This window comes from Chionomys nivalis, chromosome 1, assembly GCF_950005125.1.
Source record: "Chionomys nivalis chromosome 1, mChiNiv1.1, whole genome shotgun sequence".
NCBI lineage: Eukaryota > Metazoa > Chordata > Mammalia > Rodentia > Cricetidae > Chionomys > Chionomys nivalis.
In genome coordinates this window covers 168,880,264-169,147,798 of record NC_080086.1, presented here as the reverse complement: position 1 = coordinate 169,147,798, position 267,535 = coordinate 168,880,264, and the positions used below count along the sequence as shown (strand labels likewise).

The 267,535-nt window shown below is 44.3% G+C and overlaps 2 protein-coding genes and 1 pseudogene across 5 annotated transcripts; 2 read left to right on the top strand and 1 right to left on the bottom strand.

Annotated features, from left to right (window-relative positions):
• The first annotated feature begins 47,577 nt into the window (after window positions 1–47,577).
• Lrguk (leucine rich repeats and guanylate kinase domain containing) lies at window positions 47,578–159,456 on the top strand. 3 transcript variants are annotated; one of them, XM_057770273.1, is made up of 20 exons: window positions 47,578–47,865; window positions 56,714–56,821; window positions 59,427–59,508; window positions 64,029–64,129; window positions 67,265–67,346; window positions 76,117–76,241; window positions 81,633–81,776; window positions 92,162–92,242; window positions 94,021–94,107; window positions 95,377–95,483; window positions 100,107–100,226; window positions 108,085–108,181; window positions 112,003–112,116; window positions 114,525–114,726; window positions 116,935–117,030; window positions 136,910–137,049; window positions 152,957–153,045; window positions 154,837–154,962; window positions 157,430–157,578; window positions 158,977–159,456. In XM_057770273.1, the coding sequence occupies exons 1-20, from the start codon at window positions 47,578–47,580 to the stop codon at window positions 159,105–159,107; spliced, it is 2,469 nt and encodes an 822-aa protein (XP_057626256.1). In that variant the 3' UTR covers window positions 159,108–159,456. The 3 variants fall into 3 exon arrangements, with proteins under 3 accessions (XP_057626256.1, XP_057626265.1, XP_057626246.1); XM_057770282.1 differs by lacking the exons at window positions 136,910–137,049; window positions 152,957–153,045; window positions 154,837–154,962; window positions 157,430–157,578; window positions 158,977–159,456 and adding an exon at window positions 131,325–136,728; XM_057770263.1 differs by lacking the exons at window positions 136,910–137,049; window positions 152,957–153,045; window positions 154,837–154,962; window positions 157,430–157,578; window positions 158,977–159,456 and adding an exon at window positions 123,786–136,728.
• A 23,083-nt stretch (window positions 159,457–182,539) lies between these two features.
• Window positions 182,540–209,696, bottom strand: Slc35b4 (solute carrier family 35 member B4). Of its 2 annotated transcripts, XM_057770083.1 has the most exons (10): window positions 209,439–209,696; window positions 202,913–203,026; window positions 199,064–199,166; window positions 197,903–197,952; window positions 195,125–195,206; window positions 194,848–194,908; window positions 192,856–192,965; window positions 191,462–191,537; window positions 190,450–190,525; window positions 182,540–189,491 (listed from the first exon to the last, which is right to left on the bottom strand). In XM_057770083.1, exons 1-10 carry the CDS (start codon window positions 209,513–209,515, stop codon window positions 189,245–189,247), a joined length of 996 nt encoding a protein of 331 aa, XP_057626066.1. In that variant the 5' UTR covers window positions 209,516–209,696; the 3' UTR covers window positions 182,540–189,244. The 2 variants fall into 2 exon arrangements, with proteins under 2 accessions (XP_057626066.1, XP_057626075.1); XM_057770092.1 differs by lacking the exons at window positions 195,125–195,206; window positions 197,903–197,952.
• A 12,127-nt stretch (window positions 209,697–221,823) lies between these two features.
• LOC130885845 (PRA1 family protein 3-like) lies at window positions 221,824–222,384 on the top strand (annotated as a pseudogene).
• The last annotated feature ends 45,151 nt before the right edge of the window (window positions 222,385–267,535 follow it).

The following is a 267,535-nucleotide window of genomic DNA, read 5'->3' as shown; positions in this document are numbered from 1 at the left end:
GGCTCTGGCAAATGAACCCAGGCCATTCCAGTCAGGATTCTTGATCTGAGATGTGGTGGTGTCTGCCTCCCCGGGACCAGGGCACAGAAATAGGCGGACAAGGAAGAAGCAGGCCAGAGTCCAGCCCTGGGGTTCAGCAAATCTGAGCTGGATTCATTCCATTCAGAGAAAATGTGAGCAGAGACCACAAAATGGCTAGCCTTCCATAGGCTGTGGGAACGAGGTGTGTTCTGGTCAAGAAAGTCTGGGTTGAAAAGCAGAGCGTGCGTTGTAGTGCACACCTGAGAGCAATTGTCTTAATGTGGCATGGATGTAAAACAAATTGGGCGTAATTTGGAGGGAAGGTAATGAGGTACCAAGAATGAGAAAACATAAAGAATCGCTGGGCTCCGCAGAGGTCTCCGCTCTGTCCTAATTAGACACAGTTGTTATAAGAAGTGCATAATTAATAAGCATGTGACCAGATGTGGAATACAGCGATGTTCTCTTCCTGGCATGGACGTGGTAATGAACTGTACGCGGCTGGAAGTGATTGTCTTGCCTCGGCTGCGAAGGCAGGCCTGCCTGGAATTTTGAAGAGGTGTACGCGCTGCGCAGGTTCACACCTGGAAACAAGTCCTTGTGTTCCAGCCAGGCTGGGGTAATGAGATGGAGCTAATTACCAAGAGTGTAATGAGATGCGAAAGTCACCAGAGCCGAGCTGGAAATCTCTCCGAAATTGAACCAAGACGCAAACAGCAGAAAGGACTTCGGTGAACAGAACGAGGTGTGAGGGGGAGGAAAGGCGTGTGACCCGAGGGGTAACTGGGACGTTCCTAGCCAAAGACGTGTCTGCGGTGGAAAATAATGCCAGGGCATTCACACACCTGGAGCAGAGGTCCCTGGGATCCCAAGGATTCACTGACCTGTAAAAACCATGTAGGAATGTGGAAATGTGTATACAATTTGTGTGCATAAACAGCTGAAAAAAGATGAGCCTGGGTACTTGCAGGTAAGCAGAGTTCTCATTATCCGTGATCCCTTGCAGAAGGTGGCCTCAGACGCTTGCTGACTCTGCGCAGATGTCCCAGGAGGAACCAGACTCAGAAAAACCATGCTCCCTCCCCCACCATACACACACCCTGTAAGGATTTACTTACTGTGAGAGATCAGGAAAGCATTATGGGCTGGCTTCTGTTGTTTTTAGTTTGTGATTGATTGCTAGTGCATTATGGGAAACACCATTTCTTGAACAGGTAATATGTCCACTATGTGTTAAATGTTTGACCACACTGTTTCACCAAATCTCCATAACAGTCCTGTGAGAGACACCATCATCCCCACTTGACTGGGGACACATGGAGACTTAGATCAGGACTATACCGGAGACCCAGAAAGTATGTGGACTTGCTCTGCTTGGCACCAAGGTTCAAGTTAGGAGCCCCTCTCACCTTCTCTACTCTGAGCCAATACCTCTGTCCAGTGTGGTAAAGAAAGAGAGCGTCACCAACTCTGAGCTCCAGTGACATTCTCTGGCAGTCTGGCCCTTCTAGTCCCTCTGTCCTCTCTATGGCTCCCTGAGGGACGCACACTGGGCTTAATTTGAGAAGCCATTTCCCCATCTCTGCCTTTCTCTGGGCCTAGCTATCTAGGAATAATGTGGGGTGAGAAAATTATCTGAGAAACACAAACCTCCAAAGTACTGGAGGCTGAAATGACGGCTGAAAATGACCCACACTCCATCGAAAGGCAGTAGAGGCTGTGGTTCTAGAACCATGGCTCACAATGTCACTTTAGCCTGTACAGAGGAGAAAAGGCTCCTTGGCTGTAGCATCTGTGTCAAAAGGCACAGGCAAACATGCAGGCGTGCTCAAGTTTTATAAGGCATGAGGATCTTTGCAGAAAAGAGTGAGCAGATGGTTGGGGTTTGCTCTGTCCTGCCTGTGGAGAGCTGCTGTGTGGAGAGCTCTCCCGCAGAGTTAACAGGCCTATCTCCGTCAGAGCGGCGATGACCACTGCCAGAGTCCCTTGTGGTGGACTCTGTTGAATGCCAAGTTTCCCTCAGAAAGAAGGTGCTGGACTGTCATTGGACCACCCCAGGAGAGTCCAGCCACGCCCCCCACACCTCCGTGCACTATGTGTAATTCTGCCCCAGCTGCTCGTGGCCCCATGGACTTTGGAGGTGTCCGAATACATAGTACTAACTGAAGGGGGAGGTGTCGATCTATACAGCTGCGGGGAAGTCATCATACAGCCTGGGTGAGACTTCCCAGGGGTGCAGCTGCTTTGGGGCCACCCACACTCCTGTTAGGAACCCCTCATCCATGCTCTGTACTTAAACCCAATAAACTCATTATTTCCACAACTTGGACTTTGGTAGATGATGCTTTGGATTGTAACTGGTTCCCTGTTAAGAAGGGAAGATATACTTGTTCACATCGCCCCAAGGAGTACTGGACAAGGGACATGGATCAACTGAGGGAAACAGCAAGGCCCATTTGTTCCACTTCCTTGCTGTACTCCTGCATCTTCAAAAATATGGAAGCCCTAAACCTCTAGATACAGGGAAGGTATCTCTCAGAGAAGGTCAGAGATGCCCGCCCTGGGGAACAAGATGAGGAAGGTCAGAAAGACCTTCCTTTATAGGGCTCCTCAGATTCTACAACCTTTGAACACTTGCTCTTCCTAGAAAAGAGTTGGGCTAGTATGTCCCAGGTCATCTTCTACAAGGGGTTTGTCTCTAAGTTTGACATCTTTATCTGTAACATGGGAGGGCATGACAATAGCTCCCGGTCAACAGCAGTGCTGTATAAAGCATTTGTATCCACTGCCAAACATGAAACAAATGTTATGTATTTATAGTGTGTGTGTGTGTGTAACTGACAGTATTGCTACTACCATGTTTATTTATTTGAGTTCTTTGAGGAGCCTTGGACACAACTGAGAAGACTTGCTCGTTTCTGGTGGCTAAAGAATAAAGAGTAAAACCACTTCCGGTTAGAAAGGCCAAGTGTCCTCAAACACCTGTTGTGTCTCCATGCCTGAAACAACCAGAGAATTGGAAGAGTTAGGCCAGGCCAAACCCACAGAATATCCTAATTTTTGCTATGTGATTTTCTCAGCCCCACCCTTCCTCCAGACAGGACAACTTAGGTGACTGATTCCTTGCGCCTTTTTCCTTTAATTTGTTAGTGAGATTTTGCATCTCATGGCCAGTCATTGTATTTCCGTACATCTCATTAACTCTCAGGGCTTCACTTCCCTGGAGGGGCCAGGCATTGGCAGGCTGAATGGCCTTCTGCTTGGGCATGAAGTTTGGTTTGCTTGTTCCATCTTTGCTGAGAAAAGTTTGATTGTAATTGCTAATCATAAGCATTGCAGCTTGGAAAGGGATGGAAAAGGATGGACAGGAATCTGGCATTCAGGAGCCAAGGAATACTAAGTGCTACAGCTCAGATGGAAGAGTATTCTGGCAATCAGGGGCCAGGGAATCGCACAGGTCACAGTAAGCAAGCGTAGTAGCTTACAGCCCTGCCCTAGGGAAGGGTTTCTACAATAATACCTCTGCACTGGCAGGAGAGGCTTCCCCAGCGAAGCTGTTACATTCAACTCTGGTGTCCCAGAGTGTAAGAAGTCTACTCTGCTAGGGGAAGTTTTCCCCAGAGAAAGTATTACAGCCCTGTTCTGCTCTGCTCCTCCACCTCTGGCTTCCCCAGTGAAGTAGCAACTGGTGCTGCTATGGAAAGGCTTCCCCAGTGAAAGTGTTGCAACCCTGCTCTGCTCCGGAGGAAGAAGGTCATTATCCAAACTTCATTCAACACAGAAGAGTGGCTGCCCTTGCAGGGTACAGAGCAGTTGCAAACTGGACAGATACAGGGCTTATATCGGGCTTCTTAGGGGCAGAGTTTTCCTAGGGAAAATTTTCAGGTTGTATTATTATTAACTTGGTGGGTTGCAAGGACTGCAAAGTTCAGTCTCTAAGGCAAGAGGTATTTCCAGAAAAAGATGTTCCCTAGGAAGGTAAACTTCCCCAGGAAAGAGCACACCAATGGCTTCCCAGTGCTAAGTGGTCAACCCTGAAAGCATACATAAAGGTAACATTATACAGGCTGAACAGGTTATATATAGCTGTGTGTGTGTGTGTGTGTGTGTGTGTGTGTGTGTGTGTGTGTGTGATTGCAATAACAATTAGTGGGAAAAAAGGCCATAAATTTCAAGGAGAATATGAAAGGGTTTGGAGGGAGGGAAAGGAAGGGGAATGTGATTAAATTATAATCTCAAAAATAAAATAAATACGGGGAGAAGGGGAATGAATGCTCCTTCAGAGATCGGCTTTCATTTCTTAGCAGTCTGTCATTTTTTCGTTGTTATGGAATCCTATTCACTTCATCACAGATAGAAAGCACAGACAGACAGACCGAGATAGACTGAGACAGAGAGCACAAGACACCAGCATATCCTTCAGGAGCAAAGTCCCAGTATCCTAGCTCCTTGCATAAAGGCCTCCTCGGGGTTCAGCTGCCTCCAACAGTGCCAAGCTGAAGACCAAGGCTCTAACGGAAGGGACTGTGTGGGACATCTCTGAGCAAGCTATCCTGGTGTGTTACCCGCTGTGGGCAGAAAGCACTGGATGGACTTACAGAGCTTTGGTCCCAACCATCAGACTTCTCAGAGCAGCAAAATGCCAAAGTCCAAGGGAAGAGAGTGGAGATGTCTACTCAGTGATTGAACCAGGACTAGCATCCCAGGCTCTTGGCCTTGACACCCCAGGGATGCTGCATTTGGGGACCCTGCATGTGTCAGGTGAAAAGAAGAAAACTAGAAAGCAAGGCCCCATCCATCTCAGAGAGAACTAGACCGTGGGTCAGGTAAGGAGTACTGTAGCCAGCACCCCAAAGTAAGGGCGCTGTGGACCAGGCTGAACCTTGTGGAATCCAGCAAGAGAAACAATGGCTGTAGTTAACTGTTAGCTGAATACAGCTTAATGGAGGTGCCCGTGGTTAGACATTTCAATACATTAGGTATTGAAAAGGATGTGGGGTTGGGATGTCAGCTGAGGTCCTTGAGATGAAGGATGCACTTTGACAGCCCCACGGTTACCATAGGGAGGTGTGAAGGTGAACCTGAAGAGCCGCTCGGTACAAGGGGCACAGCAGAGCGAACTTGTGAGAACTCAAGAGAAAGCCCCTGGCTTTCTGCACTGTGATGACAGAATTCCGCGAGCCAGGTAATTTATAAGGAGCAAGAACGTGTTTCTCACAGTGTTGGCAACTGAGAAGTTCAAAACCAAGGGGCTGGCATCTGGCAAAGGTCATCTTGCCCTGTTGCCACACGGTGGGAAGCAGAAAGGCAAGAGCTGAAAAGAGACAAGAATGGAAACTAGGCATTGTGCCTCACACTTGTGATCCCAGCACTCAGGAGGCTGAGATAGAAGGAGCATCGGGCTACAGAGCAAGTTCCAGGTCAGCCTACACTAAAAGAAAAGCCCGCATTAAAAAGAGACTTATTATTCTCCAAAGCCCTCAACAGACTGGGCAGTGCCCTCCCAAAATGATAAGGGCAGATCTCCTCTGGCAGTAATAGGGTGGTGCTAATCTTCAGGTGGACCAGAAGCAACGTTTATGGGCTACTCAGGCCTCTCCGCCCAGTCAGCATCACAAGCACTGACCCTGGATCTCCTCAGCTCACAGGCCTTCTCATCCTCTGCCTCCTTGTTGCATGTTTAGCTCAGTTAGTGTCTGCAAGCCCGCATACATAGGTCTGGGGTCAGTATTTTGAATTATTCATAGGAAACCTTCTATAAAAAATCCAACATATAATTTTAAAAACCTGCTATCTAGAATAAGTAATTGCCACCAAGGCCTGAAGGCCCCAACAAAAGGCCATATGTCTCTACTCCCACGTTCTAATCCGGCAGAACCGTCCCCTTTTCCGTATGGCGTGTCTCCGTTATTCACCATGCGATGCCGTCCCTCACAATTGAAAATTTTATCCTCTAGAAACCCGGAGCTCATTCACCACCCATGAAAGTACTGGCAGAAAGCTCCATTTTCTGCTTTTCTACCCTCCTCCCCAACAGCTGCGACTTCCTTATTTCTCTGATGTCCCAAAGGAAGTAAATGTCACTGCGATTTAAATAAGATCGAAACCCACCACTTTTTTTTTTTTAAAGCCAAAGAGCTGCTGACGTGGCCAGCTCTAAGAAGAAAGCTTCAAGTAGTAGTTTTTGGTCCTGAGAGGGCTGTAGCTTGCTAATTTGTTACACAGCTGACCAGCGTCTGCGCATGCGTAATAGACAGCCTTACGATTGCGCTTGTGTTAGCCGTCAGTCCGTTCTTGTATGTTTTTCCACTTCTGTGGTTTCTGGATGCAAACAGACCCTGTCTAGTAGACACCCATGGTGGTCACTCACTCTCCTGGCCCCCACTCAGAGTTCAGAAGGGAAGTGAGCTTCTGCTTTGCTCCATGACCCGAGCCTCCAGGAAGGACCGTTTTACAGCATTGCAGCATCCTCGGATGGGCTGGCTAAACATCGTTAGCTTCTGCCCTGAGGAGAGATGGGAAAGATGTCTCCTTCCCACAACTTTGGCAGCAGGTAGCAAGCTACAAAGTGAGCAATCTTCAGACAACATGTCAGCAAGCAAGCACACAGGTCACCTTTCAACACGCTGTAAGCCTGTCCTACTCTCTGGCCATCGGGTCGTTGGAACATTTCTTCCAAAGCAAACCGGAAGATAGTCTGTCAGCAGGATGAGACCCACCTCCTAGTCAGAGCAGGCACCAGACTGCTCCATCAATTCTGGGAGGTCAGGGTCCTAGGGTACAGCTGCATCACATTCCGCGAATTAATTTATTTTTAACTTCTTCCAAAAAAAAAAAAAAAAAACCAGCAAAGCCCATAAAATCTAACCTGACAACTGCATGTATTAAACACTCTTCACACTCACTTATAATGCAACTATTTTGCCAGCCCTTTGGTACTGTTCCAGTTTAGATGTTGATTCTGGAGAAACTGGTCCATGCCCACTCCGGTAGAGAGAGTTCGGGAAGACACTCTGGAGTTCAACCTTCCTCCCGGGAACTGCCAGCCTGGGCTGATCAGCCCCTCATTAGTATCCCACCCTATAGTTCCTCTAGCCCCCAAATGGGCGTCTACTAATGGACACTCGCTTGCCTGTGCCCTTGGAAACCACGACTCAGATTTACAAAGTAGGATCTAGGACGCAGTCCCAGCCTGTGTCACTGCACAAAGATAAGGACAAGTTCCTCAGAAAACAAGGCTCTGCCTTGTCTCTGTGGCCTGATGCTCTCCCAACTCAGTGAACTCTACACACACACACACACACACACACACACACACCATCAAATCTGGAAGTCTGATCAAAAGATCTTGAGAACTGGTTCAGATAACTTGGGTGCAAATTCCTCTCCTGCCCCCTAAAAAAAAAGAAAAAACAACAAGAAAGAAAGAAAGAGGAAGAGAGACAGAGACAGAGACAAAGAGAGGGAAGGAGGGAGGGAGGGAAAGAGAGACAGAGAGACAGAGAGAAGGAGGGAGGGACAGAGGGAAGGAGGGAGGGAGGGAAGGAAGGAAGGAAGGAAAAGAGAAGCCGCTCCCGCAGGGTTCCTTTGCAGGTGCCGAGCTTGCACACACCACGACAAGCCTTGGTGTCCATCTAGCTGGAGCTATTAATAGCCAGGCCATGACACCAGTCCTTGGCTTATTAATAATGCATGTCGATTCCTGACTGCATTAAGATACAAACATCGCTCATCTGCATGATTAGCTCTTAGCTTTCTGATTAGAAAGCTTCATCCTGTCACAAACCTGACCTTTCTGAATGAACGTCTCTTTGAAAGGGAGCCAGGTTCTCTAAGGTGCGCCTCAAACCCAAATGAAAAAGACAATCAACAGATAAACAACAAAGGCCCCTTATTTTTTTGTGTAATGAGAAAAAAGAAACACAAAAACAGACTCAAGAGTGTTTGGGGGTTTTTGTTTGTTTGTTTTTTAAGTTCTATGCAGGGACGCTGGGATAATTGGGAGATATAAAGCTGGAGACAGACGCAAGGGCTCATAGGTGACAATATTTAGTGAATTTGAATTGTGTACTCTGGGGAACCACGAAATGATTGTAAGCAAGGGCAGGGCATGAGATTTTGATTTAGGAATATGACGCTGGGAAGGAGGACACATAACGAAAGTGGGTATCCGGAAGACGAGAGATAGTGGGCTAAGACTGAGGTCGTGGTACGGGAGAGGAGAGAAGTGGACACATTTAGGAAATACCTAAACATGACCACTCGTCCATCATCTTCGGTCTCTACTGAGATTTTGCCCTCTAAGTGAGTCCTTACTGGGTAACTATTTAAAGCAGCAGGTCCTTCCCGTATCTCAGCCTTCTTACTTGTTCCTCACGGCTTCATTGCCGTCTGACATGCTCTGTAACTGAACTGTGGGGTGGGGTCTTCTCTCTTCTCCACTGTGTCCTCAGATCTTAGCTCAATCACTGGCACACAGAGGATGTCTAATAACTATGTCGAGACTGACCTACGGTGGAGGGGAATCGATCAGACAGGTTGATGTCACTGGTTGGACAGGAACAGGTGAGTGGGAGGGTGTGGCGAGGGGGCAAAGGAGGCTGTCCAGCTGTATTGGTGTTAAAACACCATGACCCAAAGACACTTACAGGGGGAGAGTGTATAGTTCCGGAGTCAGAGTTTACAATGGCAGGGAGAGCATGGCGGGAGGTTGCCGAGACTTGAGAGAGCGCATCTCCCACCACACACAGAAAGCAGAGAGAGCCAGGTGTAAGCTGGGTGAGTCTGTAAACTCTCAATGCCCACCCCCAGCAATGCATTTCCTCATAACAAGGCACCATGTTCTAAAAGTTTCATATCCTCTCCCAAACAGCACTGTCAGCTGGAATCCAAGTGTTTAACTACATGAGCCTGCAGGTGGCATTCACATTCAAACTACCACATTTCTAGGAAGAGTAACTGGGTGAAGGGTCATTCATGAGACAGGAAGCCACACAGAAGAGAGAGAAGCAGTGTGGAAGGTGAGAGGGTGGGGTGAGGAGAACCAGTTTGAGGGACCTGCTGAACAGCTAGCAAAAGATGCAGGTAGACTGGAGGAGGTTTTGGGATGGAGAAAGAGATTTAGCCAGGCTCTATGGGCTTTATTCTTTCTTTTTTGTTTGTTTGTTTTTGCTTTTTTTTTTTAATTTCTTACTAATTTTTATTCATTCATGTCTATCTTGTTTTTATTTTTTAATTAATTAATTTATTTATTAAAGATTTCTGCCTCCTCCCCACCACCGCCTCCCACTTCCCTCCCCCTCCCCCAATCAAGTCCCCCTCCCTTGTCAGCCCTAAGAACAATCAGGGTTCCCTGCCCTGTGGGAAGTCCAAGGACCACCCACCTCCATCCAGGTCTAGTAAGGTGAGCGTCCAAACTACCTGGGCTCCCATGAAGCCAGTATGTGCAATAGGATCAAAAACCCATTGCCATTGTTCTTGAGTTCTCAGTAGTCCTCATTGTCCGCTAAGTTCGGCAAGTCCGGTTTTATCCCATGCTTTTTCAGACCCAGGCCAGCTGGCCTTGGTGAGTTCCCGATAGAACATCCCCATTGTCTCAGTGTGTGGGTGCACCCCTCGAGGTCCTGAGTTTCTTGCTTGTGCTCTCTCTCCTTCTGCTCCTGATTTGGTCCTTGAGATTTCAGTCCGCTTCTCCAATGTGGGTCTCTGTCTCTGTCTCCTTTCATTGTCTGATGAAGGTTAATATTCAGGAGGATGCCTATATGTTTTTCTTTGGGTTCACCTTCTTATTTAGCTTCTCTAGGATCACGAATTATAGGCTCAATGTCCTTTATTTATGACTAGAAACCAAATATGAGTGAGTACATCCCGTGTTCCTCTTTTTGGGTCTGGCTTATCCCACTTAGGAGAGTGTTTTCTATTTCCGTCCATTTGCATGCAAAATTCAAGAAGTCATTGTTTTTTACGCTGAGTAGTACTATAATATGTATATATTCTATACTTTCTTCATCCATTCTTCCATTGAAGGGCATTTAGGTTGTTTCCAGGTTCTGGCTATTACAAACAATGCTGATATGAACATAGTTGAGCATATACTTTTGTTGTATGATAGGGCATCTCTTGGGTATATTCCCAAGAGTGGTATTGCTGGGTCCAGGGGTAGGTTGATCCTGAATTTCCTGAGAAACCGCCACACTGCTTTCCAAAGTGGTTGCACAAGTTTGCATTCCCACCAGCAATGGATGAGTGTACCCCTTTCTCCACAACCTCTCCAGCAAAGGCTATCATTGGTGTTTTTATTTTAGCCATTCTGACAGGTGTAAGATGGTATCTTAAAGTTGTCTTGATTTGCATTTCCCTGATCGCTAAGGAAGTTGAGCATGACCTTAAGTGTCTTTTGGCCATTTGAATTTCTTGTGTTGAGAATTCTCTGTTCAGCTCAGTGCCCCATTGGGTTGATTAGTCTTTTACGGTCTAGTTTCTTGAGTTCTTTATATATTTTGGAGATCAGACCTTTGTCAGTTGCGGGGTTGGTGAAGATCTCCCAGTCAGTGGGTTGCCTTTTTGTCTTAGTGACAGTGTCCTTTGCTTTACAGAAGCTTCTCAGTCTCAGGAGGTCCCATTTATTCAATGATGCCCTTAATGTCTGTGCTGCTGGGGTTATACGTAGGAAGTGTTCTCCTGTGCCCATGTGTTGTAGAGTACTTCCCACTTTCTCTTCTATCAGGTTCAGTGTATTCGGACTGATATTGAGGTCTTTAATCCATTTGGACTTGAGTTTTGTGCATGGTGATAGATATGAATCTATTTTCATTCTTCTACATATCGACATCCAGTTTTGCCAGCACAATTTGTTGAAGATGCTCTCTTTTTTCCATTGTATACTTTTAGCTCCTTTATCGAAAATCAGGTGTTCATGGGTTTGTGGGTTAAAGTCCGGGTCTTCTATTCGATTCCATTGGTCAACTTCTCTGTTTTTATGCCAATACCAAGCTGTTTTCAATACTGTAGCTCTGTAATAGAGTTTGAAGACAGGGATGGTAGTGCCTCCAGGCGATCCTTTATCGTATAAGATTGTTTTGGCTATCCTGGGTTTTTTGTTTTTCCATATAAAGTTGATTATTGTCTTCTCCAGATCTGTGAAGAATTTTGATGGGATTTTGATGGGGATTGCGTTGAATCTATAGATTGCTTTTGGTAGAATTGCCATTTTTACTATGTTGATCCTCCCAATCCAAGAGCAAGGGAGATCCTTCCATTTTCTGGTGTCCTCTTCAATTTCTTTCTTCAAAGACTTAAAGTTCTTGTCAAATAGATCTTTCACTTCCTTGGTCAGAGTTACCCCAAGATATTTTATGCTATTTGTGGTTATCGTGAAAGGTGATGCTTCTCTGATTTCCCTCTCTGCTTCCTTATCCTTAGTGTATAGGAAGGCAACTGATTTTTTGGAGTTGATCTTGTATCTTGCCACATTATTAAAGGTGTTTATCAGCTGTAGGAGTTCTTTGCTGGAATTTTTGGGGTCGCTTATATACATTATCATATCATCTGCAAACAACGAAAGCTTAACTTCTTCCTTTCCAATATGAATCTTCTTGATCCCCTTATGTTGTCTTATTGGTATTGCTAGAACTTCAAGCACTATATTGAAGAGGTATGGAGAGAGTGGACATCCTTGTCGTATTCCTAATTTTAGTGCGATGGCTTTGAGTTTTTCTTCATTTAATTTAATGTTAGTTGTCGGCTTGCTGTAAATAGCATTTATTATATTTAGGTATGACCCTTGTATCCCTAATCTCTCCAAGACCTTTATCATAAAGGGGTGTTGAATTTTATCGAATGCTTTTTCAGCATCTAATGACATAATCATATGGTTTTTTCCTTTCAGTTTATTTATATGGTGGATTACATTGATAGATTTGCGTATGTTGAACCAGCCCTGCATCTCTGGGATGAAGCCTACTTGATCATAATGGATAATTTTTCTAATGTGTTCTTGGATTCGGTTTGCCAGTATTTTATTGAGAATTTTTGCGTCAATGTTCATGAGTGAGATAGGCCTGTAATTCTCTTTCTTGGTTGGGTCTTTGTGTGGTTTTGGTATCAGGGTAACTGTAGCTTCATAAAGGAATTTGGCAATGACTCTTCTGTTTCTATATTGTGAAATACATTAAGGAGTATAGGTATTAGCTCTTCTTGGAAGTTCTGGTAGAATTCTGCATTGAAACCATCTGGTCCTGGGCTTTTTTTGGAAGGGAGATTTTTGATAACAGTTTCTAATTCTTTGCGACTAACAGGTCAATTTAGATCGTTCACCTGGTCTTGGTTTAGTTTTGGTATATAGTACTTATCTAAAAATATGTCCATTTCTTTTGCATTTTCCAGTTTTGTGGCATACAGGCTTTTGGAGTAAGATCTAATGATTCTCTGAATTTCCTCTGTGTCTGTGGTTATGTCCCCCTTTTCATTTCTGATCTTATTTATTTGCGTGTTCTCTCTGTCATTTAATTAGTTTGGATAGGGGTTTGTCGATCTTGTTGATTTTTTCCAAGAACCAACTTTTTGTTTCATTGATTCTTTGGACTGTTTTCTGTGTTTCTATTTTGTTGATTTCTGCCCTCAGTTTGATTATTTCTAGTCTTCTACTCCTCCTGGGTGCGTCTGCTTCTTTTTTTCTGGAGCTTTCAGGTGTGCTGTTAAGTCCCCAATGTATGCTTTCTCCATTTTCTTTAAGTGGGCACTTAGTGCTATGAACTTTTCTCTTAGCACTGCTTTCATCGTGTCCCATAGGTTTGAGTATGTTGTCTCTTTATTTTCATTAAATTCAAGGAAGACTTCAATTTCTTTCTTAATTTCTTCCTTGACCCAAGTGTGGTTCAGTAGTTGATTGTTCAGTTTCCATGACTTTGTTGGCTTTCTGGGGGTAGCATTGTTGTTGTCTTCTAACTTTAATCCGTGGTGATCTGATAAGACACAGGTGGACACTGAAATTTTTTTGTATCTGTGGAGGTTTCCTTTGTTTCCAAGTATGTGGTCAATTTTCGAGAAGGTTCCATGAGCTGCAGAGAAGAAGGTATATTCTTTCGTATTTGGGTGGAGTGTTCTATAGATGTCTGTTAAGTCCATTTGCTTCATTACCTCCAACAATTCTCTTAATTCTCTATTAGGTTTCTGTCTGATTGACCTGTCCATTGGTGAGAGAGGTGTGTTGAAGTCTCCTACTACTAGTGTGTGTGGTTTGATGTCTGCCTTGAGTTCTAGTAATATTTCTTTTACATAAGTGGGTGCTTTTTATATTAGGAGCGTAGATATTCAGGATTGAGACTTCATCCTGATGAATTGTTCCTGTTATGAGTATAAAGTGTCCATCTCGATCTCTTCTGATTGATTTTAGTTTGAAGTCCATTTTGTTAGAAATTAGTATGGCCCCACCTGCTTTTTTTCTTAGGACCGTTTGCTTGAAAAACCTTTTCCCAACCCTTTACTCTGAGTAGATGCCTGTCTTTGTGGTTGAGATGTGTTTCTTGCAAACAGCAGAATGTTGGATCCTGTTTTCGTATCCAATCTCTTAGCCTGTGCCTTTTTATAGGTGAATTGAGACCATTAATATTAAGTGATATTAATGACCAGTGGTTGTTTACTCCGGTTATTCTTATTGTTTTTGGTAGTAGAGTTTGTGTGTCTCCCTTCTTTGAGTTTTGCTAGTGAAGGGTCACTAGATGCCTGAGTTATTGTAGGCAGTGTTGGCTACGTTGGATTCCTTGTGTTGTGATTTTCCTTCTATTACTTTCTGTAGGGCTGGATTTGTGGCTACGTATTGTTTAAATTTGTTCTTATCCTGGAATGTCTTGTTTTCTCCATTGATAGTGAACGATAGCTTGGCTGGGTATAGTAGTTTGGGTTTGCATCCATGGTCATGGTCTCTTAGTTTCTGCAGTACCTCTGTCCAGGACCTTCTGGCTTTCATGGTTTCCATAGAGAAGTCAGGTGTAAGTCTGATCGGTTTACCTTTATAAGTTACTTGCCCTTTTTCCTTTGCAGCTCTTAATATTCTTTCTTTAATCTGTATATATTGTGTTTTGATTATTATATGGCGAGGGGATTTTTTTTTTGATCCAGTCTGTTTGGTGTTCTGTATGCTTCTTGAATATTCAAAGGAATATCTTTCTTTATGTTGGGAGAGTTTTCTTCCATTATTTTGTTAAAAATATTTTCTGGGCCTTTGAGCTGTGATTCTTCTCCTTCTTGTATCCCTATTATTCTTAGGTTTGGTCTTTTTATTGTGTCCCATATTTCCTGAATGTTTTGTGATGAGAATTTGTTGGCTTTGCTGTTTTCTTTGATCAGTGCATTTATTTTCTTTATGGTGTCCTCAGAATCTGAGATTCTTTCTTCTGTCTCTTGTATTCTATTGATTATGCTTGTTTCTGTAGTCTCTGCTCGTTGACCTAGATTTTCCATATCCAGCTGGTCCTCAGTTTGTGTTTTCTTCCTTGCTTCCATTTCAGTTTTCAATTCTTGAACTGTTTCCATTACCTGTTTGATCGTTTTTGCTTGGTTTCCCAGTGTATCATTTACGTATTTACTCATTTCTTCAAACTTCTTGTTATACTTCTCATCCATTTCTATAAGGGCATTTTTTACATGTTGTTTAAGGGACTCTATTGCTTTCATAAAGTCAATTTTTTCCATTTCTTCTGTGTTAGGGTGTTCAAGTCCTTCTGTTGCAAGATCATTGGGTTCTGGTGTTTTCTTGTTGTTTTTCTGATTGTTGGGTAAATTCCTGCCTTGGCGTCTGCCCATCTCCTCCTATCGATGCTATCTAATGGGTCTTTTAAAGCAGGATCAGGTTTCCCTCTGGCCAGGGGCCCCGCTTACAAATGTCCTTGCTCCGTTACCTGGCTCCCACCACGGGCCAAGATCCCTCTCACCACTCAGAAGGGTCTTCAGGAACAGGACTAGACTCCCCATTCGCCTGGGACCTCGCTAACAAAAGGCCTACCACTCTGCAGGCCATCCACCAAAACAGAGAAACTCCCGCTGCCCTCTGCCCCGAGCTCCCGACCCAGCACCCAAACAGGCTAAACTGGGTGATCTCACGGCCCCACGGAAGGGAGGGAGAGTGAAGGGGGCCCCTGGGCGCAAGCTGGGATGGGCCAGGGAGAGAGAGGTCTCAGCAGAGGAGAAGCAGCCCCAGCAGAGAGGACCAGCCCTCGCAGACTCACCCAGGGTTCAAGGGGGTCAGGGAATGCCCCCGCTCCATTTCCTGTGTCCCACCGTGGGCCAAGAACACTCTCCCCACCCAGGAGGGTCTTCAGGGACAGGACCAGGCTCCCCGTTCGCCAGTGGACCTCGCCAATAAAAGGCCTACCACTCTGCAGGCCAGGCCCCAAAAAACCTACTTGATTTAATTGTAGTGGGGCGATCTGCTCTCAGTGTGGGCTTCACTATTTCATGCTTGGACTATCCCGCATCCTCTGTGTCTGCGCGCCGGTCTCCACCGCGTGCATCTGCGCGCCGGTCTCCACCACGTGCATCTCCACCGCGTGCATCTGCGTGCCGGTCTCCGCCACGTGCCGGCTTTATTCTTTCAATAATACTTATTGTGTTGTTAATTTTGTCCAGGCACCATGCCAGGCACAACAGACATAAAGATGAACTGTCTGAGGGAGGTCATGCAGAGCTGTTATGTAATTTATAACATCACAATTATTGCCGCACTTGGCAAATGTCTGTATCACTGAGTGAGCAGGAAACAGGCATCCTTGTAGACTGTGGGGGGAGCTTGGAATTGCTGGCACCTTTCCATAATCGGGTAGTGTGTAGGTATGAAGCTTAGACTATTACTCATCATGACCCAGCAATTCCCCTTCTACATACTGACTTGATGGTCACACATACAAGATTTGCTGTCCACAAAGAGGACTTGGGTGTGATCAGCTTGCACACCCAACTAGGTTCTAGGAGGATCATTTTGTGATGCAGAGAAAGTGTCTGCCTCCGAGCCCTTGCCCATGAATTGGGCATATCCTCTCACAGAAGGGCACTGGCTCGCTGTTCCAGTCGGTGTCTGGATAACTCAAGACAATGTATCTTAAAACAGTTATTATATCCCATGATTCTGATGGTCAGAAATTTAACAAGATGATCCTTCTACCCCGTGTGACACCCACTAGAGTCCTTTAATGTTACTGGGCCAATCCAGAGTACCCTGTATGGTTGTTCTCATAAATCTGACACCTTGATGGATACCCATCTCAAGGTAACTCTAGGTGAGGCTCTTCTCCTCACCTCCTTCTCTCTCTCTCTCTCTCTCTCTCTCTCTCTCTCTCTCCTTCTCTATCTCTCTGTTCCTCTCTGCCCCGCCATGTGTGTGTGTGTGTGTCTGTGATCCCATGACATCTCCAAATGATCTCTCCAGCATATTCCAGGGAAGAATTGAGCTTCCTACATACTCGTTACTCTTAAAGCAAAACCAAAATGGAAGTCCTTATAAAACCTTATAAAGACTAGCCCTAAAATTAGCATAGCATCACTTTGGATATACTCTAAAGGTCAAAAGATAATAGGGTAGTGAAACATCTCACCTCTCTGTAGGAGGGTGTCAGTGAATCTGTCTATGCTCGTGCATACGTATGCATAGAAAAAAGTATTTTTTAAAGAGATGGGGAGTGATAGAAGAAGACACTTGGCATTGACCTTCAACCTTCACATGTACACCCATAAATGAGCTACCCCTGACACACACACAGACAGACACACATACACACACACACACACACAGAGAGAGAATAAAATTTGTGTATTTTGACTTGTTTTGCTCAGAAAATAGTAAGCTTGCTTAAGTTTACTTTATACTCCCACGAGAGGCAATGTGTGTTGAAAGCTCCTCAAAATGCACATTGTCCCCATGGTCATCTATCTCAGCTCCCTGGAAAAGTCCCTCTCGTGAGATATTTGAGCTCATTCAACTTTTGGGGACAAAAACAGCAACAGAAATGTTTTGACATTGTAGCTGTCTGAGACTGCAGTAGCTATTTGGACAAACATGAGCTCAACCAAACATTAAAAAGAAGCTCTTGGGAAGGAGATGTTCACAGAGACTTTTGAAAAGCTCCGATATATGGCTGATGGTCTAGAGTTCACATACAAATACAGAATTGGGTGTGCTGTGGAGAGATCCGACTGTAGTACCCCACCTCTGCCTCCCCTGGAACTCACACAGAAAGTTACAAAGGTCTGGGGCATCCAAAGCATAGCCCAAAATACAAACGAGCCTTTAGAAAAGACACAAGACTTGTGGGTTCAGTAATCTGAGGAAGTCACCCTTCCCTTGGTCAACTGAGCAGATACTTAGAGAAGTGATCTGGAAAGGTACGACAAACAGCAATAGCGTCAGAAGACAGCAGAATTCTGGGTGCATCGTTTTCATAGCCGATTTTGCAATGGCTGGGCATGAATTTCTTTTTAGGACAGTAAACCACTCTGGAGGTAGATGGTGGTAATATTATACAATCTGTGTAAACTAAAATCCATCACGTTACATGCACTCTCTAAAGTGTGGAGAGGGGGCTGGGGCTGGCTGTAGTGGTATATTATTTGTATTTTGATAAATAAATCTTGCCTGAAGACCAGAGGCAAAGCTAAAGCCACTAGAGGTTAGGCAATGGTGACACACACCTTTAATCCCAGGATTTGGGAGACAGAGGCAGTTGGAACTCTGTGAGTTCGAGGCCACCCTGGGCTACACAAAATCAATACAGAAACAAATCCAGGTGGTGGTGGCTCACACCTTACTGGTACTAGAGAGTCACACGCCCTTAATCCCAGCATTAGAGGGAATATAAAATGGGAGGAGAGAGAGGCTTAGTCTGCTTAGTCTGCAGTCACCCAGTCTTGGTAGAGATAAGACTTCTCTCGTGGCTTGACTGCTTTGCTTTTCTGGTTTTGGGGTTGAATCCCAATTTTTGTCTCTGAGTTTTTATTATTTATGGTTAAGAATAATAAAGAAGAATAAGCTCAGTGGGTAAGAGGCTTGCTGTACAAGCCTGATGACCCGAGTTCGATCCTAGGAATCCACAGTGGAAGGAGCAGATGGACTCCCAAAGGTTACAGCTGCAATCCCTCCCTTACACACGCATCTTACATGTACGCGCACACACAATAATAGTAATAAGATGAAAAATTTTAAATGTAATCAACTAATGTAAATATGTTTGAGGAATAAAGGAAATTGTATCTATAGAATTAAGGAAAAAAACTGACATCTCGTCAAATAGAGAATATCAGTAGCAAGATAGAACACATTTAAAAGATAAAACTTTAAAACGGAGTTTGAATGTCCTTCCCCTTTCATTGCTTGTAGCTCACAGCTCAGTTCTCCTGGAATATGACAGCGATGACAGAATACGACAAGAGTTGACCATTGCAGTCCTTGTGCTTACTGCTTTCTCACCCTCCTTGGTAAAGCTGGCACCATGCACCCGACACTCCAGTCAACCTCATGGAGAAGGCCGTGTGAAAATGGACTGGCCTCCTACCAGGAACCAGCAAATAACTGAATGAAACCTCCTCCCCTCGACCAGTTAAGTGGGTCACCTTGTGAGCAGGCCCTCCAGCTCCCGCCAAGCCCCAGAGAGTTCAGGAGAACGGCTCAACTCGAACTACACCCGTTCCGTCTGCACTTGGGTCCTGACCCTCAGAAGCGGTGTATGTATCCCAGAAGTCATGTTTGTTGGTCCTGAAGTAGCTAGAGCTTGGAATGATTTGTTATACAGAAATCATAACTAATACAAGCTAAGAGGAAGAATTCTCTAGACAATCAAAGGACAGAATTAAATAAGAAAACATTACCACGCTGCTAATTGCGTTTTAATGCAAGGAAGAATTTCACACCCTCTGAGCGGCTCACAATGCAATCCTTACCCTTTTAAAGCACTGTGATACTTGTCGCCAAAGACGGATGGAGACATTGAATGTGGTTTTCTTCTCTGGTCCCTAGAGGAACTTTTCTAGAGGAGCCCTCTGAGTTCACAGCTACTCACAGTTTGATCCCGCCTCCACCATCTGCTTTCCAGAAAGACTGTAAAGCAGTCTGGACTGGGAAAGAGATACATAAAGATTTAAAAACTAAGAGTAAGCCAGGTGCAGTGTGGCATGTGCCTATAATCCCATCACTCAAGAGGCAAGGGGATCGATTGAGTGCGTGGACGTTGAAGACCAACCTGAGTGACGCAGTAAGGCCAGCCTCAAGGTTTATAAATTAGAAGAAACGTGAGCAGCGATCAAAGAAGACAGAAAAGTAGGAGAGTTGCAGCAAACAGAAACTTGATATCACAAAACCGCAAGGGAGAAAGACACTGCAGTCCCCAGAAGCGAGAGTCTGTGGGTCACAACAGAACCTGGGGGTGCAAAGCTAACTTTGATTTGACTTAGACCATAAAACCCCCCACCCCCAACTACATCATCTCAATGCTTTTGTTAGAAGCTAAACATGGTGTAAAGTCAGCTGCAGCTCCCTTAACATGGATAGAAGAAATGGCCGCAGGGAGGTGATCCGGATGTGTGGAGGCCAGGGCCCACCTTCTTGGACAGTGGCAAGGCTTACTGTTGTTGATGCGGGCTGCCATGCAGTGCCTTAAAGCTAAACTGTAAGTCAAGCGGTCTTCTGGGCTCACCCCACTGGAAGATGGGGAAGTTGCTTTTGACTCATAGACGCTTCCAAGTGAGACTAACTAACATCTGTGTGGCCCAAAACAAGAGTCAACTAAATCCCAAGGCTTCTTACCTATCACCTGGGGATCCTCCTTCACTCCTATATGGGACAGAAACACCCTACCTGCCAGACCAGCTTCACGAAGATGTCATGGGCATTTGAAGAGTTATTTGAAATCTAGATCTGTGGTGGTAACAGCTGACCATCTCAGTCATAAACGTTTCTAAGAAATAAACTTTGAGTTGGCATTGGATGACCTAGAAAACTCAACTGATCCGTTTCCTCCAACATCTCAGTAACTACTGGATGTCAGATTCCAATACCTTGAGAACCGGAATCAAATGTGTGGGACCAGCCACTAAGGAGAAAGGGGGGCTCACACCCATTCAGCAGCACACGACTGAGGCAAATATGGAAAGACAGCACCTGGTGTTCTTTCCAGCTCAGGTCCCTGCTTAATTCTGAACAGATTCTGCAGGCTGGGTGTCAGGCACAAGAAGGATGCTCAATCTGCACTAGAATCAGACCCTGCTGTGATGTTAATGAAGATCCGCCCGTAGGCTCGCTGGAAGGCAATTTAGATCTACATAATTATGACTTAATCCCTCACCCCATGACATCAAAAAGGTCTTTACCAAGTGCACACTGCCTGGTTGTGTGCCGCAAAGAGTACAGCTGTGCACTCCTGTTCCCTTTTGTGTGTCACACTCGCGTTGGCCATGATAGCTCTATTAAATGATGTGACCCGACCTAGTTCTCGCATACGGGGCACTATCTCCTGATCGGAACTGCAAGGGAGCTGAGGGGGCCGTGAAAAGGAATCAGAAGCTGCATCAAAAACATCAGATTAACTGCTGTAGATGAGGATGGCTCCCTTTGGGGGGAGCATTGGGAGGGGCTGCCTTCAGCAATCAGGGATCAAGGAGTCTGCAAGGCTGTCTTTAGAATGTAATGCTATGTCTTAGGACAAGTGGCATGGCAGAGAATGGCCGTGAACTCGCAGGTTCTAGGGCCAAGGAGAATGCATGTTGAAGAAGCAATGCTTCTTGTCCTATGCCCTCCAGGAGACTAGTCACTGGCTGTGAATATTAGGGACCTCCTGGTGAAGGTCATCAGCATTCCCTTTAGAAAACAGCTTAAACTTCACAGATGTCTGAACCAGGTGCCATGTCAAGGTTGTTCCTAAAGATTTTAGGATTCAAGTCCAGGTTCCAGCACCACTAAAACAAGGCAGACTTAGCCACTCATCTCCAAATGCCTGTTGAAGAGATGAAGGAAGGCAAAAAGTCTTCAATTCAATATGGACGCATAGGGAAGCAATCCAGTGACCCCCACATCTTCTGGGGTCTGAGATGAGGTTTAGGCTGAAACAAGGGACGAGGTATGCATAATGCATAGCCAAGTAGTCCTGGTCAAGGCGTAGTCCTGCCCATCACTGACCCAACATTATCTCAACTCCACTCTATCCGGCAAGGTGGGCCGATACATTGCTACCCCAACTGTAGCCCAATAAATCTTCGTACAGCTAATTGCTGAGGGCACAGTCTTCCTTTCTTGGGTAATTGTCCTCATCTGGAGGCGGAGGCAGTCTGTTCTTTCTGGGCGGTTTTCCTGGAATTCAAGGTGACTTAAGAGGAAAGATTAAGGACTACAATTTATCTGGGTACCCTCAGCCAAAGCACAGGCATAAAATACAAGCGGAGATGTCACGCTGGACTTTGATTCGGTCACAATTACCTTGTGTGTCCAAGACAATGATGTTCAGCAAAAGCGACTGCTTTAAGTGCTATTTCAGTGTTTTCTGTTATGAAACTTGGAGGCATTATGACGTCACAGGTGTGCAGGGAGCGATAGAGATTATGTTCAAGTTTAGGGTGGAAACTATGAAAAGGGCCAGCGATGTTCTCAGAAGTGCAAGGCATTTGGACTTGGCCAAAAGCATGGTGCTGTGGGTTCAACTGCATCTCTTAACATTTGTATACTGAAAAGATAACCCTTTGATACACAGAACATAATTTAGGTAGGTCAGCTTGGTGGGACTGACCATCAGCATGGAAACAAACCTAAGGGCAGCCCCAGAAGGAGTATCTGGATCGGGTTAATTGAGATGAGAAGACCCACCCTAATTGTGAGCGGCAGTCTTCCAGGGGCTGGAGTCTGAGACAGAATGAAAAGAGGAAAGGGCTGATGGGCAGGAGCATCCGTTACCTTCTGCTTCCAGACTGCTTCCCGCTCCTGCTGCCCCGCCTCCCCAGCCATAGGTGGCTCAGAACCTCACACTGAGCCAAGCAAACCCTTTCTTCTTTCCGTTACTTTTGACCAGTGTTTTGACACAGCTATGAGAAAGTAACTAAGACCTCAGAACACGCTCTCATCTGGAGATCGGGCAATGTGGCAGTGTGGGTGAGATCCTGCTTCCCCCAACCATGGCATCTTGACATCTGAGGAAAAGCAGAAGCGGGAAAGCCACTCTTCCTTGCCCCTCACCCTCGGCTCTGAAGCAGGCCGTAGAACACAAGGAGGCCGCGCTCCACCTCCTCTCACTACCTGCATCCGTTTGAAGACCTTAATGGGACAGGTGTCCTGCCTCAGGCTGGAGGGAAGGAACCTCATACACATTTGGACTGCTGCGTTCCCACACTCACCCCAGTTTATTACCTTCGGAGCTTATTCTTATTCCATAAAGGTTTATGTACATCCATTTCCCCCTGCATTTATGGAGGCGCTCCTGTCACATAAATATGTGACGTAAGCTTAATATATTCGTTAAATTTTTAAGCGTATGTTTTGTAATTATTTGAGAATTTCACCCATGCCTACTCTGTATTTTGACAATATACACTCCTCATTCCTCCCAAGGTCATCTCTGCTGCTCATTTTCCCCTCCCAACTTGAAGACAGTATGGAGAAAGTTGAAATGTCACAGGTCCAAAGGCTAACAGCCTTGTCTTGGGCTAGCCTTAGCTAGGAATAGCCATTCTTTGCCCACCTCTGTGTTGGAACTAACATCCTGTGACTAACACATAAAAACCTTTCGGGATCTATTAACTAAGCAGAACACTGGCTTCCCTCACCACAAAACTAAAAACACACCATCAGACAGAATCTCAGGCCTGTGGAAAAGCCTCTTGCTCCCCTCTTGCTGTAACAACCACCCTGATGTCCCCACCACTGTAGAAACTTCCTTGACTCAGGACTTTCTAAATCCAGGAAAACTAAGAAACTGCTTCTACCTTGGAACATGGGTTTGGATAACCCAAGCCTGTTCCTGGGCCGTGCTCACCCAAATGGCCCCTCTTACTCTCTTTCCAATGAGAACCATACTGTTTGCTGTGTTGACAGAGTCAGCAGAAGTTTTCAAGCAAGGTCAAGGGAGAGGGTTGGCTCAGTCTAATCAGTGCTCTGAGCTGGGAGACCAGGACAGCATGGGCGTGGTCAGCTCTAAGGAGGAAGTGGGCACCGTGGGGTGGGGGGGGAATTTTAAAGAGGCCTTTTGTGTATACTGACTTGGAGGTGTCTGTAGGCCTAAAGCAGAGGAATCCAATGAGCAATTGAACTTGAGCAAACGTACTGGGTTTTTTGTTTTGGTTTGGTTTTGGTTTTTTGTTTTTTTGTCTTAGAGAGAAGCAAATGTTGAAGTCAGATGGAAAACAGCAGTCTACTCTACAGGAAATGAAATGGAAGGGGTAATGAGCATGGAAACAGATTTCTCTGAATGAATTTTAAAAAAAGGGAATCTGTAGTGTAGATAGAGCAGGAAATTTATAGAATAAGAATGAATGCAGCTTGGTGTAATGTAAAAGCATTTCTTCTTGTGTGTGGTGTGGAAAATTACTAAGGTGAAATATTAAGAGAACATTTGTCCGCTTGAAGACTGCCACACCCTCCATCTGGTAACGAAGTAATCTTGCCACACAAGAGGGGGCCCCACCCTTCTGTGGCCAGTCGATACTGATAACCCAGGACACCTGGTTATCAGAAGGATCAAACGAGGGGCAGTGTCGAACTGGAATAAAAGAGAGGGCTGAAGCAGGACAGTTAATCTCACTTTTCACAATGGCTCTAGCATCAGGCCTCCGTGGAAAGAGAGATCCTCCAAGCCTGCCTTCCAAAAAAGCAGCAATATTAAACACCTTGCTTAAACATTTAATACTCTGTCTCCCGAGTACAGAGCTTCATCTCCCGGAAACAGACATTTAACACCTTGCATCCCGAATGCAAAGCTGCATTCCCTAAGAGTGGACATTGAAGGTCTGTCTCCTGAGAACAGACAAGATACTCTGCCTTTCAGAATGCTTTGCCATCCCGAGAGCAAAGCTTTGTCTTCGAGAGCAGAGAGCTAAAAGCCTTGTCTCCCGAGACTCTGTCACCTGAAAAGCAGAGTCCAAGGCCCTACATTCTGACATCGGAAACTTATCTCCCGAGCGCAGACTACAGGGTCAAGAGTAGAGCCTCACTATCCAGCCCCCAGTGTGGTCAGGTGTCCAGCCTGAAGAAATTCAAAAAGCCCCTTTTAAGCTGAGGTTATATGACGCTATTTCATGCATGTATGAGAGGTTAAGAGAAGAGCATAGACGTGCTAATACATATGTTTAGTGTGTGAAAAGTTAAGAGATATCTTATGGATAATTGATAAGATTAGGAAATGTTAATGGATAAGTTAAAGTTAAGAAGTGTTTTATAGATAAGTAATGGATAAATTGTATTAAGGTTAAGAAGTGTTTTATAGACAAGTAATGGATAAGTTGTATTAAGGTTAAGAAGTATCTTATGGATAAGTGATAAGTTAGATTAAGATTATGAATTGGTTTTATGTATTAGGTTTAGTAGGATTAATAATTGTGATATTGAAGTGCCTGTATGTTGCCCATTATCAATCCCCCATGCCTATTAAGATTGTAAACCCCATGGATGCATTGGATATTGAAGTTGCTAGTAAAGAATCATCATAAAACAATTCTCTTGCTTGGTCTGGTCACTCATCGCTCTCTGGGGAGAAAGGCACAGAGTCCTTATAGATATTACTCAAAAAGAACCTGGAGCTCAAGTCCCCCAGCTCGTAACAGAAGGAGAGGAGGTGTTGGCCTGTGTTGCTCAAGCTATCCAAATGTGTTGTTTCTCTGTTATTCCAAATACTGCTGACAAGAACAAGAGACAGAAACTACCCAGGGACCCTAAAAGGAAACAGTTTTCCCCTGGATAAAAGCTAGACGTGCCCCTGATGCTGTCGTGGTTCTGTCCTTAGAGAATGTCAGAGGTGCCGGAAAGGTTTAAACCCAAGTATTTCTAGCTCTGCCTTGGCAGGAGGCCAGGGATACCAGAGGGCCTGGAAGTTGTTTGCCAGAATGTGACCAAAAGTAAGAGGAGGCACCCACACCTCCTGGTCGGGCTAACTGGATTGCACAGCTCTTGCCTATGCCCATATGTCACTGTGGCTTGTGCTAGGAGCCGCGTAGCAGATCAAGGGCATCCCGTCTCCAGGGCTCACTGGGACTGCGCAGGCGCTCTCTGCGTTCTCACTCTTAATTGTTGTGTCCAAGTCCCCGAAGTCCCCGCCAAAGCCAACAAAGAGACCGAGTCCCGTATGTAAAAGCAAAGTCCCGTATTTTAATTGAGTTTGCAAACTCGGTCTCTCCGCATGTCCAACATATTGGAATAAACGGAGAGCCCCGAGCTCAGTTAGAATTGGGTTTTTATAGTAGTGAAGGTAGAGGTGAGGGATTTTTGAGATTCAGGACCCCTGATTGGCTGACATTTGTCTAGGGGTGTCCTGGTGAGTGTGTACTGGCAGGTGATCCTATCTACAGCAGTTGGAATGTTCGGCATTTCCTTTGGATGGCCTGTTTTTGAATGGTACTAGGTAATCTCAGTTTGTGGTTCCTCCTGCAACCAGGTATTGCCTCAGGGTAAACTATTGAGACTCAGGCCTCTTATTAAACTTATTGAGGGCCGAGTTCTACTCTGGCAGGTGGTAATGGTTGGAAGTAAAGAACTTCCTTTGGGTGACCTGCCCAGACTTAGCTTGTCGTCACAGATCCATAACAAGACTCCTCTCTGAACCCGTCTTCTCATTCTCTGTAAATTCCATTCTATTCATGAGACAAGAACCCAGAAACCACTGACCCAGTGCAAGTTCTGTGCAACCATGAGCATCCAGGGTCTTAGCCCCCCTGAGGCACAGCTCACTTGAAGCGAGAGGAAAATCCCATTGAACTCAAGCACTGTTTCCTCTCCTCACTGTCCGCAAAGGCCCCGACACTTGCAAACACTGAAATGTGCATTTAACGAGTTGTCCGTCTGTCTCTCTTTTTGGAAGGACAAAAGTATACAGGATGTGTTGTTTGTCCTGACAGGTCTGGACCCAAACTAAAAACAGAGTCTCCAGCAGGACCCTCTGAGTCACTCTCCCCTGTGGTAGCGGACACAGAAAGCTCCAAGGTGAGGCGGCTCCTGGCTTTCTTCGGAGAGTTAATTAGCCGGTGAGTCTGAGCTCTGGGCCAGAGAGGAAGCTGGATCATCAAAGCATTTTTAATTGCTGCATCTGGAGAAAGGACAAAAGAGGCAGCCTCCTGTAGACCTTGGACGCTTTTAGCTCCACAAGTCCCTTCTTGACGGCAGTGTAGGAGAAGAAGCCATGGGTAAGGGAAGCAGCGAAGGGTCCTAGAATATCACTCACTTGGACCCCATCACAACCACCTCAGTGCTTACGTGTTTCTGTAGCCAGGTTTGGGTGAATCATGTGTGACCCCTTGTCACTAAAGTTTGTCAAGCCAAACAGCTGCGACCGATGCCACGCGAATGGTCTGTCACCGAAACTGCTCAATGGTGCAGAACAATCCAACGAGAGGAAATAGTAACCATGTGTAACTTCAAATGGTCTAATAACCCCATTCAAAAGGGAAAGAGAAACTGAAACTACGTTTAATCTTATCTGGCTTTATAAATACAAAATCTTATTGTTTCATAATAATTGTTAAATTATTGAAGCTTTTTTTTTTTGGTGTTGTTTTCATAAACCAGGGTGCGTTTTACCCCAAAAGTACATGTTAATCCTATCGACCACATTTTGGGTAGTTAGTGGTTGTGAGTGGCCAGTAGCCATCTACTGCACAACCTGGCGCTTGAGCCCTGTGTTAAACTAGCGCTGAAGGCCTGTTAAGGGAACGCTGTTGCCTCCTGGCTCAAAGAATGAAATCCGCCTGTAGGCGGACGTTTGCCATTGTCTTCCATGAGACTCATCCAGTTGGGCCTGTCAGTTGCCTGGTCAAGGGACCGCCCCTCAGAAGACAGGCACACCTTGAACTGTATTAAAGCGGCGGTGTGTGTGTGTGTGTGTGTGTGTGTGTGTGTGTGTGTGTGTGTGTGGATTGGGGGGTAGTACGGGGTGGGGGAAGAGAATTAGGCTTTTAATGAGATCATATCCTTTCCTTCACAGAATTCCCACCTCCTAGTCTGTTGGGCTTACTTAACTTTTTCTTTCTTTCTTTCTTTCTTTCTTTCTTTCTTTCTTTCTTTCTTCCTTCTTTCTTTCTTTCTTTCTTTCTCTTTCTTTCTTTCTTTTTCTTTCTTTCTTTCTTTCTCTCTCTCTCTCTCTCTTTCTTTTCCTTCCTTCCTTCCTTCCTTCCTTCCTTCCTTCCTTCCTTTCTTTCTTTCTTAATTTTTTTTGTCTCTTTCTTTCAGACGCTAGCCAGAGCCAAAGTATGATTTTTCTGGTACTTTGGGCCTCCTTCCTCTTTCTCAAGCTCCCGACCCCCATGTACCTGCTAGCCCATTACATGAATGACTGCCATGCTGGTTTAACTCAAATAACAGGACTGCTCTTTCCTCTTCCTCTACTCCATTCTCCTCCTGGAAGCTGCCGAGATTACAGCTTGCCTGCCCTGTTTTGTTTAGTTTTGGTTTGGTTTTGGTTTGGATGCCATAGAAAGAGTGTTTCCTGGACCTTCCTTGTGAACCCATTCTTAAATTTTTTTATTAAGTGTCTTAGGATTTCTATTGTCATGAAGAGACACCATGACCACAGCAACTTTTATAAGGTAAACATTTAATCGAGAGGGCTTGCTTACAGTTATAAAGGTTCAGTCTATTATCATCATGACAGGGAGCATGGCCGCATGCAGGCAGACGTGGTGTTGGAGAAGTAGCTAAGAGTCCCACATCTTGCAGGCAACAGGGAGACAACTGACACACCAGGCGGTATCCTGAGCATAAGAAACCTCAAATCCTGCCCCCACAGTGACACGCTTCCTCCAACAAGGCCACACCTGATAGCGTCGCTCCCTGTGAGCTTATGGGGGCCAATTTCATTCAAACTGTCACATTAAGAAAACTAAGAACTAAGAACCCCAAGAGGGGACCCTGATTCCTTCATAAAAATAACACAGGAACTCAGGCAGCATGTCCCAAACTTCAGTAACCAAATGATTTGTATTTATCAGCTCTCTAGTTAAGGGATTCAGCCTTGCCTTCAAAATGGGTGATGGTTTGCTTCTAAGATAAGTTTTCAACAAAATGAACTTAGCAGAGTTTGAGCAAAGAATGAGTCACGAATCAGAGAAGGAAGAATGCCAGAGTATGACCAGGTCTGGAAGGGCAGATAAATGGTTCAGGACGATGATGGGAACTTTGAGGTGTTCTAGGAAAGGAAAACAAAGGAGGAGGCTGGCTTCTGCCTAGCCAAGACAGAGCAGGCAGTGAGAGTCAGGCTGATGGAGGGGCGCTGCCTCAATTCTGCTTCTGCAAGGGATTCCTGTGAACACCATGCTGGGAATGACAGCCCGGGGCACAGAATAGAAGTATTTATCAGACTAGAATTGATATAAAATGTTTAATAAAGACTAGACAATGGACAGAAGCACAGTAAGCAAATTCACAGCGAGAATTGCACCCCTGAGAGGGAATTTATGACAGTTATTTCACTCCTAGGCCAATTGTGGGGAGTCATATTTGAATAGATAAGAGGTGAGTAATTCCTGGTTGGGTAGTAAATGTTATAATATCATTTGTCTTTTCTGAAACTGATCATTTAGGATGAGGCACCAGGGGTTGGGATGAGGCACCTGAGGTCATTAGGAATTGGACTCTATTTATGTAGGGTATCACAAGTCACTGGGTCAGGCTCTAAGCAGTCAGCAGTCGGGGTTCCATTACTAGAAAGTGGGACAGTTTGCCTTTGTTTGTTTGTTTGTTTTACCTGTTTATTTATTTTGGCTTTTTGTCTTCAAAGGAGTTGTTATCATTGCCATCACTCTCAGGGAGCAATCTGGTACCCATGAGATGAGTCCTTTTCTAGAGTGCATTCTCCCCATCGGGAGTGATTTTGGGGGGAGAGGGATCCCATCATGATCTGTCCTGTGTGGTTCACTGTTGCTTGAGTTCTTGATGGCTCTCATCAGAGAGATGTTTATTGATCGGGCTCGTCATTTGTGGAATCCAAGGTCACTGCAGAAAAGAATGATTCAGCCGTTCAATAAAGAAAGGCAAAGATGGAGTCCAAGAGAGACAAAAAAGAGTCAGCTAGTGTGGCAGTGTGAATGGGAATGGCCCCCATACACTCATCTATTTGGTGCCTGGTGCACAGTTGGTGGAAATGTTTGGGAAGGATTAGCAGGTGTGGCCTTGTTGGAGGAGGTGTGTCACTGGGGGGTGGGCTTTGAGGTTTCAAAAGATCCATGCTTTTGGAGGATGCTCTTTCTGCTTCCTGCTTATGGATCAAGATGTGAGCTCTCGGCTACCGCTCCAGTGCCATGCCTGTCTCCTTGCTGCCGTGCTCCCCACCATGATGGACTCCTCCCTCTGAACCTGTACCCTCCTTTCTGCTGCCGTTCTGTGGAGCATGAAGCTGTCCTATGTAAGGTCCGCAGCTCCATCTGCAGCATAGTAAAGCATTAAAATGAAGGAAAATACAGGAGGGCAAAGACAGGGGAGATATGAGATCTGGTCATGCTCTACTGGCTGGGTAAGGGGTGACATTTGCTTTCTCTCCAGCCTCTTTTACCTCCGCTGACAGAAGATTCAGCCCTGGTTTACACTTTGCCCACCTTTTCTCTAACTTAGCCACCATATTAGAGTGCGTGTGTAGACCCATGCATGACTGATGCTCACGTTTCTATCGTGTGCTGTCCTTCTACCGTTGCTGGAATGGATCAATCTGAGTCAAGGCACCACTGTAATGGATTAAGTAAAATGCTGCAGATCCTCGAGTGACTGCAGTGGCAGAAACACTGTAGGTCCCCAAGCAGTGGCAGTGGGCAGCAGGTCTTGAGAGCAGCCAGTCCCAGGCAGAGATGGCCCAGTTTCCCGAGTGGCTGCAGCCATGATTCCCAGGTAGGGAGCCATGTGGTGGGTGAGACACCTCGATGGGGCAGCCAGTCTCACAAAGAGACAGACAGATGGGCACGCCATGAGACCATGCCCCAGGTCTCTGAAGGTGGCTGATGGTCCTGGGCAGGAAGCCATGTGGTGGGTGAGAGACAGAGTCATCGATAGGCACGCCATGCAGAGTGAGGTTGGATATTTATTTAGTGGGTTACGGAAGAGAAGGGAAGGGGGATAAGGGGAGAAGGGGGAAGAACAGAGAGAAACGGGGGGGAGTGGGGAGAATGGAGTGAGGAATGCCTCTTAGGGGAGAGACTCTGGCTGCGAGCAGGAAGAAAGATCTGCCTGCCTGGGGGGGTGGATGGGGGAGGGAGTGGGCGGGGCTTGACTCTTAAAGGGACAGGACAGATCATTACATGATCATTACAGTTGCCATCACACATCTCTGAGTATAGTAGGCACTGGACAGCTTCTAGTTAGTTGAATGACAAAAATCTTAGGTATCTTGTAAAAGGACTAAAAGCCGCAAAGAACACAGACCATGGAAAAATGTTTTGCTACTTGAAAGAGGCAAGTCAGGTACTGAAAAGACCAAACTGGGAGGAAGTGTAGACAGGGTGCAGGTGACAGACCCACGAAGAGACCCTGGAATGTCTGAAACTAATATTATCGTATTTTCACACTGGAGAGCCTGAGCACAGGATGACTGCCCTTTGTTGACAGACACCTATTTGATCTCACAAAGAAGAAAGCAGAAGGAGAGAAGTTCCCTGTGGCTCCCTTCGAAATCATGCTGCATTTCACAGAGAAGGCTCTCTAGATTACAAATGAGAGATGAATAGGAAGTGATTAACTGTGCCAGAGTAGGAAAAAGGAAGGCAAAATAGCTTAAGTCACCGTTTAAGCCCTGGAAATATCCAAAGGCAGTTACCACCAAGGGACATGATGAAAGATCCAAGCCAGCCTTTGGCCTAAACAAAGGCAGCCATTTTCAGAATCCCAGGTGACCTCCTGTGGACCCAAAGCCTGTCCTGTGACTAAGAAAGCAGCTAGTGAGTTCGAGGAGCTTAGAAGCTATGTTGCTAAACCAGTAGGAGGAAATAATGCCTCTGAGGAGGAACACGCTCTTCCTTCAGGGAAACCTCCCCATCTTGAAGTTGTAGTATCATTTCTCCTGAGGCTCCTTGACAAAACTCAAAACTTTGCTGACCCATGAAGCACTATGGCTGATGAACAAGCATCTTCTGCCCCCCACACCTCCACCCCACCTCCCACCCCGTGCTTCAGAGAAAACAAAATGAGTCACAGCATATGAACGGGGAGAGTTTAGTCTCCATGAACTTCAAGAACAAAGGAGGGCTAGAGAGAGATTGTTCGGCGGCTGACTGTCCTTGTGTAAGCACAAGGATCTGAGTTCAAATCCCAACACTTATGTGAAAAAATCAGGGGTGTGATGGCAGGAGCACCTGAACCCCAGTGCTGTGGGGCTGGAGAGAAGAGAAGCAAGTGAATCTTCTGATCACCCAGGCTCTAGGAGGGATCCTGCCTCAGAGGAAGGAGGTAGAGAGCAAGATACAGATGGCCTCCTCTGTCTTCCACATGAGGATACAGACGTTTGCTTCTGCCTCCCAAGTTCTGGATTCCTCATGAAATCTTAATCCTTTGGGACCTATTGTTTTAGGGACTGTTTTACAGTAGGCCAGTAGGGTGCCTTCTCTGACTTATTTTCAGGGGAAACACATTAAACAACTTACAGTTCCATAAAGGGGTAAACTTTTTACAATGGTAACAACAAATACCTGACATAACATGAAAGAGGAAGGGGTTGTTGTTTGGGCTCACATTTCCAGAGAATTCAGTCCATGGTCCCTCAACCCACGGTGACAATGTCTGTGGTGGATGGGGGGGGATTTAGATTGATTATTTAGATAAGATAGATTTTATATAGATATGATATATAGATAAAATTTTTTTGAGATACATTCTCACTATGCTTTTGGAAAATCCTTGACTTACCTGGAAATCACTCTATAGACCAGGCTAGCCCCAAACTCATAGAGACCCACCTGCTTCTGTCTCTTGAGTGCTTGGATTAAAGGCAAGTGCCACCACACCAATTGACATTTACTTATTTATGTTACTCATGTACATATTTATATGTGAGGCTGTTTTGCTTACATGTGTGTATATGCCTGCTGCCTGAGGAAGTCCTGAGACTGGAATTACATATGACTGTAAGCCACTATATAGGTGCTAAAAATTGAAGCCAGGTCTTTTGGAAGAGCAGCCAGAGCTCTTAACCACTGAGCCATCTTTCCAGCCCCTAGATACTTTGATAGATAAATAGAGAGATAGACAGACAGACAGTCAGACAAACAGAGTCCAGGGCACTCTGCTGGTACTCGCAGAGGTCTGTTGTTGGTGCTTTTGGTTTGGTTTTATTGCTTTGAGGCAGGGTCTTGGTAAGTAGCCCAGGCTGGCCTTTATTTTGCCATTTTCTTGCTCTACCCACCTCCCCTGTGGCTGGCATTCTTGGCAAGCACCACCTCCCCTTGGTCCTTCTGGGTGCCTCTCATCTGCCATCTTACCCCTGGAGACAGCATTGCTGAGTTAGCTCACACTGCCCAGACGACAGTTCTCGTATTTTTCCGTCTTCTCTTTCTGCGTGTCTTTTCCTGTCTAGGCAGTTCAGATGACAACCGCATCACTATAATGGCAGCCTTTTGGGTGGGGACGGTTGTAAAACAATATAGGTCTCTTTCCCTCTTTACTCAGGAAAACTAATGTCTTCTGTGCCCGAAAGAAAATTAGTAGCAGCCGAAAGTGGAATTTTAATGACACTAAAGTCTAATTGTTATGCAGCTTTAACTTAAAACCCTACCTCCTCTCCACAAGCTCCCATTAATTCATCAGCTAAATAATGTGACTGCTCCCGACATCCATGACATCCAGTTCTCTGCCGGTGCAGCTTTATTGCCACAGTGAAAAATACTTTGTCTTTTTATTTTCATTTTAAAAAACAAGCATAATGAAAATGTAAAATATTGTTTAGGATTTATCTAAGGCGATGTGGCAACTCCTTTGAGAAATGGTCAGATGGGTAGATATGAATCAAACTCAGAAGTCTTCTCTTACTTTAAATCATTATTTGAGTAAAGAGGAGCTTATTGGTCAGGGATATGATTTTTAAACTGTGATTCATAGCTATTAAATTTTTTTTAAAAGGAGTGAATAATTTTGGAGCGATCAAAGGATTAAGATTTACTCATGTAACTTTTGGAAGAGGTTAGTTAGGCTTACAAAATATCCCACACAAGGTAGGTTATTTCCACTAATGATGGGTAATTCTGGTTGTCAGCTTGATTGGAGTCAAAATGCCTAGTGCCTTAAGGAGCTACATCATGGGGCTAGAGACATGGTTCCATGGTTAGGAGCACAGGCTGCTCTTCCAAAGGACCTGGGTTCAGTTCCCAGCTCCCACATGGCTGCTCACAACTGTCTGAACTCCAGTCCCAGGAAATCTGATCCCTCTTCTGGGCTCAGGAACTGTATGCACAGACATTATATGTAGGCAAAACACCAGTACACATAATATATGTGTATGTGTGTATAGTGTAATTATATATATATGGAGAGAGAGAAAGAGAGAGAGAGAGATTGTTTTTTGTTGAAAAAGGAGCTACAGCATTGGGTGTATCTGCGAAGGTGTTTCCAGAGATGATTTACTGAAGGGGTAAGACCAGCCCTGCATGTCCCTGCACCCTGGAACCTTCTACTGCCATCCTTTTCTGCCACGGTGGCCAAGATAAATCCCTCCTCTCTTCAGCTGCTTTTGTCAAGCATTTGATAACCGCAGCAAGTAAAGTAACTAATATACCATCTGAGGTCTGACTCAGCCGTATGATTTTTGACAGCTGTTACTGGGGATGGTGAGGTTGTCTATGAAGGTGGGAGTCACATGCGTCATAGGACTGAAATTAGCAATGAGCATGGCTGCTAGGCAAGGCGGATGCTGCAATTCTGTCTACAGGTGTGCCCAGGAGTCAGCCTCGTGTTAGAAGGTTCTGGATGTGACTTATGCGATGATTTAGTTCTAATTTCATTTTAGACTAACTTAGTCACACTGATCACTAACCGAGGCAGGCCTGATTGTGAATGGCCTGACTGATGCCCAGTTAGTCAATTCACATGCATAGGAGAGACATGAACCAGGAGACGCCACAGTCCCTGTGAGAAGGTTGACAAAATGAGCAAGACTGAATGAACCAGGCCATCCCAGATTTATGCCGTCCTTGCCTGTGATGTCTGACTGGGGAGGCAGAGCATTTCCTGTGCTCACAGATAAGCACTAGGGGAGCCAGGTGTGTTAAACACACAGGGTTGTCACCGCGAATGGCGTGTGGATAATCTTTTATTCCTGCAGAAGGCTGGGAGATGACTTGGTTGATAGTCTGGGAACCTATTCTCTATCTGTATGGTCAAGACCACACTGGATATCCCTCCTGCCCCTCCGATCTTTATCATGAGCTTGTCAATCTACAGAACCCATCGTCATGGACGACATCATATGAACTTTACAGAGAATTCTGATGTGGTCACATCGTAAGTTTTATTGTGCTCACGGGAGTGAGTCAATGATCACCAGGAAAATTTCCTCCAAGGTGTGCCATGAATATGTCCAGAATAAACTACTTAAGGCCGGACTCCCAAAGTTTGAACCAGCTGCTTAGCCACGTTGAACTGAGCTACCTTCTTGCGTCTCTCTGATCATTACTCTGCTGGCCGTGATGGTTGCAGAGACCCCCTCATCCTGATATCACATATAATGTAATGTAACCCAGCCATGGGTTGGCCTTTCATGCTTAATTTGTGAACATATTTCCATGCCTGAGTGGTATATAAACAATGATTAAAAACCTCACTCTCTGGGCAGTGGTGGCACACACCTTTAATCCTAGCACTCAGGAGGCAAAGGCAGGTGGGTCTCTGTTTGAGGCCAGCCTGGTCTACAAGAACTAGTTCCAGGACAGGCTCCAAAGCTACAGAGAAACCTTGTCTTGAAAAAAAAAAAAACTAAAAACCTCACTCTCCCCAACCCCACTTGGTGCTAGGGTTTGAGCCAGGGCTTAGGCATGCTGGGTAAGTGTTGGACTCGGGAGCTAGACTCAAGCCTGATGCTTAATCCAAGAAGCCTGTGTGTTATTTTTAGTTGCATTAGATCTCGGATAGTATAAAATCTTATTATTAGCCAGCTTTTAATAAGTACTTTAATCAGTGCTCACCAGGGGCGCTCACTCTTTCATATTATGTTTTCCCTTTGAAATCTTAACCTTCACAAGGAAAAATATTAGATACTTACACGGAAGCGACCTTATGTAACTCAGTACAATAAAAAAAGGAAAACATTAGTATCTTCCATTCCTTACTTCTCCATTGGTGCTTTCCCCCATACAAAGAAATGAAAAGAAGAGACGAGAGAGAGAGAGAGAGAGAGAGAGAGAGAGAGAGAGAGAGGAGAAAAAGAAGAGAAAGGATTAAGAAAGAAAATAAGTAGGATGGCTGAGCAGGTGAAAACACCTACCACACCCCAGGACCCGAGTTTGAGCCCCAGGATCCACATGTGGAAAAAGAGAACAGAGTCACACAAATTGTCCTCTCACTGCTGCATATGTGCTACAGGAGGGACATGCACACACACACACACACACACACACACACACACACACACAAAGTAAATAGTCGCTAAATGTAGAAGAGGAAAAGGAGGAGGAATAGTGTAGGAGGTCCTTCTGTCTATGTGTTGCTTGTATTGGTTAATGAATAAAGAAACTGCCTTGGCTTAGTTGATAGGGCAGAACTTAGGTAGGCAGGGAAGACAGAACTGAATGCTGGGAGGAAGAAAGGTGGAGTCACAGAGAGACACCATGGAGCCGCCAGAGACAGACGTGCTGAATCTTTCCTGGTAGGCCCCTGTCACATGGTGATATACAGATTAATAGAAATGGGTTAAATGAAGATGTAAGAATTAGCCAAAAAGAAGTTAGAGCTAATGGGCCAAGCAGTGATTTAATAAATACAGTTTCTGTGTGGTTATTTTGGGTGTAAGCTAGCGAAGTGGCTGGGATGAACAAGCGGGCCCTCTCCTTGCAACAGAGGAAGAGGAGGAAGGAAAGAATAAAAAGGTGACTTCTGGCCTCTGTCACTAAACCCACAGCTTCAAAACAGGATGTCAAGTGCCAGGGCGAATATCTCTTTGGACTAATTACTTCCCCTGACTCCTTTCAAATACCATGTTTATGTTCACTTAGCATTCCTATCAGGCAGGGCCTGGCAGGACGCATTAGACTCGCTCAGAATTTTGTAGAGAATTTGATTATTAAGGAAGGAAGGTCAGGGCTAAGGTTGCTGGCAAGTATTGTTTAATAGTAAAACTAACATATGATCCAGAATGAACAAAGTAAACTATGACATATATACACATACATGCATACGAACATACGTACATACATACATACACACATACATAATACCCACAATCAATACCATGGGTGAATCTGGAGTAAATAGGTTAGACATTGAAAGACAAATAATGCACAATCGCATACGGTGACTTTCAAGAAATAAAATCAAACTAACAGAGTAAATGGCCATTTTCATGGGCTTTAGGGAGAGGGCAAGAAGAGGGATGCAGGTCACAGGGTACAGTTTCAGGCAAGATGAATAAGTTCTAGTATTCTAACATATAGTATGGCAATCGTAGTTAATAAAACTGTATCACATTTTTAAATTTGCAGTTTAAAAGAGTAGATGGTAGTTGTTATGTACATACACACAGAAATGGGAAGCGGGGAGAAGAAGGAAAAAAGAAAAGCAAAATAACTATTGGAAGCGGTGGATGTGCTAATAAGCTTGACCGTGGTGATCATTTCACAGTGTATACTTTCAATGTCTGACAAAATGTATAGCCAAGCTATACAGAATTGTTGTCAACTATGTAAGTTGAAACTGAAATTTTTAAATAGAAAGAGACAAATCTTTATGTTATTGGATTTGGCAGTTCTTTTCTGAATATGACATTAAAAACACAGATGACAAAGTAAAAGTAGATAAAGTAGACTATGGGGAAATATTGCCATCCCACAAACCACTATTCTACCTCAAAAGATGTAATCTATGGGTAAAAACAAAACCCATTGACTAGAAGGAAGTGCTCGCAAACCATAGATCTGCCAAGAGTTAGTATAAAACTATATAAAGAAATCCTAGAACTTAAAAAGAAAATCCAAATTTAAAAATGGAAAGGATTTGAAAAGACGCTTTGCCAAAGAAGATCTATACATGGCCAATAAACACAAAAAATTATTGTGTACCAGCACTCATTAAGGAAATTAGATCAAAGTCACAATTCATACTCATTAGGATTGCTGCAAGGGAAATAGAAAATAATAAGCATTGTTGAAAATGTTTAAAAAAAATTATAAACTTGAGGCTGGAGAGATGGCTCGGTGGTTGAGAGCACTTGATGCCCTTCCAGAGAGCCCAAGTCTAAGTCCTGGCACCCACATGATGACTCACAACTATCATGTCTCAAGCTCCAGGAGATCCAGTGCCCTCTTCTGAACTCTAAGCACACATGTGATTCAAGACATACATGGAAACAAAACACTCTTGCACATAAAATAAGTAAATTAAAAAATTGGAAGTCTTGTGCAGTTTGGTTAGGAATGTGCTCGTGTAATTATGTGTGGTCTGGAAACTGCACTTTTTGTTCATGCTACACAGCCCAGGAAGCAGGATCTTGAAGAGATCTTGGCAACCCCATCTTCATCACAGTCTTTAAGTAGAAGCAATTTGCGGTAGTTTGAATGAAAAAATGTGCCCCCCACCCCCCGGCCTGTGCATTGAACACTCAGTCCCCATTTGGTGATGCTCTTTGGGAGACTTGAGTACTCTACCCTCGCTGGAGGAGGTTATGTCACTAGGGGTGGGCTTTGAGATTAAAAGCTGCACGCCACTTACAGTTAGCTCTCCCTGCTCTGTGCACATAGTTGAGGATGTCAGCTCTCTGTCCCCTGCTTTGGCAGATGTACCCTCTGCCATGTTCAAGGCAGCTGGTCACATTGCATCCACACATAGTCAGGAAGCAGAGAGAGATTAGTGTTTGTGCTTAGCTCTCTTTCCCTCCTTTTATTCAGTCCAGACCCCTAACCTATAGAATCGTACCTCTCACAATTAGGGTGGGTCCTTCCACCTCAGTTATCTGACTCTAGATAATCACCTAGAGACATACCCAGAGGGCTGTCTGATGGAGGAAGGTCATTGGTTAATTAATAAAGAAACTGCTTGGCCTGATAGGTTAGAACATAGGTGGGTGGAGTAAACAGAACAGAATGCTGGGAGGAAGAGGAAGTGAGGTAAAATGCCTCAGACAGACGCCATCCTGCTCTTTTCCAGGGCAGACACGATGAAGCTCCGACCCAGGATGGACGTAGGCTAGAATCTTCCTGGTAAGTGCACCTCGTGGTGCTACACACATTAATAGAAATGAGCCAAGCAGTGTTTATATGAGTACAGTTTGTGTGTTGTTATTTTGGGGCATAAGCTAGCCAGGCAGCCAGGAGCCAGGGCTGCAGGAACGCAGCCCGCAGCTCCTTCAACAGCTGTCTTTTCAGTGAGTCTGGATCCTGTTGAGTTGACCACATTAACCATCACAGCACTAAATTCCCAGAGACAGAAAGTAGAATGAAGAAAATGGAATCGTTGCCTAATTGGTGTAGAGCTTCAGCTTGGGAAGATGAAAGAGCTTGGGAGATGGATGGTGCTGATGGTGCTACAGCAGCGCAAATGCATGGATGCCAGTGAAGTGCACACTTAAAGATGCTCACATGATAAACCCCACATTTCTTTAAAGCATACTATGAAGAGCTACTTAGTATAGAAAGAGATAAAATTCAATTTCTCCAAAATGATTTTTATTTAGAATTTTGAAGAAGCCATAAATTACTTCCTAAATAAGTTTGGTCATGCTGGACTCTTGAGTACTTTTTATTTGGCCGGAACAAAAAAAAAAAAAATCAAACCATGCCAAGGAGAGCTGCTAGAGGCAATCTCAATAATTAATGAACTTTGAAAAATACCCTAAGCCTCTAGTTATTTATAATGAAAATATTATGCATACACAGAGCTTTTTTTGTATCTGCACATCTCTTTATAAATCAGATAAATAATTCAAACACAAATTTTCCCACTTGGGTATCTAAGGGCAACGAAGGGCCATGGCCAGGCTTCTATCTACTCTGATGGCTGCATATTTCTGTTCACTGCAAATGTATGCTGGCAATATAATGTCCTATGACTCACCAAAGACCCTACGGCACAGCCCGGGGTCAGGCATCTTTCCGAATCATCCATTTTCTCTTTGAAATCCTAATGTGTAATTTGAAGGGAAAAGGATGTGCAGGTTGCCTGTTTTCTGTTGTATTTCTCCATGCAAGCATGGCTCTTCTAAGACTTATTTTTATTTATGTGTCTGTGTCTGTTGGAGAGTCTGCCATGCAGGTGCTTCTGGAAAACAGAGAGGGTCTTGAATCCCATGGAGCTGGAGGTAAAAAGGCAATTGTGAGCTCTCCAGCATGGGTTCTCAGAGCCGACCTTATGTCCTCAGATAGAACAGTAAGAACTCTTAACACCTCTCCTCTCCAAGCATGGTTCTTATTGTTATTAATTTTGTGTGCATCTTAGTTATGGTGTGCATATAAATGCCCCTCCCCATGTAATACCAGGCTAATGCTTTGACTGTTCAGTCTTCAAATAGTGGCAAGATTTGGGGATGGATGTTCTAGTACTTTTAGTAGGTGAGACTTATTTGGATAAAGCAGGTCACCCGGAATAGGTTTCTCAGGGTACCTTGTTACTGGTCCCTTTCCTGTCTCTCTCTCTTTTTCTGTTTGGCCATGAAGAAACAAGTTATCTTCTCCTAGGTAATTTTGTACCCATAACAGTCCTGCCATTAAGTGCATGGGGCCTAACAACCAGGGACTGAATAAACCCTCTGAAAACATGAACCAAGATTTGCGATTCTTCCTTTAAGTTGCTTCCCTCAGGCACTTTGGTTATAATGATAATAAAGCTAACTAACTGATACAGTCCTAAGCTTTTTAATATTGATAGTGGTTTGCATCTTCAGAAACCTAAAGGAAGGCAGGAGTGTTACGTATATTGTGGTGCAGGGAATGGCAGAGTGTTCAGGCAAAACATCCTTGAGCCTAGCTGGTCGGCAAGGAGGCCGCTAGAGCAGCAGTAAAATGTCAGGTTCTTCCCCTTTCATGAATTCTGTCATTTACTCAGAGCTGCGCTTGTGAGGTTAGCCATTTTTCTGTTTTGGCTGGGCCATGGGACGCATAGATATTTGGTCAAATGCTTTTCTATGTGGATCTGTGAGTGTGTTGCCGGATGAGATGAATTCATGAATCAGTGGACTGTGCAGCACAGACTGCCTTCTTCAGCATGCGGGCATGTTCAACCAACTGAAGACCTGAATGTGGCAAAAGGCCTGGGGAGGAGGGGATTTCTTATACGGCCTGTTTGAGCAGGGATTTTGGTTTGCCCCTGCCCTTGAACTTATACCACCAGGAGTCTTGGTCCTTAGACTTTCAAATACTCCAAGGGCTTCACTTGCTCCTTGGGTCTCTAGCTTGTTGCCTGCAGGTTGTTGACTTCAAAGGCTTCGTACCTGTGTAAGTTAAGTTCTTACTTTTATCTATTAATTCATTAACATACCTAGATCTTGCACACGCACAACTGTGCTGTGTTCGTGTGCATGTGGCATACATACTTACTACCCATTCCATTTTGCTGAAGAACTTCAACTACCAATTCATTCACTTAGGAAGATGGGTAGCTTCTTTTTTGGAGTTGATATTAGCAAAGATGCATTTAGTAAAAAAGGCAGTGCCTATAGTATCCAAGGCTAATATGGGATTAGTCACTTCAGTGAGACTTATGAGAAAAAGGTCTTAACTTCAATTTGTTGGACGGGACAGCGGACAACAGAAGCACTGTTTGTATAAGGTAATTTCTGCGCCTTTCAAACCCCTGGAGCTCAGTGGCTTACAACCACGTGTGTGTCGCCACGACTCTTTCAATTGTCTGGAATGTTCTTTTGGGTCATTTTGATCTATAAATCTGGATTGGCTGGCGAGTCTTCTGGTACAGATGGCCTAGACTGCCCGTATTCACATATCCGTTGATGGAAGGCCAGTGGCTAAGACCATGGAGATGTCGAAGGCAGTGTTTTGCTGTCCAGTAACTCCCCCCCAAGGGATTCCACAGGATAATCACAGAATGGCCAGTAGTCGCAGGAAAGAGTAACCTGATGGCCAGTTATGCCCAAGTCTCTGTTGGTGCCACACTGGCTGCAGTTCTGTTGACCAATGCAAATGACGTGGTCAAGCTCAGAGTCCCACACCATCATGGCAGCACCAGGAAAATGATAGAACTGTGGTGCGCTCACATCTTGAACCACATTGAAGAAACAGAGAGAGCAAACTGAGAAAGAGAGCGGGCTTTTGAAACCTCAAAGTCCGGCTCCCAGTAATTCACTTCCTCCAGCAGGGCCATACCTCCTAAACCTATCTAAATAGGGCCACCAACTGGGGACCCAGTATTCAAATGCCAGAGCCTATGGGGGAATATTTTCAGTCAAACCACCACAGGGAATTTATCCCTCATTCTCTCTCTCTCTTAGCAACCATTAATTGCCTATAGCTCTTCATCTCAGAGTGGGCCTTGTGAGATTTTCCCATCCGCATTGCCTAGTATATTTATAGAGAAAGGTGTATATGTAAAACATTAAATAATTGAAGAAGATGCCATGGATTTGAGAAGGAGTGCTGAGGACATGGGAGGTGAGAGAGGGAGAGGAGGAAATAGTGTAAATGCATTACTCATGTGCAAAACTTTCAAAATAAAATAAATGTTAAGAAGCTTGTGGTGGTTTGAAAGAAAATGGTCCCCGTAGGCCCATAGGGGGTGGCACTTTTAGGAGGCCTTGTTGGCATAGGTGTGGCCTTGGAGGAAGTGTGTCCCTGGAGGCAGGCTTAGAGGTCTCAGATGCTCAAGCCAGGCCCATTGTGGCATTCTCTCTTTCTGTTACCTGCCGATCTGGATGTAGAACTCTCCGCTGCTTCTCCAGCACTATGTCTGTCTGCATGCTGCCACGGTTCCTGCCGTGACCATGATGGGCTATCTGAAATTGTGAGCCAGCCCCAGTTAAGGGTTTTCCTTTATGAGTTGCCATGATCATGGTGTCACTTCACACCAATAGAAACCCTAAGATAAAATAGTACCCCCCAACACACAATTACCTTGAGTTTAAAGTGTTCCGGTCCTAACATACTCGGTTTCCTAATACAGAATGGGGAAAGGGGAGCGGTGTGCGGAGAAGAAGGCGATCCACTTCCTTTGCTTTGTTCAAGGCCCACATTCCAGGCCTGGGTCCCTGTTTAAATTTAGGCAGTAGAGGACCCGTCTTGTCTTCTCTCTATTTCCAGCAAGGTAATGTCTTACATTAGAGTGCCATATCCAGAAAGGGGGAGCCACCAGCCGCACTTATTAAAATGAGGGAAAGCCAGGAAGCAATCAGAGCCAGGGTTAGCAAGCTCTGTCCAACACGGGGGTAACTGGATTCTCTGCCAACAGCTTCCTGCCCTGCGCGCCTCCTTGAGAGAAGTTAAAGGGTCATGGTGCCATCTTTCTGTGTTCTCATTTCTCCCAGTGAGGAAGGATTCAGGGCTAACAGAGATGACCCTGTGCTGCCCGCTGACTGTGTCCTACTGCCTTGGTCTAGCCCAAGACTTCCCTGACCTTGGCACCTACACACACACACACACACACACACACACACAATCTCTTACAGTTGTGGTTTATTGAAAGCTGTGCATACACAGATGTAATTACTGGTGTTTTATACTGAGAGTTTCAACAAATGCCCTGTCCCTCACAGCCTACCCTCTGCTGAGTGCTGTTCTCTTTACCTGTTATCTCAGGGCTGCTATTGCTGTGGCAAAACACCATCACCAAAAGCAAAGTTGGGAAGAAAGGGGCTTATTTCAGCTTCTCAGGTCACACTCCATCACTTAGAGAAATCAGGGCAGGTACTCAGGGCAAGGAACCAGGAGACAAGAACTGGAAGAAAACTGCTTACTGGCTTTGCTCAGCCTGCATAAGCAACTCAGGATCACTTGCCCAGGAGTGGTACCCTCCCTCATGGGATGGGACCGTCCCACATCAATCAAGACAGAACCCCACAGACTTGCCTATGGACCAGTCTTACAGAGGCAATTTCTCAGTTAAGATCCTCTTTTCCCAGAAATGCCTAGGTCTCTGTCAAGTCAACTTACTTTATTTTATAAAGACAAAATCTTCCATTTTGCTGTACGGAATTATAATAAAGGCATCAGTAAGTATAATTCTAGTTTGGCAGGCACATTAGTGAACACCAAACAGTTCAAGCTTAGGCAGTCTGAGGACAGTCACTGCTCCTAGAGGACCATCAGTTCGTTCTGTAGAAGGAGTTGGTTTTCAGATGAATGTTTTGGTTCCTCCTCAGTATAATGTGTCCTGAGTGCACGTGGAAGAGTGATTCTTGGAGTGGATTCGAGGATTCTTTAGTTATACTGAAGAACCTTGACTGTAAGGGTTTTTTTTTTTATTTGTTTATTTGGTTTTTGTATTTTGTTTGTTTTGTTTTTCAAGACAGGGTTTCTCTGTGTAACAGTTCTGGTTGTCTTGAAACTTCCTCTGTAGATCAGGCTGGCCTGAAACTCACAGAGATCTGCCTCCTGAATGCTGGGATTAGCGGTATGTGCCACCACCGCCTGACTGTAAATTTTTTATGATCAGTCTTCCAGAGAAACTTTTCTTTCTTTCTTTCTTTCTTTCTTTCTTTCTTTCTTTCTTTCTTTCTTTCTTTCTTTCTTTCTTTCTTTCTTTCTTTCTCTCTCTCTCTCTCTCTCTCTCTCTCTCTCTCTTTCTTTCTTTTTTTCTTCCTCTCTCCCTCCCTGCCTCCCCCCCCCCTTCTCCCTCTTTTTTTGCCTTCTTTCTTTCTTTCTTGCTTTTTTGCATCTGCATAAAATTGTACTGAAGGCAGCCCATGGAGATGGTCACTCTAAATCAGGCTTTCTGTGAAAGCATGCAAGTGCACGCGCGCGCGCACATGCACACACCTACCTTAGGCCAGTTGTTGAACTTCCTTGAACCTCAGGGGCTCCATCCATCACATGAAGACAAAGGTAGCTGTGAAAATGAAGAAATGAAGAGACCAAATGCATAGCGATATTACATGTCAAAGGCTAGGTTTTATTGTGTTGTAGGGCATTAACCCGTTTTGTCTCTGTAAGAAATATTAAATATGAGTCTTTTCTATTAAGCAACTATGAAACTTGTTTTAGGACAAGAAATTCAGATCTTTTCTCTTCCCCATCCAGTAAGACTTTTTAGAAATTCAGATCTTTTATCTTCCCCATCCAGTAAGACTTTTTAGAAATTCAGATCTTTTATCTTCCCCACCCAGTAAGACTTTTTGTTTTCCATGACAGGGTTTCTTCATGTAGCCCTGGTTGTTCTGGAACTCACTTTGTAGACCAGGCTGATCTTGACCTCACAGAGATCTTCCTGTCTCTGCCTTCCAAGTGCAGGGATTAAAGGCATGTGCCATCACCACCCAGTTCCCATAACTTTTATGCAAATGTTTTAGTACCCCTTACCCAATAAAACCTTTGTTTACACAAAGACCCTCTCCACATTCTCAGATTAAAATCTTTGACCTCCTGGAACCTTCATTTATCTTGCTCCAATTCTTTTAAAACTATGCTCTCTTGGGAGTCTGAAGTCAGACCTCAGCCAATGGGAAAAAGATACAGTTACCACTTGAGTCAAAATAAGCACATCTATACTTCCTGTCTCTGTGTGTCTCTGTGTTCGTTCTTTCTAGTTCACCCTCCTGAACAAGAGTAAAGTTTTGCCTTGTTGAGACACTTCAATTTGAGTGATGGTCTCTGTCTTTGGAACCTCAAACTTATTTCTAACAGTAGACTTAGCAAAGTTATATCAGATTTCCTTCTCTTATTTGTAACATGTGAGCCTGCTCGTTGGGGTTTCTGTATGAGGGCCGGCTTGTTGGGGTTTCTGTCCTGCCTGGTTCCCACAGCCAGCAAGTCCCAAAGAAAATCACACAGAGATCTCCATAAGTTATAAAACTGATTGGCCCATTAGCTCAGGCTACTTATTAGCTCTGGTAGCTTATATTAACCCATATTCTTATCTATGTTAGCCACATGGCTTGGTACCTTTCTCATCTGGGTAGGTTACATCTTGCCTTTCGGTCGTCTGGGCAGGAATGGGAGGAATTGGCTTCCTCCTTCCTAGAATTCTCCTGTTCTCATCGCCCCGCCTCTACTTCCTGTCTGGTTCACCCGCCTATACTTCCTGCCTGGCCAATCAGCGTTTATTCAAAATATGATGGACAGAATACACACAATTCTCCCGTACCACTTATGGATTCTGAATACAGTTGCCATCGTTAGCATTCCCCCATCAACTACTTGAAGAGTGTGTTTCCCTGTGTTCCACTCTAGTGTTTGTATGACAAACATCTTTTTCACATTTTGGAATATACTTTGATAGACCACGAATATACTTTGATAGACCACAAATATACTTTGATAGACCACGAATATACTTTGATAGACCACGAATCTACTACTTTTCTCATCAGGTAGCCATTGGCAAAGTTCTTCGCGCTGTAAATGCTGGTTAAGTTATTGGAAACACACATAGGATTTACATTTTTATAATTTCTGCAAGGGGCGAGCAAACCATCTAGCCCTTCCTAGTTAGGTGGAGCCAGACCCTAAGGCAATGAAGTTGGAAAGAAATCCCTTGTCAGGATCTGTACCTACTAGAAAAGGAATAAGAAGCAAGGCAAACCTAGCAGAGAGACATTTTCATTGTGTCCTTTCCGGTTATGAGCAGTAAGATAATGAAGGAAGGTAATTTTGAAAGCTTTATGTCAGTTTTAATAGTCCCTCAAGCACTAAAAAAGATAATAGTCAATGGATAGTGCCCATAAGGATTTTTTTTCTCCTTCTCCCTTGATAACCATTGGCAGGGATCATTTTGTATTTGTAACTGCTGTCACTGAAGCGTGGAGAAAAGGCCCTGGATGACCAGAGGATGAGGACAACTTCCATGTACGGATCTCTATTGTCGTCATTGCGGCAATAATAGTTATCACCGTTTTGTGGAGCTTAAGGCTGTAGGATTTGGCTTTCATCAAATCACACTAGCATAAAACCATACTTTTAATCCTACAAGAACAAAAGAGAACTATCCAACAGGATGAAAATAATTACCAATGCAGGTCACTTGACTAATACAGTTATTTATGGGATGCTAATAGCTCTTCAGAGGCTTTCAGATACACTGCCAGTCTGATGCACCCTCTCCTCCCTTCCCCTCCTCTCCCCTTCCTAGTGCTCCCTCCCCTCCCCTCCCTAGTCCTCCCTCCCCCCAAGGACTAGGCTTAGAGTTGTATAGGAATGTAAATTACTGCAGATGAGCTTTCAGAAGTCCTTCGGTAGTTTCTCTTCATCATCCACAATGCGAGGAAAAGAAGTGGACTCAGGTCTTCTAAGTCATCTCCGTTACACCCTTATCTCCTCCCGCCGAGCTCTGTGTAGTGTTAAATTTCATTCCTAGCCTTACTAGCTTTCCCACGGACAGAAGTAGGGATGCCAAATCCTTCCTGTACTGACTAGTGTTACATCAGCTTGACACAAATTAGAGTCATCAGAGAGGAACAAGCTTCAGTTGAGGAAATGCCTTCAGAAGATCCAGCTATAAGGCATTTATTTTCTCAATTTGTGATCAATAGGGAAGGGCCCAGCCCATGGTGGGTGGTGCTGTCCCTGGGCTGGTGGTCATGGGTTCTATAAGAAAACAGACTGAGCAAATCATGGGGAACAAATCAGTAAGCAACACCCCTCCATAGCTCCTGCCTCTAGAATCCTATGGTTTGAGTTACTGTCCTGACTTCCTTCAGTGATGTCCAACAATATGGAAGTGTAAGCCAAATAAATCCTTTGTCCCCCACAACTTGCCTTTTGGTTATGGTGCTTTGTCGTAGCAATAGAAACCCTAACTGAGTCTCTTTCAAAGTTCGATGGTATGCATGAAGCAAGACTGGAGATGCTTGTGTGACTGTCATCAAAGGCAGACAGTAGGAGACAAAGAAAAGAGGTGAAAAGGAGGATGAAAAACACAAACAAAAAGGAACAAAACTAGCGACTGAACGTACGGAAGAGAGGAAAGTAAAAGAAGCAGCAGGGAAAAGTACTGCAAAAGTGACTGCCCACATAGATGCCAACAGCCGGAGTGAGCCCGGAGCGGTGGGACTACAACCCCCAGAAGTCTTTGCAGCGCATCTGGTCATGACGTCAATCTCTTAGGTAACGCATATAAACAATATGGCTGCCTACGAGAAAGGTCCCTCGAGAGGGAAAGCGCCCTCTCACCAGCAGGACTTGGGCGCCCCTCGCGCTGTAATCCAGGCAATACTCTCGTTCGCAGCAAAAAGTCGTCGGACACAATGGCCTTCTTTTCCCACGGGACAGAGAACAAAAGGGACTTTCAAAAGCGCCTCCTCCCACCTCCTCCAACAGCTCATCCGCCGCTCTCAGGAAACGGAGACAGACGCGCAGGGCGAAGAGGAATCCTCGGAAGAGTCAGAGGAGTCCGCAATGCTGAATTTGGAGGTGTGCCTTCTCCCACTCCCATCTGCATCCTCACCCCAGTCCCGGGCTCCCTCCAGCTGCCAAACCTGGCTGCCTCAGTTGCAGCTCGCTTCTGCACTTCTGCACCCCACTCATTCTGGCCAGGCGCCCCTTTCCCAGGTGGCGAGGGCCTTTCTTTGCTGCTCATTTCTGTTCTGTTTCTGGTGTTCTTCACCTCCTCTCTGGGGTCGGAGCGGGGTCGGGGCACAGGGGTTTGAGAGGACAGAAACCCTCTAAATACCTGCTTTCTTTTCGTGGCTTCTTATATGTCAGATTACCCACTGCCATTATGAAAAATTATCTGTGTTATTTGTATGGAGGTTATGAGGTTAATGCTTTCAAAATTACCCCTTGATAAAGTTGCTACCTTAGCATCAAGAGGTTTTTGATATCCCCAGTGTGTCTCTCCAAACTGAAGTACTTCTGTACTCTTCCCAGTTGTGGGCTCATCTTCCTCCTTCCTCCAGGGTGAAAAATTGCCTTTTTTGAAATAATCCATATCCTCCGACAAAGTCCAAATAACTTAAAAGTTTTACATATTGCATCTCCTAGGGTATAAGCCTACTAAAGCACTCGCCACACTTCCTGGTCAAGAAGGGAACCATAGCATGATCAGAGAGACAGCTTACCCTCACTAGCGAGAATATTTGGGTTGTGGGAGTGCTCTCAGCATTCCCAACTCTTAGCTAGTTTTCTGCATACTTTTTTTCCTACTCACCCAATCCCATTTTCAACACTTGACTGTATTCCCGCACATTGGGCTGCCCTTTCTTATTCTTGTCTCCGTTTTCACTGCATTTCATTTCTTCCTTCTATTGGCTTCTAATAATTGCTCTTTTTTCAAAATCATAAATTGATTTGTTCCTCTCCCCCACATAGACTTTTATCTTTGTTTTAGCTACTCAGAATCAATATTTTTTTTAATTTCAGTTCTTACCTTTCTATTGTACCCCTTCTTTTCCTTCGGCATAGAAATCAATCGCTTCCGCTTCTTGACCTCTGTGTCATCTCCTAGTCACCTTTCTCCCTGATGTCAAACATTTTTCTCCTCGGTATTCCTTGAATAAGCTCCTTTCCTGGTTTGTCTTATTTTCTTATTCTTCCTCCACTGACCTTCTGTTACTCTGATTCTGCTCTTCCTTGGGCTCTTGTCTGTAATGCCTTTTTGTTCACTTTGAATATTGGATTGATTCCCCCCCCCATCCCTCATTTTGTCTCTCTTTTTACACTTCTCTCTTTGTGGTCTAGTTACATCCTGATTTTGCTTGATGTTGGCCTTAGAAGGGTACCAGAAATGGTGTGCCTACCTACACTCCCAGCACTGCAGGTAGAGATAGGAAGGTAATCCTGAGTTAGAGGTCATCCTGGTCTACACCCTGCCTTAAAAATAATAATAAAAGAATAAAAACAAACTTAAACAAACAAAAGACCATTATTTATTTTATTCTTCCTTTGTTGGTTAATTTTGCTGCCTTCAACTTGTGACTACCACAAATGCAGCGGTGTTTTTGCTCCTTTGAAATGTTTGTATGGTTTCCACCACCTTCTACCCCAGAGGAATTCACAAATGAACCACCAGCATACTTTATGATTCTAATTAGCAAAAGCTCCTTGGCTCTGGGTTCATTAGTGCCATCGTTAATCTGTCTTCAGCACGTCATTAACAAGCCATAGAAGGGGCCGTTCAACTGGTTCGTCCTTGCTGGTTCGGTGAATACGCTGAGAAGAAAAGTTTATTATTTATTCCAGTTACATTCTAGGTATTGATACTGACTTTGGCTTTTCATGGTATGGCTTAGGCTTCAAAATGTGGAATGAAAAGTTACAAACTGAACTGAAGAGTTATAAAGAAGTGTGCATTCATGTTGAGTGGTTTATTTCCCACATCTTATGGGTAATAATGTGGTAGTCATAACCAACAATGCAGCTAGCTTCAAACTCCAGAAGCCCTAATGAATTTAAGAGACGCAGTTGAGACCAGCTGCTTGAAGCAAGCACCCACTGTCTTTGGGATGAAAGTTTTTATGGTCGAGACCTGGGTTAACCTTTTGTTAGGAGCAAGATTTTCAATAAGTTACTTAGCTTATCTAGACCTCAAATACAGGTTTGCTAGTCATTGCTGTCTCATAAGATGACTAAATGATATTCTATATGTAAGTAAAGTGCTTAGTATCAGGCCCATGAGAAAGCTTTGCAGGTAAAGATACTTGCTGCCAAGGCTGATGACCTGAGTTCAATCGATTCCTTGACCTCTGGGTGGAAGAAGAGACTTGGCTCCTCAAATTGTCCTATGACATCCAGACATGTGCAAACACACATACAAATAAAAACTTAATAAAACTTTAAATACTTGACACAATATAGTCCTGATACTATAATAGTAACTCCCATGTTTTAACTGCTACCTGTTGCGGGTATCACGGTGCAGATGTGTGGGTTCATGCAGGTTGGTGAAATGAAGACTCCGCGACACTTTGAGAGTGAACTTAGCCTTTGCAGCCGCAGGGATTTGCAGCCGCAGGGACTTGCAGCCGCAGGGACCACCAGTCTCTGTGGACTGAAGCCCTTTCCCTTAGCTCTGTGTTTACACTTAAGCCAGTAGATTTTTATATGCTCAAAACAATCTGAATGCAGCTTCCAAAAAATACGCTGCCAAGGGCAAATTCCTGATTCATGAGGTACCACGATTTTCTGGGTTTTCCCTAACCAAGTTTTGTATCAGCTTTGTATCCACGGGAAACTCTCAGACAAGATTTGCATAGGGTGTTTTTGATCTTAGCCATTCTGACTGGTGTAAGATGGTATCTCAGAGTCGTTTTGATTTGCACACCCTGATGCTAAGGATGTTGAACATTTCCTTAAGTATCTTTTGGCCATTTGAGATTCTCCTGTTGAGAATTCTCTGTTTAGATCTGTACCCCATTTTTTAATTGGATTATTTAGAATTTTGATTTCTAATTTCTTGAGTTTTTTATACATTTTGGAGCTCAGTCCTCTGTCTCATGTGGGGTTGGTGAAGATCTTTTCCCATTCAGTAGGCTGCCTTATTGTCTTATTGACCGCGTCCTTTGCTTTACAGAAGCTTCTCAGTTTCAGGAGGTCCCATTTATTGTTTCTCTCAGTGTCTGTCTTACTGGTGTTATATTTAGGAAGTGATCTCCTGTGCCCATGCATTCAACGCTACTTCCCATTTTCTCTTCTATCAGGTTCATTGTGGCTGGATTTATTTATATTGAGGTCTTTAATCCATTTGGACTTGAGTTTTGTGCATGGGGATAGATATGGGTCTATTTGCATTCTTCTGCATGTTGATATCTAGTTATGCCAGCACCATTTGTTGAAGATGTTTTCTTTTTTCCATTGTATAATTTTAGCTTCTTTGTCAAAAGTCAGGTGTTCATGGTGTAGTTTTAATTACTGTAGCTCTATAATAGAGCTTGATGTCAAGGATGGTGATGCTTCTGAAAGTTCCTTTATTGTACAGGATTGTTTTGGCTATCCTGGGGTTTTTGTTTTTCCATATGAAGTTGATTATTGTTCAAGGTCTGTGAAGAATTGTGTTGGGGTTTTGATGGGGATTGCATTGAATCTATAGATTAATTTTGTTAGGATTACAACATCAATGATAGCTTATGCTGGAGAGGATGTGGAGTAATGTGAACACTCCTCCATTGCTGTTAGGAATGCAAACTTGTACCACCACTCTGGAAATCAGTATGGTGGTTTCTCAGAAAATTGGGAATCCACCTACCTCAGGATCCAGCAATACCACTATTGGGCATATACCCAAAGGATACTCAATCATACTACAAGGACATTTGTTCAACTATGTTCATAGCAGCATTATTTGTAATAGCCAGAACCTGGAAACAACCCTACATGCCCCTCAACCGAAGAATGGATAAAGAAAATGTGGTACATTTACACAATGGAGTACTTACTACTCAGTGGTAAAAAACAATGACATCTTGAAATTTACATGCAAATGGAGGAACTAGAAAAAAGCCATGCTGAGTAGGTAACCCAGACCCAGAAAGGTGAAGATGGTATGCACTCACTCATAAGTGGATGCTAGCTGTAGAGCAAAGGATAACGAGCCTACAGTCCACGACCGTGGAGTAGCTAAGTAACAAAGTGAACCCTAATAAAAACATATATAGATCCCCCTGGGAAGGGGAAATAGACAAGATCTCCTGACAAAATTGGAAGCATGGGGGTGGGGGGAGGGTAGAAGGGGGGCAGAAGGGGAGAACTTGAGGGAAAGGGATAGTCAATATGGGGGAAGGGCAGGGATGGAGAGCAAGGAAGAGATACTTTGATTGAGGGAACCATTATGGGGCTAGCAAGAAACCTGGCTCTAGAGAAACTCACAGGGATCCACAAGGATGACCGCAGCTAAGACCCTAAGCAATAGTGGAGAGGGTGCCTGAACTGGCCTTGCCCTGTAGTCAGATTGATAAATATCTTAAATGTCACCATAGAACCTTCATCCAGCAACTGATGGAAACAGAGGCAGAGATCCACAGCAGAGCACTGAGCTGAGCTTTCAAAGTGCAGTGAAGAGTGGAGGAGTGAGAATATGAACAAAGAGGTCAAGGCCATGATGGGGACACCCACTGAAACAGCTTACCTGAACTAATGGGAGCTCACCAACTCTGGCTGGACAGGGAAGGAACCAGCATAGGACCAAACTAGACCCTCTGAATGTGGGTGACAGTTGTATGGCTGGGGCGGACTGAGGGGCCACTGGTAGTGGCACAGGATTTATCCCTACTGCTTATACTGGCTTTTTGGGAACCCATTCTCTTTGGATGGATACCTTGCTCAGTCTAGATATAGTACGAAGGGCCTTGGTCCTTCCTTATAGCAATGTGCCTTATCCTCTCTAAGGACCACTCCTTAGTGGGGGTGGGGTGGGAGTGGGGTGGGGTGGAAGGTGGAGGGAATGGGAGGAGAAGAGGGAGTGGGAACTGGGATTTATATGTAAAATGAAAAAAGATAGTTTGTTTTCTTTTTTAAAAAAATAAAATTTAAAACAATCTCAAAAAGGAAAGAAGAAAAAAGATTCACATAGGGTAACAAAAGGTATCTGTAACCCAAAGAATTGATTAGGGCTGGGTGCTAACTCGTAGCTAGGCAACTTATGGCCCAGTGAGGGTTTATAGCTGGCAGGGGTTGCTTGCTATTCCTCTGATGCCAGGCCAGCAGGACATTCTGACACAGCTACCTAGAGATCATTAAGTGATTTTCACCTTATTGAACAAACATTTATGGAGTGATTGCTTAATAGAAAGCACACTTTGAGCGTGTCTTGGCCCAAAATTTGACATACCCTTTGCCAGTAACTCGAGGCGTGCGATAACGCCTATTCATCAGGATAGATACTTCAAATTTACTAAGAGACTACTTTAAAGTTTCCAATATAATATCTGGTAGCTAGAGTAGACTCTCAGAAGTTACAGATGTAATAAATGATAGCAGCTATTAAGATAGAAGATGGAAATCTGATTGAAGACATATGGTCCCTGCTCTCAGCGTGACATAAGAGTAAGACACAGCAATTAGCACCTAAAGTGCCACATCCAGAGATCAGTACCGCTGCACTCAGGGGTTACAGGCAAGAGCAAAAAAGTACCTAAGGTAGGGTAGGCTGTAGAGGGCTCTGTGCCCTGCATGGGCACACACTTGATAAGCGGTTCTCTGGTAACCACGTACATTTAGATGAGAGGATAGTAGGGTTCTAGCAGTATCTATAGGGGAGCAGGAAGAGTCTGGACTAAGGCAGTGCCTGGGATTACAAAGAAGGCTAAAGAGGGGCTTACTGTGTGGAGCCTTGCCTTAGGGATCTGAGAAAATGCTGGCACTTGTGCCCACCCTGATGTCCACAGCTATGGTGACAAACAGGTCTCCCTGCTGGAATAAGTACAGAAGTGGAGTGGGGTGAGGTCAGATGGAGCTCCGGGTGGGAAGTTCGGAAGGAATGCAGCCTTCCCTCCACCCCACTACCTCCTAGGTTTTACATAGGCCAGCAGTATTTTCTGTATAGGCGTGAATGCTTTCCCCGCTTGTGAGCAGTGTGACAGCTATGGGACATTGGAACATAGGACATTTATTGAAACATTTAATGTGTTCCAGGCACTGTGCCAAGAGCTTTCTGTATATTACTTTTTCTTTCTCTTTAAAACATTAGAAGAAGGGATAGGAGAGAAACGATGACCTTCCCAATCTTCTAGCTTTCATAGCTGGACCTATGAAATAAAGTGACAATGGACAGGTTAACAGAATAGGACATGCCATATTGGTTTTAATATTACATCCATTGGAGATATCATAGGAAAAGATTTTTAAAAATTTTTTTATTACACAGGCTGGGAGGTAGTGGTGCATGCCTTTAATCCCAGCACTCTCAGAGTTTGAGGTTTAGCCTGGTCTACAGAGTGAGTTCCAGTATAGTCAGAGCTACACAGTAGCGGTCTCCATCTGTTGCAAACAGAAGTTTCCTTGGTGAAGGGTGAAGACTGTATGTATCTGTGGTTGTATAAGGACAGGTGTTTATAGATTGTTGATAGGGGTTTTGCTGGGTTAGTACATTGCTGGTTGTAGATTCTCGCCAATAGCCACAACTTCGCTAGCACTGAGTACTTATTAGATTTCCAGTACCAAATAAGGAAGGGTTGGGGCTACTGAGATGGCTCAGTGGTTAAGAGCACTGACTGCTCTTCCAGAGGACCCAGGTTTGATTTCTAACACCCACATTGTGGCTCATAATCCCATCTGTAACTCTAGCTTCAGGGAATCTAAAGCCCTTTTCTGACTTGCATGGGCACCAGGTATGTATATGATACACAGACATATACATGCAGATAAAACATCCATGCAGATAAAAATAAACAAATAAGAAGACAGGTAAACAGATGCTAGATTAGATAGATGATAGATAGATAGATAGACAGATAGATAGATATGTAGATAGATAAATAGACAGACAGACAGATGGACAAATGTTTACAGGGTCTGGACTTGCAGAGGACCCTGGTTTGGTTCCCAGAACCCAACTGGTAGCTCACAACCATCCATAACTTGAGTTACGTGGGTTCTAACACCCTCTTCTGTCCTCCTTGAGCATGGGATGCGTGTGGTGCACATACTTATGTACAGGCAAAACACTCATACACATAAGATAAATAAATGTCAAAAAATTGATTACAATGATTTATCCATTTGTGTGCCACACATGTGGAGGTCAGAGGGCAACTTGTAGGAATTGACTCTCTTCTTCTACCACGTGGCTCTCGATGACGAAACCCAGGTCCTCTGGACTGGAGACAAGTGCCTCCACCTACGGAGTCATCAGCTGCCCTGGGAAATTTTTTTATGTGGGATTTGAGCACTTCCACACCACGTTAACAGGGGAAGAAGGGTAGAGGGAATGTAGGTCACTTACGGGGGTAGGGGTCCGGGGGGAGGGAAATGCTTTTGTGGCAAGATTCACAGGCTCTTAGAATAGATGGGAGCCATGAGGGGCTGTGACAAAGCTCGCCTCACGGTGGTATCAGCCTCTCTCTGCTCCTGCGCTAAGGGTCAATCTCCTCCAGTTGATGAAACTCCCGGGGAGGGGATTTCTAACAATCGAGTTCCTTTTGAAGGATCTGCCTCTCTGTAGATAAAAGCAGTTTGGAGAAAGCCTCCCCTTGCATTTACTGTTTTTTTCAAGTGCCTTCAACTCAAAACAATCAATATCCCCAAAAGCAGCCTACTTTGGAAGAACGGTGTGTCTAGAACGCCTTTAAAGAAAAACATACTTTCTGTTTATAGGTAGAGAAGTGAGGCTCAGAGAAAGCTCTTCCTCCCCCAAGTCATGTGGCAGGGGTGGGGTTCAAACCGAGTCCAGCTGATTCCGAAGGACAATGTACTGTCTCCATGCAGGCAATAGTCCCTGTGAGTTTTTCTAAACTCTTAGAGCCACATGAGTCTATATACTTAGGTCCTCAGGACCAACAACCCAAACCACATTCTTGGCTCCTGGGTTGGTAAAGAACCAAAGAGCACATGTTTTCCCATCACAATCAGTATACTCATCGTGGTTAAGTACCGTAGAGTGGCTGCCATGACGACTGTTTCCTGCCATCGTGCTGATACCAGTGTCCTTGCTGGCCATTATAGAGTTCAAGGCAGTGGACATGCAGCATAGACTAGCGTGTCATCTCTTCTGTCTGCCACCACAGGGGAAATGCCATGCCCATCCCTTGGCTATAGACCAAAGGGCGAGCCTCCTCCTGGAAGTGACAGGCACCCACTACATCATCTTGTAAATTGGATAGATCTGACAAAAAATAGCTTCTGGAAAGTGAGCTGAGGACTTGGTTTGTTCAGCAAGAATACCAGATTTTGAGACATTAGTGCCTTCATTGGATGCATCCTTTGAGGTATGGGCAGGTAGCCCAGTACAGAATCGCCTTGGGGGCAGACAGATTGGATTTTTATTCCGGCTCTGTCACATGCTGTTATGTCATTTGGAGCAATGTAACCTCTTAGTTACTTCCTTTGTAAAATGGAGATGAGAATTGCCTACTCCGGGGCTGTCAGGAGCTCTTACACAGGACCACGAAATCTGACATTCCTCTGGCCACAGTGTTGTCTCAACATAGAGCACCACATGGAAGTGACCAGCCAATAAGTCAGTGGCAGCAAGACATGACTTTGATGTGGGCATTTCCTTAACCATGTGGAGTATGTAATGTCTTCCATGCAGTCAGTGGGGGCGGGGTAGGACAAAGTAGATGGTTGCCTTTCCAACGCACATTCTTTGTCCCCCGTTTGCTTTCTGCAGGCTGAGTTTGATGGGATCCTGAGAGAGGAGGCTGTGGCCGAAGCACTCAATGAGTTGGGGTGGTCAGGCCCTGGGACGGAGCAGGTCTACCTCAACCTGAATTTATCAGTGAGTATGACAGGGTCATTGTCGGGTGGCAACACGGACAGATAGCATTCGCTTTCTTTGGTACTCACAGCTTTCGTCGTGGCGACAAACGTCAGGGCCTTGTGTTCGATGGAGGTGCATGTGTAAGTGTTAGGCTTCAGGGAACCGCGGCCGTCCCCATATCAGTATCAGCTCCCCAAATTCCTTTGTTTCCATTTTCTCCGCACTCGCTTTTATCCTAAGTAGTCCGTATTATAGTAATCGATGCTTTCTTCAGGAGGTTGAGTTTGGATTTGTAAAACCAATCAAAACCCCTGTAAGAATTTTCCCTCTGATCGGCCAGAGCAGAGCTAAACTTCGTGTCTGAATCCCCGGGACAGAGTATTCTGATAATCGATGTTCCTCTCATATCGAGAAATGAGTAGCTCTGAGCTGTCCTTTATTTTCATAAAGATGCCTGCCGTCAAAGCCAGAGAATCCATTGCTATTCTCCAGTCTTCAAGATTTCAGTCCTAGTCCCAGAGCAGCAAGGGATCGGGCTCAGCTTTGACGGCGTGGGGGTGCAAGAGCCGTCCACCCACAGTTCAGCCTCTCTGCTGTTCATAGTCCTAGAAAAATAATTTAACTCTTTTTGCCTCCATTAAAAAAAAAAAAGACATGGAGGGGCTGGGGAGCTGGCTCAGTGGGTACAGTGCTTGCTGTGTAATGTGAAGGCTGGGGTTCGGATCCCAGGCATGCTGGCATGGCAGCCTTGTCTAGATGGATGGGTGAGTGCCAGGTTCATTGAGAGAGGTGGCTTCAGTATAGCAGTTAAGGGGCAACTGAAGAAGACTCCTCCATAGGCTCATGTACACACACACATGTGCACCGGTTGCACACATGTATACACACATATGTACAGATATAATCTCTACACACACTTTTGTTTTAAAAGCACATGGAAATTTTGCTACAGCTTCCTGGTCTGGCTCACTCCTGACTGGGCTAATGCATTGCCAAAGTATTCTGCCGTGGATTTGAACTATCCAGTGACTACTGAGGTATTGTCCTGTGTGCTGGCTTCGTAGCATGTCCTTCCGGGTCAGCATACCAAGCCCAGCCTTTTCCCTCCCTGGCAGTGGCTAGCCTTCTGTAGAGGGCTCAGGCACTCAGCTGTGGCAGGAGTACCCTGTACACACAGCACTGTGTAAGACACTGAGATAGTGTGATTCTAGCAGCCAGTACAGCCGCGTCAAGGCCCATTGTAACCAATAGTCTACTTATGTATGTAGCGCCAGGCCTTAAATTGATCTGCCAAAAAAGCAATCCTTTAAATCTTATTTCAGCCAGAGGGATGGAGCTTAACTTATTTTGCCCCTGACCTCCGTACTGTTGAGATATTACGTGCTGAATTACTTGGCCTCAATAAACTGTCTCACTGAATATATTTACTGGTTCAGTGATTCCCCTCCATATCTTACTTAGGCTACACATAATATTATTATTATATAATTATATATTATGTGTAATATATAATATGCATCACACAATAGTATTATATAGTAATGTTGTTATATAATTATGTATAATATTATATAATATCATATATAATAATTATATGATTATTATTGTTTGACTTCCTCTACTTATATACATATCTCCTCCCCTGCCCAAGTCCTAAATTCTTAAAGGTACACTAGAACTCAGCCCCTCCTTGTCTCCTCACTAGGCACAATGATGCACACAGTAGGCACTTAGTACTAACTTGTCTCTTGCAGCAGCCTCCCTAAAACAGCCATCACTCCCCGACGTGAGAACTTGCTGTCAAATGGCTCTTTTTTTATTAGTCGTCTTTGGCTTTGTTGTGTGCCCGCAACAGAATGACATATGCCGCCAGGAGAAGTCGTCATTGTCATCCCGTGGGCTCAGAGTCCCTCCCAACTCCACCAGAACTTCCCATGACTACTGTTTGCTGGCATGAACTTTGGACGGAGCCTCAGTAGAGCTGGAGACTGCAACTCCCAAGCTGCTCTGTGGCTTCAGGCTTGGCCACACCCCTCTCTGGGTTTCCCCTGTCTGCTCTGCAGCTGTTGGATCTGCTGGGATCGCTGTATGGTTAACAGTCTCCTGGTGACCTGTGGCATATTCCTAAAACGTCACTTAAATGCTCGGCACTGGCTTCTCTTTGGCGGGATGAAAACGTGGTCTTTACTGCTGTACTTTATTTCATTCCAGACTGTTCTAAAGGCTCCCGTGAAACCGCTGTCCTTTACCTTTTCATGTGGTGTGTCCTTGCTGCTAACACTAATTTCTTAGGCTAATAACTTCTTTCTTCTTCTATTGGAGACAGGGTTTGACTGTGCAGCCCTGGCCAGCCTCAGACTAACAGAGATTCACTTGCCTCTACCTTGATTAAAAGCATGTGCTACCACGCCCAACTGACTAGAATTTCTTCGGAAGGAATACATTTTTTTTTTTTTTTGTGGGGTTTTGAGATTTCATTAGTAGCAGACCTTAAAGTTTATTCTCTTGCTTCTATACTTCGGAAGAAACTCTGGCTTTCGGTGTTGTTTCTAGCTGTTGTGGGAAGGCGCCCATGAACGCGGTAAAAGCCATATTAAAGCTTTCCCCCTTTCCCTCCTCTCAGCACTGCGATTTAGTCGACATCAGCATTCTGTGTGACTATGTTCACCTACAGAAGTTGAATCTTTCAGCGAACAAAATCGAAGGTACGTGATTGTCAGTCAAGAGGATTGATCACTGAAGTAGTACGAAAATTTACCATCTACAGAATTTAATGTGGTTTTATAATACCGAGCTTGATAAAAGTGATTTGTAGATCAATTTACATATTGACTTATTGCTTTCTTTGGAGAAAGGGAGCAATAGAACGAGAGAGAGAGAGAGAGAGAGAGAGAGAGAGAGAGAGAGAGAGAGAGCAATGATCTGCTAGGGAAGAGCAGACAGGTAGGCCTTCAGTGTTTCGACACAGTTGGGGTGCACCCAGGGAGCCCCACAGGAGTTCTTATCCCTTCAGTACCCGCAGAATGTTTGATGACACCCTTTTCTTCAGCTGGCTATTTAGCTCAGATGAATTAGCTACCCCACCCGCTCATGGACATTTTATTTGGCTTTTACACTTTCGTTTCATCCTGGCTAGCTCCCTCTATTATCGGTTAAGCTCCAGGGCTTCCTGGTGTCAGCACTGGCCCCTCTCTGTCGGTTTAGCTGACTCTTCTGACCACACCATCTGACTGTTTGACATTACATCTTCCTTCCTTCACACTTAACGAACATAGTTCTGAAATCGTCATATTTTCTTTAAAGCCTGGTCCTTGTTTTGGATTTTCAGATCTCATTTGATGTTAACACTATATATCTTTTCCTTTAGACTTCTAGAGACACAAGCAAATACTTATTTCTGATCTTTCTCCACTGAGTGTCTTTTCTGCTTGCTGCTTTCAGCTGCCTTAGAGAAGACCTCATTGTTGCTGTTAATGGTCTCTCAATTTCATTTTCCAATTCCTCTCATCTGACTCCAATAATTAAAGTCCAGCCCTTGAGTGCAGACAAGCGTTAGATCCTACTCCAAATACCACTGTTGGAGAGACTGTGACATGTTTTTCCAAACCCATTTTAGAAAATAGCAAACACGAACAGAGAAAATTCTGGAATGAATACTGAGCAGTAATAGCTGGGGTCCCTCCTTGTCCTCTCTGCATCCCTGCCCTGTCCCTCTTCCTCCAAGTTACTTAAAGCAAGGCTCAGATGTGTGGTGACCCAACCTCCAGGAAGGCATTTAGCTGTTACTGGCAGGACTGCTCTGCCTACCCCACCCCTACAAGGCTGATTGTGCTCTGCCCACCCCACCCCTGCAAGGCTGATTGTGCTCTGCCCACCCCACCCCTGCAAGGCTGATTGTGCTCTGCCCACCCCACCCCTGCAAGGCTGATTGTGCTCTGCCCACCCCACCCCTGCAAGGCTGATTGTGCTCTGCCCACCCCACCCCTGCAAGGCTGATTGTGCTCTGCCCACCCCACCCCTGCAAGGCTGATTGTGCTCTGCCCACCCCACCCCTGCAAGGCTGATTGTGCTCTGCCCACCCCACCCCTGCAAGGCTGATTGTGTTCTGCCCACCCCACCCCTGCAAGGCTGATTGTGCTCTGCCCACCCCACCCCTGCAAGGCTGATTGTGTTCTGCCCACCCCACCCCTGCAAGGCTGATTGTGCTCTGCCCACCCCACCCCTGCAAGGCTGATTGTGCTCTACCCACCCCACCCCTACAAGGCTGATTGTGCTCTGCTCACTCCAGTCTCTGAGATTGATTTTTCACTCTTACTAAATAAGAAATTGCAGCCTCATAGAAGGCTCTGACGATGTTCAATGCCAATAGCAAGAAGAGACCTAGCTTCATAGCCTGCCACTCAAGGCAGTCTCTATGCAGACCACACCTCCTTGATTCTTTATGACCCTCTCTATTGTGTGTATTGGTATGGCAGTATGTTTTTCTTTGGGGGATGTCAGCTTTACAGGGGTTCAGAGGTAGACCACATTTCAGTTTTCAACAGAATCGCTTGTGTATAGCGGGGACTGTTAGTACATAGATGGTTGAATCCCACCCCCAGAGTTTCTGACTCGGTAGAACTGGGGTAAGGGTTGGTTTGAGGTAAGCAAGGATAAGGCTGATGCTGCTGGTCCAAAACCATTAGTGAAGCCATAAGGTGCTCCTGCCATCTGGTGGACGAAGAGGTTACTGCACCAAGGAGTTATTGCGTGGAAGTTAGCACTGTCACAGTGATTTTTAAAGCCCCAGCTATGTACAGAATATGAGGTGTTGTTACCATCTCATTGTATCGGTCTAAATATTAGCTGATGCTTCTCCTTTAAAACAAATACCTATGCTATTGGCATTAAAGATGAATCCCAGCAGGAGTTCAGGGATTCAGTGGAGATGAATAGAATTGAGAGCCCTTTTAACAGACATGCAGCCGAGTGCAGAATGGACAGATGCAGGCTCATAGGTATAGACTCCTAAGCATCTGACGTCCCATAGGTTCCATCCCATGGCAGCCTGCCTTGACTGACCTATTGATTTCTACCGGAATGGCAATATTCCAACGCACCCCCTCCTTCAGAGATGTTCACGGCTAGGCAATTGTTTAATCCACAGACCTGAAGTAGACGTTGCTGGCTCTTCGGAGAGCCTTGCTTTGGCATACCAATTACTTTTCTATTTCTGCGATAAAATTCTAAGGCCAAGGCAATCTAGAAGAAAGAGTTTATTATGGTTATGGTTCCGGAGGATTAGAGCCCATAATGGTGATGGCATAGCAGCAGATAGCAGGCATGGTGACCGCAGCAGGAAGCTGAGAGGACAGAGCGCGCATCTCGAACCTCAAACAGGAAGCAGAGGAAACTAGGAAGGTGTATAGCTTTTAAAACCTCAAAGCCTGCCCCCAGTGGCATACTTCCTATAAGCCATACTTCCTAAGCCCACCCAAACACTGCCACTGGCAAGCATCCAAATGCCCAGGATGACAGTTTCTCATCCAAACTATCACCAAATGCAAGATGGCACAGCCATCTCACACTCTCTGCCAGCCCGGCCCAAGACACAGCTGGTGTGCCACCTCCTCCCACTCTGCATTTGTCTGCGCCACTTGGCATGGTCTTGCTTTGCCTGTGGTTGGCATGACTGTCCTGCTTCTCTGTGTCCTCCAGAATGAGAGAGAAAAGGGGTGCTACCACCAAACCCCTTACTGAAAGGAACCACCTACAGCAAGAAGGCTGGAGAACCCCCGGCATGTGGATTCTTTCATTCCAATGCCCAGTGTGCATTTCCTGTAGAGAGAGGGAGACAATGGCAAACGCTGAGTCAGAATCACAGTTTGCGTGGGATTCCGTGTGTGGCCTCCACTAGCACGGTGTTTTACTTAGCACCAAGTCTGGGGATATCTGCTTAGGATAAAATGCAGAACTCAGATGCAATTTTGAGCCAGTCCAGAGTCAAAGCACAGTAACAAGAAAGGGGTCTAAATCACCTCAAATAATTAATGGGATTTAGGATTAAGTCCAACTAAAACAAAATTGAATTAGAAACAGAGTTCCCTAATTGTGTTATTTTCAGTCTTCTGAAAAGCCCTAATTCAGTTATTTAGGAGCTGATTACCAAGAGGAGCATCTAACGCTTTAGCTTCACATCCTTTCCTGGAAGGCTGGTGCTGTTGGAAGCACTTAGGGTTGGCAGATTGTGGGAACATGAGTGGGGGTGCAAGAGGCCTCAGCCATGGGTTACTCAGACATCCCAGAAATAGAGGAGATGGAAGAAGTGGGCAGGGCCTGGGGGAGAGGAGAAGTTACTGCCTTATAGAGAGTTTTACACATTTTTTTTTTTTAAAAAAATGATTGTAACATGAGGCCCTGCTTGTTGGAGTTTCTGTCCTGCCCAGTTCCCGCAGCCATTTAACCCCAAAGAAAATCACACAGAGGTCTCCATAATTTAGAAACTTATTGACCCATTAGCTCAGGCTTCTTATTAGCTCTTATAACTTATATTAACCCATTATGCTTACCTATGTTAGCCACATGGCTCGGTACTTTTTTCAGCAGGGCAGGTCACATCTTCCTTCTCCAGTGTCTGGGCAGGACTGCGGAAAGAGCTTCCTTCTTCCCAGAATATTCCTGTTCTCCTTGCCCCGCCTCTACTTCCTGTCTGGTTGTCTTGCCTATACTTCCTGCCTGGCTACTGACAGACCAATCAGCATTTATTTAAAACATAATTGACAGAATACAGAATTGTCCCACACCAAATGATTTTTTAAGTCAACTTATAATGTGTTAGATACTGTTACGACATTAGAACAAAGTGCGTTTTGTGGTTCGTCTACCCCTCATCTCCCCCACCCTCCCCCTACACCCTGATCTTCTCTGTTCTACACTTTAAAAAAGTACTTCACACATCATTCATTTTTATTAATTTGACTCAGCTGAAATATTTGAGATGTGCTTGCAATGGCCATAATTCAAAGTTATTCTAATTTGGCCAGGTGTGGTAGCACCTTTAATCCCAGCCCTTGGGAGACAGAAGCCGGTGAATCTAAGTTCTAGACCAGCCTGGCCTACATAGTGAATTCCAGGCCAACCAGGACTGAACAATGCGATTGTGTCTGGAAAAAAAAATGTGTGTTCTGATATAACGTGCTTAATGACTTTTTCTAGTATCTTGTTGATTCACCTTTTCTGCTCCCAGATTTGTCTTGTGTGAGCTGCATGCCGTATCTTCTGGAACTAAATGCTTCTCAGAACAGGCTGACTACCTTCTTCAATTTCAAGCCACCCAAAAATCTCAAGGTATACTTATCAATACTCTAATAACCTACAGTAAGGGCTTGCCACTTAAACAAGCAAGAGAGAACTAATAGAGAGGAGTCAGGGGGCTAGCTTCCTGTGTGAGTCAGGGAGATAGCTTCCAGTGTGAGTCAGGGGGATAGCTTCCAGTGTGAGTCAGGGGGATAGCTTCCAGTATGAGTCAGAGGGATAGCTTCCAGTATGAGTCAGGGGGATAGCTTACAGTGCAGGTGTCTGAACTGAAATACAGACAAGTGTGTCACCGAGATGCTTCGTCAGCATATGATCCTTGAGAGATCTTTGCTGAAACCTCACATTCAAGGAACCAGCTTCCTTCTGTCCTCTTGGCCATATTTATGTCATTTTCTTAGATTAAAAAGAAGATTTTAATTGACTGTTATTTCTTTGGGCTGGGGCGGTAGGTCTTTCCGTGCAGTCCAGGCTGGCCTCAAACTCCCGCCCTTCCTGCTTTTGCCTCCTGAGTGTTGCAGGTCCAGACATGTGCCACCACACGCAGCCCCTTTGCCCTTGTAGTAGTGGCTCTTGTGTCTCTTTTGTTATAGCAGCATGGTTCTAGCTGAAACAGTGGTAAAGCGTTTCCTGGGTGCAAACTTTGTCCTCTCCCTTATCCAACCTTTGCTTTTAAAGAACTAGTACTTTTTTTAATTGCCTGGCTCTGCCCAGATGGTAACTGTGGCTGAGCAGTGCAGGCTCTTTCAGTGCTCCTGTCTGGAAGCTTTTGTGTTCGCCAGCAGCATGGCACAGGCGGGAGCAGCGGCAGGTAGCCCTCTCGGCTGCCGAGCTCCTGCAAGCCTGTGTATCTGACCCTTGTGCAGCCTGGGAAGTTGGAGCTCCACAGTCTTTGGAAGTAGCTGGCAGCATCCATAACGTAAGGCCTGGATAGCAGGATTCCTTCCAGCCTTTGAGAGTGCCTCACGTTAGAGTTCCAGGCCCTTCAGCATCTGACCCTGGACCCTGAAGACTCAGCAGCACCCTGGAATTCTTCAGTGACAGTGGCCAGAATCTCCCCTCCCTGGCTCGTAGAGCCTCCTTCAACCCCAGCGCATCGTCTCCTCTAGTTTGTCTGTCACCCTATTCCTGCGCTTGTCATCCTCTCAGACTGCCCAGCCGCCTCCTCTTCAGCTATCAAGAAGCCACCTTTTGTAACCTGGCTCGTTAGCTGCGCAGCTGTTGCCACTGCTGTCGCTTTGATGCCCCAGCCGTCGCGGCTGCTACTCCTCTGCTGTTGCTTTCTCCAGGGTCACCAGCTCGCCCCACGCTACCAGAGTAGGCAGAAACAAAAGCTGTCCCAGAGAAGCCTTTTGTGGGGCCTGCTGCTGGGAAAACAACGGCATGAGCATAGGTAAAGTCTCTCAGCAGCCTGCCCTGGGAACCCGGACCTTCGCTTATATAAGCAGAGAAGGCGTGTTGGGCCAGTCTGGGCTCATCTTGCACGTAAATGAAGGCTTGTGTTTCTACTATAAAGAGCCTTTCTACTTTCCCACTGGTTAGAACAGCCTCTCAGCTAGGTCATCAGGGGCGTGGGCCCCTCATCCACAGAAACTTTGTGCCCCAAAAAAGTCTGATGCAAAAGTGAAACAGCCCTGGAGGAGGCTGCGCCTTCAGGAACTGGAGCATCCAGTTGTGATTGTTAAGTAGTTTTTGCAAGGCTTCTATGGGATGCTCAAAATGACTGGCGCTGGCATAGGCGTAGACTGGTCCTTTAGACGGCTTGCTCCGTTCCTTTCCAGGCTGTCAGCTCGGGTCTTACTGACCACGTAATCCCCGTCCCACCCCTGTTATGTTTGTAACGTCATCCTTGACCAGTTGTCTACTCCTGCCTTATGGTTCCTTCTAGGACTTAGTGTAGGGAAGTATCGTCTTAGTAAGTTTGGGGAGTACAGTCGCTGTTTCAAAGGGCACAGGAGGGAGAGTGTTTATTCAGCATCTTCTCGACCACCTTCTGGAGTGAGGTTACAGCACCCTCATCAAGTGCCCTATATAGTGTTCCAAAACCTTGAGGTTTCTTACTTTTTTTTTTTTTAAAAAAAGATTTTTCCCCAGTAGATGAATTAAGCAAAGCTCTTTATTTAATTAGTTAGGGTTTTGTTTGTTTGTTTTTGTTTTATTCTCATTGTAGAACAAGGTCAACAGATGTTGCTGAAAATGCCTGTCTAAATGAGTCAATTTTGAGAAAGGGTATCGTGGTAGTTTGAATGCGGTTGACCCCCATAATATCGTAGGGAGTGGCACTCTTAGCAGGTGTGGCTCTGTTGGAGTGGATATGACCTTATTGGAGGAAGCGTGCCACTGTGGGGAGCGGGCTTTGAGGATTCCTATGCTCGGGACACTGTCCAGTGTCTCAGTTGACTTCCCGTTGCCTGCCTGTTGGAGCACTCTCAGCTCCAGCACCACGTCTGTCTGCCTGCACACCGCCATGCTCCTCTTCATGATCATAATGGGCTGAACCTTTGAAACTAAGTGAGCCGCCCTCATTTAGCATGCTTTCTTTATAAGAGTTGCCTTGGTCATGGTGTCTCAGCAATAAAACACCCCAAATTAAGGCAGATACAACTGAAGCCGTGCAGCCTGAGGGATAAAGAAGGACTGTCCTGGCGGCGAGGGGCGGCGTGGCGTGTGAGACTCTCTGGAGAACAGAACAAGGGATGCACCCCCGAGTGAAGCTAGTGTGGTCTGTTGGGCCTTAGAAGGAATAGGAAGCTTGGTCATATAGGTGAAACTGAAGTGAATCCTGAAGGAAGACCAGGAGATTTAAAATAACCGCTGAACACGTGAGAGTCGGCGGGGCGTGGTGGCACACGCCTTCAATCCCAGCAGATCTCTGCAGGTTTGCAGCCAGCCTCATCTATAAGAATTTCAGGCCAGCCTTGGCTGCATAGTGAATGAGACCGTGGAGGGGAAGGAAGGGTGGAAAAGGAGGATCCGTCTCTCGGGGTGGTGACAATAGCATCCTGGCGAGAAAAGGCGGAGAGAGATGCCTGGTCTGGCTGCAGAGTCCCTACAGCCATCAGTGCTAAGTCTGCATCCAGAAACCTGTCTTGTGGTTTTGCTGTTAAACACTAGCAAGCCTGAAATTTCGAAAGCAACGTGTAACGTCTGTTCTCCTTTTGTCACCAGAAGGTGGATTTTTCCTCCAACCAGATTATGGAAATGTGTGACCTGTCGGCATACAACACTCTGACTCAACTCATTTTGGACCGTATCCTTTGGATGCTGGGAAGGGGAGGCTGTGGGGACTTGCTCCACTGGAGAGGGTGTTCCAGTCTACACAGAGTGGTATCAGATAAGTGATTACCCTGAAGTGTGTGGCTCGTGTAAAAGAATAAGAACCAGTAGTCATAAAACACGGAAAGAGATTTGCTTACCAAGGCCAAAGCTTGCTGGGGTCTTCAGAAGAAGGACGGTCCTTGACATGAATGTTAAGCTTGTTTCTTGATTATATACCTAGGAAATTCTGTTAAATGAACATGTATCTTCAAATTTATTTAAAATTTTGCCTTATTTTTTTATACAAATTCAGAGTCTGAAAAACCTAGATTTGTCATGAGGAAAATTGGTAGGAGTTTATATTGCTGCCTTTAAATAAAGCAAGGCATTCTAGTATGTTATTTATTTTGCTAGGGGAATCAAACCTGGGATCTCACACCTGCTTGGTAAGTGCTCTACCCCAGACCCTATACCTCCAGCTAAAATGTATTTAACTAAAAACAAAAGAAAAGCCCAGTTTTTGATTGCCTTCAGGAACATACATGAATGCATTGCATGAACCACACTCCCATGCAAGCAGAATGCTGACTTCCACTTGTGGAGCCTAAGCCTAAAAGGTTAACTGAAGATCTTTGTGTCTAATGAGCTTGAATCTCTTCTTTACACCAGAGACTGGTGTTCTCTGGGTAATAAGCCAGCAGGGCTCTCTGTTGCTCAGCAAGCGTCTTTCTCCCCCCTTGAGAATTTGGGGAGCAGAACGGCGCATGGGTTGGCTGCCCCTGAGTGTCTCATTCCAGGGATGAGGTGGCGGCCTGTTTGTAGTAAATCTGAGGTTTGCAGAGGTGGTGATCCGGGAGGTGGGCTTTGTAGAGAAAGTCTCTATTCATAAGGAATGCTCAAACCCATCCCCACTCCCTTTCAAACTCATCAATGAAGTAAGCAAGAAGCGAGTGAGCTGTTAGGTGGTGCTCATGAGTAGCCCAACAGGGGCATCAGATAACGATGTCAACAAAATGTTTCCATGGCAGATCAGAGGCACACACATATGCAACACCTTCCTATAGAACCTTGGCTTTATGCTTGACCATGGCATGTAATGAATGTTCAGAGAGAGAGAGAGAGAACTCAGAAGCCACCTGACTTGGAAATCCACTTGCCTCTGACCATGTGGGAGAGTGCTGCCCAGAGGGACCAGCATTGCATAGCCTGGAACTTGTAGAAATTTAGATCCTTTTGTTCTGCCCAAGGCCTATTAGAACCAAGTATCTGGACAATTGCAGTGTAGGTTAAAGCTAAGAAACTGGCTATATCCTAAAGCCCTGCCTGTGAGAGGGGCTCGGCACTTAGAGGCCCTGCCTGTGCCTCAGGGTATCCGGAGAACAGAACCGAGCTGGATATGGAGAACTTCTGCTCTGGAAAGATACTTCAGTGTGCAGCCCGGAATTGCCAGCAAAAACAACTCTCACGTATTGTAGAAGCAAAATATGGGATTTCATTTAAAACATTGCTATCACGGGGGTTTTAAATTTTTTTAAAATAAGTTTAGCTTTCCATGTACAAAAGTAAAATATTAGAGCTTTGTGACTGTCAAATAATGTAGTGATAAAGAATTAGGTTTTCTTCTTTTTAAAATGTTGATGTTAGATGTAGCAGTTGAATCTTACAACTGACATATAGAGAGTAATTATATCAAGACTTATGGAAATCCAGAGCCTGGGCATATAGGGTATATTATAGCATCTTTACCTGTATTTGAAAAACTGCAGAGGCAAATAGCCAAAACAAACGCTCTTCTTGAGTTATTAATGTAACAAAATTACAAGTAGTTTAATATCAGAAACTTTACAATTATAACTAATACTAACAGATTCAGGAAAATATTTTTTTCCCTAAAAAAGAAAACTCAAGTGATATATAAAATTTAATGAAATCCAGTACTCTTTATTTTTATTACATTTTATAATTTATTTTGTATGCATGCATGTTTGTGGGTGTACACAGCATGTGTCCACACGGAGGTCAGAGGACAACTTTTGGGAGTTAGTTCTCTCTTTCCACAATGTGGGTCTCAGGGATCCAACTCAGGGCACCCAGCTTGGTGCCCGGTGCCTTTAGGCTTCTTCCCAGCTCCCAAATCCAGTACCCTTTCACAGTGCGACTCAGGAAACTGAAGTGTTTTCTCTGAGTATGTTCTCTACACAAGTATTTTAAGCACTTGAATCCAAAAATATCAGCTGGGGAGCACATGGAGAGGAACTCTTTGGAACTTGTCTGTACTCATGACATTGGCTCAACCACTTTGAGAAGACAGCCTTAAGTTCTCTGATAAAGGTGAGCATCTACACTCACTATGACCTGGCGCTTCCAACTCCTACAGGAAGTCACACGTGCCAGGAGGCTTGCAGAGGGATGCTTATTGAGGTGTTGGCTGTAGCGACAAAAAAATGGAAACACACCATTCGCTCATCAGTAGGAGATGTAAATAAATTACGCTATTGTCTGGTCATAGCAAATGATATGGGAGCGAAGATGGTGAGATATACCAATGGACTGCGGCAGAGATGAATACTTAAGGTTTCTTAAGTCTTTATTTTATTTTATGTTTGTGAATGTTCTGCCGGCATGTATGGATGTATGTGCACTTCATGTCTGCCTGGTGCCCGGGGAGGTCAGAAAAGGGAATCAGATCCCCTGGAACTAGAGTAACAGATGTTTGTGAGCCTCCGTGTGAGTGCTGGGAATTGAACCTGGGTTCTCTGCAAGAGCAGCTCCTTTTAATCTATGAGACATCTCTCCATCCCAGAGATGATAACCTAGGTATAAAGGGGAAAGACACAATTCAAGCATAGTATGTATTTCTGAGAGGCAGACACAAAGATTGAACAGGAGGTGTGTATGTGTGTGCACATGTACGAGTGTGTATGTGTTAGAACCGAAGCTCAGGATCTCATACATCTAGGCTACTGTTCTACAACAGAGCCAAACTCCTAGCTCCCTTATATAGCTTAAGAGTCTGTTCTATCCAAGAATTAAAAACTGAATTTCTTTTCATATATATATGTTGTGTGTGTGTGTGTGTGCACATGTGCAAATGTGTGTACATCCACACATGCTTGCTTTTCTGTATGTGTACATGTGTGCAGGTCCACAGAGGCCAGAAGAGGGTGTTGTGTGTCCCAGAACTGGAATTAGGCAGTTGTGAGCTGCCTAGTGTGGGTGCTGGGAGCCAAACTCAGGTCCTCTGCAAGAGCAGTACATGTTCTTAACCGCTGAGCCATCTCTCCAGTCCCAAACTGTGGAAAGTCTTAATTGAGCCTTTTGAAAATAAACCAATTATGCTTATAATATAAAGTGATCATAGTATATTATATTAATATCTTGAACTACATTGTTAACTATAAGGAATCAATTTTTTAGTTTATCATATTAGATTATTTTATCTTTACCTGTGTAGATAATTGAGGATTACTTGATAATCATCCTGAATTACAAGGTGAGAAATTTAGTCAAGGTTAAGTAGATTTGCTTATTATTAAGTAAAGATGTAGTTTATTCTCTACCTTACAAGCATTGATGGGTCATTAATAAATTAAAAACATGATTCATAGAATTTGAGAGGCCATCCAGCGCTCGCTATGTATTTTATGGTAAAGGAGCTGGAGACCCAGGGAAGGTCAATTCCTGTTGGAGCTATCTGGAAAACCACTGCCTGAAGTTACCATTCTGAATCTTACTAGTTTGCCCACGCTGCAATCCACTGAGTGATTACTGCTTTAATAACACTGCTGTTTAATCTATATGCATATTTCATTTCCCCTTAACCCTCACTCCTGTGGCAGAGACCACTTTTTAAGGTGGTAGAGATCTCTTAGGATTGGCTGTGGTTAAAGCCACCATCATGACTCTCCACTAAGAGAATCCTGATGGATTTCAGCCTCATTTCTCAGTTACTATTTTCTGTACACCCAAACCATGTTTTATGATTGTAGACAAATGAATAAGAGCAAATGCTGAACTGGTGAATAATTCACGCCGAGCATTTATGAACTGCTGACAGCAATGCCGGAATGTAAAAATATGTTCTTGGGTTCCCCAGGCCCCAGTCATAAAGTTATGCTTAAGTGCCACAGGGTTCCTTCACTTGGCTTCCATAACAATCTAAAATCCCACTGTCAATGATTTATTCACAAAAATGGTAAAACTTCAGAGCTGGAAAGCAACGCGGTGATTGCGAGTTCTTGGAGGCTTTCTCCTGATAGCCCTCCTTTAATATTATAATGCCCCTAAGAGGATTAATCCAGTAAGCTAATTCATCGAAATAGTTTAGTGATTTATCAGATTGTATTTCTTCTTATCAGAAACTTCCCAGACCTCGGGACGAATGTGAAATAATAGTGTTAGGAGGAAGGGCAAGAAGCCCCCCATGAAGGATCTTAAAATAAGAAGACAGGAGATTAGAGGGTTGAAGGTATTCTGGCTGGGAAGTGTGGCTAGCTGGGAATGGAGAGCTGCTCACAGCCACGCGCGCACTGATGGTAATCAGCACTGCAGTGACGTGTAATGTGACTGCTGGAATAAGGAGGGGAAGAGGCATGGCCATGAAAAGGGTGTGGTCATTCCTGGTCATTCCAGGACTCCTCAGATGTCCAAGCCATGGATGCGCAAATCCCTTGTATGTAAGGAGATAGATGCTCTGTCACATGCTGTTACGACATGTTGTTGGGAATAATAACAATGAAAAAGCTGTATGACTTCGATACAGTTGTATGTTTTTTGCATCAAGCGTTTTCATCATGTGGTTGATTGGCTGAATAAAAGGGTGTAGAATCTATGCAGATGCAGGGCCAGCGTAACTGGAGGTTTCTCTCCCACCTGCCAGCTTCCAAATAACCACGCTGAGGCTTATTATTTACTATAATGGCTTGGCCGATGGCTCGGGCTTCTTCCTGGCTAGCTCTACATATTTAAATTAACCCGTTTCTATTAGTTTATATTTTACCGTGGGCTTGTGGCTTGTTAGGTCACATCTTGTTTCTCTGGCAGCTGCTGGGGTCTTCCAGACTCGACCTTCTTTTTTTCCCTTTCCCTTTGCTTAGATTTCCCACCTGGCTCTATTCTGCCTCGCTGTTGGCCAAATAAGCTTCATTATTAACCAATGGCTGCAAAACATATTCACAACGTACAGACAGGCATTCCACACCAGACCAGCATATCCTTTACTTGTGAGCCCAAGTAACTTATGGTGCCGGAAAGTCCTTCAGTGTTAAGGCAGAAAATATGATATACATGCATGGAACTGCCTGAGAACTTGTTTTTAAAAGGGTGTGAATGAGCAGTGGTCTCCACAAGGATGCTGGTTGAACTCCTCAGTTTTTGCAGAACCTCTTGAGCAGCCACAGCGGGATCTGCTGGAGCCGGGGCCGTGGTAGCAATGAGGCACCGTGTTTCTCCTTTCTCTCCTCCAGTTCTCATTTCAGAAAACTTGACACGTAGCAGTGACAGGGAGAGAGGAAGCTGGAGGCACCAGGGGAGTTGAGACAGTCTCTGGGGTCTTAGAAATAAGCTTTTCCAATCCTGATGTCACTGTCATGGCTAGAACTCCTGTGTTCCAGCTCCTGGCTCTTGCCTGCTTCTAGGAGGCTGCTTCTGGCAGCTGCCCGCTGCATCCGTTCACTCTGCTGTGATTCGGAGCATCTTCTTCTGGTTGGAATAGAGCTTCCAAGGCACCACTGTTTCTGTTAAACAGGGCTTAAACACTTTGTTCTCTCTGACACCGAGCAGATGCCTATTTGAAGTTTTCATGGCTTAGTTTTTGTTGCCAAAGATTGCTTGCTGCAAAGATATTTCATACACAGCTGTGTGAGATAATTTAATCTCCCATTTCCTATATTTCATGTGCATCTCTCATGATAGCCCATATCTACAAAGAGCTGGCCTTCATCTGTTTCCAAAACCATTGTTTAGCCAGCCTAGAGAAAATGGGATCTGAAAGACCGTGTTTGTGAGTAAGTATCTGTTTGTATGGCTGTTTTGGCAGAGACCCTACTCATAGGAGATTTGAAATGGCATATTGACCGCCACAAAACTGTGTGTTTCTGCCCATGGCTGGAATCTGGAACCAGCAAGAGAAGCCTAGAAATTTCTGCTACATTTGGTAACATTATCCGATTTTCTTATTTATCTCTATCCTTAGTCCAGCTCTTTTTGGATTCATTCCCAGCCTTGATTCATCTATTCCCATGCTACACATTAGAGAATGTGACGCTTGGCCATGTGTCTGTAATGTAGCTATGATATGAGAACCTTAGAGTTTTGAAGAATAGCTCATTCATACCCTTTTAAAAACAAACAAGTTCTCAGACAATTCCATGCATGTATATCATATTTTCTGGTTATTCTTATCCCCACCTTCTCTCATTTCCATTCCACTCCTGTCAGTACCCTCTCTCCCCAACATGTCCCTTCTTGACATTCATGTCTTTTTGTTTGATGACTCACTTAGTTTAGCAGGGCTGTCTGTGTGGTCATGGGCTTAACCATGGTCATGGGCTCCACAACCTGCTGGAGCCAGTGAGTACACAACTCATGGAAAAGAGTGACTAACACTCCCCCCCCGAAATATATTAGTAGCCAGCAACTTAAGAGAGAGAGGTAGGGCTCCATGAGCTTCTTCTTCACCTTGATTGTTGACAAGGCCAGTCTTACGCAGCCCAGTGCAGGCTCAAAGTGCTACTATGAGATCATGATTGTAATGGCTATGTTATGGCCTGAAGACAATTCTGCAGCCCTGCCCCCATCTTCCAGCCCTCACTTTTCTGCCTTTCCTCTTTCACTTACCAAGTCCCAGAGGGGTGGTGTAAACATCCTTTCCAGGACTGCACACCCAACCATCGCTGACTTTCAGCACCGTGAGCAGCCACGAGGCTCTGTGTTCACTGTCATTCCCTGCAGAGAGGAGCTTCCCTCACTAAGACTGAACCTTGTGTTTGTTTATGGGCATGAATGTGAACATTTTGAAGGAAGTCTGATTCCATGTCAAGTTAGCTAAACAATAGCAGTTAAGTTCCCCTGGAGCCTAACCATGGGTTTTCAGTCAAGTGTTCATACCAAGCATGAATTCTCTCCTGTGAAGTGCCTCAAAGAAAGAGACAGTTGGTTACCCCATAACCATCGTGCTATTATTGCTCCAGTATCACACCCAATTTTTATTTATTTTTTCCCCATGTCTTAACTCCTAGCTTCATACCAACTCGGTGTTATCACCATGTTACAAATGCAAACCTGATAGTGAAGGGTTGTGTAAACCAGATCGGGGTTTTGAATTTATCCTATTAAAATTTAAAAATATTTGATTTATGTGTGTTTATGTATTTGTGTGGGTATGTGCACATGAGTGTAGATCCCACTGAAGGCACTGGATTTCCTGGTGCTGACATTACAGGTGATTGTGAACTGTCTGATGTGGGGGCTGGCATCCAAGCTCAGGTCACTTGCAAAAGCAGCACACACTTTTAACCAGTAAACCACCACTCCCACCTACTCTGTGACAATTTTTTTTAAATAGACAGAACATCCAATCAACATTTTGAAATAATTAACCTGATTTTAGCCCATGAGGCTCTTGAGGGCAGAAAGTAATGGTTGTAAAAGCAACCCATTGATGCTAAAGGGGAGTTAAGTTGACAGCTGGGTGAAAAACAAGGACACCTAAAGACAGGTTTCAGAGCATCAATATCTGGTCTTAGTGATTAACTAGATGCTGTAAAGAATGAGAGAAAATGGTGATGTTACAACTACTTGGGAGGCAAAGCTGGGCTCTGGTGGAGCAGTGGCATTCATCCCTGGGAACTAGTCAGGCGGTTTGAGGATGGAAAAGGCCTAGCTGAACACTCAGCTTTGGAATTGCTGTCTGGACTGACTGCAAGCCTGGGACACGAGATAAACTTTAAAAATGTGATCGGTGAGAACAGAAACAGCAGATGGTGATATTAGAGCAGACTTCTAAGCTTCCTGTATTTGAACGGGAGAAGCCAATACCAGTGGGAAGAAAGGGCTGCTCCCCTCCCTGAGAAGGTGTTGGCCATCCAGCCACGCCCATTTGCTGTTGAGCTGTCACCAAGATGATCTGTCTGTCTGTCTGTCTGTCTGTCTGTCTGTCTATCTATCCCTGTTCACATTGCCTCGGGGTGACCCTGCTTTCCAAACTCCTGCTTGAGGGGAGCCACATGAGTTGCCCCATGGAGACCATTAACTAGCCCAGAGAAACACCACCCACGAGACAGCTCTGAACTGATGTTTTCTCCCATAGTATTAAATGAGTCACATGTAGATACAATTCCTATACCTTTAAAATTTTATAGAAGTGATGTTTTACCCTTTATGAAAAACATATAAGATTTAGATGGGGCTCATCCTATATGGGGCATAAAATATTCATTTATTCAAACTCTTGTCTGATTTTTCTAGTGATAATTTAACACTGATTTTATTTTATATTTTTATTTTTTGAGTGTATGTATGTATGTATGTATGTATGTATGTATGTGTGTCTGTGTTTCGCCAAGGTGCTTGTGTGAAGGTCAAAGGATCATTTTTAGGCATTGATTCTCTCCTTCCATCATGTGAGACCTAGGGATTGACATCAAATAACTTTACCTGCTCAGCCATCTACCTGGCCCAGCATTGATTTGTGTGTGTGTGTGTGTGTAATGTTTCCAAAAACTCTGAATAGCATTTTCCTTAAACATAGTTGTCATATACAGACAATGAGATAGAAGAAATCACTGGGCTAGAGAACTGCATCAGCCTGACCCACCTCAGTCTGGCCAACAACAAGATCACGACAATCAGCGGCTTGGGAACACTACCCATCAAAGTGCTTTGTTTGGTGAGTCCAACAAGACACCGTTCTTTGTAGAAGTAGTGGCTATTGTTTAAGAAGTGCGTGAATTATGACGACTTAGGATTTTCCTTTGCTCCTTATAGCGCCTGGTGTGCACTCATGCCCCGTGTGTGGGATCAATAGTCCCTGCTCAAGTAAAGCCAGTTTCAAATTCCGTATGCAGATTAAACATTTAGATAGTCAGTTTTCTAGTCTGTGAGAGAAAGTATATTTCAACAAGTAGTTTTTAATGTTATATATTTCGTTGGTGAAAATAACGGTTGAGCATAGTAAGCATGCGTGCTGCTGCTCACATCTTATGCATGCAGATGTTTCCCAGGCTCTGAACTCGGGCAGCCCGTCTATACAAGTGCATGCTGGTCTCCCAGTCTGGAAGTCATAAGCTGTGCAGAGAGGAAATGCGTAGTGCGGTCAGAAAGACTCCATCTGATTGCTGTTTTCCCAAGGACAGCGCCTTTTTGAAGCCCTGTGATATGCCATGTGACCAAAACTCAAATGAAAGCTGAGACTGTTGGCCAACAAGTCAGCAGGATCCCAATAGTCCCAAAGATGCACACGATCTTTATAAACTAACGGTATGGGTCACTAGTGTGCGTGTGAGCGTGCTAATGCTCTGTGTACAGGATTCTTCCTTCTCTTCCCCTCCCTCCTAGCCTTAGATGGCTCTGTTGGCCTTTATCACACCCATCAGAGGGTGGCCAGGGAGCTTTTCAATGAGGCTTGTATCTTAATAATGTTTGTTTCTCTCCCAGGAAGCTGTGTTAAATGACATATTGGGTTATGTGTACATTTTTTAAATTTAAAAACAATATTTTTCAGCCGGGTGGTGGTGGCGCACGCCTTTAATCCCAGCCCTCGGGAGGCAGAGGCAGGCGGATCTCTGTGAGTTCGAGGCCAGCCTGGTCTACAAGAGCCCGTTCCAGGACAGGAACCCAAAAGTTACAGAGAAACCCTGTCTCGAAAATCAAAAACCAAAACAAAAAACCAAAAACAATATTTTTCATTTTACATATCAATCCCAGTTCCTCCTCTCTGTCCTTCTGCTACCCTCACCTTTCCCCGACCCCATCCCCATCCACTCCTCAGGGAGGGGAAAGCCTTCCAGGGGGGGTCAACAAAGCCTTCCACAATAAATTGAGGCAGGACCAAGGCCCTCCCCCCATATCTGGGCTGAGCAAGGTCTCCCTCCATAGGGAATGGGCTCCAGAAAGCCAGTTCATGCACTGGGGATAAATCCTGGTGCCGCTGACAGTTCCCCACAGACTGTCGCTCACATTCGGAGGGCCTAATTCAGTCCCATGCGGGTTCCCCAGCTGTCTGTCGGTCCAGACTCAGTGAGCTCCCACCTGCATGCATACATTTTTTTAACTTAAAGGTGGCGCACGCCTTTAATCCCAGCACTCGGGAGGCAGAGACAGGCGGATCTCTGTGAGTTCGAGACCAGCCTGGTCTACAAGAGCTAGTTCCAGGACAGGCTCCAAAACCACAGAGAAACCCTGTCTCAAAAAACCAAAAAAAAAAAAAAAAAAAAAAAATTATTTTTTATTCTATGTCTTTGCCTACATGAATGTTTATGAAACACTTTCATGCCTGGTGCTCAGGGAGTCAAGGAGGTGGCACAGGATCCCCTAGGACTGGAGTTACAGACAGTCGTGAGCCACCATGTGGGACCTGGGGATTGAAACTGGAAAAGCCGCCAGTGCTCTTAACTACCGAGTCATTTCTCCAGCCCCATGTGCGCATCTTTGTACATGCACATAGGAATTCCTTATTTAACCACAGATCACTGAGGTTTGGCTCTGTGACGATGTTTCTTCCTTTTAAAGCTCCAAATACTTCTCGCCCTCCATGGAGTTCAGAGAGGGCGGAGGACCGCCTTCTAGTGCCATTCAGAGAAAGGCTTCATGAATCCCCGAGAGTTTGTGTTTTCTGTGCTCAAGGAGTGACAAATATTGCTAAAACAGTGCATTTTACTGTCATCCCGTGTCTCGTGAATCACATGACCCTCGCTGGCGCTAGCATTCTTGCTATTTTTTCTGCCAATAAATTAGATAAGTAGTTCTAGTTCCTGCACCCAGCACCCAAGACGGACGAGAAAATACAGAATCTGCCGTTACTCATTTTCACTGAAGTTCTGAGAGTTAGAAAGTTGCCCTTTTCCAAATTTGAATAAAATTCATAACCCAAATGATGCACATTTGCTTCAGCAGTTTTTATGGACTTCATTTTTAATTCATGGAATCAGAGCATCATTTGGTTTTGTCATTGACAAGAATTCAGTGTACAATACAGTAAGAAGAGCAAACCAACCGCTGATGCTCTGCCTTCATCCTCTGTGGGAGATGTAAAAGATGCCTTGCCGGTGGACCGTTCTGTCCTCGGAACCGTGACAGCGTTGAACAGTGACAAAGCTTGAACTGCACCGTGTGGGAGGAAAGGCCAGTTCGGTTCCCTGACAGACTGGCAGATGAGGATGTTTCCTAAATTGAATTTACTGCTCTAAAAGTGCTTTTGCTGCTATTCACTGCGAGGTTGGAGGAGCTGTGTGCAGAAACTTCTTAAATCCACATTCCCGAGCGGGCCTTTGGCTCTCAGTGCCCGACAAAGGCCCTGCCTACTTGGCTTTTAGTCAGAGATTCCGTGATTCTCAGCTTCTCTCAGTCTTCTCTCTTTTATGACCATAGGCTATCTAATTAAACTTTTCTATGCCTCGCTCTGCTCAGACCATCTCCCACTCTGAAAGCCATCAGAGCCCCTGAAGAATATTACATCTGTCCAGCGTATAGAAAGTGCTTCACAGTCCTTCGGGGAGAAGCACACTGTATATAAATTTGATCTGTGGGCAGTGTTTGAATGGGAGATTGAGCCCTCATTTCAATACATTAAATTGATATGGATATGATGGTGAGCTCAGCAGGGTCTCTTTCCTATTACTTTTCACTTTTTATAACTTTTTTGAACTTTGAACAGGAAAATTTGATTTCACTTTGGCAAATAAGGTTATGACTTTTTTTTCTTTTTATTACATTTTTTCAAATACATAGAAGTAAAAAGAATAGTATAATAAGCTCTCATGGGCTGTAACCCACCTTTAAAGGTTATTAACATTCTATTATGATATTTTAAGGAGCTATAGAATTACAGTAGTGAGCGTAAATGTAGTTCATTATTGAAAAAGGATGAAAATGGGTTTCTTGCTATTCAGTGTGCCAGTGAACATTACCGGTGAAAATATTCAAATGAAAGGGAATACAGCAGTTTAAGTTTTTAGTTATTCAGTTATTAAGTTATTCAAATATTAAGTTATATTGAAAATTTTGAGTGTTTTTTTATTTGATTTTATTTTTGAGACAGGCTCTCTCTGGGTAGCCCAAGCTGTCCTGGAACTCACTATGTAGACTAGGCTGGTCTTGAACTTACAGAGCTCTGCCTGCCTCTGTATCACCATACCCAGCCTGAAAACTTTAAATGTCTTAAAGATAAGTAAAACAGTATTAACTCAAAATGTGAACTTTATGATACTTTTTGACTCAAACCAAAGGTTAAATTTTACTGTGATATTTGTCTGTTCCTTAAGGCGAAGGGGCTAAGGAATGCAGAGTATGTTGGGAAGTCCTCAAAAATGAAAATTACTGTTATTGCTATTATTGCCATGGGTGTATGGAGACTGAGAAAGAGGACAGCCATTTGAGATTGGGAACTTTCCCCTGTTATCAATGTCTGAGAGATGCTTGTATGTGAACTATTGAAGAAGTAGATGTGGTTATCATGGTGTAGTAGGCTACCCGGTGGTAACGGCATTGAAGGAGTAACCATTGTTTTAACTGACAGTTGTGCACTCTGGGCTGGGTTGGAGGGCTGTTTCTTCTGATGGGCTTGCTGGAATGTTGGGTGGTGGGGTCGACTCATCTGGATTGCTTTGATGGCTATTAGTCTCTGGGTATTGACTCATAGATACCAATCTGTTAGTCTCCTATATAGTCTCAGGGTATTTTCCCATGTGATTTGGGATTTCTGCTTGTCCAGGTGACGTTTCCATAGTAGGGTGGCTGGAACATGGTATCTAGAGCTCCTAGGATCTGAAAGCAGGTGTGACTTGGTCATCTTATATCTTAGAATTAGAATCAGTATGTTTCTTTCATACTCTTTGGTTAAGGGAGGTTTATAGGCTAACATAGGTTAAAGAGGAGGTACTACACCATCACAGACTCTACCAACTCAACCATCAACAGACTTTGTGGGATGATGTCACTTGAGAATATTTCTGGAAACCGAGTGTAGGTGGGAGTTCCAGTGTGGGTTTCATGACGGCACTGAAAGAGCACATTCAGGCCATGGCTTCGGAGACCAGCATGCAGCTCTACTGATGTTTAGGTTTCAGGGGTGTGGTCTTAGTGTCTTTTCCAGTTGCGCTGAGAAACCACTGCAACAAAAGCAACCTCAGTGGGAAAGGGTTTCTTCAACTCACAGTTCTGGGCCACAGTTTATCGTAGCAGGGGAACCACAGCCCAGGGGCCTGAGAGAGCATATCTTAGGGATCCACAGAAGTCACAGAAGCAGAACAATGAGTAGAGCATGCATGGGCGTGTTCAACTCCATGTCTTCAGTCTTATACAGTTCAGAATCCTCTGCCTAGGGGATGATGGTACCCACAGTGGGTGGGGCCTCCCGCCGCCCACAGGACAGCCCATCTCACCAGTCCCTTGCTGAGATTCTCTTCTCAGGCAATATGTTTGTAGTAAAACTTAATGAAAAAAAAAGAGGCCACAAATTTGCTAGAGAGCAAGGAGGGGCATATGGGAGGGTTTGGAAGGATGAGAGAGAAGAGGGGAAATGATATATTATAATCTCAAAAATAAATGTAGTAATTTGAAAAAATCAAAGAGCTAACATCATAGCATACATTGTTAAAAGCTTATATTACTTAGTGTTTGACTATCTTTTTTTTTTTTTTTTTGGTTTTTCGAGACAGGGTTTCTCTGTGGCTTTGGAGCCTGTCCTGGAACTAGCTCTGTAGACCAGGCTGGTCTCGAACTCACAGAGATCCGCCTGCCTCTGCCTCCCGAGTGCTGGGATTAAAGGCGTGCACCACCATCGCCCGGCTAGTGTTTGACTATCTTACTGACTGGAAAGTTCATCCTGAATATGAAAATATTAAAATTCTAATGAAAATACTATACCCTGACCTTTCAGGTGCAAAGCTAGGATTTTCTTCTTGGGTCTCTGTGTAGATGTTTAGATAGGCGAATGGTGGAAATGGGGGCAGGAAAAGAACAGTTTATTGTTTTCGTTTTTAAAGAATGTGGGGTTCATGTCCAAATACAAAGATTTCTTGCATATTGCTTTAAAACACAAACTGTGTTTTATCCATTTCAGAGCAACAACCAGATTGAGAACATCACAGGTCTGGAGGAACTGAAGGCCTTGCAGAAGCTGGATCTCTCCTACAATCAGATCAGTAGCCTCCAGGGTTTGGAGAACCATGACCTCCTGGAAGTGATCAACCTAGAGAATAACAAGGTGGATAACGTAGGGCGTGGCTTCTGTGGGTAACGTAGGGCGTGGCTCCCGTGAGTAACATAGGGTGTGGCTTCTGTGGCTCTGTGAAGTGATCCTGTATTGGCTTTTCAAGGCTTACATGGAATGCCCTCTAGCAAACTTTCAGGGGCAGTTTTTAGAGTATGACTTTCTGAAAAACACCACCATTTCCAAACATTTGATAATTCTTAGTCACAGTATTTTAAAGGTTGAAATTGTCATCATGTGTGTGTAATTTTCTGAGGTTGTGTTCACACAACATTTTCTGTAGAAAGAAAGTGTTCAGAAAATTCAAAATGTCCAAGCAAGAAGAGACAAGAGAATATCCACAGGCAGATGTCTCCTCTTGCCTACATTCAGAAGTTCAGACTATTGGCTTGGGGAAGATGCTGCTAAAAAGGATACAAAGCTTCAGCTAGAGGCTGGGCAGAGGGAAGCTTCAGCTAGAGGCTAGGCAGAGGGATGCATTCCAAAATCTATTTAGTACCACCAACTGCAGTTAACAATATAGTGTTTTGCATGTGTTTTGGAGTGGGGGAGGGTAGATGTTGAGACAGGGTGTCAGGTAGCCTAAGCTGGCCTTGAACTTGCTATGTAGCCAAAACCAGCCTTAAACATTGGTCCTCCTGCCTCTACCTCCAAAGTGCTAGAATTTATAGACATGAGCTACCACTAGTTAGCAACAGTGGTCTTGAAAAATGCTGAGAATGGTTTTTAATGTTCTTAACACAAAAACAATAGCCTTTAGGAAATAATAGATTATTAGCTATATTTAGCCTTTCTACAATATGTGTATATGTGTATATATATATATCATGTTGAACATGTTAAATATAAGTATATACAGTTGTATCTGTAATCTAATAAATGTAAATGCCACAAGAAAGGCTTAGCCATAAAAATTAAGCAAAATGAACAGACATAGAAATGATTCCTTATGTACTGCTGTAACAACAGTGTCTCTTCAGTGGGTTGGGAAATGAATTTGTTTGCTTATCTGACTTAATGTACCCTTTACTTTCAAAATTATATTCATATTCTCTTTCTCTCTCTTGAACTCCAAATTAATTAATTTGGTTAGTTCTCCCTCCCTTTCTGCCTTTCTTCTTTGTTCCCTGGTTTTCTTTTTTTCATTCTTCCTTCCTTGCACAGTACTGGGGCCTTTCACAAGCCCCATGACTAAGCTATATTCCAAGGAACTTTTCCCCACCAAGCTTGCATTCTTCATTATGTTGTAAACAAATCAACAAAAGTCAGTTACTACGGTCTAAGAATAAGCACAGTTGTAATCTTAGACAAGACAGTTGATCTTCACCTCACTTTATCTGTTAACTGAGTTGATTTAGTGACTTCTTATAAGGTAAATGATTCTATTAGATGACATTGGTCCATGTATCTTGTGTTGCAGGAAGACAGTACAATTTCTGTTCCAAAGGACTTTAGTGTCCTTTTTATGAATTGCCATTGAGGATTGACTTAAGAAATATTTTGTGCTTAAAATGGCTGTCATAGCCAGGCGATGGTGGCACATGCCTTTAATCCCAGCACTCGGGAGGCAGAGGCGGGTGGATCTCTGTGAGTTCGAGGCCAGCCTGGTCTACAAGAGCTAGTTCCAGGGCAGGAACCAAAAGTTACAGAGAAACCCTGTCTCGAAAAATCCAAAAATAAATAAATAAATAAATAAATAAATAAATAAATAAATAAATGGTTGTCATATTTATATAGGGGATGTTGAGAAGGTAGAGCAAGCTCATTAAATGCCAGCTCAGTACATCTAAGAATTTAAGAGAAGTCACAGCAGTGGTGATAAAACAGTTATAGTAGATGAGAACTTAGGGCCCTGCCTTCAGAAATGGGAGTGGAATTAGACTTGAGAACCCAAGCTGTAGACAGAGACTGGGCTTTTGTTTCCCAGCTGTCCAGACCTGGATAATCAAGCAGAAACTATATTAATTACAACAGTGTTTGACTTCTGAGCTCAGGCTTATTATAACTAGCTCTTACAACTTAAATTATGTTATTCACGTGGCTTGGTACCTTTTCTCAGTGAGGCATTCTCATCTTGCTTCCTCTGCATCTGGCTGGTGACTGCATCTCTGCCTTTCCTCTTCCCAGAATTCTCTTAGTCTGGTTGCCCTGGCTATATTTTCTTCCTGGCTATTGGCCAATCCGCGTTTCATTAAACCAGTACAAGTGACAAATTTTTACAGTGTACAAGAGCATTATCTCACAGCAACGAGGCTTGGATGTGCCATAGGTTTAAAGTTACCAGCACTAATAAAAGGAATAAAGGAACAGGAAATTTTCAGTATAATAATATACATTATTGCCGGGTGGTGGTGGCGCACGCCTTTAATCCCAGCACTCGGGAGGCAGAGGCAGGCGGATCTCTGTGAGTTCGAGGCCAGCCTGGTCTACAAGAGCTAGTTCCAGGACAGGCTCCAAAACCACAGAGAAACCCTGTCTCAAAAAAAAAAAAAAAATACATTGTTTAACTAGGTATCTCTGAAATGCAGTTTTAGCATATAATCAACATATGAAATTATTATTGAGCTATTTTGTCTCCTACTGTTTTATATTGGACTTTTGGCACTGGGTGTTTATGTTTTAGTTGGGAGTACATCTCACTTCGTTTAGCCAGAATGCGGGTCCGGATTCACCCCACACAGAGTGTATCTCTCTCTTGGTTTTCAAGTCACTTTCCAAACTACACTGGCAAAGGGTGAAAGAAAAAGAGGTATGTTCAAATGAAGAAAGGCGTTTATAATTTACTAATGTTAGAGACTCTGTTCTGTAAAAAAGTGGACACATGCCCTACAGGGGACTCCTTTGGCAAATCAGTCTTTGACAGTAACATAATTCCCTGGTCCCCCACTGGGCATGGTGGGAGTAACTTACAATCCTTTGAAATGTTATTTGAACCCTCTGACGAGTCCCTAAGGGGTTTTTATAGGATGGTTGAGATTTTTTTTTGATTCAGGGGTGGAAAATATATTTGTAAAGGGAGCACCACATAGGTATGCTGCTTCCTCTATGATTCAGTGCGATGTGAGAAGGACTGTTTTCTCTGTAGCCATTTCTTCAGTATTATTCTGTGTATACCCGCGTACATGCCTGCCCTTTGCCAGTGTTTGCTGTCTGCTGATTAGGGGGCCCCTGCCATCTTCCACTCTGCAGTCCCTGTGACATTCTAAATCATGGCTAACGCTTAAAGTTGACCCAAACTTTCAACACCACCACAGCCTCCACACCCTCCCAGCTGTGGGATACTCGCCAGGGCTAACTCAGGGAACGCTAGGCTGCTTCTGAATCTTGGTGCTATACGTCTGAGTTTCTGTGTGTCAGGAGGCCATTGTTTTTCAAGACAGAGTTTGTCTGTGTAGCCCTGGCTGTTCTGGAACTTGCTTTGTAGGCCCAGCTTGCCTCAAACTCACAGATTCACCTGCCTCCGAGATTAAAGGTGTGCACCACCAAGCCCAGCTAATACCTTAGAATTTATTATCAGCGCTTCTTGTCCATTTTGGCAAGGAGTCACAATGCAGTACTCAAAACCACAGATGCGAGGAAAGAGCTTCAGTTGTGGATAACTTCAGCACTCTGCTGAGCCAGTCTGGTCTTCTCCATCAGTTACGCTGCCTTGGACAGTCTCCCTCGATGTGGATGGAGGTGGCGACAGCGAGACATTGTTTTCATGGTGCTTTAGATGGTGTGTGTTCCAAGGTAAAGGGTTTCTTGCTTCTCATTGTTCAGCAATAGACTCTTTTTTAATGTCTCAGGCAAGCAGTAAAAGGACATTGCCCCCGCCTTCTTGGATCCCAGTTCATACTTTTGTCCGTGTGTATGTAGTAACATAAAGAATTTGTGGGGATTTGACTGCTAAGTGAACTTGACCTCTCTTTGGGTTAGACTTCCACTTATTAGACCTGAAAAGAGGAGCATTGGGTATATGATCTTAGGGTCTCCTGTCTTATGCAGGGTCAATGCTGAAGCAGAGGCAGCCGGGTCTGGGTTAGAAGAGATGTTGGTGTGCTCACATCACTGTTAAAGTCAGTCTCCATTCTACTCCTGCCGTTGGACACACACAAGAAGGAGGCCCCTTGGGCGCTTGTGGTCTCTATACCCCAATAGGCCAGCCAAGGCTAGGTAGCCTGAGCTGCTATCCAGCCCCCAAAGTAATAGAAATAGAAACTGCCCATGGTTCTCTGCAGAATGCTATGGTGTTCACTTGCAATCTTGGTTCTTAAGGTGCTTCATTGCTTCTTCAGAACATTTGAGCTTTCAGGCCAGGACTGATATCACTTTCCCTATAGTCATGACCCTTACTTAGTGCCTGCTCCAGAATGGCCAAGTTGGCCTACTTCTTGTTAATGTACTTCGTGGAGTTGGAGTAAGCCTGCTAAAAAAGTCAAGGACTTGACTGAGATCATTAGGCCATCGGTAGAGGAAAAAAGACCTGATATGGTCAGTCCACATAACTTAGGGCAGAGACCAGTAGGCTTATGGGTGAGCGTGGGGCCATGTGCTCTCTGGTTAGGGATTTGGGAGGTGGGGCGTCATCACTTTCTTTCTGTCTACTTCCGGGGCTCCATACAGCTAGCCTCTCCAGCACCTTCTCCGTGTGTTCTTGAGCCTCCACACTGTCTTTCATCATTAGTACTTACTACTGCCCACGTGCTATGGAATAATTCTTTCGTACACTGTGAAAATTTGTTGCTTTCCTTGTTAATAAAAAGCTGATTGGCCAATAACTAGGCAGGATTTCCAGGGCAGAGAGAATGCTGGGAAGAAGGGCAGAGTCTGAGGAGTCTCTAGGCAGAGTCAGAAGAAGCAACATGGGAAGTTCATAGATGAGGTAAACAAGCCTTGGGTCAGCACATAGACTAGAAGAAATGGGTTAATTTAAATTCTAAGAGCTGGCCGGAGACAAGCCTAAGCTACTGATCAAGCATCTATAAGTAATATTAAGTCTCTGTGCATTTATTGGGGGAACTGGCAGTCCCAGTGAAAAGCTTCACCTACACCCAAGATTATAGCATGCCATATTTTATTCTTCATATCTTAAAGAATTATTTCCTTCCCTCTAGGACAGTGGTTCTCAACCTGTGGGCCACGACCCCTTTGGGAGTCGAATGACCCTTTCACAGGATCACCCAAGACCGTCGGGAAACACAGATGTTAACATCATGATTCATAACAGTAGCAAAATAACAGTTATGAAGTAGCAACAAAAATAATTTTATGCTTGGGGTCACCGCAGCATGAAGAGCTGTATTAAAGTGTCAGAGAACCACCCTTTAGGAAGGTTGAGCACCACCTCTCTAAGGTGTTATCTTCTTGACCTTGGAGAGTTTATCTTGTTCAAACTGTGCCAGGCTTGATTTATGGTTGGCACTCAAGAATGTTGTTGGGTGAAAATATGGCCCTCAAGAGTCCTCGGCCCCTCCCCTCTGAAGGGTGTGGATGGCGTCTAAGGTGCAGTGAAATTCTGGGAAAACTTTGCATAAGCAGGAGGCTCACCTGGCCCCCTCCTGGGTGAAGAAAGGTAAATGGGCAAGGTTAGCAGTTGTTTGAGTGGAGACTGTGAGGCTACAGTGAGTCAGAGGCAGTAAAGAAGGAAGGTCCCAGAGGGGAGCCCTCTGAGGCAGAAATCGCGAGGCAGCATGGACTGAAGACGCTAGGTCTCTGTCAGGTGATGGGTGACTGGATGGTAGTGGTGCCAACCAGCACCATGGCGAGGCGTGACATTCACGTTCTCTTAATATTGTAGGGGCAGGATCCCACTCCAGGTAGGAAACTGCACTGTCGCCATCTCTCTCAGAAGGTAAATGCGGCCGTGACGCAGCTCCTCGGAAACTAATCCTGTGAGATAGACTAGGTTGAACTGTGAGCCCACTAACCCCACCCTGCCTCCGGAAACTGTGATTTTCTAAACTCCCTTGTTTAGAAAAGGGTTTCTACAGCTGAAGTTAATGATCCCAACATGAGATCATGCTGGAATTAGGATGACCTGAAGGCCAATGTTCTCCCAAGAGGCAGAAGGGGAAAAAACAGGCATGGAGGCCAGGTTTATGTTGCTTTAAGTCAAGGCTGTCTGGCTTCACGAGAAGCTGGAAGAGGCAGGGAAGGGTTCTCTTTCAGCGCCTTCAGAGGAATCACAGGCTCTGCCAGCCTTTGTTTGCACCCTCATCTTCAGAGCCGTAAGAATTAGCTCCTGCCATTTTCAGCCTCCTGGTTTTGGGTTTGTCATGAACCCTCCAGGGCTAGAAGAGTGTGCTGCTGTGTGTCTGTGGAATGGAGGGGCGGATGAGTTATTTTTAACTCCAATCTCTTGTCTTTTCTGATTTTTGTGTTTTAATAAACTTTCCTTACCTTAATTAAAAAAATATTCTTATGGTTTTTTATTTCAAATTTTGGATTATTTTTTCATTATTTGGTCTTTAACTAGGACTTGCGTGTGCATGTGTGGGGAGCAGTGTTCAATAGGAATTGAATTCCCATATAGAAAACAAATAGTCCCAATATTTCAAAAATCTGATTTAATAGCATAAGATAATCTATTAATGGATATGTCAGGATTTATTGAATTATTAACTTTTTGAAATTTGTTGTGTTTACAACCTGCTATTAAAATAATGTTGAAGTATATATATCCTCACACATAAATCTATCGTTACGTGCATTTTTTTTTATTATTTCCTCATGATGGATTTTTTGGAAATGCCATTACTGGGCATGGGTGTCATGAAGCTCATTGATGCTTACGCCTCCCACTGCAGTTATAAAGTTCGGATAACGTATTGTAGGCTTCTCTGGCTATTCATTTGTCAATACAGTCATTTAAAAATTGCCAATCTGGAAGTGAAAACTAGTGTTTTGTATACTATTTTATATATATTTCTTTGATTCTCAATAAGGTTAACATTTTTGTTGAATTTTATTACCATTTTAAAAATTATCTGCGCATCCTCTTGGCCATCATTTTCTTTAAGATGGTTGCTCTTTGATTCTCATTGTATGTAAGGTACTTTAGCTATATAGTTAAAACAATATATAGACTATGCTACATTTCCTGTAGTATATCCCTTTATTGTTTTTATGTTGGTGAAAAATCTTTTTCATTCTGGATCTGATAGGTGCTTATCATAAACTAGTTCCTCTGTGTTGTTTTCACTATTTTCAACTTTTTTCTTCTTCACTTTTTTTAGATAATTATGAGACTGGGTGACTTTCATTTTCCCCTCTCATCTTTTTGTGTATTTATCTGTTTGTTTTTATGTGTATGGATGTTTTGCCTCCACATATGTATGTGCACCGTATGCATGCAGTGTTCCTGGGACCAAAAGAGGGAGTATGATCCCCTGGGACTGGAGATGCAGCCATGAGCAGCCATGTGCCAGCTGGGAGTTGATTCCTGGAAGAGCAGCCAGCATTCTTAATCACTGAGCCATCTTCCCAGCCCCTTCACTCTTGTTCTTGAGATAGGTTCTCACAATATCTACAGCACTAGCTGGCCTGAAACTCACTATCTAGACCAAGCTGGCCTTGAGATTATAGAGCTCTGCCTGCCTTTGCTGGGATTAAAGTCATTTGTCAACACACTCAACTACCTTCAACTCTTAATCCATAATTTAATTTGTATTATAACTGATATAGAGATTAAATTCACATTTCTATGCTAAAAAATCTCCATAGTAATTTTTTTTTTGCAGAATTACAGTTTATGCCTCATTGCTTCACCTGTCCATTTTTATTTCAGGAATGCATTGCTGAAAGGACAGAATACATGCCTGTCTGTCTGTCTGTCTCTCTGTCTCTGTCTGTCTGTCTGTCTCTCTCTCTCTCTCTCTCTCTCTCACACACACACACACACACACACTGTGTATTATCACTTTTTAAAAGGCTAGGTAGTGATGCTTAGAAAACATGGCCAAGAAATAAATGGCAAAAACAGAAAGAAAGAAAGAAAGAGAGAGAGAGAGAGAGAGAGAGAGAGAGAGAGAGAGAGAGAGAGAGAGAGAAAGACAGATAACTTAGTGGACTTCTGGGGGTGAGAGGGTGGCTACCAAAGTCCAAGTCCATTAGTGGGCTGAAGTTTTGAAAAGTATGACTTGCCGGGCGATGGTGGCACACGCCTTTAATCCCAGCACTCGGGAGGCAGAGGCAGGCGGATCTCTGTGAGTTCGAGACCAGCCTGGTCTACAAGAGCTAGTTCCAGGACAGGCTCCAAAGCCACAGAGAAACCCTGTCTCGAAAAACCAACAAAACAAAACAAAACAAAACAAACAAACAAACAAACAAACAAAAAACCAGTATGACTTTTCCAGTGTTTTACTTTGGTGATTCTGGGTGCTGTGGAAGTCTTAGGTCTGGGGGCCGGTGGAGAGCCCTCATGAGGCCCCAAGGAGAGGGGCACACAGAAAGAACAGCCAGCAGTGTTGCATGTTACCAGCTTGACAGGAAGCCTGCCCCTTGCTGGTCTCACCTACCTTGGGGGACTGAGAAAGATGCTGCTTTCTCTGTTATTCACAAAGACGAGCTGATCTCCCACAACATCTTGGTGGTAAACTTATATGATACATGATTATTCTAGCCACAGCACTTGAAGCTCATCGAGATCCTTGTGTGTCAATTACCACACATACGATTTTCTAAAATGAGTACATAGTGTTCCGACTATAGGATGATGTTGTGACTCATTCAGTCACATAAGGATGGATAAAATTCTTAGGAAAAGGGGAACGCTTTTACTAACAGAATTAGACTGAATATTTTTGTATGTAATTTTGGCCTGTGTGACGATCTCTTCACGTAAGTCTAGGGGAGTGGGATGGCTGGATACAATGTAAAAGTCTCGGGGACTGGGATGGCTGGATACAATGTAACTCATCAGATTGCCCGTTAGGAAGAAGGCTCACTTTCCACACTCACCGGCAGTCTGCAGGCGTGTCTGGCCAGGCCTTGTGGGTGAGACAGGCTGGATGCAAGAACAAGAACTGTGTGCCAGACAGAAATCAAGCCCATTGCTCAGAAATTCTGATGGAAAAATACAAGCCAAGTTTACCGTCTACCTTCCTGAAAAAAAAAATCAATATAAAAACAATTTTATTTTTCTTATAGATGGTTCACATGTCAGTCTGAAGGACAATTTCATTATCTTATATGGGGAAAAGCTAATATAATAGCTTGCTACTTCTCCAGCTAGCTTTATTTTTTGTGCATGGGGGACACACAATGTATGCTGCAACTTTGGAGTTTGCCTTTCTGATGACAGTTTTGGAAATGTCATCCTTGACTGTGGTTAGTGTGTCTCACCACCCAACTTAGTTTTGGACTAATTTGCATTTTGGTGTAACTGGGGTTTGGATGGCTTAGAAATTATCTGTGAACCTCTTGGTAGAATGCTTTAATGAGACATGCAGAAATACTAATTTATTATAAAATCCACTATTGCCCCTGGACTAAGATTGATATCGTTTACTGTAGAAATCTTAAGCAAGCCTCTTTGTCATTAGTCTGATGGAGGATGGAGGGCTGCTACAACCCAGGCTGTACCCCTGGCTAAATCAGGCTGTACCCCTGGCTAAATCAGGCTGTACCCCTGGCTAAATCAAGCCACATTTCGACCTGGGGAGCCACTTCTGGTTTTTCAAATTGCAAACTAGAGCCTGTGCACAGAAGTGCTTAGTCAGCAGGCACATCCATGGACACTCACCACAAATAGGTCACACAACGGAGGGTGGGCGGGGGGCGGGGTGAAGTGGGTGGCGTGGCACACACCTTTAATGCCAGTGCTCAGGAGACAGGGCCAGGAGGATCTCTGTGAGTTCGAGGCCAGGCAGGTCTACGCAGTGAGTTCAAGGCCAGTTAGGGTTACGTTAAAGAGACCCTGTCTCAAAATAAGCAAACAAATTATACAATTTCTGCTGTGAAGTAATCCCTGTGGAAAAGGCTGTCTCCTACAGTGGAAGGCTTAGGCAGTCACAGACAGCAGTGGGAAGAAACTGGGTTGGGCAGAAAGTCTGAGCCTGGAGGGCTGGAACAAGGTGACTGTTCTGTTTCTCTCACTTTACTTTACGAGCTATTTTAGTTCTACTCAAAATCAACATGCATGAGGAGATTACTGTTCTCCAGCCCGAAGGAAAGGGAGAAGATGGGGTCCCGTGTGCTCTCATCTACCGAGGTCACGCAGCAATTCCTGCCTCCTCCAATGACTTTAGAGCATTCTCCTTGACAAGCTGGGTATTCAACCGGACACATTTGAAATAAATTAGATTTAAAGGAACCAATTATATTGGCTCCTGTTATATTGTGTTCCCTATTGTCTTCGCTGGCTGTTGATAATGGATTTATTTCTTTTGATCAAATAGATTGAGGAGCTGAGTGAAATAGAATACATTGAAAATCTTCCTATCCTTCGAGTTCTCAATCTGCTAAAGAATCCAATTCAGGTGAGAGTTTATTTCCCTCAGGGGTGGGGGAGGGGAGGGAGCAAGGACCAGTCTTAGAGTTCCCGGTCAGCCCGCTCTGTTGATAGGGAGCATCAGGGATGTGAGTGCAGCCCCCACCTCTGGAAATAATCACAACAGCTACATGAACTAGCATTGTAAACCGCTTGTTTTAGAGAAGTGTGGTTGTCCTTCACGGCTAACAAGCTGTCAACTGCCCCAGTTCCAGTTGAGTTGAAAGTCACTCACCTGGCCCTTTAAGTCATGTGGTGGGTGGAGTTAAATGTTACAGCAGAGGATGAATAATAAGATTGTACAACAATGTTCTTGTCCTTTCATATCGGAGAATCAAGAGCCCAGGGGTCCAGACAGAACGTGGTTTCTTTTTTGTAACAGCAAAGGCAGTGTTAGCCTGGACGCCCAAAGTAATTTGCCTGAAGATAGCCATGGAATTGGCATGGATATAAAATAACTATAGACTAAAATAAGAGTTCCCTAGGGGTTTCTAACCTTTGCGCTCTAAGGATCAAGGGCAGTTTTCCAGCTCCTCTTTTCCTCCATTTCTCACGCCCTTCTCCTGCCCCCTTCCTTCACTCGTTGTCCATCTTTGTTTGGTGTTTGTACCCATGGTCTCCCCTCTTGCCTCCACAGAGTCCCAGCTATGTCAGCTTCTCTTGTGTTTGCCTTGTTTACATCTTGACGAGTATGTCTAGACAAATAAAATAAAAGAGATATTGAAAAATAAAAGCAGATAGAGAGAGAGAGGGGACAGTGGCCGGCAAGGTGAAAGCCTCCCAGGGGAAGTAGTGAGGAGCGAGAGTGAGTGGCCCCGAAGCCCCAGGCTCCAGCCCTCAGAGAGCGGTCTGTGCCTACAGGAACCTCTCCCACAAGTGAATTCACCTTATAAACAAACAGTCACAGCCCTTGCACTGTGAAGCGTGCAAGAGAAGCTTTACAAATGCATCAGTTGGTGCATAATAATCATCCAGGGGTTGGGGCCTGGCAGCTCCCTCATACATACAACACGGAGTGACTCGTCAGGGTAACTAGCAGTCTGTCTCCTGTGTCTCTGTGTGGGGACCCTAAGGGATGATCCTGTTATGTATTTACTTCTCTTGCATTCCCATCAGTGAAAGGCATCTTCCACCTGTATCTTGCTATTCAAAGAGACGAAGCTTCCTATACCAGAGACAAAAACGAAACAAAACACCCTCAGTTACCACTTTTAAAGTCAGGCAGTCCTAACAGTTGGCAGGGAGTAAAGAGGAATTTGTTCATAAGCCCAGTCTCATTTTATTATTGCAGGGTAAGTTCATAATGAATGATCCCAGCTAATACAAAAGATCACACTAAATAATAAACCCATGATGAAATAATAAGAAATAACCAAATGTCATTATTTTCAGTAATGAAACTCTTTGGCATTAGAAGAGAGGGGCTTGGCGTCTTAGATGGGCTGCCCCACCTCTTCAGGGCTTCACCTCTGCCCCTGAGGATAATCCTGCCACCCTGCTTATCTCACAGGGAAATTAGTGGATCCGAACATGTGAAGCGATTTATCAATTATAGGACACATTCTGCATCTTTGTTGTTAATTTAAGGGGCTGGTGAACGTGAAAATGCAGAGCCCTGTGGGGGTGGAGGGGGTGTGGAAGACAGAGTCATGGCAACGGGTCTCGAAAAGGCCCAACTAGAACAGAAAGGCCCCTGAGGATAGGTTGGTGTTCGCTGACCTGGGGAAGAGAAAAAGCCATTGAATAGTCTCCTCTTGCTTTAAATAGAGCAAATCTGAATACTGGTTCTTCGTAATATTTATGCTGCTGCGACTGACAGAGTTAGATCAGCAGAAGATTAAAGTGGAAGAGAAGGTGCGTATGTAACCATGCATGTGCTCCGTGTGTTTTCCGGTTAATATGTTCAAAACTCGCATGCTGCTTGTGGCAGGATTAGTACAACCAATCAGCGAGACGCATAGCAGCATGCAAATTAATCCTTTCCAGGACCCATTTCCTTGTCCCGGGATTTGTTGGTTGAACCCCTGTTGAGCTCGGTCTCAGCACTTGCACTGACAGGCATTCCATGGGTGGGTGCGGTAGGCAATCTGACAGAGCGGAAGGAGGAAGGCGTACAGGCGCCCCCTCCTGCTGCCCAGTCCCGGTTGTGGCTGACAGCAGTATACGGACGCACTTTCCTATCTAATCGCAGACTCAGAAATTGTCTGTTATTTTGAAAATTAACAACGAAATGTATCGTGTCTTTCGATGTAATCTCTGCTATTGTGTCTCTGCTTCTGCTCTCTATGGTGATCTGTCTGGCCCACAGAGTTGCGGAGGAATGAGCTCTTGAGTGCTAGCCAGCACCAGCTCCCTCCTCCCACGACCGCTAAGGAGGGGCTCTTGAGTGCTAGCCAGCACCAGATCCAATTTGAGAAGGGAATGAAGAAAGGTATATAGGTGGGCACCTATTCCATCCCACAGATGCCTTTCTGCAGCCCAGACTAAGAGTTCCAGATGCTTCCCCATCCTTATTTCCACACTCACAGCCGCCAGGCTCAGGCCTCTTTTAACGTTTTGCAAGTAGAATTAAAATGAAAATCACCGTTAAATAAAGGGTCATGTATTTAGGAGGCCAGTGAAAACAGAGACCTTTACACCAAGGAAAGGGCCTGTATCCTTGGCTAGAGAGAGCCAGAGAAAAGTGGAGCAAGTCTGGGAGAATGTGAGGGGGTGGGAACAGTCCTGGGCAAGAAGATACCGGAAAGCAGTCCAATGGCGTCAATGACATAGAATCTTGAACAATGCATTTTATTCCTTCTTCTCGTACTAGAAGTTGGATTGTTTATTGTATTAAAATTAATCACGTGCTTCAGAGATTTGTTTTGTCTTTAGCTTGCCCCAAACTGGAGAATATAAAGGAAATGAGGATTTAAGGACCTGGCCCAGCTTTTTACAGTAACAGCCATTATTGGAATTTTAGGGAAGTTAGGGTGACCGGAAGAATGAGTGCAAGGCCAGGGAGCACGTGACTACCTTGTCAATCTAGGGTGCATATCTAGGAATTTCTCTAAGCACAGTCCAACCCTCATGTTCTTTTGGAAGCAAACGCATCTCCTTTTTACTTTTCTCCTTCTGGAAAAGGTTTCTGCCGTGAATATGTATGACCCTCCCCCTGAAGTGGTCGCTGTCCGAGATCACATGACCCATGTTGCCAACAGCATGTCGCAGCCACAGAGGATCTTTGACAGGTATTTATTAGGACCCTCTACAGGTATAATGCATGGCAGAAAGAGACAGGATTGCTGTTTCCTCTAGCCCTCCTTCCCGTGTGAGTCACTCCTTCACTAGAGAAGCGACTTTCTCAGGGCTGGAGAGAAGGCTCACAGGCTAAGAGCACTGTCTGCTCTTCCACGGGACCCTGTTCAATTCCCAGACCTACATGTGAGCTCACAACTGTCTGTAACTCCAGTCCCAGGGGATCTGACTCTCTCCTGGCATCCATGAACATCAGTCACACACATAGCCCATGGACGACAGACTCCATGCAGGTAAAACACATGTGTACATAAGACAGTAAAAAAAAAGTTTGTAGTTTCTTTCTACCTTCTCTGAGGTAAGGGGCCACGTCTCCCACTGTGGCTGCTAACTGTGTACTTGGCTGTGTTTTTCCTTTGGTGGCTTTCCCAGGCATGATGGTGATCTGACTCCCTCCATTCTCTCTTCAGGACCCTTGCATTTTAGCTGCCAAAGCGAATCAGGGGTAGAGGGTAGACTTTTTCTTATGGTCTGAGAGGATATGGTTCATCATCGTGTTGCAGAATAAAGAACTCCCAGCAGCGGCAGAGGGGTTTTCTTATGTCTGGGCAGATCAGGAAGTGGGGACGAGAAGGCAGGCTCTCAGTCCTGGGTGGTACCAGCGTTGGTTTGAATGAGAAATGTCCCCTATGTTCATGTATTTGAACACCTGCTCCTCAGTTGCGGTGGTGTTTAGGAAAGATTATGGAACCCCCGGGAGGTACGGTCTTGCTGGAAGAAGTCCGTCATTGGGGGAGGACTCTGAGGGCGTACAGCTCTGCCCAGCTTCCAGCTTGTCCTCTCTGCTTTGTATTTTCCATTGAAGATGTGATCCCTGAGCTTACTTCTCTGGCTGCTTGCTACCATCCCTCCCCTGCCGTGATGGACTCTTCTTCGAGACCCATGAACGCAAAGCGAACCCCCCCTTTTTAGCTGCTTTGTGTCGTGATATCTTATCACAGCAAAAAGTAGCCAATACAGTGCTGTACACATGTCATTCCCCTCAGTTAACTCTCTCTGGCAAACCCCTCAAAAATGAACCCAACGGTGTGCCTCACTAATGTCCTAGACAAGCTGAGGGTCACAGTTAACATCACCTCATCCCTTAGAAACCCTTCCTTAACTGCGGGCGAATGCTAAATACTCCTGCCAGAGAGCTTTCCATGGATTCTGATCTTTAGGGGAGTACCTAGAAGGAAGCCCAGCTCACCCCGGAGAAACCTGAATTGTCTCTGCTGGGATGCCACCAGCGCAGCAGGGAGGAGCCACCTTGCGTGGCTGCACTCAGGAGTCTCTCACCTCCACATCCGAAAACAGATTTACCACGGTTTCTCCATTTCTCTTGAAACAGTCTGTCAGAGCAGATGGCCATTTATGCCATAAGTATAACACAGAAATTCTATCAATACCCACAGGCGTTTTAAAAATACTTGTAAAGCTCTTGGATATAAGTGCTTCTTTTCTTCCTATGGTGTTTGCTCCTTCACCTCACAGTTGGCTTCCCGCAAGAGAGCAGAATGTTTGATTTCACGATCCAGGATGCGGTTTTTGCATACAATGTCGTCATGTCGACATTGGCAGTTTTGCATGTTCATGAGAGCCCTGCAGGTGAGATGATTTAGCCTTCCATTGTGTACATCAGAAGTACATTTGACTTAGAGAAGGTCTCTGTCTTGATTTGCCGCTGCTTGCTCGATGCTTTAGGGTGTATTTATGTAAGAGCACGCATCAAAGACATCAGTAGTCATGTTTGAGAAACATATTTCCTAGTCACATCTGGCTGCCAGACAAACAAGGGCAGAGGCCAAGGAGGTGTGAATCATGGCTCACAGTTCTGCTTCAGTGGCTGCCGGGAAGACCAGCCATTGCAGCTGGAGGAGGGCACCAGGGGGCTGCAGGCACCTGGCCTGTCAATGGTATACTGACATTGCCGGAAAAAATCAGTGTTTCCTGAATGGGGTGAGGATGTCACTGGGGTGAGGATGCCTGATTGAAATGATGCAGACAAACTGTGAGTAGCCTGGTAGTCACTGATAGCTCTGCCCTGTAGTATGCTCGACTTCCCCAGAACCGTCTTATGCATGCTTTCCCCCAATTCTGGCCCTAGGCATTTCTTCAAGAGGCCTTGGTTTTGTTCTGGCATACTTTGGACTTAATATATGCCTTCATAATTTTTTTACTTATGGAGAATTTTTGAATTGTCTAGCACTTTTCTGGCTCCATAGCTTTGATTTTCTCGGTCAGGAAAACTTCCTTTTTGGCTATTTTCAATATTTGTCACTATCTGTCATATCTTTTTTTCTTGAAAATTGAGGGAGTCACTATGTGCATGCCGTTGTAGGAAATAGTACCTTCCCCCCACATCCCACGACAGTGTTGCCCTGGACAACAGTGAGTCGAGTGCCAAAACCAGAAGACTGACACAGAAACCTTCTGAGTCACCGGGTTTCTCTCATCCCTCCGGGGCTCCTGTGTGCTCAGTCCTGTCTGCTTCTGTGCGGTTCTGTCGGGAGTCTGTCAGCCGGCAAGCACCACATTCAGGACTTAGCAGTTTCATCCCAGGCCTCCCCATGGTGCCTTTAGATGGGTGTGTGTGACTCTTCTATCTATCCCTCTCTCCCTTCACATCTTCTCTCACCCCAGAAGCCATGATCTGCCCCCGTCTCATAAGATTGTCAGGATTTATGATGTATGATGTACAAGATCAAGAGTATGATGTACAGTGATCACACAGTGTAAATTCTCAATGCTCTCACCCTCCCATCCCATGCAGGGGACCTTCCTGGAGATTCATCCATGGGGGGGGGATCCTTTTATTTATTGTTAAGTAGTATTCCAGGGCGTAGATGTATCAGCATCAGCCATTCACATATTAAAGGTGTTTAGGCTGATTCCAGTTTGGGGTGCCGTGAATAAAGTTGCTGTGAATACCCGTGAGTAGGTTTTTGCACATGTCACTTTCAGCCCGTCTGTTTCCAGTGGGTGCCTAGAGATGTTCGGAGGGCTCCTGTCCTTAGATCTGTCAGATGGCGCCCACTGCTTCCTTTTCCAGTGCCGGCTCCAGTCCCAGGCAGCCAGCACATTGCTGGAGACTCTTACCTCCTTCTGTGGCGTGTGTTCTTTGTGGGCGCTTGGGTTTAAGCTTCCCCCATTTTTATGGTTATCCACGGAGATTAGAAACCCATGCTGTTTCCTGGACGTCATAGACTCTTCCCTGAACCCACAGCTCAGCTATGCAATCGAACATTTCATTCTGTTTCTATGGTTTATCTCACAAAGAGTGTGCAAATCATTGGCGCAGTGTGTGATGCAGGACGCCATGCTGATAAATCCGTTCCTGTTTAAGGTCGGGGTCTCTCTATGTAACTCTGGCTGTCTGTGGCGGAGCATGAGACTCTTAATCTCAGGGTCGTGGGTTCGAGCCCCACGTTGGGCGCCAAATGTGGCGGAGCAAATGAATGCAGACAGATTATATAGATATATACAGCTTTAATAAGGAAATAGACTTACAGGACCACAGGTTCCCGCGGAGTACTGGAAAAGCGGAGCAAAAGAAAAGGGCTGCTGGGCTCACGCCCGGCAGATTTATCCATAAACATTAGCCCGAGGCGAACACGCCCCCAATGGGTGGGGCTATGTCCCTACAGGCTGTCCTGGAACACACCCTGTAGAACAAGCTGGCCTTCAGCTCAAAGAGCCCTTCATGCCTCCATCTCCCGAGTGCTGGGATGAAGGGACTGTGCTACTCTGCCAGGCAATAGTTTCATTCTTTATTCTGGTCTTCCAGTCTAGAGTCACATGCCAGCCCTTCCTTTTCCTTTGAGCATGTCAGTCTGCCTTCCCTTACTCCAGCTTGTGTTAAGTGAGGATTAATAGAAACAGTCTCCTTAGCGCTGTACTAATTACCGGAGGGTGTGTAGGAGTCTAGCGCACTGCCTGGCATGCGGTGAGCACTCTGGTGTGACTTCACTGTTACGCTGAAGTCTGCTTTGCATGCCTGTGTTCTAAGTCGGGGGATAGGGATGCTAAACACTGACCTCAGAATTCCCTCACTCTGCTCATTGGTAAATTCCAGGAGGCAGGAATACTTAGCAACCAGGAGCTAATGTATCCTACCATATTTTTCCTTTAGAAAAAAAATTGAGGGAAATTTGTATTTTACCTTATCTATCATTTGAATGAAAGCTTATATTTTATTTTATGTTGTGTGTGTGTGCATATGTGTATGTGTGTGTGTGCCTGAGTGTATGTATGTGCATAGCGTGTGTGTGTGTGTTGGGGGCGTGCCTGTAAAGGCCAGAGGAGGATATCAGATTCCCCTAGAACTGGAGTTATGAGCTGCTACATGTGGGTGCTGGAAACCCAACCTGGGTCTTCTTGGAAGGGCACTTAAGTTCTCTTAACTTCTGGTCTGTCTCTCCAGCCCTAGTATTATTTTTAATATATTACGATCTTGTTCCAGAGAGTGGGACCATCCTTCTGCTTGTCTACATTCAGCGAGCGCTTGTCAGTTCTGACCGTGAGTTAGAAACCCTGCCCGTGCAGGTAGCTAATGTCTCTGTGGGGTCTTGTTGCAGCACTCTGCCAAGTCTGGATGCCCCTTACCCCATGCTGATCCTAACTGGTCCTGCAGCGTGTGGGAAACGAGAACTCGCCCACCGCCTCTGCAGACAGTTTAATACTTACTTCAGATACGGGTAAGTTTTCTGTTGCCTGTAAGTCTGGGGGATTCTCCTGCCTTGCTGAGGGTAGCAATCGTTTCTTTACAAAGTTCTCAGATGTTGATAATTCTGTCTGCTTTAAGCAAATTCTTAGATGGATGCACAATTTATTTAAGTTATACTTAAAAGCTAAAAGTGGTAAGTGACATGGATGTCAGGTGCATGTCAAGTCCTCGGATGTCCCAACCGCCATATCGCTACAATTGGATTGGTACAATTACTTGGACTTGCATGATGTGGAATCTTGTTTCTCCCACCATCCTAAATGATATAATAGAGATGATTATTAGCATATATTCCAGTTGCAGAACTTATCAATTAGTGAAAAGAAACAACAGATTTTGTCTTTGGTGAGACCAGTAGTAAATATATCTCAGTGACCAAACACGTAGACAAGCAGGGCACACTCGGTCCTTTATACACCTTCCCCACGCAAGGTCTTTTAGCCTCTTTGCCATTAATCGTACTGTAATCTACACAGGGTTTTATATGTAATCCTTCTAATGTTTAGGTTATGCCAACTCAGATGGTTCTCCAAGACCTGAAAATACTGATCGCTTTAACTGAGCGCGATGGTGTTTGAAGGAAGTGTCCCTCCACTGTCTTGCTGTTGTGTGACTAAAGTAATGAGTCACCTGGAGACCTATTTATTGAACCAATGAGTTTCCTGGGGTCACTTACAGTAGTGTGGTGACCCAAAGGCGGCTCCATCACCATCTCTGCGTCCATCTCCGCATAGGCGGGACCCTCTGCTCACTACACCACTTCCAGGCTCCTCAGCAGACACCTCAGCAGACCTTCCTGTATATATATAACCTAAGAGAAATGGAGGTGTGGGGGAGCAGGGGTGGGTATGGCAGTGGGGTGGGGGATGGGAGCACTGCTTGTTGCAGGATGTTTCACTCTTTTGGTTTTTTGAGCCCCCAAATAAATCACACACAGAGCCTTATTCTTAGTTATGAATGCCTGGCCTTAGCTTGACTTGCTTCTTGCCAGCTTTCCTTAACCTAAATTAACCTGACTACCTTTTGCCTGGGCGTTTATCTTTCTCTATTTCTGTACACCTTTCTTTGCTTCTCTCTACGTGGCTTGCTGTGTAGCTGGGTGGCTGGCCCCTGGTGCCCCCTCCCGCCTTGTTCTCTCCTTTGCTCCTTGCTTGCCTCATTTCTCCTATTTATACTCTCTGCCCGCCAGCCCCGCCTATCCTTGCTCCTGCTTCGCTACTGGGCATTCAGCTCTCTATTAAGCCATCAGGTGTTGTAGACAGGCACAGTAACACAGCTTCACAGAGTTAAACACATGCAGCGTAAACAAAAGTCACACACCCGAAAGTAATATTCCCCAACAACTGTTTATGAATCTCATGTCTGGAACTTCCTGAGACTTACTTCCTGAGTCTTGAGGCTCATCCCTTCAGAACTCTGTGAGTCTTCTGAGCTTCCCTCCAGGAACTGTTACAGTTTGGAAGGGACTTGCTAGACAACACATACACTTTGACAGGGCGCTGTTACTGTTACCTGCTGGGCTGTCTTCCAGGGACAGCCTTCCCCCAGCTGGCCTTGGGTCACATGCTCTGAAGCTCTGTGTCTCCTCTTCAGACAACACAAGTGTGTGTGTGTGTGTATATGCATACATACATACATCCATATACATACATACACATATGTATGAGAAAACCAGCCTGTCAGACTTACAGGTGTTTTAGATGTTTCTGGAAGTCACATTTAGAACTGAACTGTCTGAACTGTTTCCTCTTTGATGTATATATCTTAGATATATACATTCACACATCTGAGGAAACCAGGCCACCAGACTTACAGGTGTTTTAGAAGTTTATAGAAGTCACATTTAGAATGGAACTGTCTGACCTGTTTCCTCTTTGGTCTTTACATGTGGCAAAGGCACTGCTTTGGGATTAGTGGTATCTGCCAGTGAGTTGAAGATGTAAACTACAAAGCTGTACAGGCCACTAAGAAAAATCAGTTTCTAATGCTGTTACAGAAAAAGTCCCCTTCTGAAGCTGTATGTGTTCAAACAATGTAAATGGCATCTTTAAAAAGCCCATTTATTTAGATACTTAAAATTGCAACACACATTTGGACATTTCTAAATACTATAAAATATAAATATCACAAAGTAACAAAAATAAGCTAAAAAGTTAGTACTAGCATTAAAAAGCTTAGTGTGCTGTTATGTTCATGTGGGGACACCAGGCCTGCTTTCAGAGATAAGCTGAGCGCAGCGAGTAGAAGGTCAAGCTAGGGCAGTAGGGTGTATGCTGACCATTGTGCCGGGGCATAAATTTGGAACCTTTTAGCAAACCAAAGCGACCTAGGGAGCCAGGGCTTTCACTTATTGTTGTCGTGTCTGTAGCGGCATCTGGCAGTAGTGGTGGCCTGGTCCTCTTTATTTACTGGTGATATGCTCTTGCCAATGTGTGTTTGGCCTGATATGTTTTGAAAATACTTATTGACATACAATCAACATTTCTAATTCAATCTGCTTGCATATTCTTATCTGGTTCAGTTCCTCATCGCCACCCAATTCTATATGTCCCTTGTTAAAATGCTTACCCATCCTGATTCAATTGGTTCACTTAGTGTCTTTTTCCCTGGCTTGTCTAAGCCAGGCAGAGGAGTGACCACATCAGCCTTGTTCACCAATGAGCTCCCGCTGTCTAACATATGCGCAGGTACTTAATACATGTGTAATGAATATTTGTTAAATGACTGACAGACTGACTGAACAAATGGACAGCCAGGTTAATGGCCGTGTATGCAAATTTAGTTGAAGTTGCGGTGACAGGAAGCATAGATGACTTTCCTGATGGATCTGTGGAGAAATGGATGGATGGATGAACTCATTCATCAAGTACTGAGTTCCTCCAATGCTCTAGTCTGTGATGATACGAGGAAGACGGCTGAGGTCCTTTCCTGTGTGGTGTGTGCTCTGGTGAGGAGCCCCTGCCTTAGATCACAGACTGTGTGGCATCTGTGTGCAGGTGTGAGGTGACAAAACAAGCCCCTCAGAACGAACGCCGTGTGTAAGCAGAAACTGCATGTTCATCTCCCAGCCACCCAGACCCGATTAATCACACAGAAACTATATTAATTACAACACTGGCCAGTAGCTTAGGTGTTTTCTAGCTAGCTCTGATATCTTAAATTAGCCCATTTCTATTAATCTGTATATCACCACATGGCTGTGCCCTACTGGTATGGTTCGGGTATCCCTCTCCTTTGGTAGATATATTGGAATTTCCTGACTCTGCCTTCTTTTTCTCTATATCTCTGTTTGAATTTCCCGTCTAGCCTTATTCTGCTCTGCCATAGGCCAAAACAGCTTCTTTATTAACCAATGTAATAAAAACATATTCACAGCATACAGAGGGGAATCCCACAACAGCCATACTTGGTGCTGCCACTGTGGTTCTTCTCTTCTGACTGGAAGTGATGAGTGTCAAGATGCTACCCACTCACAGCTCCTACCACCTTCTCTCTTGTCTCCCTCCCTCAGAGGCTCAGAAGTGGGCCCACTCACTGTGCCTCGGCATCCTCCTGGAGACAGAGAGCCAGACATTGGTCAGCGGCAAATCATTCTAAGAATTCCACCCAAGACAGACCTTGGATAGATAGGGATTTCATCCATCTAGAAAACTAAGATAGTTCTGTTGTTATATGAAGCCATTTTCTGATTAAAACTATAGATAAACATCTCAAGGGACAACCCATTGCTCTCAGTTAGAGCTGATTTTTATATGTTCCTTATCCCGCATAGACTGTAGATTTTTAGTTAAATGAAAGAAGGCATGAATACAATCTCATTGGGCAACATTTTCCTGGCTTATTGTCTGGCCCTTCTCTTTCCCTCTTTTTATTTTCTTTGTTTTTTTTTTTTCTTTTAAAAATGGCATTTGCCAAGATCAAAATGTTCAGTGGCATTCTCACATGCTAGGTTGCATGTGCAGAGATATGAATAAAGAACATAGTTCTGCTGTATAATGAGTAGTGGTGGGGCTGTGTGTTACAATCTATTGTTATTGTCCCCTGATTTTACTATTTCTTCTTGGCTTAGAAATCAGTCTGATTTCTTTCTTTACCTGTGTTAGTTACTAGTGATCGAGAGATAAAAGTACACTACTTTCAAAGTCTATTTCTTTATTTTTTTTTTACTTATTTTTTTTTTTTAATACAGGGTTTCTCTGTGTAGCCTTGGCTATCCTGGAACTCACTCTGCAGACCAAGACAGCCTCGAACTTAAGGATCTGCCTGCCTCTGCTTCCCTACTGCTAGGATTAAAGGTGTGTGCCACGGCCAGGTGGCTGTCTATTTCTTTTTCTTTTTTTTTTTTTTTTTTTTTGATTTTTCGAGACAGGGTTTCTCTGTAGCTTTTGGTTCCTGTCCCGGAACTATCTCTTGTAGACCAGGCTGGTCTCGAACTCACATAGATCCGCCTGCCTCTGCCTCCCGAGTGCTGGGATTAAAGGCGTGCGCCACCACCGCCCGGCTCTGGCTGTCTATTTCTAACTTCATATTACCATACAAGCCAGTGACTTCCTGGAAAAGCACTGGATGAAGGAGGGTCCACCAAACTAGACTATCTTCCAAGTTTAAGGCCAGTCACGTGATCTGAAGCATCCTTAAAGACCAACTTTCTTCTTCCCTCCATCTTTATTGTCACTCCAGCTTTCATGGCTACACATTGAGAGAAACCCTAACCACGTGTCATACGATCACATGCCTGAATCGTGGGTGCACGGCCAAGCTCTGCCTGAACATCAGCATAGGACTAGCTGTCCTGCTCACTGTTTCCTGAGGCGCTCCAGTCGAGAACTGAGCTTCTAAATCTGTCTCTGAGTCACTCTCAGACGGGCAGCTTCCTCAACCACCTGCCCACTCTTTGTTCTTGGACATCCTTTCTTCCTATCACCTTGTCCTAGATGCTTTGGAATGCCATGATTAGGAATGGCCATCCAAATTCCTTTCCTTCCTCATGGTGTCCTTTATGTTAGGAGCTTCGGTAAGAGTTCTCTCTGGAATGCCAAAGCCCCCGTAGTTCTTTATCACCAGACATGGAGTCCCTAACTTTGTCTTTTTGTGGTTAAGAGAAACGAACAGGGAGTGTGGCTCCCATTGTAAGTCATGATAAAATCACTTATCATGATTTCACAAGTAAATTAATTAGCAAGTAATAACATCGTAGAAATATGCAAAGGGAGGGGTTCGATGCTGAAGAGGAGGGGCCGAAGAAACCCATTTCCGTTAAACTTGGTGCTGCTTTTCCTAAGCGAACTTGGGAACCTTGCTTTTACCGTGAAGTATTTCCTTTGCTGCACGTTCATAATAGGGCGGCACACACAGTGGAGGTTTCTGTGTGTGAAACGGGATGACAGATTGAAAAGCCCGCAGGTCATCTTGGGTCCTTCGTAGTAGAAGGTCCCACAGCTGTCACCAGTCGTCCCCTTTCTCCACACGAATGGAGCCATCTCTTTGTTTACCTGCCCACTTGCTTCAAATTGCTTCTTTGTTTGTCTCTTTTCAGAAATTCTTCCCAACTCCTGCCACTCAATCCCTTTGTTGGGAAATGTAAATTCAGGGTAGCATAAAGACATTGCTGAGGGTGTCCAGCCAGGGATGCCAGGCCACAGCTTTATCTCCTCCGACTGTCAGAGACACCAATAGACAGAGGGACCCAGGGCTCTGCCCAGGCACGGGGAGAAATGCCAGTGTGTTCCAACAACAAAACAAATGTCACCATGTTTTGAATGTTCTCTCTTTCTGGCATCTACAATGTAAATGTAACATTGAGACCTGAAATTTTCCTGCTACGGTTAATTCTTGATTATAATATAAAGAGAGCCATCCTATGAATTTTAAATCTGTGGTTTTTTGACTTCGTAATGTGGAGGTTTTGCAGGCCTTGCTCGGCTCTCCTAACTGGTGTGTTGTTATGGAAGTTGGCTGGAGTCATCCTGGCATGGCTGCTTAGTTCCATGTAAATCACCGTGTTCAGCTTGTCATCTGTAAGATAAGAAATAATGTCTACTCAGTGTTTTTTTTTCTTTTTGGTAAATGATTTAGCGTGTCAAGCATCTGTCAATTCTCATCTCCTATTTTAGCACTATTAGATAATCTAAAATTCACTTTTATTACCAGAACTTAAAATTGGGAAATCAGAAGGCTGTCATTGTTTTTTTTTTCTCTTTTGGGGGCCTCTACCCAGCTCCCAAATAAAGACATGGAGACTTATTCTTAGTTACAAATGGCTGGCCTTCGTTTAGCTTTTTTCTAGCCAGCTTTTCTAACTTAAATTAACCTGTTTTTCTTTTACATTTTTGCCTCTGGGTTTTTTTTTCTTTTCTTTATTCTATATGGCTGTCTTTCCTTCTTAGTCTGTGGCTTGCCCCTGGCATCTTCCTCTCTCTCCTTCTTTTGTTCTTCCTTCTTGTGCCTAGAGTTCTCGTTTATTCTCTCTGCCTGCCAGCGTTATCCTTTCTCACTAGCCTTTCAGCTTTTTGTTAGAATCAGGTGCCGTCTGCAAGGAAGGTGAAACAGATGCAACACATCCTTACATCATTAAACAAATGTGACATAAACAAATGTAACACATCTCTACATGGTTAAAGGAATATTCTGCAGCATAAACACATGTAACATGTCTTTACACAGTTAAAACAATATCCCACAACAGAAAGATATGAGATCAAGAGTCTGGGGCATTGAGAACTTTGTGTTTTGGTTTTCTGGAACCAGCACCATCCTGCAGGATGACCTTGGACAGGTCACATTGGTTGTCAGCTTTATAATGGTGGGTTGTTACCACTTCATGCTTTTTACCTTCCGTGGGCTTTGTAGCTGTTACCACTTCACGCTTTTTACTTTCCCTTGATGTCACAATAAATTCAGCAAATGCCTGCTCTGCCCCAGGTGTTGGGAATGCAGTGACAAAGTAGGGGACCAAGGTCTTCCAGCTGCATAATGTGCTGGGAAGACAGGAAGAACTATGAAAGTAAGTTTCAGTGTAAGGGTGTGTATGTGTGTGTGTGTGTGTATGTGTGTGTATGTATGTGTGTGTGTATTTGTGTATATATACATGTACGTATATGTATGTGTGTATGTATATCTATGTGTATATGTGCATGTGTATGTATGTATGTATATGTGTGCTTAGGGATGCTATCTCAAGACAGTGGATAGACAAGGCCTCTCTGGTTAAGAATTCATTCACTACTTGAACTGTGTGTTTCCATAGAGGCTCATGTCTAATTCTAGTACAAAGCCATAATCCAGGGAGAATGAGGTGTTTCTGCCCTCATGCGGAGGGGGAGATGGGCCCTGAACAAGCAGTTGGGAATGCAGGGGTGTTGGCTGAGGCTGTGGGGTTACGAAGACCTGCATACTATACCAGAGGACATGGGGAGGTTGACACTTAAACCTAGCCTGACAACCAACTGGCCTTGTGGAGAGAGAGGAGAGGAGCTGGCAGGAGAAGCTCATGCATCAAGAGAATGTGAAAGCAGCTGGGTGAGCAACCAATACTGTGATACTTCTTAAACTGTCCTCATGTAGTGGCAGAGGGAGTGTTCCAAAAGGCGATAACTAGGTAAGTAAAAATTGGATATTGATGAGCCAAAACTTGTATAATCCACATCGATGCTTGTGATTAACTATAGCCTAACACTTACTTCTAAGACTGTTTTCACAATTACATTACTTTATGATTTATGATCTGTGGGTCAGTTTCATTTCTTAAACACCCTTCACGATGAAAGCATTTCCACTGTGACTTTCAAGTCCCTAAGAATGGCTGGTGCTCTCTGTTTCTATGACTTCAGGGCCTGCCACACCACACGACCGCCGTACTTTGGTGAAGGGGATCGAGTTGATTATCACTTCATCTCTCAAGAAGTTTTTGATGAAATGCTGAGCATGGTAAGGCTGCTCCCTGCTATTTTCTTTTTATCAGAGAAGAGATACATGTTCTTTGTCAGAAATACGAGGAGGCCGTGATTTCTAAAAAGATAAAGATGAAACACTGTGCCTTTGGAAATCTGGTTCAATTTGAAAGTTTTCTACACCCTTTTGGGCTCATCTGGAGGGTGGTGCAAATCCCCTTGGCTTTACATGCATTTTCTTAAATAGCATTTCTTCTTTCCTTTTACACGGAAGGGAATCCTCACAGGGAATGTGTTTCACCAGTTGTAAGTATACGCGAATGCAGCATGTACCCGCCCCGACTACATTACCCTGAAAGGGCATCTCTGGGCACCAAACTCCTAGCAACTCTGTGCCTCTTGCTTTTTCTTCACGCGAACCTTACTTTTGTTTCCACCACGGTGTCCTCCCTTCTGTCACCAAGTGAAGCATGCACCGCTTCATACTCTTATGAAGCTTACTGAAGACCAGTCTTCCTTTGTGCCATGAGCGGTCAGCTACCTCTCCTCACCCTCTTTTCTCTTCTTCCTCCCTTCTCTGTCTGTCTGTACCCTAAAACAACAGACCTGGCTAAGCCTTCAGTGTGCACATTATCAGGGGGCATCTAGGCTTGGGCAGTACAATTACATTAGCTGAGTTTTGAACAACCAACTCTACTGTGGTGTGTGTTCTCAGGGCTCATCTTGTACTCACAGAAATGCAAGTGAGCAAGTTCTGTACACCATAGGCTGCTCTCCCTGCAGCTCTGTCAAAAGAATGTCTTGGACATCAGACGCCTTCTCATAGAACTGTCTTGGTTTATTAAGGGTTTTCTGAAACTTCATATTTCTTTATTTTTTTCTTTTTTCTTTACTTTTTTTTTTTGAGGCAGGGTTTCTCTATGTTGCTTTGGAGCCAGTCCTGGAACTAGCTCTTGTAGACCAGGCTGACCTCGAACTCACAGAGATCTGCCTGCCTCTGCCTCCCGAGTGCTGGGATTAAAGGCGTGCGCTACCACCACCTGGCCTGAAACTTTATATTTCTAAATGCCTTTAAAAGAGATTTGAGATTTGCCTTCAGAGTACTGAGAAGCATTTCCTCCCTAGGATGGAAGCCCTCTCCCTCTCACCATGAATGTTAGTTTCTGCTCGAGTGGGGCTTTTTCTCAGGGAGTTTGGTCTTTTTGTTCTCCAGATGCACCCCCTGCTCTATGGTGTTCATAGCTTAGCAAGTCTGTAGTCAAGTTAGTCTGGTTCAGTCCCCAACCTACGAAATCACCACACTTCTAGGCTCTAGTTAGCTTTACAGTTTAATGCGCCACAGAAATTCCCATGTATTTGAGAAGAACTCATTTTTCCTCTTTCTGCCAACATGTATTACTTTGATGTAATTTCCATCAACTTGAGTTTCACCTCCAATCTCCTTTTCTTTAGAGTGTGGCCCTGTTACATGAAGAGAGCTAAGTCTAGAGAATCGTAGATTCAGGACACGTTGTCAGCCTTCTGATCGTGCCCACACTGTCGGCCTCCTGCACATGGAACACCCCTCCACACACCACCCACCCAGACAGCCTGGCTCTTGTGATAGACACTCTGGCCTGGGCACCCCACACACCGACTGTGAGCAGCCACACCTAGCTGCTAGCTGGATAAAGCATATGAGCCTCCACTCTTTCCCGTGTTCACGCGTCTTTTCAGCCAGCTCTTCCTCCAGCCCATCCGCAGATAGCTACATCCGCCCTTTCCAGAGGAACCATGCTTAGTCATTTCCCTACAGAAGCACTCCCTCTCCTGTGGAAATAGAACCACTGGAGACTTTGGTTTTGTGGCCATTGCAACTTAACTAGGAAACCCACAGGCACTGGGAAAGAAGGGAGTGTGACCAGCCAGAGCTGGGGGAGCTACATCATCTCAATGCTTAACAAGTCAGTTGAATGGGATCTCTTTTATATTATATGCACAATACAAGGTCTCTTCCAACCATGCATGCTTCCAGAAAGTGTTTATGAGGCCTGTAGAGGAAGTAAACAAACATATATCTGAAAAATAATTCAGATATGCATACACATACAAACAGGACTCACAATAGAATACTAAGAATTCTCCAGAGAAACAGAACCAGTAAATAGTATCTCTGTGTATGTGTGTATATATGTGTGTCAATGTGTATATGTTTGTATATATACACATACACTTATACACACACATATACATATGGATATATACATATATACATGCACACACATATACATACAACATATATATACACATATGTATATATACACACATACACTCATAAGTATACACACACATGCAGATTGGTCTGGTAGATGTATCACATGGATGTGGATATTGACAGGCCAGAACTTTCTGTGTGTGTGGGCAGCATGGAGACTTAGAAGGTCCAGCAGTGAAGGTACTTACTTACCTTTCTGTTCTGTACAAACCTTAGAGGGACTGGGTGCAGTCCACCCACACTTCAGGGCAGTCTCCTTCTTCCAAGTTCACCAGTGTCATTGTTAATCTCACCCCTAAATATTCTCCAAGTTGACCCATTAACTTAACCATCACTCGTGGTAAATAAGCAAACACATGAAAGATAAACCATAGCCACGTTGTCTACCTTCATAGGTGTACATATTTAAATGCACAAATACATATGGGAAAGGATCAGAACATTTGTTTCCAAAGAAGAAAGAGATTGTGGCATCGAAAGAGTAAAAAATTGAAGGTTTTTAACTTTGATTGTATTGGTTTTCCTCATTACCCCAGCACACATAGTCCCCAGAAACCCACCCAGCCTCAAAAGGCACCCTGCGTCTCCTGCCTAACCCTCTCCGGCAAACAGCCAGGCTGTCATCTATACATATCTCCAGAACATCTGGAGCCAGGAGGGTAGCAAGAAGCTCTGCTGCTGCTGCTGCTGCTGCTGTTAATGACGACAGTATTAGACTCCTGGCTGCTTGCTATTTTTAATGAGGCACCAGCCATTTAACAGGGTTGGATGCATCCCCAAACGTTATTTTTTTAAAGTCGTGCGTTTCAGAAGGCACACTTACCAAGGTCAGCCACATTCTTATTCTTTCTGCTGTCAGCAGCTCCCCAGTTTCGATTAGTCCTAATGATTTAACAAATAGTCAAAGGAAAAGTCACAATTTGAAGGGTATATTTTTACCTGCATTTTCTTCTCTTTTCCTCTTGCAAGGGAATGCAGCTGTCACAGGAAATGGGGCTCCAGAATACACAGAGAGGGTGGTATTTATAGATAAATGACTACAGGGCGCAGCCATTCTGTTGACTAACATTTGGGGCAGTTTCAATCAAAAGTCGTCTTTAGGAGGAAAACCAGGCTGGGTATACTTTTCCAAGCTTTTAGGATGCCCACAGCCTTCAGGATTACCTGTTCCTTGTGACTTATCTTGAAATGCAAGGAGTTTAGGATCAGGGTCCTTTCCGAGAAGCCTGGGATGCTGGCATAGCTGCAAGGGACAGGACAAGTCATTAGTTTTACTCTTTTGACAGTGAAGGTTTGTGGTGTGGATTTGGCAGGAAATAAGGTAAACAATTATCATGGTCTGTCCTACCAGAAGCTTCCACCCATAACTTTCCTCAGACATTTTGTCAATAGATTATTTCAATAAACCTTATTTTCATCGGGAAGAATTCTGAGTAGCCCCCTCAGAGTTTGGTGGTGTCTCACCATCCGTTACTGTTGTGATGTTCTGTACTTCCTAGCACTTTAGTTTGTGTGGAATTAGGTGAAAGTTAAGACATCAAGTGATTTTATCATTGCATTACAGCACCTGTTATGTGCAAATCTCTGTATTTTTCTAATTCCAGGGGAAATTTATCCTAACATTTAGTTACGGTAACCACAATTATGGATTAAATAGGGACACTGTAGAAGGTATTGCAAGAGATGGACTAGCAAGCTGCATTCATATGGAAATAGAAGTAAGTATTCTTCATTGAGCTATGAGTACCTGTGCTTGTGTGTGTGTGTGTCATGTCAAGTTGGGGCTGCAGTATCTGGATAACATACTGCCGGGCACAAGAGAGATGCTACAGAAGCATGAAGTGTTAAGTTTATCGTCAGTGTGGGAGACCTATGAAAGTTCAGTGAAATTTAGGCCATAGCCTCATTCAAGACTTACTGTCTCTTCCTCGCTAACGCATCCCTCTGCTGTTGCAGCGTGTCTTCGTTTATATGGAGTGGGTACAGGCGTGGGTGGCTCCTCTCCACTCGGGACTGTGTCAGCCTGAGTGGTCACTCTGTTCCTTCATTCTTCACAGGGGCAGGCAGGGTGGGCTGTCATTTGGCGCTGGTTGTTCAATGGATGCAACGTCTTTATACTTTTGCAAGCTCGACTTGCAGGCTTCAGATTTTTGTCTCCCTTCTCAAATTAGAATGTATAGACATTCTTTTCAAAATTCTGAACCCATGAATTTCCTACCCTCTTGTCTGAAGAATGAACATGTAACTCAGCCAAACAAATCAGGTCTTCAGTGATGGCTGATTTTTTTTTTAAAAAAATACTTTTACTAAGCAATATAAATCTTATGATCAGACAAAATAAATTAATTAAAACAAACATAAAACAAAACTTGACAAGGCGGTTCTTTCCTGTTGACTGAACATTAGCTTCATCTTCCTTTGTAACGCCAGAGGAGGAGACAGTGGCCCCTTTTGGTGTCTAGTGTTGGTTAACTGCTCCCTACCTTTAAAGGAGCTGGGCACACTTGCGTCAGCTCTTTAACTTCCTGTATCATTACCTATTCTTTTTGCAGTTGACTGGTTCTGTACCTTTAAGAAAAGTCTTCTTTACTCTTTAAAAAAAAAAAATCGGTTCTAAAAAATGTCTGCCTTGGACAGAGAAAACAAAAACTAATGCGTGTTTGAGCGTAGCAGCGCTCCTTCTTATTGTGTCCACCTTCTTCCGGCTCAACAGCTTCCTGAGTGACAACTCCTGCTTCCCTTTCTTTCCCTCCTGAGAGCTTACCACTCCTCATCTTTAGGAGGTCAAATCTATAAACTCTTTTGTTTCCCTGCCTCTCCCCAGCTGAGGTATTTTTTTTTTTCCCAGACTGCCCTTGTCACCGACTTTTTCAGACACGGTTTTGAAAGCAGCCTGTATTTCTTCCCACTGAATCGTTAAAGCAGAAATTTTGAACTTGAGTTAAACCGATGATGCTAGAACTGAGATGGAAGGGACGTCATAGTCCATTTGGAACAACTCTCCCACGTCACCCACGAGGAAACCTCTGCCCAGAGAGTTCAAGGGATGTGTGCAGAGTCCTTAGGATCTACGAAGCTGAAGTCACAGCCCAGAGCTCCCAGTTTGCAGGCCATACCACGTCACTCTGTGGCCGTCTTGTAGCAGGCTGTGCTGACTCTGGTCTCTCCCCTCCAGAAAGAGGCTAGAAGACGTGGAACCATAATGGTGTTGGCAGTTATTCCAACCAGTCTTTAAATTTTGCATCTACAATGGGAGGAAGTGTTGGAGGCAGAAGCTCTGGCCCTCGATAAGGGAGGCTAATACTTTGACAAACCATGAAAGCAAGGTAGCCTTGGTGGTTCTGGCAGCAGGAGCAGTAGCTATGGTGGTATCAGGAGAGTCTCTGAACTCAGCCAAGTACAGTGGTAGCAAGGTCTAACTGCTACAAAGAAGACATGTTTGGCAACCCCGTCCCCCACTCCCCCAAGCTCAAGAACTGGTCGTGACCGTAGTAGTCTGATCATGGTGCTAAAGTTCTCTCTCTCTCTCTCTCTCTCTCTCTCTCTCTCTCTCTCTCTCTCTCTCTCTCTATCTCTCTCTCTCTGTCTCTCTCTCTGTCTCTCTCTCTCTCTCAGGTATGTATGTATGTACGTATGTACGTATGTACGTATGTACGTATGTATGTATGTATGCCTTTTTGAGTTGCTGACTTAGAAACAAGAATGGTACCAAAGTGATGAATGGCAGAGGAGTACCAGGGGAGCCTTTATCCCTGGGAAGATCTCTCTCTTCTATTGTTTCAAGATGCCTATTGAAATATGGAATTTTTGATAATAACATGGCAGTATTGCCATGAATATCCCCATTTTATGCCTGGCAATTTTCTTTTCTAACAGCCATATTCATTAGAACAATTAACTTGAGGACAAACAGGTGGAATGAATTTGTAATGGTTCCTACCATAATTTAATATTTGATGAAGAAAGGAAAGTAATCCAACCTTGGAATATTGATAGGAAAGTAGCAGCTGATGCTACAGATAAAACGTGTTCTTCGGTGTGATTCTGTGTGTGTCCTCTGAGTTGTCACGTTCTGCAGTGATGTCCCCAGAGGGGAGCTGCTTCTCACTCGCCTTTTCTTCCCCAGGGCGTAAGAAGTTTGAAATATTCCTATTTCGAGCCTCGCTATATCTTGGTGGTGCCCATGGACAAGGAGAAATATGAAGGATACTTGCGGAGAAAGGGATTATTTAGCCGAGCAGAAATTGACTTTGCCGTCTCCAGGGTGGACCTTTACATTCAAATTAATCAGAAATTTCCAGGATATTTCGATGCGGTGATCAATGCAGGTCAGTAATGCCCGGCAGAGTTTTATTTATTTTTTTTAATATGCTTTCTTGTTTGAAGTATATAATCACTGCACTTCCAATTTATGTCCTGGGAAGAAAAGTCTTAGGAAACAGATATTTATTGTAATTAGAAGCTGCAAAAAGCTGCAGAAGGGAGTAAGAACCTGGGAGCTCTCATCTCCCACTGTTTCCATGAGAAGGTTAAATCGTGTTGGTCCATAAAGTTGTGACTAATACAGTTGGTATAAAATGGACCCACATAGATTTCTTCCCCTGGGGACACTGTGATAACAAAGGTGGGTAATATCTCATTTAAAATACATGTTTACGCTTATAAAGGCATATGAAGCTCGCATAATTTTATCACAATCTACTTCTACAAAGAAACACAACCACTAAAAATATTGGAAATTTGAAAGTATCTGAGGGAAACATTTTCAAAAACCACCTCAGAATAAAGCATGCTATTTTTTTAACCCAGACATTTTCTAATTTTATCACCACAGAGAAATAATGAGTGTTTGAGGGAAAGCATATGATAATTACCCACATGTATATATGTGTTGTGTTCCATAAGTATGTACAATTATGTAGATTCAAATTTTATCATATATAACCAGGTAGTGGTGCTGCATGCCTTTACTCCCAGCACTTGGGAGGCAAGGCAGGTCAAAGCAAAACAAAACAAAACAAAAATTATTAAATAAAAAAGGCTACTAGATTTGGAACAGAAGCCAAAGAGAGAAAGATAGAGAAATTATTGAAATATGGAACTTTCTGTTTTTAACTATACTGTCTCATACATCTGTGAAGGGATGGTAAACGCTGTGTATAGATGATGAGATACCTAGGAGCGGTGAGATGCTCCGCAGGTCACACCGCCTGTTGCCAGACCAGTTCACTCTCTCAGACTCGTGTGGTGGAAGGAGAGAAATGGCTTTTAGGGGTGGCATGTTTGAGACAGGGTTTCTCCATGTAGCCCTGGCTGTCCTGGAACTCACTCTGCAGACCATGCTGGCCTTGAACTCAGAGATCCGTCTGCATCTGCCTCCCGTGGGTGGACGTGCTGGGATTAAAGGCCTGCACCACCACCGCCCAGTGAAAACTGACTTCTGTGAATTGTCCTCTGACTGCTACATGCAGCCCCTCCAACTAATAAAGAAATGCAGTGATTACAAAAGGGGGGCTGTTGTGTTACATGCCTTATAGTCTCAGCACTCGGGAGGTACAGGCAGGCAGATCTCCATGAGTTTAGGGCCAGCCTGGTCTACATAGAGTTCCAGGCTAGCCAAGACTGCACTCTGTCTCAAACAAACAAATAAAATAAATAAATTTCTAACCACCTTTTGGTGAGATACTGGATAGAAAGGGGGACATTAAATTGAGCCATATGATATTGTAGTGTTCAACTACTATACAAATGATAATTTTATATGGTTCACGTAATCGTATTTTCAAACCTCTGAATTTGTTACTGTGTTGCATATCCTTATTGGTTTTGTACAGCTGCATACAGATACTCACAGTGAATGCTTAACGCAGTGCCTGCTCAGCAGGTTAGGACAGCATAGCAGGGCTTGCGGTCAGTGCCGCGAGGCTGAGATTAAGGAATCAGCTGAGTTGGGGTCTTGTCTGAAGGCTCTGGGGGAAATCTTAGCACCCGGGTCCCTTCTTATTGGCAGAATGCATTTCCTTGGGGTGTGGGCCTGAGCTCCCACTTCTTGGCTGGCTGCCTCTTGAAGGCTGTGCATAGTCCCCGAGGATGCTCTTTGGTGTTATCTATACAGTGCTGGCCCTCTTCTACCACAGAGAGTGCATTGAATCCTCTCTGTGCCCTGAGCCTCTGACTTCTATTCTGTCATGGACTAGACAAATCTATCCTTCTGTGGCTATGATTTGAGGGAAGCCCCCTTCACAGTAGCCTGCAACACTTGTGCCATTAGTAACCTTAATTATACCTGCACATCCCTTTTGTATATGACGTAATGTAATCACTGGCATGAACCCTCTTCATCTCCGTGGGTTCTACCCACACGTGCGGAGTGGAGACTACAGGAGAGGGAAGTGTCACTAGGCTCATCTAGAATGGTACCTGCCACAGCAGTAATAAAATGGGGTGCAGTTAGCAAACCAGTTTGCTTGCCATTGAACGCTGACTGTGTTTGGACATGATCCTGGTATATTAAGATGTTCTCTTGTTTGTTGTAGACGATCTGGACATTGCCTACAAAAAGCTAAGTAAGCTCATTCGAGAATACCTGGGATTGACCGAGGAAGTCACTAAGGGTTTGGCTCCAACTGCAGGTACCAGCCAGTTTCCTCTGTATCAAGTTTATTTTCTGTGGAAAATAAGGCAGCTCTTGTTGCTTGGGTATTCATTAGCTCGGCTAAAGCTGGTTCGCACTATTTACTTCCTGCATTTTTTCTGGGGTATAGGAATCAGCCCTTTGGGTGTGTAACTCTGATTGTCTCTATACCTGTAGTGGGACACTCCCCCACCCCCAGGGAGACACTAGGCAGTGCCTTGGACGTGGACAATAAAGAAGAGTTGGTCTCATGCTCCGAATTCAAAAGTTCTTCCAAAAGTCTATTCCCTTGTGGAACTAGAGTATCAGACCTATCAAGTATATATTTAGTCTAAGAATTTTAGTGTGAGAGTTTTCTTACTCTTTTTCTTTGGACTGCCAGTCCTGAAAAAGTTGCACTGCAGAGACCAGTGGGTACTCACTGGCCAGAACATGTGATGGAGGGGGGGCTAGCCCTACTGCTCCCTTGACCAAGCTGCCTAGCTGTTCCGGGCTACGGCTTCTCATCCTGAAGAATAGAAACTACACTACCTTCCTGCCTTGTGGACCCTGAGCAGCAAATGCCGAGGGATGTGTGAGAGCCTTGACTTGGAATCTAGGCATTCTGAGCCTAGAATTTGGGGACATGACTATTCCGAGATGTATTTGAAATGCTTGTCCCTCAAACTTGCCTCATACCCACTAGGATGGCTGCTTGCTTAAAAATGTCCGGAGAAATTAGAATCTCGTGCTGAAAGGAATATAAAATGTGGTAGCTGCTACAGAAAATGCCATGTGAGACACCTTCCACGTGACCCAGAAGTCACTGGAAGCGAGATCTCGAGGCAACAGTTAGACACCCCATTCATAGCAGTGCCAACAGCTGACGCCCCCGGGTCCAGGGATGGCTGAGTGGATGAAGGAGACGTTGCATACAGTCTTTGATGTTATTTCCTCTTTAAAAGGGAAGGAAATTTTGACACATTACATGAACCTCGAAGACAGTGTGGCAAATTAGCGGGTCAGAACAGAATAGATACCATACGGTTGTCTTCTATGAGGTATTTAAAGCAGTCAAATTAACAGTCAGAGAACAGAAGCGTGCTGATCAGAGTCAAATGGAGGATGGAGCATCGCTGTTGGATGGGTAGAGTTTAAGACCGCAGAAGATGGAATGAGCTCTGGAGATAACAGTGAGGATGCCACAACAATGTCAGTGACTTAACGCATTGAATAGTACTCGCAGCCAAACTGTCTGTACCTCTACCACAACAGGGATCTTTCCTAAAGGTCCCTCTGGGACAGAACTGCAGGCACACAGGCATATTTGCAGAATGCTAACCCAGGATTGTTGCTGCCTTGTAGATGTCTTGCAGCATGGTGGTCCCCCTAGGATCCTGTTTGCCTGGTGGCACTCTGACAGACTGTGACAGAGTTCAAACTCTCCAGTTCACTGCACCATGTGTGGTTCTGAGCGCTCTTCTTAGGTCACTTAGTCCTTGCATTTCGGGCTGAGGTCAGTGCAGCACCAGTAAACTCACGGTTATTAGCAGACTTTCCTGCCGTGAGTGTCTCGCGTGTTAAAGGAACTAAGGGACGGCATGGCAAATAGAAAATACTTGAAGCCAGGTGGTGGTGGTGCACGCCTTTAATCCCAGCACCCGGGAGGCAGAGGCAGGTGGATCTCTGTGAGTTCGAGGCCAGCCTGGTCTACAAGAGCTAGGTCCAGGACAGGAACCCAAAAAAGCTACAGAGAAACCCTGTCTCGAAAAAAAAAAAAAAAAAAAAAACTTGAAGTAAGCCTGGTCTATCAAATAGGCTTCACTGCAGTGCGCCTAGTGCGGTTTGAACCTCACGGAGCTTTCTCTTGAGGAAGCAGGGCTCTCTTTGCTTTAATTCTTTGCTATCCAAGCAACCTTGTGATCTTTAATTTGGTCTCCTGGGTGGCCCTGGCCCCCGTCGGGGCTGTACCTTACGTGAGAGCACGCTGCCTGCTCCCTGTACCCGAGCCATGTCCCACTGTAAATTAATAAATTGGTGTGCTGGCTTTTACATCACCCTCTTGTGAATTTGGATAAACACCAAGTCCCCCAAGTAACTGAAAATGGCCCTGGTCTGCATGGTGCTTCTGAACAGAGGAGCAGTGAGCAAGGCCTAACACAGCAGCCGCAGCCTCCGCCATGCTGTTCCGTAGCTCTTCTTATTTCTACAGTGATCAGGACCCTGACTATAGCATGCAGTTTACTATTTGGCAAATTAAGAGGCAAGATAATGTGTGCACGGGACAATAGACTCCCGCTTTAAAGCATATAATAAAATCTTACTTATTTGGAATAATTAGATTAGGCCTATCTGATTTAATGAAAGGTATAAATTATAGAATTTATAAAAATGTCACAACTCTCAGAAACACTCACTAATCGAAACTGAAGCATCTAGTTATTGAATAATGGAATTCTAGCTTGCAAAGTAGACAGGATGGATTGCAATCAATCATCAGATCTATATCCTCGACAGAACCTGATTTTCTGAAAGGTTTAATATTCTGAAACAGACCGTGTTTTCTTAAGGCAAAAACCTTATCTCATGTTTACAGTTAATTTGCAGAGGGAGTTATTTTTTCAGCTGATAATTAAAGATAAACTTCCCCTTCAGTGACAGTGCACAGATCAGACAGTATTCAAGGGAGGATATCTGAAATGCTAATGAATATAGTTCTTATTAATAAGCTTTTAGGGTATCTCTGGTGCCCCCAAGGAGCCAAGCCAATGGCTTCTGTGAATGCCAGGACTGTGAACTCCTTGCCAAGGGTGAGGGTCACCTGGCTATAGGGTCAATACAGATGAGTGAGGCCTGTTCTCATTTCGTTTCTGCTGCTGTGGTTAATTGTCCTGACAAAGAAGCAATTGGGAAAAAGAGTCTCACAATTTCAGGCAATAGTTCATCATGACGCAAAGTCCAGGTGACAGTTCATCACTGTGCAACGTCCAGGCAGCAGCCACTTTAAGCATCTAGTCACATCACATCTACAGTCAAGAGCAGAGAGAAATGGATGAATTAGTCTCGCTTGCTTGCTAGTCCTAAGCTTGATTCCTCTGTTCTTACATAGCCCAGGAACCCCTGCCTAGGGAATGGGGCGCCCACAGGGAGCTGCTGAGTTTTCTCACATGGTTAACATGCAGTCCCTCACAGACAAGTCCACAGGTCAACCCAATGTATACAATTCTTCACTGAGACTTTCTTCCCAGGGGAGTCTAGGGTTTGTGTCTTGTTGACAAAAATGATCATCATAGGGCACAGACTTAATTGCCTCCCCTTGAAACTGTAAAGACCCATGAAAAGGATGCAGAAGTACCGTCCTCGGCCTAGTTGGGGCCTTGCCTCTTTACCTCTATTCTGAGGTAAGTTGTTCTGATCTCTTTTCTATGGCATATATGTGATATATATTCATATATATTCATTTGTTATATGTTCATATATATATTCATATATATGTATGTATATATATATATATCCTAAAAACTAAAACAAATATATTAGTATAGGGGATTTAAAAAATAATTAAAATGTCAAAAGAGAGAAAGTGAAATAAATATTTACAATTCTATGAGAGGTTAGTCTGAACAATTGCATAACTGACTAGATGGGTATCTGAAGCCTTACTTTTCTGTCTTAAATCTATGAATTTGCAAAATCATCTTTTTCTTAAAACATAAAAGAAAACTGTATGCAATATTGTGGTGCATTACTGAAGTCAGGCTTGGAGAGCTGAGGCTTTCCCCAGCTGGATTACGGGTATCTGTGTGTTGAGCTTCAGTACAAACAGAAATCTTGTGCCCATGGCACCACCTTTCTAAAAGAGATAGTCCGGTGCCAGTGCAACCTAAAGACAATTCCCAAATATTTGGAGTAATAATATACGGCTTCATCCCTGGGAATCATAAGCTGCTCACCTGTCACTGGGAATACAGTGATAATGTCCAGGTCACAACGAGGATGCAGAATGGTGAGAGAAAACCCAAGAGCTGTGTGCTCCGAGGACAGCATCCACCACCTAAGCTTAGAGCCCTGAACCTTCACCAGGATGGGCTAGCTGAATTATCACCGAATGCATGCATTACTAGCTTCAGGTATTTAGTACAGAGAAGCTCCTACGACTTTAAATACGCCATCAATCTTAAATGCAGACCAGTTAAGTGCAGAACTGTCCAGTTTTTCCCCAGGGTAATGTAGGAAATATTTGTTTCTAAAGCATGAAGCTAGCAGTATAGTTTCTATGAAGTAAGGAGATGCTCACTCATTGGCAGCTTGGTGCAAGGGTATATACGCTCACCCTCCTCTCTGTAGGGCAGTGGTTCTCAGCCTTCCTAAAGCTGCGACCCTTTAATACAGCTCTTCATAAAATTATTTTCATTGCTGCTCCATAACTGTAATTTGCTACTGTTATGAATCATAATGTAAACAGCTGTGTGTTTCCATGATCTTAGGCAAGCCCGTGGAAAAGGGTCATTTGACAAAAGGGGGCGCGACCCACAGGTTGAGAAGTGCTGCCTTAGCTCCCTTGTCTCCACCTGCCACTGCTTCCAGCGAGCCTTTAAGGCAGGGGAGCTAATGAGCAGCCTGAGTTCTTGCCATAAAGGTTATGAAATGGAATTATATTTTTCCTATTTCTGATTAATGATAAAGGGAAAAACGGAGCAATTTGCCAGTCCATAAAATGGCGCTTTTATCTTCTAGTAAAGGGCATGGTGTCAGTTAACCAAATTTTCTGAATCGTTAAATCATCAAAGTAGAAAAAGAAAACCTGTGTGTCTGCCCATGAATATGAAAGGAGAGAGAGTACCTTCAGCGCCGAGTGCCATTGGCCTTTTGCTTTGCTGTCTTGCATGCATTGTGTAAGCATGCATAATTTGCCATTTTTTATCCTTTAGAACTTTTTGCATTTATCTCCGCGCGCATGTGTGTGCGTGTGTGCATGTGTGTGCCACAGCATGTGCATGCAGGCTAAAGGACAACTTGTGGGAATTGATTGTCCCCTCCACCACGTGGGTTCCAGGGATCAAACTCGGGTCATTGATCTTGGAAGCAGGAGCTTTAACCACTGGGCCATCTTACCAGCCCCAGTTTGCCATTTTAATTACGTTAAGTGTAAATTTCAGTGCCATTAACTACATTCTCAGTGTTGTGTAACCATCACTACCACCGATTTCCAAAGCTTTTCACTGTTTAAAAAAGAAACTCTAGGGGCTGGGGAGATGGCTCAGTGGTTAAGAACACTGACTACTCTTCCAGAGGACCTGGGTTCAATTCCCAGCAACCACATGACAGTTCACAACTGTCTGTAACTATAAGATCTGACACCGTCACACAGACATACATGTAGGCAAAATACCAATGCAAATAAAATAAAAATAAATTATTAAAAAAAAAAGTCTATACTCAGTAACCATCCCCTACCCCTGGCAACCTCTGACCTACTTTCTAGTCTCTGCAAATTTACCTGTTTAGTTTCACTTTTAAATTTAACCTTGTATCTTGTCTAAAGTTGTGTTTTAGTTTGTATCTGTGGTAAATTTGGTGATAAAAATGATGAACAGAGGGTGCATTAGAAGCCTCACGGGGGAGGCGTTTCACCCTTGCCCCCTTCCACTCTCAGGAGACTTCTAGTTTGACTGGGTACAAAACAGGACCCGACTAGAAGGCTCATTGTGAATCTAGAGTAGCACCCACCCACCCCTCTTTAGTGGGGGGACAGTGGTCAGGGACACATTTACTGCTGGAGATGGACCACTCTGGGGTCAACAAAGTCTCCCCCAAGTTGAACTCAGACTAGCTTCTTCAAGGTTGCTCCAGACTGACGCGTCACGTCTGACCACTGCATGGTTCAAAGCTATGCTGTCTGGGCTGGTGTTTAGGTCACCAGAAGCATGTCAAGGCTTCTATCATTTATACGTAATTGCCAGATGGGGGTGACTGTGTCCAGGACACCAGAGCACTCCAAGAAGATGTGACTGGGGGAAACAGGCCCTCTCTATAGTACCAGTATTGCCAGTAGCGTCTGGGAGCCATTTCGGGAGCCAGGAAGATCTGGGGTGATGGTGAACTTGAGTACAGCAGCGTGGACCCTTGATCTTCAGGAGCAGACTCTGGTATCTTAGGTCGTCCTTGAACCCATGCCTTCCTTCTTCCATTCCTTTCCCACTGAGCTCCTGCTGGATGCTGAGCCTCGAGGGTGTTAGAGAGACGGGACTGCTCTCAGTGGCCACAGCTTACGTCTTAACTGTTAACCAGCAAAACCAGTCTCATTTATCTGGAAACTCTCTTTACCACCCACAGATCCAAACTCCGTTTCGAGCAAACATCTGAATGCTTATTCATTAACGTTCGCTAGAAATGGTCCTAACATCTTTCAGAGAACTGTAGCTACTTAGTCTCCACAAGGAAAGGGGAAGTCCTACCTGTGGTTTTCTTTTAAAGGTCCTTTGTGGGCTGGAGTGATAGCTCAGAGGTTAAGAGCATTGCCTGCTCTTCCAAAGGTCCTGAGTTCAATTCCCAGAAACCACATGGTGGCTCACAACCATCTATAATGGGGTCTTGTGCCCTCTTCTGGCCTGTAGGCATACACACAGACAGAATATTGTATATATAATAAATAAATAAATATTAAAAAAAAAAAGGTCCTTTGTGCAACACAAAGGGAAATGGGCTGTTTTTTGTTGTTGTTTTATTTCTAGCAGTAACGAGTCTTTGTGGCTAACTCTCTTTATATTAAAGCAGGGGCTCCCTCTAACAAGAAGACCATCTCTGGGGTCCCTGCACATCTGGTCCCCTCCCCCAGGCGCTTGGCAAGACTGCAAGCAGACGGCCAAAACTCAGAGGCTCTCCCGGAAATGCAGACTCATGCAATGACCTCTGAAAGTCAGAACCCAGCTCCCCCACAGAACCCAGAGTTAACTGAGGAGGGAGAACCCCCTAAGCAGGATCCTTCTCCCAGCAGCCACCTGGATACCCCTCAGGAGGTCAGTTCTTCAACCCTTGCTATTCCTCAGGAAGCCCAAGGCATACCACCAAAGGAGAAGGAAGGGGAAGGCCGGCCAGCCGATCTTCCTCCGAAGATAACCACTGAGATGGAAGGCTCTGAAGATGAGCCTGGACCACATGAGGTAGAAGCAGAAGGACAGTCTTCTACTGTTGCATCTCAAGAGCCATCACAACATCCTGATCCCTCCCCCGGACTCAGACCTCAGTCAGACCAGGATAAGGAATCCAGAGAGCTCAAAGAAGCCCCTAGCAACCCACCCCTCTCTGAATCTGCACAGGGACCTGACCCAGCTTCTGTTCAGGATAAGGGAACTGAGCCCACCAACCCTGTGCCCAGCAGTTCCACTCACAGTGCTTCAGAAGATCCTACCCCCTCTGATGTGGTGAAGCCCGCTGGGGGCTCTCAACCACCTCCGAAGGAGGGAACCCCCAAAGCAGAAGTTCCCCGGGCTGGTACTCCTTACCCAGAAATTCCCCCTCCCCAAGACTCATCCACAAACTCAAAACATACCCAGGTCAGGGAACAGCCAGTGACCTTGCTCCCTAGAAGCCGGCTGGCTCCTACCAGGCTGCCCCAGCCCCAAACCCTGGCTCCTCTCCAGAGCAGAAGGCCCACACCCAAGCTTCTCTCTCCCAGCAGGGAAGAGGCTTTGGGGACAAGCTCAGATCAGACCCCAGCTCCATCTCCAAGGTCTCTTCCAACTCAGGATGGAGACCCCAGTAAGCTTCCTCCCATCAGCCCTCCCCAGTCCAAACCACCCCCAAACCCAAGCCCCGACACAGCCCACAGTTCACAGCAAGCCCACGTTGGGAAAGGCAGTGAGATGAAGCTCCCACTTATCAGCCAGCAGGAACAAGCCCAGCGGCACTCCCCCAATCCTCCCCAGGAAGAGGAGGCACCCAAAGTCCGCCTCCCTCATATTCCTGCTCCCTCTGTGGAACCTCGGCTGCCTCAGAACACCAGGCCAAGGTCTGCTTCGAAGCCTGCAAAGGAAAGGAAGACTCTTAAAGTAGGCCATGCCTCCGGCAAGAAGATTCCAAATCTGCAGGCCTCACCTCACAGCCAGGAGGCTGCTAAGCAGAAAGACGCTAGGAAAAAAAACCCCAGGCAGAGAGAGATAGCTAAAGGGTCGCCACACCCAAGAAAGATGCCAGCTGGAAAGTCCCAGACTAACCAGCAGTCAGAGTCCCATAGTAAGCCAACTCCTAGGAATGCGTCTGACCCGCTTGCCACCACGTCGCCTCTGAGCCAAGCTGAAGCAGCGCCAGCAGACCCCCAGAACCAGGAGGAGAAAACCCACAAAGCCCACAATTCCAGAAAGAAGGACCTGGCTCAGTCTGTAGATGCATCCCAGAACCCAGTAACGTCTGAAGGAGTAGCTCAAGAAAATGAGATGGCCTTCGGTGAGAATCAGCCAACCCGAGAAAGTCAACCCCCACAGCCCACGGCCAAGTCAGCACAGGAGGGTTCTGCTCCTGTGGTACATCGTGGGGGAAGAGAACAGCCTCAAAAGAAGGAAAGGTCTCAGAAGAGAGAGGGGGTGGGGAAACCTCCAGAGCCGGAGACTGCAGCCCCTAGCCAGCCGCGGGCCAAAGAGACCCAAGGCCACAGAGACACTAGTGAGCTCAGACAGGGCTACGCCCAGAGGCACAGCATCCTTATGTCTAAGCAGCAACCCAAAGAAAAACGAACTCGAAAAAATGGGGCTGTGCCAGAGAACAGAAGCCCTGCTGCTGCCCCCCAGAATCAGGTGTTAGAGGAGGAACAGGGCAGCCGGACAGGAAGACTGCGAGCCAGGGGCAGCCAGAGCATCAAAGTTTAAGCCTTGTTTCTTGAGAAGCTGTGAGGTCTGGTGCTGTCAGGCTTGGAGATGCACCTTTGGTGCTGGTTTCCTTCTGCCACCACCAGTCAACGCCTTGCCTGGGGTGGGAGGTCTCAGAAGCCTTCATAGCCCTGTTCCCCTTGTGGCAGCAGCCTGGGGAGACAGCTGGTTTGTTGCTGGTGCCATCAAGGGGCTCTTATGAATTTCAGTAGCACTGATGGCTGAAGAAGGGAAGATTACCATAATGTTTTGTTTTCTTCATTAGGAAAACTCACTTCTAGGCTGGAAAATTTCTAATTTTTTTCTTCATGCCTTTTGCATTATTGGAGGGGCCTGCAGCAAAAAAAAAAAAAAAAAAAGAAAAGAAAAGAAAAGAAAAGAAAAAAGAAAAAGAAACCTTGCTGCTTTTTTTTTTTTTTAGAGATTCCCAGCATGTGTACTTAACTCGTGAGGCCCCATCTCTGCGAGCCAGGTACTGGCCGGCTAAGCACTCGAGGTCTGAATTGGCATCTGTTTTGTTTGTACATTTCAAAACGAGTGTCTTCTTTCTGTCTTTGAATAGAAATCTCACAGTCCATGTCTTCAGTATGCCAAAGCATCTGGTCCAATCACATAAAAGAATGTGTGGGGAGGAAATTCAGGGGAATCGGTTTTTCATTCATCTCTCCGTATTTATTCTGTTATACTTCTGGCCATGACTAAGGGGTAGCCAAAGCCAGCCTATTGGAAATCTATTAGATGAAAGTATGTGTGCTTCTCACACAGCCAAACTATGGGAAGGGCCAGGGTGCAGCCGTCTCTCAGAGGCAAGGGACCAGCTACTGATCATCACCAAGGTTCTTGTCATCTTCCCAACTAAGCAAGAGTCTAGACTGCTGTCATTTCTCACCTCTGCCATTCTCCAGGTTGATTCCAGTCTTTGAACTGCAAATGGTTATATGTCATTCTCTCTGCATAGCAGGGACATCCCCACCAACAGCTCTCAAGTTACATCTGGTGGTATCTCTCACCACCGCTACAACGGGATTCATCTAAATCATCCTTAATCCTGAGGTTAAAAAGAACATCCAGAGAAAGGCTGATTGCCCCGTTGGATCAAGCGTTCATTTAGAACAATCAGCTCTGGCATGGGCATGGTTATCATCACCTATCACCCACTGGGTTCACTGCTCCATACGGAGACTATGTTTCCAGGGGCGATAATTGCAGTCAAGGCCATCAGTCCATGATTCTACTCTTTTAAAAAAAAGTTAGAAGATGATCATTGAGTCCTTACTGTGTGTACAGGCAATGTATTGAAGCTATGTCTGATATCCCATGTTTAGTATATAGCCAGTGACTAGTGCCTGTGTTTTATCTTCTACAAAAGATAGGTGCCCACAAACCTGTATGAATAGCAAATATTATCTCAAGTGCAATAGAGGACACTGATATTATTAAAAATCAGCCATATAGGGAGTGAACAAGACTCTGCTCAGAACTATGGAATATTAGTAGTTATCCTCTGATTTATCTGCCTTCTCTAAGATAAAGGTTATAGGATGATTTTTAAGTAATTTCTAATTACTAAGTGAAGTCATCACCAAGAAGGCTTTATTGAGCATTTTCTATGTACCAGACAAAGCAGTGGTTGCTAGGTATAACATAAGATGATGCCGACACTTTAGGGAACTCTGACAAAACAGCCCATGACTGCACCATGTAATTGGGGTACGTGGAGATCCCAAAGCCGGCTTAGCTGTAGATGGCATCCCACAGGTAAGAAAACATGATCATTTACTTTTCTAGATTGTTGTAAGGGCACTCCCTCTCTGAGTGCCAAGGAAGGGCACCGAGATCCACCTCCTAGAACTGCACCAGGAAACACTTCAGAGAGAAGCTCGTCCCTCAGCTGAGGCTTTAGGGCTGCAGAACTGGTCAGTAGACGGATGCAGGAGGAGATGCTTGCTGTTGCCTAAATGCACAGGCAGGGCAGATAGTGTCTCCTTAGACCCAGCTGCCAGGTGGACTACAGGCCAGTCTAATCTGTGACGGGACTTTGGAAGCCTCATCTTGTTACAACATGGGGAGGGCAGAGTGCTTAAATTTGTACTCTAGTGATAACGATAAGGAAGACAATGCTAGAGACAGAACGACCTCACAGCTTGACAGGAGTTAGGATAGGGCTAGTAAGGGCCTGGAAGATGGCACCACTGTCAGGGGAGGTCAAAGCCAGTTGGTAATTAGCTTGGCATTGGAGAGGGTAGATTATGAAAGACGGCAAGCAAAGAATTGCCTTCCCCCTCTTTGGGACCATCTCATTATGTAGCCCTGGCTGGACTAGAACTTGCTATGTAGATCAGATTGGCTTTGAACTCACAGGAATCCGCCTGTCTCTGCCTCCTGAATTGAAGTTCAGATTAAAGGCGTGCACTTTGATGCCCAGTACACCGTTCATTTTCTATATATGGAGATTGGGGTGCTTTGTGGGCCGGAGCCTCACCTGGGTTTGAGTTTTGGAACCATGTTGGGGTGTCCTCTTTGGCTGCTGTTTTGGAGATGTTTGGAGCTGCATTTTTCTTTAGTGTCTGAGTGAGATGCGTTACGCAGGGTTCCCTCTGCTGCGGAGGAGGCTCTAACCCCTGGAATTCACAATAAGAGAGGGTTTATTTTTTCTTTTTGGTTTTCTATGGTTTGAAGTTTTATCCACTGCTGTTGGACACTTTGAAAGGAGAGCGAAAGCCCGTTGTCTGGGAGAGGCTTTTACTGCTAGTATTGATTGTCTTGCCACAAGGAAAACCTTCACTTTTTCAATGCAGAGCATAAATATATAAAGTGGCCGCTTTCCATCTACACTAACCGGCAAAGTTCACATTGCTTCTGCCTGGGGTTCATCACAAAGCAATCCCGAGAGAGAGAAAAAAAGCCCTGGTGAGCTTTAAAAGTCACCGCGCTCATAATGTCAGCTTCTCATGATAGTCTGGTGTTTAGCATTCAGATCAACAGAGAGCGCTTCCACCAGCCGAAAGAGCCTTCTTCACGTATGTAAAGAGCCTAAAGATATTGAAGGCACGATCAAACAGCTCACAAAAGAGGAAGTAAAAATGTCCAATAAGCATGTCAGAAACCATTTAACCTCACTGTAAGTTAAAGCAGAACAGACTTTTTGATACCAGATATTAAACAGATGAAGCTTTATTGGGTGAAGTGTTGGTGTCAACAGTGAGGAAGCAAATTGGCTTGCCTTTTCTGGGGAACAGTTTCCCACCCCATCAAAGAGTTGGAATTCGCAGACCTTTAATCTGATCATTTAGATCCAAGAATTATGATGAGGAAAAGTACGCGAGAATGTTCATACCAAATTTTATAACGAAGGTTAGCAATACTCCACGTAATGGGATTTTTGAAATACATTTACAACACAGCCATCTGCTAGAGCCATCTGCCTGGTGTTGCCCTTATAATCCTGTAGACTCTTTACTTAGAAGATAGTGTTCATTACACATGAGGAGGAAAGGGGATTAAGGAGGTAGTCAGTGTGGCTCTTGTGTTGGCTATGGGACACTAGATTGAGACTAGTTTTCTTCTCTTGTTTATGTTTTTGGTATTCTCTACAAGTTCATGTTTATTCTAAAAGGGAAAACAGAATTAACGCGTGTACACACACACACACACACACACACACACTTTGGAGTGCTACCACGTCTGTTTGGTCCATTCCAATTTGACGTAATAAAGGACTTTCTGAGAGTCAGATGGCTTGCAGAAAAACAGAGCAGCCTCCTCCAGACGTGAGGCGCATCATCTCACAATGGAGCCTCCGTGTGTTGGGCGACTTCATAGAGTGGATGGAACCGCAGTTTCTCTTTCTGATTTATGGTCCACTTACAACAACTGGTCTCCTTGTTATGAAGAATCCAGCTGCCTTTTTCATTAAGTAGCATGCTTTTGTGGTAGAAATGGAGTGGTCCTTGTGTTCATTAGCTCACTGGCTTAAAACATTTGTGAGCAAGCTCCATAGGTAGAAGAGGTACATTTCACAGTAGCACAGCCCAGGAAGCACATCCACATATAGGAAATAATTTTCTGACACTTCTCATCGATGATGTACTCACATTTTCTATGGTGCTGAGTTTAAATTTTCTAAATTCAGGTTGTAGCTCAATAAATCAGTTTTACAATGTAGTTTGCACTCTACTGAGCCTTCTGGATCTCAACTTTGTCCTGTTCTTAGGGCCTGCTTGCCAGGTCACCTACTTTCTCTATCTGCCTTCAGGTTGGTTGGATAGGCGAGCCTCAACTTACTCTGAATTTTTCTCTGAGAACAGGATCTGGTATATTGGCAGTTAAGTCTTTTGTTATTGGTTGGTCTTAGGCTGGATATTATTCTAACTGCCTATACATAGCTATAAGTTCTTTTATAAAGCTTACAAAACACGCCTGATCAGTGATGATGCTCTCAGTAAGTAATTAGACAACTCCCTTGCCCTTAGCTCCATGACAACCCTATAAACAGCACCCCCAAATTTCCCCTTGAGGTCATTGAGGTGCTGATATAGTACCTAGCACAATATGTCCATAAGTGAGTTTACATGCATGGTAGGGTTTGAGAGACTAACTTTAGTAAGGACATTTTCACGATAACTAGGCATCCTAAAAAGAGAGCAAATGCCTGCCCCTCTTTTGTGTGATGATGGTAGGTACTATTAGCAGAGTAGACCCATAACCTTAAAGCTGACTGTGGGATAGCCATCACAAGCAGCCAAAGCTGAGGGTCTTCTGTTAACGATAATAACATTAGAAAGCATCAATTACAAATAACACTGAATGTCAAAATAATCTTTGGAAACTCAGTCTAGTCAGGAGTAAATGAAGGAGTATGCTAAAGCACCCAGAACAATGTCTGCCCCGTGGCAAGTAAGTACCAAGATGAGCATTTGTTAGCCCTAACATGTAAACAGCAAAAAGAAAAAAAAATATTGCATTTGGTCATGAATTAGAATAGGAGAGTGTGTTCTGTTTGAACTAGGTGGAAGTGTTTGTTAAATGAAATTGTCTTCTCTGGAAATCCCTTTGTGACTTCATCCATGGCTAAACTAAGGAGCTTAAACAGAATCAGAACGATATTAAAAAGAAATGGTAGTTCAGTGTACTACCCCTAAGATAGAAGGCTCCTTCGCTAGGCATTCACAGGCTGCCTGTGCCTGCAGAAGACAAGGAGAGGCATCAAAGCTGAGCTGATGGTGAATTTCCTTCTGACACAAATATCCAGCACTTAGGATAGCAGCTGGTGTGTAGTGCACACTCAGTAAATGCTATCTGTTCTTTTTATTGTTGTTTCATTGCTGGTAGACATCAAGTGTATTCTCCTGCATACAGCACATGCTGTCACATTCTGTGTAATAAACAGATACATTTATACGTTTTCTCTTCGCGGTGGGTTGAGACGAAGTCTGGCTTTTACTTCTAGATCTACCAACCCTCGGTTTTTGAGAACAAAACTAAACATCCAACTGAAGAAAAGCAGGAAAACCTTTGCTGGGGAAAGCGACCGATGAAGTGGGGACTTGGGGACAGTTGCTCAAAAGGCTAAATAGTGGCCAGGTGCAGCAGCACGTGCCTGGGTGCCAGCTACTCCAGAGGTGGAGAAAAGAAGCTCCCTTAAATCAAGGGAGGCTAGCAAACAGGGGATGTTTCGGCTGGTGGCAGTGCGGTGCATCAGCAAGATTTATTCAAGCATTCTGGTCAGCGTAGAGGAAACTTTCGGCCTGTGCTAAAGTTTTCTGTAGGTTCTGTCTCTTGCTGCCTGTCACTGCTTCCTCTCCTTGTCTCCAGCTTCCGGTAGAACGCAGCTTAGATAACTACACTTCCACTCTTGACGCTTGGTCCCCTCTACATTTTATTTCCTTCAAAGCATCAACTAACAACTTCATGACAAACTTACTCATTTTGTAAAAAGATCTGGCAAAGCCTTAGCTTTCATCTGAGTGTTCTGGAGCTGGTGTCTGGACGTTGGCTTCTTAGTTGAGTTTCACGGAAGACATTACGCAGAACGAAGTCTGGAAGGAAGAAAAGGTTTCGAACTTCATTTTCTCTGTGTATGAGTATTTTTTTTCATAAACGTTCTTTTTTTTCCCCTGGTGTGGAGTCTGTTTCTATTTAAGTAGCTGGTTATCCCTCTGCTAGGACACCAAAGAATAGAGCATCCCACTGTTCCAGTAGTTTAGCAGATGTATTCATCTTGCCATAGAAACATGAACATTATTACTCTATTTCATTGGACTGACGAGATAGCTTTCTGCGTAGTATCCTATTTTGCTATGGAAAATTATCATGGGTATTATATGAAATGAATTTTCTGCTTGCTGTTATCCCTTTCTCAGAACACAAACAGACACGATGTGTTGCAATGCAGTTCTGTCTTGGAAAAATAGCTTCTTTTGGTTCCTTCAGCTTTGTGAAAATACTCCCTAATGAACTCATTGCTTTTCTTTACTTTCTACCACAAATTGTGTAACTATTCTATTAGAAATAAATATTTTACATTCTATAGTACATTATGTGTTTTAAGTTGTCTTAAGCCTCTTTTCATGGCTGTATATATTTCATGATATATATTTCTTATTGTGGGAATTTACTTGTGTTTATATATTAATCGTGGCATTGATAAATTACTATTAGTTAAAAGAAAACTGCATGTTTTTAGAGCCGCCTTTTTGTGGGAGAAAAAAAATGAATGCTTTTGGAGTCATTGGGTAGTGAGAATTTATTTATTTCTCAAAATGGGAGCCTGTTTCCCTAGTCATCCATTCCAGAGACTGTTTCTTTCAAAGAGAGAAAAACTAGTGGGAATACAATTCCTTTTCAAAATTTTATTTAAATACCCATAGACTTTCCTACTGAAAGATGATCAGCCCTCTGTGTATGGAGAGTGGTCACATGGCTACGCTGCCCAAGTCATCTTGCTGCTCTAGTCAGAGGTATTAAATGGGCTCTCTCTTCTCATAATATTCACAGCCTCGCCCCCACATAGCAATTTAATGAGTGCTTCCTGACCTGGATGTTTTCCTGTGATAGCATATCCTTGGCATAGATTATTTTCTCCTTTCCTGTGTGTGAGATATCCTATGTTGCCTGTATGATACAACATTAAACACGTCCATGATCTGTTTCTAGTGTGTTGTTGCCATCACGTGTGCTGGTCTGACTGGAGTCTGTGCTTCTTCCTTTAAAGTGCATTGGCCAAATAGTATTTAAGTCATCTGGCTTCAAGGGAATGTGTCTAAGTGCAAGGTGCAAGCCTTTTAAGATCATCTGGAAATGCATTCCGGTTGTTCCACATCCTTCTGCGTTCTCCTGCGTCTGGTGACGCTGCTCCCCATCAACAGCTCTAAAATCCGCCATGCTTCATTACACTCACTTACGCTTCATTGTAGGCATTTAAATAAATTTAACCGGTCTACATAATGACGAGCTTGTGTCTTTCGTGGACTATAAAGTAGTCTGCGTGCTTTTTAAGCATTGCCTCAAGGCACACCTAAATATAGATGCTCTGACTCAAGATGACACCCAGGAAGTTGGAGGCGGTGCCTGGGAACGTGGGTAGTTCTGTCAGGTTTTAGCCGAGAAGGAAGGCCTTTTGTCTTCTGATGTATTAAGACACTAGAAAAATACATTTTAAGTGATGTGAAATGCTAGTCCATATCACTACAGTGGTGGCGTTTTAATGTCGTTTCAGTCATATAAACACATTATCTGTGCCTCAGATGCTGCGTTGCTAACTCGTAAGACATTGAACTGTCAGGACTGCAGCTGCTCTGTAGCATCAGATTGAGCGTGGCTTCGTTATACCACAGTACAGATGGCTCATGTCTTAGAAAGCTAGAGAAAGGAGCCCATGCAAAAACCATATTTTCAATTAGCTTATATATAATATGTTCCCACAGAAAAGATCAAGTAGGTAGGAAAATATATGCATCTACACACACGATCTCTGATCTTCTCTGTGGCAGTTATTTCAGGAAATGTGGTCTCTAGTTTTTATCTTTTAAAAATATTTGTACTAATTCTTTGAGAATCTCCTACACTGCTTTGATCATATTCAGCTCCCTTGCCCTGACTCTTCCCAGATCCACACCCTCTTCCATATCCACACAGCTCTCTGTCCCCATTGGTTTTTACTCTTGGGCATGTGGCTACCTGCTGGAGCACAGTCAGCCAAATGGGACCCACACCTTAAAACAACAACAAAATACCTTTCCACTCCTGTTGCTCCTCAGCTTGGCCGTGGGGTTCCATGCCCACCTCCACCTCCTTCCTGACTTGTGCACACTGTCACAGATGCTGAGTTCATGCGTGCATCTGCCCCTTGTGTCCAGAAAACAGTTTTTGTTTTACTCATTCACTGCCCCTGGCTCTTACCATATTTCCACTCCCCTCTTCCACAGTGATCCCTGAGCCTTGGGGGGAGTGAGCGTGATGTAGGGATTCCATGGCCTCTTATTCTCTACGTCTTGACTAGTGCTGAGTTTTGAGGGATGCGCTAATGTATAATGGTAGATCACCTGGGCTCAGCTTAAACTACTAGGTCCACTAAACAGAGTAAAGAAGAAGGTTCTGCCCTGACCTGTGATCTGTCTAGCCACAGGTCCTGATAACACTGCCAGCTTTGGGATTACAAGCTGGTGCTGCCACCCAGAATTTTATGTGGGCACTAGGGAACCAAACTCAGGTTTTTATGCATCTGTAGCAAACACCGACTAAGCCATCTCTCCAGCCTTAGAGGTGAATTCTATTTTTTTTTTATTGAAAATAGATTTTTCATATAATAAAGTCTGATTACGGTTTCCCCTTCCAGAGCCTCCCCATCTCAACACCCACCCAAGTCTGCACCCTTTCTTTCTTTCTTTCTTTCTTTCTTTCTTTCTTTCTTTCTTTCTTTCTTTCTTTCTTTCTTTCTTTCTTTCTCTCATTAGAAAACAAGAGAGTATCCAAAAATAATAAAAACAAACAAACCAGAATGAGACAACACAAAGGTGCTAAAGAAAAAGCACGTGCAACACATGGCTGCAGAGACAGGCGCATTTGCACACATGGAAATCCCGTACAAACACAGAATTGGAAACTGAATGTTATATAACATAATGTGTAAGCAACAGACCTGTAAAGAAAAATAAATCCCAGACAAAGCATTATGAGGCAAAACAATAACAACAATAAAAACCTTCTTCTGGCTCTTCATATAAAACTGACCTCCCTGCCTGGTGTTCATGTTTGATCTCTTTATCTCTTCCAACTTCTGACAATGTCTCCAGCTCACAGAGAAATTCCTTCTATCCCCTCCCCTCCTCAGAGGACTTCTTTTGACCACCATGCCATCTCTTTCTGTCCCTTTATCTGACTTCATTGTGTTTATCACCTAACATTTTAAAATGTGTTGTTGTCTGTCTCCAGCTTTAGTCTCCACGGGTCAAGGAGTTCTGTTTATTGCTTTGTCTGCAGCGTCCAGAACTACATCCTGTGCATGGCAGGTGCTCAATAAATATGGATCAAATCAATATTCTCAAGAAGATTTAACAAAGAATGCTCCCACACACGGTGCCTTTTGATCAGTTTGGTTGTGATAAGTACGGTTACTTTAATGTTCCTCTCGAGATTCCTCCTGACCTAGAATTCCCAGATACATCCCGGCCATTTACTACACACCAATCACTCCGCTCTGAAGACAGGTGCTAGGGTATGGATTCTGGATTCTCCGGCCACGATTACTTTGCGACGACATTCACTTTCCTTTATTGGTTTGGGATCGGCACAGTTTGTCTTAAGTTCATGTTCATTCAGTCCCATCACACAGCAGAGAGTAGAGAGGTCACTCTTCTGCCATCAGCCCCACCTCACCCTACCCCCTGCCCCTAACTCACCTCCCTTCTCCCTTGGTCTCTTCTTCTTGAGACAGTATCTCACACATCCCATCCTGGCCTCAAGTTCTGTTTTATGCTGAGGATGACCTTGAACTTCTGACCCTCCTATCTCCACCTCCCAAATGCTGGGCTCGCAAGTAGATCCATCATGCCCCACTGATGAGAGCCTTGTGCATGTTAAGTTGCCACTCTGAGAATGAGCCTTGAGGTTTCATGTTTTTTACGGAATTTCTGTCTTCAGGCCGGGTGAGGCTCTGTGTGTAAAGTTCTGTCTGTGGACTGAGTTCCAGATACCTCATTGCAGCTTATCATCAGACCCAGGAGCCCAGGCCTTGCCTCCTAAGCCCAGAGACCTTGCCTTCCATCTTAGTTCAGGGACACAAGCTTTAGCTTCTGGTACCTCTGACTTCTTGGCATCTATTCTGTTTCTGACCTCTTCACCTTGAAGTTTTTCTTTCCAGACTCTATTTTGCATATATATTAAAAACAAAACATACTTCTGTGATACATTCATGCTTCCTTATGTCTTTGGGGTGGGATAGTTTCCCACATCTGCTCAATCAAGCATGTTAATTAAAGATGTGTGGGAAAGTTACTATTTTAGCATTTTATAAGCAATGCTCCTGAAATGCTTGCTGCTTCCAAGGACCTGTCTGCATGAGCAAGACCTGAAGTGTGTATTCTATACCTCTAGAGAGTCTGATGTTTTGAGGAAAGGCTTGGCGTTAATCATGGATAATTCTTGTTCCATTGAACTCTAACACTTCTTAGAACTGTATCTTTTAATTTTTTTCTAAGATTTTTGGAGACTTTTTTTCAAATGGAATGTAATTATAAGGGTGACTTTAAATACTAAGAGCCATTGTTTTGATATGTTTCATATTAATGTGAATACCAAGCCATGCTGACTGAATACTGGTTACCTTCCAAGGTGTTGTACCTCCTGGATGCTATCAGCTGACTTGTTAATATTATCAATACAGTAAGATGTGTCTTATGTATCTTCAAGTTGAAATGCACAAAGTTTATACAATTTCACGTGTTTGGACAAATAAAATTGGAAACATAGTGGTCACATCAGGAAACTTACTCTGTTATGTGGTTTTCATTGACAAATTCATCTTTTCCTCGCCAGCTATTAAGACATCTTACCTGAAATCTGAAGACTTTTCCAGGAAGTCCATTGCTCCCAGTACCAGTGAGTTCTTGGATTCGACAGACAGGAACTACTATGCGAAATTATGGGCCAAGCTTTCGTCCAAAAAGTCTCCCGTGGTAAGGGTGGGGCAGGTGGGATACATTATCATAGAAACTACTCTGTCCAAGGTTAAAAACGGGGGGGGGGGGGTGAGGGGTCATGGACCGAGCATGGTAGCACATGTCTTTAATCCTAGCACTCGGGAAGCAAAGGCAGGTGGATTTCTCTGAGTTTGAGGCCAGTCTGGACTACATAGTGAGACCCTGTCTTAGAAAGGGGGAATAGCTGGGCGGTGGTGGTGCACCCCTTTAATCTCAGCACTCGGGAGGCAGAGGCAGGTGAGTTCAAGACCATCCTGGTCTACAAGAGCTAGTTCCAGGACAGGCTCCAGAGCTCCAGAGAAACCCTGTCTCAATGCTGCCCCCCCAAAAAAAGAAAAAAGGTGGTTAGAATTTAAAGATTATTAAGTTTTCCCAAACTGTTCTTTTGCATCTATGAGCTGAGGACAGAATTCCTTCTCCCCCAACCTCTAGGAACAATTACTGTTCCTAAAATTGAATTTTCAATGTAAGTAAAGTTTTTGAGTACCTCAAATTCCCAGCAAAACCTGGCATTCTGCTCCTTTGTTTGGAGCAGAAAAACAGCACAATAAAACAAACCCGGGGAAATGTCTATTTCAGGGGTCGAGTTCTCTGAGTTGGGATGTGACTATGAGTATCTGGGAGCTGGACTGGAAAACCAAGTCCACTACAGAGTGTGCTTCACGCAATACTATGTGAAGCGGGCCCCTAACTTTACCCCAGCTCGTCCAGAAACCAGTCCAGGTAGGAGTGCTTAACGCACAGCAGGGCCTGTGTTCAGAGTAGGCTCCATTCATTTCCATGTGTAATGGTTTTTATGTAATGGTCTGGGAATGCAGAGACTTAAAAAAATTGCAGTTGCAGAATATACCTAACTTCTAGTTGGTCAACTCAAGACCTGTTTGGTCAAAGCAAGTTACAACACTACCTTCCATAGTCAACCATGGTCAGTGGTCAGAAGAATCAGTGGTACCAGACTTGTGCCTAAGCATTCTACGGGAAGACATGGCAGGTGTTGGGGACTCTAAGTGCAGGAAGTAGATGTTTCTGCTTTGCTTTTCTGGGTGACCTCTTGCACTAACTGCGGACAGTCCTGCCTCTCTCGTCCACTCCCACATCCCCACAAGCATCCGGCTAGCTCTTCAGTTCGTATTGCTGAAGGCAAGAGTATAGTCAGCCTGTCTGACTCCTTAGCCACACTTCTCAGACCTTACAGACTCTGCAGCCCCCGCCCCATCCCAAGGGCTCCAGATTCCGGCATTGTAGAGGCAGCAGGACATGCATAAGCTCTTAAACCTCTACAAGTGACGTGATGCCTAAGTGCAGGGGCATTGTTTGACCAAAGCCAACCAAGTCCCACCAGGAGTTATGAGAAATCAAACATCAGCCATTAGTAATGGGGATCACGCTCCCTCTTTGGATCGACTTATGGATTCAAAGGCCTCTGGCTGTTCTGGGAGGCTTCAGAAGGACCTGTAAATCACATGGTAACCTTGGAGATGTTCCTCTTGCAAGTGCCTGGATTCCTCTTCAAGCCACTGGCTCTGGTATTTCCCACATTCTCTCTTCTCCAGCCGGTAGGTTTTTTTTTTTTTTTTCTTTCTCCCAGCTAAGGCTTAGGTAGCCCTGAAATCTTGCCATCCCCTGGATATCAGTTGGAAATCATCAGGAAAGGCATTTAATGGGAAGTGCCCACTGCTCTCTGCCATTCTGGTTCTGGGAAACACAGGACCCTTCAAGTCAGTCTCCAGTTTCTTTGGCCTCGACACCCTGGCTCTCTTGAAAGACATGGCTTGTTGCTTCTAAGAGCTGAGGCTCCCAAACCTAAGTTTTTGATCTCCCTTTGTAGCCGTGGGCATCTGGGATTTAGAGATGATTTAAAAAAAAAATATTTGGGCTAGACTTGGTGGTACAGAGACCCTGTTTCAAATAAACAAACTACTACAACAACAAAAGAATAAATTTAATAAAAGAAGTAAAACATCCTCTATAAAAACTTTAAAACACTGAAACATCGATTAAAAAGACACTAGAAAATGGCAATGTCTCCCATCGTCATGAACTGGCAAAATTAGTACTGTCAAAATGACTATATTACAGAAAGCAATCTCTACGCTAAATGAAATTTTCATCAGAATTCTAATAGTGTTCTTCACAAAACTAGAAAAAAATAATCCAAAATTCATATGGAAGCACAAAGACCCTGAAGAGCCCAAGCAATCTTCAGGAGAAGGAGCCATGCTGACCATATCACAGTGACTCATCTCGCGATATTTGCTGTGGAGCTATGGCAATGAAATCAAGATGGCTCACACAAGCAAACACAGAAACCAGTAGAACAGAATAGTGGACTCAGAAATAAACGCACCCAGCTAAGCTACAGCCACCTGATCTTTGACGAAGGTGTCAAAAACACATTGCCAAAAAAGACAGCACGTTCGGAAAATGCCTGGAATGCTGGTGTTCTCATGTGAAAGGTTGGGAACAGTGAGCTGGGAATGCGGCTCCCTTGCTAGAGGTCTGACCCAGCATACACAAAGCCCCCAGTTCAGTCCCAGCACTATGTGAGACTGGACAAGGCAGCACATGTCTACAATCCCAACACTTGGCAGGTCAGGGGAGGAGATCAGAAGTTCAACGTCATTTCATTTGCAAGGGCAGCTTGGACTACATGGCACCCTGAAAAAAGAAACTAGATGCCCATCCCTCACCCTGCACAGAAATCAATCCTAAATGAGTGAGAAAATCTTAACGTAAGACCTGGATTCTTTTTTTTTTTTTTATTAATTAATTTATTTAATTATTAAAGATTTCTGCCTCTTCCCCGCCACCACCTCCCATTCCCTCCCCCTCCCCCAATCAAGTCTTCCTTCCTCCTCAGCCCAAGACCTGGATTCTGAACCTGCTAGATGCACAGGGGAAAAGCTCGAGGTGACATCGGAAAAGGACTGCAGGGGGACAGGAAACAGCTCAAGAGTTTACTAATGGGTCTACATGGAATGAAAGCGCTTAGTCAGCAAAGGAAACACTTATATCCAGCAGAACAGAGAGTCAGTCTCAGAGTGGGAAACAACCTTTGTCAACTACACATCAGGCGGGGGATTGATAGCTATACCTGATCTTAGCTAGTGAGGCTAGTAAGCAATTAGATTATTATCTAGGATCTATTTGTTTAAAACTCCAAAAGTTAAACACACACACACACACACACACACACACACAATCTATCCAGTCAGTAAATGCAATAATGAAATAAATAGGCAATACTCAAAGAAAAAAATGTACACGACCAAAATATATTTGAAATGTGTTCCACATCCTTAGTTTAGGGAAATGCAGATTAAAACTACCCTGGAATTCTCTTTTGTCCAAATCAGAATGGCTAGTAGCAATAAAACGAATGACAGTAAATGCAGCAAAGGATGGGGATGGACAGGTCCCATACATGCCAGTGAGAATGTGAACTAGGGCAGGCACTATCATTGTCAATACAGAAACTTGTCAAAAAGCTACAGATAGAACGACCATGCAACCCAACAATTCATCCCCTGACTGTATACCTGAAGGATCCCAAGGCAGTGTACCACAGAGATATTTACACATCTGAGTTTATTGCCACGTGATTCACATTAGATGCAATATGGACCCATGCTGGATGTCCATCAAAAGATGAGTGGATGGATTAAAACAATGTGGGGATGTGCACAATGTAAGTTCAGTCATCTCTAGAGGAGAATGAAATAATGACACTCCTAGAAGACGCAAGACTCAGACAATACTGAATGTTTCATATGTGGGGTCTGTTGGATTGTACATGTATCTTTCTGTGTCTCTGCCTCCCTCTCTATGCATATGCATGTGTGTGTGCATGCCTGTGTGTGCATGTGTGAATGCGTGTGTGTGTGTGTGACATGAAAGTAGAAGGTATTACGAGAGGAGGAAGATCTAATGAAGCAGGAAGGAGGAATGAGAGAGGGGAGTGGAATAAATGTCATGAAAAGCAAAAGGGGGAAGGAGACGAGAGGGCCGAGAAAGAGGAAAAGGGGAAGAATAAGAACCAGTTATATGAACTGTCATAATGAAATTATGTTTTTGTATACTAATAAAACTATCTTCGTATAAAAGGAAAATATAAAAAGAAGCTAGGCATGTGGTACATACCTTTATCTCAGTACTTGGTGGTGAGGCCCTGCGGAGGCAGATGGATTTCTGTGAGTCAGCCTGGTCTACACAACTAGTTTCACAACAGCCGGGGCTATACAGAGAGGGCGTGTGTGTGTGTGTGTGTGTGTGTGTGTGTGCGCGTGTGTGTGTGTACAGACAGACAGAGAGAGATGCATATATATATATATGTATGTATACCTATACACACACGGGGGGGGGGGTATTGGAAAAGGAAAGCCCTTGACAGTGATAGACCAAGTAGAATTTGCACCCCACTTACTTTGGGGTGTTTTGAAATTCTGTTTCTCTGAAGCATATTTCTCACCTGTGTTGAAGATTGCATTCTTGTGGTTTTGATCAAACCCACCTTAAAATGCATTGTTCTGCGAGGCCTCTTCAGCATGGCCTCTCCAGTTGAGCATTCTGCTCTGACCGGGGCTAAGTTTGACTGCAGTGTGCCAGTCATGTGGGTCAAGGTGTGGTCACAAGATAATGAGTCCAGTTTTGTCCATGACATGAAATTGGTCTATTCCTTAGGCATTTCTAACAGCACATGCCATGACCAGCTGAGTAAGATATATGTAAGTCTGTGCTTTTGGTCTGTGCTTGTTTCTACTGTTTTTTTTTTTTTTAATATTGCTTTTTTTCTATAAGACAATAAATGCACTGACTTCTGGGACAGTCTCTCACAAAAGAAACTTATTTGCCAGGGGATGTCACTTTCTCTTCTGAACATTCCAAATCCTGTCCACTTTATGACGTCATTGTAAATGCACATGAAATGTCTTCATAAATTAATGACTTATAAAACAAATGTTCATCATTGCCTTGTTGGTGACGGTTGGCAGGGAGTGGAAAAGAGCTAAGGCCTTCAACTATCCTGGTCCACGTTCAGAAACAGCAGCTCTTCCTTCGTGAGATCATCAACAGCCTTGTATCACCCCAGGCTTCCGCCAGTTGCCGGGACTTACTCTTCTGGTACAGTAGGCTTGGTAATTCTGATAAGCCCTCCTGCCCAAGACAGCTAGAAAATGTGGGTTTAAAAAGAAATCTACTTAAACGCCTCAGAGAACAAACAAAAGAATTGAAAGTGGCTTGGCCTGAAATTGGGGGGGGGGGGGGATTCCCAAGATACAGGTAGATAAGCCTGTACCAGAGGTCGCTTTATCTCCTTTGACCTTTGGATGGGGGTCAGACGTCATTGTTGACCTTCCCGTGGAATGACAGCAGCATTGAACTCGGGGCGCCGTGAAGAAATGCAGCCTAGTGAGCCGGGCCTGGGTTGGTAAGTGAAGGGCTCTCACCTGGGGGAGAAGTACATAGGACTTCACAGTCCCTCGCTCCTGCAAGCACACCTGCTTCCAGCAATGTCGCCAGGTACCTACGGGAATGTTCCTATGAGCCATTTTGAAAATGCAGTGTCTGGTACATAATAAGAAAATTATCAGGTGTGAAAAGAGATGGGAAAATATGAGGCAAAAATAACAGAATCAACAGATACAGAAATAAACCTCCAGGAGTCCTGATCCCAGAGGCATCAAATATAGAGTCTGAAACCTCCAAAGTCTAAGACCACTGTGCTTGCAGCCCCCAATGCATAGGAAAATCAATCCGAAAAGTAGAGATCATGAAGGATAAGTGGAAGTTGGGAAACCTGGGACAGAGAACAGTACTGGAATTAGTACCCGAGTTGGCATAGCTCAGGATAGAAATCACTAGACGGGGAAACCAGTAAGAAGAATCATTCTTAGACAGTATGACAAAAATATGGCGGAAGGGAAGATGAGTAAAGCCAAGAGTGAAGAACCCCAGCCGTGTTACTGGGTCCTAAAAGGAGAGACAAGAGCGAGAACACAAGCCCCACTTGGAGAGGTAAGGGATAAACCCTTTTATCTCATGGAAGGAAGTCATCAAGCTATACATTGGCGAATTCTCAAAAATCCAACTTAGATACATATTTGTATTGAAATCATACTGCACTAAAATGAAAGATTCCTTTTCATCTAAAAAAATAATCAAGCAGGGCGAAAGATTGTTGTCTATGGTACAGCATTTTAGGTAGATAGTAACTTTGCAAAAGACATCACTGAAGATTGTTAAAGTGGTCAGTTGTTGCTAGCTAGCCAAGAATTTCATCCCTAGTGACATTAACAGGGAGGTGAACTAAGGATAATTCCAGACAACACCACAGAAGACCAGACACAGGAAACCTACCTGAGAGGGGCCCCTTGAGAATGTAATTCGGACAGAACACAGGGGCCGGCAAGATGGCTCATTGGGCAAAGGCGCTTGCTGCCAAACCTGGCAGTCTGAGTTTGATCCCCTGAGCCCACATGCTGGAAAGAAAGAACTGAGTCCAGCAAGCTTTCCTTTGGCCTTACACATATGCCATGCTACACAAGTGTGCACAAACTGATAAATGTCACAAAGAGATGTTGCTAATATGAAATACTAATGATCTTTCTTTACATGTACATATCATTAAGAATTTTGATATAAAAATTTAAGTAAACTATTTGTTGTACCTCAATTATAATGAAGACATAGGGGTCTAAAATTTATATCCATCAGACTCTAAATGACGAAACTAGAGGGGTGGCTCACTGGTTAAAGCAGTTGCTGCTCTTGCAGAGAGCCCAGATTCACGACTCAGCAAACCCATGTTGGCTCAGAAGCACCTGTAATTCCAAGTCCAGGAGATCCAATGCCCTCTTTGGCCTCCAACAACATTATGCATGTGGTCCATGCCCACACTCAGGTGTTCACACATCTACATAAAATAAAAAAATCTTAAAGCAGAAAAGAGAGGAGAAGGAGAAGGGTTTAAATGGAGATGCGATGTCCAAGGATCTCTCTATCTGAAGTCCAGGTAGACTCCTGAACCATCTCTGCAGTGGCCTAAAATATGTTCTGACTAGCATCTAAAAATAAAAGGGTTAATAATAAATCTGATAAAAGATGTATAATGTCTCTGCATAGAAAAAATATAAAAATATTATTTAAAAACCTAAGTAAGCCAAGAGGTCACAGTTATGAATTACTGTGCATACGCCAGCTCTCTTCAAGTCCATAGTTACGATGCAAGCCAGTCAAAAATTCCCACAACTCTTTGTGAAACTTGATGAGTTGAACTTAATATTTCTGTGGGGATGCTGGCAGCATCGTAGAGGGATAAGAACATAGTGGAGGAGAGCCCTACACAAGCCTCTTCACAGATGGAACCAACTTAGGAGGAGGGTGGCACTGGTGAGCAGGAAGAAGATGAGGTCTTTGCCTAGCATTAGCTGCATGCAAACGGGGGGTTAAGTTTAATTCCAGCCTTACACCATGTGCAAAACCTAAGGGGTGTGATGGAGGAAGGTTATTGGTTAAAAAATAAAGAAACTGCTTGGCCCTCATAGGTTAGAACATAGGTGGGTGGAGTAAACAGAATAAAATACTGGGAGGAAGAGGAAGTGAGCTCAGACTTGATAGCTCTGCTCTCTGGGGCAGACGCGATGCCGCTCCTCTCCAGGGCAGACGCGATGAAGCAAGCCGCCAGGTCAGACATGCTGAATCTTTCCTGGTAAGACTGGTGCTACACAGTTTATTAGAGATGGATTGATCAGGATATAAGAATTAGCCAGTAAGGGCTAGAGCTAATGGCCAAGCAGTGTTTAAAAGAATACAGTTTCCGTGTAATTATTTCGGGGCATAAGCTAGACAGGCAACCTGGGAGCGGGGCGGCAGAAACACAGCCCGCAGCCCCCACAACAGGGGTGCAATGCATAAATATGAAGAGCAAAACCATACTCCTGAAAGATTATGTATGACAAATTTTTATGACTCTGACATGGTGAATAGTGTCTTCAGTATAAACACAAACCATGCTAACTACAAAGCAATTTGGAAACACTGCATTACATTAAAATTAAGGACTTCTGATCAGGGGAAATAGCTCCGCCACTAAGCGTGAACCAACCCTGAAAGTTGTTCCTTGAGTTCCATATGTACCCTGAGGCATGCATGCATGCATACATACATGCATACACACATACATACACAAATGCATATATACTATATAAATAAATGTAATAAAAATTTAAGAACTTATATTAATAAAAGTGGCATTAATTTTTAAAAAGGCAAAACCCGCAGAGATACTCGTGAGGTATAAGTGGCAGAATATTTGTATCCACAATATATAAAGAACTCTTACAGGTAACTCAGGACAAAGCAGGTCTTTTACAAAGAAAACACCCAGGTGCCCGGTGATGGTGTGGCAGATACATATCACCACGAGACAATGCAGGTTATAATCATAACAAGATGCTCCTAAGAATAAACTAAAAGTGCTAACATTATCAACCAGACTCAACACATGATAGTGAAAATTCTTATACACTGATGGGAGGTTAAACAGCATGCTTAGACAGCAGTTGGACATATTTACATACGTTGTACATACACGTGGCCTATGCTTGGGTTATGCGAAGAGGGCCATACACACCACACCAAGAGCTCAGGACTGTTTACAATAGCATCGGCCACAGTGGCCCTAAACGGGAAATCCAAATGTGTAACTGTTAAATACACAATGAACTATGTGCAATAACGGAAATGAACGTGTTTTGATTTAAGTGTATTTGAAAGACATTAACTTCTTGCAGTTTTAATCCATATCTGAATCCAAATAATCTCACCTTTGGTCAGTGATGTCTGTTCCGGCTGTGTCTCTGAAGAGTTGGAGTCTTTGATGTCATTTAGCATGACAAGCTATCTCATCCTCTTGTATTTTACCTGGTCTAGACTGGACTCTGTGGTTTGGTGTGAAATGTTCCCCAGAGGCTGTTTGAATACTTGGTCCCCAGCTGGTGGCGCTGCTTGGGAAAGTTGTGGAGCCTTTCTGATCATGGTCACTGTGATGTGACGGGCCAGCCCCTACTCCTGCCACCATGCCTTCTCTGCCTGCTGCTCTATCTTTCCGTGGTGCAGAGATGGCCCTCTGGAACCAAGTAAACCCTTTCTCCCTTAAGGTGCTTTTGTCAGGGAACGTATCGCAGCCACAGATAAGTGACTAAGACATCTCGGAGCTGTTTCACACGAAGCCGCCTTGGTTTCCTTCAGTGACAGGTCATGGTCCAACAACGCAGTGTGGTGATCAGGGATGCCCGTTGCTATTGGAGTGGCCATTACTTCTGGAACTCTGTTTAGGGGGAAAGACACTAGGGACCAAACCCGGGGCTTTGTTCTTGCTATAGTCTCTACCCTCTGGTTCTTGGAACTAGATAAAATATTCCATGAGTTCAACTTGATATTTCTAATTAAAATTCAGGGCCTCGTGAGATTTGTTTCTTCTATTATACCTTTATCTTTCTTCCACACTGAGAATCCTTCCCAAAGTCTTCTCAAGGACCTGGGCGATGATAGGATTATGATAGCCTGCTAAATCACTCTCTGGCTTTATCCCACATCATGAGAACAGCCTCTGAATAGTGATGCTAATACAACCAGCCCCCGTTAGGAAAACTGAACTATGGTTTTCAAATGTCATTTTCTTTCTTTTTCTCATTTTTATTAGTTCTTTCAGAATTTCCTAGAAAGCATTTTCATCATATTCACCCCTCCTCCCTGACCCCTCCTCCTTCCCCTACCCAACTAATCTTGTGTCCTCTGTTTATTTTTCAAACCCCATTAAGTACAGTTTGTGTTGCCCGTATATTCTTGGCCATGTGGTCTTCACTGGAGGGTAGTCAACCCACCCCAAGCCACGCCCTTGCAGACTCTCCCTCTCTCAGCATCTTCAACTACAGGTGTCTTCTCAGCTAGGGCTGGCTCGTTTTCATGGTCCACTGCATTGTTTAAGGCTGCATGACAGGTACATGTTATTATTCTGTATTCTTCATTGGTATTAACTCTGGAATCTGCATCCACTTAAGACCCATCACTAGCTATAGCTCAGTATCTGGCTTTTGTATCAATCACTCTGTATACAGAAAGAGCCGTTAAAACAGTTCCCTGGGTTCTTGTAGGCAGTTATCAGTCTGTTTCATGCTGAGGCACTGTGTTCAAATCATGGTTTTCCTTGTCTGTTTTCGTCACGTGTTCTCAGCATTTGTTAGATGTCCACATCGGAAATATTTGTCTTTTTCTCCCAAATCCCTTGATCTCTTTCTTTCTTTTGGATTTTCAGTTTTGTTTTCTTTACCCACTTCCTAGTTCTCTTAAGTTATTCCCTCTCTCTCTCTCTCTTTCTCTCTCTCTCTCTCTCTCTCTCTCTCTCTCTTTCTCTCTCCCTCCCTTTCTCTCATACTTGTATTTCTTCTGGTTTAGTTGTTTCTGTAGTCATCTTTTTCCATGTATTTCTAGTTCATTCCAGAGTTCTGCCACCTCACTTGTGGCTTTTGATTATAAGGTATTTGTTCTGTAATGCCGTGTGTCTTTTACTTTGCGTTTACTTTGAAGCACGAGATGACAGGTTTCACCTGCTTTATGTGTAAGCGTTGTCTGAAAAGGAGGTGTTCACCTATGTTTTCCCCTTGGGATAGCGTGTGAAATTGGACTAGATGCTTTCTGGTGCCCTCTATGTGAAGTTAGTTTTCTCAGAGTTTCTGAAGTGACCACGGTTCCTTCAAACAACCCTAAAATATATGGCAGTTCCCCTCCGGAGCTCTCCTGGCAGTGTCCGCTGCCTGAGCTCTACCTCAGATAGAACTTCCTTTCTCCCTGTTGATGCTATCCTGTGAAATGTGTATCCCGTGCTCCTCGGTGTCTCTTGTGTGTGGCAGTTTGAAAGAGATGTTTCTGCATTCGCAGGCATCTGACTCCTCGGGTCTCAATTGGATCCCTCTATGGGCAGGTTTAGGAGGTGTGGCCTTGATAGAGGAAATATATCACTTGGAGGCTGTTTCGAGGTTTTAAAAAGGCATTTCTGGTGTGCCCTTACCTCTCTCTCTCTCTCTCTCTCTCTCTCTCTCTCTCTCTCTCTCTCTCTCTCCTTCTGTTAGTTGGCTAAGATGTTAGCCCCGGCTCTCAGCTTCCAGCTCCCACCAAGTGTCTGCCACCTCTTGTCATTCCGTTCTCATCAGATGGACCCTCTGGAGTCATAAACCCCAAGTAAGGCTTTCCATTGGCCATGGTGTCCTCTCACAGCAACAGAAAAATAGCTAAGGCAGGGCGGGAGCAGTCCTCAGAAAAGTCTGAAAATTTTAGATGATTCACTTCCTTTAACTGTGGAGGTCCGTCCTCACCCCCCTGGAGAGTGGGGCACCCCTCCTGTGTTTCATCTGTGGGCTTGAAGGGATATTTGAACACCTGGTTTTCTTGCAAATTTTTTAATCTGGTTTTGATTTCACTATTTGACTCCTAATTTTTTTTATTCTTTGACGCTTCCGTATATGGCTGTGATGAGTCTGAATAGTTTTCACCCTCCCCTCCCCCCTGCCCCTCACCCTTTCCCCACGGAAACCTTTCTTCTTCCTAATAAGACCGGCTCCTGCCTCCGCGTGTACTTGGTGTGTGTGGCCCACTGTGTGTAATTAGAGCCGCTTGTGTGAGCGCAGCTATAGTTAAGGCTGCCGTGTATTTTCATGCGGAGGCCGAGGGAGATCCAAAACTTACTTTAGGACTTGGAGTGGGGAGGGGTTAGCGCAGAGATTGAGCACTGCTGAGCATGTGAGCCTGAGATTTTTATCCCCAGCACCTCCAAAGAAAAACAAAAATAATAAAACCCATGTTGACATTCCACCGGGAGGAGTTATCTGCCCAGTTACAGCATAGTTTAAATCAAGTATCAAATTATCAAAATAATAAGAAGAGCATAAGAGAAGTCACAGCAGTAAATGTTTGAACCCAGAGTGATTCAGGGCAAAAGAATGGTATATTTACATGACATTGAATAATAACCGAAAAGGAGCCAGCAAGCCTTCCTTCAAAATTCTCAGTGGCTAAGGGCATGAGCTGCACAATAGGGACCCAAGCTCAGTCTTTCTTGGCAATATGGAAAGAGAAGCAACTGGCTGGGACTCACTCAGATCAGAGCGCCGCTCGACTCAGACCAGAGCGCCGCTCGACTCCAGAGAAGCCTCTTGTTGCGGTAGATGATAATCAACACAGAGACCCACAGCTGGACAACATGCTGGGGGTGAGATACTTCGGATCAGTCAGTCCTAAAGGATGTGTTTTCATCAAACCTGTCCTCTCAAGGCTCAGGGATCTATGTTGAAGAGAAGGCTGAAAAACGGTAAGAGCCACAGGCGGGAGATGAATACAAAGAAACAGCGCCTTCAGACACAACAGCCCTGGTGCACATATGAACTCACAGACACCGTGACTGCACACACAAGACCCGCGCAGCTTCCGACTAGACAGAGAAGGGGGGGTGACACAAAGTCCCGCCCCAGCCAAGGAACCGTTTGCCATGATACCTTCTGGGAAAGGGAAATTTTCTGCAATGGAGCATCCCTGGGCATGTCAACCACATTCCAGGCAGGCCCCAGGTCCAGGAGTAGTTGACCAACACAAAAGGAACTCCATGTTTTCACGTGCTTCCTTTTATGTGTTTGTATTTGTTGTCTTATTTTTTGTTTGCTTGTTGTGATTTTCATTTTTTGCGGTATTTTGAGAGAGATAAAAATCATAAAGTTGGATGGGTAGGGAGGTGGGGAGGAGGGATCTGGGAGAAGTTGAAGGAGAGAAAAGAATATAATGAGAATATATTATATAAAAAATCTTTAAATAAAAAATATGAAAAGAGAACCAACCCCACAAAGTCTTTCAACTTCCCACACGGGTACTGTGGCTTATCCTATTCCTCAAAGAGTGCACATGTGCACCAATAATGTAAAACATAAATAGTAAATAAATAATCCTAAAAGCAAAATATTCACAGAGTTTGCTGGAGTATAGTTATTTTGTTTCAGTGTGAAGCTATAAGATGCATTTTTGCAGTTACTTACAGATTTTCCTCGGTGGGGTTTGAATAGAGCTTGCTTCTCCTTTCTCGTGGTGGTGTAGTCTCCTTGGCCCTCTTGAAATACATTTTCTTCTGCTCCTGCCTTTCTAAGAGACACAAGCACTGGCTAAAGGAAGAGGAAATGGTCTTGGTAAGGCAGTGGCCCCCAGAGCGCCGGTGTCCAGTGAGCTCATGAAAACTTCGAGTCGGGCTCTAAAACTAATTTTAATTTCCAACACTTGACCTCAGCTTTGTCAAGAAAGGAGTGGCTGACAGCAAGTTCCACTCCCGTTCATCTTAAAAAAGGAAATAGCATCCATTCTGTTGTTCAGTAAAGACAATTATTGAGCCCTCACTTTGTGCTGTGTGCAGGGCATACAGTAGTGATGCAATGGCCTGAGGGATATGTGGTCTCGGGATGTGCCGGCTTTGGCAGAGATGCCAATTCTGACATGAGTACAGAGCAGAACCATGCCCACAGGCATGTGCTTGTAACAAAAACACATGTTTAGGATTACATCAGTGTCGTCCTCAAAAAAATAAAAATAAATTTTCCCCAAAGACATTAAACCCTTGAAACCATGCCAGTTCCCAAGGCTTACTGTGACCAGCTGTAGCTTGAACCCTGCCTTGCCTGTTTGCCGCTGTTCCCTCTGGGTTTTAAGTGGAAGCCAGCTTACAGTGGGGTCTTGTCAGAAACTAGAGAGCCAGGTAGCGAGGCTTATTTCAGATTAAGCTATGATTAACGTACTTCAGGCGCACTTGCTGTCTAAAGTACATGCTGTAACACACCTCTTCTTAAATAATGGTTTTTATGTCCAATAAATAAGCACTTGCTAAGTTCTGTGTAGTAAAGAAAGAACTTTATATCTGGGCACTTCAAGTGCGGTGATGCAGTATCTGAATGGTTGCTAAGCAGGTCACATTCCATTGGGATCTGATTATAAACACCTGTAGTGGCTATAAAACAGTGTGTATACTCTTTTCCCTTTCCCTTTTCTTTTGTCTTTTGTTGTCCTGTGTTTTTCAAGGGTTCCTTTTAATGAAAATAATAAACCTTTTAGATGAAAAAAAAATGTGTCTTTTATATTCTTGTATTACCACCCAGTGTTCCCTAAGTCTTTATATTGATCATGATGACGGTGGAATACAGAAGGAACCCTCGATTTTTACTGTCTTCAAACCATACTTAATTATGGTTGAATGTTTGTTCAGTTACTTCATGTGAAAAGATAAAAGCCAACTCCACCTCAACGCCCTTCAGAAGTTTACAGTCTCATAAGGAAGTTTTAAAAAATTCAAGGCCTGGCGTGATAGCACACATCTGCTTTCCTAGTATGAGAGGCAGAGGCAGGGGGATCACTGCAAACCTGGTCTTCGTAATGAGTTCCAAGCCAGCTAGAATCAGACAGCAAGAACTCGTCTCAAACAAGCATAAAACACGTGATCATGAAATGTTACTAAAAACTCTCTTCCTCCCTCCTTCCCTCCCTCCCTCCCTCCCTCCCTCTCTCTCTCTCTCTCTCTCTCACACACACACACACACACACACACACACACACACCTTGCCTATCAATGCCTGAGGCAGGTGGATGAGCTGGCCCTGAGGTCAGAAGGGTGAGAGAGCTGCTCCTGCCTGCCACCAGGGGCAACACTCAGGAGAACAGGCCCTGCACCTGGCATGGGCAGCACAAGGGAGCCAACCCCATTGGCAGAGGTGTGGGGGAGTCAATCCCAATATTGTGAGCATGGAAGTGTGTCCCCATTACTCACCTGTCATGTGGCAACATGGGCAGGAGAGAGATGTGTGCCCCCCCCAACCCATCAATGCCTGAGGCAGGTGGGAGAGCTGGCCCTGAAGTCAGAAGAGCTGGAGAGCGATCCCTTGCCTCTTCATCTGCTGTAGCACGTAGGAGAATGGCCCTTACACCTTGTCTGGGCTATGCAGTAGAGCTGACCTTGAAGGTGTAGGCATGAGGACAGAAAGCAGGAGAACTGTCCTGCCCCTTGCTCATACCTGCAATGGTCATCCAGGCAATGCAGGAGAACTCACCCTGGTGGGGAGGACAAGGGAGAGCTGGCAGGCTGACCAACCCTAGCGAGGCCCAGAATCAGGGTTATGAGTTGGCCCACCTCAACATCCACCCCATATACGATCTGCTGGAGCACATGAAGGGACCAGTCCTGCAGACATGCAGACCCAAAGCTGCAGGGTTTCCACAACACAGAGCATCAGCAGGATAACCTAGAGGATGGGAAATTAATGGGTTCAAGATGTATAATATGAAATACACAAAGAATAAATTTAAATAAGCTATCATATTATGGGCTTGGATATGGCTCAGTTGGTAGAGTGTTGCCTACCATGCAGAAAACCCTGGGTTTAATCCCTAGTATAGCATGAGATGGGCATGGAGGCACATGCCTATAATCCTAGCATTGAGAGATGGTAGGAGGGTCAGAAGTTCAAGGTCATTTTTTACTACTTAGTGTATTTGAAACCAGGCCACATACATGAAATCCTGTCTCTGAATAAATAAAAAGTAAAATTACAAATAAAAGGTATTATTATTTGTCAAATAAAATTTCCCTATTAAATTTTAGTGTCTGAAAATTATTTGGCTTATTTATAAAATTTGCTTTTAATCTTTCCACTAAAGAACGATCAATTGTTTTTATGTCTGTCTGCCCTGTTCCCCCTTTCCTCTCATGTATCTGAAAATCTCTAGTAAGGAGAAAATGATTATGGCAATTTTGCTCATCTGACATCCTCTTCACATTAATTTTCTGATCATGTATCTTGCCTAGGAAAGAGAGTCTTTCCAAAGACAGCACGAGACAGCCCGGCAAGCGCTCATGGGAAAGACGCCCCGTGGTCACACACTCCTGTTTCAAAGGTAGTGATTTCTCACACTGGCTGATGCCTGAATGATCTCAGATTGATGTTCCAGTGTCTACATGTACCAAACGAACCCTCAATCATCCATACAGGCAGAGACTTGTGGTTCAGTACCAAACTGTTTCTGAAAGTTGGAGATCTTCATTTATATATTATTCTTTTACGAGGCACACTATGCCTATAACTGCTAGAAATGATGGGTTTTTTTGTCCGACTGAAAACAAAATGACATTTCTAGTAGTGTTTGAATATAAGTATCCACCAGTAGCAAGGCTGTTCATGACTGAAGGTTAATAGCATTCTGTTGAGTTCCCTGTGCTTCTGTCACCACTGTCCAAACAATGGTAATTGTTTGCAGGGTCATTGTTCAATGTCTCCTTTCCATAAAGGCCATAAATCCCAGAAGTGTGAGGACCATGCTGTCTTTATTAATCCATGAGTTTTTGGTCCTGGGTATAAACTGTTTTCCTTCGTGCCTGTCACATAGCGAGAGCATCACAGAGATTATGGACTGTGACAACTATTGTTCTATTAATGACTATGTATGAAAAGGTTCAGGTTTTACTCAAACTAACCAGATAATGGGATAGTTACATATCTCTTGTTATTTTCTCATTAATGTCAGGGGTTTCAATGTTCTGAATTCTCCTTTCTATGTGACCTTTTAGAATATTTGAGTAATGACCATGTCTTGGCCTTTTGGCTGAAATCAGGTATAGAATGTTTGAGTAATGAAGTGGAGAAAGTGGTTTTATAAAATTGCTAAGATCAATAACCAAATCTCAGAAAAAAGCATTCAAAAATGCTCTTTAGTAAGCTAAGAATGCAAAGACCCAGGAAGCTGAACCTTAAAAGCCATTTGAAGTTTTCTCTGTGTTGCCTCTTTTGTCCGTGATACGTGTTGGCAATCTTTACTCAGTATAGATGAAATTAAATTTTTGTCTATTTGCCATATCATCAATGAAAGTAAATTAATTTTCCCCACATAGGTTATCTTTGAGTGGTCCAATTCAAAACACAAGGCTGTGTGATATATATAAAGTGTGCTGGGGGGTTGGGTAGGTGGTAGCTAGAAGATACTGTCCCCACCCCCCACCCCCGCATCCGAAGCCACAGCCTCCGTGAGCACTGAGCAGCAGATAGCATGCATCTCCTTCACAGCCATGATCAGAGGATCTAAGTAGTTTTAAATACAAATACATCACAGCAGGTGGATGCTGGGAATGTATGTGCATTTCAGTGGAATGTGGTTGCTGTGTACACAGCATCTTTAGCAAGGCCGAGGTGAATGCAGCAGGTTTATGCCTAGTTAATGATTATTTTTCTTGCAAGGTAATCTGAGGGAGCAGGCATAGCAATCTGACACATTTGAATTGATGAAAAATAATATTTCATAACTAGCATTTAATTCAGAATATAATATTAGAATTTTCAGAAATGTTTTACGTGGGGACCATTTCAAAGAATTCGATTATAACTGAAATAGGGAAATACCTATTTCAGTTTTTCTAGCAATTGGTATATTGCTATTTGGTTAGGCCTAGATGGACTAGGGTTATAATGGAGTACACATGACTTGCCAGTCTCAATGGTCTAATGGATAAGGAATGTTTCCAACAATATCTGTGTGTTTCACCTTCAAGTTAGGCTGCAAAGGGCAAGTTCCGAACTAAGTGATTCCAAGTGGATTCTATTGACATTTGTAGTTCTGTGGATGCAGTGGTCAGTATTTAGAGTTTGCACGTGTACATACAATTCAATGGCACTATAGAATTGTTTCTGCTTTCAGGGGTCCAGTACCAAAACCTACTGTCAGTGGCCTACAGTATTTTACAACATTAGAGGAAATACAGAAAAGTTTTGAGTTCAGTGAAGATCATGATAAAACTCCCCTTGAACCACACCCTGAAATAAGGTCAGTTGGGTTGAAACAGTTATTTTCTGCAGGTTTTTTTTTTTTTTTTTTTTTTAAATCGCGATTTTCATCTGTAAGCTTCAGAGAAATTCTGAAACGGTGCTGCAGGTCTGCCTGTCACCGTGATGCGCAAGGAGCAGACCTGCAACGAGACGTGGAGCAGTGGGAACTTAACTTCCTTGCAGTTTGAGGGAGGGACACGGTAAGGCAGAGCGGGTGGAGATAGTGCATCCAGCAGCAGATGAAACAAGAACCCGGCAGTGCCGCCGCTAGTGTCCCTTCTGGTAGAGCGGAGGGGGATAGCCTCGTCCTGCTGTGACTCTGCGGTGACCTGAACTCCTGGCTTCCCCTTTCCCCTGTCCACCGCCTCTCGGTTCTCTCAGTTTCTCATTCCAAGGTCATCCAGTAGCTTTTCAATAACATCCTCTTTATATGGAAGTGAGCCAGCTTGGTGCCTGCAATTTGCAACTAACGTCTCTAACTAATGCGTCATCGACGGACGGCTGACATTTAAAAGGGCATTTCAAGGTCCTAATGTTCTGATTATTTCAAAAGGCGGTACAAATGCTGCATACAACAGGTTGCTTAAAATTTTATTTCGAGAGGGCTGGGGGGGGTGGCCTAGTGGGTAAAGTGCTTGCCACATAAGCATGAGGACCTGAATTTGGACACCGGCCCCCAAAACTGGGCACAGCAGTGCACATCTGTAATCCCACAGCTCAGAAGACACAGACAAAAGGATCCCTGGTCTCTGTGGGCCAGACAGTCTTGCTGAATAAATTTGGTGAGAGACCCTGTCCAAAATAAAGGTGAGGCACAACTGAAAAAGACACCCAGTGGCAACATCAACCTCTGACCCCCCCCCACATGCACACACATCCAGCACACAGACACATAGACATAGATGCAGACATGCAAGCATGTGTGCACGAACACACACACCTTTTAAAAAAGAAATTTAAATGCTATTGGGGGCTGGCAAGGTGGCTTAGCAGGAAAAGCACTTATGCAAGCCCGATGGCCTGAGTTTGAGCCTCAGAATCCACGGAGAGATGAAATGTGAAGGGCAGCTCCACGGAGTTGCTCTCCAACCTCCACAGACGCTCTGAGGCTCACGCACGCAGGTACATGTGCTCTCTCTCACACTCACTGAGAAATGAATTTGACAGTTACTGAAATGTTGTTGGAGATCTGAAAAATATCGACGAGGAGGCAAAAACTGTTGTGACTACTTATGCACATTTAAGATTAATAAAAAGTTTGCACAACGTGAGTTGAAAGAAACACCAGAGACCTTAACGAATAAGAGAGCAGAAGTTATGCCGTGTTTACAGAGGGCTAATAAATACATAAGAGGAATACTGTTCAATCTTGCTTGTAATTGGAAAGCAGTTTCGAGTAATGCAGCACTCCCTGCTTGGTGAGTTAACAAAGCCTCTTACTAATTATTTTTTAAGGCAGAGCAGAGAAAGATGCTGTGAGAGGGTCTAGATTTTGTTAGGGGGAAAATCCATAGCGTTTTGGAAATCAGCTTGAAACTGTCTTAGTTTGCCTCTTTGTTCCTGTGGAAGGAACACACGGACATGAAGCAATTGGGAAGGAAAGGACTTATTTCAGCCTCCACATCCAGGTGACAGTCCATGGCTGAAGGAAGTCAGGGCAGGAACCTGGACGCAGGAGCTGAAGTAGAAGCCATGGAGGGGTACAGCTTACAGGCTTGCTCCCCATGGCTGGCTCCGCTTGCTTTTTTATACAACCTAGGATCACCAATCCAAGGAAGGCCCTCCCCTTGGCCAACAGGGGCTTCCCACATCAATCATTAATCAAATGCCGCCGTAGACATGCCCCATACCAATCTATGGAGACAAATTGTGGTTCCCTTCTTCATGAGTGACTCCAGTTTGTGGCAAACTGACCAGTACAGATACTTAGATCAGAAGTCTAAAAATTGTGTTTACTATGGGGCCACTTATCTTACTAGTGGGAATTGATAATATCTTGCTCTATTGAGGCTGCCATAACAAAACACCATGGGTCTATATTATATAAAAACATAATAAATGTATTTCTCATACCCTCATACCCACATGAACATACATGCATGTGTACAGACCACACACATACACATACACACTCATACGAATACAAAAACCACATTTGTTTCTGGACCCCTAGCTACAGGATCTATGCTTGCTCATCTTGTTTTCTACACCACAGTTATGGCCATGCTTTTCTCTTTATGTCCTGCATTGGGTTTGCACAATGGATAAGGAGGTTTTGCTGTTGCATACAGTACTTAGCCAGGTCACCTGCTGTAGACACTGTTTAGAACTAGGTCAACGGAGGGACATTTGTAAACTACTGACCTTACCTGACAAAAGTAACCCATAAAGCCATGGGTGTAAATTCTATGATCATTAGGAGTTTTGAATCTCAAGACCATTTTCATTTTTCATGTTTTCTGTAGCAAGGATCCCCATAGTTCTATGAAGTATTCTCAATTATTTCATGCTTGTCCATGGGCCAAAGATGTGCCTTATGTCCAGCTCCCAGAGGGAGGGGTTTCTTCGCACCCAGGATCAGCAACAAGCGACGAAGTGGATGGGGCCTTAAAAGGTACACATTGTTCTATGTGAGGTCTGTACTTACTGCCATAGTCACGCTTCCCCGCTTCTGCCCCTTCCCAGTGATTAGAGAGTCAATGACTGTGTCAAGTCAGAGGTGCCCCACTATTAGAGATGAGGGACAGAGCTCTGAAAGGTTGGTCACTTAGCAACTCAGAGTAGAAGCCACAGTGATGGTTAGTGGGGTCTAGGCCACAAGCTCTGCAGGGGGTGGGGAGTGGCTCTGAGGTGGCTCCATCTAGTAAAAGTGAAGGGAGGCACAGAGGGTTTCAAATCGCTGTCCAGACTCCTGAGGAGGAGGGGTGGACTGGTGGAATTCTGACAGGTTTAGTGTTGAAGGATCTGGTCCAGGCCTCCCCTTAACTCTCTTTCTTACTCCGGAGCACACATATGAATGTGTGTGTCTGTGCAGAGACAGAGTGGCCACTGCACTTTTCCCCAAAGGCTGTGTGGCCGTGTTCACGAGTAACACTGAGTGAAGAAGCTCTTAAGCAGCTTGAAAAACTGAAGGGCTACAGGTCAAAAACGGGAAAGCCCCAAGTCAAGATGGAAGGGGGCACTTTCCCAGTCACTGGTAGAGGGATGCTTTAGTTGGCAGAATTCCCCAGAACCTAAAGGATAGGAAGAAAGGAACCATGCCCAGCCCCAGGAGATGTTCTGCCTGGAAGTAGGAAGAGAATGCTCTGCCCAAACCCCTGCTCATGAGTGACTTAGAGGATCTCGAAAGAAGCTGGAGGTCATAGTTTGCCCCAGCTGTGAGGACACAGTGGGTGGTGTTACCTAAGGGAAGGAAAGACTAAGGTCAAACAAAAGTATACAATCATCTCTGAGTCCATATGAAGGAGAAGAAAGACCAGGTCAATTGACCATTCTTTCTTCTCCTTCTTGCTTCTATCTCCCTACCTGTCTCTTTCCCAAATACATGACTTTGGTTTGGTTTTGTCATGCATTTAGATTAGCCAAAGTCATTTGTGTGATCAGTGGATGGGAACTACCCACTGGAGCCTGGGAGCAGGGGTAGGGGCAGGGGAGCTCACCAGTGGGTCCTCAATTGAAGGCCATGACTCTCCCCATTTCCCTGGTTCTGTCGGTAGGAAAGAGTTCTAAATAAATATTAAAAGAATTAAAATGAAAAATAAACAACTGTGGTAGATCCCTTGGATCCCTTGTCTCACATGTGTGATGCTCCTCCTCCCAAAAAGTTCTGGTCACTGGGCAAATCTGCACAAATTAATCCTGTCCAACTGTGTGTATGAGATGTCGGGCCTCCTACTCAATCTTAGGATGGTATTTGTCGCTGATCTTTTGTGGTTAAGGAATTCTAAACTTATTTTCTTGGTGTACCAAGGGACTAACGGTATGTACGATCTTTTCTCTTGATGTTTTCCAGTTCTGCACATACCATCCTCTCTACAGGAAAGAGCACCTGCCCCGTACAAAAGATACTTTGCAGCTCCAATAACTAGCCCAGGTTCCAACATCAAACCTACCCTTCCTCCAATCCCACACGACCGCAGATAAACCGATGCTGTGAGCTCTGATCTCCGCACATAAACTGGCACCATCGTCATCTGATCTAAACATGAACAGTGGAAACCTTGTTCTAACGAAGTCCAGTCATTCCATCTTATACAGCCATGGCTCTCAGCTGTTTCTCATGCAACCAACTCATGACCCAAAAAAGATTCTAAATCCCTCAATCAATTTAGAATTGTGATTCTCTGAAAAGCATACTTTATTTCTTTTTTGTTTGCAATATTAGCTATTCTTAACTTTTAAAAATGTCATTTGAGGTTTTCTTTTCCCACACCTGATTTTCCCAGCTGCTTCCTGTTCTGAGATCTAAGATACCAAAATCTCCCAACATATTTCATTTTATGCACAGTGTGACCTTTGGGTATATTCAGATGGGATTGTATAATTCAGATTTTCAGTACTATGATGATGTGCTCAAAATATTAAGGTTTTTAAATTCTAATTATGAAAACATGATAGAGCACTATTTAACATGTAGTCAACATGGTATCAATTGCATCTCTCAAAGAGAATGAGTCAATATAATTTGGGGAGTTCGTTAGTACCACTAAGGAATAAAAAAAATCTTAATTCTTTTATTTCACCTTTTCTAGACTAATTATGTACTGCTTGTTATTAGAAATATTTTCAAACAACTTTCATTTGTGATTTCGCTCCATGGTTCGCAGGAAAATAATATTGAGTACTTGAAGCGGGTCCTCGGTTAATGTGTGCCCATAAGGCTATCTTCACTACGGAAATGTCAGAACGCATCCTTCTGGATTGGTGAGTGCTCTCTTTGCCATACATTGATGACCAGTGGAACCAAGACCCTCTGCACAATACTACTGCTATTGTTGACTATCTTTTTATCACCTAATGGCATCCCCATCTTAAAACAGTAGCCCTGCCAATCACCTTCTCCATAACAAAAATGTCATTCCAACATGATCTACTATTGGTTCCTTTCTTCCATCTACTTTAATCTACTGCAAATTGGAGCAGATTGGACTTTGTGTTAGTTAGCTCTCTGCCCCTGTGACAAGAAACCTAAGATAAACAGTGTAGAGGAGAAAGGATTGACTTTGGTTACCAGTTTATACCATGAGTCTCCGGTTCCATTGTTTTGGGTTTGAGACAGACAGACTTCTGTTTCTGCAGGAGCTTGAGGTGAAGAAAGTTGCTTACTTCAAGGTCACCAGCAAGCAGAGAGAAAAAGGAAGGACCCAGGGACAAGATGGAGTCTTCAAGAGTATTCCAAGGACCTGGTCCTTTCTACTAGGTCTCACCTACAAAGGATCTATCATTTTCTGATAGCCTATCAAACTGCTAACCCATGGGTGAGATCAGAACCCAGCAAGGTCTTGTTGAAGGCCAGCAATGACCTTTCTCCACATTTGGGACCAGTTGGAACCAGCATGTGGGAAGCAGTCATCCTCACCTCCTCCAGGATGATGCTGAGGTACTTGAGGGGACCTACCTCTTCCTGGGGTGCTGGGAATATGTTACACATTGTTTTAAAAAAATCACTGTTGCCAGGTGGTGGTGGCACATGTTTTAATCCCCCCAGTACTCCAGAGGCAGAGGCAGGGGGATCTCTATGAGCTTGAGGCCAGCCTGGTCTACAAAGTTCCAGGACAGCCAGAGCTGTTATACAGAGAAACCCTGTCTCGAAAAACAAAACTAACAAAAAGAATCACTGTCGTTGCTAACAGTAACATCCATAGGTTCATGTTATAAGCACCCCTAATGCTCATCTTACTGTAATTAAAGATATTGATGGGGGAGGGGCTATTTCACTTCATAATTGGCAACTTGGCAACTTGCCTGCCTTGAACAAAAAGACTATCCGTACACGGACACCTTGAGGAAACTACACAATAATCACAGCTGCTTGTCCTGCCTCTTCAAAGTGCATCCCCGGTCAGCACTCTTTCAGTTAGTCCTGGACTTCTGGCTATTGCAAAACTTGATGACTTTAGATGATGTTCTAACCATTTTCATCTAGGCCAAGGGAGAGTACTTCCTGTCTGGCAGCATCCGTCTGTTCATGGAGGCAGAACCTTGTCCATCTCATCCTGTGTCAATTGGCTTCACCTCCTAGCACGATTATAGCCTCATGCCACAGGCTTAAACCTTAACGTGAAGGAAACTTAATCTTATTCGCCAGTCCATTCGGAACAATCGCAGCCCATCTAATATCGCTCCCTCTCTAGCTTTTCATTTTAGATCAAAATCAGCTTCCAGGAAGCCACGGTTGTTCAAAACATAAGGAGGTGTCATGTGGCTGGTGGAAGAACTCACATTTGAATATATCCTGTTTGCCAGAATCCCACCATTTCTACCATTCCAGGTCAATTGTATCAACCCTCTTTTTAAGGTAACTTTAGTTCATAAAAGTACGTAAGAAGCCAATGCTTCCTGCTCTGGGGTCAGTCTCAGCTGTCCTCTGCCTTGGCACCCACATAATCACCTTTCCTTGACGAGGTCCCACCAAATGGAAGCATCGGTTGTTTGGCGATCCTGCTGCCTGGCAGAGCTATAGGTGGGAACCCAGCCTACGAATGCCCCCAATTCTCCATGCCCCACTCAGATGGGCTGTCTCTGCCCCTGAAGCTATCTATGCCTCTGGTTCCCTCTGTGGTGCTAAACTTAGTTGGTGTATCAGATTTTCCATAACATGAAAAACATCAATCCCCAGACTCTGTCTCAAGTCAATTAAATAAAAGTGTCTGGAGATGGGGGCTCGGGTATCTCATTTGTTAAGACTCCAGAACAAATCCCGTCTGCAGCCAGGTTTGGGAGTCATTTCTCCAGAGTTTAGAGGGGACTTTCTAGCATGACTTTATCAGAACTTTAAGATATTTTTGCCTTCAGTAATTTATGAGTGGCCCTCTCACCACACAACCCAATTATTTTGTCATAATTGTTGTGACATTTGAAAATATGTTCTCTTACTGAGTAGGCTTTCTATTCTTTGTAAATGGGTGTGAGTATTTGCCTGCATGTATGTCTGAGCCCCAATGTGAATGCAGTACCTGCAGAGACCAGAAGAGAGTGTCAGATCCCTGTGGGGCTGGAGTTACAGATGGTTGTGAACCAGTATGTGCGTGCAAGGAATTGAAGCCAGGTTCTCTGGAGGAGCAGCCAGTGTCGCTGTCCACTGAGCCATCTCTCCAACCCCTGGGGTTACTATTTTTATATACTTTATTTTACTTTCACTGTTTAGTCAATCTTCTGGTCACGCCCTTGTTCTTTCTATTCTAAGCTATTAGAGTTTTCCCCTACAGTTTTCATGAACCGTCTATTACATATTAATTATGCAGTCCTTATTTGTTATACCCACCCATCCATTTGTTACACCAATCCACTGCCGTTAGGGGGTTTTTACTTTAATAGGCTTTTATGTCTGTTTTCTTATGTGGCATTTGCTTTGGTCTATTCATGAATTCTGTCTTCTGAAAGCAATATTCAGTGTTCAAGAAGGCTTTCTGTGGTAAACTGTATAGAGATGTCTGTGTTGTTCACACAATAGCCATTTGCTTGGAATGTGACTTAATGTGTAATTACTTTAAATGTAGCTGCTGTACGAGATTGATAGCTGTCATGTTGAAAAGCCTAACGCTGGAAAATTCCTCAAGATTTTACTCTTTGGGTTCCTACAGCTACTTTCAGAATTTTTTAGGGAGGTAGATTATGAGTAAATAAAACTACCTTTAAAAATAGGTTAAGAGCATTGCCTGCTCTTCCAAAGGTCCTGAGTTCAATCCCCAGCAACCACATGGTGGCTCACAACCATCTGTAGTGGGGTCTGGTGCCCTCTTCTGACCTGCAAGCATACACACAGACAGAATATTGTATACATAATAAATAAAATAAATATTAAAAAAAAGAAAAATAGCTTATATTTTAAAATCTTTATCAATTTTATGTGCTATTTCCTTAAAGATTTGAAAAACCATCAGTGGAATTTTTTTTTAAAAAATCTAGTATGTAAAATTTTCTATTTCTATTAATTAAGTTTTGTTAATTGTGCTATTTAAATTGCCAGGCACATCCTTTATCTTTTTATCAATTTGCTTCAGAATAGATAATAGCAGTATTTAGTGCCATGATATAATTATGTTTCTGTCCCTTTTTTGTGTATCAAATAGTTTTTGTTATATCAATTTTGATGTTATGTTAATCAGTCCATAGATGCTCAGCGCCATTGTTATGAGCGCACAGATTTCATCTGGTCTTAGCATCAAAGGGCCCCTTTGTTCCCCGTTCTAGTGGATGGTTCTGCTTTGAACTTCCCTTTGGCCACAGCACCACCGCACTCCCCTTCCCTTGCTCCACTCACCTTGGCTTTTAATCAAAGTCTTTGATTGCAATCTCATTTTTGTCTGTCTGTGTTTCTTTAGCCAAATACAAGTCTGTCTTTGACTTCAATTATGGAACAATGCTGAGGTTTTTTTTTATTTAATTTTAATATAAATTCAGTCCCGTTTCTATCATAGCCCTGTATATTTTCAGATGGGTTTGAGACTGCTGGGGCCGCATCTTTGTTGGTGGTGCTGTGTTTGCTTCCTTCCATCTCAGTGATGGGTCTATGTCTTTTGTTGCCCACATTGCTCCTTTCATCGTGTAAATTAAAACCTCTTTATTTCTTCTTCACAGTCCTAAAATTATCTAGTTCATTAAGAGTGATAGGCTCTGTATGGCATGGTGGCGTGTGCCTATAATCTTTTTGATTGGGAAGCTGAGAAACGATGATTACAGAGTTGAGGCTAACCTAGGCTACGTGACAACTTCGAGGCCAGTCTGTGTCACACAGAAAGATCTTGTCTCAAAACAAACAAACAAAACCCAAGAGCTGGGGATGCTAAGTAGTAACATGCTTGCTTATCACATTCAAGGCATTGGGTTTGATTCATGATAGGAAAAAAAAGTCTTATAGATTCACTATTTTTCCCAAATAAACCTTTAAGACCCATTTTTTTTATTGTAAAGTATTTCTTTTTTTGTATTAAAAATTTCCGCCTCCTCCCCGCCTCCCTTTTCCCTCCCCCTCCCCCATTTCCCTCCCCCTCCCTCTTTTTATATTAATATTTCACTACACTTGAAAAATTTGAGGACAAAACCCAAATCCACGATAATCCAATTGAAGCAAGCTTTATTTGGGCGTGCACCTGGGCCTGGCCAGTCCAGCTGCCTCTCTGCCTAAGTCAGAATTTCAGAAAGCAGCCCCTGCCGGCCCCTTGAAGTCCTTTCTAAACGTGAGGTAAGATGCACACAGGGGCAAGAGTGGGCTGTGATACATTGTTAGAAAAACACAACGGAAGGGGAGGAACAAGAGTAAGGTGTGCACAGTGTGAACGGGGCCGCACGCTCAGTGTAGGTGGAGAACAAGCTTTATCATTTACATCAGCTCTAAGGAACAGAAACTTATTCTTAATTACCAACAACACTTTAACTTGCAAGGACTTGACACAGCACACAGAGGAACTTAGCCTGCACAGGGCAAACAGGAACTTATTCTTAACCGTCTTGGCTACGAACAGAAACCTTAACTTGTTCCTGTTTTGGTTACACAATTTGTATTGCTTTATATTTAATATTTGTACTGTTTTAGTCCTTTCTGAACTTTTCAGGAGTTTCAGTGGGTTTTTAAAATTGTTTTATTTTTTTATTTGTTCATTGGTATTTTGCAGGGATGTAAGTCTGTGTGACAGTGTCAGAAGAAGCCTGGAACTGGAGTTACAGACAGGCATGAGCCGCCATTGTGGGTGCTGGGAATTGAACCTGGGTCCTCTGGAAGAGCAGCCAGTACTCTTACCTCTCCAGTCCTTCAATGTGTACTATAATATTAATCATTTAACTTTTCATTATCAAATTCTTTAATACTATTTTATTTTTTATGTGTCTATGTATTTGGGATGTATGTGTGTGTGTTCTTGAATGTTGATGTCCTCACCATACTTTTTTCTTTTCAACCATACTTTTTTTTCTTTTCTCTGCATAGCCCTGGCCATCCTGGAACTCATCCTGTAGACCAGGTTAGCCTTGAATGCAGAGATCCACCTGCCTCTGCCTTCCTAGAACAGGATTAAAGGTGTGCACAACCATGCCTGGCTTCCACCATCCTTTTTGAAACAGGGTCACTGAACCTAAAGTTTATCAATTTAGCCTCTAGCTGGCCAGTGCACCCCAGGATCCTCCTGTTTCACCTCCCCAGTGCTGAGATCACAGGCATGTATGTGCCATCAGGCTTGGATTTTTTAAAATTGTTTTAATTGAGCTCTACATTTTTCTCTGCTCCCCTCCCATCCTCTCCCCTCCCCTTCTATCCTCTTCCCTGATCCCCATGCTCCCAATTTACTCAAGAGAGCTTGTCTTTTTCTACTTCCCATGTAGATTAGATCCATGTATGCCTCTATGAGGGTCCTCTTTGTTGTCTAGGTTCTCTGGGTTTGTGAATTTTAGGCTGGTTTTTCTTTGCTTTACATCTAAAAGCCACTTATGAGTGAGTGCATATTATATTTGTCTTTCTGGGTCTGAGTTACCTCACTCAATATGATATTTTCTAGATTCATCCTTTTGTCCATGATTTCAAGATGTCACTATTTTTTCTGCTGTGTAGTACTCCATTGTGTAAATGTACCACATTTTCCTTATTCATTCTTTGGTAGAGGGGCATTTAAGTTGTTTCCAGGTTCTGGCTATGACAAACAATGCTGCTATGAACATAGTTGAGCACATGTCCTTGTGGTATGATTCAGCATCCTTTGGGTATATACCCAAAAGTGTTATTGCTGGGTCCCGAGGTTGGTTGTTTTCTAATTTTCTGAGAAACCGCCATACTGATTTGCAAAGCAGCTGTACCAGTTTGCACTTGCACCAGCAATGCAGAAGTGTTCCCTTAACCCCACATTCTCTCCAGCATAAGCTGTCATCAGTGTTTTTGATCTTGGTCTTTCTGACAGGTGTAAGATGGAATTTCAGAGTGGTTTTGATCTGCATTTCTCTGATGGCTAAGGATGTTGAGCATTTCCTTAAGTGTCTTTCAGCCATTTTAGATTCCTCTGTTGAGGGGCTGGAGAGATGGCTCAGAGGTTGAGAGCATTGCCTGCTCTTCCAAAGGTCCTGAGTTCGGTTCCCAGCAACCACATGGTGGCTCACAACCGTCTGTAATGGAATCTGGTGCCCTCTTCTGGCCTGCAGGCGTACACACAGACAGAATATTGTATACATAATAAATAAATATTTAGATTCCTCTGTTGAGAGTTCTCTGTTTAGGTCTGTACCCCATTTTTTAAAATTAGGTCATTTGTTCTTTTGATGACCAATTTCTTGAGTTCTTTGTATATTTTGGAGATCAGCCTTCTATCTAATGTGGGGTTAGAGATTTTTTTCCCATTCTGTAAGCTGCTGTTTTGTTTTGTTGACCATGCCCTTTGCTTTACAGAAGCTCTCAGTTTCAGGAGGTCCCATTTATTAATTGTTTCTCTCAGTGTCTGTGCTGCTGGGGCTCTATTTAGGAAGTGGTTGCCTGTGCTAATGTGTTCAAGCATACTTCCCACTTTCTCTTCTCTTCGTGTGGTTGGTTTTATGTTAAGGTCTTTGATCCATTTGGACTTGAGTTTTGTACATGACTATAGATATGAATCTGTTTTCATTCTTCTGCATGTTGATATCAGTTATGGCAGCACCACTTGTTGAATATGCTTTTTTTTCCATTTTCCATTTTTTTGCTTCTTTGTCAAAAATCAGGTGTTTGTAGGTGTGTGAATAGATATGTAGGTCTTTGATTCAGTTCCATTCATCCTCCTGTCTGTTTTTATGCTAGTACCAGGCTGTTTTCAGTACTGTTGCTCTGTAGTAGAGTTTGAAGTCAGGGATGGTGATACCTCTAGAACGTCCTTTTGTTGTAAAGAATTGTTTTAGCTATCCTGGGTTTTTTGCTTTTTCATATGAATTTGAGTATTGTTCTTTCAAGGTCTGTGAAGAATTATGCTGGGATTTTGATGGGTATTGCATTGAATCTTTAGATTGCTTTTGGTAAGATTGTCACTTTTACTATGTTAATTCTACCTACCCAAGAGCATGGGAGATATTTACATTTTCTGGTGTCTTCTTCAGTTTCTTTCTTCAAAGATTAAAGTTCTGGTCATACAGGTCTTCCACTTGTTTAGTTAGATTTACTCTAAGATATTCTATGTTATTTGTGGTTATTGTGAAGGGTGATGTTTCTCTGATTTCTTTCTCAGCCTGTTTATCATCTGTGTACAGGAGGGCTACTGATTTTTTGTGAGTTAATCTTGTATCCTGCTACATTACTGGAGGTGTTTATGAGTTGTAGAAGTTCCTTGGTAGAATTTTTCGGGTCACTTATGTATACTATCTTATTATCAGCAAATAGTGAAAGTTTGACTTCTTTTGTATCCCCTTGATATCCTTTTGTTGTCTTACTGTTCTAGCTAGAACCTCAAGTACTATATTGAACAGATATGGAGAAAGTGGACAACCTTGTCTTGTTACTGATTTCAGTGGGATAGCTTTGAATTTCTCTCCATTTAGTTTTATGTTGGCTGTTGACTTGCTGTATATTGCCTTTATTATGTTTAGGTATGTTCCTTGTATCCCTGCTCTCTCCAAGACCTTTATCATGAAAGGATTTTGTATTTTGTCAAAGGCTTTTTCAGCATCTAATAAGATGATCATGTGGTTTTTATTTTTCAGTTTGTTTATATGGTGGATTACATTGAAAGATTTTCATATGTTGAACCATCCCTGCATCCCTGGAATGAAGCTATATTGATCATGGTGGATGATTTTTCTTGGATTCAGTTTGCCAGTATTTTATTGAATATTTTTGCATCAATGTTCATGAATGAGATTGGTCTGTAATTCTCTTTCTTAGTAATGTCTTTGTGTGGTTTGGGTACCAGGGTAATTGTAGCTTCATAAACAGAGTTTAGCAATATTCCTTCTGTTTCTATTGTGTGGAACAATTTGAGGTGTATTGGTATTAGTTCATCTTTGAAAATCTTGTAGAATTTTGCACTGAAACCATCTGGTCCTGGGCTTTTTGTAGTTAGGAGACTTTTGATGACTGATTCTATTTCTTTAGCAGTTATAGGTCTATTTAATTTGCTTATCTTGTCTTGATTTAATTTTGGTAGGTGATATTTATCCAGAAAATTGTGTTTCCTTTAAGTTTTCCAATTTTGTGGAGTACAGATTTTCAAAATATGACCTAATGAGTCTCTGTATTTCTTCCACATCTGTTGTTATGTTCCCCTTTTCATTTTTGATTTTGTTAATTTGGATATTTTCTCTCTGCCTTTTGGTTAGTTTGGATAAAAGTTTCTCTATTTTGTTGTTGTTGGTTTTTTTGTTTTGTTTTGTTTTGTTTTGTGAAGAGCCAACTCTTGAATTGTTTCTTTCATCTGTTTGATTGCTTTCTCTTGATTTTCTTTAAGGGATTTGTCTATTTCTTCCAATTTTTTGTTTGTGTTTCCTCCATTTCTTTGAGGGAATTTTTCAATTTCCTCTTCAAGGGTCTCAAACATTCTCCTAAAGTAATTTTTTTAGGCCATTTTGTTCTGCTTCATCTATATTTGGGTGTTCAAGTCTTGCTGTTGTAAAACCACTAAGTTTTGTCGGTGTCGTGTTGTTCTTTGCGGTGCCGAGTGTGTTCTTTCCTTGTCTACCCATCTTTTCCTCTGATTGGTGTTGCTGGGGCTGTGTCTCTGCTGATCAGTCTTCCAGGTGCCAGTGGATCCAGGGCTCAGATGGTTGTTCCCAAGGTGCAGTCAGGGTCATGATTCCGGTCATTCAGAGGTTGCTCAGTGTTCTTGGATGTCATTCTGCAATTCCAGAGGTCATTTGGGACTGCTTTTGCTGAGGTCACTGCCTTGGGCCTGCTCTGGTAGAGGTCTCTGGCTCAGGCCTGCTCCCTCATTGGTCACTCCCTTGTACCTGCTCCTGTGGAGGTCACTGCCTTGGGCCTGCTCCAGTGGAGGTCACTGACTCACACCTATTCCCATAGATGTCCCTGGCTTGGGCCCGGTCCTGCAGAGGTCTCTGGCTCAGGGCTGCTCCCTCAGTGGTCACGCCCTTGTCATGCCTGGATTTTTACATGGTGCTGGGAATCCTGACACAGGCCCTCATTCTTTCTTGGTAATCTCTTGACCTTCTGAGCTATCTTCTCAGCCTTCATTGTCTGCAACTAGAGCAGAGAGTGGAGAAAGAGGGGCGTTTCATAAGCACTACTATAGGACCAAAGAACTCTACCTGGACTCTGTTCCAGCAGGATAGAGGAGAAGTGACAGGTTTAAACACATTTTTTTTTCTATTATCAGGATATGTTTTCTTCCTGCTATACCTAGGATACTGTGTTGAGTGGAAAATCAGTAACTCAGGGATAGGGCAGGGCATGCATTCACATGCTGCCATGCGACTCTAGATGTCTACACTCCAATTTCTAGAAAGGACTGAGTTTTCAAATATGTGTGTGTGTGTGTGTATGTGTGTCTTTTGTGTGTGTATGAATGTACATCCTTATCTGCCATCTTCCAAAAGGGTCTAATGACACTTATAGAGGCAAATTCAGTTTGCTCAAAGAAGCTACTAGCAAGGAAGGAAGTAAAGTGACCATAAACTAGAAACAGAAAGTGGGTGTAGAAGCAACCATGCTTCTATAAGGATGATTGAGAATGACTTGAAGCATTTCCCTCCCAGCTTTCCCAAAGCAGACATTGAATGAATATGGGTACCACAGTTTTGGTAGCTTAGGCAGCCCATAGGTTCTGAACAGGAAAGCCATTTATCACGTCCTCCAGTGTAAACTGTATAATAAAAACATTGTGCATCTCCTCTCACCTCCACCAATGCCATTATTTAGAGAGGCTGTGTCTGAGTTTGCAGTGATGCAATGATTTGCTGTGTGCAGCTGCTGTCAGAATTCCTGAGTTCAAATCCCGCACCAGCCAGATTTGATTTATACAGTCTCCTTGGCTCTTTGCTTCTTCAGTTGTTAGGCTGAGTCATGGGGATTGATAGCTGTTTCCTTCACTAGGACCAGGGTTGTGGAAAGATTGGGGGGAAATGTAATGAATCAGATTAAACAATAGCAGGTAGGCCTCAGGCTTCAAGCCCCAACCCTCTGTGACTAGGTCTTGAAATAGAATTAATAACCAAGTGGTATGAACTGGAAAGGAAAGAAGCATTTCCCTGCTGATTCTCAGAGACACATTTGTCACATTTTAATATCCGTAAAATCAGGGCACATTTTAAAATTGACGGCTTGCCATGGTTGAACTGACAGCATTGTTTCTCTTTCTTGGTAGACTATGAAATGATGGTGTATATTAAAAGATCCTAGATTTGATGGAGTATGGTGGGGATAAGTATCCTAAGGAGCCAGCTGTCCGTCAGAGGCAGCTGAGGTATGTTCTGGCAGGCAAGTGGATTCCTCCAACGTCCTGGCAATGCATGAGGGCTAGAGCTGCCCGCCGAAGGTCCAGGAATGGCCAAGAGAAGAGAAGGTTGTCAGCAGGAGCAAGAAGCCTTCCTATGGCTAGCTCTCTCATTAGCCTTCTTTCTCAGGTCCCAGTAATGATAGAGTCAGGAAGTTGCCAGTAGCAGGAGAGACTCCATTCCTCTACCAGGAGCAGAGTCAAAGGCCCTGAGAACCTGCTGGGACCCCATTTATAGCCATTTCTTATAAATACATGTTTCGTTACACCAACCACGTAGGGCTGCCTGTTGTGCCAGCAAGACTATTACCAAGGCTTCCATTTCACTCTTGAAACATGCAGAGAAGAGTTTATATCATTCTTCTCCTGGCTCATATGAAGCCATATTTTGTTCACATATGTGAGAAAGTAAATAACTTCCACGAAAATAAATAAGATAGTTGAGAATTGAAAAACAAGAATTTCAAACAAAGAAATAAAGAATAAGTAAAAATCCTCAATTAAAAAAAAAATCACAAAATAGAAAATTTCCAAACGATAGATCAGGTGAAAACATTAACTTCCCAAGTTCAAAATCAGTATTTTTAAAGAATTGCATTAAGACATGTAATCACAAATCATAAAAAAATAGCCCTTAAAATTAAATAGCTTAAGTTTATGAATGAATGGATGAATACGAAACATAAAATATGTTTGAATGAACGAATAGGAACAAGAAAAAGAAGGACTAGATAAAGCTAGGAAAACCGTGAGGACACAGACATCTACCTAACAAGCACTTGTTACCTGTTTCCCTGTTCAGAACATTGTCTCCCTAGTGAAACAGACAAGAATCTGGAAGGAAAATGGGAAGGCTTGAAAACCAGGCCTTAGCTGAGACAGAACAGCAACTCAGAGAAGGCCTCAGGCATCTCACAGTGCAGGCCCCACATAGAGGCCACTGCAGGAACAAAAGTGAGAGGGCTCCCAGGAATCCCCCTCTTCCCCTGAACCACACCAAGCCAGTCAGACCCTTCACGGCTAAACGAAGGCTTCCCACGACAGGATGGATGGAACACGGCCCGTGTACTTGGGAATGCAAACAACATGTTACATTTCTGATGCTTTTTCTCAAGTGCTCACGGTGTTGACGCTTCCCTGAAGTGTGTGATTAGTGAAAACAGGCCAGTCCTCGGCCATATTGCTGGCACAGGGAGCTGTATGGGAAGATGATGACATCTCCTTCGTACCGCAATCAGCTCAGCATCGGAGAGTCTCGGGAACGCTGCTTTCAAAGCACACGCGACAGGCTTGTTAAACCGGAACTGTGAAACATGACCACAATGTGATCCGCTAATTAGAAAGCCTCCATCAAATCCAAGTGGTTCCATTAGGGTCACATGCAGCTTGCCCTGGAAGGAGAGAGGTCTGCGGTTTTTCTATCTTCTCTTATTTATTAGCATGCAAACAGCTTCGGGTTTTTTATGAACCCAGCCAGTTGTTGGCATGAGAGATTAGTTCAGCCATTTGATGAGGTGAGTTCCACAGCATGTTAAATTAGAATCCCAGCCACTAAAGCCCCAAATCTAATTTTCACCCTAGTTTATAAGGTTCTCGTGAAAACTCCATTATCCTAATGCATGTTTCTGATGCCTCAACTCCCAGAAGACACAGTACTTCCGACCGATTGTCAAGCCAAAAATATTCTCAATGGCCGCAGTAGAATATTTAAATTTTATATTTACTGGGTCATTGAACTTAGGTACAGCTATCTAATCTATTTTCTCTGAAATTGCAATAGTTATAAATCATAGCAAAAAGCCTGATGTAGCTGTGAGGTTTGCAAAATACAGACTTTACTCAGGCCGCTAAGTTACCAAAAGAGTAACTATGGATTGGGGAATGTACTGGGTAGAATGACTGACTCGCATATACACAGCTGGGATTCCAACCCCAGTACCACATAACCATGGGTGGTGGATCACACCTGTAATCCCAGCACTGGGGAATGGAGCCAGGTGGATGAGTTCAAGGTCATTCATTCTCTGCTCTATAGTAAGCTGGAGGCCAATGGGGTACATGAGACCCTGTCTTTAATGAGGGGGAGGGCTGGAGAGATGGCAGGAAGATGAGAGCATTTCTTCCTCTTGCAGAGTACTCTGGTCCAGCTCTCAGTATCCACATAGTAGCTCCTAACTATCCTTAACTCCAGTTCCAGGGAGTCCAACACCCTTTTCTGACCCTGACAGGGAAGCAGGCACACGTGTGGTACACATCCATACGTGCAGATAAAACACTCACGTACATAAAATAAAGTCCAGGTGCTGGGATCCCAGATGTGTACTCCACAGTTGGTTTTCTGAGAAAGATAAGAAGAAAGAAAGAGAAAAATAAAGAAGGAAAGAAAGGGAAAAAACCAATTAAACACCCAAGAATAACAATCCTTGTTATTCTTTGTCTAGGAAATTCAACGATTCTGTACAAAACATGGTTTAGAAATGAGGGGGGACAGGAAGGGACACTAACCTCAGGCGAGTGAGGTGGCTTACGTCATTGTACAGTGCCAGAAACTGAGCGTGGAATCAAGTCTACACACTCATAATGCTGCAGACACTCCTCACCCAGATACTGTAGGGCTCACTCCCTTTCCAGGCTTTGGTCATGCCTCCCGGCCTCAGCTCCTCTCTGATCAATTTATTTATAACCTGTCTCGAGACCTGCCACTATCCCACCTTATACCCCCCCGCCTCATTCGTCTCCAGACTTATTTCATGGCCTCCCACTTATTTTCATTGTTGGTCTTGTAAACTGAGCTTCCCCTCGTTAACATGTAAGCCCAGAAGCAGGAGGCGGCCACACTTGGAGTCAGAGAGGCATCACTTGATGTGACCAAGTTTCAAGCTTTAGAAAAATGTCATCGTTCTCCTGAGACTGTGTTTTCAGACTCAGTAGTTAGATTTTGGTGTTCAACTTTGATGATAGATGAAATTATAGTTACCTCATTACTTTTCCATTTTTCCCCCTTATGCTCTTGTTAATGCAATCGTGGTCTTTCCAGTGGAGTTCTGGGCCTAGCACCTAGATGAGGTGGCTCACAACCACCTGTAACTCCAGCTCCAGGGGAATCTGATACCCTGATCTGACCTCCACAGGCATATGTGCATGCACGTGTGAGCCCCCCATACCCACAAGTGCGCACACATGCACACAATTTAAATAAATAAAATCAAAATAATCAGCTCAATTATGAACAGTCTCATGTGTCCAGTTTCTCTATCATATGGTCAGGGGTGATACTTACGGTTGGAAAGAGTTTTCTATCTTAAAGAAAGTGTCAGATTATTATCAACCAGCTTTAACAGATACTATCCTTGTCCATACTTAGTATGTTCTGGCTTTTCAGTTTCAGCCAGTATGACACACGTGATGTACTGTATATCTGAATTCTGGACACACACCCTGTTCCTGAGACTGAGTGTCCTTTCATGGTTTTTGACCATTGAATTTTTTTTATTCTGAGAAATATGTCTCATGATGTACTGTTCATGTCTTTTATATTCTCTTTTTCCCTTAAAAAGATGAATTGCTTCTTTGCTGGCTTTAGAAGTTCTACGTAGATGCTGAGTGTGGAGGCTCAATGGGTAGAGTACGTGGATATGTTGTCCTTATGTCGTCCTGCCTTCTTCCTCTCTTGTTGCTCTTCCCACCAGACTTGGAACAGGAAGAAACCCCATCCACGTCAGCTCAACCCATCACTTCATACAGGCATCCCCAGGAGGCCCGCTCTTCCTCCTAACTGTCCCGTTCCTAACTTTCCTTTTTTAGATAACTTGCAAAAAAAAAAAAATCCTTTGGTATGTGAATTATTCCCTTTCATTTTTAAGTTGGGAAATGAGTAAATGTTTTCTATTTCTCCCTTTAGGAACCATTTGGAGTCAACTCAGTTTCTATATTCCTCAATGACCTTAACTAACTGAACATAAGGCACGGCTTATGGGTGCTGACGGCTGCCGCATTGCTTAGCACACTGTGGGGCCATGCGTGTGTGGGACTCATGTGCATGCATGGCATGATGGGAGGCAGAGCTTGCCTTTTCTTCTTTCTTTTTCCTTATGACAGTCTCAATTCTGCATGAAATTTAACTCAGAATTTACAAAAATTCTTGTTCTCAGGTCTCAATGATAAATTCTGTGAGATCAAGGGAGCCTGCTGGCCAACACATTCCTCATGCCCAGCACTTTGTATATAGTAGCTTGCCCAGTAAATAGTTAACTGATTATGTAATGTATAGACCCACAAAATGTTGACCCTGTGTCTTTAGAAATCTGAAAATCTTCATACTCTGTGGACCAGGACAATCACTTCAATGGATGTTTTCTAAGAAAGAACTCTGATCAATGCAGATGGATTTATAATGAAGATTTTCATGGGATCCTTAAAAGATAGAGACATTACATGAATGGATTTACTTAAGTAACCATGAAACTCCCACACACTAGACTGTCATACTCATTAAAACTGGTTCTAAAGAACAGAAGTATATACAAAGCCATTGTAAGTGAACGAAACAGCTGAGAACTATCTATTTAATCAGATCCTCAGATTGGCATATGGTATAAAGGTGTGTGGGGGGAGCTAAAAAGAACACTGGGTGGTAGTGGTGCATGCCTTTAATCCCAGCACTTGGGAGGCAGAGGTAGGCAGATCTCTGTGAGTTCGAGGCCAGCCTGGTCTAAAAAGCAAGTTCCAGGACAGCCAGGGCTATTACACAGAGAAACTGTGTCTCAAAAAAATAAAAGCTAGAAAGAAATATACCAGAAATGTATGCTGTGGCGTCAGTACCAGATATGTTCATCTTGATACTATTTTTGGCTTAGGAGTCTCTAGAAATCAATCAATTAATTAGGATAGCATACTTAAAAATAGCAATTCCGTGTCTCTCCCCCTCCCTCTCTCTTCTCTCTGTGTGGGTGTGTACACACGTGCACACATGGGAGGACAGAAATTGACTTCAGGTATCATCATTCTCCACCCAACTTTTTGAGACAGGGTCTCACTGAGCCTGGATCTTGTTATTTGTCCACCCTGGCCAGCCTGTTAGTCCCACTACCACCATCACCTAGCCTTAGAGTTGCAAGTGCATGCTGCCAGGCAGAGCTTTAAAAGTAGAAACAATTTTTTTTTTTGAGACAGGGATGCTCTATGTAACAGCCCTGGCTGTCCTGGAACTCTTGCAGAAGAGACTGGCCTTGAACTCAGAGATCTGCCAGCCTCTGCCTCCTGAGTGCTGGAATTAAAGGCATGCACCACCATGACGGGCATAAATAGGAACAGTTAGTTGGGGATTTTATTGCTGTGAAGAGACACCATCACCATGGCAACTCTTAGAAAGAAAACATTTAATTGAGGTGGTGGCTTACAGTTTCAGAGGCTCAGTCCATTGTCATCATGACAGGGAGTATGGTGGTGTGCAGGCAGATGTGGTGCTGGAGGAACAGTTGAGAGTCCTACAACTCGCAGGCAACAGGAAGTCGACTGAAAGTCACACTGAGGGAAGCTTGTGCTAAAGAGACCTCGAAGCCCACCCCTACAGTGACACATTTCCTCCAACAAGGCCACACGTTCTAACAGTGCCACTCCCTTTGGGGGCATTTTCTTTCAAACCACCACGAATTCTTAATCCTTCATAGCACATTGTCAGTAATGGGCTACTTCACCATGTATTCTGAAATTTTGTTTATCATCATATCTTCCTTATTTGCAAAACAGAAGGTTGGCATCATCCCTCGAGGGCATTCTGGGCATCAGGAGTGAAGGAGGTACATAACATATTTTCTATCAGCACTCAGAGGGCTTGTGGCTGTCACCGTGAAGCGTATTTGTGGCCTCAGCATGCAGCATCCACGGGGGAATGTGGAGTTCTGTTTACTTTGCGATAGACACTTTCATTCGCTCTTGGCGGGAGATTGTCAAGCGCCATGCTCAGCATTGCTGCCTTCCATAAATTATCAACCATGGCTACATTTAGGCTACTTAAGGATGCTTTGGGGACTTGAGGTTATTTTTATTACAAAATATTGTGATCTTGCTGTGTGGGTGATTCCAGTTGAGGTTACCGTGGGACCCAGTCATCATACTTGACTGAGATGTGTATCCATAGGGTCACAAGCTCTCCTGCATTGAGGCAATGTCCTTTTTTCCCCCCTCAACAGCTTCCCCAAATAGCTTCCTAGAGATACCCTGGGAGAAATTAGAATGTTTTGGTAAGTTGGGAATGCCTTCTGGGTTCCTCAGCGGCAGGGTTTGAAGGAATAGTATGATTGTTCTGCTTTCAGGGATCTTCTAAGATTGGTTGAAGGTTCTGTGGCCACCCAGGGAGCAGAAATTCCCCTTCAGGTTTTAAGTCAAGGAATGGGAATGGATGCAGCGTCAATGGCCAGGGTACCTGATGTGGCATATACCACAGAGGGTATCACCTCCTCCATGGAGGGGGGACTCTAATGTCAGGTGGATCATTAGAAAGCTCTAAACCGAGCCCCCATTCCTTCCTTGATTCCGTGGCAGGGAATAATGTCTACCCTATACTGTTCTCCTGAGCATGAATCTGCCTTTGGCTTCTTCTGTTCTTCCTTGAAAGCCCTTTGTTTGGCATTAACTGCCCCACTTCAAGTCCTTTGTGCTCCTATGGCCAAAGAGTTTGTACACTGGGAGGAAATTCTAGGAATAAAAACACACAAGGAGAAAGTCAAGGCCATGTGTTGAGGGGCAGCCACTGGAGCTGCAGGGTCACCAGGCTTCAAGGTACCCAGTAACCAAGAATGGACAGAACCCTTCATTCATCTTCCGAGCATCACACTGTTCATCTCCCCACCCCTGCTTAAAGGAGCTGAAGGAGCTGGCAAAGACGGAGTCTGACAATATCGCCACCCTGCCAGAAAGGGGGCTGGTTTTTTCAATCAGTTTTCCCCTGTCAATTACAAGTGTCATTTCTGTCATAATCCAACACCATACTCACACCTTGGGTGAGGAGTGTGATTTTTGAGTACCAATAACAAAGTTGGGCTTCCCAAAGACTTTTGGGACAAATTCCAAACAGCACAACAAATGCCTGACCTTCATAAAGACTAGAAGCCTTTTGTTTCCCAGAAGATGACAGCAAAATGCTAATCTTATTGCTGTTGACAAACCTTCTGTCACCATCAGCTGCCTTTGATTTTTCTGTTCCCCCTGAAAGCTATTCCCAGTTATATATTCTATGGGTATGACTCTCTCTACATAATCAACAGCCTTCTGCAGAGGGTAATGGATGAGGGAAAACTCCGCCAGGAAGAGCTGGTCTCAATTCATCTCATGTCTCTTACAGGAAGACATGCTCTTCTGCACCAAATGCAGAGGATGCGATGGGGGATTTCCACAGGGCCTTTCTAGAATGATCTACTAGCAAATTTGGGTGCATATTATTGTAAACTGCTGCATACCATGTGATTAGAAGATTAAGACAAAGTGAATTGCTAATCTTGTCGGGCCAACTGTTTTCTTCCTTGATAACATTTGTGTTATTCCACTCCGGGTGATGAAAGAGAGTAATTGGCTGTTGACACTGATTGAAGGAAGGAGACGTGCCTTCTCTTTTTTAAAAAAGAGAATTAATTATCTCGGTAAGGGAGGTAACAATTCCAACAACGGCTCTCACAGCTGCAAAACAGAAGTGAACTGTCAGGGTGTTTTCATCTCTTTCTTTCCCACCTGTTTTTCTCCCTTTGATAACATCTTTTCCAAGATTTAACACATTTACCAAGGAGGGAAGGGGGAGTCTGGGGAGCCTTCAAAAGAGAAAGAAAAAAAATTAGCTCTTGGAATTTGCAGCAAAACCACCACAAATGTACGTGCCTGGCATTTGCATGTGTCAATGTCTAAGGAAGACATCATAGGCAGATGGAGGTAGCTAAATCTCCTTATGCCATTCAAGTCATAGTAAAGCAGCAACAGACATCTGAAACTGACCATATGTCTGCCAAAGAAAAAGGATCCAGGTAAGCTGATACATCCTGGTTGACTGAAATCCTTCTCAACATACACAGTGTAAAATGAATGAAAACCTACAAGATGTGGTGTATGTCTGAACTGCAGCCTATAGACTGGGCCTTTTCACTCACAGGTGGAAAACAAGGAGATGCCAAAGCACCTCACTGTTATCCCCAATAACACACAAGGGACACTTTGTTTCTTGTGTCTAAAACTTGAAGGGCTGCTCAGCTTAAAGTTGGCATCCCAAAGAAACAAGTCATGGGGTGAGCAGACTGCAGCAGCGGTTCACTCTCGCCACATGCACTGAAACAACAAAGGGAGGGATTATGGTGGCTGCTGGGGAAACTGAGCAGCAGTCTAGGGAAGACAGGCTTCCTGTTGCATCATGAAGATTTGAAAGGGTAGGCGATCCACAGGGAACTCCATAATGCTTCCATGTCCAGAGCTAAGAGCTAATGAAGACTCCTCCTCTGCTCTAAACAGGACAGGGTCAGACTCTTCAAGAGGGAAGGGTTGGGTCATTCTACAAGGGCAAGACTCATGACACCCGGGCTGGCAGTAACAGCAGAGTGGAGTAAGAGCATCATCAGCACTAGTGATGGCTGCATGAAGAGTTACTTAAAGCGAAGACTTGGAACTATAGATTTTATGCCTCGTAAATTGATTCTATTTTCACAATCTGTACTCCCTCCCCCATCTCATATAAGAAGTGTGGTTAACTTCCAATTTCTCTGGCTTTAGAAGATAACCAACTAGACATGGTGAGTTAGGGACTTTGGATTCTTGGGGGGATGACAGCATGTCCCTTTGCCTGAGGGGCAGCCAGGTAGCAGTGATGGGGGGCAAGTTTATGTGGCTCATGGTTCTGAAAGTTCAAGTATAACAGATGTCCAGGCAGGGCCTCATTTCTGTCAAAATGTAGTGGGGAAATGTAAAAGTGAAAAACTCTAGAACAACTCTGAGGCCTCTCAGCATTAGTGCTCCTCCTCTCCCCTGGGAACCAAGGACCTAACAACTTCACATGCACATACTAAAATGTTAGGGATTTTCCATCTCCCTGAGTCCTTGTGAATGTTCTCCAAATAGAACTCAGTTATTGGAATAGGAGCAAGATAACCCTTGGTGTTGACTCAGTTCCTGATGTTTTGACTTAATCCCTGGGAAGGGGTCAAAGTAACCCTCAAATGTTTCCTCTTACCTCACCTGATCTGGCAGCTGCACTCCAGCCCTGGCTCAGACCAATCATTGTTAATAGCCCTTTGAATCAGCCAATCCTAATAGTTGAAGAACAACCCTGAGTCCCCCACCTTGTTTCTATGGCTTTTTGCTTTAAAAATGACTTGTGACAGGCATTCGGGGTCTTTTGGCTTCTCGAATGCTGAAGGACCCTGTCACAACAGAATTAATTAAATCCTCTTGCTTTTACATCAACTGTGGTGTGAAAGTGGTCTCTTGGGGCAACTTCTCCTCGGTGATTAGACTTCAGGGTCTAACAAAAGAAATCATAGAACCTGAGTGATTTGGGACCCAGACTCGCTCTTTTTATAAAAAGCCTGTCGAGCTAATTGTTTTGAGGCAGACCCTCACAAGAAACTAATGCTTGTCACTGGGTCCTACTTTTTATGGTCCAGCACATAAGTAATCTGTCACTGCAATAAAACACCTAGGAATAATTGCTAAGGGAAAGAAACACTTACTTGGTTCCAGGTTTCAGAGGTCTCAATGCCAGGGTGCTGACTTCCATCAAAGTGATGTCTAGGAGGCAAACAAACACCAGGGTGGAGGAAGCATGGTGAAGCAGAGCTGCTGACTTCCCATTGGACAGGAAGCCATTGGGGAGACTCTGAAGGCATGCCCTCAATGGCCGGCTTCCTCCAAACTAGGTCACACTTTCTAGTGGCTATTATTTCATAATAATATCATCAGATTATGACTCTATCCTCGTGTTAGGTCCACTGATTAGCTAAGAGCCCTTATTTTCTAATTAACACCCCAAGCCCTACCTCTGAAGGTTATGTTGGTGACAACTCCTCCAACACAAGGTTTTGAAGAAAACACTTCACATCCAAACCACGGTCTGCCATCTCAATGTTGCCACAGTAGGGGGCAAAATTTCAGCGTGTGAAACTTTGGGGGACATAGCCAAGCCATGGCAGCAGAGTAGGCAGAAACATGCCGTTAACTAATTGGTCCAGAAGTTAAGTGTTATCATTCAGACATTCTCGGCAGGGATGAAGGGTGTGGCACCACGGGTGGGAAGTTCAACCTTACTTCTCTATCTAATCTCTCCCTGTATAAGAGAGCTTGGGATTCTTGGAATCTGCATTTTTTCCATCTTTCCCAGCAGAAATCTTGAATTCCTCTGATGTGATGACAAGTGTTGTCAGTTTCTAGAATCTAGAATCACCCCTGGATAAGCCTGGGAGGGATTATCTTGGCTGTACTGAGGTAAGCACACCTGCCCACTGTGAGTGGCACCATTTCGTGGCTGGGTCCAGGACCGCTCAAGTGGAGAAAACAACACACATTCCTTGCTGATTACAGATGGGATCAGCGTCTCCAAGCTCCTCCCACTATGACTTCTCTGCTACGATAGAGACCTGCAACGTGGAGCCAACATACACTCTTTTTCCTCTAAGCTGCTTTTGTCAGGGTTCCTTCTCACAGAAACAGGGACAGGAATAAAGATGAACAGCACTCCTAAGATCTGGGTGAAGGACAAAGCAGAAGTCATTGGCTTGCTCTCCCTGGTGTCTGCATCCACCTGCTGCAGCCGTGTCATTTTACAGCAATTTCTGCCATTTCCTGGGGTGGGGGGATCGCGCCAACCCCAACCCATCCATCCTTGTAAAAAGTAAAGTGCTGGGTTAAGGGGCTAAACTGGGGTTTCTGTTCTATGCAGCTCCATACAATGCTGATGCAATTTTTATCAAAGGACGACAGTTTTCATTTCCTGAGAGAATTGCATATGCAAATGCATCTGCAGAGGCCAGCGTTGTCTAGAGCTAGGCCTGGGTAACACTCTAGCAGTAATTCTCATTTAATGGAGGGTTGAGGCAACCTAGTGGATAATGGGGAATGCAGTACACTTCATCAGTGCCAAAGATCCTGAATCATGAAAGCTCAAAACTCTCGTAATGATCCTCGTAGAATGGGTGAAGATTCGTTATCAAAGTCTAATTCGGGGATGGCACTTAGCCAGGTAGATGAGATAACCTAATTAAAATGCTTTCTGGAACAGAACCGGGAGAAATGAAAAGAACAGTTAACACATACATTAAACATTCTGCAAACTACAGAGACTTAAGCAAATCATTGTAAAAGCTGTGATGTAATTATGTTCTGCTTCACATCTGATAGTGTTGGTTAAGTTATGTGCTTGAGCACCAGGAGAGATAGTACCTTCTGGTGTGAACACCGAGGAACCAGCCCTGTCCTGTCTTGTGACCATATTTCTAAGGTTTTCTTTTCTTTTTTTAATTTTATTATTATTATTATTATTATTAAAAATTTCCACCTCCTCCCATTTCCCTCCCCCTGCCCCCTCCGCCTCCCTCTCCAGTCCAAAGAGCAGTCAGGGTTCCCTGCTCTGTGGGAAGTCCAAGGTCCTTCCCCCTCCATCCAGGTCTAGGAAGGTGAGCATCCAAACAGACTAGGCTCCCACAAAGTCATTACATGCGGTAGGATCAAAACCCAGTGCTATTGTCCTTGGCTTCTCAGTCAGCCCTCATTGTCCACCATGTTCAGAGTCTGGTTTGATCACATGTTCCATCAGACCCAGTTCAGCTGGCCTTGGTGAGCTCCCAATAGATCAGCCCCACTGTCTCAGTGGGTGGGTGCACCCCTCACGGTCCTGACTTCCTTGCTCATGTTCTCCCTCCTTCTGCTCCTCATTTGGACCTTGGGAGCTCAGTCCAGTGCTCCAATGTAGGTCTTCCTTTTCTTGTTTGTACTAGAGAACAGGGCATGAGCTCTGGGAGCAGCAAAGCCAATCCTCTGGGAAGAGTTGAGGTGCATTGCCGGCATTTAGCACATGGAGATTTATACCAGCGAGTAGAGGCAGACAGGGATCTCTCATTTCTGGGACTTTAGAGGTGGCAGAGTACAGAAAGCCCAGCTTCTGGAGTCTAACAGCTCAAAACCCAGCTCTAACACAGGGACAGTTGAGGTAAGTTAGGTGTTCTTGGGCACCTCAGGTTCCTGGTGTGTCAAACAAAACTAATTTCCCTTACACTGCTGGTTTCCCATGGGGGTTGCATTATATAACTATCAAAATCCAATGTTAGAGATTCTGGCAACCCCACACGGATGTGTGTTTGTGCAATCCACTTCATTCACCATGATAAATTCCAGCGATTATCATTATGAGCTCACTTGACTTCCGAGCGCGTGTGTGCTTCACAGTCGTGTGTGGTAACAAAGCCATATGCTAGTGCTGATTAGGAAACAATCACACCTAAAATAGCTTCATTTTAATGACGAGATGACTACATTAATTTGCAGATAAAGAATATCGCTAAAAGCTTTGGCTGTTGACAAATCCTGCACAGCCACATGTTTGTTTTTCCTGGGAAAGAGACTTTATGACATGAACAGAAAATTCAGTGATATGCACTCTTTTTGATAGGTGCTTGAATGATCGTGTAAGAAGGGGGACCTAGAAAGCTGGTCTCTGTGACATCTTCCCAAGCGCTGGTGACTTGGCATCTGGGGTAGAGATCTGTGCAGGTGAACAACTGTTTTGCTGCTGGTATCAGAACCACAGGGCACCATGTAAAAGAGCACTCGGCTCATGAAAACACACGGGTTACTTAAGGGCTGAACCAAACCATAACCTACCATCTCGAGAGCTGCCTCTTCTCAGGCCTGCAGATCAGAACATTCTATAGAGTTCAACATGCTTTATGCCTGTGTGACTTTAGCATGCGGGGACTCCGGGGTCATTCCAGTTCAAAACTGTAGGCTGGGGACTACTTACAACCCCTCCTCTGCTTCTGCCTGACAGAGACCCATGACAGCTGTGAAGAGGAGGGATCCTTCACGCTCCGTTTCTAGCAGCATCTTGCATTTTTGTTTGCACTCGCATGCTACTGCAGAGCCTGACTACCAACAGACAGAATGGCAAGCCACCTGGCGCATGTGTGACTTCTGTGTAAAAGACTTATGTAAAAGTCATGCAGTTTATGGAGAAAGGGGGCTGGTCACACAGAATTATAAAAATCAACATTTTGGAGAAATTGGCCGCAGACGCTACCACAATCTTCTAGGATCCCAAAGGTTGGCCAATCTACTTTAAACTTGCGAAGCGGAATCAGGCAGTACCCTAGGAAGGGGCCTCTTCCTGGTCCAGCTGTACGACATCAGCTGCTGACAATGGCCCACAGTGGAACGTCCCACCACACGCAAGAAAAGAACGGAGCGCTCTTGAACCACACACAAGCCCCTGAAGGCAATGGTGATTGGATGCACCTGCAGGGATTTATCACTTTTATTAAGAAACAATGATTGCAAATCCAAGATAAAAACCAGATGTCTGATGAGTTTTTTCAGAGGTGACAAATGGCTCTTTATAGGAAACGACGGTAAACAGACACATTCAGTGCGGCAAAGCATTTTATTCAAAGAACCTTCCTTTCCCCCTTAACTGCTCGAATATCTCATAAGGCTGGGAGTGATGTCTGATATTGACACAGCTCTGAGTCTGAATGCTCACTGATGTCTTCTGGTTGTTCTACACACATGGTTGCTACGGGCTCCCTCCTTTTCAGGTCTTTGTTCTTAAAATGAAACACTCAACGAAGTGCTCGGAGGCTAAATGAATGAGATCCTCACTTCCATAATTTGTTACTTTTCAAATCACCCTTTTTGGGGAGGCTGAGGCTATTCTCTGGAAAGAAGGCAAACAGCACAGAAATGCTCGTCATCGTGAGGAAGCACAAAGGCTTTCTGTGTGGCTGGGAAACAAGGCCGCCTCCTACTTTGCTTGAGGAGTCTACCTTCCACCAGAAAAGATATAAATTAACTCAATCTGTCAAAGGCGTCATGTGTTCAAGTGCAGACCAGGCCTTTTCTGTCTCTGGCTCTTTTACTGCTTGCCTCTTGCTGGTGATTCTGCAGGCAAAGCTCCAGGCAAATGCCTGTAATACTCAGTGTAGACAAATATACACAGCTCTCCAGGCAGCAGGCAGCAACAGACTTCAGTGGCTGTGAGATGGGAGTGTGGCGGTCACCAGGAAGCCACTTCAAAACCCTTAGGAGTCTGTAACGAGCTCCTAGTGAGCGTCTTCCTGAGCATCAATTCTCCATGGTAATGCACACACCAGTCTCATCCCTCCTACCACCCGGCATCAAGGCAGCCGAAAGCAGGGTAGCACTCTACACCCATCTCCAGTAACAGCCCCCATTCCTTCTCATGGCTGGAGTCACGGGGGTATGTCCCTTTCCTTGGCTTTCTTACTAGCCAGCTAATGAGAACTGGGAACAGTTGTGAGGAACCGTTATGAAGAGTGAGGAGGAGGCCTTGGAAAGCATTCATTTCCTCATGTAACACATGTCAGACACTATGCCAGGCGCTGGCAGTTCAGAAATGAATTATGCATGCTCCCCAGCCCCTTCCATTCCTAGAATGTCTACAGGGAGGAAACTTCTAGAAAGAGAGAATACACTATAAAGTTGAGAGGCATCGATCTCCCACCCCAGCTCTGGTCATAGCAGATATATTCCAAGACTTGAATATGTACTCAAATATTGTTCGTACTTATTTCCAAGCACTATACCAACCAATAGGGAAAATGAGCACATTTCGTCTACACTGGCAGTTCTCTCAGTGTTAGCATGAACTGCCACAGACAAGATTTGGTCAACAACTTCAGCAGAAAGCCAACTGAGACCAAAACGCTTTGTTTATCTAGCAGGAGCAGAACTCCTCCTAATTCTATCTACTTCTAGGCACAGAGAGGACCTTAGTTTCAGATCTTTACAATGTGGTTTCTCCGAGCGCACGTGTCTCACCTGCTCAGGTTCACTCAAACTGGTTCTCCGACATCACTTCCACCACCCACAGTTAATTCACTGATTTAGAATTATCCCTGACTTTGCATTTCCCCTTCCCCATCTCTAGGCTAAAAGGAATCAAGTAGGAAGGGACAGGTAGCAGGGATTCTCTGCTCTCGGGCTGGAAAAGAATATGCAGACGGTTCAGACAAAGCTTCCGTGTTCACACTCCTGTTAAACACTGCCATGTTCCCTACACACTGCACTTTTCCAGCAGCACTTACAGGAACACTATATAAAACATGCTGGACAGATAGAAACACTTATAAAACTCCTAAAACGATAGCAAGAGGCCCCAAAGAACAGAGGCATGAGCAAGAATGACAGGTACTGCTCAGTAGGGAACAGCAAAGGGAATGCAGGTGCAGTAAGGGACCGGGGTACAGCTAGGAAGAAAACTGCAAAAACCAAAGCCCGGCCCCAGAAGGGAGAAAGAGGGGTACAAAGGTTGAGAACCCTTGCAACTATCATGTGCTTCTCCCAGACCAGAAGAGGGAGCTACGGGGACACCCACCACCCTGGCAGGGAGCTGCAGTGTTGTGCTTTGGTCAACTAGGCAGGAAGAAGGGGAAAGGAAACACCAAACCCCACCACCTACTAAACTATACGTCTGGCTAGTGTGTTGTTGGTTGTTTTAGTCGGACGAAAAGAAAACAAAAGAATCCACAATATGTATGGAGCCTGGGTTTGACCCTCAGTACTGCAAGAGAAAAGTTCAGAAACTGAAACGACGTTTCCAATAACAGTGATAAAGATAGCATTTACAAAACAATGCTGGTTATAGGGACGCAGGGATTAAATATGACTCAAGCACCCACCGTCCCCTCCCGCCACCTCAGCAAACACACCAATCAGGCAGGCTGTTACGTGGGCACATAGAAACAGTACATTTCCTGGCTAGTGTCCTGTGCTAGCGGACTCTTGCTCTAAAGTACGCTTACGTCTTAAGCTCTACATTGAGTTAAACTACATGATGTTTCTGAAGCTGAAAGAACAAGGATGCTTAGTAGACATACATATCTCTACATCCAGTGACTCTGGCCTTGATAAGATGCCTTATTTGCTTCTTTAAAATTGTTACAATCTGCATGGAAAAAGGAACCAGGCCAGAGGAACAGCTTTTTAAAGAATGATTTTATGAATGGATTTGGAGATGAATCCTAGTAAGCAAATCCAGCCAGGGTAGGAAAGACAGACATCAGACTGTTCTCTCATTTGCAGTTCTTAGACTTTGTGCAGAGACAGAAAATCACGGATGTGTATGTGATCTGAAGGCAGAAGCAAAACTGTGCAGAGGAAGAAAGGGGCCTAATGGGTGGACAGCAGGGAGGAAGGGGATCAGAGGGGGGGGGCTGAGCTCAGTTGTATGAAGATGTCCCCCACAGGACCCATGTGCAATGAAAATATACAATGAAAATTAAAACAAAAAAAAACTTTACAAAAGCAATTCTACAAAAGTGTAAGCAGTGTCTGTTAAATCCATTTTCTTCTATCTAACTAGCATGTAGGAGGAAGCAGGCTGGGGCCCTTGTGTGCTCTGTCCTTCCAGCTGAACATTTTGTTTTGTGAGTACTCTGACCTCTTATTTGTCCCTGCATCTCCATTAAAGACTCACAAAGTATTCGTATTAAGAGGGACACACATTCTGAAATGGCGGCTCCGGTTCAATCCTGTCTGCATCAGCCAGTCTCAGGTAACTACAAACTGCATCATTCTCACGGGATGGACAGGAGAGCGCAGGGAAGCTGAAGGCTCGGTCCTGTTAGGAGTAATCAGAATGGAGCCTCAGGGGCAGATTCTCCTGTTACACAGGAAGGAGAGACCACTTTATTCCAGCCTTTTAAGGGGACATTTAACACTTGGTATTTATAGCAAGGCTGGGCCAAGAGACCCCACATATTTCAAAGCAGTCAAGGAGTTTCTGGGTCCATGAATGGCGTTTGTATCTAATTCGGCGTCTTTGTGAATAGAGCATTACCAGCACTGGGAAGTTGTCAATGGCCGGGACGACAAATCAGTCTGTAAACCTGGGGACTTAGGTGGAGAATCAGTACCTGTAATTAATGTAACAAAAAAGCAAGGCAGTTTTAACTGCCTTCCCCAGGGACCCGGAGGATTGGGGCACTACTCTTTACTGTTGCCGTTCAGACCCATCAAAGAATCTTCAGACAATGGGATAAAGAACTAAAGTGAGTCTAAGAGACGTGGAGAGCCACGTCTCAGTTTAAGAGCACAGTCTGCCCATAGCAAAAGGATGAAAGGCCTTTGTCTATACGCAAGAGAAGCAGCGAGTTTAGCTGCTTGCCGAGGAGCCGACAGCTAGGTAGGGTTAATGAGGGTCTCGGTCTAAGTGGAGAAAAGAGGAACTAAAACAACACGCTCTTCAGTCACATACAGTCCAGCTGAGGGCACACACAAGTGCGCGCACACACACATGTGCTATCTGACAGGGTTACTCAGTCTTAAGATTATCCATGACAGGAAAATCAGACCTTCAGAACAATCAGCAGAAAGGAGGCGTGTTTCTGTATGGAAATATGTTCTGCTCACACACAGCCTCCTACCCACACCCATCAGGAACAGTCTGATAATCTACAGGAAAATAAGACCTCACTCTGGTAGCGGGCTTTGACCTGATCCATACATCACACTCACACCTATGTATCAATCTACTCATCAGTGATTTGACAGGTGGCGGCTCTCAGAGTGACAGGAAGAGGTGCCTTCTAAATACTGGGCCTTAAAGCTTGTCCCAGACACACCTGAAAAATGAGTGTGTTGTGGCTTCACGGGACAACTGTCTCTCAGAGCACTGATGGAGTGAGCTGTGCCGGGCCATGCTTCCGTCACCACGTCTGTAACCGGCTGAGGAGCTTCATATGGGAGATGGATGGAAAGGGCTCCCTCTTCTCAATCCACTCCCAACCTTTCTTCCTTTCTAGTACGCCATGAGCGCTGCGGGACCGCTCTAAGAGCCGAAAGCAGCAGGTGCAGGAAGCATGTGGTCCTCGCACTGATTAAAATAATAAAGTGATGCTCCAGCATCAGCAGCATCCAGCTCATGCATCACCGGGGCTCCGCCTCTTTCCCATTGCACTGGAGGGAGTTCAGCCGCATCAACCCCAGGGTCTAATTTGTCACATGCCCAGTGGATCACTTGGTGCCCGACTGTGCCTGGAACATGGGCTACACTGTAAAGTGCTGAAATGTGGAGGGGTGATGGGGAAAGAGGTACACAGCTACAGAAGGGTAATGGCTGTCACAATAACACCGTCAGTAGCAACATGGGTAGAAAACCAGTGGCTCGGAGGACCTGGAATTCAACAAGTGTGGTTCTGATGTTCTGGCACACAAACAGAAAAAGCAAATGCAGAGGCTACCCGAGAGTCTGCCTGGTAGCCTTGTCTGTGTTGTTTATTCTGTCTCAGGGATGCCTATGCAGAGTCTACGAACGCTGTCTGGCGGCCAGGAAAAGCAGATGCGTCTCATCCTTCCTAGATTCTCTGGCCGGCTGGGTCCAATACTGTGGTAATCTCGCACTAACCAAGTGAAATGATGACCAGACCTGCGCCCGAGGCCTCCACCACGTAACACTGCCCTGTCTGTCCCCGGCAGACCTCAGTCCTTCTTGTCATCCTGTGGTGGCTGACTTTTTGTGGTCCCTAGGTTCTTCCACACCTCTGTGTACATTAAGGTCCCAATGAATACAAACAAGGTGCCCAGACAGTGCCACAGAGTGAACGGGTTCTGGAAGTACAGGATGGAAAAGATGAGGCTCACAAACTTGCGCAGAGTCACAACCAGCGTGACGGTGAGCGAGGTGCACTCTGTTGTCAGGATGAACACACCCCGGATGCACACGTATCTGGAGGACTGGTTAAGGCTGTTCTCTGTAAACAGGGAGGGAGCTTTAGGTGCGACTCCCACCTTCACCCTGACATGCTGAGAGAACACGAAGAGCCACTCTGAGAATCTTCCTCAGTAAAACTTCCTGAAAGAGCCCAGCCCTGCCATTCCTAACAGCCCATTACTATGGACTTTCATTACAGTTTATACCAAAGGCCACCTCCACAGCAAGGCCAGAGCGGCACCCTCCCAAAGGTGGTCCTGCTCACCTTCACTCCGTCTTGTCCTCAGGCTTCCATTCTCTCCTTCAAAGTGGGGCTCTGTATAGCAAGCCCAGGTGGTGATTTCAGAAGGAGGCAGGCAACCTCAGTTTGTTCCAATATTTTAAAGACATCACAACTTTTAGAACGGTAAGATCCTTCTATTAATATAATTACTTTTTTTTTTTTTTTTTTTTTTGGTTTTTCGAGACAGGGTTTCTCTGTGGTTTTGGAGCCTGTCCTGGAACTAGCACTTGTAGACCAGGCTGGTCTCGAACTCACAGAGATCCGCCTGCCTCTGCCTCCCGAGTGCTGGGATTAAAGGCGTGCGCCACCACCGCCCGGCTTAATATAATTACTTTTAAATGAGTCTTAATTTGAAGTTTGTTTCAGAACTTTGCAGTGACTTATAATAGTCATGAAATAACAAACAGTGTCTTAGGACACCAGGAACTTATAGAATCTCAGCTCATTTCATCTCATGGCATGACTGGCTCTAAACCATCCGTGGAGTCCTGTTTCCTTTGTGGGACCTACTTGAGCTGCATCACTATAGCCTCTTTCCCGTCTACAAAGAAGTTTCAAGAGTGGATCTATCCGTCTGCAGCTCACTACAGAAGTCAAGGCAAACCCCAAAATCAGGTCCCCCCCATTGTTAGAATGACCATTCCTCTGCGAAAACAACACGGAGACATGAATAAAAGAGCAAAAGGATACTGAGTCACAACGTTCATGAGGAGGTAGAACCACATGATGGGCATAGCCACACTGATGACAGGAACCTGATAGAGTTCTGCAGAGGTGAAGAGAGGAAACGGTCATGCCAGCTGAACGCTTAAACCTTTCATCTTTTGAACAAGGCTATACAGGTAACAACAGTAATAGGAACAGTGGTATTATTTCCCTTAAAAAAGGTGGTCCATACATCCCTTTATTCATCTTGATTCCGGTCTATGCTAAGTAAGAGTCAGAGCTCTGTGGGACTCCGGGTTCTTCACAACTACGGTGGAAATAACGAGAAATGGCCCTTTCTAAGTCAGGGCCTTGCGGGCTCTTTACATACCACCGACTTTTACACAGTTTTAGGTCAAATGACAGACACAATACTGCATATGCAGAGCAGGCCCAACACAGTACAACATGCACTACTACCTGCGGGGTGTGCACCATAAAGTCTTGATTCGAGGAAGGTTTCTCTTAAGTGTTTGCCTGTCTATGAAACACTCTTGACGATCAGACTGTATACATGACTGTCTAGCACCCAGTTCCCCAGTAGCCCCTCTAAAAAGCAGCAGCTTACCTTCATACATTCTTTTGTTTAATTTAATTTTGCTTGTAATGAATTTATCTCAATTATATAATCTGTAGCTAGGAAGCAAGGCCTGTCCTCATTTTGCTCCCTCTTGCTTGGTGCTGAGGCAGCTTAGATCTGCGAGCAGCTCTGCCTTTCATGGCAGAAGAGACACAGAGACAGCCGGCTGCCTCCTAACCAGCTCCAGGTCCGGCTGAGGGCTGCTACTACTCATCTGCATTCTCAAGATGAAAGGACCGCCTTATTTTGCAGGGCATAGGAAAGCGCCATCAAGGCCCTTGCTGCTGCAACCACTGACTCAAAGCAGCATGCGGACACCCGGAAGGTGCTAAGGTTCAGATAAACATGAGTGAAAGCTGTACTCGAGCCAACTGCAAAACGGAAGCTTTGCCTCAGCAAACGTGACCCCAGACTTACCAGACTTATTGAACAGAACGACATGATCATAAATATCAGAGGCCAAGAAGATGAAACCAGGAAGTGGAAGGGCGTGCTGTGGGAAGAAAGGGATCTCATGAAGGTAAAGATGAAGCTATTCCAGAACAGTTAGGGTAGCTTCACAATGACTTGAAGCCGGCCGACAAGCAAGTTAGCCCCCTAAGGTAGACGTATCAGGGCCTGTGTGCCCTTGACATCACATGGCGTGACATCTTATGGCGTCTGATGGTCACCAATGAGAAAGTCGAAGAAGTAGGATCCTCCCCTCCACAAGGGAAAGGGGGGCTTCAGCACACAGTCATTTTGCCCGAAAGGACTTGCTCCATACTGGATTTGAAAATTACAAGGACCACAAAGACTTCAAAAAATTTAGAAGCTCATACAAAAAGAGACTGAAGACAATCTGAGGTCAAGGAGAAACAAACAATGAGATGAGACTAAAGAGGAAGAGGACGTAAGGAACCCAATGACTACCATTCTCCTCACTACAGCAGCGCAATGTGAGATCACACCACGTGACCCTTGCTGAGCCGTCACCATGCTTGGCCTTGCTCTCAGTGGCAGATACGAGCCAAATGAAATGCTTACTTTCTAAAACTCCCTAGTTACAAACTCTAGCTCCAAGTTAGTGTGTCAAACTGCCCGTTTGGATTAACTGCACACAGAGGGACCGGTCTCACCATCTCACCCCTGGCCTTGGGGGGCAGCTCACTGGGCATATTTCAATAGCAATAAAGGAGGGGCGGGGCAGAGGAGAGCTATAGGGGAGAGTGTGGGTCACCCCTTAACATGAAGAAGCTCAGGGACAGGCGGTGAACTGAACTCTCATATGAGTAAAACCCCTTGGGGAACTCAGGCCCCCAAGACCCAACCCCTGAGCTGCCCCACTGATGTCCACACTCCTGACCTCTTGCCTTGGGCTCTCCATATTGATCTTAACAATTTTACCTATAGGATCTCTGTGGGCCTTGGTTCCTTGACCCTTCAATGTTTTATGTGGTTGATCATGATCATCTCATATGAATAACTCACTCCAAACGCACATTATGCCCCTGCCTAACGCACTTCAGTTACTGGTCTAAAGGCTGGCTACTAACAAAAACACAATCTGTCAATTACATTAAGATTTCATTCGGCATAACACAGCATAAATCAGAAATTTTCACCTTCGCAGGGTTCAAAAAGTTGCTTACAGCCGGGCGATGGTGGCGCATACCTTTAATCTCAGCACTCGGGAGGCAGAGGCAGGCGGATCTCTGTGAGTTCGAGACCAGCCTGGTCTACAGAGCTAGTTCCAGGACAGGCTCCAAAGCCACAGAGAAACCTTGTCTCGAAAAACAAAAAATCAAAACAAAAAAAAAAAAGGTGCTTACATTATAAAATAATGCCTCCTTGGAGTGTTTCCCAAATTGTTTGTATAGGGTCTCTTGGAATATGCCCATCCTCGCTGACATCAGCAGGGCAAAGGTCAGTGCTCCAATGCCTAAAAAGAACAAAGGTCAGTTACAAGATGCCTTTTGACATATTTTCTTTTTTCTTTTTTTTTTTTTTGACATATTTTCTTAAGGAGACAGTATTATTTACAGTTCTGTAACTATCACATAGGATATGTAAATTTTAAAACCACAATGCCACCATGAAACCCTCTCCAGTTTCCCACTTCCACACCCTTATATGTATTTCTGTATACTAAGACAGGGTAAGACTGTCTGTTGTAGAATATTATTTTAAGGTGTATTACTTTTGTTTATGTTCTGGGACATTTATTTAATGGTGCAAAGATGCGTTTGAGTAGATAAAATTCATCTACGGCCAGGAGGCCCTGTCAGCAACTAGCTGACAGAAGTGGTAGGGAGGAACCAGGTGGAGAGGGTTTTTAAGATGGAGGTGGGGGGCTGAGGAGCAGCATGAGGGCTTCTGGAGAGACGCAAGGAGAGGAGGTGACTGCTTACTCTTCAGCCTCTCTGAGGAGCAGGCTTCCACCTCAACCTCTAAACCTTGAGTTCTTCACGGGGAGGGACAGAGATTTGGTGAAGTTCCCTTTAGCTTTGAAAGAGTCTGTGCTTGAGGGAATTCTATTCCCTCAGGCTGCAGCTCCTGTGGCCTAACCGCTGCTGATGGCAGAGGAGCTGCAATTCCTGACAGGACAGCCATGGATTGAAAGGTAGCAACAATCTAAAAAAGAGGATGATACCTGTCCATATGTCTGTTATACCGTGCTTTTCTCATGAGGTTCTTCTGAGCCTTTCCTTTATGCCCCGGATTAAATGTGTTTTCAACATGTGACTTAGGATCGACACTTCACCCTATCTTGTGGCTGTACCACACTTAAATGTCTTGCAATGAGAGCAGTTAGATTTCCAGTTATTTCACTGAAATCGATATACACAAATACCTAAAATGTTAATTATTTCCTTAGAATAATTTTTCATGAATGGAACTGCTGAGTCAAGTATTTAAAAAAAAACTTTAGGACCTTTAAAAAAGCTCAATACACAATAATTTTGGAGAAAGGCAATCGATTTCCTCTGCCAATGGCTTTTATGAAAATGGCTGTCACTGTGTCCTCACAGAGTGGCAGTGCCATTTACCATCCTGTCACAAATGAAAAGCTATTGTACTTGATTTTCTTTAACTAATAGATTACGAGGGTATAAAATTACTGGACATTAATTTTTCCCTATGAGTAGTATGTTCATATCTCGGAGAATTTCCCATTGGGTAAGTATTTTCCCCATAGTACAGAGACCTTTTCAGCAAGCTAAAGGGTTAAAGTTCAAAGCCAAGATAAGGGGACACAAGGTTTCGCTGCTACTTTCTTCCACCCAAACAGCGGGAATCTACTCCTGTTACTCCTGCAAACATTCCCCCCAAATCCAAGCGAGGACGAGGCTCTGTAGGAGCTGCCTAATTAATTCCACACAGAGATACTTGTATTTTTAAAAATTCTCCCGAGAGTTGATTTGGGAACACTGCCATATGGAGCAGTGAACTTAAGAAGAAAATAAGCCCTTGTGTCCCTGGGAAACCCAATCAAGAGTTCTAAGTCGCCCTTCTTTTGCAAGGTCTTCTAGTCAGCGGACCGGCCACTAGGAAACAGAAGACTCCACACGGTGCTCCTAAGGAGAACGGCAGACTTTTCTCTGTGCCAGTGACAACCCTGGAAACATGGACCCACATACAGCAGGGCCCTCTTTTAATTTTTTGAACACTAAGGTTCAGAGACATATTGGTCCCAGGTGTCACTCTCCTCCTTGGCATAATTTGTTTAGCCTCAAGTTCTTGCCAAGAAACATGTCCCACAGGAGAAAACTCAGCAAAGAAAAGTGCAGAGGTAATTAGCTTTTTGTAACTACTGTACTTGCCTAGTAACCACCATGCAAATGCCTGGAATCCATCCTTCTCACTCAAGCTGGACTGGGAAGTCTAGGAAATAAGAAAATATACTAGGAACAGGGACCAGAAGCACGAACAACATCCGAGATGCAAGGGGCACATTTCTGCTGTCCACTTCCTTCCACTCTCGCGGAGCTGAGTTCCTGTATTACACAAGCACTCTGACCCCTTTCTTTCTTTACAGGTACCTGGTAATGGGGCCCGATGACAGGTAGAGAAAACAAATGCTCTGAAGCCGAATCTTACCACCTGCTTTGCAGACATGAACGTGCAAATAAATATCCCTGCAGACACCAGGGCAATGGAGGTGTACTTGAATATACTGTATCTGTAAAACAAGGGTAAGAACGCCTTAGGAGAGGGGACCACGGAAGGGGACTTACAGTCGGCAGCACGTGGTTCTCACTGTAGTGCCAACAGTGTCAACCAGCAGGCTGTTATCAGAAACTGAAAAAGTAAACAAAATCAGAAGACATACATGTACCAGATGTCATATGACACTGAACTCAGCTCTCCAGAAGCCAATGCAGTCTGCCCAATCTTCGCTTGCACCCGTGGCTTCTCCGATCCTAAGAGCCCAGAATTATGTCCTAACATGCACACCATTCAAGAGGAACAACAGATTATCAGGGACAAATGACAAGAGTTAAAACTTGGGGAATAATGTCCATTCTCCAGGGAAGGTATTTCTTTAAAAACAGTCTGAATAACTTAAATGATTTTGTAAAATGTCGGCACAGTGGGATAAAGGGAGGAATATGCAATTTGTAGAGCCAAGGGCAGCATCATAGTGACATTTCCCATTAACTAAAATGGTATCATTATGATCCCCCTCAGAGCCTTGGTAATCAAGGGAAAGGCCCCAGGAAGGATGAAAAGAAATTAAACTTGCAGAATGAATCATCACTTCTTTTCTACCCAAGGACACTGTATCTTTTGATGACAATACCTCATCAGAGCTGATCAGACTGGCTGAGGCACTGAGAGAGGGATGCAGGAGAGGCCTACTACAGAGAAGTGGGGTACCAAAGGGAAGGGGGACTGGCTGGGAAGAACAGAGGCTCGGCAGGAGTGGGAGAAGGGCAAGAGGGCTTGAGGATGAATATAATCAAAATGCATTTGTATGTATGTATGAAATTACCATAATGCATATAGTTAGTAGATGCTAATAAGACCTTGTGTAGCAAAAGTGCAGCAGAAACATCAAGTTGAAGTAGTTTAAAAATTAAGCCAAAATAATGGTTCAGAAAAATATAGACATGGTCTTTAAATTCTCCAAAGGACTTTGTTCAAAAAATAAGAAGGTAAAATTGAATCAGAGATTAGCAGCAGGAAATTTTCCTAGGCCCCCAGTTTGATCATGGATACCATAGAGGGAGGGATAAAGGGAGGAAAGGAGGGAAGTGAAGAATAAGTAAATATAGAAAAGTCAGAGAAATTTCTGTTCTATGAATGGTCAAAGGCTCAGACCCAAGGTAACAGATTCCAACAAAACTCTTAAGGAAAACAGGTGTTGAGCAGAGCCCCTGACAGTGTGAGGTTGTATCAGGAGACTTTACTTCATAAATTTAAAGGACAGTTCACACACACACACACACACACACACACACACACACACACACACACACACACACCAAAGCTTAGGAAGAAAGCCAGACCTCTAAGGTGAAGTCTAAGTCTAGCAACCAAGTACAGTCTTCATCTTCAACAAAACATCTGGCCATTTAAAGTCTGCACAAAGGCAGAGAGGGCTGAGGAGAGCTCACAAGGAGCAGCACTGGGCTCCACAGCCTCCAGAGATAAAGGACACACAAGGAGTCTAGCAAGATAGGATGGCTGTCCTTGTTTTGATACAGCCCTTAGTGCTTAAAAACTGTAGGTTCTAGCCAAACAGTATGGCACTACAGGCTTTTAATCCAGCACTTGGGAGACAGAGGCTGATAACTCTCTCTGGTTCAAAGCCAGCCTGGCCTACATCTCTAGTTTCAGGCCAGCCAGGGCTATTTAACGAGGCTCCGTCTCAAAAAACAATCTCAAAAACAAAACCCCTTCAGGTTCCCTCCCTGAATCAGCAGATTCTTCCCACGCCAAGGGAGCCCTAATCCTGAGACCAGAAACCAGACAATTGAAAACACAGCATCAATGGCACTATTTGGTTTAATAACGAAGATGACCTTCCCCTGAGAAGTCCTGTAGACTCCCTAATGCCCCTTTCCCTCAGTGGTAAGGGCTGAGACTCAAGAGAGAGGTGGGTACTTTGGAAAAGCATGCCAGGCAGTTCCTGCCATTTCCCACCCCAGTCCTACCACAACCACACTGATGGCAGCAGTTACAAAGAATAACCCCACACCTTCTGCTCCTTCTTCATGTCTATCTGGGCCTATACCAGAAACTCTCTTCACATATAAAATTATTCTCCAGTTCATTACATACAGTACACTGTGAGTACCTTATGTGTGCTGAATATGCAGGTTAATAAGAAAGCTCGCAGCATGTATGAGACCCTGGGATCTAGCCCCAGGAATTCCAAGAATAAAAATAAACAACAAAGCACTTTCTAGGACAACCCACAGACCTTCCCTGACCACTCCCTGGAAATGCTCCATAGCCGCATTCTCCAGTATGGTCGCCACTTGCCGCATGTGGCAACTTAGCATTTAAAATGTGCCTAGTAAAAGTAAGAAAATAGTTCATCTTATTTCACTTAGAAAATTAAGTCCACACGTAGAGTCACATGTGGCTACTGGTGATCATACTGCACAGTAAATTTCATGTCAACTGCTTTCATAGGTTGACAAGGCACTGAAGATCCAGTGGTAACAAGAGCTGTCCAGCCCCACAGGAAGCCACAGGAAAAGCCCCTGGCCTGCTCATCTGCCTTAGGATTCTGAGAGAAAGAAGTCAGGGAAAGGCTGATGGGCTAGAGCAGCCTTTCACCCACTGTGGGAAAAGAAAGGATGTCCAGTCCACAGAGGTGACCTGGAATATCACATCCATATACAAAACACAGAGGTGTGTGGTTACCTTTTCTTCAAAATGATAATTCCTAGGATCATGTTGGCAATCAGGGAGCCCTGCAAAAGAAGACAGGGGTGACTGTCTCAGTGCACCAGGGAAGAAAACAGACACGGGGAAACACGGGAGGAAGGATGAACAGTCACTAAGGCAAAGAATAGAGGCCAAAAAAAAAAAAATCTGTCATGAGAAATTTAAAAAAAAAAATCAGTTCAAGATACAGTGAGAAAAAAGATCAGTTCTGATTAATTGGTCCTAACAAAAGCATGACTAATAGGGCTAGATGATACTTTAGAGCTACTTCCATCAACTCTCACCTATTTCATGTATAATAGATCACAATGTATGAATAGAACTTGTGCTGAGTTTTTCCCACCTCCATAATGAAAGAAGCCATGCAGGGCTCTCCCTCTTCCCTAGAAAGATGTCAATCAACAAGAGTTAATGGAAGGGCTATGTGCTGGTGCTTTGTAAGTCACCCCAAGTCACCCCAAGAGTTACGGTTATCTCGTGCAAGCCCCATAGACATAGGACACTTAATCTCACAAAAGTCTCAGGCAACAAGATAATGTCATTTCCACCACCACCCATTTTTGCAGTCTGCCGCACCTCCACCTACATACTCCCTGATGGCGTGCCCGCTCTTCTGGGCACACTCTGCTCATGTTTATACACCAGCTAAAAGAGAGCTCATCACACAGAAGTAAAGAAGATGGGTTATCAATTTGAGAGAAATCCCCTTTGTCAACATTGTCCTGCTGCGTGTGATGGGACAAGCCCATAACCCCAGCACTCAGGAGGCTGAGGCTGAGGACGGAGAGTTCCAGGCCAGCCTGAACTACAAAGCAAAAGCTGCAAGGCAGGGGTGAGGATAAAGAAAAGCTTCAGTAGTAAGTGTGAGCTCAAAATAAGCCAGATGAGGGAAATAGGAAGTAAATCTATTTCCCAGAGAAATTTTAATTTTACTTTTATTAGTCATATATTAGACCTCAGATAAATAATAGTAAGCCATTCACTTACCACTTTCCTATCCTGTTCAAAGACTCAAAGCAAACCTATCATTATGCCCTAGACTTGACTTCCTATATAAGACTGGCTATTTCTGGCCCATGCTCGATCTGCCCACCTCACCATGCTCTTCAGAGGACACACATGCGAGCTGGCACTTACTGATCTGAATATCATATGCAGGGGCATGGCGATGTTCAGATTCAGGGCATAGTTGTTCATCACGCTGACAGTGAAGAACATGGTTACCATGATGGCATAGTACCTGCAATGAGAGAGAACACAAGACACTTTTCAAGAAATTTTTGTATAGAAATACATATACCTGGTTAAAAAGTCACCTGGCTTCCTTCCTCTCTGTTAATTGAGTATAGAGAATCGTTATCACATAAAGTCAAATAGTAAGGACATCTTTGCATACTTCCCTGAGTCAGACTAGCATGGGGAATATTCAAATTTCTGAATGTGTATAAACAAACACTTGAATGTTTTTCAAGGGAATTATAACTAGGATTTACAAACTTAATCCATAGTAAGACATTTTAAGTGGACAGATAATCCTTTTAATGTACTAGTTCTTTGTAGATACTTTTCATAGGCCTCTGGAGAATCTGAAAATGGTTAATTTCCTTAATGTGTTCTGTGTATATTTATACAGCATTATTTTTCTTAATTTTGAAAAAAAACAGATTTCAAAGATTTGTCATGTTTAGCCTAGCCACTGTGAAAATTATTTCATACGCTGAACCAGTAGACTCTAAAATCAAGGATAGTCCTTGATTTGTAGGGACTTATACTTAAAATCAGTCTTGCTTCCTTTCTCTCTCTCTTTTCTTTTCTTCCTTCCTTCCTTCCTTCCTTCCTTCCTTCCTTCCTTCCTTCCTTTCTTTCTTTCTTTCTTTTTTCTTAAGACAAGGTCTTTCTCTGTGGCCCTGAATGGCCTGGAACTGTCTATATAGACCAGGGTGTGCTGCCTCTGCCTCCTGAGTGCTGGGATTAAAGACATGTGCCACCAAGACCAGCCAGAGACTTAGTCACTTAAGAATTCATAAGTCTTAAACTTATAATAAAAATAGAAATAAAAGAAACCCTAAGGGCTAAGGATGTATGTAGCTCAACTGGCAAGACTATCTTGACTAGCACGGATGAGGCCCTGGGTTCGATCCCCCAATGACACATAAAGTGGGCATCTTGGCAGACACCAGTAATCCTGGCACTTAGAGACAGAAGAATCAGGAATTCAAGGTCATCCTCAGTTCCACATCCAGCAAAATGAGATTCTGTCTTAAAAAAAAATCTTATAATCATGACTTAGAAAAGACACATATAAATGAGTAAGTAAATGAATACTATGAATAAGTAAATGGATTAAAAATTTTATATTTGTATGTTTTCATCTTGATCTAGAAAATATTCAAGATGTCATTTGTAAATATTAAGCTAAACCATATTCATGTTTTTGCAAGTCAAAAAGGATTAGATAACAGCAATTTCATGATTCACTCAAAAATATTTTTTAAAAATTTTTAAATAAATGCCTAGACAATCTAGAGCAAATGTAAACAATGGTTTTGTATTGTTCATAAAATATTCGACCTTGGGAACAGATTTATAAACAGTTTTGTGTCTAAGAAGAATAAAACAACAGTGACCCCCACATCATCTTCTCTATTGTTTCTGGTTAGATACAGAGCTGGACAGACAAAGCCAAGGCTGCATTAAGAGTCTAAGTAACTTGACAACTAACATAGAGAACAGTGCTACAGGCATGAAGACCACTAGTGACGGCTTCCTCACAACTTCTAGTCACTTTACAAGGCTTCTTGTCAAATTTCCTCACGAGAAGCCCGCCTGTGGAGGCACAAAGAGGCCAAAGGTAAGAGAGGTTGGGACTTGTTTCTAGGTCTTCAAGGTTATCACACTACGACCTCAAACAAAGGCCCCACCTAGATCTGCTCTCTCAAGGCTATTGTCAATAGGTGTGGCTAGTTGCCAAGACCTCTTTCTCCTGAAACAGGGAAGTAGTTGGTTCCTACCTAAAAAGAAAGTCTAAGGTTCCAACTAAGTTCCAGTTCCCTTTATAGAAATAACTTGGGATCCCATCCAGGGAAAGGTTTGTCTGCGGAGGGTTTGGTCTAGGGCGTGAGTCTAGGGCTCTAGGGCGTGAGTGGAGTTTGTCTGTTAAGGCAATCTTTTGTTTTACCCCTACCTTTTGGGGTCAGAGGTGCGATAACCAGTGGGAAATTAAACACGGGCAAATCTTCAGTACTCACTGAAAAATTCCCTCCCGATAGTATCCTATATGTTTCTGTGTTTTATTATTTTCGTTCACATCTTCGTATTCTTTAATATTTATAAATCCCTACGCCTCCACTCTGGAGAATGGTATTTTTGTTGAGGCTGGTCCCTGACAGATGCCATTGGAAAAAAGAGTTTATCAATGTCTTCCAGGTTAATTAATTCTTCCATGTAGCTACTAAGACAGATAGCATGTACTACAAATTGTTTGTGGGGGATGAAGGACCTGAGCAAAACTTTGATTATTAATTCACATGCAGAAAATAAAATAGTCACTGTAAGGGGACATGATGGAGATATGACAATTAGGACAGATTATGGGGGACAAAAGGCAACATGAGGGACAGGGTGCAGTAATAAGGTGGCAGAGGTAGGCCAGCCTTTAATTCCAGTACTTGGGAGGCAGGGGTAGGTGAGCTCTGAGTTTGAGGCTAGCATGGTCTACAGAGTAAGTTTCAGCTTAGCCAGGGTTACATAGTGAGAGGACCCTGTCTGAAAAAGAAAAAAAAAATAAATAAAAATAGAGTCTGAAATGGAAGCACGGGTAGGAGGAGACAGAGGTTAGCTAGCAAGGGTGCTCGTGTGTGTGTGTGTGTGTGTGTGTGTGTGTGTACATTATGTTTTCACCAAATACCCTGATCCATAAAAGCAGATAAGGGAAAGGAGGGTTTTTTTTTGGGGGGGGGGGGTTGAGACAGGGTTTCTCTGTAGCTTTGGAGCCTGTCCCGGAACTAGCTCTTGTAGACCAGGCTGGCCTCGAACTCACAGAGATCCGCCTGCCTCTCTGCCTCCCGAGTGCTGGGATTAAAGGTGTGCATCACCACCGCCTGGCTTGAGTTTTTTTGTTTGTTTGTTTGTTTTGTTTTGTTTTTAATGGTGGGATTACTGCCATGATGCGCATGCTGGCTTGCAGGAACAGAAAAGTTTACGGGAATACTAAACCCAATAGTAGGAATTAAAATATTTAGTATTACATTAACAGAAACTCTAAGGTACAATATTAATAATCTCAGCAAGCTACTTTGGAAGGCAGTGGAGGAACACGGACAAGGATGAGCTTGAGCACTTGGGGACATTTACTTGGGAATGTCACTCCCCAAGGAACTGAGTGACACCACTTAAACCCTTGCCATGGGGAGGACACCTCTAGCTCCAGCCTCTCCAACATAAAATTGTTGTATTTGGCCCTGTGTGAAGATACTTAGGGCAAACCCGGACTGATGAACAGAAGTCTGGCATTAACAATTTTTTCTTAGCTTGTCAATCATTTTCCTTTCATTGAAGCAAAATTCACACAACATAAAATTACCCATTTGTGAGCAACAATTCGGTGACATTCAGGAATTTGTCGGGCTGTATACTCACTGCTTCTTCATTTCCAAGAGTCAGCTGTTTTCACAATGTGTAATAATACTGCTCTTAGCATAATCAATAACTCTACCAACACAGAGGACGAAGACACGACTGTCAGAATGAGGTCACCCGCGTCCTTCTGACCCTACCATGCACACACACACTTATTGCCATCACAGCTATTTACGGCAGGGATTTTATTCTAAAAATAGGTTTCTAGAGCATAACAATGCAATCCATAAAACTAATGGCGCCACTGTCGCCCATAACCTAAACTTGAAGAACATGTGCCTCATACTTTCTGTCCAGGCTCCACCTTCTAGGTCTTAAAGGACGCAGCAAGTCTTCAATGTGCCATACCTTAATGGGATAGCTGGTGGCTTCCTTCCCAAGTCAGCTTCAAAAAGGAAGCCTTCCACAGCAATAAATAAGAACTGTGCAAATGTCACGATGTTCCCACATCCTGGGTGCTTCCTGGATAGTGAAGAGCAGAAATGAAAAACACAAGGCACAAACTCAGATAAAATGCACCACAACCTGTTATATTTATGGCACCAAAATAGCAGGATAGATTTCTGCAGCCTCGGTCCTTCCTCATATTGGCTCTCACATGCCATGGGTCACACACTTTGACACTGTGTGTCACAGGGAATGCCCAACTCTACTGTCTGGGTTTCCTGGAGTAGCAGGCCCTGCGTGAGAATTTCTCTCACCGACAGAAACATGAGATGGCTTTCCTAGTTAGCTGCAGGAAATCTCCAAGTAAACTCACATACACCCCCACACACTCAAAAGGTCTTTAGTCAAGGACAAAATCATGCTGGAATTCTCCTGGAATGTTCATCTATTTCTAATGGTCACTTGATGATAGGGGAGTGACTTTAGACAGTGTCCCCAGAAAGCAATAAATAGTTCTGGGGATTGGAAGGAGGCTTGCTATTTTAATAGGGTAGAGATACATATCTGTACACAGATCAACATAATTGTGTATCTATGGAAGTATGATTAAGAAAAACCATCGAAAATGGGTTCTGGGGAGGGGATAGTAAGTTAAAAATGACTGAGAAATACTACTGTAGCACACGGCGGTTCTCCACAACCCTTACGTGTGTCTTTAAGACATTAGCTAGTCAAGAGATATTCCTGGAACTCAACAGGTCCTCTTCAGCGCTCTATGGAAGAGCCAGGAGTCTTCCAGAGTGACTATTAGGAATGCACGCCATAGTATGAAAGTTATTTCTGACATCCCTCCTGAGCATTCTGAAAATTAGTCTTGTGAAACGCTGACAGTTTTCTCGAACCACTCCCCAGCTCTGTTCTATCACTGAAGACATCCAAGTGTGCATCAAAACTGCCCCTTGGACTAGTGCTGGCTTCAGAGTCTATCTTCATCGTTCCCACCCACCTGACCCCACTGAACAGGCTTTTAAAAGCAGCTTTATATTAATACTATTAATACAGGGCTATTTATTAAAGCCAACTCCATTCCCTACTTGTGCTGTGAATACTAAACACTAATGGCAAGATACACAGTAAGGTGCTGTGTTGAACACGGTAGGTGTCTTAGTTAGGGTTACTGATGCCGCGATGAAGCACCATGACCAAAGCAGCTGGGAGGAAAGGGTCTATTTGGCTTATGTTTCCACATCACTGCTGTCACTGAAGGAAGTCGGGGCAGGAACTCAGACAGGGCAGGAATCTGGAAGCAGGAGCTTATGCAGAGGCCGTAGAGGGGTGCTGCTTACTGGCTTGTTCCCCATGGCCTACTTTCTTAAAAAGCCCAGGACCACCAGGCCAGGAGAGGCTCCACCCAATGGGCTGGGCCCTCCCCCATCAATCACTACTTAAGAAAATGCTGTACAGAGGCTTGCCTACAGCTCAATCTTAGGGAGGCATTTCTCAATTGAGGCTCCCTTCTCTCTGATGACTCTAGTTTATGTCAAGTTGACACACACAACTAATCAGCAAACTAGGCAAGCACTCTATCACTGAGCTATATCCCCAGTGCAAATCCGTAAATACACCCCACATGCATAGAAATGGCCAAGGAACACAGCACTCCCAGAGCAAGGCTCACTGGCTCAAAGCGACACAGGGCTGTACTTAAGCTTGTGAAGGTTTCTTGAAACCTATGACTCTAGATGCAGTTCAATTTGTCTTTCTTGGGTTCAAGGGAAAAGGCTAAACTTTGTAGCAATCCATAAACAATCGTGTAAGACATTCATCTCATTCAAGAATCTAATTAAAACCATTAGTCGGTACAAGAGAACAGAACTTTAACTCTGGATGCTTCCTAGCAGTGCTGGTCCCCTCTGTCCTGGCTGGTCTTCAGAAACCCATGGATCAGGCTGATCAGGCTGAGCGTGGCAGTGCATGCATGGAAGCCTAGCAGTGTGGGTGGGCGAGGCAGTATTCAGGGAGACTTTGGCTAAAAATTAAAAGGGAAAAAAGTAGAGGGGCTAGGGACATAGCTTAGTGACATTACAGAATAGTTGCCCACATGCAGGAAGCACTGAGTTCAATCTCCAGGACTGTGAATGAATGACTGAATGAATGAATGAACAATGAGGAGAGGTTCACCCTTCTCCTAGTACTGATCTCACTGTCTTGGGCTGGGGCCCTGGGAATCTATTCTCTTAAAGGTCCCCTATTCCATCCCTGTGGGAAAAGGTGTGCCTGTGCTTCTGCATGCAAGAGTGTGTGTATTCCGTGTTCGTTGCGGCCCCCACACTGTTTCCTACTGACATGCAAGAGCACCTCTGTCACTCACTGTGTGATGTGGCAGCTAATCAACTCCTAAATCCAATTTTCTTTAAAATGGGAACAGAGTGCTTGTCTCACTGGTTTATTGCTGTGTAAATGAACAGCATCCAGAAAAGCACCTAACAGTGGCCGCCACATAACTTAACCAGGATGAAGACAAGCCTACACACTGAGAGTCATCAGTCCAATGCAGCTGCCCTTCCCCTGCGCCCCTGTGTGTGCGCGTGCGCATCTATGAGCACAGGTGTGCGTGCATGTGTGTGTGCACGTGTGTGCATATGGGTGTGCACGTGTGGGGGTGTGCTTGTGTACATGCACATGTAGAAGCCTGAGGTGCCAAGGCTGATGTCCAGAACCACCCTTAATGGCTCTTTCGATCAAGGACAGAGCTCACAGAGATAGCCAGCTTGCTCTGGGGTTCACCTGTCATTGCCTTTCCCGGCTGGAATTACAGGTATTTTATGTGATCTGGGGATCTGAACTCCGGCCTTCACTCTTGTGCAGCAAGCACTTTAGCCAGTGAGGTAGGTCCTCGGCCCAGCAGTTATCCTTCTAAAAATCACATCGGACACCCTTTTTCTTTCCTGTATAAGATGGAAACTATATTGCTGCCACGAGAATTCAGTGGGAAGGCATGTGTCAAGTGGCAGGCCCCATGCTGAAGGACCAACACTTCTCTAGCCTTCCCTGCCATTTTCTACTAAAGGCCTAGGCCAAAGCTTACAGGGTCCTTATTGAGAAGCCACTGTGCAGAGAATCAGGAAGAGTTCCTGGTGGGAATGACCTGGATCTCCGTCCTCAAGCGAAGGGAAAAAAAAAAGCACACGGGAGCCAAGCGTGAACCATGGGCAGCAAGAACACAGTCCGCGTGAAATGTTCAGAAGGTGGACCGTGTCCCTTTCACCTGTGTGCTCACACACTTGGGACGCAGAGTCTGGCCTTCACTCAAGCAAGTCAGCGAGGGTGGGGAGGCCTCACGTTAAGCAAATGTGCTCTAGGATATCAATATTTGTGTAATAGATTTTAAAAATTTACAATTGTATCCTTCAGATGATCTTTGCTGTTTCCCCTTTATCCATATTTTATCACTAAAGACATGAAGGTCACATGGTACTCCATGAAGTAGGACTTCAGGGCAAATGAACAAGGTTGATATATTATCAAAAAGAAATCCCTCCCCCCCCCCCAATCACGGAATCCCTTTCCTGTTCTCCCTCCCATCAGGTCCTTTGATAATTCTGTTCTATTTTTCTCTTTCCATGGGATGCCTAAGCCTCCCTATGTATTCCCACGATCCTGTGACCAATGCTTCTTTAAGCTAGTGCAGAGAGCATTTTAGGGACACGCTGCTGGCACAGCTGGGGCGGGGGGGGGGGGGGTGTTCTGTGAATTGGAATAATTCACTTTAAAGCTTCCAAAGAAAAACCTAAAACGTTTTCCCTGGGTCTTTTTCTTCTCTTTATTTTTTAAGACTTAACCATCAACTGAAGACAGCTTCTCTTACTTGGGATTTTCTTTGGCAAAAACCCAAATTTCAATGTTAAAAAAAAAAAAAACAACTTTGAAGAGAATGAATTAGGCAGATGGTTCACACCTCGTTTCTTTCTTTCCTGGACATAAAACTTCCTTATTTAGTTCAAAGTCATGTTCTTGATGGAAAAATTAAAGGGGAAAAATAAAATCTTTCAGATGTTATCCTGATGTTAAGACACACAGTATCTTGCCTGCTTCATTCGTTCTGTGTCTGTATATATATAGAGCACATATATAAAACATACATGTGTGTCATTTTGAAGGTTTATACAGCACATATATAAAACATACATGTGTGTTATGTTTTGAAGGTTGACCAGTAGCACCTTAAGAAGGGAGCCAAGATCTCACTTACTACTGTGGAATTGTCAATGCACTGGGTTTCTAATTTATCATTCGTCCCAATTAGAGGTCTATGAAAGTCAGCAAGAAGAACTTGAATTTGTTTTCCAATTGGGGGAAAATGGCTCAATAATCCCTTCTCTCAACAAGTTACGTCAGCCTTTGATTTAGAGTGACACCTAAGGGCTCCAAGGACACCATTTAGAAAGCCCAGCTTCTGTTCTCTAATGAGCTTTTTACGGTAATTCCTCAAGATTAAAGTCACAGATTTCAAGATCCTATCTAGAAGGAATTTTGAATACCCTCTGGTCTAATCAGGTCCAATCTTCCTGCTCTACAATGGGAAGCTATTGTGTGCCTAAACAAACCAGGAATAAGCTGCTGTCATCTAATGTACTATGCATTGTGTTAAAGAGCCCACTTCTTTACCAATGCAGGAAAACCCACAATTGCACACCAAAACGCAGATTTACAAGGGGAAAAAGAGGTTAAATAAGGAATCAGATTCATTTACAAATTAATCCTAATAAAATTCCAAATAAATTTTCCTATAAGAAATGAAAAGACTTTATAAAGGTAAATTTATTCATAACTTTCCTGGATCATCCCAAAAATACAAGGTGTGTCTGTCCTGAAACAAAATTGTAAGGGAGACAGGGGAAGTCAGCATCAGTGTGCAACAGGCTGTCCACAAGTATCTCACTCAACCCAGCAGAACCCATGGGGATGACGGGCTCTCACACCTTTGATGGGTGAAATCACATACTTTAGCTGAGAGCTCACAAGCTAGTGCACACAGTCTCCACTTAATTTAATGCCATATTCAATGCAATTATCTGACTTTGTTTCTATAGCTGGCCTGAATATATATCACCTTTTTATTTAAAACTATATTAATATATATCAAATTCCAAAGTCTCCTTCCCTTGAAGTGTATGTATCAGGCCTACAGCCGGAAACTTTCCCTTTCATTTTCATATTCCGTACCACTCCCAAGGCAAATAATTGATCTTCATCAACACTCTGCATAGCAAAATGGCGAGCTCGCTAACAGCAATGACTAACCCACACAGAGTTGACCTGAAGTAAACCGCTTGCTTCAAAAGGACGTAAGCCAACAGTATCAAATAAAAACACACTTCTACCAGACATCTTACTATGGACCGCTCAGATTAAAGAATGAAGGGGAGCTGGGAAATGTGTTGGGCTTGGAGCTTAGTTAGACAAACGTCTTGAGGCCATTTCTTGCTCTGCCACTTACAAGCAGGGAAAAGACCACCCAACTTTGCAGAAACATTGTTTCACTCTCAAACAATGTAACCCTAGAACACAGGGCTGTTCTGAGAGTCAATGGACCCAGAATGTGTCCTTAGTTATTACCGTACTGAGGTCTTAGTGAACAGCCTGGAAAAGGTGGCCCAGAGAAGTTAAGGAACTGGAAAAGTCTGTATTGCCAGAGGGTAAGGGAGCCAAACCTGAAATTACTAACTTGAGCTATTCAGTCCTAAGTGTTTTCCACTCCACCTCTTGTCTCTTCTCTAACTTCTGCCCACTGAACTTTGCACACTATTACCCAACATTATTTGTAAGACACCAACACAAAGCCAACCCTGTTCCCTTTGGGAAAGTGCTGTAGTCATTCTCAAGCTATACTTCAATGTGCACGCTTCTCAATTAAAGCCTGTAATAAGCTAAATGCTCAGGGACCATAATGACAGCCCAGTAGTTATCTGCTCCACATCACTCGCATGTGAGTTTGGGTAAAGTCCTCACAATCATCTCTACGACCAATAAAAGCAAATCCTTTGCAGGACATGTCGGTACACACAAACGAAACTTTCTTTGGAACGTGTACAAAACTGGACTGCTTTGCATGTGAGAAGGCTTAGCTCCGGACACGCACGTGTCATTCACTAACTGGACGGAGAAAAGTACTATGAGTTGGATGAGTAATAGGGAGAAGGTGGCTTAGCGGAAGAACTGGCTTTGCCACTAGCTCCTTACGACCGTGGATCAGTCAAGTGGAAAAAAGTCTCCAAGCATCAAATTCCCAAAGTGTGGCATCGAGGTGACGACAGCAGCATCCTGGGTGTCCCTGTCACTTAGATGCTAAGGGATGGAGCAGTATCCAGGGCTGCAGAGTAGCGGGGCAGCGGGGATACCCAGTGTAGAGGAGTGGGGAGGTGGACGGAGTGAGCAACCCAGATCATCCCCGGGAGCCCGGGCGCGGCCCGCGAGGGTCACTCACCGGGCCAGCAGCTCTAGGAAGATCACATTACTGCAGCAGCCTGCGAACACCAGGCCCACCGCGAAGGCTGGGCGCATGGCCGGTGGGGGGCACAGGGTGCGAGCGCGCAGAGCGCCCTTCTAGATCGCTACCCTAGTAAGTCCTCACTGAACATCACCACCGCCCGCTGTTCGTTGCCCGAGGGCCGTCTCGGTCCACTCTTCTTCCGCGGCTGCCACCAACGCAGCCAGCCCAAGAGCTGTAGTTCTCAGTCATCCCCGGTCCCATTCATCTGAGGGGGCGTCCAAGGGCAGGCCAGACTACATGTCCCAGCATACCGCGCGCCTTTGCGGCAGGCGTGGAAAAAACCGGCAAGTTTTCCCGAAGACTCGCGTGATCGAATGCTGCGCGGCCTTCTGGGAAATGAAGTTCCGTGTTCATTACCAGACCAGTTGAACGGGGATCTGGAATTACAGACCTGCAACTACTCATTGGAGCGTTCTAGCACCTGAAACAACGCTCCTGAAACTAAGAGAATGCAGAAATTTCTCTAACCAGATTTCTTGGAAAACAGTGAAGTCAAAAGTTTTAAGGTTGAGCTTTGGATTGAACAGGCTGTTTAGGGCATCAGCTCAGCACCCCACGCTCACCATAGGGGAAGATAGTCCCGTCTTACTAGTTGTAAAAAAGACTAAAACTGTAAATGGACTGCTTTTTGTTACGGTTTTCGTGGAGACACCGAGCACATACTGTTTCGTGCTGACAGTTTGCCAGCTAAACGAGCTCATTAAATATTTAACTGATAAAAGGCACTCTTTTCACCTTAGTTCTTGTTTCTATTCTCCCTTTGAAGGCAGATGTTTCACAACTTGAGGATTTATTGGCATTACCGGGGGTGATTATTTAAAAAGCAGACTTCAGGATCATGCACAAGAACCATGATTCAGAAAGTCTGAAGCCGGCCCCAGTAAGCAGCACTTAGAGCACGCACCCAGGAGGATTCTGATACGGTCTTTGGGTCACAAGTTTGAAATACCATTGACAGCTATGTTGTGAATCTTGAGGGAAATGTCAGATTGTTCATGAATCATGGGAAATAAAAAAACGTATACCAGGTCATCTCCTAATTTGCCACCCATCACGCGCTATGACTGCTGGATGAAATCAGACATTCGAAGGGGCACAGTTCTGAGCAGCAGTACTAATATTTCGTGATAGGAGCTAGGAAGCCGGGCTGTTAATGCATTGCCTCTATGAAAAGCCAGTCTTGCTAGATGTACAAGGTGTAGATGTAACGTACAAATTCAAACCCTAAAAACACCGGCTATGTATATAGTTAGTGATCTCCAAGCATTCTTTCTATTGCTGTTGAACAAAAGTAAACACCAAAAGGCTCAGTAACAAACACCATGAGACTTCAGCTGGAAGAAACACTAATTGCTAACATAAGTAGGTTTGTTTGTGGATGTTCTGCCTGCATGTATGTCTGTGTAACATATGTATTCTGGTGCCCTGAGAAGCCAGAACTGAAGTTACAGAGGCTGTGAGCTACCGTGTGGGTACTAGGATTTGAACCTGGGTCCTCTGGAAGAACAGCCAATGCTCTTAACCACTGAGCCATCTCTCCAGCCCAGATATGAACGTTTTTTTACTGGGGTGCTTGAACATTGTTATTCTCAAAGTACCTCCACTCCGGGTGGGGGTCGACTCTGCAGCTGAGGTTGATAACTTTTAAAGAAACGGAAGGAAGAAGCGCTTACAGGGCTGGGGCTAATGTCATCAGCGGGTCATCTTTAGGTGTCATCTCAGCCCGATTAAATCCAGATCCTTAGGAAGTAGGACCAGGCATCAGCTGTCACTGAAACTCCAAGGGTGAAAAGCATGGCTTAACTTAACTCTCAGTGGTTCTCAAACTTGGCTACATAGTGGAGTCACGTGCGAGTCTATTGAACAACAACAAAAACAAACCCAGAAATATCAGGCCCACTTCCAGCGAAATATAGAAGACATTTAAGCCTGTCTGAGCAGTGACAGTTTTCTCATCTCCTCGGTAGACGCCTCTGCATGTTTGAAAGCTGATCCCTTTCTCTGATTCGACTAGATTCTTTCACATCGGGCAAATCTTCACTTTCTGTACACGCTCAAATTTGGGAGCAATTTAGGGGTGTTCTAATCATCGTACTAAGTTTCAGCTACAAACCAAAACAGGCTTAAGCTTCCGAAGGAAGTGAAAGCGTGAGTGTCTGCACGTGCTCTGCATTCTTCCACGTTTCTGTCTTGGCAGATTCCGGTTTTGGGTAATAACTCGTTCACGTCCTCCCTCCCTCTCTCCTTCCTTCCCTCCCTCCCTCCCTTTCAATGTTTATTCTTTTTTGTTTGTTTGTTTTGTTTTAGGGGGGAGGGGTTGTTTTGCTTTGTTTTTGAGACAGGGTTTTTCTGTAGCCTTAGAGCCTGTCCTGGAACTAGCTCTTGTAGACCAGGTTGGCCTCGAACTCACAGAGATCTGCCCACTTCTGCCTCCCGAGTACTGGGATTAAAGGCGTGCACCACCACTGCCCGGCTCAATGGTTTATTCTTTTCTCACACATTACACCCAAACCGAAGTTTACCCTCCCTCTACTCCGTCCGATCCCTTCCTCCCAGATCAACTCCTCCTCTGCACCTCCCCTGCCCCCCCAAAAGAGCAAACCTCCCAGGGATATTCACCAACCAACCTAACAAGATACAGTAAGACTGGGTACAGATCCTCATATTGTGATACATCTGGAAACTGCAACCCTGCAGGAGGAAAAGGGACCCAAGCATCTATGAAATAGTCAGAGACACCCCCAGTCCCACTGTTAGGAGTCCCACACAAGCTACACACAACTATAAGGAATATGCAGTAAACCTACTTAGGACCCATACAGGATCTGGGTTTGTTGCTTCAATTTCTGTGAGCCCCTATGAACCCTGCTTAATTGATTCTCATGGTATCCTTGACCCCCACTGGCTCCTAAACCCCTCCTCCCCCTCTTCTGCGGGGCTCCCTGGCTCCAACTAGTGTTTGACTGTGGGTATCTGCATCTGCTCCCATTTGATACTGGATGACCCTCTCTGATGACAATTAGGCTAGGCATTGATCTATGAGTATAGCAGAATATCAAAGCATTTCATTGACTTTTTTTTTTTTCTTGCCAGTCATGTTTGGTTCTATCCTGGGTCTTTGGGCTGCCCTGCCTCTGGTTCCTGGCCGTCTAGGCAGTGTCAGCTGGGCTCTTTCTCAGCAGGGGCCTTCAGGTGGACAAGTCATGGGTTGACTACTCCCACAAGTTCTGCGCCATCATCGCCCCAGCATGTATGTCTTGTAGGTAGGGCAGATTGGAAGTTTTTGTTACTGCTGGGAGCCTTGCCTGGTCAGCTCCACCTCCATATCCCCATTACTAGGACACTTCACTAGGTCACCCTCATAATTTCCATTGCACTGGAGTTCTACATCACTCCCATTCCCCCCAGTTCTAGGCATCTCTCCCAGTACTCTCTCTCTCTGTCTCTCCCACCCCCACAGATCCCTCCTGCTCCCATCGCCACCCCTCATGCCCCATCCACCCACAATCTATTCTACTTCCCCTGAGCCATGTGCTGTCCCCCACCCCTTGAGCCTCCTTGTTTCTGTGAGCCACTCTGGTTCTGTGGCTCAACCTTTACTTAACAGCTAATAGCTACTTATAAGTAAGTATTTACCATGTTTGTATTTCTGGGTCTAGTTTACCTAACTCAGTTTGATCTTTTCTAGTTCTATCCATTTGCCTGCAAATTTCATGAGGTTGTTATTCTTAATAGCTGAATGTTACTCTACTGTGTAAATGGATGACATTTTCTTTTTCCATTCTTTGGTTGAGGGACATCAAGGTTGTATTCAGTTTCTACCTATTCTGAATAAAGCTGCAATGAACACAGTTAAGCAAGCGTCCTTGGGTTGGGTACAGCATCCTTTGGGTATATGCCCAAGAGTGGTCTAGCTGGGTCTTGAGGTAAATCAATTCCCAATTTTCTAAGGAATGGGCATACTGATTTCCAAAGTGGCTATAGTGGCTATACAAGTTTGCAATCCCATCAGTTATGGAGGAGTGGTCCACTGTTTTTCATCCTTGCCAGCATGTGCTAACACTTGTGTTTTTTAATCTTAGCCATTCTTTGAGGTGTAAGATGGAATCTCAAAGTAGGTTTGATTTGCATTTCACTGATGGCTAAGAATGTTGAATGTTTTTTTGTTTCCCAGCCATTTGAGATTCCTCTGTTGAGAATTCTCTTTTTAGATCTGTACCTCATCGCTTCTCGGCCTTTTGGCTAAGATCATGTGTAGATCTGTACCTCATTTTTTTAAATTGGATTATTTGGTTGTTGATGTCTATTTTCTTGAGTTTTTTGTATATATTAGATATTAGCTTTTTGTGGGGACAGTGAAAATCTTTTCCCATTGTATGGACTACTGTTTTGTCCTATTGATGTTGACTTTTGTCTACAGAAGTTTCTCGGTTTGATAAGGTCCCATATATTAACTGTCAACCTTAGTACCTTTGCTATTGGTGCTCTGTTCAGGAAGTTGTCTCTTGTGCTAATGAGTTCAAAGATATCCCCACTTTCTCTTCTATTAGGTTCAGTGTATCTGAATTCATGTTGAGGTCGTTGATCTACGTGGACTTGAGTTTCATGCAGGGTGAAAGATATGAATCAATTTGAAAATTTGCATTTCTACTACCTGCTGACATTCAGTTAGACCAGCACCGTTTGTTGAGGATGCTTTCTTTTTTCCATTGTGTGTTTCTTGGCGTCTTTATAAAAAATAAATATCAGCAGGTGTCCACAGGTGTGTATATTTACATCCGGGTCTTTGATTCAATACCATTGATCAACATGTCTGTTGATCATGCTGCTTTCATTACTATACCTCTGCAGCAGAGCTTGGAATCAGGGATGGTGATACCTCCAGAGGTTCCTTTTTTATTGTACAGGGTTGTTTTCACTACCCTGATTTTTTTGTTTTTCCATATGAAACTGATTATTGTTCTTCCAAGGTCTGTAAAGAATTCTGTTGGAATTTTGATGGAGATTTTGTTGAATTTGTAGATGGCTTTTGGTAAAATGGCCATTTTTACCATGTTAACCCTACCAATTCATGAGCGTGGGAGATCTTTCCATCTTCTGTTATCTTCTCCAATTTCTTTCTTCAATGACTTGAAGTTTTTGTCATACAAGTCTGCTTGGTTAGAGTTACCCAGACACTTTATATTATTTGTGGCTATTGTAAAGGATGTTGTTTCCCTAATTTCTTTCTTAGTCCATTTGTCATTTGTGTATAGGAGTGCTGCTGATTTGTTTTTTATCTTGTATCCAGTCACTTCACTGAAGGAGTTTATCAGCTACAGGAGTTCCCTGATAGAATTTTTTGGGTCACTTATGTATACTCTCATATCATCTTCAAATAACAATACTTTGACTTCTTCCATTCCAATTTGTATCCCCTAGATTTCCTTCAGTTTGTCTTATTGCTCCCACTAGAACTTCAATTACTACATTGAATAGATATGGAGAGAGTGGACAGCCTTGTCTTGTTCCTGATTTTAGTGGAGCTGCTTTGAGTTTCTCTCCATTTAATTTGATGTTAGTTATTGGTTTGCTGTAAATTTCCTTTGTTGTGTTTATATATGTCCCATGTGTCCCGAGTCTTTACAAGACTTTCATGAAGAGGTATTGGATTTTATCAAAGGCATTTTCAGCATCTAATGAGGTGATCATATAGTTTGATTTATATAGTGGATTATATTGACTAATTTTTATGTGTTGAAACATCCCTGAATCTCTGGAATGAAGCCTACTTGATCATGGTGGATGATGTTCTTCATGTGTTCTTGAATTCGATTTGTAAGTATTTTATTGAGTAATTTTACATCTGCTTTCATGAGAGAAATTGGTCTGTTATTCTCTCTCTTTGTTGAATCTTTGTGTGATTTGGATATCAGGGAAATGTGGTTGCCTTAAAAAAAATGGCAGTATTCCTTCTGTTTCTATTTTGTGGAATAGTTTGAGGAGGATTGGCTTTAGCTCTTCTTTGAAAGTCTGGTAGAGCTGGGCGGTGGTGGCGCACACCTTTAATCCCAGCACTTGGGAGGCAGAGGCAGGCGGATCTCTGTGAGTTTGAGACCAGCCTGGTCTACAAGAGCTAGTACCAGGACAGGCTCCAAAACCAAAGGGAAACCCTGTCTCGAAAAGCCAAAAAAAAAAAAAAGAAAGAAAGTCTGGTAGAATGCTGTGTTAAAATCTTACTGGCCCTGAGGGTTTTTTCCCATGGGAGAGGGTAACTTTTAATGACTGCTTCTATTTACTTAGGGGTTAAAGGTCTATTTTAAATTATTCATCTGATCCTGATTTAACTTTTAAGTGATATCTAGCAAGAAAATTATCCATTCCTTTTAGAATTTCCAATTCTGTGGAATACATGTTTTTAAAGTATGACATAATGATTCTTTAGATTTCCTCAGTGTCTGTCATTATGTTCCCCTTTTTGTTTTTTATTTTGTTAATTTGGATAGTCTCTCTGTGTCTCTTAGTAGTTTGGATAAGGGTTTGGCTATCTTGTTGATTTTTTTTTTCATAGAACCAACTTTTTGTTTTGTTGATTCTTTGTATTGTTCTCTTTGTTTCTATTTAATTGACTTCAGTCCTCAGTTTGATTATTTCCTGCTGTGTACTCTTCTTAGGTGACCTTGCTTCTTTTTATTCTATGGCTTTTAGGTGTGCTGTTAAATTACTAGTATGAGCTCTCTCCAATTTTTTAATGTAAGCACTTAGTGCTATGAACTTTCTTCTTGGCACCACTTTCATTGTGTCTCATAAGTTTGGGTATGTTAGGAATTCATTTTCCTTGCATTCTAAGAAGTCTTTAATTTCTTTCTTATTTCTGTCTTGACCCATTTTTTTTTCATTCAATAGAGAGTTGTTCAGTTTATAGGCTTTCTATTGTTTCTATTGTTGTTGAAATCCTGCTTTAATCTGTGGTGGTCAGATAGGATGCAGGGGGTTATTTCAACTAATAATAATAATAATAATAATAATAATAATAATAATAAGTCTCTGTTGAGAGTTGCTTTGTGACTGAGTATGTGGTCAGTTTTGGAGAAATGTTCTGAGAGGTTCTGAGAGGAAGGTGTATTCTCTTGCATTTGGGGTATTGTCCTGTAGATATTTGTTAGGCCCATTTGGTTTATAACATCTGTTAGATCCTCCAGTATTTCTCTGTTTAGTTTTTATCTGGATGACCTGCCCATCAGTGAGAATGGGGTATTGAAGTCTCCCACAATCAATGTGTGAGAGTCAATGTGTGATTTAAACTTTTGTAGTGTTTTCTCTACTAATGAGGGACCCTTGTGTTTGGGGCATAGATGTTAAGAATTAAAAGACCATCTTGGTGGAGCTTTCTTTTGATGAGTACGAAGTATCCTTTCCTCTTTTTATTAATTTCGGTTTGAAATATAATTTGTTAAATATTAAAATAGGTACACCAGCTTGTTTCTTAGGTCCATTTGCTTAGAAAATTCTTTTCCCATCTTTACTCTGAGGTAATGTCTATCTTTGATATCGAGGTATGTTTCTTGTATCCAGCAGAAGAACGTATCCTATTTTCACATCCATTCTGTTAGTTTCTGTCTTTTTGTTGGGGAATTGAGTCCATTAATATTGGGAGATATCAGTGATCAATGAATGTTGATTCCTATTATTTTGGTGGTACTGGTTTGTGTATGTGTGTGTTTCTCCTCCTTTTGCTTTGCTGGTGTGAGATTATTTGTTTTCTGTGTTTTTATAGGTGTAGTTAACCTTTTTGGGTTGGCACTTTCGTTCTAGTATCTTCTGTTGGGCTGGATTTGTGGATAGGTAGTGTTTAAATTTGACTTTGTTTTCTCTGTCTATGGTGACTGAAATTTTTGTTAGGTATGATAGTCTGGGCTGGCATTTGTGGTCTCCTAGAGTCTTGCTGTGGAATAATTCTCTTGTACATCGTAAAGATTTGTCACTCAAATTGGTTTAATAAAATGCTGATTGTCCAGTAACCAGGCAAGAAGTATAGGCAAAACTACCAAATGCAGGATGGGAAGGAGAAGGGTGGAATCAGGAGTGGCCAGCCAGACACAGAAGGAGCAGGAGATGAATATACTTTGCTAATAAAGGTATTGCCATGTGGAAGAGCATAAATAAGGAATATGGGTTAACTTAAAATGTGAGAGTTAGCTAGTAATAAACCTGAGCTATTGGCCAAGTATTTATAATTTATATAAGCTTCTGTGTGGTAATTTGGGACCAGGCAGTTGGGACAGAAAACATCTGGTTTTTTTTTTTTTTTTTTTTTTTTGGTTTTTCGAGACAGGGTTTCTCTGTGGTTTTGGAGCCTGTCCTGGAACTAGCTCTTGTAGACCAGGCTGGTCTCGAACTCACAGACATCCGCCTGCCTCTGCCTCCCAAGTGCTGGGATTAAAGGCGTGCGCCACCACCGCCCGGCAGAAAACATCTGTTTATAGAGTCTGTAGAACATCTGACCAGGCTCTTTTGGCTTTTAGAGTTTCCATTGAGAAGACAGGTGTAATTCTAACAGGTCTGCCTTTATATGTTGCTTGACCTTTGTCCCTTGTAGTTTATAATATTCTTTCTTTGTTCTACATGTTTGGTGTTTTGATTATTATGTGGTGAGGAGACTTACTTTTTTGATCCAATCTAACTGGTGTTCAGTAAGTTTCTTATACCTTTGTACGATGTCCTTTAGGTTAGGAAATTTTTCTCCTATGATTTTGTTAAAAATATTTTCTGGTGCTTTGAGGTGGAATTTTCCTTCTTCTATTCTTATTATTCTTAGTGTTTTTTTCATAGTGTCCCAGATTTCCTGGATTTTTTTTTTTTAGAGTTTTCAGAGATTTTTTGTTTTTAAAGTTAACATTCTTTTTGACCAATGTATCAGGTTTTTTTAAAAATCATATCTTCTATGCCCGAGATTCTCTTTTCCATCTCTTATATTCTGTTGGTGTCTGTAGTTCCTGTTCTATTGAAAGACCCCCGGTTTGGGGAGACTCTCACTCAAGTCTTGGGATAACACGACCACCTCAGTAACTCACGAGAGACCGTCCTTGCTGCAATCACATGAGGTTTATTGACAGGACAGTAACCAGTGCACTGGGGCCGAAACTCATAACCCTCCCCTGAGAAACTGGGAGAAGGGGTTTTAAGCCCAGAAATCCGAAGGGGGTAGGGAGGGTGTCATAGAAAATTCTGAAAATACCAGTGATGATCACATGGGGGCAACTCCCTGTTTCTCAAGATTATTCTCAAGATTACAATCTAACTTTATCTTCAGCTAGTTCCTGAAACAGAGTCACTGAACTGGCTAATCCTAGATTTCTGATTCTTGTCTCCCTGTTTAGATTTTTGGCTCTATTTTTTCCTGCTAGGGGGGTCTGGATTTATCCAGGTCTTTCACTATTACCTCGATTTTCCATCTACTGGATTCACTGTTTGTATTTTCTTTATTGCTTCTATTTCCATTTTAAGTATTGAACAGTTTTATTAATTTCCTTTATTCATTTATTTACCTATTTGTGTTCTTGGCTTTCTTGAAGGAATTTATTAATTTCTTCTTTAAGTACCTCTAACATCTTCATAAAGTTGATTTTAAGGTCGTTTTCTTGTGCTTCAGCTGTGTTGGGATATTTAGGGCTTGCTGAAACAGGATAGCTGGGCTCTCTGGTGGTGACATATTGCCCCGGCTGCTGTTGAATGTTCTTACACTGGCCTCTAGGCATCTGTGTTTGGGATAATTATAGGTTCAGGTGCCAATTTCTGAGTTTATCTGTGACACATGGGTGTTTTTTTTCTGTTGGTTTCTGTCTCCTCTCTGGTCTTCTGGCCTGACTGGCCTGCAGTTCTGGTGGGCAGCAAGTCCTCTGGTCCACGCCAGTGCCTCTGCTGGAGTTCTGATGGCCTGAGAGACCTCTGGGGTTGTGGGAACCAGAGTATCCTCTGGTAAAGCAGAGGGCTTCCACCAGAGTTGTGGGCTGGGATTTGATGACTATGGGAGGGGAGCCCTGGGGTAAGCTGGGCAGGCTCTGAGGAAGTCTTGTGGGGTCTGTGAGGCTAACCTGGGGTTCTGAGTACCTGCCTGGCCTCTCAGCTTATGCGTTTCAAACAAACTTCTAGATAACGCCAGATCTCCTAGTCTTTGGGCTGCACTTGGAAGAGCAGAAGCCTATTCATTAGCTCACTCTGAGACTGCTCTATTCTTCTTCCCCTGATTAGTTTAGGGACGTCAAGCCAACAAAACATTCTGTAAGTTAGCTTGCATTCCTTCTAAAAATCCAAGTAGCCAAACAAACAAACAGAAACAAACAAAAAAAAACCTAAGCAAAAAAGAAGAAGAAGGAGGAGGAGGAGGAGGAGGAGGAGGAGGAAGAAAGAAGAAGAAGAAGAAGAAGAAGAAGAAGAAGAAGAAGAAGAAGAAGAAGAAGAAGAAGAAGAAGAAGAAGAAGAAGGAGAAACCCCACTTTTCCTTTTCCTCATTTTAATGCTAAATCTTTAGAGAGTAATGTATATACTTAGTCTACTTTAAAATGGTTTTTAAATATTTTAGAATTCCATCCATACAACCAACAGGTTCCAAACAAGTGACCAGGTTCACTATGGGAGGGAACTAATGTCTTTCAACATCTTTAAAGACTAGCCATATAATGTTTCGCGGCACTCCTAATATAATAGAAAGTCTACACTCGGTAGCTGGCATACTGACATGCCACAGTCCAACCTCAGACGGCTTCTCTGGTTTCATCTGTTAATTCTCCTTGGTGCTACTGGGACTTCACCCAGAGTAAACATTCCGTTCTCTGAGGTCTCAGTGACTTTCAAAACCGGTGTGTGGACACATGCTGCTCTGTTCTGCCTGGAAATCTGTTCTCTGGTCACCTCCTAGTCTTCTTGGCAAGGAAGGGCAGTGGAATGAAGCCCTAGCCTTATGCCACTGGGGTGAGGTGCATCACTCAGACGGCGCCTCCCTGTGTATGACGTTTCAGACTGCACTCCACTGGGGGCTCCCTTCTCTGCACATCACTGTCACGATCTAAGTGTGAGATGTCCCCAATAAGCTCGTCCTTTGGACACTTGATCCCCACCTAGCAGTGCCGTTTGATGCAGAAGCTAGAGGAGCCGGAGCCTCGCTGGAGGAAGAGGGTCTCTGCAGGAAGGAGGGCATTGCGGTTTTAGAGCCTGGCTCAGCTTCCTTCCCACTCTCCACTTCCTCACTGTGGACAGCAGTGTGGTCAGTCGCGTCTTGCTCCTGTCCCCTTGCTCTTTCTGCTATAGAAGCCGCATCCTCTTTTACACTGTGAGCCAAGGAGCCTGGAGAGATGGCTCCTTGGTTAAGAGAACTGGCCACTTTTCAGAAGCTCCAGATTTGGTTTCCAGTGCCTACAAGGCGGCTTGCAATCCTCTGTGACTCCTTCTCGGGGAGCGTGATGCCCTCTTCTGGCCAAGGGCACCAGGCGTGTATGTGATGCACAGACAGAACATGCAGGTAACATATCAATACACATAAAACAACATGTTTTCAAAATCATGAGCCGAAAGAAGCCCCTCCTTCTTTAGCTGCGTTTGTCAAGTGTTTTGTCGTAGTAACAAGAACAGTAACGATACAGAGAATCGGTCCAAAGGAACAAGCCATTGATGCGATGATTGACCACGAGGGTCTCACCCCTTTGGAACTGCTTCGTGAGAGTAATGTGGGAGAATTAGGAGATACAGGCTAGAGAACCCCAGAACACTATAAACAGAGATCAATCGGCCATGTTGATGCTGATGGGTACTTAGAAGACAAAAATGAAGAAAGGACTTGGAGCAGAGGCCCAGCTTGTGGGGATTCAGAAAGGAGTAAGGATGGTATTAGGAACTTGGTTAGAGTTCATTCTGGTAAGGAATCTGATTGCCTTCTACCCATGTCCTGAGACTTTGATGGTGGCTGAGTTTAAAAAATGGTAGACCAACTCTCTCTCTCTTTCTCTCTCTCTGTCTTTCTATCTCTCTGTCTCTCTGTCTCTCTCTCTCTCTCTCTCTCTCTCTCTCTCTCTCTCTCTCTCTCTCTGTGTGTGTGTGTGTGTGAGTGTGTGAAATTTCAAAACAGAATAGCATTTAGGCTGTTTCTTAGTTCCTTATCACTACTCTTATGGGAGCTTGCTGTCTTAATGAAAGACATAAAAGTGTGAAATCTTCCAAAGAATTCATGAGTGAGTTATAGCATACAGACAATGTGTATATGGAAATAGCTATAATTGATAAAGATAGTAACCAAATAAGAAGCTCTCCAGAGATTCTGGAGGCGAAGCACTGGAAAAAGAGGAACATGGACGTGGCTCTCGTCCCGCGCCTGGGACGATTTCTTCCCGGGCTCTGATCGCTTTGCCTGGCCGGACTTCAGGGACATTTCCAAATGGAACAACCGTGTAGTGAGCAATCTGCTTTATTACCAGACCAACTACCTGTGGTGGCTGCCATGATGATTTCGGTCGTGGGGTTTCTGAGCCCCTTCAACATGATCCTTGGAGGAATCATTGTGGTGCTGGTATTCACAGGGTTCGTGTGGGCAGCACACAATAAAGACATCCTCCGCCTAATGAAGAAGCAGTACCCCACAACTTTTGTGATGGTGGTCATGTTGGCCAGCTACTTCCTCATATCCATGTTTGGCGGTGTCATGGTCTTTGTGTTTGGCATCACTTTTCCATTGTTGTTGTTGTTCATCCACGCATCCCTGAGACTTCGAAACCTCAAGAACAAGCTGGAAAATAAAATGGAGGGAATTGGTTTGAAGAAAATGTCAATGGGCATTATCCTGGATGCCTTGGAACAGCAGGAAGAGAGCATCACCAAATTCGCTGACTACATCAGCACAGCTCGGGAGTAAACCCTCCAACCTGGTGACAGGGCTGGCAGCAGGAATCCAGTTGCACTTTTCCCTTGCTCAGACCCATTTTCTGTCTGTGGTTTTGAAACAGAAGGTGCACGTCTTACCATCCAACTCTCTCCAGCATCATGCATGCACATGCCCACGTGTTAAGATCTCCACTATGACCCAAGGAAAGGCCTCAGAAACCACAAAAATACAGACCCACTGTCCCATTATGTCTGAAGCTTCCAGTGTGTTTTTGAAAGATAATTGCCGGTTGGACAGCAACAGTACTTTTCTATTGTAGGGGAACAGCCACTGTAGCATCTGGAGACAATACTGAATAAGTGAAAGTCAGTCACAGTAGAAGATGCCGTGTGTCCGTCTGTTTCTGACATCCCCTCCAAAATCCCCGACGGCTATGATGTGTTAGGTATGTTAGGGTAGCAGTATTATCTTTCTTGTTTTAGAATCGGAGATGATCTCTATCCCTCTGGCGCCTGTTTGATGTGCAGTGGAAACTGGATCAACCAGTTGTTTATATTTTGTTTGCGAATATGAAGTTAGCTGTTTAGGACAATGTTTTGTTAAATTTTTGTAAACTTTTTTAAAGGGTAGTAATATGCTTTCACCGGAAGGTATTTCTTTCAAACTAAATGTCATCCTCTTGGGGTGGGGGTGGGGGGTAGTTACAGCTCTGTGACTTTCATTATTCTTGACTTGTTAAAAAAATAAATAAGTAAAATCAAAAAAAAAAGAAGAAGAAGAAGAAGAAGAAGAAGAAGAAGAAGAAGAAGAAGAAGAAGAAGAAGAAGAAGAAGAAGAAGAAGAAGCTCTCCACTCTGACAAGAGAAATATGCCCTGAGGGTAAGACCTTACCCATTGGAGGCGGCAACTTATGAAAATACCAATCCAGTTGAAGTGAGAGGACCAGAAGGGAAAATGCTACAGAAGGAATTTTCTACTCAAAATCAGCTATCCGGGAAAGCGTTTTCTCAGATTCAGCCACTAAATGTACAGTGGCCACGACAGCTGTGACCTAAGAGGGGCCCACTACATCTTGAGCTGACAGCGTCATCACTCTACGTGGTACACATTTGGAAGTACAAAAGATGCAAGAGCGAAGGGAATCATGCAGGCTTCCACCCAGGTTCCAGAAGGTCACTGAGGCAGGGCAAGGATTGTGAGGATCATATGTCCTGCAAGGAGGGTCTGAGAGGTCATTACATGATGTTGGAGGGATGAGGACTACAGATGATGGAGATGCTAGGACAGTAGGATATCCACTGAGGAATGTTACAGTCAGAGGATGCAGCGGACAAAGGTGAGAAGCAGTATGTGGATGAGTGGCTCTTGTTTAGGAAGTCAGTTGGTGATTTTTTTTTTTTTTAAATAAATGTAGCATCTAGCCGGGCGGTGGTGGCACACGCCTTTAATCCCAGCACTCGGGAGGCAGAGGCAGGTGGATCTCTGTGAGTTCGAGACCAGCCTGGTCTACAAGAGCTAGTTCCAGGACAGGCTCCAAAGCCACAGAGAAACCCTGTCTCAAAAAACCAAAAAAAAAAAAAAAATAATAATAATAAAATAAAAAAAATAAATGTAGCATCTGACATTCCTAGGAGACACAATCTCACAGCAAACTCCTTGATCCTCTGGTTTTAACTCTCTTTCTGCCCCCTCTTCCTGAATGTCCCCTGAGCCTAAGGTATGGGAGTATTTTGTAAATGTATCCTCTGGGGCTAGTCTCTACAACTCTACATTTTGATTGGTTGGGGTTTTGTGTAATAGTGTCTGTCATTTGCAAAAAGAGAAATTTCTTTGATGAGGGTGAAGACTACATCATCTGTGGGTGTAAGGACAGATATTTAGAATGTACTTGGGCGTTATTCTGGTTTAGTAAAGTGAAGTCAGACTTTCTTTGGATTGTCAGCTCCCAAATAATGACAGAGACTTCTTATGAATTATGAATACATGGCCTTAGCTTGGGCTTGTTCCCACCTAGCTCTTATAACTGAAATTAATTGGTTTATATTAATCTACATCCTGCCCTGTGGCTCATTACCTCTGCTCAGCACCGCACCTCCCATTTTCTATGTGTCTGGCTGGCAAATCCTGCCTTTCTTCTTCCCAAAGTTCCCATCTCTCCCCGGAAGTCCCACCATTCCTCTCCTGCCTAGCTATTAGCTGTTCAACTCTTTATTAAACCAATCAGAAGGTGCCTTGGCAGAGACACATCTTCAGTGCATAAAAAGATTATCCCACAACAGTAAAGTAACAGTTGTAGGTTCTCCAAGATCCATGACTGCACTAGGACTGGGTAGTTGACAAGGTTTCCAGTACCAGTAGAGGGTGTTAAAGTCCATTTAACCAACCAGTCAGGCTGCTGGCTACCACCAAGACATGTACATAGCTACCCCACCCTTAGGGTTATGGTGCCACACCGGTTGTTTTTGTGGCTCATAGGTATCATAGTTGGGTAGAATTGTCGTTTGTTTCTCTCCCTGGGGAGCTTGCCTAGCACCTTTTGGTGTTATGAAAGCTATTCCTCAGGGAGGGGGCTTTCAGGTCAGTTTCAGCTCTTGGCCTTGTGTCTGAAGTGCATGGTGTCTTCTTCAACAAAAGAGATTTATGTATACTTCTAGGGAGTAACCAAGAGCACAGCAATAGTATATGTTTTGAGAATCTCTTGGACAACCCTGACCAACAATTCAAAAGATGGCTTCTCATGACTGTTGCTTATCATTTGTTTTTGTTTTTATTTTTTGAAAAAGGGTTTCTCTGTGTAGCCCTGGAGTTCACTCTGTAAACCAGGTTGGCCTCAAACTTAAGAGATCCACCTGTCTCTGCCTCCTGAGTGCTGGGATTAATGGTGTGTATTACCACTGCCCAGCACTGTTGAGGTTTTTGTTAGATGGTCTATGACTTTGGAAGGAACATTGTCAACCCAGATGGAAAGTTTTAACTATATATGTGTATTTACACACTGAGTTGCGTGTACTATAGGTTTATAAGTACATAGTTAGTAGTATGATCCTTTATTTCTGTACAACATTTCCTTGTATGTCATAGCAAAATTTATTCATTTTTTCCAGTAGTGATGGACTCTGGCATATGTTTACTTTTCTTCTTTTTTTCTTATCTTTCCCTTGAATTTAAAATTCTAACATCTTTGGAAGAATAGCAACTTCTTTGATAGCAACCAAGCTCAATAGATTTGTACTCCACCTCATGCACGCACACCCACCCACACATACACACATAGAGACGTGCGCGTGCGTGCACACACACAGACACACACGACACAAATACAGAGACACACACATAGAGACACACAGGCACACACACAGACACACACGACACACACACAGAGACACACACACAGAGGCACACACACAGACACGCACGACACACACGGAGGCACACACACAGACACACACGACACACACACACACAGATACACACACACAGAGTGAGGAAAAGGCCCAGCACTGCCAGAGTATTCATTATCTTTGTCCCAGTGACGCCAGCAGGGAGAAGCGTCAAGGCTGTTTTTAAAAAACATTTCCACTTCCCACTCCAGCCACTCAGACATATTTGAATCATTTATAAAATCCACTTAACCAAGTTGTTGACAAAGAATTAAGTAAGATGACTCTTGCGGGATGTTGCTTGATAAGCCTCAAGTTGACAACCCTACAGAGAGCTGTCATTTGGATTTTTTTTTAGAACATGCTTTCCATATCTATCATATGAGGATGCTTTCCTCATCTCTACCTCACATAAATCTTGGGGTACTTGGAGCTGTGCACAGGAGAGGCACACTATAAATATCGCTCAGGTTTTATTTTTAAAAGTTGAATTTATCTCGTTATGTGCTTCAAAAGCCACATTCAAGCAATGCCCTGGTGTCCTGGTGTCCTGGTGACTCATCACTTTCAGTTCTTCAAAGGCATCAGTCACCTGTGGAGTTTCCTTTTCAAATTACTACAGATAAGGAACAAAGTTTTGGCGAAGAAGGGTGTTTCCTTGCAGGTGTATGGAACACGCCTTTAATGCCATTCCTCAGAGACAGAGATGGGTGGATCTCCGTGAGTTTAAGGCCAGTTTGGCCAGGCTAGCCAGTGCCACACAGAAACTTTGTCTTAAAACAAAAAAAGGGAGGGAAGAAAGGAAGGGAGGGAGGGAGGGAGGGAGGGAGGGAGGGAGGGAGGGAGGGAGGGAGGGAGGGAAAGCTTCTTAGTCAGGTCCCAAAGCAGGGGTTTTATCCTCCTACATCCTGGCAACCTCTATTTAACTTTTGACTTCTGTGAGCTTGGTTACTCTTAAGTATCTCATATAAATGGGATCGCCTTCTAGTGTCTCACCACAATGTCCTCGGAAGTCCATTCATGTTGTAGGATGAACCAGAATTCCTATCCCCCTGAGTAATATTATGCATCTGTTTTCGATACATAAATGTATACTTATCCATTCATCCTTTGCCATGGCTTGGGTTTGCTCCCAAAGGATCAGTGCTGGGAGTTTTGTCCCTGGTGTGGTGATGCCTGGAAGTGATTGACCCGTTCAGAGGTGTTTACATCTTAAAGGGGGAGTAGTGCTTTTCTCTAAGGTCATGTTCTTATTCTTTTGAGAAGTCACATGGGACAAAGCAGCTGTCAGAAAGCAAGTCACCTGATGTGCTTGGTCCATTTAGAGTCTACCGGTTTCTTTTATGTTTTTCTTCATGCAGTCACACACTGAAGGGGCTTCAAGGGGATGTTGGAACTGTGCTTCTTGGATCCTCCAGCCAAATACATTTATTTTATTTACAAGTTATTCAGACCAGAGATATTTTGTTCTAGCAACAGGCAAGGGACTAATGCAATCCACTGATAGAAAACTGAGTTGCATCTACTATTTGGCAGTTACGATTCATGTTTGGAACATGGATATGGAGATATTAATATCACTTCCTGATTAAAGGTGGTGGTGCAACCTTTAATCCCAGCACTTGGGAGGCAGAGGCAGGTGGATCTCTGAGTTTGAGGCCAGCCTGGTCTATAAGAGCTAGTTCTAGGACAAGCTCCAAAGCTACAGTGAAATCCTGTCTCGAAACAAACAAACAAAAAAAAAAAAAAAAGAAAGAAAATATTACTTCCTGACTCAGCTTTCAATTGTCAAGGGATCCCTGTATCATATGGTCATTCTGTGTGTAATGATTTTGAGGAAACTCCACATTGTCTCCACAGCTTCTTTACTGTTTATTATGCCCAAAGATCCCATAACATACTCAGGAGTGCCATTCCAGGGGCAGCACCATCCACAGTGAGCTGGGCTTTCCTAAATCAATCAATCACTGTCATAGGTACTGTCCTATTGCTGTGATAAGATACCACAACCAAGACAGCTTATAGAAAGAAGAATTTATTTGGCTTAAGGTTCCAGAGGGTCAGCGCCCACCACGGCAGGAAAGCATACAGCAAGGTGCAGATAGTGCCTGGAGCAGGAGCTGAGAGTTCACGTTTGATCCACAAGTAGGAGGTAGAGAGAGAGCACACTGAAAATGGTAAGAGTGTTTTGAAATCTCAGTGCCCATCCCTAGTGACACACTTTCTGCAAGAAGACTGTACCTTCTAATCCTTCCCAAACAGTTACACCAAGTGGGGATCAGTTATTCAAGCTTATGAACCTATGGTGGGCGTTCTCAAGCTACCACATTCCACTCCCCGAACCCTACAGACTTGTGGCCATATCACAGTGCAAAATACATTCAGTTCAGCTTCAAAAGCCCCCACAGCCTTTCACCGTTTCCACACAATTTAAAAACCCAAAGTTCAAAATCTCTTCAGACTCAAGGAAATCTCTTAATTATAACCCCCTGGAAGATCAAAAGCAAATTGCACACTTTGAGCATGCAATGGCACAGAATATACTAGTGTATTCCTCCCTAAGGGGAGGAATCGGAGCACAGGGAGCAAATACTGGATCAATGCAAGACCAAAACCTAGTAGGGCAAACTTCGAAATCCTGCAGCTCCATATCTGATGCTGAAGGGCTTAGATGACTCTTTGTTCCCAGCTTCTCTGGTTGCAACACACTCCTCTCTCCTGGACTGCCTCCACTCCCTGTCTGCAGATCTCCTTGGCAGGGATCCCACAGCTCTGGTGTCTCAAACATCTTGGAGTCTCCAACATATTCTAGGCTTCACGTTTATAGCTTCACACAACGGCCTCTCAGGGCCTCCATCCAGAGACACCCCCCCAACACACTCTTGGCCTCAGTGGCTCTATTTAACCGTGGGGGAAGATTCCATGACACCTTTACCCCATGTAACCTTCATAACCGTAAAGCTACTGCCATGTGAACCACACTGTCATCTTTGGCTGCCCATTTGGGATGGAGCTGGGCCTCTCAGAGTCAACTTTTAGGAATAGAAAATTCCTTAAATCCTTTCTTTCCATAAAGCAGGAGCTTATGTGGATGGGGTCTTGCTCTGAGAGCGCGCCTCCCTTTATTCCAATTCCAATCAGGCCTCCCCTCATCTCCTTATCATTTCCAGCTTGGGCTTTGACTCCAGAATTAAATTTCCTGGTGTTCTATTCCTCTTCAAACTGTGTATTTTGCATTTATCGTGCTTCCATTTATGCTTTTTCATTGCAGAACTGCATAAAAGCGATGGCCAACTAACCACGCCGCAGAGTCAATATCGGGCTGTCTCAAAACCTCTGCCAAAGGAATTAGTCCATTAGTTTTCAATTTAGCCTCAGGCAAGTTCTTAGGAGGAAGGTAGAAAGCAGTCGCATAGGTTACCAAAATATCACAATGATCTGTATTCTAGTTGTTCCAATTCTTCCCCTCTGAAGCCTCTTGAGCTGGGTCTCCATAGTCCACACTGAGTTCAGTCTCCATGGTCCACACTGAGCTCAGTCTTTGAGCTGTCTTTCAAGCTCCTATTAGAGTGGCCTGTTACCCCACTTATGACATTCAACAACTTTGCTGGTCCAAAAATTCCTAAATATTCCACATTTCTCTTTTTAAAAACCCAGCATGGTCAGGTCTGTCAAAGCAATACCCCATTTCTTGGTACCAGCAAATGCGCTAGTTACTTTTCTACCTCTGTGATAAAAAACACCACAACCAAGTTAAGTTATAAATTGGAATATTTAAGTGGGCTTACGGTTTCTGATGGTTAGAATCCATGATGGCAAAGGCATGGTTACACAAACACATGAGAGCTCACGTCTTTTTTTTTTATGTTTTTACTTTGCTTTTTTTTTTAAAATTTATTTATTTATTTATTTAAGATTTCCGCCTCCTCCCTGCCACCGCCTCCCATTTCCCTTCCCCTCCCCCAATCAAGGCCCCCTCCCTCGTCAGCGTTCCTTGCCCTGTGGGAAGTCCAAGGACCACCCACCTCCATCCAGGTCTAGTAAGGTGAGCATCCAAACTGCCTAGGCTCCCGCAAAGCCAGTACGTGCAGTAGGATCAAAAACCCCCTGCCATTGTTCTCGAGTTCTCAGTAGTCCTCATTGTCCGCTATGTTTAGCGAGTCCGGTTTTATCCCATGCTTTTTCAGACCCAGGCCAGCTGGCCATGGTGAGTTCTCAATAGAACATCCCCATTGTCTCAGTGTGTAGGTGCACCCCTCGCAGTCCTGAGTTCCTTGCTTGTGTTCTCTCTCCTTCTGGAGAGCTCACGTCTTGATCTACAAGCAAGAGATAGAGAATGCACTGATGGCCAGGGGGTTTTAAAGCCTTGAACACCTCCTCCAACAAGGCTATACCTCACAGTCCTTCCCAAACAGTTCCATCAACTGGAGACCAAGTCTTCAAACATATGAGCGTATGGGGACCATTCTTCTTCAAACACTATAAGAAAATGCAACACAGGCAACACGGGTTTGTCCATCAGCCAGTCTTATGGAAACATTTTCTCAGCTGAGGTTCCCTCTTTCAAAATGACTCTAGCTTGTGTCAAAGTGACCTACTACGCGTCAGCACAACAGTGTCTTTCCCTAATGCAATGTTTCTCAACCCGTGGGTCAGAACTTCTTTGGGGGTCACAGATCAGATATCCTGCATATCAGACATTTACATTATGATTCATAACAGTAGCAAAATTACAGTTATGAAGTAGCAGGGAAATAATTTTATGTTTTGAGGGTTCACCACAGCATGACGAGCTGTTTTAGAGGGTTGCAGCATTAGGAAGGTTGAGAACCACTGCTTTAGGCTATTCCTAAATGGGTATGCCACCAGAAATTTGGGGGAATCCCAACTTGCCCTTCACGTGATACCAGGATAGTCAGGGTCTCTTCTTGAGGTTCTTGGTCTCATTAATAAAAGAGTTTAGGGACAGACAAAAGGAAGCTTGAGCACAATTCATTAGAGTTTAAAGGAAAAACCCCAGGACAGGCATCGCTGTTGCCTGATGCCGGAGACTGAGGAGTAGTATGAAGAAAGGAAGCAGAGAAACAACAACCAAGACCATGTTGGAGATCAGCCACGTGGTGGTGGGGGGGGCAGGAGTACCTGGGAGCACATGCAGGCTCTGGCCAGCATCCAAAAGAAACAGACGGAAGAGAAGAAAAAGGACTCTGTGGGTGGGGGTCGAGGGAGGGGGAGTGGAATGCAGACTCACCAAAACCTCGTGAAGGCTCATGTGGACTCCTCCAGGGGGCAAAATTCTGGGAAGAACGTATATGCTGTCTTAAGATGAGCTCTCCTTCCTGGGAAGTATTTCTGCCTTCCTAGATGAACTGGAGAAAAGGCCATATCTCCACCCAGAGGTCGATTTAATTTTTTATTATAACTTAGTGATGAAACTAAGTTAATTGTCTGACTTAAGTTTGTACTCATTGCAAGCGTTAATAGCATTTTGTGTGTGTGTGTGTGTGTATGTGTGTATACACATATGGGTGTGTATATATATATATATATATATATATATATATATATATATATATATATATATATGGTTGTGTGAGTTCAGGCATACATGCATCATGACATTCCTGTGAAGGTAAGAGGCCAACTTCAGGGGTCAGTGCCTGGCTTCTACCTTGTTTGAGACACAGTCTCTCTTGTCCCTTTTCTGTAGCCATGTTAAATGGCACACAAACTTTGCTGATTCTCCTGTTTCTGCCTCTCGTCCCTCAGTAAGGGAATGCTGGAGAGTGCATTTCTCAGATCCTAACAGCCTTGTCTGGTTTCTCATGTGAGCTCTGGGCATTGGAACTCAGGCTTACACGCATGGGTAAGTACTTTACCCACAGAGCCATCTCCCCAAACCAGCAATAACTTTCCAAGTCTCCCAAGGCCAAGCATATGAGATATTGTCCACAAGACAGGTATGGTGGCTCTTACCTTTCACCCCAACACTCGGGAGGCAGAAGCAGGTGGATCTCTGTGAGTCTGAAGCCAGCGTGGTCTACAGACCAAGTTCTAGGAGTGCTGGGGCTACGGGGCTACAGAGAGAAACCCTGTCTCGAGAAACCGACCAAATATCAGTCTTTGGGCTGGAGACTTGGCTCGGTGGTTAAGAGCGTTTGTCGGTTTTGCAGAGGACCAGGGTTCAATCCTCAGAAACCACATGACAGCCCCATGACTTCTGGAAAAGCACTCATACACACAAAATAATAAAATGGATGTTCAAAAAAATTATTTAAAAAATTAGAGCCAAACAAGTAATAGTTGAATATATTTATGCACAACAAAATATTTTGCACATTATATACCTTGAAAAGTATAGACTATTAATGGTTCTTTAAGGACCGAATATCACTAGGAAACGGCTCGTGTGAACCGAGGAAGAATTTCCAGATAATGAATCCATTTTAGAACTGAAAGTCATTGTATTGAAATCACCTTGACCCATGCATCCGCTGTTTGGTCAAATACTGAGCACAGTTGAGCACTTGGTGCTCTCAACACAGAGGCTGTGAGTATCCATTATTAGTGGGCTGGTCCTTACTAAGCGCCCCACACCACAGGCCCCCATTCCTCCAGGAATGCTTCCCTGCAGGCTGTTGACTGATTCACGCTCCGCCACTGCCCTCTAGTGGCTGCTACTCACCCCAGCCTAACATTTACCGGAATCATTTTCCCACCACGTGTCTGTGAGGACAAGGGCGACGTTTTGCCCCTCCATGCACCCAGTTTCCAGCAGAACTGCCTAAATGAGATGCTCACACATAAAGGCTTGTGGAGTGACTGGATTGATAGCCAAATAAACAAAGGCCATGGTTAGGTTCCTGGGCTCCATCACTAAGTTCTAACCCTTTCTGTAGCTTTTATTTCGTCTCGTCTCATATTGCTGCTGTGTTTATGGTCAGCCTCTCAGCCTCTGGCCGTTGTCCTTTTCTATCTCTCTGCAGCCTGAGCTCCAAAATAAATGAGAAAGCAGAGGTCTCCATGGCTTGCACCTATAGCTTTAGTAATACTCTTTCTGACAGGTCGCTTGGAAATTTGATGGCATATTCTGTTTCCCTCTCGGCTCTTGCATTCTGAACTGAGTAGTCAGTCAGCTGGATTCTAGGTGAAAAGTTGCTGCTGTTTTGTGTGTCTGTGAACCTCATGAAAAGTCTGGCTACGCGGCCAGCGCCGGGAGAGGAAATATGAGGGTGTGCATCAAATGCTGCACTTGGTAAGAGCGTTATGCACATTTATTGAGAGGCAAAAGAAGGCTCGGAGCGTGCCGCCATTGCCTTGGAGAATACTGGAGGAGGTGTGGCAGCCTTATGCCGGCCTTCTACCCGACTTACGTTTTTTAGGGAGGTACTGTGCATGCATCGCTTCAATTTTATGGATGAGGAAAGCGAGGCTTAGAGAGATTAACAGCTTTCCAAAGTGGCAGCTGACTGTGAAACCCTTGAAGATCTAAATCTCTTTGATTCCAGAGGCTACATTCATGACAGTTCCAATCGCTGACCCAAGAGGCCCGTGGCTTCATCAATGAGACTGTCACCCACGAACTTGGCTAGACTCCTCCCTGTCCTCCAGCTTATAATCTGGTCCCTGCTCCCTCTCCCCTAGTTCCCATCTTCGACTCTTTCTTGGGAAATTGCTCTCAAGCCCTGCTGGACTCCTTTTGTGACAGCTCAGTCTTGCCCCAGGGCCTTTGAATCATTTCAGCTTGGAATACTCTGCCAAAAAGTGTGTCCATGGCTTCATCTTCTTTCTTTTAATTCTGTGTTCATTGCCTTCCCCAAGAAAAGTCTTTCCTGAGCACCCAAAGATACCCTGTTTTCTCCAAAATGACATCAATGACCTTTTTAAAAAATTTTTATTCATTTTTATTTTTCTGTATATGAATATTTCAGTAGTATCTAAGTGCAACAGGTGTGCAGGGCCTTTAGAGGCCAGAAGAGGGCGTCAGATCTCCTGGAATTGAAATCAGAGACTGTTGTGAGCTACCATGTGGGTACTGGGAACCTAACCCAGGTCCTCAATAAGAGCAGCGAATGCTCTTAACCTAGTGAGCTGTTTCTCCAGCTCCAGTCTTTATCTACATATTTAGTTTGTATTGACAGTCTTTTCCATTTGGTAGTAGATGCTAGAACGCAAATGATTTTGCGTGCACCTGTTATGCTTAGACCACTGCCTGGCACATGGTATTCAATACTTCCCTGTGCTAACACATTCCTTTATTATATGCCAGAATGTTTTAATCTGACTGATGTGTGTTGAATAGCAGTCTCATGTTTGGCACTGTGTCGTATATTTCACATTGTGGTACTCTACCCCCGCACTATGAATATATGAATAATTTTGATTGTACGAAGGTGATAAGGAAATCTAGTTTTGAATAGCACACTCCCGGGTAGGCAGAGGTTGAGCCAGAGTCTGAACCACACAGCCCTGCTTGATTTTTCTCACCTAGCCGTGTCTCCAGAGCTCTTTGTGGCAAATAGTCTCTCCTCTGTTTTATTGTTCTTTTGTACTGATGGTATTTTGATAAGTTCTTACAGATGGTGAAGGAACGGGATGCAGGGCTTTTCAGCATGACCTCTCAAGGGTCAGGACAGGACACTTACATAACCCTAAGCAGGTAGCATTTCATCTGGGATCAGATTTCATTTGGGGCCTTCAGATCTCTTATTCTGAGGGATGGCTTATCAGAAATAAATAACTCCGGGCTCAGTGGTGGCTGCGTTCTGGATCCAGCTCAGGCCTGGATACGGGAAACCCTCCCACCGGTTTGGGCTGATACGTTGTCAGGCTTTTGTTTTTCCTCATGCAGGGCTTCTAACTGCTGTCCTTGCGTGGTTTGCTTGCTGGGGGTTACACCATGGTGCTTGGGACAGAGATCAGCATACCCAAGCCTTTCGGTGGAAGCTGCTCCTCATGACAGGGAGACCAGCGGGCACAGGGCAAGCCCACCTCGTTCTCCCTTCCTCTTGTTCTTCGAGGGAGGGTAGAGGAAAGCAGTTCTCCACAAATGAAAAGGGCTCAGAATTAATATCGACTCTGACTCCCACGAGGCATCGGTGTGGTGGTTGGGATTTTTATTAAAAATGAAAATTCGCAGAACCTAGAAAGCTTCACAGAGGCTGGGGAGCAGGGGAGGGGGTGGGGAAGGGGAGATGCTGATCAAAGGGTGCAAACTTTCCGCTAGAACAAAAGAATAAGTTTTAGTGGCCTGTTGTAATGCCTGTTAATAATTACGGACTTATTATGTATTTCAAAGTTGCTAAAAGAATAAAAGTTTAATATTCTCATCATAAAAAGGTGATGAAATGTTTCAGGTAATAGACACACAAACTACTCTAATCTGATAGGTGTGTACGTGTGTACAAAAATATCACAGCACATCTCATAAATGTGTGCAATGTGATAGCCCAGTAAATACAAAATAAATAAAAACCTGGGAAAACAGTACATTGGTGAGGTGATAGATATGTTAATACATTTGATTGACTCTGTAGTGTACACATAAAGTCATCATATTTATCTCTTAAATAATTACAATGATGACGTGTCAGCTAAAATGTGTGTGTGTGCGCGCGTATGTGTGTGCGTGTGTGTGTGCGTGTGTATTTCCAAAAACCAAAAAGAAACATTTTAGCATCTATTTACTATCAAATCTTTCCATTTCTCTAGATTCATTCTTGGTCTCTTCCTTGCCGGGAACACCCATAGTTTCATGAGGCAGTCTGGGGAGCCCCACCTAGGCAGGAGCAGTTCTGTGGAGAGGTAGAAGTGTCACCTGAGGAAAGGGAGATGCTCCCAAGGAGCTAAGTCTTAACAAGACAGTCTGGAGGACCCCAAAAGAACCAGCAAGTTCAGTACAGTCACCCCAGTGCAGGAAGCCCGGACGCCCTTACAGACACCCACCAAAGGGCATCATTACTCAAAAGTCACAGCTGTAAGTCGGGCGGTGGTGGCATACGCCTTTAATTCCAGCACTCGGGAGGTAGAGGCAGGCGGATCTCTGTGAGTTCGAGGCCAGCCTGGTCTAGTTCCAGCTAGTTCCAGGACAGGAACCAAAAGCTACGGAGAAACCCTGTCTCAAAAAAAAAAAAAAAAAAAAAAAGTCACAGCTGTTACACACACATACACACACACACACACACACACACGCGCGCGCGCGAGAAGCTCAGAGAGATTGATGGCTAAGTCAAGGTCACTCACAAGAGATTCTTTTTACTGATTGTTTTGGGATGCTCTCTCTCTCTCTCTCTCTCTCTCTCTCTCTCTCCATGGAATATAATGATAATACAAAAACCATCAGATGAAATGAAAAGCACCCATTTCCCCATCACTGGGAGGGGGATGATGTTTTTGATGCCATTGTTATTCCTCTCTGGGCATTTGTTGCTCAGTTTTGACTTGCCTTGAGGAGGCCACATTTCGCAGGTAGGACAAGGCTGTGGAGTGGGAGGTGCCGTTTTCAAGGATCAGAGAACTCTCTGAAAAGAGCGACCATGCAGAACTGCTAGTAGTTAGTCCCTAACTTGGCCCTTCTCTCGTTCTTTTCCCAACTCCCAAAGCGGGTAGAAGGTTTAGAAAAAAAAACAGAGCTAATTAATAAAAACCACCCGCCCAGTGGAGGAGGCTTCCCTTGTTCACCGACAACAACGTGGCCTGCTCTCCCCAAACCCATAGCCCATCCTTGTCTGTTTTGTTCTGAGCATCCACACATCACCAGACTGGCTTGCTTTCTGGCTTCTTGTGAGTTTGGAGTATAGAAGGCCTGAGCCGAGAAGTAAGACGGCAGAAAGAGAGCCTGTGGTCTTTATTCCCTGCTCCCTGAACTGAGGCCGTGGCTCTGGTAATGGCTGCATCCGTCTACCTCCAGACGTAATTACCAATAGAAGGCTCCGCTCATGACAGCATCGTGCTCTGTCCTTTTGTTTTTTGTCCCTTTGGGCCTAGGGTTGGGAATTGCTTCCCACCATTGCTTGTCTCCCAACGTTTCATTATTTTTAAATTGATTCTCCTAACCGTGGTCGCATTTTCTTAGAAGTCTCCTAAATAACACGGTTAAGAAACAGTCATCCGATCCCTGTAGGTAAGAAAGGAAAGGGGCCCATGGTGAAAACTACGGGTTGTCGACACAGTGAAATAGATGTTGGAGCCCCAAGGGAATGTTTGGGTTCAAATGACAAAGAGTTAGTAGTTGGGTATGGGATAATCGAGTTAGATAGCAGGACGAGGAACAGACCACTGGGCTAAGGATAGCTAGCAGTCAGCTTGCAAACCTTGAAGGAAGGTATTCAAGGCACTGGTGTCATCTGCCCTTGCTAATGAAGCTGGTAGTGACAGACTAAGCTGTAAATAAGAAGGCTTACAGTGGGCCTGCACTTGCCTCAGGGAAGAGAGCACAGGCGCCCCAGAGACAGGAGCTAGTGACCTCAACAACAAAACCACAACCCCACCCCACCACCCAACGTGAAGCTCTATAGGCTTAACTCTCTCCCATGGTCAAGCTACAATCGGATCCTGTGCGAGGGAAGACAGCTTTGTGTGATTCACAGCCCCTGAGATACCTACAAAACCAAGGGTAGTAAATGGCCAAGTGACTAACAGCCAAGTCAAGGCTGGCTGTCGGGCTGGAGCCGGAGGTGGACAGAGGGAGGCTACAGTCCTTCCCAAATGTGCAGCTGCACATGGACAGTGCAGGGTCATTTCCTTGATTGGGCCAGGGTATCATTCATAAATCATGTGACCCTCCTTTGACTTAGTCCAGAATAACCCAGAGAATTAACTGACTTCTATAGTGATCACCCAGCTTCTGCCTAGTTTCTGCTGTTGATCTATAAACCCCCAGACGAAGGAAATTAATTTTTCCACTCTTGGAAACACCTTCTACTCTCAGGAGTTTCTCTTGGTCTTTCTTTCTTTCTTTCTTTCTTTCTTTCTTTCTTTCTTTCTTTCTTTCTTCTTTTTTCCTTCCTTCCTTCCTTCCTTCCTTCCTTCCTTCCTTCCTTCCTTCCTCTCTCCTTTCCTCCCTCCCTCCCTCCCTCCCTCCCTCCCCTCCCTCCCTCCCTCCCTTCCTTTCTTTTTTTCCAAATTCTCACTTTTCTGTAGTAACACTTAATAAAACCTGCTTTTCACTTTGAACACTTCCACAAGGATTGTTCACATTTTTAATTTCATTTCGATGAGACAAAGAACTTGTAGCCAGTGTCTCAGATTAATCACTGATGACCTTAAGGGTCCAGTGTCTTAGGTCCTTGCGGCTTGCACTCCTGGGCTGTGAGAGGTTCATAGATATGTGTAAAAGTCACACACCCTTTGCCCGAGTCACCTTACCCCATGCCAGTGTTGTTAAGCAAATGTGTTCTCAGACATCAGATCATAAACTCCGGTGCCAGATAGAGCTGGGTTCATGTCTCAGCTGGGATATTTACTGGGAGACTTTGGGTCAAGTTTTAAAACTCTTGAAACCAAATCAAAGTTCTCTGCTGTTGTTTTTGTTTTCTTGTTTTGCTTGAGGCAGAATCTCTTGTAGCCCAGGCTAGCCTCAAATTCACCATGTAGCTGAGGATGACCTGAAACTCCTGATCCTTCTGTCTCTACCTTGAATTGCTGGGATTACAGGTGTGTGTGTGTGTGTGTGTGTGTGTGTGTGTGTGTGTATGTGTGACTGTGCCCTGCAGTTTCTTTATTCATGATGGAGTATAGCACCCCACCTCTCTCCCAGATTTGTGGCAAGGGATAAGTGAGATGATACAATAGAAAGTGTTTTACAAGAGCATGGTGAGTGTCTCACTCCTGTCCACTCTCCAGTACCAGACTCTGCTCAGAGGTGGGGATAGAAATGTTTGGAAGACACAGGACTCACGGTTCTGGAATCTCACAGAGACTGTGTGGGAGAGGGACAGCTTCACTGCTGTGGTTTGGATGTGAAATGCCTCCAACAGGCTTCTGTGTTTGAAAACGTGGCCTCCTTAAAAGCCTTGATAGAGGAAGTAAGTCAGTGGAGGAAGGGCTTCCATGTTTGTTTGCTCTACTTCTGGTCATCTCGACTGCAGATGCGGCGTCACTAGTCACCTTACACACCTGCTTCATGGTTTCTCCACGGTGATGGACCGTGTTCACTCTTAAAGTCAAGCCAAAATAAATGCTCTCTTAAGTTGCTGCTTTTTCGTGTGTAGTGGACACATGTATGTGTGCATGTGTGTGCACATGTATGTGTGCCCATGTATGTGGGCACATGGACTATGCATGTGTGCATTGTATGTGGACACATGGACTGTGCACTGTGTTCACATGTATGTATGCATGTGCATGTGTGCATGTGTATATAGACACATGTATGTGTGCATGTATATGTGGGCGCATGGACGTGTGCATGCACATGTATGTGTGCATGTGTTGTATAAGTGTGGAGGCTAGAGGATGATGTCGGTCTCTTCACTGAACTTTTCACTTTCTCTTGCTGAGCCCAGAGCTCACCAGCTAGGCTAGTTCAGCCCGCAGCTTGCTCCAGGGACTGTTTCTGCCTCCCAAGCACTGAGATTTCGGGTGGGCAGCCATGCCTGACTGGCTTAAGGCAGATAGATGCTGGAGATCTGAACTCCAGTTCTTACAATTGCACAAGAGCCATCTCCCTAAGCCTTAAGTGCTGCTTCTCATAGGCACTTTATCTTAGCAATGAGAAAAGCAGCACACACAACTACTGAGATTTCTCTCCTCCTTCGTTGGGAACTGCAGTATAGCTTGACCCTTGCATAATGTTCCTCCTTTACCAACTCCTCAAACTGTCTGTGCGTCCCAGCTGGATCCGCAGCAGATCCTCGAGTCTGAGCAAATGGCCTTCATTATTACCACAGCCCCGCTGCCACCCAATCAGGTGTCAGTGTTCCTGCTCTGCTAGAGGTGACTTGTGCTCCATTTCGAGTTTCTTACTTCAGGTTGCCCAGTACCATTGACTTGAGGAGCAAGATGCAGGGTAACGTGGCAAGACGGTAGAATGTCCTTCACCTTCCGTGTGCCTCCCTGACCTGGCTGCTAGGCCTTCCTTTGCAGCAGTACCGTCCACACGCCCACATCAGCACAGAAAAATCTCCACACTTACTGGCGTTCCATAGGAGCCTGCGTGACAATACTGAGCTGATGGAAGGGTCTTATGCATCACGAATATGAATATCATTATTCAAATCACTCTGGTAGATGTTGAAGATAAAAGGAAATGTTTTATTTTGTGTTCATTAGGCACTGGAGGGTGCGTTGCCCCTGGCTGCCGACTCATTATGCCTGTTATGGTTAATGGGAGTTAAACTCCAATATCACATCAAGGGGGAGAAATGATCCCAGAAGTATTTGGAAATTTTTTTTCCTCCAAATTGCATATCAAAGCTGGGTTATGAACTTCTATGCTGTCTTGCTAATGGATTAGACTAACAGCATTCTTTGAATTCTCCCCCATATGCTCATGTTCTCCATGTGGGGATGGTTATAGGAACTCCACAAGCCTGAGAGATTGCAAGGTTTACCAGAACCCATTGTCAGTGTGAGTTCACCTTGCAGGAGAGAGAACCAGCAAATGCCTGCTCTTAGTCAGGAGTTTGACATGGCCTCTCATCCATCCTTGACAAAACAGAGGCACAGGTGGTTACATAACCTACCGAATCACATAGCTAACAGGAGCACCAAGTGACAGGCCCAGGGTTTTATGGTTCAGAAGCATTGCCAATGTACTTTTGGGGGCTTCTTCCCTAAAGTCTGTCACCTGCCCACTCTTCAGAAAGATATGGTGGATAACGCAGGAGCAGGCATTTAATGAGGGCAGTGTGGTGGTTTGAATGAGAATGGCTTCCCTAGGCTCATATATTTGAATGCTTGGTCACCAGTTGGTGGAACTGTTTGGGAAGCATTAGAAGGCATGGCCTTGATGGAGGAGGTGTGTCACTGGGAGTGGGCTTTGAGGTTTTAAAAGCTCATGCTAGGCCCAATTAGTCCTTTTCTGCTTCTTGCTTGTGGATCACATGTAAGCTCTCAGCCACTGCTCCAGCGCCGTGCCTTCTTGCCTGCATGCTCCCCTCCAGGATGGTCACGGTCGCCTTTTGAAACTGTAAGCTCTTATTAGTATATGTGCTGCCGAAGCGAGCACTCTTATTAATAAACACTTTCTCCTATAAGTTGCCTTGGTCATGGTGTTTTATCACAGCAATAGAAAAGTAACTAAGACAGGCAAACACTGAGCTGGCAAAATTGCCAGAGAGCCGAGACAGATTTGAATCCATTCAAGCTATCTACCTGGTGTGGTTTTCTCCTTTCTTAAAGCTGCTAATGAGAAAATGAATTAATTCCAGGTCTCTGTGGGTGAGGAGCTAGGAAAGTGCTCCCTTTCTGTGACAAGAGCAAGGGTGGGGTGTGTGTGTGTGGGATCATGGAGAAAGGGAGAAATGCAGGTAAGAAAATGTAATTTGATCGCTTCTCAGTCTGTTGGCTAAGATCAAGTGTAGAAAGAACAATTTGAGAGCCTAGCACTCAAAAGACTGAGTTTGAGACCAACCTGGGCTACATAACAAGATGGTCTCAAAAAGGATACAAATGAAAAGAGAGGGAGGGAAGGAGAGAGAACACAAACTGCTGGTTGTGACCTCAGCGTGATGACAAGCTGAGACACTCCACTTTACTATTAACTGGTTGCTTTATACTTTCTTTACATTTTTTGAGTGTGTGAATGCATGTGTGTATGTGAGTGTGAATGTGTGTGTGTGTGTGTGTGAATGTTCTTGTGCATGCACACATCCTTGCCACGGCTTTCATGGCGAGGTCAAACGGCAACTTGTGGGAATGAGATCTCCTACCGTGTGGGTTCCAGGAATTGAACTCAGACCACTAAGCCGAGTCACAGGCGCCTTAACCTGCTGAGCCATCTTGGCAGCCCTATTATTTCACCATGAAGGGAGTCTCCTCATTACTTCTAGAAGGAGAGAACCCCTGGGAAATTGAGCCTCACACATATAACACTGAACAGACAGTGTCTCCTCTGTGGCATTCGACATGTGTGCCCTTAGACCCACATGTTGGAGGGTCTGACTTGGTCACTCAGGTACATAATCTGTGCCATTACACAAGATAGACAAAATGATGGTTTGCTTCTCCCTGAAGATGGAGGAGGGAATTAATCTCTTCCCTCTGTGTTTCCCTGCAACTATTCTGGTGTCTAAATAAGATGCAACCTGGCTTTGTCTCCTCCTCCCAGACCCATTTGCTGGGCCTCAGTAACCTCTGTTGTTCTCCTTTGTGCTGTCTGCAGTTTGGCTCTGTCTGGAGTGAGATGTGGGGCCCAGGAGGCAACGGAAATGGATCTTCTCAGCAGCACTCGATACCTCTGCCGAGACTCCACCTGGAAGGCTGCACTCCGCTCTACGCTCCTAATTACCAGCCAGGTACAGACAAATGGGCTGAGTGTTTGGGGAGAAGCAGCAAGAGTGATGGAGAAAGACAACTTGATTTATGGCGAGAGATTAAAAGAGCCGAACAGAGAGAGCTCAGCAAAAGATGATGGGGTGGAACTGGGGGACCATCCTCTTGTATCTGAAGGCAGCAAACAGTCAGCAGACTAAGAGTTATTTCGGTTAGAGCTAAGAAATATAACCAAGAGTGATGAAAGGGAATTTATGATAATAATAGACTGTAATTTTATACCTATTCCCAAACCAAGGAACCTCAAAACATTTTATGGCTAAGTACAATACACACACTACAACAGGGCGTATTTAGGCTGTAAAGTGGCTGGTAATTTAGCAAAAGCCTTTGAAGGAAATAATATTTAGTGAGAAGGTAATGGGCACTCTTGGTGTAAGGAGCAGGGGACCTGGCTTTTGTTTTGTCTGATGCCCACTCCCAGGCATGGTGCAGATGGAGAATGGTATTGTTTTGTGTTTTCTGAAGCACACAGGGTTCAACCTTCCTTAAAAGGAGGAGGAGGACGAGGGGGAGGAGAAGGAGGCCTTTACAGATCAGAGCAAAGCTTGGAAGGCCGCTACAGCGAAGCTCTTACCTCTTACCGGGTGTCAGCTTCCCCTCTGGCTGACTTGGGCCCTGTGGGCTGCCATGGAAACGTGTTGTAGCCTGAAGGGCTTGTGACCAACACAAGGGCTCCACTCTCTGCTCCAGAGGCTGGGAGCTGATAGCGAGGCGGTGGTAGAGTAGGGGTCTTGGAGGAGCCTGCCCTCTCGTAGGTGTTTTCACATGGATGAGGGAGGGGCAAGGGTGCCGCCTCTAGCCTCTGCCATTTTGGAAAGGCTTGTTTGATTTTTATGTCTTATGCGCACACGCCAAAGGAGGCCAGAAGACGGCACTGGGCCTCATGAGATAGAGCTACAGGTGGTGTGAGCCACCTGGTATAACACAATTAATAAAAACCCAGAGACAGAAATTTGGGGTTCAACCTGAAGGTCAGAAAAGCTAAACAACCAGCCACTGGCTTTTACCTCGACCTCAGTTTGAAATGGCGATCCTGCCCCCAGGAATCTCAGAATGAGACTGTGACTGAGAGCTGTCTCCTTCCATTTTATAATCCTCTCTAGTGCTGGGATTAAAGGCATGCACCACTACTGCCTGGTTTCTATGGCAAACTAGTGAGGGTACTGGGATTAAAGGTGTCTGTAAGGCTGATCAGTGGGACTTGTTTTACTTTCTGATCTTCAGGCAAGCTTTATTTATTAAAATACAAATGAAATGCCACTGCACTCAGCATGGCTACTAGAAAGCGCATTTTAGTCTTCTGCAATGGTGGTGTGCAGGTTAGTTTTTATTGCTAATCTGACATAATTTACAGGAACTTAGTTGAGGAACTGTCTGATCAGATGGGCCTGGGGAATGTCTGAGGCACAGTCTTGATGGATGCTTGGTACAGCAGGTCTTACCCTACTGGGGACCATATCATCCCTAGGCAGGTGGTCCTGGCCTATCGAAGAAAGACACCTAAACAGAAGCCAGTGAGCAAGCGAGCCATTAAGCAGCATTCCTCCCTAGTTTCTGTTTCAGTTTCGGCCTGAGTTCCTACCCACTCACGTCCTCAGTGATGCGCTGTGATCTGGACATGTAAGCCAAATAAGCCCTTTCCTCCCCAGGTTGCTTTTGGTCTTTGTTTTATTACAGCCACAGAAGCCAAACTAGAACAAGGCTGAGCCATCTCTCCAGCCCCCTCTAGCCTGCTTTATGCAATACTCATCTTATTCTTGAAAGCTCAGACCACACCTCTCAGGTCTTTTTAAGATATTTAGTTTTAGTTATGTGTATATCTATCTATGTGAGGATGTGTGTGCCAAGTGCTGGTGACCAAGGAGGCCAGAGGAGGGTCATGGGTGCTAAAACAGTTGGGAGCCACCCAACAGGGGTGCTAGGAGTCAATCACGGATCTTCTGCAAGAGCAGTAGATGCTCCGAACTACGTAACCATCTCTGCAGCCCCTTCTTTGTCCTTTTTCTCATAAAGGGACCGAAAGCTAGATGAGCCTTTGCTTTCCGCACTTCTCTCAGCTTAGAAGGTTCCTTTTTCAGATATCCTCGTCTCTACTTTCCCTTCCTAGTCTCTCCTTTTCCCTCCTCATTCAGATGCTGCTCAAAGGCCAGGCTGCTTGTTGCTGTCCTTGTGGCTTTGTGAATAGCATCTAAGGCTCTGTGTGACTGACAATCACTCTACCATCACTGAGTACATTCTTTCCCCCTGTCAGAAGGAACCATACCTGACGAGCCTGCCAGAAACATCCTCCTCCTCACCTCACTGCTCTCCCACTACTGCTGGGAGGCTGGAACCCAGACTGGAGGCTGTGAGGGAATGAAGAAAGGCCAAACACACAGGAAAGCTGGGATCCAGTGGAAGCTTCATTGCTATGAGTCATTGGTCTGGTTTAAGGCCCCCGGCTTCTGCTACACCATCAACAATGGACCGTCATGGAGACTCCCCTCAGATATCTTACTGTTGATCTCCATGGAGACCCTTGGTTCTGTAGGACCAACCACTTCACATGCTCCAGCAGCTCATAGATGGGGTAGATGTTGGGGTGGACCAACTCAAAGCCCTGGATCTGGGCCTACGTGGTAGCTGAGCTGGTTAGCCCACGAGTTCTCCTGTGATGAAACCACTGGGGCCAGCTCTCTCACCATGCTCAGGTGAGGGGCAGGGAAAGCTCTCCTGCATGGGGTGGCCAGAGAAGAGGAGGACCAACTCAGTACAGTTATAGGATTCCAACTGGACTTCAGGTGTCAGCCAAGACCACCGACATCCACATGGCCTTTGGTGGCAGTATGGGCCACAGACATCAACAAAGGCCATTAGGTGTGGTAGGGCCATGGAACCAGATATGACCCTTGGTGGCAGCACAGGCCTGGGCATCACCATGGCCTCTAGCATCAGACTGTTCCTCTCTACCCTAGCGTCTCCAGTTCCGCCTCACTTCACAGTGCACAAATCTCCCTACTTCTCCCCCCTTCCCTCTCTATCACATACTTGCCCATGGTTGTGGCACACACCCAAGGCAGCAGGTGGGCCTCTGGCTGTCTTCCGCCCGCCTGCCTACTTTTTTTTTTTAAGAGTGTTTTCAGTATCTAAAACCATTACATTATTGAATTATTACGTTCTTTTCTGTCTGTTCTGGTTTGAATGCAAACTCCTTAAGGATAGAAAATTTAAATGTTCTGTTCAGTATCCTCATCACTTCCTGGACACTGATAGTATATGCAAATATTAGCAAAGTAAATTGACTTTTTTTTTCAAATAGGGAAGACTTGCAGATTGCATGTGTGGTTTATGTCTTTAGCATATTCTCTCTCTCTCTCTCTCTCTCTCTCTCTCTCTCTCTCTCTGTGTGTGTGTGTGTGTGTGTGTGTGCATGTAGGATGTACCTGTGTATGGGGGTGTATGTGCATACTTGTGAGGGTGTACCCCTGGAGGCCAGAGGACAACCTGAGCTGTAATTCCTTATGTTTTGTTCACCCTGTTTTTTTTGAGACTGGACAGTGGTGTCTCTCACTGACATCTAACTCATCAAGTAGCCTAGGCCAGCACCAGGGACCCCCCAGCATCGATCCCCCCACTGCTGGGATTATAAGAGTGTACCTTGCCCAGATTTTTTAAACATGGGTTTGAGAGGTTGAATTTTAACAAGCAAGCCATCTCCTGAGTCCCTGCAGTATGCGTTCAACCTCTGCATTCTTACCCTTTCCACAATCCTGGGGTTTGCGCATGCTCTTCTCTCTAATTGTTAGAGCTGAAAACGAAGGTGCAAAATTGCAAGAGGAGGAAAACAGACATGACGGGAGCCAGGGGAGCATGCAGAGTTCCGGGGTTCTTTGGCAATCTGTCGGCAACCACATTTTACATCTATAAGTTCTTTGTCTTCTGCATGGCATGGACCCCTAAAAAGTCATGAGTGGACGACAGAGCTAAGTTTTCACGCAGAATTGGGTAAGTGTAGAAAGTAACGATCTCATCAAAGGTTCTCTAGAACTCTGGGCCAATTCCCGTTGGTCACTAATTATAGCTACCCAGAGCCTCTGGCCCTGTTTGTCTGCTAGATGTATACCTCATTTGGCTTTGGGCTTTGTTGTTCAAAGTAGCTGAGAGGGAAGAAGGGGCGCTCTTCTGCTGTGCTTTCTCTACTTTCCATCTGATTCTTAATGGCCACACACGTGGCTGTTAATGCCTTTTCCAACCCAAGTTTTCAATGATTGTCTTCAACTTGTAACTTACTAGCATATCAAGAGAACTGGAAGTCTTCCCCCTCTAGCTTCCTGATTGGCTGGCCACGGCATCATTTTTTACTTTTCTCATTAATACACAATGAATAGCATGCCAGATAGCAATATGGGGACCTGGGGGAGGCAGACATAGTCCTTGGCTAGACACCCCGTGAGAACATTTATGCGGGAGGCTTGCAAAGCTGAAGCCCATATGACAATTGTCCTGGAAATGGGTCAGATGTGCTTGACCCTTGTCGGAGGGACCAAAGTTTTCATTTTCGGTGTAATTATAGGGGCAACAGTGACCTGGGATGGACCAGCCACAGAAGCAGTGTCTTCAGAGACATTTCAAGGGCTAGATGATGGAGCAAATATTTAGAGCTGGCTTTAGAAATGAAGCAGCCAATATGGAGGAGTTAGGTCAGACAGTGAAGTTGTTGCCATGTAAGCAAGGAACTGAGTCCCACAAGAACCCACATTGAAAAATAGGCAGGTACAGTAGTAATCTCAGCGATAGTGAGACAGAGACGGGGATCTCTGGCACTTATTGCCAGGCATTCTACCAACTCAGTAAGTTCCAGGTTCAGGGAGAGACCTTGTCTCAAAAAAAACCCCACAGCAATTGAGGAAGAAACCATACAACATAGGTCTCTGGTGGACACACATATGTACACTGCACATACATGCATACACATACACACATAAGCACACACACACAACATACACCTGCACACACATGTGTGCAGACACATGTGCACATAAGCATGTGCACCTACTCGCACAAACACACACGAAACGAAGCTCCCGTTTCTGTTCCGAGTTGAGGCTTTGCTTTATTTTTGCAGTGGGACTCAGGTATGCAGAATCCTTCACAGGACTAAGAGCAGCAGAAGAAATTGTTGAAGAACCAACCAACTTCCAGGAACAATGATTCCCTTTCTCCAAAACCCCCTGTCTCCTTAGGGACCCAGATGGCATTTGGGAAGGTCAAATGAGGAATGTAAGAAAGGGGCCTATTTGGAAATCTTTGTGTCATTGATGGTTTCCAGGCCTTGGCTTCTTATTGAAGGTTCGCACAGACTTGCAAAAGTAACGAGAGCTTTATTCAAAGCAAAGCTGCCGCTACAGAGTGACAACAGGCTATTCAGGTGAAATGCCTTGATTATTTGAGGGGAGGGGACTTCCTTTTATTGGGTTCAAGATAAGGAGGAGTTTGGTTGTTTCAAGGCAGAGTTTGGGTGATTCCTTATTTTGATGGAAAGATTTAAGTTATGAGGTCATTTCTCTACTGTGCACATTCCTTCTCACAACACATCTGATTTTTATCATACTCAGGTTCATTTATACATAGGTACAAGATGGTGAACGGAGGATTTTCCCTAAAGCATCACCCAAAGAACACAGTTTACCTTATTGAGCCTTCCCTCCAAACCAGCCTATACTGCTCAGAGTTAGGGGTGGGTTTCCCCATCATGACCTTGATCCCCTCCATACAACCCCTCCTCCCTCCTCCCTTTCTTCAACAGGATTCCTGGAGCACAACCCAGTGCTTGGCTGTGGATCTCAGCATCTGCTTCCGTCAGTTACTGGATAAAGGCTCTCTGATGACAGACCCAAAGAGGGATACATGGATTTCCCTGGGAAGGAGAAATGAAGTGATCTCCTGGGTAAACTGGAGGTGGGAGCGAGGGAATGGGGGATGGGAATTTAAGGGAGTGGGTTGGGCGGACTGGGTGTGGGAGGCAAATTGGAGTAGAACAGAGGGGGAAAGTAACAAAAGAGACATCTTCTTGGGGGTCATTTTAGTGTTAGGGAGAAACCTGGGGGCCCCAGAATCTACAAAGATGACCCCAGCTAAGACTCCTAACAATACTGGGGAAGGTAACTGAACTAGTCATCTACTATAATCAGATAGAGGCACAGTTTTTTGAGCAATGGACTAGTGATTGAGTTGAAGTATATGTGACTCTTTTTCTATGAAAATGATTCTTAATTTAATTCAAATTTTCATCTATCTATCTATCTATCTATCTATCTATCTATCTATCTATCTATCTATCTCTATTTATCTATCTATCCATCATCTATCTATCTGTCTGTCTGTCTATCTATCTATCTATCTATCTATCTATCTATCTATCTATCTATCTATATATCTATCTATCTATCTCTATTTATCTATCTATCCATCATCTATCTATCTGTCTGTCTGTCTATCTATCTATCTATCTATCATCTATCTATCTATCTATCTATCTATCTATCTATCTATCTATCTATCTATCATCTATTGACAAATGAGTGCTTTCCTGCATGTATGTAGCTTGCTGTTCAAAGAGGACAGAAGAGGACATCAGATACTCTGGAACTGGAGGTCCATGTGGGAATAAAACCCAGGTCCTCTGCAAGAGCAACAAGTGTTCTAAGTCACGGAGTCATCTCTTCAGTTCCCTTAATTTTATTTTTAATTAACAAGAATTGTATGTAGAGGGATAGTGTGTTATGGTTCAATGTGTGTTTACATCGTGGGCTTGTTCACATAGCCAACATCTCATATACTAAATTAGATATTCTATTGAAAATATTTCATGGGAGGAGAACGCTCTATTAAGTGCTAATTTAGGATAGTGTAATTTGTCCATAGGAATAATTTAGGATTTGACTTTAAAAGAAAATCCTAAGATAGGGAAGAGTTGTGTGAATTTACGGGAAAGGTAAACAAGGCGAGATGAGGCGGATCCGCATCAAACTCTGGTTCTGTTGCTTGTGGATTGATGAAATGCGTATAAACTATTCGTCTTCCGTTTTTGAGTCTTCCTCTCTCCAACCCTGAGAAGTAGCTAAATGACCTACGCAGACATCTTCATGTGTGGGATGCGTTCTTTCATTGACTTCGTCTCCTCTTATCTAAGGCGTATCTGTGCAAGCACACAGTCTAGGCTGACAGGGAAGGCTCTTAACACAACAGAAAACCATGCTGGCTGTACCTAACTGATACCCCCTTTCAGATGTCAGATCAAAGCCAGAGTGATGCAAGACTTTTATGACTTCACATAACACTTGGGATGCTGTTCACTACACACCAACCTCATGTGGAATTCAGATCTTCTAATGCTGTGTCCTTTTTCACAGATGCAGGGTGACTTTGGAGAGCCACCCAGGTTTGGGGTGGTAACAGAGCCTAGCACAAGACCCCCACTATACATAGCTCTTCTGCGTTCCCCTCCTGAGTTCCCAGGTAGAGAAAAACATGAAATGCCTAGGGTGCTTCATTATACTCAGAGTTCCTGAGCAGTCCACATTTACACGTGATGGGGTGGGAATACAGACTCAGGAACACAGACACGCATGTCTTTCATCTGTCTCCGTCTATCAGGATGAGTGTCCTGAGTACTTACCCCTCTGTACCTTGAACACCCACTTCCACCCAGAAAGAGAAAGCCAAGTCTTCTGCTCTCTCTTGCTTATGTCATCATCCTTTGGGATTCTCCCACAGATTTTCCCTTCAACTCTGAGGGTTTGTCATCATCATTAAATATAAATGGGGGGAAATCACTATCAGCCAAGCTAAGGTGCTCCACAATCCTTCAAAGTGAAGACAGGTGCCTACATAGCTTAGAAACAACCAGAGCTGGGCAGGGACAATGATCAGTTGCCATGCAATCATGAGTTCAGATCCCAATAACCCAAATAAAAGTCAGGAGTGAAGCTTGTCTATAGCCACAGTCATGGCTAGGTTTACGTCAATGGAGTTATTTGAAAGGAGGGGACTGCAATTGAGAAAATGCCTCCATAAGATATATATATATATATACACATATATATATACAACCTGGCTATAAGGCATTATAAGGCATTTTCTTTCTTTCTTTCTTTCTTTCTTTCTTTCTTTCTTTCTTTCTTTCTTTCTTTCTTTCTCTTTCTTTCTTTCCTTTTTATTGTTTTTATTGAGCTATACATTTTTCTCTGCTCCCCTCCCTTCCTCCCCACCCCCGCACCCTCTCCTGTGATTCCCATGCTCCCATTTTACTCAGGAGATCTTGTCTTTTTCTCCTTCCTATGTAGCTCCATGTATGTCTCTCTTAGGGTCCTCTTTGTTGTCTAGTTTCTCTGGAGTTGTGGACTGTAGTTTGTTTTTTTTCTTTGCTTTATGTATAAAAGTCACTTATGAGTGAGTACATATTATATTTGTCTTTCTGCGTCTGGGTTACTTCACTCAATATGTTTTCTTTTAGATTCATCCATTTGCCTCAAATTTCAAGATATCATTTTTTTTTTACCATAGTAAAAATGTGTAATACTACATTGTGTAAATGTACCACATTTTCCTTATCCATTCTTTGGTTCAGGGACATCTAGGTTGCTTCCAGGTTCTGGCTATGACAAATAATGCTGCTATGAACATTGTTGTGGTAGCACATGCTGTAGGATTTGCTGAAGGAAGTGGAGGCAGAAGGATCACAAGTTTGAGGCCAACCAAGGCATTTCCTTAATTAGTAATTTATGTGGGTGGTACCATCCCTCTGCTGGTGGTCCTAGCAGTTGTAAGAAAGCAGGTTGAACAAGCCACGGGGAGCAAGTCAGTAAGCAGTGCCTCCATGTGGCCTCTGCATCAGCTCTTGCCTTTAGGTTCCTGCCCCGTTTGAGTTCCTTTCCTGATTTCCTGCAATGATGAACTATTATATGGAAGTATAAACCCAGGGGAAAAAAATCCTTTTCTTCCCAACTTGCTTTTTGGTCAAGGCATTTTGTCACAGCAGTAGAAACCCTAACTAAGACAACCATAGTTCTGGGGGAGTAGGGACAGGCAGATGAAATTACCTGGCGCAAGTGAGAAGGAAACACGGAACACGCAACAAACCCACTTAGGAGTTTATTAGAGGGGGTGTGCACAGGCCTGGGGAGTCGGTGTGCACACAGAGAGAGAGAGAGGAAGATGGCTCATCCAGTTTTTAAAACGTGCCTAGCGCATACACACAGGGGGTTGACATGGCTATGCCACACGCACATAACCGGGCTCACGCATGCATGCAAGGACTGAGCTGAGTCATACGTGGATGATGTAATCCATGCTGTATGTGGGTCACTCGGGGCCCTTTAACATCCCTGGGGGCCGTTAGGCACTTCTGCCCAAGGGCTTCTCTGCACATGCATGTCCCCTAGAACCCAGAAGTATTGGCCTTATGTGGCTGACATCATTACAGCCGCTCCTTGAGTGTCACTGTCCTGTCAGCCTAGTCTGTGAGTAAGCTCAAAGTTCAGTGAGAAATTCAGCCTGTCTTGAAAAGTAAGGTAGAGAGCAATCAAGGAAGACACCAAGAGTGACCTTGGGCTTCCATGTGCCCATGCACACACACGCCTTTTGCTATGCACACCACTGCTAACTCACACCGCTGCTAACTCACACCGCTGCTAACTCACACCGCTGCTAACTCACACCGCTGCTAACTCACACCGCTGCTAACTCACACCGCTGCTAACTCACACCGCTGCTAACTCATATGCTCATACCCCCTACGCCCACCCCCAAATACAACCCAAATGAAAAGAAACAAGAAGCCAACCCTGAGATGCTCTTGTAGAGGCTTCTGGGCTGTGGGAGTGTGGAATAGGCTGTGTTGCAGGGGCTTGAGGAACAGAGAGTGAGAGTCCGAGGCGGGGTTAGGGATGACTTAAGAAAAGCAGAGCTAGGGTCATCACATGGAGGGAGATCAGCAGACGGGGAGAAGTACAAAGAATGGCAGATAGCCCCGTTCCTCTCAGGTGTGTACCCTAGCTTCTTTCTAGTCTGCCTGATTTGCTAGTGTCACTGTCCTACGCTTGTGATCATTTTAGTTAAAATGGGGTTATTAGAATACGAGGAGGGTGATGATCCAGCAGTTGGTCTTTATAGAGATGACTTCTGATGGGGCCGGGTTGACTAACGGGCAGGCTGTGTATCCAGTACACACAGTACACAGGGAAAAGGACAGTTCGCACCCAGGAAGGGGAGAAGCACGATGGCTCAGAATTTCAGCACGTTATTCAGAATAACCTGCTATTTAGAGCACATAAGCTGCTTATTTCTGGAATTTTCTCTATTTAGTATTTTTGGTCTTCAATTGACTGTAACAAAATCCGGAAATAGAAGCCACAATAAGAAAGAGATCATAGACTGTCTCCTCTGCTCCTAATGACATTCTCTGAGGAGATATTTGTTCTCACGCTTTCTGAGGCATCTCTTCAACAAAAGAGCCCAGCTAAATTCAGGGCCCATTTAACACGCACTGGACACCACTTGGACACAGTATGTTTACTCATCCAGTCCTAGCAACTGTCTTACATTTATCCTCCTTCCACAGAAGAACTTGGGGTTCAGTAAGGGTTGGTGACGTGAGGGAGTGACATTGGAGTTTGGAAGACACTTGGGTCTGTCTAGGTACAGAGACAGACTCTCGCCCTTGTTTCTGGAGCTCCCTCCTTTATTATACAGCAGACTGTCTTTGGAAGGCAACGGTGCTCTCCCCTCTACCTCTAATGACATGATCTGGTTTGGGGAGTTTCCCTCTGGTGGAGCATGCTTGTGAAGCAGCTGAAGTACTTGAGTCACACGCACTATTGCAAACTCACACCACTGCTAATGCACACCACTGCTAACTCACACTGCTGCTAACTCACACCACTGCTAACTCACACTGCTACTAACACACACCGCTGCTAACTCACACCACTGCTAATGCACACCACTGCTAACTCACACCACTGCTAACTCACACCGCTAACTCACACCACTGTTAACTCACACCACTGCTAACGCACACCACTGCTAACATACACACCACTGCTAATGCACACCACTGCTAACACACACCACTACTGATTCACACCACTGCTAACTCACACCACTGCTAATGCACACCACTGCTAACTCACACCACTGCTAACTCACACCGCTAACTCACACCACTGCTAATGCACACCACTGCTAATGCACACCACTGCTAACATACACACCACTGCTAATGCACACCACTGCTAACACACACCACTACTGATTCACACCACTGCTAACTCACACCACTGCTAACATACACCACTGCTAACATACACCACTGCTAACATACACCACTACTAACATGCACACCATTGCTAACGCACACCACTGCTAATACACACCATCACTTACACATACTGTTGCTAACACACACCACACACCATTGCTAATGCACACACCATTGCTAATGCACACACCACTGCTAATGCACACACCACTGCTAATGCACACACCACTGCTAATGCACACACCACTGCTAATGCACACACCATTGCTAATGCACACACCATTGCTAATGCACACACCACTGCTAATGCACACACCATTGCTAATGCACACACCACTGCTAATGCACACACCACTGCTAATGCACACATCATTGCTAATGCAAACCATTGGTACCATCAGATGGTTAATGTATTCTGCATACCTGTGCTGAACAAGAGGGTGAGGTTATATTCTTTGGGTTTACATCTGGAAGGCTTTCCAGGATCATACCTTTGGGCTCCATCCAGCAAAAAGTTCTACAGATTAATCATTTCTCTGGAGACTTTCAGCACCTCAGAGAAGTTCTCTCATATACTCAAGATGTGGAGTGATGAACACAAGCTAACAAATTCAGCAAATCTGCAACTATAAGAACAGATGCAGCAGCAACACTCAGGGACAGACAAAAGGACATCAGGATCCTAGAGTTGACCGTGTACTTCAAAGAACATTTCAGATAACTTTTGATGGATTTACCCCAATAGTAAATCAGGCAACAGAGCCCCAGAGTGGGGAGGATGAGCGTGGTCCATCACAACACAACAACACTCAAGTTCCTGGAACCAGAGGGAAGAGTTGGGGGAAAGATGAATAGTAGAAACAACACTGGAAGCAGTTTTGAAAAGTCACCTAATCTGTCCCCCTCAATCATCTGAAGCAGCTTCATTTAATTTTGAAAGACCCCCCCCCCCAGGAAAGACATTTTGCACCCTCTCTTTTGGTGGAGTCATTGCCATGTTAACAGCTCTCACTGGCTGGAAGTTGAATTCATGTAATTCATCACCTGCCAAGGCAAACACAAGCTGATGGGCTCTATCTATTTACCAAGGATTTATGCCCCTACCTACTTCCAAAATGGCCATGAGGCAATCTGCTGATAGGGTGGATTCAGAGTTTAGGGAGAAGAAAAAGTTAAGTGCTGCACAGTACACTGCTGATTGTGTGTGTGTGTGTGTGTGTGTGTGTGTGTGTAAATCTGGTTTGGAACGAGCATTGCTGAGACAGGGTAAGGGACAGAGAGTAGACAGGCCAGAGGTGCAATTGGTATGAAACACAAGAACTGCTGGTCAGTTGCCTATAGTCCAGAGAATGAGAAAAGAAAGTAGAGATGAGTATTCTGACCCAGAAGTAACAGCGGGAAAGGTCATTTAGCAGCTTGTCAATCTATACAGGGGACTTGAGCAAAATGAACTGTTCTTCCAAATCTAGATGGGTAAATGGTCCACAAGAGCTAGGTCCTCGTGACGGCAGGAAGAAGGGAAAGGGACTTTGCAGAAGTTGGGGCAGTGGCAGTTCTAAACAGATGGTGGTGAGTCAGAAGTGGGTGTCGTCGGGTGGAAGAAGAGAAGGAGGCTCACTGTCAGGCAGAAAACAGCAGGCCTGTCTTTTGAGAAGATAGACTCATCAGTCTTTTGGAGGTGCTGTGCTGACCTTTAAGGCACCACTACAGAAGATTTCTTCATGCTGACAGGCTGAGAGAAAATGCAAATGTTGAAAGAAGCCAAGCTAACAGAGGGGAAGTAGGTTTAAGCGAGGAAGGGGTAATCTAGGCTGTGAAGACACAGTGTTGGGTGAGGGTTTGCAGACTAGAAATATCCCTTCTCTTCCCTAAAAGGAAGATGGCTCTAATCATGGTGCGGCTGTCCTTGCCATTGTTGCTGCTGCTGCTAACTTAATGTAATTAATCTGGGATCTGAGGCTGCTTTCTGAAGACCGAATTCCAGGACAGACAGTCATCACACATGGAGAAGCAGTTTGTTCAGTCCCCTTAGAGCCAGAAAACAAAGTCAGTGGGGAAGGAAACAGGAGCAAGGGCTCCTCCTTTTGTTCCTCTGTGCCCCAGCACATTAGTGGGAAGTCTCGGATTTAGCAGGGTAAATGCTAAGCCCGATGGGTAGACTGGTTGAATGGATGGCTGTGCTGACAGATTTAGGAGTAAAATCTTTACCGGAAGCACAAAACATAAAACAGTTGGAAGAAGAAAACAAGCACTGGTCCTGGCCGGTCTCACGTGTCTAAAAGTAGGTCCTGGTTCCATGTCGGGTGGTAATTTTTGTCCCACCACCTGCTTTCCCCTCTTTCCTTGCTAGACAGTTTGGATACCCTTATCCCATCAAACATCTTGAGGTCCCTAGTTGATTTTTCTGTATCTGAACTGTAAACCCTGGCATTGTACAGGCCCAATCTTGGCCCTGTCTGTGTTCCTTTCAGTACTTTACCCTGGATGATCTCATACACTCTCTTTTATCCTTTTAGAAATTTACTTTATTTTTGTTTAGGTGTCTGTGTGTGTGCACTACTTGTAGGTGTCCACAGAGGAGTACATCAGATCACACGAGCTGGAGTTAGGGTTGACGTTGTGTCTTCTGGGAGAACAGTGAGTATTCCTAACTGCTAGATCATCTTTCTAGACCTCTTTCGCATCATCTAAAGAAACTGTCTGTCCTGGTGAGTCTCCAGTTCATGGTCTTCCCTCAACCAGTTCCAGATTGCTACATACAATTGCCTTCTTATCCACTCTGCTTTGGAGTCTCAGAGAAGGTTGAAATATCCAAACATATCCAAACAGAATGGTTTCTCTTCCTACCACGAGTGCCCCTGTTCCAGGGTTCCTCTCCCTATACCACACTAGTGTCCACCTAGACCAGACCAGAAACATGGAGAACATTCTTGGTTCTGTCTTTTAGCTCCTCACCCACTCCCAACACAAACTCCTCCCTGAATACCTATCATTCTTAGTTCCCAAGTGCATCCTCTGTCTCTCTTGCTGGTCCTGTTACCTTGGGCCATAAGGCCAGAGTGGTCTCCCTTCTGTAACCTTGAAAGGAGCTGCCAACTGATCTCGCTGCTTCTGTTGTTGCTTCTTAGTTATATCAGCTCACACATTTATAGAAGGACAGTTTAAAATAAGCCAACAAAATGAGGCTTCTGCTAAAATTCTTCCCAGCTTCTCACTGCACTGCTAATAAAACCACAGATCCTGATCCTGGTCAACAAGACCTACACGGTCTGGCTCCAGAGTTGTCTTCAGCTCTTTCTCACTGTCTTTTTGCTTTTTGAACCACAGTCCAGCCATGCTGGTACATACAGTCCTCAAAGACCACACAGATTCTGCTCTAGGACGTTCTTGTCCCTTTTTTTTGATTGACCAACTACTCTTTCCTCAGGGTTTATTCTAAATGCCATTCTATAATGATGGAATTTTCTAGCGTGCCCACTCTACAAGCCAATCCCCATATGCGATTATTCAGCAGCTTGTAAGGTGACATAATATCTTCTCTGGTGTTGTGATTTGATTTCAGCATCTTCTTTGGGTAGTATCTTTCTGTTTCTACTCAATTATCATTCCACAAGGGCAGAGGGTATGTGTTGCCTCAACACAGAGTCTCACTATAAAGACAAGGATAGCCTCAGACTCATAGAGATCCATCTGTCTTTGCCTCCAAGGGCTGGGATTGAAGACGTGTTCCATCACACCTGGTGGTATATTATTTTTGTTTATAAGTTATTGTTGTCTTGACTCTGGAACTGAGAAAAAGAGATGAACTCCTCAGTGATGATCGTTGGCAACAAGTTACTCAGAGTGGTGGGGAGGAGTCTCCTGCCAAAAAGAACTGAGTAAAGAAGAAGGGAAATCCTCACTGGGGGAGACACAGGCCAGAGACTAGAAAAACACAGTCATAGACACAGAGACAGAGGCCCAGAAGGGGCTAATACACCCTTGTCCACTAATAGCCCCATCTAATTCCCCTTTAGCTTGGGCTAAATCATTTCCATGATTTGAAACTACCATGGTTTGCCTGGAGGAGAGTGGAACCGGAAGCAAGCTCCCCCTGCAGTCTGAACAAAGGATGCGCCTTCTGAATAAGTGCTTGCTCTTGTCTGACACATTGTCAAATCTCAGGAGCCTCGCCCTGTGCTCTCTTCCTGCCTATTCAGTTCCTAGGTCTCTGTTAGAATCTGTGGAAGGCGTTTCTCTGGTCTCCCATCTCTTAAGCTAAGTTTTCGTGCTGAAATGTGGCCATGAGTCAAAAGGAAGACCCAGGTTCTGACCACCCAACAGGCTTGTCGTCTGCTACAGAGCTCGACACCAGTCCTGGAGGCCACCTTCTTCCTTCTCTGGCAGAAGCTGCAGCTCTTCCTTCCCTGCAGCTTCAGCTCTCTGGCAGAAGCTGCAGCTCTTCCTTCCCTGCAGCTGCAGCTCTCTGGCAGAAGCTGCAGCTCTTCTTTCCCTGCAGCTGCAGCTCTCCGGCAGAAGCTGCCCAGGACAATGATGGATCCCCTGTTGCTTCTTTTGAAGGACAGAGCCCAGCTAATGCAGCGCATCAGTCCTGAAAATGGTGCATTTCTAGGCTCCAGGCTTCCAGGGTAGGCAATTTCCGAAGGGTAAACACAGCCTTAAAGAGGAGAAAAATTGTTCTGTTAACTATGCAGAGAATTCCCAGCAGTTCCTTTAATTTGGTTTTCTGAATAGGACACATTTGCATTCACTGACTTGTGGCTTTTAGAATAGCAAATGCACCTCTCTCTTCTCCATGTTTCATTAAATGACTAGATAGTCTCCAAGCTATGCTAACATTAGCCAGTACCCCTGAGATTCTGGGGCCCATCGATCCAGCTATCTTGTTTCCTTTTCGTGGCTCTCCCTCCACTGTTGTTTTTCACTGTAAATTCCTTTTGCAAATGTGAGGACAGGGTCTCAGAAATTGCATATCTGTGCACATGTGTGCATGGGCATGTGTGTGCAACATGCACACAGTGGGATAGGGAAGGAATGAGGAGAAAGCCTCCTAAGTCTTGTTTAAGATAAAAGCATCATTGCCTTGGCCTGAATCTGAACTTAAGAAAGGGAAAAAATGTATATTTTTGTTTTATTTTATAAAATAGCAAAATAACCTCAATATGGTTTACTATAAAATGGCAGATAATGTTAAAATATAGTAACTAGCCAGGCATGTTCATGAATGTCTTTAATTCCAGCAGAGGAGGCAGAGGCAGGCAGCTCTCTGAGTTTAAGGCCAGCCTGATCTACAGAGTGGCCAGGAGAGCCGGAGCTACACAGAGAAACCCTGCCTCGAAAAACAAACCAAAATAAAAACCCCAAACAAATAAACAAACAAATAAAAACCCAAAACATAATTTCTAATAATATAAACAAACATAATTTTAAATATTGGCACACTGCCGTGTTTTGCTTGTTGATAGTGGCTTCTGTTCCTCCATCAGTCAACAAATAAAAGCAGTTCTAAAGCAGAGGCTTTGCTGCTGCATGGCCGTGTGCCCTGTGGACCCTTCCAGTCGGCATGACAGGGGCTAGAGGTTGAGATCAACTGCATAACCCACTCCTCAGAGAAGTCTTGTGAGTGAACAGAGAGGAGAAAGATCTCCAGACCCTAGTAGACAGGCCAAGATCTCTAAGTGGATTCAGCATTTACTGTGATTGGATGTTTTATTTGTTAAAACGTCTTCCAGATATAAGTAAAACCATCTAGGAATTATTGATTGGGAACAAATTAATATAAAGATTAAAAGAATTGAAGCACTTTCCAAGAACCCTGAAGTTGAAAGAATACTCTAAAAATACAATAATGTTCAAAAGAAGATTTTTATATCAAATTAAATTTTCACTCACATTGGTTTTTTTTTTTTTTCCTTAAATCTTGTCATTGAGTGTGTTTAGGTAGATAATCTACAGTTGGGGTTGAGTTGGGAAAAATTAGTCCGGAAGTTAGTAATTCTGACTTTAAGTCACAATTTTCCTCCCTTCTTGGTCAAGTTTCAATCTCTCCAAGCCTGATTTTTCTGGAAGTATCTACCTCACCTGGTTGTTCTAAGGATTTGCTGATACGAGGTGTGAGGAAATGGTTTATGAACTATGAGCCATGAAAACCCCACATCCCCCCGAGGCTGTTAGCGACAGTGTTCGGGAATGGACGATCAAAATGGTCACAAGTCAGAAATGCTCTGAACACCAGCAGTAAAGCTGGTTAAGAAACTAAGGTTTCATTCATAGGACAGAAGTATCTGCAAATACGAAAAAAGACGACAGCATCTGTCTGTTGACACGGGCAGTTGGCCTAGATGCATCTGTGTGCAAATGTATATTTTTCCACAATAAGATGGGGTTAGTGTATACATGAAAGGATGTCTAGAAGCTTCTGAATAAAATGTGCCTTTTTCTAGAATAATATGTATTACTAATGAAATATATACAGCACGGAAAGTGTGGCTTGGAATTTAAGTGCACATAATTTTCAAAAGGTAATGGTAATTCCTTGTGCCTTGTATAGGGGCAGAAAAGGGTAAACCTTTTCCTGTCCATCACAAGCTCTCAGATACCCTTTAAGGAAAGACGGGCCACTAAGCACAAAGTGTCACCTATTTATTTGATCACAGCTTTATATGACACAGAAGCTCTCAGACTGAAGACCCGAGAACCCAGGGTGAACCATCTATTCCATATTTAGGGTCAATAAACCATGAACGACTGTGCAAAAATATGATTGTACCAAATGTCAGTGATCTGCAGACCTGAGATGGGAGTGGAAATCAGTGCCATGTGTCTGAGGTTCTGTTGGCACCTCTGTTACTGCATTCCTTCCTTCTGGGCCTGGGTAGGTCTTCTGTGTATGTGTGGGCTTCATGGCTAACTTTGGAAAGACAGAATTCTATTTTCCGTGACCTGTCTCAGGGAAGGGAAAAGTTAGTTTCCATGACTTACCAGGGCAGAATAAGGGCTGAGAGACAAGGAGAGAGGAGAAGGCCAGCAAGAAACACTGTGTGATGATGCCTTCACTTGGGATGTAATTCCCAAGTTCTTACACCTAAAAAACTTGGTGGCCACAGAGGGACAGGGGTGTACTAGAAGCTAAGAGTGATGAGTCAAGATGCTTCATGCGACACTCACAGCTGAAGGCCTCCTCATCTTGGGTTATCTGCAAAACCTTGCATTTCTCCTGAACCAGAACTCAGAATTGGGAGAGTAGGCACATTTGACCGTAGCATGCTCTCCACCATCAGCTAGTCTTCCACCAGGACCACAGAGGGTCCTGGTACCCCAGAACCCATTTCAACTACATAAGCTAGAGAGACAAGCTTTGTATAGGTTTCAAACTAACTTACAGCAGGGCCATCTTCAGACCCATGGAAACATCTCAACCCTCTGCTCAATGACGCAGACATTTAAAGAACTGGTTGAACTGGTTAAATAGGAAAGATAGACCTCCTTTGGTATAACTTTGGTATATATGTCACCTGCTCCATGAGTTGGCATATACACATGTATTTTCCTGTAACTTGGTTTCCTCTTATTTTTCCACTTTTCCTTGATGTTTATCACCTTTTCCTTTAATCATGCATGATGTCTTAGTTAGGGTTTCTACTGCTGTGCTAAAGCACCATGATCAAAAGCAACTTGGGGAGGTAAGGGTTTATTTCGTCTTACAGCTTGTAGTCTATCATCCAAGGATGTCTGGGCAGGAATCTAGAGACAGGAGCTGATGCAGAGGCCATGGTGAAGGGTTGCTTACTGGCTTGCACAGCCTGCTTCCTTATGACATTTAGGACCACCAGCCTAGGGCTGGCACCACACACAATGGGCTGGGCCCTCCTGCATCAGCAGTAATCAAGAAAATGCACCACAGACTTGCCTTCAGGCCAATCTTATGGGTACATATTCTAATTGAGAATTTCTCTTCCTAGTGACTTTAGCTTGTGTCAAGTTGACACAATCTAACCAGGACATAAGCCTTATGGGTGAAAGTAATAAACATGGTGTCAGGTCTTAAGGAAGGGGATATAAAAATAAGCCAAGCCTTGTCTACCCTCCAGGGCTCATGGGAAGACACACGTATGAGCAACTCATTGTGAAGCAAAGTAGAAGTGAAACAAATGCTAAATCAATGCTATGAACTCCAGAAATGACACAAAATAAAATCGTTTATCTCAGATGATATCCAGGTCTAAAGAACAGTTTGGTCCCTACATAATAACTGAGTTCTCATGTCAGTAGGAAGAGAAAGCCAAAATATCAAACAATATAGAAATGTCAGCTTTAGTGCATGCACCCACAATTTGTTCCTTTATAAATTTTTTTATTTTTATTTTATTTATTTATTTATTTTGGTTTTGTGAGACAAGGTTTTTCTGTCGCTTTAGTGCCTGTTTTGGAACTAGCTCTTGTAGACCAGACTGGCCTCGAACTCACAGAGATCTGCCTGCCTCTGACTTCCAAGTGTTGGAATTAAAGGCGTGTACTACCACCACCCAGCCCTTATTTATAAATCTTAATTTTGTATATGTATTTATAAATCTGAAATGCTGTGGCCCCTTTCAAGCATATGCCATCAATACCCTTTGTAAATAGCTTTTGTAAAATTTGCCAGAATGTTCACCTGCTTAGGGTGTCACTAGGTCCTTCCTATCAGACCACATATCTCTTGCCTGTTACAAAGAGCGCTTTGGAGGGGACCTTAAGTTGGACTCCTTCAAACTGCTCATTTTGATGGGAAGTTCTTTCCTATCTAAGGTGCAACACCTCTCAATGATGAAGTGTAACTATAAAAATTCTCAGCTATCAGTTCTTTTCTATCTGTCTTTGTTTCTTTGTGTTTAGAGAAGGACTCACTATGTAGCCCAGGTTGGCCTGAAACTGATATCATCTTGACCTAGCCCTTTCAAGATGACTACAAGCATATGCTACTTAGCACCACACACTGTCTCCATCAGGGTCCTTCCACAGGACACAGTGTAAACACAGACTGCACTTACATTTCCTGACCGCTCAGACCCGAATAATCACACAGAAACTATATTAACTATAACACTGTTTGGTCAGTGGCTCAGGCATTTTTCTACATAACTCTTATATCTTAAATTAACCCATTTCTATTAGTCTATGTATTGCTATATAGATGTGGCATTACCTCATTTTCTAAATGTCTTGTTTCCTCGGTGGCTTGCTGGCATCTGTCTGCCTTCCCTTTTCCAAGAATTCTCCTCGTCTGGTTGCCCCACCTATACTTTCTGCCTAGCTACTGGCCAATCAGTGTTTTATTAAACTAATAAGAGTGACAAATCTTTACAGTGTTGTACAAGAGCATTATCCACAGCAACAGAGGAAATGTTGTAAAAATGGGACTTCCTCTATGAGGATTCCAATAATGTAAATCAAAACCATCTTCTCTCCTGTCTCAGCAGTGGAACTCTCACCCCACGCCCGAATAACTGGAGGTGACATTTCAGGAGTTCTTTGAGTGGCTACCGGGATATAGCCATTCCAGGGTGTTCTCTCTGGAAGCAGATGCTGTGGTAAAGTCTGGACTTCAAATGGTTATTAGATATCCATACTTTTAAAGATGAGAGAACATGACAGAGAAAGGTGATGGCTTCACACCGTCCACTCTACTCAGGTGAGCTGTGGAGCGAATACTCCCCTCCCCTGCCTGGCTCAGTCAGGAGATGTGGGCTGCTCAGGAAGCCTGCATCTCTCTCCAGCCAGGTTGACTCTGAAGTTGCCAACAGTGGTCCCAGTCAGCTGACCACCTCCCACAGCTAGGCTGAAGTGCCTTCCTTTATCTGAGCAGCAAATCTTTGTGTGGACTACAGGAACTAGCCTTGGAGACCTGTTGCTCAAACCCATGGCACTTGCATGGTCTTTCTTATACAGTCTGTATCTGCACTTTTGGCTTCTCCAGATTCACCCTGAAGCCAGAACCTGTTCATTTGTTCCAGAGTGTGCTACAACCAGAACCTTCCAGGGTTACCCATGTCAATGCCCATAAGAATGTATTTCTAAGGTCTGCGACAATGGCTCAGTGGTTAAGAGCACTGGCTGTGTTCCAGAGGACCCAAGTTCTATTTTCAGTACCCACACAGTGCTAACAACCATTTGTAACTTTCGTTTCAGGGGGTCCGATGCCCTCTGATGGCCTCTGTGGGCATGCATGAATGTGGTTTGTGAACATATATCTAGACAAAATACCCCAAGCACATAAATTAAAGTATCTTTAAAGCAATGCATTTCTAGAACTGTTAAGGAGAATGCCAATGATTTCATTTCTTTCACAACTATGAATCTCCTCTTATCGCATTGAAAATCCCCTTGCACACACAAATGGAGGGACTCAAGAACACACACTCCACCTTTCACACCCCATGGACGTTTCTCAAGGAATCTGTACTATAATTATAATTATAATTATCACAAACTCATCCAAGTAATGTATGCTGACTTAACACTCAGCAATGTCACGCAACTTGCACTGTGTACCTGTTTGCATGATATAAGGGACGATGTTGGGTCCTATGGTATGAAAAACATATGGAATTATTCTCTTCCAACTACCCAGATACATATACCTATTCATGAGAAAATATGTGGATAAGGATTTATTATTAAAAGAATCTTGCAATGGTGGCACAGTCTGGAAGGTTACACGCGATGACGGTAAATATCCTAATGCCACATCATCCCCCAACTTCATACTCTGAGTTGACTCCTTGGGTTCTTTAATTCTCTGAGAATCTCTGTTAGATAGTGGGATGTTCAAGGCAAACTAATCCTGCCAGATGATGCCCCTGGATTCAAGTCCACAGATGAGACCAGGCAGGCTGGTAAGAGAGCAACATGGCTGACTTCCTACTGGTGCTGTCGACAACGAAGAGAGTCAAGACCCCAACTTTATAGGACCTGCCTGACAAGCAGTTATCTTGATATGATCTGCTTCATAAAAGGATTATTGATTTTTCCAGTTTCATTGTCACCAGCTGTATAATATTTAGACTGGGAAGTGACATTCCTATATGGATCTGTTCTTTTCCCATTTTAAATCAGCAAGTTGATAGAGTCACTGAAGTTGATAGAAGTGTCTCCCAATAGCAGGCGTGCAAACACAGTGTGACAGACCAAGGCTTTCAGATTTATGTCAGACACCTAACCCTTGGGGGCCTGCCGGTGGACATGTGCACACTGCGTCCGTCTGGTGGCCTACTTAGATTGTACAGTCAATAGGTGGCAGACGGTTTTCACACACCACCAGGAATAGTTCCGGGATGCTCTGTGCTCCATTATCACCTTCACGGTGACATGTCCAGGGATTCATTAGCACTTATTAGCATCGATTGTGGGAATTTAAATAACAGCAACACCTTATTTAGCTTCCCTGTTTCCCAAGAGTTCAAAGAGCTTTAAATAACTTCAGTTGCCCTGTTGAGCTGAGGCGTTCATGTGACGAGAATGCTGCTTTTTCAGTACATAACCTTACATTTTGGAGAATTATAAATTCTTATTTTTAATCCATGAAGATGCCAGTTTTACACCAAAGCCTGTTTATCTCAAGCACAGAGAGAGTCTTTGTGTCCTCATTCGGTGACATTTCTACCTGGGCTGTTTTGACTCTTAAGACACATGACCTGACATTTTCCAGGTCTCCAATAATAATCGGGGGTTGTGTGGTGGTTTGAATATAATTGGCCTCCATGGGCTCACAGGAAGGCGTGGCCTTGTTGGAGTAGGTGCGGCTTTGTTGGAGGAAGTCAGGATGGACTTTGAAGTCTCAGATGCTCAAGTCAGGACCAGTGTGGCATTTGCTTCTTGCTGCCTGCTGATCCAGATGTAGAACTCTCAGCTCCTTCTCCAGCATGTCTGCCTGCTGATAATGGACTAAACTTCTGAAACGGTAAGCCAGCCCCAATTAAAGGTTTTCCTTTATAAGAGTTGCCATGGTCATGAAGTCTCTTTGCAGCAATAGAAACCCTAACTAAGTCAGGCTGTGATCTGACTAAATGAATCCCAAAAAAATTTAGCTTAGAAAAAATATTAACTGCGGTCGGTCTTACTTCATTCTATAGTGTCCCGTGGAGATATCTCAGCAGACACTCTAAATGTGTCCCTGAATGGATGCCCACCATAAGTGCTTCATGCTTCAGCCACATATGTTGGAGTAGGCTCAGTATAACAACTCTTCTGAACTAGGCTCAGGGCCAGGCCTTTGTCACACAAGACATCTTGGAGTATCAGGACAAAAGGTCCCAGACAACTGTCTTAAGCTTCATAGATGTGCACAGTGAAGAATTTCTTTTATCAGAACAGAGGTCTCGTCTTTGTTCCAGTTCCCAGGAAGGAGCTTCTGAACTCTTGGGATTTCCCCCGTGATCACGATGTCATTGTTATTTACAGCGAGCCCTCTGGATCACACTGAAGAATGTATACTAACCAGCAGACTCCAGGCAGAGCCAACCATGCGAGGAGAAGACAGGGCCATGAACACATGCGGGCAATGATTCAATCAAGCATGCTATGTAATGAGGCCTCCCAAACTACAGACGTTGAAGCTTGTCCAGGCTTCCTGGGATGGCAGTACTCTGCTCATGTCATCCCACTTCTATGACAACAGGGCAATATGTCCTTGAAGACAGAGAGATTTCACATCAGAAACCCTCAGATTTTTCCCATCTCCTCCTCTGGTTGGTTCCGATCAATATCTTGCTATAATAAAAATAACAATGGCGAATACATTGCTTTCCTGAGTTTTTAAAAGTTAGCCTAGGGAACTGTTAAGAGCTGAGGGTATGCTTAGAGAAAATATCAAACTTGGAGTTGATGTTAGAAGTTTGGGGCAGACTTGGCAGGCTTGAAATACTCTGCCCTTCACCTCGTGTTGGCCTGTCTCCCAGTAGGGTGTTTGTAGTCCTCCAGCAGGGCTGCCATAACAAAACACCACAGACGGGGAGGCTTTCTATACACACATTCATTCCCTCCTTGTTCTGGCGGCTGAAGTCTGAGGTCAGCGAGCCAGCATGGCCCAATTCTGGCCCCCTTCCCGGTTGGCAGATGGCCACCTTCTCATTGTCTCCACACTCTGCTGTGCACACTGTGTGATGTGGGCCACTGGCTCTGAGGTGTAGAGAAGTCAAACACCAGGGAAGTTTCCAGTGGAACTTTTGAGAGCTAACTTAGGCTTGTCAGTTTTTAAAAAGGCATTAAATTCGAAGTGTTAGTTTATCCCTCACAACCATCATCTCTCCATAAGGGACATTTTAATGCCCCAAACAGCAAGAAGTGAGTCATCCGGGCATAAACAAAGAACTACCCACGTTGACCTTAGCTTTCATGATTTGGATAGATCTGCAAACACTTCCTCGTGGGAAAAGAAAGGTGAAATATTCATGCTGAACTTGACCCACTCAAGTTCAAAAGTTGCTTCTACAGCCTGGGGTGAGCAACTTGAGATGATTCAGCTCCCAAACACAGTCCCTCTGCCTCCTGTGCCCACCTTTCTCCTTCACAGTGATTCTAACCTAAGATAGTTTTAAGTCCAGGTTCCCAGGGATCTTGCTGAGAGGGCAAAGGGATTTTTTTTTTTCTCTTTCAAAGGTGAAATTTGACTGTTAGGAGAACTGAGGACCCTCAGGGTCAAAACACCCAGTTCTGTGGTTGCTGAGGGAAGTCTCTTCTTGTGAGGGCATGGATGGAGCCAGGCAAAGTGAACAGGGGTTTATTGCCATCGTGGGTTTGCTTTCTCCCATCCAGTGTCTGCCTGCTCTTTGCTTCCTGACCCAAGAGGCTGCCATGTCACTGCCTGTGACATGTCACCCTTCGGAGGTACTTCTCCAGGGTATTCCTGTAGCAGTGTCCTGAAGAGGCTGCCCAGGACTGCTGGACACCACCACATCCTCTTCCTCCTGTCTCCAGGACTCAGATACTCCACAAGGAAGTAAGAAATTACTCTGGCGGATTCTGTGGA

Excerpts from the sequence above, each read along its gene's own strand:
- Lrguk (XM_057770263.1), top strand. The coding sequence starts at position 47,578 with ATGGCTGCCTACGAGAAAGGTCCCTCGAGAGGGAAAGCGCCCTCTCAC. Across the intron at positions 92,243-94,020 it reads TGCTAAAGAATCCAATTCAG|AGCAAATCTGAATACTGGTT; the intron begins GTGAGAGTTTAT and ends TGCTTTAAATAG. Across the intron at positions 112,117-114,524 it reads GCATTCATATGGAAATAGAA|GGCGTAAGAAGTTTGAAATA; the intron begins GTAAGTATTCTT and ends TTTCTTCCCCAG.
- Slc35b4 (XM_057770083.1), bottom strand. The coding sequence starts at position 209,515 with ATGCGCCCAGCCTTCGCGGTGGGCCTGGTGTTCGCAGGCTGCTGCAGT. Across the intron at positions 203,027-209,438 it reads TTCCTAGAGCTGCTGGCCCG|GAAGCACCCAGGATGTGGGA; the intron begins GTGAGTGACCCT and ends TTCACTATCCAG. Across the intron at positions 197,953-199,063 it reads TGCATATGATATTCAGATCA|GGCTCCCTGATTGCCAACAT; the intron begins GTAAGTGCCAGC and ends CTTCTTTTGCAG.